Source organism: Peromyscus eremicus, chromosome 9, assembly GCF_949786415.1.
Source record: "Peromyscus eremicus chromosome 9, PerEre_H2_v1, whole genome shotgun sequence".
Classification (NCBI taxonomy): domain Eukaryota; kingdom Metazoa; phylum Chordata; class Mammalia; order Rodentia; family Cricetidae; genus Peromyscus; species Peromyscus eremicus.
In genome coordinates this window covers 49502450-49790807 of record NC_081425.1, presented here as the reverse complement: position 1 = coordinate 49790807, position 288358 = coordinate 49502450, and the positions used below count along the sequence as shown (strand labels likewise).

Here is a 288358-nt window from a genome sequence, read left to right as displayed (position 1 = left end):
AGCCATGGCCCTGGTTGACAGAGTGTTGACTCTGGCTCGGTTGTCTCGGTAAACAGGCAGTGTGTTTTAACATGTGTCACAGTCAGCCTCCTCTACACAGGGATGCCTCTGAATGCCCAGTAGACCCAGGTTGATGATTTTGTATTGTGTGCCAGGTGATCACCAGGACCCTTTGGGAAGAGGTGTAGGCACAGCATGGGATCGGAGGAAGAGAAGGCCAGCAGTAGAATGAGAAAACAGACAGGAAGCTGGCCAGGGCAAGAAAGCAGGAGGCTGGATGTGCTCACATCGGATCCTGGTACAGGTCGGCATGCTTGGGGGCTGGAATGAATGAGTGAAGGAAGGAAGGCAGATTGTGGGAGAATAGGACCTGTAAGGGTGTGAAGATGAGGTTCCTACACATACCAGCTTGGCAGTAAGCATGGGCTGGACAGGGCCTGGGTGTCTGAGTGCCAGGATATGGGCAGTAGGAGCCTGGTGGACATGAAAGGCAGGTGTCTGAGCCCAGGGAGGACTGGTAGTGTCCACGGTGGCACAGGACAGGCCATGCAGCTCCTGGCTGGCAGAAGTGACCCTGGAAGGTAGATACAAATAGACATCTCTAAGTCTAGGACAGGAGTGGTTGAGGCGTCTCCATGGGTTGGCATGGGTCTTTCCTTGGGTTTAGACCACAGTAAACTGCAGGGGAGAAGAGGCCAGGAGAAGTTGGGAAAAACTAAAGCTTGGAAGATGAAGGTATCAGAGTTCATCCCTTGTGACCCACTGTGTTATATTGGTGCCCACAGTCTGAGGGCAAAGCTTCACCACAAGCCAAGGCCATATCTTCTGCCTCCTGGATCAGCAGACTGAGCTCCTTCCAATAAGGAGCTTGGGAGGTACCTGAGGGCATGGGACAGGTGTAGAGGTAGAGGCTCTGGTATCTAAGGAGCAGTCAGAGTCAACTGTGCAGGATCCATTAGCTGAGCCTAGGTCTAGGCTAGGACAGAAGTATCCAGCTGGGCAGGGCCTGCAGCTCCCTTTAGAGGTGCCACCTGCAGAGAGGAGGTCATGAGATGGAGCTTTGTTATTTTGTGGGCTCAGCCATTCCACAGAGCCACAATGGAGCCTGGTCCAAACTCTTTAATGGAACTGCCATTGGTTGAGTTTCCCAGGGCAACTTATGATGGGCTAGCCAATGGCACTGCCCACATTGCCAGGATGTAGCCCGAGGGGTAGAAGAGTTAGGGGGCCTTAGCTGCATCTGATCATGGCATGGCACTCAGACACCCAGCCAGTAAGTTTCCTTGTCACTGCATTGCTGTTCACAGGGAGACCCATGCTCAGCTCTGAGCACCAAAGGGGAGAGTCCCTTTTGGTCCCCTGGGAGTAGAGGAGAGGACACAGGGAAGATGCTCACCCATGAGGTTCCTTGTTGTCCCCAAAGGGCAGGGCACTGGGAACACAGAACCCTGTGGGCAGTAGTGACCTCGGGGGCAGGGTCCATTGAGAGGAGAGGTGATGTTTCCCTGTGGTGTGGGGCTGGCAGCACCCCCCTTACAGTAGTAACCAGCTGAGCACGGTCCTTGGGTAGAGAAATAAGTGGAATTTTAGCAGAGCTACAAAAACTTAACAGCTTGTCTGAACCCTGTCTGTATTAAGAGAGGTCCATATCATGCTCCTACCTGGTCCTACCACCAGCTGCTACTGTCCCTAACCCTAGAGCACCATGGAAAACAAAGTAAGAAGAAAAATGTTAAGGACACTGTACACCACTGAGCAGCAGTGATGTCCTTCCAATGGGGTCTCTCATCAGTGCTAGAAAGGACCCCGGCCACATAGGAGAAGAGTGTGAGTGTCAGGGAGTGCTGGGCTATCTCTGGCTGGGGAAAATCCCATTCTCCATAGCAGCCACGGGAGATGGTCCTCTTGTCATCCTCTGTCCCATGGGGAAGACAGCCCGATCGGTCAGCGATCTGTCCAGTGTCACACTTGTATAAGGCACAGAGCCCGTTGATATCTGCCTGTAGCTACAAAGGCTGCTCTTGGCAGCAGACAGACCTCACAGAGAGAAAGAAAGGAAAGGGAAGTGGCAAGTATGATCCAGGCTGCACTCATGCCTGCTGAGGAGTGAACCTTAGGGCCTGAGGGGCAGGCACAAGCCTTGATTTTGGTTTTGATTTTGATTTGGTATATATATTTATTTGATTTAATATATATATTAAAGAACCAGACAAGGAGTCACAGAAGCTGTGTCCAGTCTGTCTACTGTGAGAAGCCTGTGTAGCAGGGATACCCTTAGGCTGCCTATCTCTGCTGGCATGTCCATACCTACCTTCTGGCCATGTGTTGCCTTCCCCAGGGCAATAGCTCCCTGCAGGGCAGAGCTGGCAGGCCCTGGGAGATACAGCACTTTCCTGTGGGTTCAGGGTTCCTTCTGGGCAGGGATGAGCTGAGGGTGTCCCTGCTGGGCAGTAGTGACCTACAGGCAAAGCCAAAGTGATCAGGGGCTGTCCAGGAACCTGGCTATCCTCTAACACGTGGCTTCCCATTACAGTGACAGAGAAGTCAGAACATCCTTGAGGGTCAGATGTCAGCCAGAGGGGAGGGCATGAGGGGATACTAGGCAAGTATTGTAGAGCCAGAGTTTAGACATAGACCTGTGTGTCATGGCAGGGAGATATGAGCACATGCTTGAGAGTATGTGAACCTAAGTGTGTAAAAGAAGCATGACTCTTAGTATATGTATGAACTTGTATGTGTGAGAGAGAGAGAGAGAGAAAGAGAGAGTGAGAGTGAGACAGAGACACAGAGAGAGAAAGAGACAGAGAAGGGGGCTGAGTGTATGCATGAATGTGTGTGGGTGTTGTGTTTGTGGGTGTTGTGTTTGTGTGTGTGTGTGTGTGTGTGTGTGTGTGTGTGTGTGTGCACATGCACATGCATGAAGGAGGCTGAAAGCGTGCATGCCTACACAGGACCATCAGCCTCAGGATAGGGTTGTCCTAGCGACAGGAATGCCTGATGTAGCTCTGGCTTGTCAGACTGAAAAGGAAGAATTGCTGATGTTGAAGACAGTGGCCCAGGTGTTGTTAACCTAGGATTGTCCTAGAGTTCACACGGGCCACAACAGGCAACCAGGCGATTGGGTGACTGGGTAGGGGAAACCTAGTCTTAAGGCAAGTATACAGCAGTGCCTTCTCTGAGACATTTTCTGAGAGGAGTCAGCCCAGAGCCCTTGGGTCTCTCAAGGGTCCCCAAGACAACTTGAGACAAAGCAAATGCCCCATGTCCCAGGCTTGAGCTCTTTGTGTTCAACTCATTCCTGGTTCCCAGGGGAGGGGCCTGGATGAACAGAGCAACGTGGCACAGGAGACCACCCACCACCGTAATATCTTTCTATTGGAGGAGGGTAGCATCCCCAAGGATTATAAAGGTGGGGAAGGTTCGAAAAGGGGTACAGACTGCCCTGGTTTAGTGAGAGGTGTCCCCTGAGGCCTCAGACCAGCAGCGGAGGGCTGTCTAGGCTCCCTTCATGACCTTTACCCCACACCCTCCCTCTGAAGTACAACCAGCCCATTGTATGGGTAGGTCTAGTCAGGGAAGCTGAGGTCTCATTGGACACCGGGTATGGAGGCCCTGGACATAACCAAGATGGCATCCAATTGCCCTACTGTGGAGAAGGAAGGCAAGGTCAGTCCCAGAGTTACCTTTTGGGCATGTGATAGGTTCCACAGTGGCTGCCTTGGGACAGTAGGTGCCTTGTGGGCAGGATAGGCAGAGGTCAGCCCCAGAGAGTGGGCTAAAGGTACCAGGCCTACAGGGTAGTTCATGGTGGGCCCCTGGAGGACAGTAGAATCCTGGAGGACATCTGTATCCATGGGTCCCATCAGTGGGTGAGGGGACAGTGCTTCCTCCAAGGCAGACGTATCTGAGGACACAGAAAGCCGTGGCTGAACCTCCTCCATCCTGCTGAGACAGGAATTCCCAGGTAGCCTTGGGAGTCCTGAGTCTCCGGTTTGCTCTGGAGCCAGACCAATGTGACAGCCATGGCTGATGGCTCAGCTGGGCTCCTGGGACCAGAGCAGGTCACACACATAGGACGAATTCCTCAACTCAAAACATGCCCTATGATGGAAACCAGAAGAAGAGCTCAGGGAGATGGCTCTTCGAAGGGTCGGCATCTTCCAGGTAAACTCCACTCCCTGCAAATACTCCTCCCTGTCCTCAGTGCCCCTAGGCAGATAGGGCCGTTCATCCTTCAACATCTGAATGAAGCTCCTGGGGGCCATGATGTCTCTAGCGTGTTGAACAGTGAATAGCAAACACACTGTAGGTATCTCACATGCATGTTGCTAGTGGCAGCTGACCAAGTCGGGAAAGACTCAGGCCTGCAAGTGTTAGGAAGTGCCTTGAACCTCACAAGGTTATCACTGGGAGGCCATGAAGGTATATACAGCAGTATCTAAAGGGTAGGATATCCCCAGCCCACATACTTGGGGAAACAGTCCTTGGTCTGTGCTTTTCAGTGGAGTCAAGGAGAGAGGGTGAGGATTAAAGATTAGTCTGTGTTTGGAGTTCTTTGCAGGCTCAGGTTGGAACTTAGACTCACTCCTCTTCTTGAGGGTTCCCTTACCCTGCATGGCAGAGAGTGGCCTCCAGCACTTGGGATAGTCCAGGCTGACCACAGTAGTGTCCTAAAGGGCATGGCTGGCATTGGTCCTTGCTGTTCAGACCACGAGCAGAGGAATAGAACCCAGGAGGGCATGGAATTGGAAAGCCTGTTCCCATGGGGCAAAAGAAGCCAGGGGGGCAGATGTCATTCCCAGAGAGCTCTGGGCCCTCCACCTGTGTAGAGGAGAGAAGAAAGAGAAGATGGCCTGTTAGAGCTGGTGCATCTGCTACCCACACCACAGCTAGAGCTAAGTGTCAGGACTAGAGCCAGGGCTATCACAGGATGCTGCACATTCACTGTATCTTTCTCTCCTTTCTGCTTCCTGTTGTACTGAGCCCATGAGGCCTCTGGAGAGGAGTCACCAGGACCGTCATAAGGATTCTGAATTCTCAAATCTTAGGGTCTGATAGCTGCCTCCTTCCTGCTCCTTCTGTTTCTCCTCCCCCATCCCCCCACCCCCGCCTCACTTCTATCCTGTACTATTTCCTTTCCAGTACATTGATGTACAGTTCCCAGAAGAGCGGGCCCCTCCATTCTAAAAGGAAGATCTGCCCAAGAGAAGGCCAGGACCACACAAGTTACATGGCAGGTCAGTGGTAAATCAGTAATTACTATCCACCTCTGTCTGCCCAGCCATCCTCAGTCTGTACCCATCACTCTCTCCAACTCTTCTTACATTAGGTGTGAAGATTCCTGTATGCATATGTCTGTTCCTATTGCCACATGTTATCAATCTAAGATGCTATCTAGTGGAAGACAAGAAGCTATGATCACTCTGGTCATGACTGCCAGACACCTTAGCTGCTATGATGTTGCTGATTTATTGATATTAAATACGAAAGAGATGCACATCTTACAATCATGTGAGTAATTGTGGGCTCTGTACCCTGAGAGCCAGAAGGTCAGGGGGATCGGGCTTTCAGGGAGTTGCAGCCATGTAGGGAAGGAAAGGCTTCCCAGAAGTTTGGTGGCCCCAAGCCCATACACCCTGGACTGCTGGCGTCCAGTGTTACCTACTTTGTGTTGGATGGGAGTTGGGGACACAGCACCCCCTGTGCAGTAGTGGCCAGAGTGACAGAGTCCAGATGGCTGAGTCAGCCCTTGTGACACACAGAACATCCCTGGAAGGCACAGAAAAAGCATGAGACAGAGAGATTTATCTTCACCGCCCACATGTTCCAGCAGAGACCCTGCTCTTTCTGGTTGTGCCCATCTGTACCTTGCCCTCCATCTGCACTCCCCCACTTCAGCCCTTCCCCCATCCTTCCTGGTCCGGCCCAGACAAGCACAAGATGAGATAGCAAGCAGACAAGGGGGTGCAGTCCAGGAGGAGCTGGAGACTTGAGACTGTCCAGTCTCACTCCAGGAGTTCTGATCTCAGATGGGCACTAAAGGTTGTTCTTATCCCAAGTCTCAAAGGTAAACATGGGGGCAGGCAGGGTACAGGGGCTGAGGAGGCTCTAAGTACCCAAAGTGGGAGCTGCATGAGAACCTATACTTCTCCTGCCCCTCTTCCCTTCTCTTTCCACACTTCCTCCCAGGCCACCTGACTGTCCATAGTTGATGGAGAGTTCACAGACCTGCTGGACATGGCTCACAGTCCAGCTCTGTAGTAGCTCCTGGCCTGGGCCCAAATGTCCCCTGAGGGCACGGGTGGGCAGTGGCTGAGTGAGAGCCTGGGGAAAAGAAATAGTCTTGGATGCATAGGCTGGAGCCGTGGTTACAAGGTCTAGAAGGCAACAGCAGAGTCAGCTTGACTCAAAGTGAAGCTCCTATGCTGATCTGCCTAGGTCAGAGACCAAGGATCCTAGCCCCTTGATCCAGGTGCTGACAGGGAGGGTCCCGCATGGTTGATCATCTGGAGTGGAAGAACACGGTCCAGGAAATCTGCCTTCCTTGAGAGGCCCTGGCCATTGAACCTAACTGCCCTTTTCCACACCAGGCTATTCACCCTTGGCATCCTTGGATCTGTGTGCCACATCCACTTGGGGAACTGAGTTAGACTTGACCAGCTAAGTCCTGGGGCTCAGGCTGCCCTTCCCTGTCCTTTACCTGTGTCTCCACTGTGCTCAGACCTAGGCTGGGCACTGTGGAGACGCAAAGCTATGAGTGACAGAGGTTCTACCCTAGTTTAAGTCCCTAATACATTCCTGTTGCAACCTTGCCAGTTACAGCCCTTCCCACGCCAACTTCAGTTGTTGGAGCAGCTCCCAGTGGTTGTGAGTCACAAAATGTTCTGTACCTATAAAAATAGATCCATCAAGTCTCTGGGGATCAGCATACTGAGAGGTCACCTGCTAGCTCCTGGAACCTACCTGTGCTGGAGACCTCACAGTAGAACCCCATGGGGCAGAGCTCACAAGAGCCCTGAGCCTCCTGAGGCTGGAAGGTTCCATTTCCACAGGCCTTTGGCTGGGGTGACCCCTCAGGACAGTAGAAGCCATGAGGGCACCGGAAGGACGTCGGGGTGGCTGAGGTCTGGCCAGGGGGACAGTAATATCCTGCTAAGCATGGCCCATCAGGGAAGCGTTTCCCAGTCCCTGTAGAGAGGGGTGGAGACAGTGTGGCTGATTTCAAACAACAACAGGTGCCTGGGCCCAGTCTACGCATGAAGGAGTCTATGCATGTCATGGAGTCTAAGACACGAGGCGTGGCGGCCATTTCTTTGTCTCTCTTCCTGGCTCCGTGTTCCCTCCTGGATTTGGGACCTTTTCTGGAACTGTGTCTCCTTCTGGCTCTGGAACCTCTTGGAGTTCCGAGACCTCTCCTAACTCCTCCTAGCTCCTAGCTCCTAGCACCCAGCTCTGCAGGCCCTCTTAGCTCTGCAGTCTCTCCCAGCCCTGTAGCTCAGTCCCCTCTGTGCTTCCTCTCCTCCTCTCCTCCATGGGACTGTACCCAGCATAGGGAGAGAGCACTGCTATCGGAACCTGGATGGACAGGCCAGGCAATGGGGTTGCAGTGAGCAGAGGGGGGGTGGGGCCTAGATGTAGGGGGAGGTTGGCATTCCATGTCCCCAGCCTGATTCTGGCATCACTCACCAGTGTTCTTTGGGGCTCCCTTCTTTTGGGGCTGCATCCACCTGCTACTTACCTTCTGACAGTACCTCGTGCCGTGAAGTTTGTTATATAGATGAGACAGACATCTAAGTGACAAATGCCCCTCTCAGACATCACCTTCCCTTCCACATGGCCACTACTGCGGCCTCCCGGCTTCAGGCTCATCCTAATCTGCGCTTCCTACACAGGCCACACCTCTGCTTCCTGCATGTTGGTGCCTTGCCTTTCCCAGCCCTACTTGTGAATGCCCTGGGTCACCTTTGAGTCCAGAGCAAATCCTCCACCAAGCCTTCCCCAACAGAATGAGGTCAAAGTCACCTTTCTCAGAACACTGGAGTAGCGTTGCCCTGTCCACACCCCTCTCCCGAAAGTGTTAGACTGAATTCAGTACATGCCTCACCTTGGTCATGATGTGGCCTCTTTTTCCTTTCAATTCCTCCTCAGTCTAAGATCTCCTTGCTTTCCTACCTACCACTAGCTTATCTAGGTCTCAAGAAGTGCGTGCTCTAGGGAATAGAGAACATAGGACGCCCCCTGTAGGCAGGCCTGGGGCAACCGAAACAAGCGGATTGGATAATAACATGGCTAGCTCCAAGAGTGAGATTGATCACCCGAGTCAGCGCAGAATTGGCCTGCAGGGCAGGGTCTGCAGTCCTTGGTGCTTTGTGCTCCAGGCCTCTCTCGGAAGGTTCCCCCAGGACACGGGTGCTGGGTGGGGTGCTGAGTACCCAAAGGACAGTAGTAGCCAGCAGGACAGTCCACTGGCGTCACAGTTCTAGTTCCTGGTTCCAAAATCCCTGAGGGACAGAACCTGTAGAACACAATTGGTGTCGGGCATTAAAGAGTTGGTGTCATCTACATCATCAGGCTTTCTCAGAACTGGGGTTCTCCCAGGAGGAAGCTGCTGGACACAGAGGATGTAGGAGGACATAAAGTCAACATCAGCCCATCTAAAGACAGAGGTAACAAACACCAGATGGACAGCAGACTTGTTTCTTGAGCTTTGTCCGTGGACCTGCAGCTCTCCAAGGCCATGCATGGCTTTGGGGTGTTTGGTCATGGGGCTGAGGTCTTACGATTAATGGTCACTCTATGATATAGATTAGTCCCTCTATCCTCACGGAGTGTGTGGTAAGTCAGATGTAAACAGACAGAAAAGAAAGGTCCTGGGTGACAGCTCTTACTTCCCAGCAGGGCACATCTTGCAGAAGCTCTGTCCGGGTTCATCCTGATACTGCCCAGGGGGACAGGCTCGAGGCTCTAGGCTGCCAGCGGGGCAAGAGTGCCCCAGAGGGCAAATGGTATCTAGAAAAGCAAAGGGAGAGGGTTGTTCCTCTTGGGGGCTTCCACTTCATGCTAGCCACAGCTGTTCTTGCTCCCTCCATATCAGTGTGGTTGTGTGGGCTGGGTAGGCATCTGAATTCCTCTTCCTGGAGGAGGCTCCTTCATGGTCCTTCAAATTTGTTTAATTAAGGACTACACCTTGGAATGCAGAACCAGTGTCTTCCAATGATGCATATGGCCTTGGCGTCTTAGCCTTCTCAGCCTGTCTTCCCACTTGGTGTTGGGGTGTGTTTGTGTGTTGGGGTGTGTTTGAAGGACGCACCCTAACAGTTCTCAGGCTGCACCACACAGGTCCCAGGAACCACTGTGACCTCACTCCTTTCTCCTTTGTCGTAGGAGAGCAGGTCAGAGGGAGACTGAACAATATAGATAGGCCCAACTTTCAACTCATTCTGATTAAAAACAAAAGCAAAAGGAACGCTAAAGAATTCTGTCATAATTATAGTCCTAATAACTGATAACAGCCAATTCAAGTGAATAGAAGACGGAGGCCTACTAGCCCATGATCCTCCAGAACATCTGATTCTGCTGACTGCCCAATTTATGAATTAAATATCATCAAATAATCTTCATTAAACTTAATTTGTCTGGGCTTTCCTTTGGACAGTCCCCAGGAGACAGAATTGTGCAGACCTTGGAATCACATCTCTTCTCTTCCCTTCTCTGCCTCCCTCATGTCTCACTAGAGCTGTTCTGTGTGATCCTGGGGTACTTTTATCCCCTTCCCTGAAGCACAGAATTCTCCATCTTTAACTGATTTTCTTTTAAGTACTTCTAGGCTCCTCCATTTCCTTCCCTCATTCCAGGAATCCTCACCTCCATTTCCAAGCAGGGGCTACTGGGCTCTGAGGTTAGGAACCTCGCTCACAAATGGCCTTTCACAGTCCAGGAGCCAGGGGAGCTGAGTTCAGGGGTACCCATAACACATCTCCTTCTAGAGCTCCATAGTATTCTTCCTTTTGAGAATAAGGAGGGTCTGCCCTTACCTGGACTGTGTCCAGAGACAGAGGCCTGAGGGCAGTACCAGCCCCCTTCACACAGAGCCTCTGGGGAGCTCAGGCCAGCCTGGGAGCAGAACCAACCAGCTGGGCATGGTTGGCAGTCCTTCACAGAAGTAGCCCCTGGCATGGTCAGGAGGAAGCCTGCAGGTGCACACTGGGAGTTGGAATGGGTGGTTTCCCAGATAGAGACCCACGATGGTCTATCTCGTGATGGCTTTTCAGCTTCATTCACTCAGTCTCACAGAGAGTGCTCATGAACTTGAAAGCCATCACCCAGGCTCAGATGATACCCTCCCTCATTCTCAGGAGTGGCTCTGTCTCACCCCTCTCTGCCACCTTCATCCAGATGCTGGACCACGCTTTGGATCGCTTGAGGCATCCTTACAAACCACGTATCCCACACTAGTCCTGTGTTGTCCAGATCCTGATTCCTAATGAGTTTCTTCTGTGTCCTTCCCCAGGGGACCCCCAAGGCTGGGCCCCAGCTCCTCTTGTCTCAAAGGCCTAGAGTAGACCTCACGCATTAGAGACCTACCAGGGGCACATGGAACAGGATGGGGGCTTCCCTGGGGACAGAAGTGGCCTGCAGGACAGAGGTCTCCTGTAATTCCATCAGTGGGATTCGGGACAGATGCTCCACGACTGCAGTAGAACCCAGCACTACAGAGCCCTGATGGGGTAACCAACCCAGGCAGGAGACAGTAGGACCCTAGAGAGAACAACAGGATGGCCTTGAGATGGAGCTGAAGGGTTTGGGTATTTTCCTTCAGGGCCAATTTCCTAAGACACTCTTGGGCCTCATTGGAACCAGACCTGAGGCACAGACTCGCTGGATAAGGGAGGGCATGGCTTAATGTGGTCAGGATAGCAAAGACAGACCTCTCGAGTCTCTGACTCTTACCTGGTTCACAGGGGCTGCAGTCTGACCGATGGACTCCCCCTCTCTGTGGCTTGTACATGCCCCGGGGACAAGGGAATTGAGAGGCAAAGGTGGTGGAGGCTGGGCAGTAATGGCCAGCAGGACACTCATTCCCTGCCACAGAAGAGGTGTTGGCTGGGCAGAAGAAACTGCAGAGAGAAGAGAGGAAGGGTCAGAGGGCTGGGTGGCCCCTGCAACCTGATGGCAGCTAGAGGTCACCTGAGTCCTACACTATGGCCTTCCTGAGTCGTGGCTTGGTGTGGGACACATCTCCGCATAGCCCATTGCTAAGGGTGTGGGGTTAGGGGAAAAAATGGCATAAATAAATGGCAAATAAACAGACTCAGATTTGAAGTGTGGGATAATGCATCGATGCTCAACAAAGTTATCAGAGACTGATGGGGAGGGAGAGCATTGGACTCATCTGTGACTTCTTCCAGTTACAGAAGCCTCAAGTCGAAGGGCTAAGTACCAGCCCCAACTTGGCCACCTGCTGAAGCAGGGATGTAAATTGTATGTGCAGAGACTAGAAGGGCAGGGAACTGTCTCCAAACTCACCCCTGCGGGCAGGGTTCACAGTGGCCTTGAGCAACCAGGGCATTGCGGGTACCAGCTGGGCATGGCTTTGGTGAGACAGTGCCTGATGGGCAAAAGTGTCCTGCACAGGAAGTAAACAGCACAGGTTAGAGCTCAGGACAGCCTGAGGCCCTGATCAGAGCAGCTTTAGTCATAACTCAGGCCTTGAAGTTGCCAGACACCAGTGTTGTTGCCTAAGGCCTTGACCTCTGCTGGGTGACAGGCAGAGGGGGTGAACTCGCATTTGACTTTGGAGAGTTCTTATTCCAACCTTCCCAGGTTTTTCCATTTCCCATAGAGAGTACCTGTAGGACATGGGCCACTGGTCCCATCCTCCAGCGAGTTGTTGGGGACAAGGGCTCCCTGGAGGCAGAAGAAGCCTTCACTGCAGGGCCCAGAAGGGTGGGCCAGGCCCGCAGAGGCACAGTAATGGCCAGGCAGACATGGAGAGCAAGCAGCCTGCAGGAGAAGTTAGAAGTGAGCCACCGATAACCAACAAAGATATCCAAAGACAGCAGATTCAGTAGAGTGGTGGACATTCTTCTGTGTCTTCTTCCAATCACAGAAGCCTCAGGGTGAAGGAGACTCATGACTCAATTTCTGCAGGACAGGGAACTAGAATCTCTTCAGGAAGGGTCTTAAGAATGCTTGTTGAGAGACCCAAGACCATTCTCCTTGCATTCCTGCTCCTCACAGCCAACCTGCCTCCCAACAGATGTTCACAGTTCTCTGCCAGTATACTCTCTGGACAGATGCCCACCCCATCTCTGTGAGACCTCAACTATCTACCTAACAAGCTCTTGAGTGGCCAAGAACTTACTCACTTACCCTCCAAACTATTCAGTCAGCATTGTCCTTTCCCCCTCTCTCCCTTCCTTCTTCTTTACTTCCATGCCATTTTGTACTCTGACCAATAAGCATCAGGGGGTGCCCAGCTCCTCCTGTATCTCTGATGGCCTCCAGGACTCCCCACCCTCCCAAATCTCCTTGAAGGTTTCAGTCTCCAGCTCATAGCTGTGCCAAGTCAGATACACACACGTTGGGGGGCCACTCTGTGACTACAGCAGTGTGCAAGTCAGGCTCCCTGGATCTGTGGCCCTTACATTGTAGACAAGAAACAGGGTAACAGTCAGTAAAGGGGTAAATGAGGCTGCTGTGTATTTACAGAGCCAGGACAAACTTCCTTGGGTAGTGACTTTGGTAATGAACCAAAGAAGGAAGGCATCTTGCCACATAACCCAGATCTCCAGTGCCAGCTGTAATCTTTGGTTTGGGCATCAGTGTGGTCTGATCAAACAGAGCCCACCCCACACCTGCCCTCTTGGCCCAGGTTATGGTTTCCCTACCTCCGAGCCAAGCTTAGTCCACGGTCCAAAGGTGCCAGGTGGGCAGGGCTGAGGCAGGGCTGAACCTCTAGGGCAGTAGTGTCCAGGGGGACAAGGACCAGCATTTTCTGGAACCAAGATGTGGGTTTAGCTATTGGGAACGATATAAAAAGGCAGCCTAGTAGCTCCCCTGAGTTCCTGGTGGGAATGCTAGCCTATGGGATTGAGCTGCTGTTTCTGAGTACACTGAAGCACCCCTCCCCTAGGCTCCACCTTCTGCCTCCTGCAGCACTTAAACTTCTGGCCACCTCAGGGAGGTCGGAGCTTTCTTAATGATGGCCGCATTTCTCTGCAAGGGACATTGTGAGTGGGACAGGGCTTTTCCTGGGAGGTTTAACTCTGGGAGCCTGGAGGCTTCACAGTGTCTGGTACTGATGTAGGAGCTCACTAGGTAACTGTCCATTCTTTTACCTGCTGTAGGGTCTGGGTAGGTATCCTGTGTAGGTCCGTATTCTACATTTCCCAGGGACTCTGGCAGAGCAGGACAGTTTCTAGCTACCTGGCTGCAATTTCTCCCTTGTCTTTCCTCCCCTTGCATGGGCCACATGCCAAGAGGCCAGTGGGTGACTGAGCTGAGGAACTGGCTACTTCTCAGCTGGTTCCCAGCAGACTTTGCCTTCAGAGCTGGGGGATGAGATATGCATGGAGAGACTGCGCCGGCGATGCTGCTGTCAGAAATTTGGTGGTGGGGGGTAGAGCTTTGGAGTAACAGAAAGTTGCCCCGATTGGCCTATTTATCCAGCCTTGTATCTGCTTGTGTGTCACTGGACATGGAGCTCTTTCTTTCTAGACCTCAGCCTCCTTGTCTGTAGAGAGCGGTTTAATGGGATAGAAGAGTTTGTCCTTTCTTCACAGAACACCCAGGAAACTGAGTGTCTCACTGTGTTTTCTAGACACGTGTCACATGGATTTCAAAGGACATGACCCCAGGAGATTCTGACTACTGCAGTGGTCCCTTGACTATACATGAGAAACACCTAAAGGCCCACCACAGTGACTGTCACTCCAATTTAATGCCCTGTCCTGTTCTGAGCATGTGATTCAGAGTTCCTGGTGACTGAAGGTACAGTCTGGCTGAGAACTTCTAACCAACAACTCCCAAGGTAAGCTTCCTTTGGCCAGCCTTAGTTTACGACATAGAAGATCTTTGTAGCTCTGCCCAGGATTAGGGAGTTGGTGGCATGGTTACAAGCAAGACCCCTGTTCATCCCTGAGCCACAGTTTCATACCATAATGAAATGAGAATCTAAAAGCATCTCCTAGGACAACTAGACAGGTACACGGGAAAGAACAGAAGATTCAGTCTCTCTGAGTCAACCCAGCAGAAGGTAGGAGAATCTGAACACCCCAACTTCCTAATTGGGGTCTAGGAAGTCAGAATGTGTGGGATACCTTCAGTGCCAGCCTCTGGGTTGGGTCGTGTTGAGCCTCTGGTGCAGAAGAAGCCCTCCCAGCACTGCCCTCCAGCCTCTGTGGCATTGGCCCTGGGACAAAACCTGCCCCCATCACAAGCCCGGCACTCTGCCAGGCTGTTCAGCCCTGGTTCATAGCCATAGGTGCCTGGGGGACAGGGTTGCCAATCCAGACCAGTGCCTTCAGAACAGTAGAAGCCTGTGGGTGGAGCAGAGGTAAAGGGTAGGCCCAGAAAGTTGGGGGGGGGGGGGGGTGGAAGAGGAAGAGATGCCGTAGCGGGGGAGGGGAAGGCATGGACAGCAGGGGGGCTTGGTCTGTTATGAGTTTCTGCACAAGGCATGAGAGCACCTCAAATGCAGGGAACATGTGCTGTGATGAGAGCGCACAGCCAAGCCTGGGAGTACCTTGAGACTCAAAGAAGGCCTGATAGAAGTGAGTGGCCTAATGGGTGGGTAGCAATAGCCCATGGCCCCATCCTCTAGCCGAAAGACCCTTGGACCAATTAGCAGGGCTGCAGGATGCTCACTAACCTCTGGGACACAGCTGCAGCCTCATCCCTGGAACACAGTAGCGACCACTTGGACAGATGAGACATTCTGTTGCAGCAGCATGGGAAGTATAAGAGCCAGGAGGGCATGGAGTGATGTCTACCATTCCCCAAGGACAGAAGTGCCCAGGAAGGCAAGATCTTCCAGAAAGACTCTCCATGAGAATAGCAGGGGCAGTTCCCCCAGTGCAGGGGACACTGGACAAACGTGAGAAAATAAAAAGGCTTTAGTTAAAGATACCACCTGAGCAACATGCAGCCTGAGGCAGAGGGTTGACTTTGAGTAGAGCTTAAGGACCCAGATCAGGTCAGTGACTGGGACCTTCCTTTCTTGCTCTCTCTCTCTCTCTCTCTCTCTCTCTCTCTCTCTCTCTCTCTCTCTCTCTTTAAGAGCAAAGGGTACTTTATTTTGGTTCACAGTTCAAGGTCACAGTCCATCATGGCAGAGAAATACAGCAGCAGAAGCTTGAGGCAACAGGCCACATTGCACACACAGTCAAGAAGCAGAGAGTGAGGAATGCTTGCACTTAGCTCAATTTCTCCTTTTCACACAATCTAGTATCACAGGCCAGGATCTTAGGGAATTGTGCCACCCACAGTGGGCAAGTCTTCTCGCTTCAATTAATCTAATCACCTTTCTTGCTCTCCTATCCATCTTCCCATCATGGTCTCTGACCTCAGACTGGCCTCACTGAGTCTGAAAGGAGGCAGCAATGTGGTCTGGGACCACAGTCTGTTCCTGAAACCCTCAGTGACCTTGCCTGTAAGGCTTTGGGTCCTGGCATGGCTTGGGCAGTGGATAGCCTTCCTCAGATATACTGCATGGGGTTCGTTTTGCTCTCTGGCTGTCCCCAGGTGGAACAGACCCCTGCATCTCTATAGATAACCCTCTGTAGACCTGGGAAGAGATGAGTATTGTGCCTACCCTAGGTAGCAGGGTGCTGGCCAGGTTGGTAGGAGGCCCCCAGGGCAGAGTTGTCCTACAGAGCACTGCTGGCATCCTTCTGGGGCTCTGGTTCCTTCTGAAGACCAAGTTCCAGGTGGGCACGGGGCTGGGACTGGAGCCCCTGCAGGATCAGGGACTCAGAAAAGTAGCCATGTTGCCCCCCCAGGCTCCTGTGCCCTGGGATCTTCCCTCCCCACAAACCAAGACAAGAATTCTTTCTCAGCAGCCAGAGGGGGGACATTTGAGTTGTGGAGTTTCTATTCACCATCCCTGAAGGAAAGTGGACAGTGAGAGGGCAGAAAAATGATATTCTATTCTATGGACTTGGTACAGGGAACTAAAAGGCTACATGCCATTTGCTGTCCAGACCAGAAGAGAAGGGACACCCAGACCTGGATAGTCCTCCTGGGTGGGAAGCAGCTGACACATGAGGAGGCTGCTGAGGAGTAGTGTCACAGGGATGTTAATCCTTAGACAGGTTTCCTAAGTTTACTTCTGGAAGGGTTTGAGGCTGGCAGGGGTAGGTTTGGTGAGGGGTGGAGCTTGTGGCAAAATTCTATGCTCAACCGTTTAGCTCAGTCATAGCTACAAAGCAGAACTATTATGGCCTGTGTGAGGATCAAGAAACAGCATCTGAGGGGAGCAGGGGTCTGACAATAAAGGAACCTTCTCACCCTCCCAGAATAACTGTGGTGCCCTTGGGGTGGGAGGTACCCTCAAGACAGTAGTGCCCTGGTGGGCAGCGGAGGCCACCAGCTCCATCCGTGGGGTCCTTTCTGGAAGCTCCAGCTTTGCACCAGTGCCCTGCCATGCAGACTCCTGGGAGAGAGGGTATCTGGTCAGCATGGTCATCAAGCTCCTTGCTGGAGACCACGTTGGGATTAAGCTCAGCCTAAGCTTTCCCTGCAGCAAGGCCATGGGATATGGTGTCTCTGACCCGAGGCCAGTGTGGCATGGGCTTTGGGGATCCAGGCCTTCAAAGACCTTCTTCCTGAATTAATTAGCACAGAAGTCCCATGGAAGCTTTCCAGAGTCAGGTCCCAGTTTGAGAGGTGTCAGAGATGATCAGTGGCCAAGCCAGTGTTTCTCTCATGGATCTGTTTTATACAGAAGCCACCTGCCTCCCAAATCAGCACACTAGGGGCGTGTGACAAAGAGTCTAAGGTCCTCAAGAAGAATGTGAAAGGGAGTGGAGAGTCCTCTGCAAGTGGACAGCTAGACACTGCTCTGCCTCAGCGAAGGGTGCCATGATGAGAACTTCCCAGTCTGGGTGATGTCAGAGCCCCTGAGACTCTTTCCAGAACCAGGCAGGGACCTGATCCCTGGGATGAGGATGGGACATTGTGCTGGCATCAGTCATTCCCAGTGTCTCTGGAAGAAGAGCATATAGACCCTTCTCTGCCCCACACACCCCAGCTGCTCTGACTCAGCAGTGATAGCCAAATAGTTTATCTAAGAGACACGTTCTTACCACTTGTCCCCACTCAGGTCCACTTCTTCCCATGGCCTTCTGTGCCTCCCCCCTCCCCCCCCCCCAAAAAAAACCCTGCTTTGTACCCGTGGGAGCCGTGATCCCAGCCAGTGAGCAGAATTTCCCAGCGGGGCACAGCTGGCACTCGGTGATGCTTGTTAGACCTTTTTGGGGACCGTATGTGCCCACTGGGCAGCTGTGGTGCATGGCCTTGGCTGTGCCCACAGGGCAGTAATATCCTCGAGGACATGGGTACAAGCTGAAGTCCTGGACAGGTCCAGAGCTGGAGTCACAGTAATAGCCTGGAAGAAGTGAGGACGGCTGATGAAGCATGGCCCCTCCCTCTGTCTGAGACTCTCGGCCCTGGCGGTGTCTTCTACTGCCAAAAGCCCCTGGACCCATACCCAGAGAGTTGCCCTGGGCTCTCCCTGGCTTTTCTTTTCCCACTTGTCACTTCCCTCTCCCCTTACCTGCTGGGCACCACCCACTGGGGGCCTGGAGACCTGCCTCCTTGCAGTAGAAGCCTGATGGACAGGTCCGGCATGTGGAGGATGCAGTCTGCTCTGGGAGGCTGGAGAAGGTGCCCGCAGGACAGGGTATAGGCTTGTGTGAGGCTGCAGCTGAGGGCACAGGGAAAACATGGGTCCAGGAGCAAAGACTCCTCACAGGACCTCAGAGCATGGAATGACCTGTGACCCCACAGAGCTGCAACACCTGCCACTGCCCAATCTCTACCAGCCCAGCTCTCTGACCCCTCAGCAGCACATAGATATACCCAGGGCATTCCCCTATGGGCTACAGAACACTCACTAGTACTCACGCCACTGAGATCTGACCAGGGAGGGTCCAAGTGCAAGCTGGCCACTGTCATTGTTCTTAGCACTTCACACCAAACCACTCAAATCACACAGCACAGGCTCATGTGTCCTTTAAACATACCTCTCCACGGCTTCTCCACCCTGGCCCAACCCCTGTTGAGAGCCTCTCTTCCTCTGGCTTCCTCCTCACATTCAGACAAACCCAATAATCAGGTTTATCAGCAGCCAAGGAATAGGGTCCTAGCTAGGGCCAAAATGGGGCCCAAGAGGACACTCACGGCAAAAGAATCCTGGGGGGCAAGGGCCCCCTGTCACCTCATCCTCTGGAGCTGGGGTCTCAGAACCTCCTGTGCAGAAGTAGCCAGCCTGGCAGGACCCAGTGGGTGTAGAGAGACCTGGGGACAAGAAGAAGCTGGTATTGATTGGGCATCCTAAAAATGAAATTGGGAGCTAGGTACAGTGGTGCATGCCTTAATCCTAGCACTCAGGAGTGGAGGATTGCATGTTTGAGGCTAACCATGGTTGCACAGTGGGATCACATCTCAAAAGTCAAACAAAACAATAAAACAAAAGAAAATGAGGTTGGCCCAGGGGAGCCTACTAGAGTCCTTTGGAATTCAATCAGAGGACTGAAGACCTCAAGGCATATCTAAAATTCCCAACTGAGACTGACCATCACCCCACACTCTAAGATAAAACTACAGTCTTCGGTGAATCTGAACGGATCTGGTGCAAAGTCTGTGAACAGCTGGTATTATGGTTTGGATATGAAATGTCCCCCCACTGGTTTATCTGCCTGAATACTTGGTCCCTAGCTGGTGGCACTCTTGGGGGGTTCCGGAAACTTTACCTTTACCAGGTAAAGCCTACTAGCTGGAGGAAGTAGTTGGAAGAAGGACAGCCTCGAAGGCTACAGACCAGACCTATGGCTTCAGCCTCCCTTTATTTCCTGTTTGCTGATGTCATGGAATCAGCTGTCTGCTTTCACTAAATAGCTGTGATCTGGTCCTGATGCTATAATGGACAGTAGCTTCAGTGAGCCCAAATAAATCTCCCCTTAAGCCACTTTAGAAATCACAAATCACACACCTGTTTATTTCACTTACATCTATGCTTCATATTAGCATATACATACAACCAGCACTATAACTGTTAGGACACAAAATGGTGTGGTCCCAATTTCCCAGATTTCAGTGTTATTTTCTGATAGATTTTTGTCTTTGTAATTTCATATGAACTTCACAAAATCTGAGTGGCTAACTGAGAAATAGTAAAAAGTTTCGTATGAAAATTAGCTCAAGCCGGGCGGTGGTGGCGCATGCCTTTAATCCCAGCACTCAGGAGGCAGAGCCAGGCGGATCTCTGTGAGTTGAGGCCAGCCTGGATTACAGAGTGAGTTCCAGGAAAGGTGCAAAGCTACACAGAAAAACCCTGTCTCAAAAAACAAACAAACCAAAAAAAAAAAAGAAGAAAATTAGCTCATTCTTAGAAGGTTTTGTTTTTGTTTTATTTTGGTTGACTTCAGGGATGGTGATCGAGTCTCACTATGTAGCCCAGACTGGTCTATAGCTTAAAGTCTTCTTGAGTGTTGGCATTAAGACAGCTGGTCATATCCAGCCTATGTTTTTATATTCTTGAGAGATAAAACCCAATAATACAGATTTTCATCAGTGGTGAACACTGCTTCCATATATCGGAGAATTCATCCATTGAAGTGGTTTTTTTTTTTCTTCACTTATTGTTACTCACTACCAGGTTCCATATTCAAAATCTGCCCAGCCACCATCCTGCATCTTCATGCTATCTGTTTATAAGAATGAGTCATTTGGCAAATCTGAATTATCATCTCAAACATACATTAAGAATTCCATAACAACAGACATGGAAGAAATTCAGAGAATCCCAAGGACACACTTTAAAAACCTACACTCTACCAAAGTGGATAATCCAAAAGAAATGGACAATTTTCCCAATACGTATCATTTACCAAAGTTAAATCAAGATCAGATAAACAATTTAAATAGACCTATAACCCCTAGTGAAATAGCAGTTTCATTAAAAGTCTCCCAACCAAAAGAAGCCTAGAGCCAGATGGTTTTAGCACAGAATTCTACCAGACTTTCAAAGAAGAGTTAATGCCAATACTCTTCAAATTATTCCACAAAATAGAAACAGAAGTAACATTGCCCAATTCATTTTATGAGGCCACAGTTACCACAAACCACATAAAGACTCAGCAAAGAAAGAGAATTACAGACCAATTTCCCTCATGAACATTGGTACAAAAATACTCAACACAATATGTGCAAACCAAATCCAATAATACATCAAAAATACCATCCACCATGATCAAGTAGGTTTCATCCCAGAAATGCTATGGTGGTTCAATAAATGAAAATCAGTAAGTGTAATCCACCATATAAATAAACTGAAAAAAAAAAAACACATGATGATCTCATTAGATGCAGAAAAGCCCCTTGACAAAAATCCAACACTCCTTCATGATAAAAGTCCTGGAGAGACTGGTGATATAAGGGACATTCCTAAACATAACACAGACAATTTACAGCAAGACTGTAGCCACCGCCAAATTAAATGGTGATAAATTCAAGGCAGTTCCACTAAAGTCAGGAACAAGACAAAGCTGTCCACTTTATATCTATTCAATATAGTACTTGAAGTTCTAGCTAAAGCAATAAGACAATTGAAGGAGATAAAGGGGATACAAATTGGAAAGGAAGAAGTCAAAGTTATTTGCAGGTAATATGGTAGTATATATAAGTGACCTAATAAAATTCCATGAGGGAACTCCTACAGCTAGTAAACACTTTTAGCAAAGTAGCTGGATAGAAGATCAACTTACAAAAAAGTAAGTAGCCTCTGTGGTGGTTTGAAAGAAAATGGCCTCCAAAAAGAATGGCACTACTAAGTGGCTTTGTTGTTGGAGTAGATATGGCTTGTTAGAGGAAGCATGTCACTGTAGAGGTGGGATTTGAGGTCTAATATATGCTCAAGATACTGCCCAGTGTCTCAGACCACTTCCTGATACCTGCCTAGCAAGATATAAGACTCTCAGCTCCAGCTCCATGTCTGCCTGTGTGCACCATGTCACACCGTGATGATAATGGACTAAACCTCTGAAAATGTAAACCACCCCAATTAAATGTTTTTCCTTTATAAGAGTTGCTATGGTCATGGTGTCTCTTCACAGCAAGAGAAACCCTAACTAAGACACCCTCCTATATACAAGTGACAAAAGGACTGAGAAAGATATTAGAGAAATAACACCTTTCACAATACCATGTAATCATATAAAATATGTTGGAATAACTCTAACCAAGCAAGTAAAAGACTTGTGTGATTAAAAACTTCAAGTCTTTGAAGAAAAAAATTAAATACTTCCCATTCTCATGGATTGGTAGAATTAACATAGTAAAAATGACTATCCTACCAAAAGCAATGTACAGATTCAATGAAATCCCCATCAAAATTCCAACACAATTTTTTACAGACATTGAAAGGACAATTCTCACCTTTATATGGAAAAACAACAAGTCAGGATAGCTAAAATAATCTGAACAATAAAAGAACTGCTGGAAGTCTTACCATTCCTGATTCTAAGTTGTACTACAGAGCTATAGTAATAAAAACATCATGGTATTGGCATAAAAGCAGACATATTGATCAATAGAATTGAATTGAAGACCTAGAGATAAATCCACACACTTATGGACACCTGGTTCTGATAAAGAAGCCAGAAATACATAATGGGGAGCAAACAGCATCTTTGGCAAATGGTAATGATCAGACTGGATGTCTGCCTGTAGAAGAATGAAAATAGATCCATATTTACCACCCTGCACAAAACTCAACTTCAAATTGATCAAAGATCTCAACATAAAACCAGATACAGTGAATCTGATAGAAGAGAAAGTGGGAAATATCCTGAACTCATTGACACAGGAGGGGACTTGTTGAACAGAACACCATTATCACAGGCACTAAGATCAACAATTAATAAATGGGACTTCAGGAAACTGAAAAGCTTCTGTAAGGCAAAGGGCACCATCAATTGGACAAAGTAGCAGACTACGGAAAAGGAAAAGGTGTTTATCAACCCCACATCTGACAGAGGACTAATATCCAAAATATATAAAGAACTCAAGAAAGTAGATATCAAAAAACCCACAAATAATCAAATTTAAAAATGGGGTACAGATCTAAACAGAATTCTCAAGTGAGGAATCTCAAATAGTTAAGTGAACAGGAAGTAGATCTGAGCTACAAAATGGCAAGGCCTGCCTCTAATGACCTACTTCCTCAAGAGACTCCATCTCTTAAAGGTTCTACAACCCTCCCAAACAGCACAACCCAGCTGCAAACCAAGAATTCAAACACGTAAGCCTTATGGGAGACATTTCACATTCAAATAATTACTCCCAGAGAGTCTCAGTCTTGTGAATCCTCTCAGTCATGTAAGTGTGATCCTGTGAGTCACCAAGCTCACACTATATTTCATTGATTTATTTTAAATTTTATTTTATGAGTTTTCCTTGCAGCCAAATTCAGCCTGATCACTTTGCTACTACTGTGTGTGTGTGTGTGTGTGTGTGTGTGTGTGTGTGTGTGCTTGCTCTGGAGAACGCTAGTAAGTTCCTCCATATGCTCCTGTGTGAGGTCCATGGTATACATCAACATGAGAGCCTTACCAAAGGGCCATCTACAATTACTGAATTTAAAGGGTTTCTGTCCATCGTGGATTCTAAGTGTTTTTTCTCAGGTATTCAGTCACCATAATGAGAAAAGTAACTAACACACCTGACTTCAGCCCTGCCCTAAGTCTGCTGTGTTCCAGACTCCCTTCTTCTCATGGCAGAGCCTATGACATGGCTACTTGTTGTGGAATATTCCTTTACACTGTGTGAAGATATGTCACTGTGATCAGTTTAATAAAAAGCTAAAGAGTCGATATCTAGGCAGGATTTTCAGGGCAGAAAAAATGCTGGGAAGAAGGGCAGAGAAGCCAGACAGATACAGAACAAGTCAGACACACAAAACGAGATTGAGGTAAAAGCCACATGGTAGAATGTAGATTAATAAAAATACGGGTTAATTTAAGTTATAGGAGCTAGTTAGGAACAAGCCTAAGCTATAGGTCAAGCTTTCATAATAAATAAGAAGTCTCTGTGTGGTTATTTGAGAGCTGGCAGGCAGGACAGAAAAATCCACCTACAACTATTCTTCTCAGGCTCACAGGGTCTGGGGTTCATGTCTAGTTAGTCACAGGGCTGAAACCGGGGATTAAGTTCAGTAGACTGAGGATGTAGTCTTGCCTCACTATGTCCTTGGGCCCCTCAGACGAGCTGAGACTCTCCCGGGTTAGGACAAGGTAACACACAACTGAGTCCTGCTGACAGGAAATCTTCATCTAGCCATCCCATGAGTTCAGAGCTGGGAAAGGGGACTGTGGCACTTCTCTCACAGACAGTCTGGGCCGAGCATGATTGGTTCTTACCTGAGGTGGCACAGAAGAAGCCTGGTGGGCAAGGTGTGGGCTCTGGGCTGCCCTCAGGGCAGTAGGAGCCAGCTGGACACTTCCCCCCTGTGGCAGTGGCTGGGCACAGGCAGTTCGTGCTGGTGTAGTTGTCCAAGTCAAAGGGGCGAGCAGTCCATGCTGCTGACACGCAGTACCAGCCTAGGTGGCATTGGCAGGGTGGGGTGAGCACCGTTCTGAGGGGGTCAAGGTCAACCTCAGCAAGTTGCAGGCCCCACCATCCCAATTGCTAATCCGGGTACTGGTTCTGGTGACCCCAAGCCTGGGGCAAAGGCGGGAAGTACGGAGATGAAGAGGGCTTTATCAGGACCCACATGGGAAACACACCTGCATCACAGGCCCCTGACGGCTTTGTCAGATTCTCTTGACCACAGTAATGGCCCGGCGGGCAGGGCAAGCAGCTATCCAAGCTGTGGGTTAGTGAGTCAGGGTTGTAGTAGCCCCGGGGGCAGGGGAACTGAGCGGCGTGCTTGGTACCTGAGAAGCAGAATTTAGGAACAGGGAGTGTCTCCGGGCTCCTGAGGGCACCCTACCCACAAGGCACTGGGGCAGAAAGCACAGTGCTGTGAGCTGAGCCTAGAGGCCCTTTGCGGCCTCTCGCTGGCGGTCTGTTCCAGGGATCTGTGTCCTGTGCACCTACCTCGGGGGCAGTAGAAACCAGCAGGACATGGGTATCCACTGTAGCTGGTGATGTTCTCAGGGCAGTAATAGCCAGCCGGGCAGGGGAAGCAGGAAGCCTGGCCAGGCAGGGAGCTGTAGGAGCCTGCACGACAGGGCTGTGGAAGGCTGGTCCCACGGGGGCAGAAGTGCCCTTGGGGACAGGGCCCTCCATACCCCGAGAGGCCTGTTGGAGAAGGAGTATGTATGAGAGGTACAAGCCTTGATCACAACAGAACCTGAGGTGACTGTGTGGCACCAGGACCCAGGGTAGACTCGGGTTCAGGTTAGAGGGCCTGAGGGTGTTTTTGAGGATAATAATACCAATAACCTGTGTCTCTAAACCTCCTCACAGATCAAACAGCACATGTTCTCTGACACATTGTGTGTGAGAACCTCAGAGCATCTCTCAACGGCATAGGCATGGGATAGTGTTGGCCTTCCTTAGGATAGAAGATGCCAGTCGGGCGCTAGCAACCCCTGAGCCCATCCCTGGCTCAGAGCCACTCTTTGCCACTCTGAGTTTTCTCTGAGGTCACTTTTGGAACTCTTCTTCACTTCTAGATACAGTCTAGAAGGACACCACCCTCCCTTCACATTCAGTTGTGCTGAACTGGGAGGCTGGTCCTGTTTTGGCTCACTTCCCGGGTCTGCAGCCTCACTGGGGACCAGCACTGCCCTCCTCCAGCTCCCTGCCCATGACTCCCAGAACTGTATTGTCTATCTGGAGCTGGAATTGCATCTTGAATGTTTTCTGACAATGGGCAAGTCAGATAGAAGGGCTCTGGCCCAGGTCCAGCTGCTCTCCCAAAGCTTAGGCTCAGCTCTGTGTGCTCTGCCATGTTCTGAGGCTCCCCCTGCCACCTTCCCAAAGGAGACACGTCAAAACCCGCTGCTTACCACCAAGGCTCAGGAAACACCACAGAGAAGGAGAGAGAGAGAAAGTAGGAGCTGGAGGATGTGAAAGGGTCCTGTGGGATGCTGCCTTCTGGACACAGTGTGGCTAATGCTACCCAGGATTGCATTAACTCACAGCAGCTGTGGTTACTTGCACATGATCAAGTCATCCAAATTCCCAGCACAAACAGGGTAGACGACCCCAGGCCCCATCCCTTGCTGGGGAGTTATTGGTAGTGCATAGTTGCTGAAGCAGGAAGAATCATTCTTTGTTGAGGATGCGGCCAGAGGTAGGTTTCTCATGAATGGCCCCACACCCACGTATGCATATATGGGCAACACTAACTAGATTTAGTGATCAAAAAGAGGCATAAAGTTGGGAGGGCCTGTGTTAGAGAGATGTGGGTAAATGAAGGAGGTTGGAGGAGGAAATGTGGGGCGAATATAAACATATTTTATTGTATGCATGTGTGAGATACTCAAAAATAAAGGGAAAAAAAGAAACCTTCTTCCAGAGTGGATTAACCTCTACTATGGGGAACCAGATAACTGGACATAGCCCTAGAGACCTGACCTTCTAACATACCCTGTACTTGGCAGGGACTTGTGGATGGTATGTGTCTGAATCTATGTTTTGGGTCCCACCTGCTCTCAAGGTACCCTCTGTGACCCCAATGTGGGTGGAGGTGAATGTTCAGCTCAGCCTCTTATGTGCTCCACAGCTCATCACCATGGTACTCACTGACCCGAAGGCCCCAGTTCTCTCTGCCTATCTTACAGTAAGTCTATGACTGAGCTGGTAGATCTTAGTGGGATGGGAGGAAGGGGATGCCTCAGAGGATGCTAGTGTGATGGGTGCAGAAAACATGAGCTGTGTTGCTGATGCTGGATCTGGGTGGGGAGGGAAGAAGGGGGCCTCCAAGGATGCTAGTGTGATGAGTGCAGAGGAACAAGAGCCAAGCTGCCGTTGCTGGGGGCTAGGAAAGGTTATCCCCACTCATATCCCTTCTTTCCTCAAATTATCCAACATGTAGTTACCCCAATCTTGAGCCTCCCCCAGGGTTCTCCCACCATGAGGTGTCTTCTGGGTCAGAGCCACTTTAGACCCAAGGGGCTTCATACCTGTTGGGGTTGGGGAGGAGACTCCTGCTAAACAGAAGTAACCAGGGGCACAGGGTCCTGAGGGAGCAGAGAGGCCAGAGGCCGAACAGAAATGGCCAGGGGGGCACGGCAGACACTCAGAGGACATGGAGAGAAACATCCTAGGAGAGAGAAAGAAGAATAGGGGCAGAGAGGCATTAGGTATGGGAAAATGGGCAACGGGGCCTGGTAGCCCTAAGGGTGAGTAGATGCCATCCTGACAGGATAGGCTGTGTGGTTGGCCCCACTTCATTAGATCCCCTGGGATTCTGTCCCCTCCTCCAGTGATGGACGAAGGTAATATCAGGAAGATGTCTGGGGAAGAAGGTTCATTGATTTCTCTCTCTGTCTCTCTCTCTCTGTCTCTCTCTGTCTCTGTCTCTCTCTCTCTCTGTCTCTCTCTCTGTCTGTCTCTCTCTCTCTCTCTCTCTCTCTCTCTCTCTCTCTCTCTCTCTCTCTCTCTCTGTCTCTCTCTCTCTCTCTTAGATATGTTGTCTTTTTTTCTCTTAGTTCTCAATTCAAACTCAGATGATCGGTGGTCTCAGAATTCACTGGCATCTACAGTCAGAATGTCTATCAGCCATCGGCTACTAACCGCCCTTCTGCTTTGGGATGTCTACTCTTGGAGGCTAGAGTTACCTAGAGATGTAGATGTGGGGGGTCTGCTTTCGTATAAGGCACTGGCAAGGCATACGAATCCTTTAGGACTTTCTCTCTTGGGCATGGTATATCTCAAGCCCCTAAGAACCCATGGGATCCACGCTGGTCCGGCCAGTTCAATGTCTACAACCTATCCAGGACATTTTTGGTCTCCTAGGCCAAGAGGAGCTGAGCTATCTGAGGCCAATACTCTTGGTTGCTGGAAACAGATAGATTATCTGTGGGAAACAGGGCTTAGAGGAAACCTGGGCCCATCCCAGGCCCAGGCAGTGGTACTCACCGATCTGAGAAGGTGCCTACAGGGCAGGGGAGGGGCATCCCCAGGCCCACTGGACAAAAGTAACCTACAGGGCAGGGGGCCCCTGCTGTCACGTGAACACCTTTATCAGGATGATCAGGATAAGCAGTCCCAGCTCCTGCATGGAGAGAGAGGGATTGGTGAGAAGAGAAAGCAGTCTTCCCTAACACCCCCTCTGTCACCTGTACCTCCCACAGCTCTGCATCTGTGTGTATCTGAAGGGAATCGAGTGCAGAGGTTAGAGTGACTGAACTCTTCAAGGCAAGGGTGGACCTCACATCAGGGAATCCTAGCCCACAGGAATAGGAGGTAGGAGCTCAGATGTGTCCCCTTCTTAGTAAGTTACCGACTCTGCCTGTTTGCCATGAAATTGGTGGAAGACAAGAATATTCCAGAATCTGCATTTCTTGGGAAAGGTATTTTAGGTGCTTTTGGCTATCTCGGGGCAGAGGGCAACTGGAAGGCCATATCTAGCTATAAAAGGCAGCATTGACTGAATTTGGCTTCTGGACATGTTTGAAATCTGCTCTCATTTAATGATGTTCTGTATCATCAGCTCATGCCCTGAAGGTTCACTCAGACCCTTTTGGACAGAGGGGAATCCACATAATTATTCTAACTCTTTTCTAATAAATAAATGTATTTGTTTGTTTGTTTTACATCCTAGCCACAGTTTCCTCTCCCTCCTCCCCTCCCAGTCCCTCCCTCTACTTCCCCTCTGTTCCCACCCTCTAATCCACTCCTCCTCCATTTCTGTTTAGAAAAAGACAGGTCTCCCACGTTTATCAACAAAACATGTCATTTCAAGTTGCTGTAAGACTAAGCACCTCCCCATTATTAAGGCTGGGCAAGGCAACCCAGTATAAGGAATAGGATCTCAAAAGCCAGTGAAAGAGTAGGAGACAGCCCCTGTTCCCACTGTTAGAAGTCCCACAAGAGCACTAGGCCACACAACTGTCACACATATGCAGAATGCCTAGGTCAGTCCCATGTAGGCTCCCTGGTTGTCAGTTCAGTCTCTGTGAGCCCCTATGAGCCCAGGTTAGTTGATTCTGTGATTTTTCTTGTGGTGTCCTTGACCCCTCTGGCTCCTACAATCCTTTCTCCCCTTTCTTCTTCGGGATTCCCTGAGCTCTGTCTAAAGTTTGGCTGTGGGTCTGCATATGTTTCCATCAGTGGCTGGATGAAAACTCTCTGATGACAATTGAGCCACACCATTCTGATCACAGGAGATGGCCAGTTCAGGTTATGTATCTGCTATTGCTAGGAGTCTTATCTGGGGTCATTTTTGTAGATTCCTGGGAGATTCCCCTGTACCAGTTTTTCTCTGACCCTGAAATGCCCCCCAATTTCCGGTAGTCTCTTTCAGTGCCTCCCCTCCACAACTCCCCAACCTGATCACTCATATTTCTATCCCCACCCACCCTTAGTCCACTCACAAAGTCTCTTCTATTGCCCCTTTCCAGGGAGATTAAGGCACCCTGCCCCCATGAACCTTCCTTTAAAAAAAAATCTCCAAGGTGAAGGGAGCTTTTGCATTTATAGGAAAAGATGGAGTCATATGATCCCACTTTTCTGACTGTCCCCAATGAAAGAAGAGTGTGTGTGTGTGTGTGTGTGTGTGTGTGTGTGTGTGTGTGTGTATGTGTGTGTGTGTGTGTTGCAAATCTGTTCATACAAGGTCACACTCCAGCATGGTAGGCTGAAATGCAGAGAGGATACAGTGAAGCAATTCCTCCTGCAACCTACACCAAGCAGTCATGCTTCATGAGCTCCACTAGGACAGGAATGGATAGACTGAGGTCGGGGGGGGGGGGGGGTGCGGGGGGGGGGCGGTGGAGATGGCAATCTTCTTCCTAGGTTATGCTTAGACCCTGATCCAGTACCACTTTCTAAGACAGAAACACTAGATGTCAGGGATCACAGGGCATCATTTGTCCCACAGTACAGTCCTCAGAGCTCCTATATGAACTTGTGGAGGCCCTGTTGACCCAGTTCAGTTTCAGATGGTACTGAGGTCATGCGGTCAGCTGAATCTGTATACCCATTCTGGGACTCTTCCAGAGCAAAAGGCCAGGACATCACAAAAGTGTCCCAGGGACCTAGCTGGACTCCTCAGCTGTAGATATGCTCACAATGAAGTCTTGGTAAGTACTGACTTGAGCCTAGAGGGACATGAGTGTTCTGGCTGGAAGGGACTTAATGAAGAGGACTGCCTGGATGTGGCCCTTGAAGGGGTCCTCCAAGGGATGTTGGGGCAAGTATCTCTCCTGACTGGTGAAATCTTAAAGATGGAAGAAGCTGCAGGCTGGGAATTTGGGGTCTGGAATCTCATTTTCCTCCCTGCTCAGGCTGGATGGTATCAAGCTCCAGGTCTATCCCCAAAGAGCTCACACATCTTCTTATCTGTGTGTGGCCATGGGAGGCCGAAGTGTGGGCAGCAGGACAATGGAGGTCCCACTGAGCCTATGGCCAACTACAGTGCCTGGGACCTCTGCCCTGGAGGCCCTTGGGGACCCTCCGGATATTCATCAGCATCTGGTTCAAGAGTGGTACTGAAACAGATTAGGGTTCCCTACTTAAGCCTTGCTGGTGTCCTCATCCTCTTTTCACAAAGTGAAAGGCCTAGAGGCTGGGATATGCAAACGGATTGAGAAGTGACTGCAATACAAGACCCCATTCACACCCCAAACATCCCCCAGACTCCCTCCCCACCGTTTCTCAGCAGTCCAAGTCTGGCCAAGCTGATCTGGTCATACTGGATCTGGTTCTATCTAACATGCCTGTCCCTTAGGTCCTGAGGTCTCCAAGGCTGCTAGATCATTTTCTAAGTGCCCTCACCCGCACATGGGGCCCTGGGGGTGGCTTGGCCCACTACAGAACAGAACATCCCAGGTGGACAGGACAGGTACCAGCTCTGTTCCCAATACCTCTTCTCCACACTCCAGGTTTCAGCAGAGCAGAAGGGGCCTGGGCAACAGAGGTCACCAAAACGGACTCCCTCCTGGAAGAAGACAAAAGTTCATGGCTTTTAAAAATCAGAGAGTAGAGGGTTTATCCTCACCAGATCCCTGCTGACTTCCCCTACATCCTTCTCAAAGTAAAAGAGGTGCTGCTGCCCTGCCCATCCATCCTGGCTACCCCACTCATCTTTACCCAAGTGTACCTCTGGAAGCCATTCATGGATCTTAACTTTCAGAAAAATGTCCCATTATAGTACAAAATTTTCACTGTCCAATTGTTAAATAGCCTAAGTAATTCCTTATCTACCTATTTGCTAACAGTATTGGCACATGGTTTTAATTGTGATGCGTTATATCTCTCTGCCTATCATTCATTTATTCTCTCATTAATTAAGCTGCCCACCTATCTCCTATCTTGATTTTATCAGTAAATTGGTCAATATATCATCTATATCTTTTTTGATTAGTTAATCTATCACCTGCCAATATTTTAAAATCAGTCGATTATCTATCATCTATCTATCTATCTACCTACCTACCTACCTACCTACCTACCTACCTACCTATCATCACCTGTTTGTCAGGGAAGAAAATCAATGTGAGCCTCTTTGCTGCTGGACAATTAAGGCTCAACAAGTGCCATGTATACCAGGCATCAAGCATATGCTCAGCTGTACTTTCAAAGTGACTCGTCTGTTTGTAGCCACACATCCATGGACAAATGCTGACCTTGTGAAACTGCTGAACTGCAACTTTCTGGAATGAAATTTTGTAACAGCTTTGAAAACAGGTCCCTTTACCATCATCCACTCCCCCCACCCCCACCCCTGCCGCCCGCCCCGACTATCAGGTGGCTGAGACTGTGACCACCCCTTTCTTACAATTTCTATTGTACCAGTCATAATTCTTAATGAACAAGTGATGCAGTTAACACACACACACACATACACACACACTTGTAGTTTAAGCTGTGAAAGCAGCCAACAGTTTGTAAAACCTCAGACACAAAGCCATAGCAGCTTGAAATTGGCATCTGCAGGACAGGGCTATTAGCAGGATAGGATCCTAATAACTTCAAATAAATATGATTCTGCTCTGCTTGCCACTTGGGTTCTGGTTCACTTTGCTGTTGCTGTGATAAATCCATGAGCAAAAGCAATGTAGGAAGGGAAGGGTTTAGTGTGTTTTCTAGGTCATACTCCATCATGAAGGGAAGCTGGGGCAGGGGCTCAAGCAGGAAACTGGAGGCAGGGGCTGAAGCAGATCCTGTGCAGAGACCTTGCTTCCTGACTTGCTCTCCATAGTTTTCTCCGCTTGTTTCATGGTACTATCAGGGTCACCTGTCCAGGGAGGCACGGTCCACAGTGGGCTGGGCCCTCTCAAATCAACGATCAATCAAGAAAACGCCCCACAGGGCTCACAGGCCAATCTGACGGAGGTAGTTCTTCAGTTGAGGGTCCCTCTTCCAAGTTGACTCTAGTTTGTGTCAAGCTCACCAAAACTGACCAGCACAGCTTGGTTGACTTTGATCTCCCTAGACAATATCTACCATTTACTTATATCAAGTAATCAATGCATCTATCAATCATCTATAGCCACTTGTCAGTTAGCAAATCTATAGATCTACATATTTATCAGATAATCTGTACCACCTATCAAGCATCTGTTCATCAATATACCACCTATCATATACCAACAGCAGCCCCCCACTTATTAAACAGTGCATTTATCTGTTATTACTAGTTACCTACTAGGCTGCTACTGATTCATCTAGGTATTTTCCTCTTCCTGTGATGTTCTGTTATTGTTTCAGCTTTGCTGTTGTAATCTGTGGCACTTTGAATATGTTGACACATTGCTTTTCCTCCTTTCCATGTATTCCCCACATTGGGATTAATAGATCCAGGGCAGAAATTGCCTACAGACTTCCTTTCATATGGCTGGGAATTGAGCCAAGGGGCCTAGGGAATGCCAGGAGACACTCTGCGCTACCTCTGACTCCTAATGTGAAGGAGCATCTTGCCTTGCCTGGGCCCTTCCTGCCCACTGGCTATGAAAGTGAATTACAGTCAGGAAGTCAGGAAGTGGGGATAACCATGTCTGCATGTCGAATAGAACTCCCTTAAGGTACCAAAGGCATGCTGTCACATTCGACGTGGAGCTTGTGTTTTGCATTCCTTCCAGTAAGCGCATAGTTCTATAATAAAGCATTTTTCTTTTTAAAAAAATCATGTGCATCTTTGTCTGTTTTGTGAGTATATGCCCCGTGTGTTGGGGGTGCCTGGGGAGGTCAGAAGAGGGTATGCAGTCCTCAGGAGCTGGGGTCACAGGTGGGTGGGAATGAATAGAAATAAACGCAGGTCCTCTCGAATAGCCGAAAGCCCTCTCAGCTACTGAGCCATTTCTCCAACTCCATAAAACATCTCTTTAATGCTCTTTAAGCTGCCGCAGTTCAGACAAAACACTCCCTTTATGCCTTTAAGAGCTTTGATTGCATATGCTCTTAGCTTACTATGACACGATTCTCGTTGTGGTGCTCTGCTGCTCTCCAGTTAATAGCTCTGTTCTTTGGAGACCCATTCTGAGTATTATTCAGATTGTGTACTGAGTGTCCTGCCCGGTCACAGGTTGTTAGTGCCCGGATGATGAGACCTGGCCTGGTGGGGCCTGGAGTCCTTGTGGAGGACCCTATGTAAGTCAGAAGAGGTATTTTATTATCATCATCATTATTATTATTATTATTATTATTATTATTATTTTATTTTTTGGTGGATGGGACCATGGATAGGTTCCATGATAGGCTCTGCTTTCCCAGTCCTGAATATCTCCTCCTTCTGGTGTGTGTGTGTGTGTGTGTGTGTGTGTGTGTGTGTCTGTGTGTGTGTGTCTGTGTGTGTGTGTCTGTGTGTGTGTGTCTGTGTGTGTGTCTGTGTGTGTGTGTGTGTTTGTCTGTGTGTGTGTCTGTGTGTGTGTGTCTGTGTGTGTGTGTCTGTGTGTGTGTGTGTCTGTGTGTGTGTCTGTGTGTGTGTGTGTCTGTGTGTGTGTGTGTGTGTGTTTGTGTGGTGTGTGAGAGAGAGTCCTGAGACAGCAGGCAGAGGAATGGGTAGGTCCTGGTACTGGTCCCCTGCTGGGTTTGCATCCCTGGTCTGTCATCTGTAGACCCGCTCATTCTGTGATCTAGAGCGTTCTCTTGGGCTTCTACACATTGGAGTCTAAGGATGGCAAAGCATCAGCTATGTAGGAGAGGTGAGGGGGGGCTTGGTGAGCACCTGGGGAAGATACTGTCTGCAATATCATACTCTAGAGTCTGTGGGCAGCCAGGATTCCTGTTACCCTGCATGGAACCCTTGGCCACACTGGCTGAAGGGCACAGTCCACGACTTGTTCTTCATTTCCCTAGTGTCATTGACTACATGAGCTTAGGTCACTTTCTTGAATTATCCCACTCAGGAGACTTTACAGAGATAGCCATGTCTGACCAGGAGGGGTCCATCCAGTGCCAGCTTCTTCTCCACATGGATTTGTGACCATTGTCACCAGAATTATGCATGGCATATGAGTCCTCTGGTCTGGAAAGGAGCCAGTAGGCTCTTGCTTAAATGCTAATTTATGAGTGCACGGAGGACAGATGCCCTCAGCAGATGTAGTCTCTTGCCTTCTCTCCCTTCCTTTCCTTTCATTGGAATGCCGTATTTATCCACTGCTGGTGTATGTCCCCCTCACAAAAGACAGAAAGCACCATGCTGGCCCAGGGATGAGAGCCCATGCCTGTCTCCTCTCTCTTCTCTTTTGCTCTAAAGAAAGAGGGTAGGTCCCACACAGCTAAGCTCGTGCACCAGTGTCTCCCCGGAACTGAGCCTGGGAGGTCCGTAGACGGGAGTGTTGCCAGGCTGCTTCTGAAACTAGCATCTGCCTTGGAGTCACTTGCAGAGAAACTGCCAGCATCATAGTGCTGAGACCTGATGGTACCCCACTCAGGACAGTGGTAGCCTGCAGAGCATGGGACATGGTTCACCCACCACCTGCTTAGCACCTGAAGCTGAAAGGCAGGTTCCTTCACAGGAGAGAATGCACTGAGGGCCCCAACCTTCTAGGAAGATCCCTGTTGCTTGACACCTCTGCTTTACAAGGAGAAATGCCTCCAGCCTGCCAGCTCTCCAGCCCTCCAGCTCTCACCATGAAGAGCCAGGGGAAGGCCTGGGCCACCTCAGCCCTGAAAATCAGGCTGCTTCTCAAAGTTCCTCTTTCTCTACTTGAGAAATCTCCCTGCTTCTTCTCTGCTTCTGTTTTGGTGTCTGTTTCTCTAGTTTTCATTGACCTGTAAAGGTTCATTATAAAACAAAGCAGTGAATAGAGGAATGCTTGGCCCACCTACCAGCACGGAAATATCCCTCCTTTGTTACTGGTTTTGTACTTTATTAGTGAAATGCTATTTAAACCCTTAGACTCCAGCTTGCTTAAGACCAGCTCAGAATGAATTATCTCCAGTTCCATGGCCCGGCCCTGATCATGCTGCTTCCTGTATCCTTGTATCCTTGGCAGCTGAATCCTGTAACAGGCCTAGTCTGTCCTCCATGGAGACCTTAGCACCCAAGACAGCTCTGGGCTCTGGCAGGGATGTGATGCACAGTGGTAACGTGGTTTCTACATCACTGGCTCAGCCTCCTTTGGAAAGGGCATAGGCTTGGGAGCTCCTCTGAGGCAAAGGGACCTTGGGGGTAAAATTCACATCTCTCCAGCTGGATTGTGGCTATCTGGGAGCTATGTATGCCCCTGGGCAGGGGAACTGGTTACCTCATTTGGTGTCTAGTTCAGAGAAGGAATGGGTCTGGGTTAGAGGAGGGAAGGGGGACAGATCTGTGTCATCTTGTACAACAGTTCCTCAGCTCCTCCTGGAATTTGGTCTCAATCCTCAGAGGCCTTTTCTGTCATGTCTGTTCTACAGACGACAAGCTGGCCCACAGAATTCCTTTCTAGAATCCTTTACCAGTAGTGAACCAGAACCTTGCCAAATAGAGGCTGGTCCCCTTTCCTGTGGGCAGTCATGCCTAGGCCTGAGTGCTCCTGAGGATTCCTGGGTTCTGCTGACACAGAACTGGCCTCGGGGACAAGGCACACAATCATCATGTATGGCCAGCAGGAGCTAGTTACTCCAGGTGCCTGGGGAACACCAGAACTAAAGGGGTCACTTGGTGCCCAGAGGACAGTAATAGCCAGCTGGGCAGTGAGTAGAGGAGTAAACACAATCCTGGATGGAAGCGGGTGGGAGTGGGGAGGTTACTACCCCTCTTTAGCTATGGCCTCTGGCAGAAGAAGAGGACAGATTGGGACCTGACATTAAGGTGCTAACTTTGTCAGTTAGCAACCTCCCAGGTGATGTTACCTGAGGCAGCAAGCTGAGCCCAGAGTACCAATTGCGTGCCCATTCTGTGGGTTCCATGCAGTTAGATGGATGCTTTGTTTTGTGAGGAATGAATGGGTCCTGGGCCAGCATCTGCACTGCTGTCTTGTTGCCCTGAATGGGGCTGGATCTTCCCCCCAAGACAGAGTTCTACAGATTTTGTCTCCTCTTCACTGACTCCCCGAAGAGGCTTCCTTGCCAGGCAAGGATCAGGCAGGTATTTGAGACTGTTGAAGGTCCCCAGATGGGCAAGCTCAGGATCACAGGGACTCCAGGAGTCCAACAACACACATGTGTCCAAGACAGCTATGGATAGGGGTGTGGTGCTCACCAGTTGGAGCCCAGTCTTCTGAGCATCACCGTGAGATATCACCACACTCTGGCCCTGCTGCATAACATTTCACAGAAACCTGGTCTCCCTTCATCTGTGTTCAAAGCCAGGGTATAGCTTTTGGCCATCTCCTAAGTGTGGAGATCTGAGGCACGGGTCAGCTCAATGCTCTGGGAACAGGTCCTACATCCCCAGGCTAGATGAGGCCAAATCTTAATCTAGAGGTAGGGCCTTCACTGGTTTAGAAATGGGATGAGGTTTGGGGAAGTCTTGCCTTCACCTAGACCTCTGGCTCTCGTGAGGTTTGGTCATTGAGAAATGGTAGCACTCACCCAGGTATGTCCTCTGCATCTGGTCGTGTTAGCCAAGCCTGGGTACTGGTCCTGCTTGCCGGAAGTGGAGTACAGCTTTTGGCTTCGTCTGGGTCTGAGTAGGGGCCAGACATGCCTGGCTGTTGCAGGATGGGGTGGGTGGCTTTGTGGAGGTGGAGGAGTCTGGCAGGGCACCACAGACACAGGCAGAGCACTGGGGAGAGAGCAGTTATGTATCTGAAGAAAAGCAGCATGAAAAAGCAAGAGAGGCCCCAGTCCCTCATGATACTCCCTTGGACCTGGGGGACAGGGAGATGTATTTTCATCATCTACTAGGAAGGGGCCTGAAGCACTAAACAGGCTTGACCTAGTGTTGTAAAACTACTGACTGTGCTATCTGGTCTTTCTACTCTGGGCTTGGTGGCCATGGCCTTCAGGCTAGCCCCCATGGTCTCCCTCACTGCATAGCATGAGCAGCTGTGACTAGAAATCCCTCCCACAACTTCTAACCTCTCCTTGGGTCTTCCCCTCTTTGAAATAAAGGTCCTGATGAAAGTCACTCCTAAAGGTGCTGCATTCAATATGCATGTCTCTGTACAGCACTGGGCACACTGCATATCTCAGTGAGTAGCTCCGTCACCACCGCGACACCTTAGGAGAGGGGCAACCTGGGCCTCCTGGGCTCACCCCAGATCCATATTTCCCTTCCCTGAAGATCTGCACTTTGCCATTCATGCTGTGACCATGATGTCACAAGCAAGCAATGAGACAGTAGAGCCATGTTCAGGGGCTCAGGAAACAGCTGCTTTCTCCGGCCCTCTAGCAGCAGCCCTCAGTCCTTCATGGGGACTTGCTATCTGACCTCCAGAGGGGCTACCAAGCCTAGGGACCCTTATTCTGAGTGGACCCTCTAGTCCTGCCAACTCAGCATTGTCCCTTCTGAGAGGCCCTGCCTCCAGGAACCGCCCTGGGTTCTTAGATAACAAATCTAAAATGTCCACAGCCTGATAGGCTACGTGACTGCTCCCTTAGGAAATGTCTCCTGTGTACCTGGCAACACTCTCCTTCTTCACTCTAAACTGTTGGCTTCATTTACTCCCATCCTCCTCAATACTCGTGGTTCCCAGCCACATCACCTTTCTGTCTTTACCAACACTGTGTGTAAGTAAGCCAGGGCTGCCTTGGCCTTCTGTGTAGAGGCCCCCACTCTTCCCAGCTGTGGCTAGAGAACAAAGTTGCCAGAGCTGAGCTTGAAGAGGTCTGGCTACACACCTAGATATGACTTTTATTTTCGTCTTTACCCCTCAGGGGTACCTGGCCAAGCTGTTGTCCTGTGGTTGGCACCCCAATGTCAGTCTCTGGAGCTATGCTCCCCTCTGGGCAGGTAGAAGGCAGAACCCAGCCCAGCCTCTCTGAGCAGGACCTGATGCTTCTCCCCTGTGCCCTAGGAGCTCCCAGACAGGTACATCCCAGAGGAAATATCTGGCCAAACAGAAGTAGCCTGTAAAAAAGACTCCAGGGCTTGGAGTCCTCAATCCTGAAAGAGCCTGCAGGCTGACGGAGCATGGGCACTGAATCTAGGACTGGGGAGGGGCTTCTGAGGTGCTCTGCACCACCCAGGGTATGACAGGAACCCCTGAACCCCAAAAATGGCATCACAAAAGAGAAAAAGGGACAGGCGATTCTCTGTTCTCTACATGTGCAAAAGCTGCTTCCTCTGCTTGGGGCTCCTTCAGCCTTGTGATGGCTGATGTCATCCCCACATCCACTCCTCCAAGAAGTCTCCTGGGTCCCTGGCTGAAGAGGTGTCCAGTGGTACCTTGGTCTGAGGTTTGAGGCCGGTGTTTACCTTAATTCAAGGTTTTGCACATGGCAGCTTGGGGACAGCTTCTCCCCCAGGCAGGGCACTCCAGGACTCTCAGTGTTCCTCTAGTCCCCAGCACACAATGGGATGTGCTTGGTGAGACTGTATCTCGGGAAGCACAGGTGCAGAGGGGCTGGTGGCGATGCCAGGCGTTGATTCCTGCTCCACACGGGCAGCATTTCCCTGACACTGCAGTAGGAATTGTAATCCCCACAGAGGCAGCTGCACTTGGCTGAAGGTTTGCCTGCCTCCAGACACTTCTTACTGACAAGCACAGCCACTAAGACTCAACTGTCCCTCTTCTGTGGCTCCTTAACCCAGCCCTGTTCTCTGCTCAAGTCAAATCCTCCTTATAGACTTGATGTCTGGTGCTGCCATCACACACCAAAGGGTGTGTAGTGGTTTGAATGAAAATGGCCCCCATAGGCCCAGAGGGAGTGGCACTATTAGGTGGTGTGGCCTTGTTGGAGTAGGTATGGCCTTGTTGAAGGAAGTGTGTCACTAGGGGTAGCTTCGAGGTTTCAGATGCTCAAGCCAGGCCCAGTGTCACTCTCTCTTCCTGTTGTCTGTGGATCTAGATGTAGAACTCTCAGCTACCTCTCCAGCACCATGTCTGCATGCATAACACCACGCTTCCTGCCATGATGATAATGGACTAAATCTCTGAACTGTAAGCCATCCCAATTAAATGTTTCCCTTTATAAGAGTTGCCGTGGTCATGCACAGCAGTAGAAACTAAGACAAGGTATGTGGGAAAATGAGGAGCTGAGTGTCCTGAAGAAGAGGCAGCAATGTCTTGCAGAGGCAGAGGGAATGAATGGAGGCAATACTTCTGCTTCCCTCTCTGCTCTCTGTGCTAAATAAGGACAAATTAAAACTAAAATAGATGAAAGAAAGAACATAAGCACCCAGAGAAATAGAAAAATAACTGAGAACCCGTGAAACCAAAAGTTGTTCTTTGAAAACAGAAGCATCATTGATAATACTCCATGCAGACTGGCCAAGAAATAGAGAATGTGAAGTACCCCTGGCAGGGTGGGAGAGCAGGAGAATAAGCCCACTTCAGTATCAAGGGTGCAAGATGAGCAGCTCTGTGGCCATCTGTCTCCACGCCTGAGATGATGTGGACAGATTTCTTAAGGCAGTAGCACATTAGCAAACTACTACAGGCGAATAAAAAATATGGAGAGCCTTAAATGTCTTACAGAAGCTGAATTTGTACCTAAGGACCTTCCCACCAGGACCCTGTGGCTCTATTGAGTTCTATGCTCCACTGGAGAGAACTCACATCAGATCATCATGAGCTCGGCTACAAATAGAGGTGTGGACACTACCGTGTCATTGATTTCGTGAGCCTAGCATTACTTTGGTACCAAAACTAGAGAAGAAAACTATATACAACTATTCCTTATAAAGGCAAATCCAAACATTCTTATAAATTAGTAAAAATAAATAAATAAATAAATAAATAAATAAATAAAATGATAATAGCAAGTCAAATTCAATGTGTGAAAATGACAAAACATGACTGTACAGAGCCACAAAGTTGGCTTAACATCTAAAACATGATGCCCAGTGTCTTATCAGAAATGAGAATTATTGTATCTGTACGCTAATCTCAATAGATACAAAAGACCCAGGAGAAATTCTCATCCATGATAAGAGCTCTCAGCAAGGCAGAAATAGGAGAGAACTTCTTCCACCTGAGTAAACCTTCTGTAACAAACTGCACTAAACATAGCAAATTGTGACAGCTGACAAAACATTCTGCTAGAATCAAACAGGGTTGTCTGCAATTGAGAGTCGTGCTAGAGGTTGTAACAGTATAGTGAGCAAGAAAAAGTAATGAGAAATATGTGATTGAAGTGGTGCAAACTGTATCATATTTATCCACAGATAATGTGATTGCGTGCAATGAAATCTACACAAAATTATTATTTAAAAAAATCAATAAAGAAGGCAGGGATGATAGCCATGGATCAATACTAGTATTGAGTCATTGAGAGTTGAAATAGAATGTACAACTTCATTTGCATCAACTCAAGTGATACTCGAAGGTAGAATTTAACAAGACCAATGCAGAGGTTACACACTGAGAATTGAGAGCTGCCATGCTCTGCCAAGGTCACACAAGCAGGAAAGATCAGAAGCAGCTCTTGTGGTCTCACTCACCCTTGAGGCAGAGGCAGGGCTGACAGCTTCTGTCCATTGAGAAGTTGTCCAGAAGGCAGGTGGCACAGCTGGGCCGCTTGACTCTTGACTCCTGTCCAGACAAGCACTGAAGGATGAGAAGCCCCAGGATGAAGGGCACAGCTGGGCCATGCCCATCATGTACACCCTGCTGCTGCTGCTGCTGCTGCTGCTGCTGCTGCTGCTGCTGCTGCTGCTGCTATGACTTGCAGCCCCATTTCAAGCTCTCCACTGTGCTGAACATCTTTGACAGTCCCTAAACTTTGTGTGCCTTAGTTTCCTCATTCATAGAATACAACCTTCGTGCATCAATGAAGGTAGAATTCATTCCTGTGGTCTACTAAGGGGACTAAAGGAAGTTTTCCCTGCATTCTTAGTTGCTATAGGGATCTACAGGTCCAGCCTTTGTAGGTGTTGCCAGACTCCAGCTTTGAGAGAGGGCCGGACCCAGGGGTCACAGGCCTGACTAACTCTGCTGTGTACATAGCACTCTACAACAGCATGGGGGCAAGCTGTGGGTCTGTGAGAGCACAGCTTCAATAGGGGGTAACCTCCCTGAATGTTGACATCTCTGTTTCCCCAGGTTTGGTGGCTTCTCCATTCACTGTGTCATATTGGAACAGAGGCCCTGAACCTCTCAACACCTGCATGGACATTGTCTCATTGATTACACAACAGCCCTTCAGGTGAGTTAGACTGGCTTCAGCATCATTATGACTGAGCACTCCATGGGGACCGAGGGGTAGGGTGAGAAGGGCATTCATAACAAGGAAGGGTTTGTGAGCCGTTCCCTAAGAAGAATGTCAGCTTATGTGAATCGGAGAGGATGTGGCTTGGACGTGATCTTTATCTGTTCTGGGTTCTTCCCAACACCCACCTCCCCTAAGGAGCAATGAGAGAAACAGTTGGCCTCTGTTGTCTGTATGTGCTGATCTGGGCAGTTTTGATTTGGGAATGGCTGTGGAGCTGCTCTGCTATTTCGGCAACTGCAAGGCCGAAGGAAGCCAATAGGCTAAACCATCGAGGCTGCTAGCTGGTGGTGGCTGTGCCTTGACTGGAGTACTGAGTGTGATGCCACCTGGCCCACTTCCTGCTGTCCCTGCTGGGATGAGTGGCTAACTCAGAGATGATGTTCATTACAAAGAGGCCTGGGAACAGGTTGGTCCCACTTAGGCTCTCAGGTAGTCTTGTTTTGGAGTGTGTGTGTGTGTTTGTTTGTTTGTTTGTTTGTTTGTTTGTTGAGACAGGGTCTTACTATATAGCACTGGCTAGCCTGGAACTTACTTTGTAGACCAGACTGGCCTTGAACTCAAAGAGATCCACCTCTTTCTGCCTCCTGAGTACTGGGATTAATGGTGTGTGATGCCACTTCAGAGTGTTGATAAAGGTTCCCTATATCAGGGTATCTATTTGGAGCTCATTTTAGGGATCCAGGGAGAAGGGGTTGGAGCTGTGGATGTCCTAGACGGAGATGTGGTCTGATATGAGGAGGGACCCCAGTAGCAGGAGTCCATGTTTGTGAGTATGGCAAGGGAATCCCTTGGGAGGAGTATATCTGATGACCAGGCCCACTTTCCAGGTAGGGGACTCAGTTAGGCCACAGGGCAGGTGAGAGATAAAGCATAGTTTCTCGATGTTACCCTCTCCTAATTCTGTCCAGCCTGGACTTGCAGGGGCTGTGTCCTGGATCACTGTGGCCTCAGGGCACCAGACTCTTGGCATTTAGGGCTGCTCTGATGGCACTCATCTCCCTGGGAGCCCACCACTCTTGAAACTATCAATGAGAGCACCCCAGGCTTTCCAAGCATTCCCCTCTGTCTTTCTGGGTCCAGGTGTCTGCTCCTTATTACAAGCCTACAGGGCTGTAGGCAGACCATGGCCACAGTGTTTAGGCCTTGTGGGAAAAGAGAAAGGAGATATGGAGGCAGTCTGCCATACTGCAAGTGGAGAAGATGGTGAGCTTTGCAGAGAGCAAAGGATTAGCATGAATGCCCCGCTTTCTCTTTCTCTGCAGAGCTCCATAAGCCGGTTACTGTATTAGAAACTGGAGTCGCACAAGTCTCCACTGAAGACGTGGGCTGTGGGAGAAATGCTGTGGATGGCTGTTCTGGACACTGTGCCACTAGACAGAGGAAGGAGAAATGCTCAGCGTTCATGTAATCAGGGCCAGCATCAGCTGAGAGGTCCAGGACCCTGGGAACCTGAGACTGAGGAAGTCACAATGGCCTTGCCTCCCCACCCCCGCCCCATCACTTCTAGAATTTCTAGGAGCTCAAAGACTTGCAGTCAGCACCAAGGAGGACCTCAGCTGACATCTCATCATATGGCTTGTCAGTCTTCTCATTTTACATGTGGCAGAGCTGAGGCCAGAGAGGTCACAGGACAGGCAAAGCCACCCAGAGCTCCCCAGTGAGAGGGGTGCACGGTGGGATGTAAGGTCCATCAGCCCAGGTGCTCTGTAGTTCAGGAGCCCTGTTGTGAGTGACTGTACTCTGAGCCAAGCAAGGGGAGTTCAACTGCTCCTCCTTGCAAAAGAATTATCCCAGCTGGGCTTGTTGACTGTCTACATCCGCTCACAGATGGGAGTGGGGGGGACATGAGATCCTAACATGAGTATTCGGCCCTCACTCTGTACCACATGTTATATACAACTCTGCCTTAATCACGTATGGTCTCAGGGAGGGGCTAGATTATAGAGGGCAGGGAAGACTGGTGAGGAAGGCTCCCTCTGTATAGCTATAGGGAAGCCCTTATCTCTGCTGGGCAAAGGTTTTCCAGGTACAGCCTGTTGAGGAGGAATGCCCATACCCCCATAGTAACCTCTCGTCTATGCTCTGTTAGGAAGCCCAATAAACATCAGTTCCTCAGAGTGAACTTGATCAGAATTGTACCTCTGTTTGTCACTGGAAACTTAGGAAAAGGGGTAGACATTGCTTATGGGAAGGAATTCCCTAGGAAGGAATTTTAGCTACAACTAATACAGTTTATAGCCTACTCTTGGGCAGGAAGTCAAGAATGAGTGACTGGGCATTGCCCTCAAAGCTCTCAGCAAGTTCCCACAGTGCCTAGGGATCTCCTGATCCCAGTGGGGAGGCAGCAGGCTTTAGGGCAGTGGATCTCAACCAGTGGGTCATGACCCCTATAGGAGTCATGTGTCAGATAATCTGCATATCAGATATTTACATTACATTTCATAACAGCAGCAAAATTATAGTTACGAAGTAGCAACAGAATAAGTTTATGGTTGGGGTTCACCACAACGTGATGAACTGTATTAAAGGGTCTCAGCATCAGGTAGGTTGAGAACCACCGCTTTAGGGGCAGACACACTTGGCTCATGTGCACCCTCTTCCAGTGTTTTGAGGGTAGCCTGGGGCACATTAGTGACTCTTTTCATCTCCATCTTATCGGGTATAAACAGTTTCCCTGCTGAAAATATTTTGCTAATGACAATTTTCAGGGGACTCTTAACCTTCATTGACTATGGTAACTTCAAAGATCAACTGTGACTCTGGCCCCCAGAGAAGGTGCGGAACAGAAGAAAGCGTGGCTGGATGCGGGGTGGGAGGATGATAGGAATGGAAATTGGGGAGGGACAGGGACCTGGAGAGGGAGGAGGAAGCCTGTGTCTGAGGGGTGTGAGATGCCTGTAGAACAGGAACACAGTACGCACTAGAGAAACCCAGAACAGATGATCAGGGCTGCCCTTTCCCTTGCCTGGAGTACCACCCTGGTAGCCCTGAAGGTCACAGCTGCTTCTTACCCAGCCCTGACACTTGTTGCCAACATGCCTTTGAACATGTAATTTACAGCTTCAGACAGAGGAATGCACAGAGCTGACCACAAATTGACAGAAGCTGTTCGGTCTACAATGAGGCTGCATCCCTCTCCTGCAATGATGCATACGTCCAGATGTGGAGGCAGGAATTCCACTGACCTTATCTTTGACTCACCTGTGCTGATGGTTACAAGAAGTAGGACCAAGGATGCCCAGAACCCAGGCTGTGACATGCTGGAATGGCTGCAAGGAAAGGCTGAGCCAGAGAATGTGCCAGATCCTTGACCTGTTGATAAAGGAGCTTACAATACATGCTGTGTAACCTGAACCAGACTTTCTATTCCCCTCTCCCGCTGCGGGGGAGGGAGGATGTGGCCTCCCAGAGAGCATCACAGCAGGAGGAGCAGGGCCTGATCTGTCCTCCTAGAAGAATGGGCTAGCATCCAGGGTCCATCCCCTGGATGTGTTGGCTGGGGGATTCTAGGGAAGTCTTTCTCTTTTCTATATTAATTTCCTGTATGAGAAGAGAGGTGAGGGAAAAGCCAACTCAACAGACTGTGGGAGAGCTCTGCAGAACAAGTACCTGCCTTCTCAAGAGAAATTCACTGAAAGGACCAAGCAGATGCCATAACAGGCTGCTCAGTCTCTCTCAGAGATCAGGCCTCAATTTCAGTTTCCTGAGACTTGAGCAAGCAGTTTCTGGGAGGGCCATGAACAAAAGACAGTCCTTGCAGTAGCTCCCTTTCTGCACGTACTCTGACTGCTCAAAGTTCAGCCAGATGTTTACTTTCTGGGGCCCCTCACCAACTTAGAGTTATGTGCAGTACGTGCTTGGCCAGCCAGCCCCCATGGTGGCTCAAGGACAAAGCCTGGGACTTGTGCTGGACTGCCCCCAAAGTAATAAATTGTAACCACCAACCAGTAAATTCAAAGATTACATACCCTCACCCAATTAAAAGAGAACAGAGACAAAAATAAACCAATCCGAGTTGCACCTGTGCAAAACTCCCCCAACCCCCCTGAAGGGCTTGTGGATTTTGCCTTTAAAAAGCTAGCCACACAAAGAAAAAGTAAGATCCTCCTGGCCTCACGACTACGAGTGAGTGCTTTGGATCGAGCTTCCCTGCCCGCGGCTTGTAAACAAACAGAAATAAACCATGCTGTTGCATTCTGAACCTAAGGTCTGTGGTGGTTATCTTTGGGGTCCCAATCTGGGCATAACATCCACATTCTTCATTGCCTTGTATACCAACTTTAAAAGTTAAACAGAAACATCTGCAGCAAATGGAGACCATTACTGAGATCAAAGCACAGAGAACAACTGTCCGTGGGGCGTCCATCCCCACATGATATCTACAATGCAACCCCTACACGCAAGACTCAGGGAACATTGTGGAAGAAGGGGAGGAAAGATTGTGTAAGGGGTCAGCCAGGACATCTGCTGTAAGATGGTGTCTTCTGGGACAGGTCCAGATGGGCAAGGTCCAGCAGCTAGTGTGGTCTTGGTCTTTCTTTGACTTCTAAGGAGCCCGGGGTGGGTGTGTTAATCCTGTTCCTGAGTTGGAAGGGTCCAAAAGAAGACTACTTATGTCACATTTTTCTGGGGTGTCACTTTTATTGTAAGGCTAAGAGGAAATGAGTTGAAGTAATAGTCGAGGGGATTTCAAGGAGGCCGAGTAGAGACATCCAATACTGACTTCTTCCAGAAAGAAGCAGCCAAGCAACAGATGAATGCTACAGAGTGAGGCAATGCCCGCTGTGAGGCAATGCACGCTGTGAGGTAATGCCCAAGGCAGAACACTGGAAATCAGTAGGAGACAAGGGAACCCCTGGGAGAGTCAGGGGCCTGCAGCAATAGTGTAAGAGAGCATCTGGAATCCCAGTTCACATCTGGGGGAGAAGGGGTAAGGGAGAGGGGAAAGTCCCAGCAAAGCCTGTCAGGGTGAAAACTGGTGGTCCTGGCTGTTGGAAAGTTCCACGGCTCTGGTCACAGACTTACATGTCTCCATGTGTGACTAGCTAGATCTCTGCGTGGTAGAAAGGCTTTAGCAAGAGAGTTCACATCACTCTCCAGGGCTCCCACTGAGTGTGTAGCCATCTTGAGAAGGGAGTCGTTGTCTGAACTGCACAGCTCCTGGAGTCAGAAACTTGCACCTTGTGGTTACTGAGGTTCACAGATGACTCACACTGTACCGGCTCAACAGGGAGCTGCTTCCTGAACCAAACTTGGTAGAAGAGTGAGTCTGACTCACTCTGCTAGGTTCTTTGCACTACATGGGATGGGGCTTGTGACCGAGGGAACTGTAGTGTGAAACCTTCAAAAACAGGGCAATCTGAAGCCTTCCCTTCATGACCTGACTGTGACCGGTATTGTGTGGATGCATATCAGGGCCTGCTGGTGCAGGTACAGGCAAAACTTGAAACTAACACTATCACTAGACACAGTCTCATTAGTGGACTCTTTTTTGTAGTTGTACCTAACATCCACCTGACCTTGGCAGTTGTCTCCATATGAATATTTACCTTATTTTAGGAGACTAGTGGGTGGTCTGGAATGTTTATCTGTCTGAAGTCTGTCCTTAGAATTGAAAACTATCTCAAATAAAATGCTTTTGTCTGGAGATGGCCCTGGCACTGGATGCTTGCTAATGAACATAATTACAGAAGGCAGATATCTGAGTCTAATGCTAAAAAGGGAAGACAAAAGCCTGGAATAAGGAAGTCTTGCCTGTGTGACTGTTGTCAATACAGTTGGGGGAAGTATCCAAATACCTTAATTGTATGGGGAAAAATTTGAGAAGCTATAATAGCACACATGAAATTTATTACAGGAAACAGCTGATATATATATACCAAATAATACCAAGACTCTTCTGGAAAAACATCCTTGATTCTTCCAGGTAATAGCTTTGTCATAGTCAGCTGAATTTCTACTTCATATTTCTGTGGCTTGAAACAGAGTTAGATATGAAGAGAGAAATTCTTTTTTAAAAAAGATTTATTTACTTATTATGTATACAGTGTTCTGTCTGCATATACACCTGCAGGTCAGAAGAGGGCACCAGATCTCATTATGGATAGTTGTGAGCCACCATGTGGTTGCTGGGAATTGAACTTATGACCTCTGGAAGAACAGCTAGTGCTCTTAACCTCTGAGCCATCTCTCCAGCCCCTAAAGATTTTATTTTATTTTATTTATTATGTATACAGCATATATGCTTGCAGGCCAGAAGAGGGCACCAGATCTCATTACAGATGGTTGTAAGCCACCATGTGGTTGCTGGGAATTGAACTCAGGACCTCTGGAAGAGCAATCAGTGCTCTTAACCTCTGAGCCATCTCTCCAGCCTGAAAGAAATTCTTTATTGGGGTATGCATGTCAGTTATTGCTGTGTCTGTGCATCTTTCCTATATGACAACAAAGACAGAATATCTAAAGAGCATATATGAGGTTGTATACCCAAATATTTTCATTTTTAATACATGTGAGATTGAGAGGGCCCACAGAGACTCCATAGTGTGGCCTTATTCCATCTTAACTCAAGGTCAGAGAGTCTGAGCTTACTTTGCCCTACAGGCTGCATAATAGGATGTTTTGGCCAAAGGTGTGGTTACCAGGTCCCTTATACTTCAAGGCTTAATTACAGGATGTTTTGCCATAAAGCGTGGCTACTAGATGTTTTGAGAATCAAGGGAGTGTTTACACTTGTCTGAGTTTGTACCTTGAACCATAGTGTCCTTTCGAGGGAGAGGTCTTTTGCCTCTCCCCTTGTTAGTGTATAAAAAGCCCATGAGGAATAAACTCGGGGTAACTGTGGTGTTGACCCAGAGCCCTCCCGATGCTATTCTGTGTCTCTGTCTTTTTCTTTTACATCTACATCTCTATTTTTCATATATGTTATTTCTTAATCCTCACTCCTCCATTCAAGACTGTTCAATAGTCAGGCAGGACACAGCATGAGATGGTTGGTTTTAAACATTAACTTGTCACAACTGAGAATCATGTGAAAAGGGAACTTCAGCTGAGGAATTATGCGTATCAAGTTGGACCATTGGTGGGGTATTCTCTTAACTGCCTTAACTGACATGGGAAAACCTACCCTAAATGTGGGTGGCACCTTTTAGTAAAAGCCCAGATAACAAAAGATATGAGAGAAGGAAGAGTATTTGCTGTTTCTTTGGCTTTTCCTCTTGCTTCAGAATTCATTTACACTGTTGCTGTAATAAACCAGCCTGCCTCCATCTTGGGCTTGAAATGATTAAATTTGTTTCTCAAGGACTGGATTTTGCCCCACATATAATCTCAACTACAAATGATTCAGTATTGTCTGCTCCAGGAAACAGCAACTATGTCTTTGTTTCAAAAGGTTATTTTGACCACCTATGACCACCTTGTTACGACTATCTGTTATTATGGACTACCTTGAGACCACATCTTGTTTCAAGAGGTCTTTGTAACTAACTTGCTATGTTACATTTTGCTCCAGTAACCCTGCTATTTTGCCCACCCAATCCCCCATTTGGAAACCCCTTATACTTGAGCTGTAAAAAACTTGTCTACCTTACATCCAATCCTGACCTCCTTTACTCCACCTTAAGGGAGGCAGCCCATGTACATGAATAAAAAGGCTTGCTTTAATTAATTGCTTACTTTAATTAATTTGGCCATGAATATTTGAGTCTGTCCTCTTTCTCCTTGCATCTTTGGGATTAATACCTACCATACCAGTAAGGTTGGCAGGGAAGAAAGACAGACAAGGGATCAAGCCTTTATTGCAGGCCTTTGTTAGGGGGACTGGCAGAGGTAGCTTCTGGTGTAAGAATAAGAGCCTATTGTCTGCTTATTGGCTGGGATAGTTATAGGGCAGAAAAATTAAGGGAGGAAGAAGAGAAAAGTTTCTTTTTTCAGTCCACAGTTGGCTGTTGCTAAGGATAACCAATGAACACTCAGTTAAAGAATGTCAGGTGACCAATAGTCATCCTGACTGGGCATTGACAGGGTGGGGCAGGACAAGAATTTAGAAAAACAAGTTCCTTTAGTTCTAGGAACCAAAGTGCTTTTAGTAACTGTCACTGTTTAGTCAAAATGCAGGAGTTTTACAGATGGTGTGGCATGGCTGGCAATATCATTTCTCAATGAGCCTGAATGAAAGTTCTTGGAAAGGAGCTGCAGCTTCCACTGAAGATTCTGCAAGGCTGATTAACCTACTAGAACCCCAGTGACTGTGGAGTTTGAAATGTTATAAGTCCAGAAACAAATTCTTTTGGGCGGTCTTTAGACCTTTTACTAGCCCCCTCTGCATGTGAGCTAACATCAATTGTTAATCCTTTGGAACATACAAACACCTAGCCTTCACCAATGAACAAAAGAGACCCCAAGGCCCACTCCCACAGTAACACACTTCCTCTAACAATGCCACACCTCCTAATAGTGCCACTCCTGTTGGGGGCCATTTTCTTTCAGACTAGCACAGGGTCCTGTGACTCTTCTTTCTCTTCTATTGGGGAGAGACAACAGCATCATCATGGTTACCGTAGACCCTAACTACCTCTGTATTATTCTGCTCAATTAGTTGCCATGGCTAAAAGGTAAGAACATCATCAGATAGCATCTGAGAACTATAGAGATTTCCTCCCTGTTTTACCCACCTACCTAATGTTTCTGCCAATGTATTGTACATGTCTTCATTTATGACTTCCTTTGTTGTCACGATAAAAGTGCCGCTAAACTGCTTTCACATTGGAACATAGAATTTAGGATGACCTGAATCTGTGTTCCTGGGCCATGGTCAGTCATGCTTGAGTCCCGAATAAGCCAGCTCTTTATTCCATTGAGGCTCTTTCTTTTGTCCATAGTTCTCATATTCATTTTTCCTGGTAAATTAAGAACAAATGCTTATTTATCTCAGGGAATCAACTACAGACCAAAGTAATGATTGTAGTGCAATCTTAACTTAGTTAATCAGTGAATTTATTGGTCTTACTTATAGAACATGGTGAAAGTTTACTTACATGGCCATGGTTGATCCCAGAAGAGCTGCATCACCATGTAGGCTCATCATCAAGGATGATGACTTCATGGAAACCACATCAAGGACTCCTTCAGTTAATTTCCCACTTCCTCTACAATTAACATCTACTGAGATCATCTGAAGCTGGAGGAGGACAGAGAAAGTAATTGCTTGACTCTCAAATGAGGGTATGTCTTAAGGTTTCTGTTGCTGTGAAGAGACACCATGACCACAGCAACTCATAAAAAAAATTAATTAAGGGTGGCTCACTTATAGTTTCAGAGGTTTAGTCCATTATCATCATGACAGAGAATGTGGCAGTGTGCAGGAAGATATGGTGCTGGAGTTGAGAGTGCTACATCTTGCAGGCAACAGGAAGTTGACTGACTGTTACACTGAGGGAAACTTGAGCAAAAGAGACCTCAAAGCCCACTCCCACAGTGACACACTTCCTCTAACAAGGACACACCTCCTAATAGTGCCACTCCTGTTGGGGGCCATTTTCTTTCAAACTACCCCAGGGTCCTGTGACTCTTTTTTCTCTTCTATTGGAGAGTGACAACAGCTCCATCATGGTTACCATAGACCTAGCTACCTCTGTATTATTCTGCTCAATTAGTTGCCATGGCTACCTGGCCAAGACTATTAACCTAGTTATCATGAAGAAGAATTTTCTACCATAGTGAGAATGAAAATTTAGGTGAAATATTTTTTATTGTCTTGAAACATTACACTGAAATTGCAAACAGGCTGTCTTTATACATCCACAATGATGGATTTTTTTTTCCTCTGCAATAAACATTAAAATACTCTGTGTGTGGCACTGAGCTATGTACTGTGAATATTCAAGTAATAGAATATGGTCCTCACTTCAAGAGATTTCTTTACAGCCTGTTGAAGAGACAGGCATGGGAAAAACAGAACAAAATATAGAACCTGACTGCCTAGTCCTGGGAACAGGCATGGCATCTGGGAGGAACAGACAGACACAGGTAAATCAAGCCGACAGTTGCATTTGGCTAAGTTTTTTTCACATCTACATCTGTGAAACGGGCTTTCTGGACAGGTGAAGGTTTCCCAAAGACCTTTCAGTTTTCTACATTGGTCTGACACCATGTTAGCCCATTTATAAATGCTATGTGTTCATGAACATATTGAAGGACTTTGTGAAATACTGAAGATCCTAAAACTGTCCAAGTAATGACATCACCTAAAAGGCAACGGTTCAAAGTCTCCACAGGCACCAGGCAATCTACAACAGGCATGAGAAACATGAGATTTTATTCTTCAAACTCAGCCATATAAATCATTTTAATTAGGAGAAATGGACAGAATAACTCAAAATGTAAATGTCGTTCAAGAAATTGGTCAAAATTGAAATTTTGTGACCTCTCATTTTTGAGGCATACCATTGCTAAACAGAGGAAATACAGCAGCTGCATCAATGTGGGCCACAGGTTAGACAGTGAGCTGATTTGCTGAGGCAGAATTCACAGGAGGAAGAACAGGATCTTTATTCACCAGTGTGAGCCTCTGTGGGAAGGTCCTTGGCTCTAGGTGAAACAAAGGAAAGAATTTCTTCTTTAACAGCACCTCCCCTGAGTGGGCTGGTGCTCTAGCATATATAGTCTCAAAATGAAAAGTGAGGGCATGACCACTCCAAGGTATGGTTGAGGAGAAGGTTTATTGTAGATATGAGAGAGAGCACAGCCAGAGGCACCTGGAAGGGTCCAGACTGAACATGGCCCACAGACTGAACCAGAGGAAGGGGTGGGGAGTAGAAAAGGAAAAAGAGGACAAATGGACCAGTAGAGGTCCAGGATGGAGCCAGCCAGGAGCCAAGAGTCTAAGAGAGCGAGTAACCAAAATGGCTGAGGTTATATAGGGAAGAGAAGCTGGGGGAAGGGAAGCAGAAGTTTAGCCCTGGGCTGGAAAGGTAGGAGGGCTCGGTGAGTAGTGCTGGGAGGAGCCACAGTATGAGTGAGATTTGCCCAGGGTTTCTTTGAGACTTGACAGTCTCCCAACAAGGTTCATCACTCCAAAGCCTTGGGAGGCTGACGGTAGGGATGGGATGGCAGAGACTGGGAGAAAGTTTTAACAAATTTTCTCTCTAGTCAATTCCTTCAGCGATTTAGCAAACTGCTGGGGAGACTGCTCTAAGTCCCCTTTGTCTTGACTTTGCCTGTCTTTCCCCTCAAGAGCTTTATCTTCCCAGCGGGGGGCCTGTTGGCTGCAGGAAAAGGCTTGGTGTGACTTTTTTTTTTTAGGCTGTGCTGACTGCTTGTGACTTAAAGAAGGTCTGACAACCACTCCCAGAGACGTGATGGCTAGTCAGCAGCTGTTTCCCACGGGGGGGGGGGGGGGGGAGTGCATTTTGTGAATGAATGTCACATTCCTGGGACAGGTACACCAACTTCCTTCATTTGGTGACCATCTCAAGCTGGAACCAAACTGCCGAGCCAGGGGAATTTATGCCAAGCTAGCTGATGTTTACTTGGAACACAGTGATATTTAGAAAAGAAGTGCCCCCCCATTCCACTTTGATTTTTTTTTTTTTTTCATGTTTGCTTTACAACATATTGCACAGACCCACCGACTGGTCAAGAGCAAATCCAAGTCGTTTGGAAGGTTTAGGGACAGCAGGGCAGAACTGACTTCCCAGTTGTTTGTAAACAACTCCTGTTAAATGAGGCTTCTTGATAAAATGAAAGCTGGTGTGCTGAAGTCCCTTTCACAAATAATGATGAACCAAGAATTCTGCCCGGGAGGCTGAATTCTGTTCATCTGCAAGCAGACAGGAAGCAAACAGCGCCCAGCCACTGCCATTGATTGTTACCCCAAGTCTGTTAAAGGCTCACTGTACCATGCAGGTGTGATTTTCTGCTTTTCTGAATACGTACGTTCTTTACACATGCGCACCATCACATGCGTACAGATAAAGGTGTTAGGTCATGGCGTTAACATCTAAAGTATTACTTTACAAAGAAAATAAACACTTTAAAAGGAATTATTAAAAGAAAGTAGGTAAGCCCATCTCACTTCTAACCAATGCCAAAAGGACTTGAGACCCTGAAGATGTGAAAGCTCAGGGATCCGTGATGCCACTGCTCGCCACTGGGGCGGCTGCTAAACCGATTTTAGATCCCTACGGCTGGGGTGGCTCTGCTTTCCAAGAGCAAACGTACGACATCTCTAGAAAAACCACCTGGACCCAACGTTGGCCGTCCATTAAGTTGAACAGGCGTTCTGCCTGACCTTCAGGAGCCAAGAAATTAGGCCAATTATTCCCGAAGTTTCCCGAAAGTCAACTCTCCAACTTTAGGGGGCTTTCCGAATCCGGTAGGGAAAGCATCCCAGGGTCTGGGAGCTGCAGGGTGAGTGTACCTCATAGTGCCTGCCCTGGGTGCTTGCAGGACTCCACAAGCTCCTGAGGCGCCCTGTCTGCCTTTCCTGGCTCTGTGGAGGTTGCTTGGGGGCGGTACTCCGGATTCCCGCTGCTTTGAAACCAGATCTCCCCTCCACCAGTGCCTGTGTTCTATGCCAGGGCCCTGCTCTATCCCTGCATCCAGGTTCAAGCCTTGCTCCACAGCAGGGGTTCTCAACCTTGCTAATGCTGCGACCCTTTAATACAGTCCCTCGTGGTGTTGTGGAACCATAAAGTTATTTTCGTTGCTACTTCATAACTGTAATTTTGCTATTGTGAATCATAATGGAAGTATCTGTGTTTTCCGATGGTCTTAGGTGACCCCTTGTGAAAGGGTCGTTCTACCCCTCCCCCCAAAGGGGGTCACCATAGACTGAGAACCGCCGCTCTACAGCTAGTTGGGTGACAGCAGCATTGCTCTCCCCCATCCCTTGCACCATGCCTCTCACCCACTCTTAGAGTAGGCCTTGCTCCTCCACGCTAAGTTCTGGTGCCCGAGTCCTGCACCTGCATCCCTCCCTGCACTGCCTGCACCAGCTAGCTCCTGTTCTTGCGGCCACTCCTATCCATGAGCATTGTGGGACAGGAGTCGAAGGACCCTGAAAACAGGGACTGGGTGCGCCGACCCGCTGAGCTCTGTCTGTTGTAGGCTGCGTCCCTGTGCAGCCACCTGGGATGCATAGCCCTGCTCTGGGATGCCCTGGCCAGAGTCCAGGCTCCGCCTGGTGGGCCAGGACAGGGAGCCAGCAGGAGAGCCCAGGAGAGGACCACCATAAGCATCAGGCTAACAAATAGCAGCCCCTTCTGTTACACACAACTTGGCATTAGGATTCATGTTCGTTTTCAAATAACTTGTTCTAATGCATTTGAGACCTGACTTGACCTGAAGCGACGGAAATTGTTTCCCTGAGGAACCACTAGTAGGGGAGCAGAAGGCAGAGGGCATTTAATAAATAATGGTTGGTTGAAGTTTTGGTCTTCAGTCATTTTGCCGTCCCCATGGAGAAGCTTCCCTTGTCTTATTATAGTTTGGGTCTACTTGGATTAGCAGTCTGCTCTCCCCCCAAAAAAGAATTCACTTCTGTTCAGGTCTGAATTTAACTCATTCCCAAGAGAAAGCAAGTTGTAAAGACACACGAAGCATCTCTCCTCTGGAGGTCGGAGCTGCACATATGCACTTTGTCCTGGTTGTGTAAACTTGAAGTTTTTGTCTTTTTATTTAAGGCAGTCTCACGGGTCCCAGTCTGGCTTTGATGTCCGGATCCTCCCCGTCCACATCCCCTGGGTGTTGTGATTACAGGCCTGTACCACCCTGTCTGACGTAGTTCTCAAGTTAAGAAATGTTACTCTAGAAGGTTTTAAGGACTTTAGTGTCTTTCTGTAGTTTTTATTCTCCTAAATAAAACTCAGGAATAGTTTCTGTTTCTTCATCACAGAATCACTGAACTGTGGTTTCTGGGACAAACTCTATTATTGTATTCTATTGGTAAAATGGAAATACAGCATAACATAGCATGATGGTTAACAACTTTCTGTTAGCAGTAGATTTAAAACATGTAATGCCAACGAATGTTTGTGCACTCACCATGCTTACTGCATTTTTTAATGACCAAAAGGTGGAAGCAAGGAGTCCCTGGATGCAAACAGATGGACAAAAATGCAATCCATATGTACACCGGAATATTATTTGGCTTTAAAAAGGAACAAAAATGTCCAAAGAGGAGATGCTGAGTGAAATAAGGCAGATGAGACAATAACAAATACCACATGATTCAAATTATTAGCAGTGCTTGAAATTGTCAAATTAAAGGCAGATATGGTGGTGTGTGTCTGTAAAAACAGCACTTGAGGAGCAGAGGCAGAAGGACTGCTGAGATTTGGAGGCGATTTGGGGCTCCACCTTAAGACTATGAGTAAGGGAAGAAAGAAAGAAAGAAAGAGAGAGAGAGAGAGAGAGAGAGAGAGAGAGAAGAGAGAGGAGAGAGAAGGAAAGAAAGCAGGGCATGGGGTGACCTGAACCAGCAGGTCATTCTTCAATGACAGGGTCCTAAGTGGGAGATGGCCATGAGATGAGAAAGATAAAAGTTTTATCCCCTGCTGATAGAGAGGATTAAAATTGGTGTGGGGGTGGGGCTAGGGGTCAGAAGGTCTTGCACACACTTATGCCAGGCAAGCTTATTAAGGACAGCGTCTCATATACTATTTCCAGGGGATCAATGGGACAGAGTCAGTGGAATTTGTCATACAATGGGACAAAGTCCACAGGAGGCTAGTCAAGCAATGTCACACTGATGGAACACAGGACATCTCAAGAACACTACAGACCGAGCACACAGTAGCCTTGGACTTAACTATAACCCTCATATAGTGGGAAGAGTCGGTTTCCCAGTATCAGAAGCCACAACTCCCCCAGGCCATCCCCTGTTCTGCCAAAGCATATTTTTAGTTTTAGAAAAGAAGCCATATTCTTTCTCCATACTTTAGGGCCTCAGAGAGCCTTGAATCAGCCCAAGCCTGGTACATGCCTGTAATCCCATTTGGGAAATGGAGGCAGGAAGATTAAGGAGTTCAAGGCCAACCTGGGCTACCAGATACCTTGTCATAAAAAAAACAAACAGAAAAAAGAAGTTAAATTCATAGAAACAGAAAACAAATTTTTGTTGCCAGTGTCTGAGGGAGTTGAGAAGGGGGAGCTATTAGTGTTACAGAATTTCAGTTTGGGAACAAGAATTCTAGAAACTGATGCAGTGGCAGGGATACAGCAGTGTAGATGTACGGGAGGCTACAGGAGCTGTGTTCTTGAGATGATTAAAATGATTATGTTACATATATTTTATACTGTAAACATTAATAATGATATTATGCAAAGAACAGCACGATTAAGGGGACAATGGCTCCTTACACCTGTCATAGTACACATTTGCTAAGTGACAGCTGTGCTGGGTAGTTTTATGTCAACTTGACAGAAGCTATAGTCACGGGAGAGGAGGGAACCTCAACTGAGAAAATGCCTCCAACAATGTGGCTGTGGGTAAGCAAGCCTTTTTAGGCATTTCTTAATTAGTGATTGATATGGGAGAGCACAGTCCATCGTGAGTAGGGTCATCTCTGGGCTGGTAGTTCTAGGTTCTATAAGAAAGCAGGCTGAGCAAGCCATTAGGAGAAGGCCAGTAAGCAGCGCCCCTCCATAACCTCTGCATCAGCTCCTGCCTCTGGGTTCCTGTTTGCGTTCCTGTCATGACTTCCTTCCGTGCTCGACAGTGATACGGAAGTATAAGCCAAATAAACCCTTTCCTCCCCAAGTTGCATCGGTCATCACGGTGTTTCATCACAGCGATAGTGATCCTAACTAGTACAACAACTAAGATGGTAACCATGTGGTTTAATTTTTAGTTCTAAAAGTTTGGTTCTCATTTGATTTTAAGAAAAGTTGTATTTAGGACAGAAGAGTAACATAGATGCGTATGCACACAAACCCATAAGCCAAACGGACTAGACAGGAATTCACAGTTGGGTCACATTTCTACATTCTAGTAACATTTCCAGTACAGGAGCTGTGCAGTGAAGAAGCACGGTGAGGCTGAGAACCACTTCTGGAAGAAGGCTCCCCAACCCAACAAAGAGCACTAAGCAGGCCCTGCGAAGCCTTCCTAGGCTTTCCTTCCTCAGTCTCCCTTTCCCATGGAGCTGGTTTCCAACCGTGGTCCAAGTTTGTCACCAGAGTATGAGATAGAAGTCAAGTAAGGAAAAAGAAATCACTCATAGCCCCAGAGCAGCTGCATACCTGGACTGTAGAAAAATTTGAAAATGGATATTTAGGCATGTGACAGAAAATGCATGTTTATTCTCAAACAGCAGAAAGCCAGGCACCAGATTTGTCTGACTGTAAAATAAATAGTTTTAGTTGAGGCAAATCCAGCTGATATGTGTGAAAATATGCTTCTAGAAATACTATTTTATGAACTAGAATCTTCCTTCCTTTTTTGCTGGGCTGGAGAAATGGATCAAAGGCCTCTTTACCACTGAGCTGTATCCCTAACCCATAAAGCAGAAATTTTAAGATTTTCTGTATATACAATAAAGTGTAATATAAAGGTATTAATCATAATAATGGCATCGAAGAAATGAATAAAACCCAGACATTCTCCTGTAGAAGACCATTTTCATCACTTTCTACTGGACAATTATTCCAGAGAGTAAGAACCCAACTCTAAACTTAGCCACTCCCTATTTCTCACCCTTGTAGGATTTCAGTACAGATGTATCATCTGTAATATATATGTGTGTGCTGCATGTATAAAAATCTATACAGTAGCTGGGTGGTGGTGGTACACACCTTTAATCCCAGCACTCGGGAGGCAGAGGCAGGTGGATCTCTGTAAGTTCGATGCCACCTAGTCTACAGAGTGAGTTCCAAGACAGCCAGAACTGTTTCACAGAGAAACTCTGTCTCAAAAAAAAATCTATAGAGTAAATCACATCTTTGTCTGTATGTGTTACTTTGCTGATTGACTCTTAGAGCAATCTCGAGAGTAATTTATACACACACACACATATATCAGTAATTCTTTTAAAAAATGTTTATAATCTAAACATTTCAGGAGACTTTGAGATACAAAATGACAGATCTTACATTTATAAACTGCTTCTCTTCTCCTAGGTACCTTAAATACAGGAAGGACATTATGTCGACATTCATTAGGAGCAAAGCAGAGAAGCAGCAACCTGGCTTGTTAAGGTGGGGACTGGGATTGGAATGGCCTTTCCAGAAGAGGATAGAACCTCATCAAGCTGAGGTTTCAGCCCTCAAAGAGCAAGGCCATCAAGATCCAAAGGATGACATGGTATTTGTGTACTTTGGCATCTTTTCCCAAAGCACACAAATACCATGTCATCTTTTGTCATCCTTACCTGAAGTACAGCTGGGCTCCATAGTGCTTGGGATAAATTAAAACCCCAGGTTTTCAAAGGAAAATGAAGGCTGGCTCCATATTTACAATGTACTGCTCCCATAGAATTCCACATGATCATATATTATCTCAGAACACAAAACAGAAGAGCATTTATAATTTTTTTTAATCTCCACATGTTTTAAGAAGTTTGACTATTTCATGAAGAGAGATGGGTTTGTAAGTAAGAAAGAATGGTGAGGACCTCGCTTGACCAGGGTGTGGGTGTGGACAAAGTGGGTTTCCAGGAAGCCAGCTTCCTTAGTTCACCACTTAGCACCATCTACAGCAATATTTCAGAGTGAGATGAGTAAAATATGTGGTTTTTTTTTGGTTTGGCAATATAAGAATTCTTGGAGGAAAAGACAAATAAGAAATATGAAAGAAGTACGATAATACGTTAATGATAATATAATCCTAGGCATGACAGCTCATTTCTCTTAAATGCCTCTCTTTGGCATAGTTGACTTTTTGAGCGCATTTTAATAATGCTGATAATTCAGTGTTATTTTGTTTGTTTTGTTGTAGATTGCCTGGGGGTGGCCAGGGGAAGGCTAATGATTCTAATTGCATTGTCACATAGGTTAGCCAGTCAGCCCAGTCTTCCAGGACATTTACAAAGCAATTTCAATATTTACAGCAGATCTAATTGGTTGTAGAGTAAACATAGTGGATAATAGTTTATTCTGATGGCAGTGCGTGTGCTGAAGACAGCGTTTGAGTTTGGAGCTACCCAGCAACCCTCAAGTTTGCCCTGCTTCCTGTTTGTCCTTTTTCGAACTCTGAAAATAGGTATGATGAGCCCGGGAGGGAAACAGAAGAATTTGTCTAAAGTATATTATCTTAAACCTCTCCCTGGAGAGAAGGGTTTTCCCTATTTTTAGAGGAACTTTGTATACTCAAAATGCATTTGTTCTTGTTGCATTTATTTCGAAACGTTATAAACAATTACATGAAAGCCAACTGTATATTAGCCAAATATTCTTTATATTCTGAATTGAGGAGGATGGTTACGATTCTGATTTTGACTGTCAAAGCCAGCATGGTCTTTGTAGTGTGTGAGTCTAATGTAGGGTGTGAATTCTTAATTCCCCATGTCCTCAGGGAAAGGGTTAAGAAAAGAAATCACTCCCAAATTGCTGCTTGGGGAGAATGCAGTAGGATCTGCCTGTCTCTACTTACTGCAGATCAGTTCTTCTGTTCTCTCTCTGTCTCTCTCTGTCTCTCTTTCTCTCTGTCTCTCTGTCTCTCTCTCTCTCTCTCTCTCTCTCTCTCTCACACACACACACACACACACACCTTACTATAAATTAGCATCTATCTCCAAGCTATCTATTTTCCTCAAGCTGTTAGTCTTTAGGGTAACACTGAATATCAATATAATTTCAACAGAAAGCTGACTCACAAGAACATGGGAGCAATTATTTCGTAGGACAACCCCATCTGTTGAGTCAAGATCATTGGTCACATTTATTGTGTGCTTAGGAATCTTCTTTTAAAAGTCTTACACCTTGTATTCTAATCACTTCCCAGATGTTGGTATTACTTGTTTTATGTGTAAGTAGTGAGTCACGAGACAGTTAAGTGGTATGTACCTAGTCAAGCATCATGGAAATCCCTGAAGGAAGGGCTGACCCTTAGTGAACTACTTCTGAAGCCCCATCATCACCAGAAGAGTTGGTCAATTCCCCTTGGAACACACTCTATGAAACCAAACAGCAAACAGCCGTATCACTCAACACACTTTACGTTATTCTTTAGATATACAGAAAAGGTATTTATTGGATATTGCTTAAAGTCGTGTTTTTCCTTTAGGTTGATGCCTGAAATTCCACAGTTGCAACTTGGGTCCTTATGGGTTGTATGATGAAAGAAAAGATATCTCTGAAAAGGGTTAACATTTCTAGTTCAGTTTTTGCAAAATTTTGCAAAAGACTTACCTGTCGGTGCTGACAGGGGCAGTGAGTACCTGGGAACCAGGAGCCTTTCAGAATGATGATGGTGAGGTGTTAGGTAGAGGCTGAGGACCAGAACATATGTGACATCACCTTTGCCTTATCCTTCTACCCCAACCCACATAGAAACTATGCAGATTGTCTTCTCAGTCCTTGAAACAAGTGACTAAGCCTCCCACTGTCTTCTCCCCTTATTCAGCTGGTGTTTTCTAAATGGTCCTGAACAGACAGAGTCCCATCCCACCATTTAGAAGATTGCAAACTAATTGAGGAGGACAAGCAACAAGGTAGTTTAGAAATCCCTTTTTATATACTGATTTCATTCCTTTCAGATGAATACTCAAATGCAAGATTATTAAACCATCTGTCTTAAGGGAAAAAAACTTTCATATTGTTTTGCATAATGCTTTGAATACTTAACCTCATCCAATCATTTCAAAATTCTGCAAACTATTCATTAATGTAATGTCAGCATAATGGATTATATTCTGTTGATAGACAATCATAATTCACAATTACTAAAGATTCCTACCATACTATACTTACTACATTAAAATATTATAAGCATATTGCAGAGTTGTTCTCATTAAAGTTTGGGATGATAGAACTTTTAGACTGATCTGTTACTTCAAATCCATTAAGCAGATCAACAAAACCAGCCTTGCTTCAGGTGGTGGAAGTATTAATATACTGAAGAGCTGTGGGGGAAGAGCAGGAAAGGAAGAATACACTGACCCTGTTTTGAATTTTTGAATTTATTGTTTTAATGTGTGTATATATACTTGTGTGTGTTTGCACATGTGTGTTCACGAATGTGTGTGCAGACCGACACACAAATGACTGCTGTGTGGTTGTACGTGGCATGTCACATGTATGGAGGTCAGAGTCCAGTGTTGGGGAGTTGGTCAATTCCTCTCCTTCCACGCTATGTGGGTTCTTCTGGGGATCAAGCTCAGGTCTCTGGGCCTGCACAGCTGGTGCTTTCACTGCTGAGCCGTTTTACTGATGACCACTTACCTTGCAGACACAAAACCCTGAACAATATCAAGATTAATTTATTGGAAACAGGAAATGGATTAATAACAGAAAGGCCATGTCAGTTTTTCAGATTGTGTGTGTGTGTGTGTGTGTGTGTGTGTGAGAGAGAGAGAGAGAGAGAGAGAGAGAGAGAGAGAGAGAGAGAGAGAACTCTGAAACTTCCCTGTGTCTTTATTAAAACTTCCACTGAACACACATAGATAATTTTGTAAATTTTCAAGTTTTCATAATGATCTGAATATGTGACTATATGTGGGAGCCTTTCAAATGGGCAGACTGCGTGGACTGGTTAACTTCGGGCAAGGTATTGATTGTGTGAAAGATTACGTTCCTTTCAACTTGAATTCTATCATTATAATGAACTTCAAAGCGAAGCCTGAAAATATTTTCTCTCTCAGGTCGGAAAACAGGGTGGATACAGACATCAGAAGAGTCTGCTGCTGCCCTTGCCCCCAATTTCAATGCTGCTCCCAATCTTTGGCAGATAAAGGCATAAGATTCACAGGCAAAACCTTCTTCCAAATGGTAGTGAAGAGGCAATCAAAGTGTCTCTGTTGCATTTAAGACAATTTGGTCATTTTATTATCCACTGTATATTTTTATTGTCTGTCTGTCTAAAGCAGTAGATACAGAAGGAAGAGGAGGGGAGGAGTGGGAAAGAGAAGGAGAAAATCTCTGAGACCTGTGAGTGACCCCTCTCAACCCCTTACCAGAAATTACAGTGGAGACTACACTGTTTGGACACGCATTTCCTAAAGCAGTCTTCAAGGGTGCTTTCCCACGTCTCTTACACCCACAGATTCTTCTGGGCTCCTCCCTGTCTTCACTGAGTATTCCATTCTAAGCTTTAAGCATTGAACGCTACAAGGGTAAAATCACAGGCGGCAAACTGTATGGTGGAGGCTGAGGAGGTTTCTTTGCAGTAATACCCTCAGTCCCTTCCACAAGAAGGAACGGCAAATGCCTTTCCTGTTATAAAGACTAGCACTACTGTGTCCTTGCTCTGAACCCAGTCATCAGTGAGTGAATTAAACAAAATAATTTCTTAGATTCTCTCTCCTCATTTCTATTTTATTTGTATTTCATTCATGGGAAAAGAAATACTGAGACGTGTGTGTGTGTGTTGTGTGTGTGTGTGTGTGTGTGTGTGTGTGTGTGGACTTTGCCATGGGCAACAGAATAGTTAACAAATATGTATAATTTATTATTGATCAGAAAATTCCATAATGCTAATTTTCTTACCATAACCTATTTGTATACTTTTATGTTCTAATATTTTTAGTTAGCCTCTAAAACATATAATATTAGCAACATTTCAAAGAAATATGAAACATGCCAAAGACTTAAGTCCTGGCACTGAAGTCACAGCTGAGACAGGAACAGTGCAGAATTCATGTTCTTTGCGGCAGCAAGCTCTCTCTTCAGAAGGTTGCATTGTGAACTTAAAAGGAGAGCACCACTGTGGTTCCACTTTAGAAGGCAGAAGTAACCAAAGAAAGCGGGACCAACACAGGAAAGGGCTGTAGGAAAAAAGGTCTCCCTTTGGAATGGCTGCTCCGAGGCCACACAGGTGGCACACACATCCTTCTTAAATTGCAGCTAGTTCCTGGAAAGGCTGTGACCCCAGTTCCACGCTTCTGAGTTCTTCTACGTTTTCTGAATTCTCATGGAGTGTAGTAAGGCAGTGGAAACTGTCAGAAACAAGGAAAGTAATGAGCTTAATAAAGAAGTAATTATCAGAAGGCAGTGGCTGGGTTTTTGCCCTTCACCTGGTTCTAGAGCCATGGAATATCCCACCTGAGGCTCGTGCTAATCCACAGCCAGCAGGATTTCTATTTTATCTTCGATTTAAGAGATCCTAAAACCCTTTTGGAAAATCAATTTTCTCAGAGGATTCCCTGACAGCACCACATTTTTTAAGCCTACAGGGCCAAGCAGCCCCTTTCTGAAAAGATGTTCCTTTTGAACATATTCTGGTTATGAGTGGCCTCTCTGGATTGAAACTCACAGTCTGCTCCCTGATCCTGGGTCACCTGGAAACTTGCATGGAGCTCTACTGCCATCATCTGGTAAGGTGAAGTTAAAGGCCCCTGACTGCCTCCTGCCTCAATTAGGAATTCTGAGAAAGAGGGGCTGGGGCACTGGAGAGAGCAGATCAGCCTGTGACTGGTAGAAAGGATTCTACTATGAGGGGCGTGAAAGATGAGACAGTGTGGGAAACAAGTCACATGAGTTATACTGGCTGCTTTTGTGTCAACTTGACACAAGCTGGAGTCATCAGAGAAAAGAACCTTGGTTGAGGAAATGCCTTCATCAGATCCAGCTGTAAGGCATTTTCCTAACTAGTGATTGATGGGGGAGGGCCCAGCTCATGGTGGGTGGTGCCATCCCTGGACTAGGGGTCCTGGGTTCTGTAAAAAAGAAGGCTGAGCAAGAGAGGGGAAGCAAGCCAGTAAGCAGTACTCCTCCATGGCCTCTGCATCAGCTCCTGTCTCCAGGATCCTGCCCTGTTTGAGTTCCTGTCCTGACTTCCTTCAGTGGTGATCAGCAATGTGGAAAAAAGTAAGCCAAATAAACCCTTTCCTCCGCAACTTGCTTTTGGTCATGGTGTTTCATTGAAGCAATAGAAACCCTAACTAAAACATGAGTCTATCAAGTTTTGCAAATGAAGACCATTTCAATATACAAGAAGGCAATTCCCCCTATGAAGAGGAAGCAGTGTGGGACCAGCAGCTATTCCTTCATCTTCTTGGAGTGACACGTAGACATTAGAATAAAATGAGGACATAAAGTAGTGGGAGGGCTGGCATGGAGCTTAGGCAGTAGAGTGCTTGCCTGGCATGCAGGGAGCCCTGGCTTCCATTCCCAGCACCACATAAACTGAGTGTGGTGGTCCTCTCCTGTAGTTCCCAGCACCTGGGCAGTGGAGACAGGAGGATCAGAAATTAGAGGTCATCCTTGCCTATACAGCAACATCAAGGCCAGGCTGGGCTGTGTGAAACCCTGCCTCAAAATTAAAAGAAAAATAAAGGTAATGGGAGTTGGTATTAGATAGGATTTAAACTGAGGAGAGAGAGAGAGTCGAGTCCTGTGTTGGTTGTTTGTGCCACAGGCCCAATGGTAAGGAAGCCATAGGAAGGGGAGAGAAGATGTGTATACATTTCCTGAGAAAGTCACTGGCCTTGGTACATCTTCTGAATAACAATGAGGAAGCCGTTCCACAGGGAACTGACTCCACAGACCAAGACCTGTGGTGCAGGTCCAAGACGCAGAGAAAAGGGAGTGGAAGCCACATATCAAATTGCTGGAGACAAGCTGAAGCCATCAGCGGGGGGCAGGAGGCTTAGGTGAGCCGTGATCTGGAACTCGGAGGGGAGTGAAGACATCAGCAGACTCTGGAGGAGCAACTGAAAGATAACCTGAGCAAGGCTGTGCATGTATCTGTTGCTAGCTGCTTGGAAAGCTCAGGCAGGAGAGTCACTGGGGCCCAGGAATCTGACCGACACAATGAAACCCTCTTTCATTTATTTATTTTTAAAGAAGAAACCAGAAATTCCAAAAGAAAACAATGGACAACAGTTCACATGTGCCAGAGAAGAAAAATAATAATTGTATTAAAATATCATTTAGATTCACAGTGAATTTTTTATTTTGAGACAAGGTAGCCCTGGCTGGCCAGGAACTTGCTCATGAGACAGGCTGTCAGAGGTCAATGTGTCTGTTGCTTCCTCCAGAGTCCTGCAACGAAGGTGTTCACCACCACACCTGGTAACAATGCTGAGCAAGATGAAATTCAAAAAAGTAATGGAAATATTTAACTTAATTATGCAAAGAAATAACTCATGTCAACACACAGGGTTCACAATAAAGAAGAAACAAATAATACACCGCCCAGTATCAAACACAGGAAAAACCATATAGTGTGGCTTCAGGCATGTGCAGAGTGCTGGATATTTAGATCCCCAGGACAGCCTGTTCACAGATAGACCAGTGATGAGTATTTGCAACTGCAGCCTTTCCTGCCCCAAGAGGTCAGGGACTACAGAGATTCCAACCATCACTGCACAGTTATTTTCCCCTCCCACCCCAAAAGACTTACAATGCAGGCTTCATATGCAGCCTATGGCCGTCTTATCTGGGTCATGCTCCATCACTGTGCCCACAGAGGTGGCCTGTTACTAAAACACTGCCAGGGAGACAGACATTTGGGGTAGATAAAAGTAAAAGCCACTGCAAGTAATTGTTTAAAACATAGTATAAAGATGGTGTTTCAAATCATGGGCATTATTGACAGAATGTATGTGCTTTTCCTAAATTTGCAGGTTGACGTCCTAAATACTAATGAGATGGCACTCAACACTGGGGATAAAGTAGAAATTAGGACCACATGAAATCATAGTTCAAGGCCCTAGGCCAGCAGGAGTGCTTGCCTTGTAAAAGAGGCTAGTGAGGCTTTCTACCTCATTAGTACAATGTAAAGTCCATATGAAGACACAGCTAAATAGTGTCTATCTGAACCCAGAAAGGCATTAGTAAAACCAGACTTTACCCATGTCTTTCTCTTGGATTTCCCACATCAAACTGGGGTGCAGCTAAGTGTTAGATCATGGTCTGATGTATGCAAAGCCGTAGGATCAAGTCCCACCACTATTAAGACAATTAAAGCCTGGCATGGCGACAATGCCTAAAACATCAGAACTTGAGAGGTAGAGGCAGTGGGGTCAAGATCAGCCACAGCTACACAGAGAGTTCTAGGCTAGCCTACAGATGCTGCTACATGAGACCCTGTGTCCAAAAAAAAAAAAAAAAAAAGCTGATAAACATTGATCTAAGCCATGTAAATTAGATATATCACTCTGTTTCCTACTAATCATATAACACCACAGACTAGTTTCATTATAAGGAGTTTACTTTAACCCATAGTTCTGGGGTTGCAAGATTCAGGAGGTGAATGTAGCAGTGGCCTTCTTGCTGGCAAACTAGGGTAGGACAGCACACTACATGATTCAGGGAGTGTGTGTGTGTGTGTGTGTGTGTGTGTATGTGCGTTTGCGTGTGTGATGATTTCTCTCCATCTTCCTAATAAGTTACTATGATTCAATCATCTAATTGTAATCGCTTCCCAAAGGCCCTACCCAGTATCATAATATATCAAGTTCAGGTCATCAAATCTTGGGTTGTGCAACCAAACTGTATCCTAATTATACCACAATAGTATTTTGTTATGGAGGAATGAGCAAAACAAGAGAATGTGTGAGGAGAAAACCACACCATGTTATATTACGAAAGAATTATATTTCATTATATTAAGAAAGTGGCCGTGGACGACAGCAAGGTCCTCCACCCACACAGAATGCAGCTGAGCAACACCAGGCAGATTTTGGTGAACATCTCAACCACATACACTTTAAATGGGTTAAATGTCAGGAAGATGAGAAAGGATGCTATGCTAGGTCATAGAAGAACAATGTCCTATGTGTATTGAAGGTATCGCTATACAAAGTAATCACACTGGTTTTGAACATCAGTATAACTACTTCTAGTGTTGGAGATCCCTAGTGTGCAATTGTTGCCATCCTTGTAGAAAGATATGAAAAGAAGTAACGCCACCTTGCATATACTATGCAGTGTTTCTGAAGTGAATAAACTTTATAAAATTAACATTATTTTGGCCCCTGAGATTTGGCCTTGATCAGCAGAATATGGGACAGGTGCAGTCTTGTGACTCAATCATGTAGTTATTTAGGGTAATCTTAGAACAATGGAGTGAGGCCCTGTACCACAGACAATCCTGAAGAAGGAACCAGTTATATCTGCCTCTGCAGAAAGGATATCCTGAGCAGCCACCTGTTGTGGGCAAAGAAGTGTTACATTTGTTTATGACGCGGAATATTATTTTAACTGTGTTAAGGTATATTGCTTTTTTGTTTATGCTGTTTTGTTAATGATGTAAGGATGTGTGCTTAACTATGTACAGGTGTGCTGCATCTGTTTCACCTTGCCTGCCTAAGGCACCTGATTGGTCTAATGAAAAGCTGAATGGCCAATAGCTAGGCAGGAGAAGGATAGGTGGGGCTGCCAGGCAGAAAGAATAAATAGGAAGAGAAATCTGGGCTCCAAAAGGAAGAATGAAAGAAGGAGGAAAGACTGGGGGACAGACCTGGGGCAAGAAGCCAGATAGATATAGAAAAGCAGTGAAAGGCCAGGCAGTGGTGACACACACCTTTAATCCCAGCACTCAGGAGGCAGAGGCAGGCAGAAGATCTCTGTGAGTTCGAGGCCAGCCTGGTCTACAAAGTGAGATCCAGGACAGGCTCCAAAGCTACACAGAGAAACCCTGTCTCAAAAAAAAAAAAGAAAAGTTTAAAAAAAAAAAGCAGTGAAAGTAAGATATACAGAAAAAAGTAAAGTTAAAAAAAAAAACTGAGGCAAAAGATAGATGAAGAGAAACAGTTCAGACATTCTGCAGGACACGCGCGTATACACACACACACACACACACAAAAAAAAAAAACTGCTGAACTTTGTCAAAATGAGGCAGGACAGTCCCCATTCTTGCTTCATAGAAAAGTCTGCCAGATATTCTAGACCTGTAGGCTGAAGATGGATGCCCCAACGTTCTAGAGGAGCCTTGGGTGACTGTCCAGGCAGCCAGGTGTCTTGTCATTTCTATAGTTTTAGAAGTGGCTTTGCCCTGCACTTCCTGTTTACTCAGGTAATAAGTTCTTCTGATGGTGTTTGATGTAGTTGAAGACTATATAGTTACAGTTTTCCTTGGTTATGATAGAAGGTAAATTAGGTACAAAACTTTGGACTCACCAAGATAGGGTTAATAATAGTGACTTCTCCAAGTTTGCCAAATGTAAATGGACTGGATGTTGTAAATGTAAATCTTACTTGATAATTGTTCTTGTTATGTATAGTCTTACTATGTTAAATTAAAACTTTTCATTTGTACAAAAAAGGGGGAAATGATGTAGAATATTATTTTAAGTGGGCGAAGATGTGTTACATTTGTTTATGCTGTAGAATATTACCTCAACTGTGTAAAGGTGTGTTACTTTTATTTATGCTGCATCTGTCAAACAATGTAAGGATGTGTGTCTAATTATGTAAAGATGTGTTGCATCTGTTTCACCTTGCCTGCCTAAGACACCTGATTGGTCTAATAAAAAAACTGAATGGCCAATAGCTAGGCAGGAGAGGGATAGGAAGTGCTGCCAGGCAGAGAAAATAAACAGGAGAAATCTAGGCTCAAGAAAGAAGAATGGGAGGAATGAGAGGATGAGGAGAGAATGATGGAGACACCAGGGGCCAGCCACCCAGCCAGCCATGGAGTAAGAAGGAAAGAAAGACAAATAGAATAAAGAAAGATAAAAAGCCCAGAGACAAAATGTAGAAGAGAATCCGGATAATTTAAGTTAAAAGAGCTAGCCATAAATAAGCTAAACTAAAGTCAGGCATTTGTAACTAAGAATAAGTCTCCATCCATGTCTTTATTTGGGAGCTGGGTGGAACCTCACCCCCCCCCAAAAAAAAAGTAAAAGAAAGTCTAGTACAGTGGCCAACCAAAAGCCAGAAACAAACAAAACCCCAGCTGGTTCAGCCAAGCATTCTGAAGGGGAAAAAAACCTTCTGGACCAAATGTAAGTCAAATTGCTAAACTGTCTTATAAATAAAAAGCCCAGAGCCAGATATTGGGGTAAAATCTGAGAGATCAGAAAAGCAGAAAGAAGAAGCCAGCCATGTTCTTACCACTTGGAAATCCTCTGCCAAAGAGACCTACTTGTCTGTACAGACCTCCAGACCTCTATGGTTAGTGCTGGGATTAAAGGTGTGTCTCACCATGCCTGGCTCTGTTCCCCAGTGTGGCCTTGAACTCACAGAGATTGGATGGATCTCTGCCTCCTGAATGCTAGGATTAAAGGCCTATGCTACCATTGCCTGACTTCTGTGTTTAATATAGTAGGTGGCTTTTTCCTCTGATCTTCAGATAAGCTTTATTGGGGTGCACAAATAAAATATCACCACAACCAAATGATTTTAAAAGCTGTGTTCCCTACTGAGCTTTCAAATGAGAACAACCCAGGCTGACCCTTCCATGCAACCTTCTGGGCATTCTGATCAGAGGACCCAACCAAGCCATTCCAGACGCTGGACCTTCAGGTATTAACACAATCAATACATTTTATTATCAGCTGGTAGGTTGGTGGCTATTTATTGGAAAACACTAGAAACCTAATAACTCACAGAAAATATCTCCAAGAAAGAGCAACACCGGGGTGGGCCAGTTTATTTGTTCTTTATATCATCCTTCATATATCCTTCTGGCCTGCTGCTCTCAGGCTCTATATCTGGGAGTCACAATATGAAATTGCAGGACATGTCGACAAGTTCCGATATCCTCCAAGAGAAGGAGCATCTTTCCCGTTCTGGTTTTCTCTATGAGGACTTTCTCAGGCATGCCATGGAACCCTGTTGTATTCCCGAACTGAGAACTGCTGAAGAGAGTATTGGCCAAGCTAATCCCAAAATGCTCAACCAAAATAAATCCTTGAGGGAAGCGTGTGTGTGTGTGTGTGTGTGTGTGTGTGTGTGTGTGTGTGTGTGTGTGTGTTAGAGGGGTAGAGCACTTGCCTAGGATGTACAAGGCCCAGAGTTCAATACACTACGTTGCAAGACTTGAATAAACATTGTCCTGGTGCAGGTCTCAACAAAACAAATCCTTGGATCACTCTATATAGAGGTAGATTTAACAACACCCACCCTCTAAAAAAAGGAAGAAAGAAAATAAAAGAAATTAATGGGTTGTGAGTTTAGCTCAGTGGCTGATAACTTGCCTAATCGAAAGAAGAAGAAAAAGAGACATAGTTACAAAAAAAAATTTAAATGTGTAAAAAAACAAAACAAAACAAAAAACCCTTAAAGATAGCTGTTGTGATGTGAAGCCTGGCAGTGGTGCCTTTAATCACAGCACTATGGAGTCAAAGAGAGGTGGATCTCTGAATTCAAGGCCAGCCTGGTCTACAGAGTGAGTTCTGGGACAGCCAGAGCTACACAGAGAAACCCTATCTTGAAACAAACAAACAAAAAGGATGGCTGTTAAGTAAGGTTGCTAGAGACTCTCTTCCAAGTCTATACTTCTGTCAATCATGTCATTCGGCCACTATCCCCATTGTGACTACAGACTACATGATATTTTCTTTTTGAGACAGGGTTAAAAGAAGGAGGGAGAAAGGGAAGGAGAAAAGCTACTGAAGCTCCAAGATGCTGCAGGAGAAAAGCTATGTACACAACTCATTTTGTGAGGTTTGAACATACAGTCCATATCGCCTTGTTGGAAGCAAACCTTGGTTTCATATTCAAAACGCTGCTTCTCAGTTTGATCTTGTCATCATGACACCTGAGCATTATTCTTCCACAATACGACAGTCATCAGGGTTCTCTCCAGTCTAAGTCCCATCAGGCTCACAGGAGAGACATGTATCCCAGCACATATTAAACTCATGGGGTTTCATTCCTGAATAATACCCGTTATTTATAATCAAATTTAAATCGTAGTTTGAGCTCAAACAAAACTTTCCTAATTCCACACAGTCTTTAGTTAATATGATGATGGTAGTGAACACAGCGCATCACAAGTGTCTGTCTTCACTTGGCTCACACTGGTGTCAATTATGTCATTTACTCCCAGATGTCTAAATAGAGTGGCAAAAGCTGTATCTACAAGCCGCTGCTTATGGGATGCTTATGAATATGCAAGTGAAGTTCTTCATACCCTAACTGTCTACAATTTCATAAAAATCATGAGTGTTTGTAGGTAACATGATTTTTCTTCCACCAAAAAGGTTATAAAAAACACAACTTTCTGGTGTTGAATTGCTTTTTTTCTTGTTCCTCTAACTTACAATTCCATGAAAACAAATGACTTGGAGTAGTAACCTTATCAGCATTCATTGATATTCCAATAAATATCTTGATGGATATAAAACAAAACCCTAAATTGAACTACAAAGTATTTATGGAGTAGTAAAAGACTCATAATTGCCAATGCTTGGGGCTAAAGTGATGGTTCAGCAGTTAAGGGCACTGGCTGCTCTTCCAGAGGACCCAGGTTCAATTCCCATCACCCATATCATGGCTCATAACCATCTGCAACTCCAGTCCCAGGGATTATGATGCCCTCTTCAGACCTCCAATGGCACTAGGCATGTATGAGGTGCATTAACATACACGCAGTCAAAATCCCCATACACATATTTTTTTTAATTGCCAAAGCTTCTATTTTCAGTAGATGGCAATTAAAACAGGGTCACAACTGGTCAAGACACAGAGAAAAGAGACTGTGGAATTCTCAGTCTGAAATAGGACATCTATCTCATACCCCTCCTCCCAAGGCTCAGGGCTCATTGCAGAAGAGGGGATGGAAAGAGTGTAAGAAGAGCCAGAGGCAGTTGATGACTGCAAGGAAACCCTGTGTTCTGGGCACAGCGGGGCAGCTGTGCATGTGAACCCACAGTCACTGTGACAGCATGCACAAGACTTGTGCAAGCTCAAGCCATGCGTAGTACTGGATGCCCTGGTAGAACAATTAGAGGAGAAAAGAATCCACAGGAAGTAATGAAAGAAAGCCATAAAATCACTATGTTCAAAGTCTAAGGCAGGCAAAAGCCCTAAGCATTCAATAAAACATAATTGACTGAACACGAGATACACAAATTCAGAAGAACATAGAGCTAACTGGCAAATTTTTGAATTAACTGATATTTACAACGTTTAATGTAGAGCATTTGCCAATATGGATCACATTTTGAGCCACAGAACAGCTTGAAAACATAAACTTTATAAAATATGTTCTTTGGCCGGGTGGTGGTGGTGCACGCCTTTAATCCCAGCACTCGGGAGGCAGAGGCAGGCGGATCTCTGTGAGTTCGAGGCCAGCCTGGGCTACCGAGTGAGTTCCAGGAAAGGTGCAAAGCTACACAGTGAAACCCTGTCTTGAAAAACCAAAAAAAAAAAAAAAAAAAAAATATGTTCTTTGAACAGAAAGCCATTTAAGAAAGGAAAACAAAAGTACAAACAGGAGTTTAGAAAAGCCTCTGTCCTTGAAAATTAAATTCTATGCTTTGAAATAACTTGCTAGTCACAAAGGAAACTGGAATGTGTTTTCACAAGTAACAATGGTGTTCTGGAAGATTATATGGGACTGCAACTTCTTTCCAATTCCTTCCTTTGTGTTGGAAAATAACTCCTTGTGGAACTTGCCCAGTTTGAGTGGCATATTATCCAACAGAATATGACAAAGGTGCACTTAGGATCCTCAGAGGTGCAGCTGTAAGAGGTAATGCAGCTTTCCTAGTATCTTCTGGAACACCAATTTGGTGAAAGATAGTCACCAGGAAGTATCTGTGGTAGTCTAAATTAGAGTTGCCCCGCTCCCAATAGCTTTATAAATAATTTCTGGAGCCACCCTCCTAGATTCTTGTGACCTTGATTTACTTTTCCTGATTCAGTGTGGGGATCATATGGAATCTTAAGATCTTCCTTTTAGCCAAGTCCCAAAGCTTGATCAGGTCTGCACTGGGGTGGAGAATAATTTTAGAGTTCAGAACAAACTTTCCAACATATTTTGATCATGATAGGAATACGTTTATTTTGAGTCCCAGGAAAGATACTAACAAGGCACAAACGAAATAAGTTTCACAACACAACTTTTGCTACATGTGATATGCTGACATTCTGTGTTCTGTTATTACCTATTCAGTTGCATGAAAGAAAAAGTGACATTGCATGATGTCACGGTCTGCTAATGGTCAGAGGCCACACGGGAACCTTGCAGGATGAGCTTCATCTTAGGGACCCTGTAGCAGAGAGAATAGTGACGGCCCTCTCTCGCCATGTCCACACCTGGGAGTATGCGTCAGTTATAAGAAGGCATGATGTTAATAGCCACTTTCTAAAATATGCAGAAGAAAGCTCAAAGAAGAGGCCTTTGTTTCTGTATCTATGATATTCTACAATCATCTGGAAGGTTCCTCACAGTGACCTTTTCTAGGCAGCACAGGGCTGTCCCTCTAGGGGGACAATCCCAAGGATGTCTTGTGAGCGCTCCCAAATGCTTTGTGTCATTTCCAGGACTTCAGTAGGCATTCTTGGAGAAGGAAGATGATGAGTTGGTTCTGTGATAAAATGGGGAAGGAAGTGCTGAGTGTAGCATTTTCTCAGCATCTGATTGGGCTGTCCTGTGACAGGTAGTGGTGATGCAGGGCTACTGAATGTACCATATTTCACCACAGAGCCCTTGTGTTAATAAGCCCTGAAGTTTTGGAGAAGTCGGTTGCAGGAGATACTTTCCTAAGAGACGGCTCTCTGCTTCCTCACTAGCTGGAAGCAGACACAGGCGATGCACTGCTTCATACCAGCATGTGCTAAGCCCGGGGCCAGGGAGGGAGGGAAGCTTACCTCTGTTAACATGATGAAAAAGTAATGGAACCTACCATCTCAAAACCCCACTGGCTTAATTGTCCTTTACAGTTGTAACTGTTCAAAAGGAGCCACAGTGATCTATGACATGAAGTCGTTTAGACACCCACTGAGGCTGTCCAAACTATGACATGGGAGCAGAGCCGCTGAATCAGTGAGTGACCTGAGCTAACTCTCCAGTTCTGAATCCTTCTTTAGGGCACCATTCACACACAATCTCTGTGTGGGCCAGGACACAGGACCTCTACAAATATGTTTATGTTGTAAAGCATACACTTTTAAAGATGTATTTTCATTTTATTTATTTATTTATTTATTTATTTATTTATTTATTTATTTATTTATTTGTGTGTGTGTGTGTGTGTGTGTGTGTGTGTGTGTGTGTGTACAGGTGCCAAGGAGGCTACAAATGGGAGTAGGCATTAGATCCCCTAGTGCCAGAATTACAGGCTGTTAGCTGCTCCATGTGGGTGCTGGGGCCAGCTTTAGAATTCTTAACCACAACTCTGAAAACCACTTTAAAATATGGCTTACAGGGCTGGAGAAATGGCCTAGTGAGTAAATGTACATACTGTTCTTTCAGAGGACCCAAGCTGGGATCCCAGCACCCAGTGCCCCAAGTTTAAGCCCTGGATCCCACACAATGGAAGAACAACAACTCAAGTTGTCCTCTGCCTCCACATACAGGCTGAGGCATATGTGCACTCTCCCTAGCAATGAATTGAAAAAATACATTCAAAAAGAATTTTCAATGCATTGCTTTTCATCCACTGACTTTTACTTTGCAGTAAGCCCTTGACTTCAGTGGGTAAGAAACTCAGAACCAGACTCAAATCAAGCCACAGAGCTCCTGTGTAGTAAGTCCAAGACCCAGCTCCATCACCAGTGAGAAAGCTTGGGTTTGGGAAGGTGAGTTGCCATACACTCTGAAGAGTAGTTCTAAAACGTTGCACCTAAACTATCTGATTCACTTCCAAGCTAGAGAAAGGCAAGACCCCTGAACATGGGCACCTAGCTGGAAATCGTAGTTGCTTCTAAAAATGTCTGCACCCTTATATGGGAATTAAATTAATTTACAGGACCCAGACGCATCGTTTTCTTGCCTTCTATCATATACTACATTTATATCCCAAATAATAAAAATACGCCCTCCCCCGCCCCGATCTCAGAGGTGATGGCTTTTAAACAGCATCTCTCTGTGACAGACAACTACAAAACGAGCAACCAAGTTCCTAGAGAAGAGAGATCAAATGAGGAACTACTAGATGTCCCCGCCGCCCCAACACGCTGAGTGAGGTGGAATCCCAGAATGCGAAGTGAGCATAGATAAGGGAAACAAACTAAAAAGACTGATCATTGCTCTTCATACCTTGTTTTAAACACACAACAGAACATGCTGGGCATTTCTTCACCAACTTGTAAAATTTCAAACACTCATTGCAGTTCTTCTTAACACCACCTCCGTCATCTTCAGATCTTCAGTTTTCTTATAGACCTGTATCTGTCAAGTCCCAGAACTGCTTTTGTGTGATGGTGAGGGCATCGTCTTTGGGGAGCCAGCAGTATCCTCTGGATTCCTCCCGGTGATGTCTCCACTTCTACAGACATCCCCCACCCCGGATCCCCAGCCTGAGCTGTCTTGCCAGAAGCAGTTTCCAGATAGCTGTTCTGTACTTTCTGGAAATGAGATTGGAGAGGATGGGGTTGTTGAATGCGCTCAGAGAGAAAAGCTACAGAGCGACAATAGTAACGTATTGAGAGAAGCGCATCATCCGGGACTCTTCAGTGTTCATGAAAGTGATTCTGCCAATATGGAAAGGCAACTAGCAAGCTATGAAGCACCGCCACTGTAAAACAAGACACGGGCACCGACTTGGCAAACTCATTCAAATAAAATAAAGCCCCACCCGTCCCCTGCACCTGTAACAACAAAATGAGTTAGAATCTTTACTTAAACAGATCCTCATGCTAGCCACTCCCCTCTCCTGCAAAAAAAAAAAAAAAAAAAAAAAAAAATCAGGTCGTGAATTGCAATGATGTTTGCTTTCTAACTGTACACTAGGATCACAATTCCAAACCAGAAGGGGCCCCGCTCCAAACAAGTGGTTTCGGCTTCTGCTTCTGCTTCAGAAATAAATTCTGGTTTTCGCTGGAAATGATTTGCAACAGGTCTGCAGAGTTTTAGTTATTTGACTTGGTTCGCTTTAGCCTCTAGACTAACTTAACAGAATAGACTCTTCAGCAATCAACCTCATCTTCTTCTCAAGGGAACTGGGAGTATCGCCAATTACGAACCTAACAGAGACTGAGCGAGCTCCCAGTTACCCATCCTGGATCTCAGCGACTTTGGAAAACCTTCGCTGTCTCCGCCCCCTCCCCCCCCCCCCCCCCCGCCTCCCCGGGGACTCAACGTGACCCTCTACTTGTATTGGGAAACAAATTTACAGGTGGACATGAGCAGAGCTGCTGGGCCCAACACGGAGTTTGGAGAGGGGGCTGTATCACTTACTCAGGACAAGGACCCTTTTCCTTCGCGCCTTGGTCAGGCCTCCCCCAGCCCCCGGGGTGGGAAGTGGGGACTTTTCCACAGCTCGCATCCAATGAGCCCGTAGAGGATGCTGAGGCACAGGAAGGGCACGAAGAAGTTGGCAGTGGTGACCCACAACATGATGCTCAGCGCCTCGAGCTGCGCGGGGCTTGGATCGCACTCACAGCTGAACAGCGCTGCAGCCTCCTTTCCGAAAGATGGCAGGGACGGCACTGGTGTCCACGAGGACCCGAGGGGCGGCGGGACCCGAATCGAGGGGTTGACCAGCAGAGAGGCCGGGGAGGACATCTTGCTGGACGCCCACCAGAAAGAAGAAGGGCCCTGCTGAGAGCAATACCACTACCCAAAGCGCGGCGATGAGCAGCTCTGGGTGACAAGGACCCGCGCTTGCAGCAGGCGGCTGATTGCCAGGTAGCAATCACCACTGAGTGCCTGTCGCGTGCAGCAGCGTGGCATAGGTGCAGCCCTGGCCCAAGTAGAGAGACAGGCTCCAGAGAAGTGTCCCGAACACCCAGGGCCTCGATCGCCACAGATGGTACAGGTTGAAAGGGGGCCCAAGCAGGATGAGCAGATAGGACACCGCTGTGCCGCCCAGGTACAGGTTGGTGGTGGTCCGCACGTCGCGGTAGCGCCCGATCAGCAGCACGGTCACCAAGTTGCCGCTCACACCCAGGACGAACAGGCTGAGGCACACCGAGGTCGCTGGCATCAGCGCCCCCAGAGGGAATGCCAAGCAGCAGCGGCGCTCATCATAAGGCTGCAGCGCGCCCCACAGCGGTTCCCCCGCGCCCTGGGACGGTCGCTGACATTTCAGGGCATGGCTGTGGGCTGCCTAAGAGGAGAGCCCACGCTCGGCAGCAGCAAATGCGCCTGGACGTCTGATGGTGCATTCATGGCGCTCACCACAACGCCAGGTCCCCGGGAGTGCAGTGAGATGCGGGTAGCCTCCGCCTCCGCACGTGGCCAGCCCCCAGCTCCAGCCTGGACACTGTCTCCCAGTCCCTAGGTTTTGCAGGGCGTTCCCTCGCGACGCTGACCGCATCTCAGGAGCCCTGAATGATCTTCTGAGGGGCTAAGCCCAGGTACTACGTCCTAAAGGTGGGAGAGGGCACCTGCTACTGCTATCAGGAAGCCGCCATCCTAACTAGAAAGAGAGCAGTCCAGGCAGGCATTGGAGCCCTTTCTGGGTCTAGTATTGGTTCTGTGACAGAGCTGCTGCTGACCTTGAAATCATATTGTCTCACATCTGGTCCCTGCACAGTCCTTACACCTCTGTAAGTTTACAAGTGAAGGTAGAGGGCGTGGTGCATCAAATTACAGATCCCTCAAATCTACAAACAAGATCATTAAAAACAACAACAACAACAATCAACAGCAAAAACTTATCCCTAAGAAGCTGGGTTTGTGTACACTTAAATGCTTTCACACTCTATGTGTTTTTAAACTAAAAAAAAAAAAAAAAAAAAAAAAAAGCAAAAGACTATGCCAAGCATTTGAAAGAACAAAAATTTAGGAAAAGGTGAAAAACCGATGTGTTATGAGTCAGCTTCTTGTAGTCTCTGACAATAGCTGAGGCTTCCGACTCATCCGGCTCTGTGTTTTCAACCTAGTCCTTGTGCGCATGCACCAAGCGGTGTTCAAGTGTTTAAGGTCCACTAGAACTTGGATGGCCCGCTCAACTCCACTCCCTATCTCCCTCTCCATCGCCCTCTCCTAACCCTGACCTTTCTCAACAGCCCTTCCGCCAAAGCCTTTATCTTCGTGAACAAAGTGGAGTCTAGCAAAGCTTTTCATTCATTCGGTTGTGATTTAAATTTTCAGTCTTGGACTGGTGAGATGCTCAGGGAGTAAAGGCCTTTGCTGCCAGGCCTGGAGATCTGAGTTCCGTCCCCCACGCAGAAGAGAGAACCCTCTTTGCAAGTTGTCTTCTGGCATCCACAAGCATTGTTGTGGCACACAGGTGTGTACATATTCAAAAGTCAGTGTAAGAAAGGTTAAAAAAAAGTTAAGTCACTGTTTCCTCAATAAATAAAAAGAAATTAAAATAAAAAAATTCAACCTCTCCTCCCAACGTTCTTCCTTCTCTTTTAGACCTGAAATTCGGGACAAATGCCTTCTGCCCTTGCTTGCCTTGTATATTCAAGAAGCAAGGGCCTTATGAGGGGTGCTTTCCATCATTGCTTTCTTGCTGTTCTAAAGCCTGCCTCCGCCAAACTGCACCAGAACCCCCTTCTCCAGCCCTCATTGCTCACTTTTGTTCCCTGAGGCTCAGCAGCCTCCCTATCTCCAGTAAGCAAAGCACCGGGACAAATCACACCTCCCCAATGACCTTGGCCTCTTGGACTGCTGACTTCATTTCTATCCATGGCCAACCATGCCCCTTACCCCAACTCCAGTGGACTGAACTTATTCCTATCCTAAGGATTCGGGAGCCCTTGCCGACTGTTCATCCCTGTTTTTGCCTGGCTCTTTGCAGCCCACTTTCCCTCATGGGTATTCCGGTAATTCTTTACCCTGTTTGGGTCTTCTGTCTTTTCCTTGTCTTTCACCTGCCTCAGGTCTTCACTTTCTTCCCTTTCCCAACTTAAATTCCACAAGCAGTGACACGCTCAGTGTCCTTGCCTTTATCTGCAACATCACACAATTCCACCCAGAGCACAGCCACCTCTCTGGTTAAGCTGCGCTCTGCCTATGCCATACTTTGCTGCCGTTCCCTGAAAATGCATAGCTTTAGCAGGACTTAGCTCAGTGGTTCTAAACTTGTGAGCTGCGACCCCTTTGGGGGTGGGGTTAAACAATCTTTTCACAGGGATCACATATTTACATTACAATTCATTCACCTTTTTTTTTTTTTTTTTTTTTTTTAGTTTTTTGAGACAGGGTTTCTCTGTGTAGCTTCGCGCCTTTCCTGGAACTCCAGGCTAGCCTGGAACTCACAGAGATCCACCTGCCTCTGCTTCCTAAGTGCTGGGATTAAAGGCATGTGCCACCACCGCCCAGCTAATTCATTCACTCTTTTGTTTTCCAAGACAGGGTTTCTCTGTGTAGCTCTGGCTGTCCTGGAATTCGCTCTGTAGACCAGGCTGGCCTTGAACTCATAGTGATCCACCTGCCTCTGCCTCCCGAGTGCTGGGATTAAAGGCGTGTGCCACCACTGCCCAGCTACATTATAATTCATCACAGCAGCAATCTTAGTTATGAAGTAGCAATGAAATAATTTCATGGTTGGGGATCACCACAACGTGAGGAACTGTATTAAGGGGTCCCAGCACTAGGAAGGTTGAGAAACACCACCTTAGCTTCTCCCCAACATTCACCACCGGAATACTTACCCTTCCCTACCTCATTTACTCCCTCACTCTTCAGACTTTTGCCCTGCATCTTCCTCTCCATTAACCCTCAATTCCTCTCCCCCTCACTCTGGGATGGTGATCCTGCATCCAATTTCTCTGACAAAACAGAAGTGATGAGAAGGAAATATCTATATTGTCCCACCACCACACCACCCTGCCCTCCTTCCTCCACTAGACAAATGAATAAGCCTTGTAGCTGGAGTCAGCTTGACCTCTTCTTTAAGCATCCCCATCACCTCCTGGACATCACTTAATCAATCCCCTTCCTCTCCTACATCGTATTTTTTTTTCTTCTGAATCATTTCCACATCTTCAATAAAGTCCAAGAGTTTATTTTCAAGTCTCCCCTCCCCTCCCTCCTTCCCAGGCTTTCGAAGAGACAATGCAGTGTCTTCATCTATAATTGATGTTTTTCCCTGAGCTTTCAGTGGCAGGGCAGCAAGATGAAGCAGCTAGAGTACTGCAGGGTGCAGCCTGGGCAAATGAACAGAAGGTCCGGTAAGTGTTGTTTTCTTGGGTTGCCTTTGAGTCCCTAAGGATCCAGGCGTTGCGGGGTAGGACAGGTGGCTAAAGGTCTTTGTGTAGTTAGAAGACAAGGGTACCTAACTGTATTCTTGGTGGCATGGGCTGGCACTTGCTAGACTGTATTACCATGTCCCCTTCTCCCTTGTCATGAGTTGTCTCTGGCCTTTCCTGGACTCAGAACACTTGGGCTGCATGGGCTGCCAGTCTCTGAGTCTCTCATTTCTTCCACTCTGCTCTGCAGCTTGGAAGGCTAGCCCTGCTTCTGCCGACGGTACCCCAATTCCTTTGCTCATCCATTAGTGTCACCTAGGCAGGCTGTTTCAAGTGGCCACCACACTAGGTGTGTAGTGTAGCCCTATTCTGTATGTGCCTTCCATTCAGGTATCCCCTCTCTCCATTTTCTCTAGAGTTATTATAAACGTACTGTTCAGCTTACTTGGCTATTCACTTAGTAAATAGATCAGCATCTGGTGCACCAGAAGGCAGGGTTTTAATCTATTGTGCCCAGAGCTGCTTCTCTGCTGCCTGGATCGGCATATCTCAGAAAATGAGAATTTGGTAAATATTTGTAAGATGTCTTTGATAATCACCTATCCCTAGTCGAGTGAATCACTGATAGGGAGAGATGAATCCCAGTGACTTCGTTTTTGTTTTGACAGCAGGACTATGGTGAATTTCAAACATTGGCTCAGTCCTGAGGGTATAGCTGAGCCTTTACTATTGACGTTCTGTGGTCTAAGAACTGACCAACTCTACTTGGTAGTTCCAGAGCCACGTGCCAGCAGGTCATCTGATGAGGGGGCTTTTTGAGTGGATCGGGGCTGCAGACATCTCTCTCCTCACCTAAGCATCTCTCTACTTAGTATTCGTCAGGGGCAAGAATATATGTAGGCCTGACGGAGCTTTTCAGACCTTGTGTTTCTGAAAGCAAGAGAGCCGAGTCCCTAATAGGCTTCTGGTGTGTCAGGAGGCCTACGAGGCCTCCTAGGCTGAGACGTCCTGATTACAAGAGCTAGCTCACTCTGTTTGAGCCCTTGCATATTTTAACTCAATCTCTAACAGCTTAGGGTAAATAGCCTTTTGATAACTGCATATGAGCCAGAAAGGTTGGGGCAGCGCAGTCCACTGGTAAAGCTGCTGAGCACTGTAGTCTCCTGCTGGGCACTGGAACTTTAGCAGATATAGGAAGGGCTTAGTAGAACAAGTCTGCTGGAAGTCTTTCAGAAACTACATTATGAGGGCAGGTGAGAAAGGCTTTGGGGAATGCCCACAACTTGAATTTCACCGAAAACTTGAGACTTCACAGGGTTGGCCTCTTCTCCACAGAAAGGCAGTTATCTGAGGCAGTCATAGGAATGTGAGCAACCACAGCAACTGACACATTTTGTAACATATCTGCTACTTATCTGCATGGTCCTGGGACTAGAACCCAGAGCCTTGCACACAGGAAGCTGGGGCTTTACTACTGAGCTAGGATATCCCCAGCCCACACTTTCTAACATTTAACAAACCAGATTTGGGAAATTTCATGTTATGTTTCAGGTTTTCAGTATGTCCTGTGAAGCAGGAAAGGTGTGGCAGGTCGGGTCCCTATTCCTCAAAGGCTACCACCTGTGGACTGGTGTCCACTGCGTGTGCACTCACAGCTCTCTGTACCCCCAGGCATATCCTGAGGTTTCTGTGTAGGAACACCTGTGTGCCATGCTCAAACGACAGCTCACTGAGGTAGTTCCCCTAGCATGTGGGTTTCAGGGATTGCACTCAGGTCCTCAGGCTTGCCTGCAAGTGCAGTCCTTACCAGTTCCAGAAAAGGCATTTTTTTTTTTTTTTTTTTTTTTTTTTTTTTTTTTTTTGGGTTTTTCGAGACAGGGTTTCTCTGTGTAGCTTTGCGCCTTTCCTGGAACTCGCTTTGGAGACCAGGCTGGCCTCGAACTCACAGAGATCCGCCTGCCTCTGCCTCCCGAGTGCTGGGATTAAAGGCGTGCGCCACCACCGCCCGGCCAGAAAAGGCATTTTAAGCAAAAGGCAGAGGCAGCAAAGCTGGCTTTGGAAGAGAAACCTGGCAGAGAAGACTTAGAGCTCGCTTCTCCGCTAATAAACCTCTAGGGTCTGACCATTGCAGAGATGTGGGCTCAGGTGTCGCCAGGGCTCTCTGCATAGCAGAGACATGGCAGGACAAATGCAGGCGAAACCCACCTACCGCACAGCTTCCTGTCACTGCAGTCAATGTTCATCTCAGCTTCCCCTTGGGAAAAGAGGCAGGTTCGGTGTGGCCAGAACAATGGTAAGCTCACCCCATTTCCCACGAGATGAAAAGCTGCCACTACCTAAACATCTGAAGGGGCAGCTGTAAATTCTGACAGGTTGATGACCACTATTATGTATTTTTATATTGTCAATTTTTCTTCCCAAGTTGCTTCTAAGACCACCAGGGAAAAAACAGGGCATGTTGTTTGCACATATACGATTTCAGCACTTTGCAGATGGAGGAAGGATAGGAGTTCAAGGCTAGCCTGGGCTACATGATAGATAATCCCATCTCAAAAACCAAAAGAACGTAAGGGAGAAAATGCCGACTTAGACGAAAGGATTAAAACATGACAGCATCATCTTTTTTGATGGTAGAGGATCACTTCTGGTTTTAAACCAGTTTTGTGTGCCTGCCTCCTTGGACCAGCACATGTGAGGTCTCTCTGCAGATAGACCATCTGCTCCACACTGGTGAAAAGTACTTGTGTTACAAACTAAGCCCTGGAAAGCTCAGGCTAATAAAATCTCCCTGTCCAATGTATTCAAAGCCAGAGACGACAGGTGCAGGGCTGTAAGGGACTCTGATGTTCTCTTCTTTGTTTGGTACTGTGGAGTGATGGTTCTGGTCCAGGACCTCCCCTTCCTCAGCCTAGACTTTAAGCTTCACTGTGGCACCATGCACATGGCACATTGGCGATTAGAGATTCACCAAAATAGCAATGGACTCTAGAGGAGGAGGCCTGTGGGACTGTTAGTGGGGAATGAGGAAAAGCTGAGCTGTTTAGTGGAGCAGACCCAGCAGCAACATAACAGTTAGGTTCCGGGCTTCAGGTGGTAGTAAAATCTTAACAGATGAGGAACTCAAGACAGTCAGGGATTTTATTCCTCCTGGGCATATTTTTTATTTTCTTTATTTAGAGAGTCTTGCTATGTTGCTCAGTGTGGCATTCAACTCCTAGGCTGAGATGATCCTCCTGCCTCAGCCTCTCAAGTAGATGGGATCAGAATTTTCCTTTTTCTTTCCAGTGAGTTTATAACAGAGTCAGCTTCTATTTTTTATGTAAAGCATACAAGACGCGTAAGGAATCGTACAAGGTGAATTCATTAGGACAAAGCTTCTAAACTCTTTTCTTTTGAGGCAGGGTCTCACTACACAGCCCTGGCTGGCCTGGATCTCTCAGACCCACTTGCATCTGCCTCCTGAGCACTGGGCTAAAGCTTCTAATGTCACTCTTGAGTCTACTGGACTCTTACTTGAATAATTAGTCTGTGTCCCCTCAGGCTGAAGCTCAGATACCATGGGGAAAACTGTTGGAAGCCCCTCAGAGAGAGGAGATATTTCACTTTCTTACATAGGCAGCAAATGATGAACTGTGTATGAACACAAAAACATATCTCAAAAAAGAATGATACAACTTTTATTTTCCATGGATTTTACAGATACTTTTGCTACATATTTATGTATTCTTATGAGATTATATTTTCCACTTGTATGAAGCTCAACCTTATACAATTTTCAGGTGATATGTTTGGTAGTGTGTTCTAGTCTTTAAAAAGTTGAGTTTTTGGAATGTACAGTGTGTGAGGTAAAATCAAGATTACATTAAAAACTGTTCTCTCCCCTGCACCAGCTTTGCAGCGAGGCTCAAATGGCGAGGACACCATTAAATGACATTTACTATCAAAAATAGGAGTTCATTTGAATTACTATGAAAAACATAAGCCACTGGGTGGCACATTTTACCATTTCAGACAGTCAACTATATAGAAATCTCTGGGCTCTTACACTCAAGACTCATTTGTACTGCCAAATGTGGCACTTTGAAGAAGTTTCTAGAAAACAATCGTAATCGCAGTTGTTTGGGGGACAAGTCATCACCCTATTCATAAGAGATTAAATAAAATGTAAACATACAGTATATTATAGTGACAGAGTTTTCTTACCACTTGGAGAGGCCAAGTTTATCCATTTCTTTTTTTGAACAAAGGTTAATGTTTTTTCTACAGCGCAGATCATTTGACATAAAACAATTACAATACATGCCCATTCTATTACAAGGGAAATTCTTCAGAGATCTTCAAAGCACAAAACATACATTTCTTTTTGACAGACAGAAGTGCTTAATAATCACTAAAATGCAAACCTCAGCAACTAAAAATTAGTGATTCTCTATTCTAAAATTCAAATAATAAATTAAAGAAGCTAGTTACAGATGTCTACAGATAACAGATGCAATAAAACAAAAATTTCATATAAATTCATTGCAGACTGTATTATTACTGGCAGTCATTGACATCGAGGCGAGATGTACAATGTGATACAACAAAATTCAATCTGATCAACCAACAACTCACAAATGCAAGCTCACAAGACATTAATGAACTATGCAATTTGCAAAGTGCTCTAATGCAACGGTACCCACATGCAATCAACAATTTGGAACAGTATCCAAAACAGACATTATACATTAAACATTAGTTTCTCAAGAAAGCAGCTTGAAGTTTACTGGTGCAAATTAATTTTGTCTTCAGATTTGGTACCCCAAACAAAAAGGTTGAGTTTGATTAGAAATTCTGATGGCAATGGCAGTAGTTATAGGAGATGCTGCAAAAACCATTGGGAGTCCTTCAAAGTCAGCCTAGACCAGGTGATGAGTGTGGACACGTGTCTCCTTACCTGACAGTCTGCACACAGCCCTTATGGACATGTATGCACTTATACACATACACAGTTTAAAGGCCCAGAAAACAGTAAGTTACTATTTAAAAGTTCTCTGTTCTCAAATCCCAAGAAGAGGTACTGTTTAAGTAAAGATCAATATTTCTGGGTCTGTGCTTTCTTGGACTCACTTGTGAATCACGTGTATGTGTAAGGAGAACTCCACACTCACCAAACAGGAAGCTTCTTTTTCTCACTTAGATTCCTTCATCCAGTTCTTGTTTGCAAAGCCCTCCAGTTATTCATCAAAATCTCACTTACCAAACAATTAAGACAAATGAGGAGGTAGAAATATAGCACTAGATTGCTTTCACAGCATCAGACTTGAACAAGTTTCGTAGAGCATGTGAGTGTAAATTCTAGTCAATTTGAAATTTTCACATGGCAATCATTATCGGACCAAACAGATGTGGTTATCACTGTTACACTCATGCTAACTGGTCAAAACAATCATAAATGCTGCCTTTTAGAAAGTTTGTCCTACTAGAAGGCATATTCAAGGGGGGCGGGGAGGATTAAAAAAAGGAAAAGGGGGGTAAAAAAAGTCCCAACCAAAGAACAAAACGAAAAGCCCTCCCCAGACTGACGCTCCTGTGGCTGAATTCTATGAAGTGTCAGCCTTTGCCTAACAACATAAGCACTGAAAATGCCAAAACCATGTTTCAATATATAGTCTCAATGCCAGTGCTAAATGCCACCATTTTGTAAAAGCAATACAGAAATAATTTTAGTACATGACAAAATAAAATGTAATACAGTGTTAAAAATAAAGATATATTTTCACTTGATTACAAAGTACTGAATGATAAAGGCAATCAGAATGGAGAAGAAAGCAAACAACACCAGGATGACGGCGGCACACTGCTCGTCACTGAGAGTGCGCCGGGTCCGCATGCCGCCGTCCACGGCGTCTTTGTTGGCACTGGCCAGCGGCTCTGTCCTCTGGGAGATGAAGAGCACTGTGGTGCTGTAGGGACCTACCAGGTCCTGGTGCCCCACAGGGTCTTGGCATTGGCGAATGGCACACACTCGAAATCGATATTCACAGTTCAGCTGAAGGCTGGAATACCGGAATGAAGTATCAGGGCCCTTGTAAATCTATTGAGGAAATGTTGGAAAAAGAATGGAGGATGAAGCCTGATCAGAAAACATTAGCACAGCCATGTTCTGTAATTATTTTAGACACCGAAAGCTTCTGAGTATCACTGATTTCATCTTTGTGGACGTGTGGTGTGTGGACACTTGCATATGCAGACCAGAGGGCAACACTGTCTTACCATCTTCAGTCACTCTCTACTTATCCATTAATATTTTTCAGAGTCTCTCAGTGAACTTGTAGCTAGCTTGATGGTTCTCCTGTGTCCACCTCCCAAGCACCGGGATTTCAGGCACATGCTGCTGCACCTGGCTGTAATGTGGAAGCTAAGGCTCACACTCAAGGCCTCAGCTTGCATGGTAAGCACTTCCCCAACCGAGCTACCTTTTAGCCTCATTCTGTCTTTTAAATGACATTTTAAAACACCCATCCATTAAAGTATTTGCCTGTGTGCTGCAAACATGAGGATGTGAGATCTGTCCTCACAGTTTCCAAGTTACAGAGTAATCAAATATAGAAATAGATTCCTGCTGGAGCGTTAATTAATTAATTAATTAATTAATTATTTTTACTTTGCCCCCCCCCCCCATTTTATCTTCAACTGAGTATGATAATATGGCTAGAGAAGAAAAATCCTCAACAAATGGCTTGAGGGTGACAAGTGACAAGGAGTAGCAGGGAGAGAGAGAGAGAGAGAGAGAGAGAGAGAGAGAGAGAGAGAGAGAGAGAGAATGAGAATAAGAATACATACATTAATTGAACTAATTAGAAACTTTTTTTTGTTTTTTCGAGACAGGGTTTTTCTGTGTAGCCCTAGCTGTCCTGGAACTCAGAGATCTGCCTGCCTCTGTCTCCCAGTGTCAGGATTAAAGGCAATGCACCACCATGACTGACCCTAAATTTAGGTATTTTTAACTCAGAGTCCACCTTAGTAGCTGTGGCATGAAAAGTGTTTAAGGAATTCTCATCATGAAATTGTGTAAAGGACTGTAAAAGGAGTTGGGCTCTTGCTGTAAAATAGGGTTGCACATGTTTCTTAATTAGAAAGTAAATACAGTCAAATCTTCTACTGAAAATAAAAACTAAAGATTAAAACTATGTACATATAAAATGGTATCTTGACACATACCTGTTTGAATTCCGAATCTTTTCCCACCATAACTTGAAGATTATAAATAACTGGGTCACCTTTCATTGGCTGTAAATATTCCCATGTAATTTCACAAACGTGATCATTTATTTTCTCTATTTTGGGCGCTAGATGGAACAAACATAAGATCAGCTTCATTTGATTAATTTGGCACATTACACAGATACTTGTTTTGTTCAAAATCAACAAATTTCTAAAACCAAGTTATAAACTTAGTGAATTTTTACAACAGGCATATGAAGTAATTTAAAAGAACAACGACAATCTTTATGACGTCATGAGACACTAATTTGGATAAGGGAGTGTAGACAAATTTCTAAACGGTCTTATTAAATAAAAAACACGGAGCCAGATATAGGGTTTAAATCCTGAGAGCAATCAAAGGATTAGAAACAGCCACGAGCTAACCTCACCTCACTAACTCTGCGGCTTCCAAATGTGACTTACATCCTGTCTATCCAGGCCTATATGCTTTGCTGTTCTGCCATCTGACTTGCTCTCTCTGTTCAGCTACATCACTTCCTCTTCCTGCCAGCTCTGTCACTTCCTGTCTGTCTGTACAGACCTCCAGACCTCCATGGTTAACTAGTGTTGGAATTTAAGGCATGTGCCACAAGTCCAGTGTGGCCTTGAACTCACAGAGATCCAGAGAGATCCCTGCCTGCCAAGTAATAGGATTAAAAGTGTGTGCTAACATTGCATGGCTTCTGTGTGTGGCTGGCCTTTTCCTCTGACCTCCAGTCAAGCTTTAATTTACTAAAGCATAAATAAAACATCACCACATTTCAGTACAGATAAAGTATCACCCCAAGGGAGCACGTGAACGGTGCAGTGAAACTCATCAACACCAGACAGGCTAGCTCCAAACAGTTATGCTAGCCGGTCTGCTTAACAGACTATTCCCAGTGCCTGCTGCAGGACACTGTCCCAGCAGGCTCTATCACTAGTTCTCAGACTGCAATGACTTTTCATCTCTTTAGAGAAATACACAAAGTACAATCATTTTAAAACGAGAGCGACTGCAAAGTTAAAATAGGTGTATAGTGTGCATGTACATGAGTACATGCTTTTGTGTGTGAAGCCAAGCTATATAAACATTTGTCTTTCTTAGAGGGAGACCTGGCTCCCACAATCTGAAACATTTAAATGACCAGCACTTGTGATATTTATTCTTTAAATAACAAGAGCAGAAATGGCAAATGAACCTAATTAAAAACACAACTTATTTATTCAATTTAGTATTTTATGCCAGATCATTAAAAAGATCAGTGACTTTTCTGACTGTTAGTGTAACACATAAAACAGTTTGGCTGACTGAGTGGAACTCTTGGCATGTGCTTTGTCTATGCTTTTATATAACTGACGGGGAGACACTGGATGCTAAACTTTAATCAGAATAAAGCACTTCATTAAAGAAGATAACTTCAGGGGATATAAATTACCTTTCAAGGCATAGGGGACAGATTTTGGTGTGGTGAAAACATACTCTTGGGAGAGAGGGCCTTCCCCAGCTTCATTACAAGCTTGTATGCAGAACTTGTAGGATGTGGACTCACTGAGTCTCTGTACTTTGTACGTGTGACAAGGCCCTCTGTACAGCGAGACAAACCTGAAATAGAAATATCAACTTTACACCACCACGTAAGAATGTTTGAAAACACACTACAAGTGTACAACTGGGCACATTATTTAGGAACAAGTGGCTCCAAAACCTCACCCTCAGAAGTAATTGACAAGCAGGTTTTCCATCAGATAACGGACACCACAGATGGAGCTCTCCCAATCTGACTTGATTTACAGAAAAATGTTTCCCTCATCTAATGTCCAGCCACCCTAAGTTTCCTCTCAGGCTCTGGTACAGCTGTGCCTTTCCTCTTTACACTTTAAAGGCATCAGAACAACATGAAGGCACTGCTTTTATTATGAGTTATTTCTAACCAAGTCATAATCATACAGTTTGTTATCTACAGCATGAACTTGAGCTGAGATAACCTGCACTTAAATTTCTCTTGTTTTTATTTGAAAAAAGGGGGGGGGGATTCTTAATTCACAGGTATAATTTTAGCTAGTTTAGTAACATTTAGAGATTTAGATAGTACTATGAAAGACTACATAATTTTAAGTAAATTATCCATGAACTACTAGGTAGATGTTATAATTATACATATTTTCCCTAATATATTACTTATATATTAAATGTTTCTCAGTATTTTTAATGAGTAGTTTTAAAAAGTTTTGGAAACTGAGGAATGAGTTAATGAATACCCAGACAATGTTAACCGCCTGGAAACTGTAGTCAGGTTAGGAATAAGAAATAGTTTATGACCTGAAGCAAATATATTTGCAATAAGCAGTAACTAGAAAAGCCTGGCCTCCTAAATCTCTGAAATTCATTTTCTTTACATTAGAAAGGAGAGAGGTAGGTAATAACCACAGTTGAAAATAGCTGAAAATTACAAAAATCTGTCTTCTGATGCTACCATACAGCAAATGTTATCTATAAAAACAAAAAGAGCAGAGAGGGGCTGGAGAGATGCTTAGTGGTTAAGAGCACTGGCTGCTCTTGCAGAGGATCCCAGTTTGGCCCCCAGCATGTACATGGTGCCTCACAACCATATATAACTCCAGTTCCAGGGCATCCAACATCATCTGCTGACCTCCGAGAGTACTAGGCATGCATGTGGTATGTCCATATACATGTAAGCAAAACAGTTATACATATAAACTAAAATTAAAAAATCTAAAAAAAAGGACAGAGAAATCAAAGATATTAAGTTGCTTAATTTATTAAACTTATGTAAAAGGTCTTGATTTTCATTTTCCCTAACCATATTCATACCCCAGAAATTCTTCAGATGCTAAATGAATGTGAATGAAAACTTTGCAGTATTATATTTCACATGTAACAGAAGCTTTTGTCCAAGCACTAATTAGGATGATCTCTGCCAAACCTTTTTACATTATCCCAAATGCAACTGTAAACTGGAGCAAAATTTAGTCAATTCACCTAGTGCTAGTAATGTATGCAAAGAATAAATGGTTCTTCAAAACCTGTGGCCTTAGCTGAGCACTAAGTTATAACTGCTTCTAGCAAGCCTTCTTGCACTTCACCTAAGTGAATGAGAAGAATTTAAACAATTCACCCAGCATAGTTCATAATAAAGATAAATGGCTAACCACAAATCTGTGGCATGGCAAAGAACCTTCTGAAAAAATAGGACACATACAATTCTGCCATAAGTAAAGACACAAACATTAAAAAACACACAGTTTTTTAATATGTATAATGTTGCTAAAAGTGATTAAAATCAATGTAAACCTTGGGAAAACTGTCATTAGTATTTTAAACCCAGCAGTTGGGCAGATTTCTAATTAAATTATGACAGAGTAACAGCATAGTAGGCACATGGTAATGTTTAGATGGAATTCAGGGTGAATAACCAGTCCTCTGTTGGTATTTAAACAATGTTAAAATAATCTGAACAACACACTGTAACTGAAATACAGGATTAAGAATAAATAAATCACAGAACCCACTCAGGGCCTGTTGGTGAGGAGGTGACTGAACTGCTACTGATTCAGCATGCAGGCCTTGCATCAGGAGTGTGGAGCAGTGAGTCATACATAACCTTGCTGTCCAGAACCTCAGAGACCTTGAGCAAATCACAAGCACTTTCTGCAAATTGTACCCAACTGGCAATCAATACTGCAGCATTACTTCACAGCTAAGGTAAGAGTTCATGGGGTAGAGCTCAAGAACAGCCCACGTACTCAAGTTCCCTGAGCATCACTGGAGTTAAACAGGACAGCCATGGCGACCTTCTGAGATTTTGAAAACATATGCTTAAAGTTACTTAAGATAGTTCTGATAAAAAACTTTTATTACACTTTAATTAAGTTCGTGTGTGTGTGTGTGTGTGTGTGTGTGTGTGTGTGTGTGTGACACACATGCCGTGGTGTATGCATAGAGGTTGGACAACAGCTTGCAGGAGGTGGTTCTCTCCTTCCAGCACATGGGCCTCAGTGACTGATCTGAAGCTGTGAGACTTGGCAGCCGGTGTCTTACCTACTGAACCACCTAGTTGGCCCCTATGACGGTATTTACAATGCTCTGGTAAATCAGTTACACTAGAAACATGTACATACATTAACCCCCAAAATATACACATGAAAAGGAAGTAAAACCCACCTTCCATTCTTATCCTCCATCTGAAGGTGGTACTGAACAGCATCTGTTGATAACGTCTTCGGGGTTCCTTCTCCCCATTTAAGCTTAAGGTTCTGGTGGTTAAAGGCAACACATTCCAGCCGAGGTGGATCGGGAGGGAGGGGCTTAGTTTTTAATTTAATGGTATGGCTGAAGGGACCAGCTCCAAGGCTATTCAAGGCTTGAATTCGTATTCTAAATGACACACAAAAAATAAGTTTAGCTTACAATTATTTTATTTAAATCACTTTTCTGGCTTAGGCCAACATAAACACAGATTTGGGGGCGTACCTGTATGTCGTGTCCGGCTGCAAACTGTCTATGATATAGCTTGTCGTCTTCCCCACTGTCAAGGGCTGCTTATCTCCGAGGTCTATGCTGTAGGCAAGGATTTCTGAACCATGGTCGTAAGGCTCTTCCCAGCTAATTGCCAGGCAGGTAGAAGGTGAGTAATGGGGATTTTCTATATCATCATCACTGATTTCTTGAAGACAAGTCACAATGGCAGGAACTGATGGTGGAGTCACACAGGCTACAACTTCACTGAAAGGACCTGCACCCACAGCACTCATAGCCTGCAATGAACAGAGAAAAGTTAACGAAGACAGGACTGAGACAGTGGCCTCCAGACCGAAGGCTCTGGACACTGTGTGCCGAGGCACGGGTCACCTACCTGGACTCTGCAGTAATAGGTAGTAGCTGGGGACAGTCCTTTTAATTCACAGCTGAGGCCAGGCCCACAGTAACACATCTGCATACTCCCTTCAACTCCTCCCCATTCCAGCCGGTACTCAGTGACATCGGTTCCGTTACTCAGAGGAATCTTCAAGAAAAGGATACAGTCTTCTTAGTCTTGTTATTAAATGGCTTTGGAGCAAAAATGTTCTTTCCTCTAACATATTAAAAATGGGATTGCTTTTGAATTTATTTAAAACATCTAAACACAATCAACAGTGTATAATTTTACATTTTTATTCATTAAAATTATCTAAATGGTCAAAAAAATAACTGCCTCATACCAGAAGGAAGGAGTCAGAGTAGCTTAGGTAAACAAACTTCAAAATAATTTGTAGACAGAATGTTAACTTATACAAATATTTTCATGACTAAATTTCAAAGGAAACTGAAATTATGATAATCATTACCAATCAATTACAATACAAAGTAAATACACTGGCAATAATGAATTTGAGACTGTAGTAGTATACCAAATCGTACGAATGTTTGCCAAAGTTCACTTGTGGGTAGAATATTTCAGTAAGGAAACAGTCTTTTAATAAAACGCAAAATACAACAAGAGAATAATTACTTAAGAGGCAAACATACCTTATTCATACACTCAACTCACTTTTACCATGTGAATTAATCTAGGACTTATTTTTCACATAATAACTGAAGGAGCAAAAAGGGAGACTACCTTTATTCTTTTGCATGCACTACTCCAATCACTTGGGAAAATTATCTAAGTTAGTGGAAAACACAGTACCTCCCAATTCACGTGTGCACAAGTTGCAGATCTGCACGTCACTTGAGGGGGTCTGCACTGGTTGGGTGGCCCAGGAGCTGTAGTGATATCATATTTTTCTGAAAATGGTCCAAACTAGAAAAACAAGCAGAACACATTATTTTCCTTTTTCATCCTTAAATGTTCACTGAACAGAATTCTGTATTTAAAGAGCCAACAGAAATGAAGATCTTCAAAATTACTTTGGTAATAAATCTACAGGCATTCACTGAGAGTAAAAGACTTAACAACTGTGGAAGTAGATGCAGAATTTTAAGTTTTGTTTACTATACTTTCTCTCCCCAACTCCCTTATTCCCTTCATGAAATGCTTTTTGCAAAAAGAGCAGGGCATAAGTAAATTAGGTAGGTGTGATAAGAAGAAATTATGTGAGGAATGAAGATGGGTACCAAATAAAGGCCTGGGAGATGGCAGGCATCAATTTTATCTTAAAATCTCAAGTAGCAAGAGTCAAAATGGGGATCAAGTGGAAATAGACAAAGTAAATATCTAAAGTCATTTTGACAAACTAGTAAAACTCGGTAAATAAAAAAGAAGACTTAGTACTGAATCTGCGACCTGGGAACTGAGCCCTGTGAGGTCACTGAGTGCACACAGAGGACTGCTTAAATAAGACTGCTGCAGGCTACACAATTACAACGTTTAAGTGTGCTCACAAATACAAATAGAGTGCAGCCAGAGACAGGATATGAAGCAAAACACAGCTTACTGAAGTCTGCAATATTGTGTTAAAGAGACCTGTCAGGTTAAATTTGAAAAAAAAAAAAAATTGGAACAGTTAAAAAATATGTGCCACACGCCTAAGCAATTGCTTTATCTTAGGGAATCTACCTTAATGAGGTAGACTGGCAGTTGTGTGGAGGCGCTCTCTCTGAGCCCCAGTGTCACCAGTGCAAAGTGGGGTTATCACCGCTTTTGTTCTTTTTATGGAATTATCTATATATACATACAGTACTTTTAAAATAACTTAGATAAGCCAGAAATGATTAAATATTAGCATTTGCCCATGAGGCAAAGAATGAATCCCATCTGGTCTGCAATGGGGAGTAAATGCTCCAAAAACCAGTTTAGTGACTATGCAAACAGGTTTTCAACACTCCCTGAAGGAAGCAACAACTCTTCTCAAGTGCCACAAACTCTAACTGAGGCCTGAAAGTACAGACGACAAGGCAAGTTATAGGGCACACCATTTCTTATTTATCACTAGAAACTTATTGAAACAAAGTGGCTTGGTAATTGGTGTGATGAAACATGCTTGAGTGATAATTCAGCTAGCAGTTCCCTCACCCCCATTCTGTTTGCTGCACGGAGTCTGAAGCTGTATGTCTTTCCAGGAAGAAGGTTGCTCACTGTGCATTCCACTTCAGAACCTTGGTAAACATCTCTAGGCTCATCTTTTTCTGCAGGACTCATTTCCACTGCATAACAGGAAATGGGTGATCCACCATCAACTAGAGGAGGTCCTAAGGGCGGACAGAGTTAGGTCTTTTAACAGGAAGAACACTGTTGGTTCTAACTTAATTATAATTCGTTGCCAAAACGGAAATTACCCCATCGTAACTGTATTTCTTTTGCTTTGGGTCTACCCTGCAACCTGGGAGGGGGGCACGGGCCAGGAGGCACAGCTGGGGTCTGCACAAGTAAAGATTCAGAGACCTGCCAAAACAAAAGCAAAATCAAAACAAGGAAGTGCCCTAAACAGTCAGATTGCTTTGACAAAGGGCATTAATACAACACAAAGACTGTACAGACAGCGTGAAATTCTACTTTACTATCAACTGAAAGAAATAAGGTTCGGAATAGAATCAAGCCTTATTAACACATTACGACATATAATTTTATAGACAAAAAAGACACACTATAACTACAATTTAAAAAACAAATTGGAAAAAGAATCAATCTCTTTAATAAGCAGGAAACAAAACGAATGAAATATCAAAGACAATAGACACCTAAAAATGTTCTGTCCAAAGGGATCCACAAATCTCTTAGGTTGTCTTGACACTATAAATGCTGTCCACCTTATTGTTTTTGGAGGTGAAGACTCACAGTTTTTGTTTGTTTGTTTTAACTGTATTTTGACCTAAAAGTCAACTTATTTTATTCCTCTAGAAACAATTCTACAATCAGGCAAGTTTCTCTAATATTCAATATCTTTCTATTCAGTACTGCTTTTGCTTCCTACTTTAAAGTCTTTTCATTTATTTTCTTATGGGACACAGCTTGAACCCAGGGCCTTACAAATGCCAGCCAAGTATCTTACTGTGAAAAGCTATAAGCCCCAGCCACGATTTTACTTTCAAGATTAACTGCCATATTTCTAATCTGTATACATTCTTTTTAAACACAAACTATTTGTTCAGCATTTTTTTCAGACAGGCATTCTATGTAAAATTCTTTGATGATGCACTAGAAAAGAACTGTAGGGCTGGAGAGATGGCTCTGAGGTTAAGAGTACTAGCTGCTTTTCCAGAGGTCCTGAGTTCAATTCCCAGCAACCACATGGTGGCTCACAACCATCTATAAGAAGATCTGGTGCCCTCTTCTGGTGTGCAGGCTTACATGCAGACAGAACGCTGTATATATAATAAATCTTAAAAAAACAAAACAAAACAAACCCAACAATTGTAGATACTTATGTTTGTTGTTCTTAAATGCAGGGAGATTTTCTTCATTCTCGGGGTGGTTCTGGGGACTCAGATAGGTCTCTTCTACAGAAGGAAAGTGTTCTAGCACCAAGTTATACGTTTCCTACCAGGGAGCTTTCTCAATGGCTAAAATAGAACGCCATACAAGCCTGCAAGGCAGGACTCACACTCAGTTCCACAATATTTGCATGTCTAACAAGAAGTTTAAAAGCCATTTTTTTACAAGAGTATTTTTATTATGTAAAATTCCATTTGAAAAATATTATTATGAATGTTCCAATAAGTGATTCTTGATTAAATTCATTAAAAATACAGCAGGCACCTGGAGTATGTTGCCTGCCCAGGAGTGAAGAACAGGAAGGCGTGAGTGAGCAGAGGCACTTTATGTGCTATCCAAATCCATGAGGAGGATCTGCCTCATCCTGGTACAGTTAGCTTAGCTACTGGGGTTGCTTGTGGTATATGCCTGGGCCAGGGACCCAGGATGCTCCCCTAAAACTGAACAAGTTAGAAACAGAGACGGGAGTGGGGAAATGACAAATGGGGTTTGAAATGACTGAAGGATGGGAAGAAGAGTCTGCAGTGTTCTCATGCTGCCGTTCTGGCTATAAGCAGATTCAGAGAAGGAACCCTGAGTGCTTACACAGTGGGAGTACTGTGTGGTCAGCCCAAACAGGCAGTCAGAGCATCTGATGAAGACACTTTCACTCAATTACTGACCCACGAAAAACGTTGGGATTGAATGAGTTTATTTGAAGATGCTGGATGTACTCAAATTGAACCAGGCTCTAGAATTGTCCTCAGAATTGGGACAGGATCAATATAACTGATGAAGTTACTGGTCACTTTAGTTACAGAGTGAGTCTCTCTCTTTTTTTGTTTTTTCCTAAGACAAAGTTTCTCCATATAGTACTGGCTGTCCTGGAACTTGCTCTGTAGACCAGGCTGGCCTCGAACTCAGGGACCCACCTGCCTCTGCCTCCCAAGTGCTGGGATTAAACTCCTGGCTACTGAGTCTCTTAACAATCATACAATATGGCTAGCTTTTCTGAAATACTCAAATATTATATCTGTGTTCAAAGAGTTTATGGTTTCTCCTGACACATAATTTACAGAGCAGGAAACAGTATTTCAATTTCTGCTGGATACGGTTATCAAATATCGCCCTAGAATTACCTATATATGTATGTACAAGAAGTGAAATATCCTGTTAGAATATTCTGGTAACAGTAACACTAGCCACTCAGGTTACAGGATTTATCTTTCCACATCTGTACACCAAGTTTAACAACGAGGGCAGGAAGTGCTGATCCTGTCCCATTTGGTCCAAATGAAAACATAAACTAGTCTACACATAGGCATACCGCACTCTGCCCTCCGTCACTGATGCAGTAAACCCGTAAGCGGTAGCAGCAGCCTGGATTCAGTCGGTCACAAAGATGCTCCCTGGTAGTGCCACTGTAGATCATATCCCACTTGTTTCCTGAAAGTGCAGAATCGTGTGCAATCAGGTACGAGTAATGCTTAACGTTTTGGCATCATGGACAGGGCAGATATCTCAGGCTTCACTAAGTAAGTGTTTATGCAATTTATCAGAAACATTTTAAGCCTGACTTGAGTTTCCTGGAAATGATTTAGTTTTCGTTATGCATGTAGCCTTCCAGACAAATCTGTATGGCTTTGTTGAACTGAAATATCTCTGTACAGCCTTTGGCTTCGATTGATAATTTGCTTTTCATTAAGCATATTAAATGTATTTACTGGTCTAGTAATAATATTATATAAAGAGCATAAAGAATCAGTATTATAGCATATTTAATCATAATTATAAGACCTTTCTTTTCAGTTAACAGGTCATTTTATAGAAATAAAAACTGATGTACAGGTGACTCAAGCATAAAGTTTTTATGTCATAAAAACCTTAATTGGAGCTAACTTTTAAAGAATAATTTTTCTCTAGTACATGTAGGTATGAACCTAATTTAATAAACTACTCCAGTTAAAAACACTAAATTAATAGTATCTAAGTATCAGTCTGGACATGCTAGGATTGCACAATATAAACAAAAACAAATGAAAAAAGAAAAAGCTGTAAGTATAATACTAGAGGCAGATAACAGGCTGACATCTGACCCACTGTATTTCCAGAGGTCAGGATCTGAAGTGCATTATACTGGGCATAATCACAGTTGCTACAAACACCATCATCACCATCACCACCAAACCAAGCAAAACCATTTGTACAGCAGCAAACACTGTAAAGCCTGGAAGAGTCAAGGCTCATTCACTAGAACAAATCTACCACCTTCACCAGCTCTGCTTACCATTAGAACCTTCCGCCATCTCCACTACGTACTTATTGATGGGTGCCCCTCCATTGTCTTTTGGTGGATCTATTGAAAACACAGAAAACCCCAATAAACAGTACACCACGGCAGGATTGTGAAGGGGAAGGAATCACCCGAACACTGTAACTACCACCTTGTCTGCACTGGGGTCAGCACTTCTCAATTAATACACCCCGTCTCCACATTTATAAAGTCAGCTCTTCAATAACTGAGTGGCTGCACAATAGTCCATTCACTTTAGATTCAAACGGAGTTTGAAATGTGTAGATATTTGTAACATGGTGACTTTTGTAAACTTTGTCTCCAGGCCATGATCAAGTTTGCACACTCTCTGCTGTCCCATTGATCTGGTGTGTAGGCAGATGTTCAGCAAATGTTGAAGTGAATAGCTGGTTTTTGTTGTTGTTATTTATTTATTTATTTATTGCGAGCTAAGAGGACTCCGGTGCGGCTGGCTCCAAGGTCAGCAGTCCTTCTTTTCACACAAAGCTGACCCTGTTCATCCTCTTACAGTGGATCCCCAGTTCTTTTAGGGCCAAACCTGGTTAGGCTCTCTGAGAAGCTTTCCACAGATGGATCCTCAATGGAGGACACATTTCTTATCAGACTACCCTGAGTTAGTAAGTTCACCCAAGCACAATACAATGTTATTGAAAAACTGGCACCAACAGCCTGCTGTTCACTTCATGAGAAACCAAACAGCATCTTCACATTAACCTGATAGATTGAAATTACTGAACTTGGGCTTTCCGTGAGAAACACGAATTCAGGCAATTGTGTCCATCAACAGTATCTCTGTCTTCTGACCGACTTCCTGTGAGTCTGGCCATCATCCCATAGGCTGGACAACAGCTAACAATCCATACGAAGAGCCACTGTTTGAGCATGGCTGGATGTAACAATAATTTATCCACTTGGACATTTACACCCATAAAAAAGGAACACGGATTTTGAACTAGCTACTTACATCTTTTCTTCTCCTCTTCTAAGGATGAATGTAGTGAATTTCTAGCAAAAGGCACCCCGATACTTTTACAAGGGTGGTCTATACTGCTCTTAATTCTTAACAAAGAAAAAATTCATATTTAAATTATTTTAATCAAACACAAAAAAAGCAGGCACATCTTACCCCAAGTAATTTTAAAGCCATGTGAGTGTATCTTCCCTTTAACGGAGGGCTTCACAGGTACTCCTGGTTTATCAGGGCAGGTACTGAATTCCACGACTTCACTCGGGTTGCTTTTACCTTCTGAGTTATAAGCAATGACCTGTGGTGAGAACACAAGATTTAATGTTTGTGTGGTGGTTTGAAAGAAAATGCCCCCAAAGGGAGTGGCACTATTAGGAAGTGCGTCACTGTGGGGGCAGGCTTTCAGGTTTCTTTTGCTCAAGCTTCCCTCAGTGTGTCTGCCAGTTGACTTCATGTTGCCTGCAAGATGTAGGACTCTCAGCTATTCCTCCAGCACAATGTCTGCCACGCTCCCTGCCATGATGACAATGGCCATGGTCATGGGGTCTCTTCATAGCAATAAAAACCCAAACTAAGACAGTTTGCTACCCAAGTATAACTTACCAAGAGAGGAGCAAATCACAAGCTTAGAGAAATGACTAAATGCTTTCAGACTGAAATGCTCTCTCTGCTGGAGAACTGCCTGTCTTCATGAGAAGACGTACGAGTGCACAGGGAGTACTAAGTGTGTTTCTGCTCTAGAGCCCTAAGTTACACTTACAGAATGTAGCAGAAATTCCCTATAATATGGGAAAGCCGGGTAGTGAGATCTGAGGGCCCAGGGAATAACCACCTGAGTGAACGTGGAAACAACACCTTCAAACGATTCCACTTCAGAAGACTATATATCAGAACCATGGTTCCTAGATTCCTGACCAGAAGAAGCCATGAGATAACAGTTATTTCAAGGTATAAAAGAAGGGGATGGGTTTTTAAGCCAGAAATAGAAAAAAATATAATCTAATCTGGGTATCATTTTATTTGATTTTAGAAATTATACCTATATTTTTACCCTGCCATGAGTTAAGTAATTCTGAATGAGAATTTTAGGAACTAGAGCATTCTAAATAACAACTAATTAATTACAAATTAGTGAAAATTAATCCAACTGTTCTGTTTTCCAAGGGTCTCCTCACTGCTCTTACCCATCCAGGTAACTTTCAAGCAAATGAAGCCTAGAAGCAAGAAGGTGTAGCCATTTTCATATCAAAATAGACATCACACCAAAACAATTCAGAAGAAACAGGGAAGAACACTCCATACTCATTAAAGGGAAAATCTACCAAGAGGATATTAAAGTTCTAAACACTTATGCATATCAAACACAAGGGCATCCAATTTCATAAAAGAACCCCTACTACATATAAAATCACATATTGAACCTAAGACAGTGAAAACTGAGACTTCAATAACCCAGTCTTGCCAACAGACAGATTATCCAGATAAAAATCAGAGAAATTTGAAGTTAAACAACATCATAAATCAAATGGACCTAACAAATATCTACAAAACATTCCACCCAAACACTAAAAAGTATGCTTTCTTCTCAGTAGCCTAAATGGAACCTTCTCCAAAGCTGGCCACCTATTAGGACACAGCAAAAGTCTCAATAGATGAAAGAACATTAAAATAGCATCCTGAATCTTAACTGACCACCATGGATTAAAATAAAGATGGATATCAACAATAGAAATAATACAAAGTATACAAACTCATGGAAGCTAAGTAACTCACTACTGAATAAAAATTTTGTCAAGACGGAATCAAGAAAGAAATTAAAATACTTTTAGAAAAGAATGAAAATGAAAATACAACATATCCAAACCTATGGACACAATGGAAGCAGTTTTAAAAGGCAAGTCTGTAATACTAACTACCTACGTAAGAAAAAAGGGGAGGGATCACATATTAATATCTTGATAGCATACTTGAAAGCATGAGAAAAGCAAGATGAAACAATACAAAAAAAGTGTACATGGGAAGAAAAAAATATCAAACTCAGGGCTGCAACAGACAAAAAACCAGCAACAATAACAACAAAAATCAATGAAATGAAGAGCTGGTTCTTTAAGAAAATTATTAAGAATGACAAACTTTTAGCCAAAGTAACCAAAAGATACAGAGAGAAGATCCGAACTAAAAATATTAGAACTGAAAAGGGATGTATATATATAAATGTAATTCACCATATAAACAGACTGAAAGACAAAGACCCCATGATCATCTCTTTCTATGAGAGAAGTCCTTTGACAAAAGCCAACCCCCCTTCAAGATGAAAGTCCTGAGGAGACTAGGCATACAAGGGACATACCTTAACATAATAAAGGCAATTTACAACAAGCCCACCGGCAACATTACCCTAACCAGAGAGAAACTTAAAGCATTTCCACTAAAAAGCAGAAACAAGACAAGGGTGTTCACTTTCTCTATATCTACTCAATTCAGTATTCAAAGTCTTAACTCGAAGTCAAGACAACTGAAGGAGATCAAAGGGATACAAATAGAAAAAAAAAAGAAATGAAAGTATCTTTATTTGCAGATGACACGATAGTATACAAAAGGGACCCTAAAAACTCCACCCTGGAACTTCTACAGATGACCAACACCTTCTTCAAAGTGTCAATATACAAAATTAACACACAAAAATCAGTAGCCCTCCTATTTACAAATGGCAAATGGACTGAGAAAGAAATCAGGGAAACAACACCCTTCACAATAGCCTCAAATAATATAAAATATCTTGGGGTAACTCTAACCAAGCTAGTGAAAGACTTGTATAATTAAAAACTTAAAGACACTGAAGAAAGATATTGAAGAAAATATCAGAAGATGGAAAGATCTCCCATGCTCATGGGTCTGTAGGATTAATATAGTAAAACTGGCCATCTTACCTAAAGAAACACAAAACATCCAAGATACCTAAAACAATCCTGATTAATGAAAGAACTGCTGGAGGTGTCACCATTTCAGATTTCAAGTTCTATTACACAGTTATTGTACAAAGAGAATGGTATTAGCATAAAAACAGACATATTTATTAGTGGAATTGAACTAAAGACCCACACATAATTTGACAGACCTATAGACACCTGACTTTTTATGAAAAGTCACACACAACAAACAACAAAACAAAAACAAAAAAGTTGTAAAAAGCTATTTCGCAAACAACAAAACAGAAACAAAAACGCTGTAAAAACTATTTCACAACAAGCAGCTGCTATAGCAGAGGTGTCTGAGGCTCTGGTTCAAAGCGCTCACTACTGGAGAAACTATTTTCCAGAAATTCAGTTTTCTAGGAGCCTGGTTGAAAAGCCTCTGAAGCCCTTTTGTTTGCTTGTTTTGTTTCAATCCCCTATTTTAAAAGATGCACATTCAAAGCAATTTTGTTTTCAGTCTTAACTGCCTATTTCTACTGTAAATGTCCCAGGACTATCCTCAGGGCCAAGTTCTGGCATTTTATGTTAAGCATGCTCTTACTGCTTCCTATGACAAGATGTGATGTAATCAGTGCCTGCAGGAGTGTATTTAAAAAATATTTCTGTAATACACTCAGTATTCCAGGATTTTAAAAATAAGTAATAAGATTTTATTTTGACAGGTTTCTTAAAAGAAGAGCTTGCAGTATCAAGCTATAAAAGGGAGACAGACAAAGGGGGATTTAATGATTCAGATCTCCTTGGCAGGTTCCCTATCACTCGGCAGATTAAAAATACATGCTGAGTAACTAGAACTTCACGTAGGGGTCATTTTGCATTTCATAGTGTTTTCCGCTTGCTTCTAGGTAAGTGTACCCCACATATCAGCACTGAGAACTGCTGGACAGCTAGCTACAACAGACTGTCAGGCCTCACCTTTGGAAGTTCTTCATTTAGTAAAGGGAGAGAGCAAAGTCTCAGATAATACTGAATGTCTGGTGAGCTTTGATGGCATATCCCTACTTAACATGTCACTTGTTAAGAAGCCCACACATAACCTCCTATGACCCAGTGATGTTTATGTGTAAAAGAGGTGACTTGGGAATGTTTTCCATCCCAAGCCTGTCATGTGGACAGCCAAATAAACAAAATTTTGATTGTGTAGCTCTTCTTCCTTGCTATTTGAAAGTAAATGGCACAGTGGAAAAGTTTTAATTATAAATTTGATTTGCATACTGAACCAGTAAAGAATTCAACGCACATCTGTGTGTGTCTGCTTATGTATTCAGTGGCAATTACAGAATAGTTAGAAGTCTCAGAATGTTAATAAACTTAGGAAATTATAAAAAGTATTGGTAACTTCCTCCTTAGAAAACCTGTTGGTATAATCATTACTGAGACCCAAACTGCAATCTAACATCACTATAGAAACTGGGCTCAAAGTGCACACTTTCTTGGTATTTTGTAAATCTTACAAATATGAAAACTGTATTTGGAAAATGAAATGACCCAGAGTCATCAGGTTTTTAAATGAAACTTTATAAAATAAGGCAAAACAACATTATTATAAACTATATAAATCAAATTTCCTATTATTAAGGCTCTATTTTTTTAAACATTTTCTAGGAGCACCAAAATTTATGCTTGCTTTTTAATAATGAAAACTATATATATTGCCCTCTATCCTTTATCTGAAATGATTTGATTACATGAGCTCCGGTAGGAATATATCAATGTTTAATTTATCAACTAATAAGCATTCTGTTATAATTTTAGATTTCTATTAACTGTAATTATTAAATAATTCAAGAGCTGAGCAAGTTAAAGAGCCAAAATATATCCTAGAGTGATACCAGAGGAGGAAAGATAAATTCCCGAAGTTTCCATAGAGAAATTTTCAGTTTGTCATGGCCTCAAGCAAGCGAGTGACACAGGGAGGAATTACACAACGAAAACACCACCAGTTAGCATTGTCAATCACACCAGGAACAGACTGAGTTACCAATGGGCATTAAAATGAGTATGAAACCCCGGTAAGGAATACAATGTTTACATATGACACAGTAGTCACAAAATGCTTATTACCAGCAAAAGGGCAAAGACTAACTATGCAATTGAGAAACTGGTGGTTACCACCTCCTTTGAGGGATTACCACTAAGAGTATATAATGAATCTGTTCGGCATGCCATGACGCCAAAAATATAATAAAGCTGTCTGGTATGATATGATGCCAAAAAATTGCATCGAGTATGTTTTAACATACATATTTTAATATGTGTATCACGTTACACAAGAGTCCCACAAAATGTTAAAACTGGTTTTCAATGCAAATACATGAAGCTTGAGAATGAGAAGTATTATCATAACACAAAAGTTAAAAAACAAAAATGCCCATTAGAAAAGACAGAATTACTTAAAATTTAAAACCAAAGGAATGGTTTGGAAGGAATACACAATGAAAGTATGTACTTGCTTTTAACTTAAGAAGAACAATAAAAACAAGAAATACATCTCTTAATGGAATTTCAAAACTTACCTTAAATTTATACTTTGTACTACGTCTCAGATTTTTCACTGTGTAAGAAAGATCTTCTCCATCATATTTAGGTTTAAAACCATACCCCTGGAAAGGAAAACCCAGTTTTCATTAAACATCTAGTTGTAGAACTATGAGGAGTAACAGATACATGAAGCCCTGGGTGGCTCTTCACCTCTGACTGTGTGAATGTAATTCTCACCTTGATTTCTTTGACCTCGAGTGACAAACATGCTACAGAACCTTTTGTAGAAGAACTGAAATTACTTAGTCTCAGTAAATTGAAGGGCCAAGAGAGGTCTTTGTGTTGAGGGAGGAGCTGAAGCCAATGGCAATTTCATCATCAATAAAGAAATTTCAAGAACCAAATTTCCTAGGGATGTCCCAAGACTTAACTATACATAAGTATTTAACACCTTTACTTTGCCCGGAATGCACAGTTGTGTTTAAGTGAAGAAATAGATGGTTGATTGTACTGGGAGATAAGGTACAACTTGGGTCTAATAAAGCTATTTACAGTCCCAGTGACAATATTTCACTACTGTATTAGCTTCCATGCTGGAAATTATTAAAAGTGGAGATATAATTGAAATCATAGTACAATTCACCATTTAAACGTATAGAATGTAAAGATTTATAGTATACTCGTAAGACCGTGCCACTCTGACCTATCCTAATTCAAAACAAAGCTCTGTCTGATTTTGTTACAGGGAAGCAGAGGCAGATAACTAGATTCAGGATGTATTACACGGTCTCCATGTGACTCTCATTCTTCTGTGCTATGTTGAGAAGCAGTACTGAACGAAGTGGAGAAGGGTAACAGAACTTACTTTGAAATTGCTCTATGCAGAAGGCTGAAGGCTGTGGTGACATTCCCTTTTATTTCTTTCTAAGTCAGTCAATCTACGTCTGACTCTCTGGCTGGAAGATGCAAGGTACCCTGGCTGCTAGGTAAATGCTCTACCACTGAGTTACACATCCAGCTCTCAAATGAAAAGTGTAGGTATAGACTTCAAAAACCCCCAAAACTCTTACATACACCAAGAAAACAAGAATTTGAGACCTCCCTACCAATCTTGCTTAGGCAGTAACAAATCAAGCTCTGACATGACTTGGAGAAAGAGCTAACTCCCATGGTGATGTTTACTTTATTAGGATTAAACCTGCACCAAAATGACCTCAACTCTTATTTAAACTACAGATTCATACTTACTGATGTTTCCTCCTCCATCTCTAAAATGTAAGAAATTCCTTCATCTGATGGTGTTCCTGAGGGCTTACTCCACTGTAGGGATAGCCAAGTAACTCCAGCCTTGGCCAGTACAGGACTTGCAGGTACAGAGGGTGCACAGCCAGAAGTGTAGTATAAGACCTCTTCACTAAAATCACTGTTGGAACAAGAGATTTTTAAAAAGGAGTCAAGATTATTTTATTGGTAAAAAGCCTCCCAACCCCTTCACTAATGGTAAAAATTTTAATCCTTGTTGTTGTGATGCGGCTCAAACTGAGACCCTTGATTTGAACATGCTAAGTCTGAGCCCTCCCACTGAGCTACAGTCTCAGCTCTGGAAAATCAAAACTGAATGGATTTGAAGTGTTTTAAAGGTACCAGGTCAGACACCAAAAGGTTGGTATTCTTTCAAATGCATAAGTTATGTTCATATTTTTTAAGCTTTGATAAATGAATTATTTAGTCAGTGAAAAAAAAAATACACAGTGGTCTGTAGGAAAGAGAACACAGTAAAACCCACCCCCCTGTACACTTCTATCACATTTCTACATGCCATCTACAGGAAGAAAAGACAGTTCTCATAAATGCCATTTTATATGGTAGAAAATGTAAATTGTGTAATTAAACCTGCCAACTCCCATAAAGGTGAGCAGGGAATGCTCTAAACTAAAACAAAGTAGAAATAACTCCAATAGGACTCTCCAAAGAGCTGGGCTTGTCTGAGCTACACGAGAGAGCCTTTAAGAAACAGAGAAAACTGAACTCCAGATATGATTGTTTCTAATGATTACTGACTATCCACCTAAATAAGAATCACATTAATCCAACCAAGCCTGTTTACCAGTTTTGACCCTAAATATGATTTATTTCATTCACAAATAAACCATAGAAATTCGGGCCTTTCAAGATAAAATGGGGAGGGGACATTTTTTATTTGTAGCAAGCTCTGAGGATATTGAACCTACTAGATTCTAAACAAAACCATGAAAGCACACATACTGACAATTAATTAAAAAAAAAGACAAAAAAACCTCAAGTGATATGTAAAGATTTAATTTATACTTAAGGGTAGAAAAATTGTCAAATTTAATCTTTCCTGTCACCCCTATGTCACTAAGAGTCACTCCTATGTCACTAAAACACTCTCTTCTGGCCTTTGCTAGACCATAATGATATCAATAAAATAAAGCAAATTTGTCAATGGGTAACCTGACTCAATAGTCATACATATGAAGTTGACTAGATGATCTAAAATATACATATTTTTACAAAATGTCTTACCTTATACCATAGTCATTTTTGGCTGATAATCTAAATTTACAACCCATTGCTGGTGACAGTTTGGTAATTTTAAATTGCTTCTGTGAGCCCATGTAACACTGACAGAATTCTCCATTTCCTTTCCCCTAGGAGAAATGGCTAGTTATTATATTTCATATGCACCACTACGAGACAAATGCACATCAGTTCCTTTATGATATTTATTATCTGGTACAGTATACATTAACAGCACTCTGATATAATCTGATATCATGGATCTTAAGAGAAGGCTGAGATACTGGGCATCTTATGTATGGTTGACTTCAGGTGCAGCAGTAGCTCTCCATGTAGCCTTGCACAGCTTCTTGAGTTAAATATGGTGTTTGAGCCAATGCTAAATTTCTGGCCATAATAAGTTATGGACCTTATAATCTCCATGGGAGATGAGTAGTTATGGCGACAGGCTGATCTCTGAGACAGACAAGTGACCACTTTTCCTGTTCTTTGTGGACAGTTTTGAAGCCTGTCCCCAAACCTCCTCCTAGACACTGCTACATGTCTTTAAGAGATTTGGAGCAGTGGCTGCTTACATTTAACACTGAAGGATTCTAGCAGAGTGAACAGCCAAATTACCCAACAGAGAGACGAAAGTTAGGCTACCTCAGGACAACAGGATTTTAGAAATGTTGAGTGTGAAATAGAATGGGCAAGCTCCTCTTTTCCATTCTTGTACCTCAGTCAAGGGCAGCTGGGGCACCTCGGTTCCTCTGAAGGACTGCATCTGGCTGTTAAGCTGAATCATCTTATTCTTTTTAATGGTATTTAGCGGAGTCTACTGTGAGGTCTAAGCACATGATCCCACACTTTGAAGAATGGTGAATTTTGTTCTAGAGTTGGGGCACTATGACTGTATCCTCAGCTTAAAGTCATTAAGTGAATTTCAATTTCTTGAATAATATAATGTGGTATATCATAATATGAAGTGACATCTTTGGCTAGTTTTTATCAGAAATGCTTTGTTGGACAATGGTATAAAATTACTGAACAGTGAATTAACTTTCTATTCCTGTTGTGCTTTATCAGGTCCCCTCCCATCATTTATCAAGAGGATATGGTTTATCTTCTGTGATCAATCAAAAGCAATCTTATTCTGAATTCTCTTAGCATTTCTGGAACAAAACCTTCTTAGTTATGCTTTATTATTCATTTAACATGCTGTCAAATCCCCACATTAGCAACAGAATTTCCTCCCTCTGGTCCCTTCTCTTTGCTTGCTATAAGCAATAGGATAAGAGAGAATGGGATGACAGACAAGAAAATATCACACTGAACTGTACAGCCCACTGTGCTTGCCGTGACTGCCAACGACGCCCAGAAAGAACCTAATCCCTCGTCTCTGAATGTTACCTTATATGGCGGCAGGACTAAAAAGGGTGGCTAGATTAAGGGTCTTGAGAAAGGGTTACCCTTGACTATCTGGATGAGCCACCAAGGCAAGCACAAATAGCCTCCTGAGACAGGCAGGCAGGAGGAAGACAGAAGAGTAAGTACGGTGACAAGGCCAGGGACCAGAGGAAATGGCTAGGGCAAGGAACAACTCTGTTGCCCAGTGAAAACTGGATCATATTTTCGGCTACCAGAACTATAAAATGTTGCTTAAGTCATCAAGTTTATGGTAATCTGATCTATAAACCATAGGGAATGAATAGTCTTGCTATTAAGTCTGGCATGAGGAATAGTGCTTTTACCAAGGTAATTATAAAAATGACTCTCATGCACACGTGTGTGCATGTGTTTACCCAGTACCTCATGCTTGCTAGGTAAGTTCTAGCACTGAGCTATATTCCCAGATCCTCAAGTGACTGTTTTAATGGTGTGAACAGGGTCCATGAAGGAAGCGATTTCTGAGAGCTTGTGAGAAAACTCCAAGTGAACAAGACAAGAGTCTTGTAATCTCTGTTCCTCACAACATGGGCTGTTTGTTCTTGGTTGTGCTTTTGTGCCTCTCTAAGGTGGGGTGGAGAGAGTGAGTTCACTTCAGATTATTCATTATAATTCTCCTTCATAGGGAAGTTCAGTTAACTACATTTTCTAAGAACACTTAACCATCTACTTACCCTTCACATAAAACACTGTTTCTTAAAAATAAATAAATAAAAAAATAACTAAAACAGATAAAAAACATTTTATCTGAAGGTACCCCTGTAAATTTAACTACTAAAATGATTCAATGTACTTACTTCATCCCATTCTAAAATAAAGCTTTGGATTTTAGAACCATTGTCACTGGGTGCCTGAAACAATAGAAAAAAAAAAAAAGAGGAAAAGAAATTAGTCATCATAAGTAACAAGAAACCTACTTTATGTCACAAATGTTCTCTGTGACTTAACCTTTAAAATGGCCATAGCGGGGCTGAGAGCTGACTCAGTGGTTAAGAGCAATTGGTGCTCTTAAAGATGACACAGGTTTCGTTCCTGGGACCCACATGGTGGCTCACAACCATCCCTAATTCCAGTTCCAGGGGACCCGATGCCCTCCTCTGGCCTTAAGGGACACCAAACATGCACACATTGCACATAAATGCAAGCAGGCAAATACTCATACACATAAAAATAGAAACATAAAGAAGGCAAGAGGCCATCTATGTTTTCTGAATACTCTATAATCTCCTTTAACAAGGACTATTCTAACTTTCGTAATTCTTAGAAAAATTCAGTTTGCCCCTAAGATTTCATCAGGTTTAAGTTTCCACCATTTTTGCTACAACTCACCTCACAATGTAAATGGAATACTTTGTAATATCCCAAAGAACAGAAAGCTAGGCTGCAGAAGGGAAGACAAGACAGGGTCGTGCTGGGATCCCTGCTGCTAGACACAATGTGCCCGTCACCCCAGAATGCCGCTCAGTAACCTGTTCAGCTTTGGGAGGACCCCTTAGCACTTCACTGTGCCTTTACCCATTCTTGAAATGAGAATTCCACTCTTCTTCCTAACAGCTTTCCTCCTACAGTTTCAACCCACTTTGGTAGAACAAATGATCCTGACTTTCTACAACTTTGGATCTGGAGAAACTTGACTCTGAGACTCCTAACATGTTACACTGAAAACATTTTAAATACTGTGAGTCAGAGTAGTTACAACTGATTGACACAGCACCTGCAGTTCAAGGGGAATATAATGAGAAGAGAGGAAAGAAAAGACCTTAGAAATCAACCCTTCCATAACAGAGGAAGAGACTTGGAAGACAGAGACTCCAAGTAGGGAGGTAAACATCCATTTCCCAAGAGTTCATCATTCTAGATTGCTTTAGTCTAGCTGCTAAAGCCTCATGTTTACTTTTCCTTAAAAAAAAAAAAAAATTCTTTTTTGGATGAAGATATATTGGCCACATTCAATAACCTGAGGCTCACCTTCCCATTTTCCTCCAAGTTGGAGGAAACTATTATGTGTAAAGAACTTTACCATAACTCATTGAATTATTGAATTATCATATTACCTTTATGCTATATCTTTACTCAAATTATACAAAGAGGAAACTGAGGCCTTCAAAGTAATTCCACCTACTAAGACGGCTGAGACAGGAGGACAGCAAGTTTAAAAAAAGAGGGAGGGGTCCTGGGGATGGAAGTCAGTTGTAATATTTGCCTAATACATGGAGGGCTCTACCATCAATCCTCAAACCCCCAGTATGGCAGTGAGCATCTCCTAGTCAGTTTAAACTGTTTACTTAATATAGTCCAGATTATCTGAGAGAGAATCGATTTGGGAGACCCCCCCCCCCTCCATGAGACTGGCCTGTGGATGTGTCTCTGAGGCAGTTTCTTGATTGCTAGTTGACGTAGGATACCGTCCCTAGGCAGCTGGGACTGGGAACAAGCCAGTAAGCAGTGCCCCTCCATGGTTTCTGCCCTGACCTCCTTCGATGACAAGAGTGTGACCTCTAGGATGAATAAGCTCTCCTCCCACAAGCTGGTTTTGGTCAGTGACAAACACAGCAGCAGAGACTGAGTTATCTGAACGCCTAAGATGCCTATTTCAGTGTACAACGAGAAGAGTAAGTTACTTAACTGAACACTCCTTTGGTCTCCAAAAACAAATGGCATTTAACACAAGGTGGAGAAGGAAAAAAGAAGCAATGTCTCATTAGAAATAGTCTACAGAATATTCTTACCTTCCACTGCAAGGTGAGCGAGTTTTTGGTCCGATTGGCTATCCTCGGTGAATTGGGTGTATCAGGTTCACAGCTCAAGGTAGTAAAGCTTTCGGCTTCTGAGGGAATTCCCTTTATTGAATTGGACTCTGCCTGCACTCTATGGGATAAAGTAGTTTTATTCGGTTTACTTTCAACAGTATCAACTTTATATATATGCAAGTAGTAAGGTAACTTTCAAATATTCTACCAAGAAAATTAAAGTATTATCCAGAAGTAAAGAGTGTCCCTTAAAAACAGTATAAACCAGGGGTTTTATTTTATTCTAAGTCAAAGTAAGAAAGACACTTTAAAATTGCGAAATGAGCCGGGCGGTGGTGGCGCACGCCTTTAATCCCAGCACTCGGGAGGCAGAGCCAGGCGGATCTCTGTGAGTTCGAGGCCAGCCTGGGCTACCAAGTGAGTTCCAGGAAAAGGCGCAAAGCTACACAGAGAAACCCTGTCTCGAAAAACCAAAAAAAAAAAAAAAAAAAAAATTGCGAAATGATATGTCTCTGTACACACACACACACACACACTCTTACTTCCCAAAGTAACAACTTTCCAAAAAAGTATTCTTAATATGCTGATACTTCTATTCTATTTGATTCTATTTCATTGATTTAAAAAATACTATTACCCACACAATTCATGACTCAATATTGGTGTCAATCCAGCTTGAATTATATTAGGTTGGACAATGTTTTGAGTGTACAGAAAACTTACTTACAGTGTTAATGTGTAATAAGAACATTGCCAACTATAAATGTTCTTTAAAAAATAGGGTGACTCCAATTGGGCCCCTGATGGGGAGACCACAGAGTAAAAGCTTAAGGGAATATACTGGAAAACCATACGGCATTATCTGAATTGCTTCTATGAAATGCTGTGCAATCCCGAGTCTTAATATCCCATGTTCTTTCCAAGACATGATGTAGATTAATAAACACAAAAGTAAACAGGTCTTGTTTATCGTTCTGTGTATAAACACCTCAGAAGCCAGGGCAAGTGCTCTTGACAACAACAGAAGCAAAGCCCAAGCCTCTGCTGTGCCCATCACCAAGACAGTTCTTACTTTGCATGGTAATCTGTAGCTGGTTTCAGGTCATTCAAAGTGACACTTGTTTCTTCTCCTCTGGGGTAGGGAAAAAGAGAACAGCACAATTAGCTATACATCCTTTATCACACTCCATTAACCCACAGAACAGGGAAGAGCAGGAGCACAAAACACCTACACGTAAACACTTCTGTATTTCCCTTCCTTCCCAGTGCTCGACACCAGAATTTCGTAACTGCAGAGCTCTGGTACAGTTGTCTCATTCACTTCGCCATTAATGAAACTGGAAGGAGGTGACCAGGTAAGCAGGACCGTCCTTGCTTGAATGTCTGAGGCCTGTGAAGGAAATACCAACAGGTGAAAGCGCTCTGAAGCCAATGTGTGTGCACGATGAGACTATCTGATGGGCTCAGAACCATGCACAAAGCAACAGCAGTCCAAACCTACTCAACACAGCTCACGGCAGGATGCTCCATGTACAGATGAGACAGATGTGTAGTGAAGAAAAAGGGCAGACCAAACATAAAGACCAATGTGGCCTATGCAAGACTGTACAGCAATAAAAGAAAAAGATGGGAGAAGGGTAATTTTTAAACTAATTTGAGAGTTCATTTCTCAACTTACCCATGGTTATTTAATACAAAAGAAACAAAACGAATTAAAAGAAAAATGAATGGTATGAACGTTTCAAAGAAACAAACACAAATGTAGCACATGTTCAAGAGTGTAGGTGCACACACTATTTCCAAGGCAGCTGTTAGCACACTACTTTAACTACCAGACAGACAGTAAAAAGCTAAGGATTAGTGTGGTGGTATTGTGATCCCCAAAATATTGTGCACCCTAATAAACTTATTCGGGGTCAGAGAACAGAACAGTCACTAGATACAGAGGCTAGAAAATGGTGGCACTCACACCTTTAATCCTAGCCTTCTGGAGGCTTGGATCTCTGTGAGTTCAAGGCCACACTGGAAATAGCCAGGCATGGTGACTCACGCCTTTAATCCCAGGGAGTGATGGCAGGAAGCAGAAAAGTACATAAGGTGTGAAAACCAGGAACTAGCCTGGTTAAGCTTTTAGGTTTTTGAGCAGCAGTTCAGCTGAGATCCATTTAGATGAGGACTCAGAGGCTTCCAGTCTGGGGAAACAGGAACAGCTGAGGAATTGGCAAGGTGAGGTGGCTGTGGCTTGTTCTGCTTCTCTGATCTTCCAGCATTCACCCCAATATCTGGCTCCAGGTTTGTTATTAATAAGACCTTCTAACAATTCATGCTACAGATTAGTGTGCTGAGGGCCAGAGAAATGGGACTCTAGAATGAGGCTGGGTGCTGCTGCAGCCCTTGCTCCAGGACAGTTAGGAAACATGCATTCACTTTCCTTTTCTTTTGGTCATGTCTCACAATATAGGCCAGACTAAACGAGAACTTGAGTTCCTCCTGCCTCAGCTTCCTGAATCCTGGGATTACAAACCTGTATACTACCATGCCAGGCTGTATTTACTTTTGGACTTAAGAACTTCATTTTAATTTTTCTTCTCCCTTAGGATACTATCCTATCAATTTGCAAAAGTGTGTAAGTACACCCACTTCAAGATGTTCACTGCAGCATGAGTGACGACAGAAAGCTGGAAACATGGGTACTGATTTCTAAGAATGGTGCAGCCTCTTCAAACATTCCTATTCATGTTTAAAAAAGAACAAGAAAAGCCATGTCTGTCCTGCAAATAAACCTTTCATTAATATACCGGTGAGACCCAAGAGCAGGGAAAAGGAAAGCTGGGTCCTAGATTACAGCAGTTTGGTGAACATTTTTCCTTTTTATGTGCTCTTGAAATGGACTGTTATAAGCAAATTAACTGTTGCTTTTTGAGATCTTTTTGTACACATGTGGTGAGATACAAGAGGAGTTGTAAGAGGAAAAAAAACAAGGTTTTAAACACATCTGCTCTTATTGGAATAATTCTGTGTATATGTTCCTTTTATAGCAAGGCCTAATAAAGAGAAAAAATGGTATAGGGATTAGAATAATTTTAAAATTTGCATAGAGATTGGCCTGGCGAGATGGCTCCAAGGGTAAAGATACTTGCTATTCAAGCCTTGTGACCTGAGTTTGGTTCCCAGAACCTACGTGAAGGTGGAAGGAGAGGACCGACTTCACAAAGTGTCCTCCGACTTCCACACGAGTACCATGGCACAAACACTCAAGCACATACACAATAAATACAATTTAAAAGATCATATATACATTCCTTTCTAAAAATCTGTTTGCATTTTATGTACATTGGTGTTTTGCCTGCATGTATGTTCCCGTGAGGGCAGTTGTGAGCTGCCATGTGGGCGCTGGGAATCGAACCCCTGTCTTCTCCAAGAGCAGCAGCTGCTCTTTTCCTCTGAGTCATCTCTTCAGCCCCGCTCCCACACTTAATAATTTTACATTTACCACATGATGATGATTCTATTAAAGGGAGCTGTAGGGACAGAGGCCACACTTTGCTTTCCAGTCCATCTCTAGTTCCAAGCACACACAGCAAATGGCATTTTGTATAGGGTCAAATACTTATGGAGAGAATAAATACATTTAATTTGGTGACCTCAATAAAGCAGAGCATGCAAAACCACACACAAAAATCACCAAAAATCCTGGTCTGTTCTTTCCAACTCAAAAATTAATTAAAGAGGCACCATCACTCAAACATTAAATATAAACTAAAACAAAACACAGGAGTTACCTTTTTTAAATGTTATTAATCAAGGCTCACTATTTTACTAAATTGCCTCTTTTGATAATGCCAGGTAAACAATTTTAAGATGATTCAAAATTTCACTTTCTGTGCCCACTTTTAACACTATCTAAGAAACCCGGCATCAGCTGTTACATCACCCTAACACAAATCTTATCAGGACCACTAACTTCCTTTTCTTCTCCTTTTCTGTTCTGTTTTACATAGAATTTACAACAGCAAGAGGGGAAGGTTTGACAAGGCAACCGTGGGCACTCTCCTGTACATGCCACATTTTCCACATCCTCAGCGCACAGGATTTACACACAAGCACTGTGCTCAGCGATCCAGTGTCTCAGGAGGCTGAAGCAGCTGTGTTACAGCTCTCTGGATTAGTATACATACTCTCCAGGGGAATGGACTGAGCTTTTGAACTGGCAGGAAGAAGGCAACTCAACAATGCCAATGCTGCTGAAAGTCCCCGGTTTAGTGCCCAGCTCCATCCCTTCCTAACAGGCATGGCACAGTGACAGCAGTTAGAGGTAGACAAAACTCTGCAGCACCCACAGCTCTCCTCAGCTCACTACACAGACTCTAGAATTAAACATGCAACTTGTAAGCTGCTTTTATTTTTAAGGCTGAGGTATTTGATGCTGCCCGTAAACTCACTTACGTTTCTATTCTAACCTGTACCACAGCAAAAATCGTGCTTTCGTTATTCAGCTACCTTTTATAACCATGGCAAAACCACCCAAGAGGAGTCATGGAGGGCTTGAGATGGACAGGGCCCTACTCTAAGTCTTCTTAAACGTGATGCCTTTACATCACTTCACACACATAAGCTGCTGCACAACCATTTCTCGAAGAAACCATTCCTGAAACACAGGAGAGATCACCCGCAGAAGGCATCTTAGGCTGACTGTGAACACTGTCACAACATGATGGCCAGGCCGTGAGTCCTAGCTTCCTTTTCAAGTGAACCCAGTGAGAAGCACCAGGACAGGCTGGAGACTGCCCAGACTCCAACCTTGGCTCTCACCACTACTTACTACTTCAGTTCCTATCTGTAAAATGGGGAAAACAGTGCATCATGAGCTTTTGTAAGAATTAACTAACACATGCACATCTGAAGTACTCTGAACAGAGACCGACACCAGCAAATGTTAGTGACTGTTATTATGAAATAAAATGTTACTTTTACATTTATTCCATCTATAGGCGCCATTCTTAAGAGAACAAGTTAGAATGAGAAAAAAAATTGAGCAGTGTAAAAAGCAGAGAAGAAAAGCATTAATCAGAACAAGTATTGTGATATTTTGATGTTTTCAGTACTTTGCAGAAAGTTTTTTCTAAGACAATTTTATTGATTTATTTATAATTATGATGTCCAAATAATTTGGTTCCTAGTACTCCCAACTTCTGTCAAAAGTATCTTTGCCTATTTCTTCCTTCATATTTTGTTGAGTATAAATATCATAATTTATGCATTTTTCGTTCCACTTTCTGTGACTATTAATGCTGCAGTGGACATTTTTGTTTGTGTACATCTTAAATGGGAAATGGGACCCGCACTACACTGCTTTGATTATTTTCATTATCAGTGGAGAACTTGCTATGCTTAATGGGTTTAAACTTTTTCACTTCGTATGAACACTTAATCTTTTGTCATAGCCAAGGGGAATCTCCTCCCAGCAGGTCACGCCTTTTCTACGAGCCATTGGGAAGCCTACAGAACTTCGGATGTAAGCCTTTTCTGTTCTCATACCAACTTTCCTAATTTCTTTGGTTGTACTCAGTGTTCTGAGGACCTGGGACATACTCATGTCCCCATGTCTCAGTGCTTCACCGAGGAAGGGTCCCTCTTCTAGGCCACTCACACCATGATGACTCACTATTGTCCTCACATTTCTATGAAGTTAAAATAAAAGTCTGGATGAAAATGACAAAATTCTACATGAATATACTGAATAGCAAGAAAAATACATAAGATACTTACCACTGGTTTGACAATGTTGGAAAGAAATGTTTCAAATGCTTTAGTTTCTTCATCTTTTTCTTTAAAAAAAAATTAAAAAAAAAAAACCTTAAATGCAAAATTCTCTTTCTCTCCTCTAGTTGTTTTCTACTTTTTATCCTTATTCACACACACACAGGAATCTGTAGTCCTTCACCATTCATCTGCTTCAATTTCTATTTTAACTGTTCCTACCACTTACAATACCACGTATGTGCACATGTGCTGTATGCCTGTATGTATGCATGTATGTGTGCTGTATGCATTTAAGTATGCGTGTATGTGTGCTATATGCCTATAAGTATGCGTGTACGTGTGCTGTATGCCTGTAAGTATGCACACACACAGCTACCTAACAGTGGCTTTTCTTAAACAAAGTGTGCTCTCACTCATGATGGAAAAATATCCCCTCTCCTCTGGAAAGTTCCTGTTTGCCCTTCTCACACCACTGGTTTTCAATTTTTTTTGGTCTCAGTGTATAGTATAAAATGGCCTGAAACTTACAAGTCTCCTGCCTCAGCCTCCCAAGTGCTGCACCACTATACCTAGCTTTAATTGATGAATGAAGTATTTTAACCACGGTTTCCTAGATAGAAGTAATCTGCTGTAACTCATAGCAACCACAGATATAAACAAAACTTTAGCCCCTCTTTTGAGACATCAGTGCAAATGGAGAACAGCTTAGTAAATGTTAACACACAAGCCACGAAGCCATTAAAGCACTGTTTAAAATGTGAGGAATGAAAATGTTAAGGAAGATGAAGGTGAACACAATAATTTTGATATTGCTCCCACGGCTGGAAGCATTCTAGTTGCCGTCACATTAATCAGCTACATCATAACTCAACACAGTAAGATAGGAGTATCACTTTAGATAAGTACCTTCAAGGATTGAGAGAATTATGGTGTTAGTGTTTGTGAAGAGGCATGTTAGTCTGCCTCACTGGCATATTTGAGGAAACTCAAAAATACAGTATGGTCTACCTTTAGAAGTTAAAACAGGTAACAGTATCAAGGAAATCTATGGAAATTAAGATAGGCATCAGTAAGAGGCTTAGAATTATAGTCCAAGTACCCGGGCAAGAACCTCACACTCTAAACACATGGAAGACAGGCTATTGTTAACCTAGCATGTATTTACCTTAGAGAGTTGAGTCTAATACACGTTAAAAGGTAGTGTTCAGAGTTCATATGGTGACAGCCACACGTTAGGGGAGGGGCCCAAAGAAAGAATAAACCTTTTGAAGCAAAGAGAAGGAGATTACTCTATTCTAACTCTGGAACATGCAGAGAGGATTGGTTAATGACATACTAGTTATCATGTATTCATAAATAAAGAGGCTGAGAAAATAAAGCTTTGGTAAAAGGCAAGACAGCCTTATCAAAGGACCAGAAACAGAAGAAATGGAATCTTGGTTAATTAGTTTTCCTATGAAATGAAACTTTTCCACTAGTAACATTTATAATAATGTGAAATTATTTGAGATTTACCAAATGTGAAAGCAGCTGTCTAGCAATTGTTTAGAGTCTAAAACATTTCTCACAGTTAGAGAAGTGCTAGTCTATGAATTTATGTGGTCCAGGATGAGACAGCTGAAAGGTGAGGTATAATTTTAGCAGTTAAAATGATGAAAAATATCAGAGACACATCAAGAGTACCTTCTACTTCCGAATCAACTTGTGTACAACCTCTCCCTCGCCCAGATTTGTTTCTTGCTGATCCGGTGTTCATACCACTGGCATTCTGTCCTTTTATGAGTCCATTGTGTTCGCTTATGGGAGAAGGGCATTTCTGGGGTGATGGGGGCGGGCTGCTCATTTTATCTTTCTGTGTTCCTTGGCGATCCTTTAATTTTTTCTGCAAACGCTCATATGTTTTACTAGATCTTTCATCTCTAAAGTTGGACCTGCCATGTGTAGAGTGGGCATCTAGAAGAAGTAAAACACAGTGTTAAAAATGACACTTTCTCTAAATGAATCCATGGCACAGTAACAGGCAGTAAGCCTATCATATCATATACAATTTATTATAAGATATGAGTAGTGACTTTGCAAAACAAAGCTATTTCTGTGTCTCCACTACTAGAATCAAGCTTCATGACTTGGTTACAACTCTATGAACATGAACACAGACATTTCTTTACCATTTTCCCAACTATCACTCTGCAGAGAAACAGAGTGGTGGTCTGCTGTGTCGGTGAGGAATGAGATCAGGCCGACTTGGTCACAGCTCTTCTTTCACTGTCTGTAAGCTATTACTTCCCAATCGTCTTTTAATCTCAGTCATATAAAACAGGCGAAAAAAGACATCGCCAATCTAAATTTCCTTAAGACTTCCTTTTAAAAAAGAAAACCACCACTAAAAATGCTGTAGGAGTTAGCAGACAGAAACTAAGTGGATTATAAAAATTATCTTTAAATTTTTTTTGAAATATAAAATTTATATTTTATACTGAGGAAAATATTTAAGAGAAAAGCCTAACAAGTCCCACTGTAAAGAAAACAATTAAAATTTTAGCATTGCTTTATGAAAATTAGCATAGTATTCTTGAAATGAATATTATAAGGATATACAATATAAAATTAGATATTAAAAACAGGAGTTTGGATATCTACACATAAAAGAGTAAATTTAGGTCTTTACATTACACTACATATGAATCAAATACCCCAAGGTGTAGCTGAAACTACAAAACTCTCAGAAGAAACAATGGGATATATATCTGCATTACCTTGGATTTGGTAGTACTTCTTAGATAAGACATGAAAAGCACAAACGAAGCAAAACAAACAGGACCTGCTCAAAATGAGGACCTTTTCTCTACCAAGGGATACCACCAGGAAAGTGGAAAGGCAGTGTGGGGGAAATACCTGCAAACCATGGATCTGATGAAGGACTTGTATCCAGACTATACAAAACATACAACGTAAGAATAAAATGACAACTCTATTAAAGAATAACTATGCAAATGGTCAATAAGCATCAAAAAAAAAAAAGGAAAATAAATCAAAACAAAAATGGGATAAAACAGGCAACAAGACGGTTATGAAGGACAGTAGATATGGAAAAACTGGAACCCACATACACTGCTGGTAGGGATAGTAAATGATGAGATCCGTCAACAAATAGCCTAGCAGTCACTATTCACACATACCCTGGCCCTATTCATACATGCCCCAGCCCTTGTACTCAAAAGTGTGAAATGTGCCAAGTGTGAAAAGTGTAGACACTTGTATACAATGTTCTCAATAGCATCACTCACAGACAAACAGTGAAAGTACTAACTGTCTGAGTGGTAGCTGGGTTGGTCAGCCTGCCAGTTTTCCCTCATTGTCACTACCTCCATGCAGCCTTCAGCAATGAACAGGGCCAGTTCTGCTCTCAGGTCCTCAAATCTGGGACACTGACACTCACATCACGGGGAGGGGGAGGGGTGTCAGTTCTCCTGCTCTCAAGACTCAGGGTAGGCTCACCTGTACCCACCAGACCTAGAACCAGGGCTATGAGTTTGCCCACCACAATATCCACTAAATCTGTGAACTGTTGGAGCATGTGAAGAGGACAAATCTACAGATCCAGAATAGCAGGATCTCCATGACACAGGACAGTAAGAGGATATTCAAGAGGAGCTCCAGTGAGAGCCCATTATCAATGGTGTAGCAGAAACCAGAGGACTCGAGCCAGACCAATGACTCTTGGCAATGAATACTTACAAGTAAAGATGAATGGACTAAAGGGTAAACTGTGACTCAACAGGCCACACTACAGCCTCCACAACAAGATTCTTTTTTCTTTGTTTTTGTTTGGTTTGGGTTTGGGTTTTTCTTTTAAATTTGGTTTTGATTTTGAGGGGAGGTCACAAGTACAGAGGGCAGACAAGAAGGGACAGGGAAATAAGTGGATCAGAATACATGATGTGAAATCCACAAAGATTCAATAAAAGTTACAAAATAAATAAACATCTTAAATTTTTTCAAGAGCTTATGTCTTCCTGAATCCTTAAATGAGTGATACTACTTTTAATTAATATAATAAAATGTCATCAAAAGATGTATGTAAAACATATTAATGTGTGTACGTATTTACAATATACAATATATACATGTATTAATGTATATATATATGTATATACACATAATGCACATGGGTTTTTGTTTTTGTTTTTTTTTTGCTTAATTTCACAAATAAATATGTATATTTGCTTGGAAAAAAGTGTCAAATGTCACCAACTAATGAATGCATGAACTAAGTGTAGTATGCATCCAAGTCTCAAATTCAACCTAAAGTAGATGTCACAACAAAGATGAACCTTAAGTTAAAAACCCAGGCAGAAAAGATCCCATCTCACACGAACATTTGAAATGCTGTAAATACACCGCTACACATGTGTCCATGCAAAGTCTGGAACAGGCGGCAACACAGAGACAGAAAGTAGATTAAGGGTTGGGGGCACAAGAAGAAATCAGGACAGACTACCGACTGCTAGGTGAAGGTTTCTTTGGGAATGGCAGAAATGGCTTAGAATTATTTATCCCTAATCTAATGAGCTGAAATCTGAAATGCTCCAAACTCTGGAATTTTGAGTGCTGATATGACACAAACAGGAAACTCCACACCTGAATGGTGATGTTGTGCAAAACCACTACATATAATATGAAAATTATCATTAGGGTATATATGTATAAACGAAGTTTGTGTTGCAACCCCGTAGATCCCATTCCTAAGATACCTGTGTGTGAGAGTACATGTGCATGTAAAATATCTAAATTTGAAAACATTTCAGATAAAAGATAATCTGTAGAGAAAATATAAGAAAAAAAAATCCACTCATTGTTACAATCAGTAAACAGAAAAATCCACTGAAACCTAAGAACCATTAGTCCCCATTTTTAAAATGTAGTTTGGTTACTCAGATGCTTTTATATTTTATCTGTTATTCAAGATAAAATAACAGGAGTAACCATGGAGAAAATAAAGAGTATATCGTAACAGAGTAGATCTGAGAGAATGAAAACCCCAGTAGCTAACAATGTGACCTTGTACAGACCAATTGTTCTGCAGCTCAGCTCCTTCCCCTGTAGTTTGGGAGTATTTCTGAGGATGACATGAACTAATGCATTCACAAGAAGAGCATACAGTGAAGTTCCAGTTCGGTAATGGTATGGCTAACAATGAAGTATGTCACTAGGTCCCACTCGGGGAAGCCACACAACAATGTGAATGTGGAAAGGGAGCCTCTACTGACCAGAAACCAGTGCTCTCAGCTCCTGAGACCTAGTGTCACATTCCCTAACAAAGAACCTCAAATGTGACACAATTCTTGTCCTCCACTACCCCTTAGCTGGTTTGTGCATTTATGCCCTTTACTTTCCTTTACAACACTGTGAATTATAACTATGCACATTATTTAGAGACTGTGCTTCACAGTCTTTATTGAAATTAGGGCTGATGTTAGATATATTCTGGCAACAGAACAGGAAGGAGTATCAAAAAGCCAGAAAGAGATACAAGTCTGGAGCTAAAAGAAGATTCTCATAGAAGATAGAAAATCTGAGCCACAAGTATGTAGGTGTTGTTTAACGCTATGGCAAAGAATAAGATTATTACTGAGGTTTTGTGTGTGTGTGTGTGTGTGTGTGTGTGTGTGTGTGTGTGCAATTTATTAACTGAAGGCAGAGGTTGTAGCTCACTTAGGGCATCTCAATCCCTCACAGAACCCAGCAAGTTAAGGTTCATCACAGCCTTTAAGGTTTTTTTTTAAAAAAGCAGTTATTTCTTGCTAAAAATTTCCTCAGAGGAGACCTGTTGTCTACCAGGACCCCACTAAATACTCTGTCCAATGGAAGATACCACTTCTCTGATTTTTTTTTGTCTACTTTATTCCTAGAAACCTGTTGCATTATGAAGACCAAGTTGCTGAACAGTACTTGGGTAAAAGAAAACTACAGTGCTCTCATTATCACGTGTATTTCCTTTATATGGCACACAGAGAGCATCTTTTATAACCAAGTCAGGGAGAGAATTCAACAAGGCAGGGGTGTTTGGAGATCTCTTACCTACATCTGCATATACTTGTGAAGACTGATACTGTGGCATATACTGTGTTGCCATGTCGCCAGCTCCAGTCACTGGTGAGTACATATGGCGTGGTGGAGGGGGCATCATGGTTGGGACAGGAATGAAACCAGGCAGAGGAGGATGTGGGGAACGGTGGATAACTGTGTGGCCACCAGGATGAAACTCCGGTGACTGCGGAACCACAACGACTCTTCGAACACCATTGTCCTCAATAACCTACAAAATGAACATCAGGTTACAAGTGTCTTCTGAAGGAAGTAAACAACTCTTCAAAGATATAGAGTAAGAACTTGTATACTATTAGGATTCAAAAGCCCCAGAGTCATCATGAAAAAAATTTACTCAACACATTAGGCACCAAATCAGCATTGAACAACAAAGTAGTCCTTCTGTATAACATGAATGTTATCCAATGTAGATCTTAAAATACTGATGGGAGTGGCTACATGATGAATGGACATGTATTACATGCATTAACGGTTAGGCATAATGGGGTCAGGAATTTCCTTTTCTATACCATGGCTGAGGGTAGATCAAAAACAAGTTGCAGGAAGACCAAAGAGCACCAGATATCTTAGGCCGCGTTAAGAAAAGCATCTGTGACACTGGGGCTTACAAATTATCCTTTCCTTTCTCTGGAACGTAGCAGGGTGTGGTGCCACATACTTGATATCCAAGTACCCAGAGGCTGAGGCAAAAGGATTACAGAGTTCCCAATTAGCCCGGTCTACACATTGATATCCGGTCTGAAGAACCAAAAATCAACCAGCAAAATGCTCCCCACCACACACTGTCACATTCCAAAAGGATTACAACTCTGAGAATCAACTTTCAAGAAAATAATAAATTCCCTGGATCTCACAGGACCTTTAAAGACACACAGGAAGGCCTAAAAGGTATAGGATTTTAATCTCAAAATTAGGAATCTCCCCTCCCCCCTGAAAATACCCAGCATTTCAGGAAAACAGAAAAATTACTATACCAAAGTGCTAATTTAAAGACAAATCTGCTTATATTAAGGATATCAAGTTTTAATACCTAAGTATTTGTTTGGTAGGTATAGCGTTTCTTTGCGTACTGATCAACCTATGCTTCAGAGCCTTAATGGGGTTAAAGATTTATCTAGTCAAGTGTAATATGATTCATCTAGGATACTAGACTAGAATCCCAAATGAATTCTTTGTTTGTATGTAATATATTTAGCACAATACACATTATTTATTTATTTATTTATTTATTTATTTATTTATTTATACCTACCTATCTAATGTACATGAGTGTTCTATCTGCATATATGCCTTTATGCCATAAGGGGGCATCAGCTCCCACTAGAGAGCCACCATGTAGCTGCTGGGAATCTAACTTAGGACCACTAGAAGAACAGCCAGTGCTCTTAATCACTGACCTATCTATCTCTCTAGCCCCCACAGGGTTTTTTGTTGTTGTTGTTGTTGTTTTTTAAAGACAATGTTTCTCTGTGTATCCCTGGCTGTCCTGGATCTCCCTCTGTAGACCAGGCTGGCCTCGAACTCATAGAGATCCTCTGCCTCCTAAGTGCTGGGATTAAAGGCGCGCAGCCACTGTTTAATACATGTTATTTCTTTGTGCTGCTGGGTCTGCACCAATATCCTGCTTCCAGTGAAATGAATGCCTCAAATCTGCCTTTTTTATATTTAACTCAGTTTTGAATTGAAATCTCCGGCAAATGCACATCATGTACAGCACAAATGGAAACTGAGCTGTATCTGGAACCTGACTTGAAGGGAGTCTGGAATGGTGTACAGCTTTTTCAGCCTCAAATCTAGAAGAAGGCACATTAGAGAGAGCTTGAAAGAGATTCTGAGTGAACTGAACCCCAGTATCTGCCACAAAGCACTTTACCTTCACTGTTCTCGGATTTGTAATTCCTAGAAGACAAGTAGCTCTCATTACTGTTCCAATCACCTCTGTCTCCCTTCATGTGTTTGTGTGATCTGTATGTATGCATGTTCTCATGTGTGCATAGGTTGTTCCAATCACCTCTGTCTCCCTTCATGTGTTTGTGTGGTCTGTATGTATGCATGTTCTCATGTGTGCATAGGTTGTTCCAATCACCTCTGTCTCCCTTCATGTGTTTGTGTGGTCTGTATGTATGCATGTTCTCATGTGTGCACAGGTTGTTCCAATCACCTCTGTCTCCCTTCATGTGTTTGTGTGGTCTGTATGTATGCATGTTCTCATAGGTAAGGGTGCATGTGTGTGTCCCTGTGGAGGCCTGAGGTTAATGCCAGGGGTCTTTGTTCTCCCACTTTGTTATTTTGAGGCAGGATCTCTTAGTCAAATGTAAAGCTTGCTGACCACCTCATCTTATTACCCAGCTTCCCTTGCTTCTGCATTCCCAGGCGTTTACATAGTGTGGTTCAATTCTCTTGCTTCTGTGGCAAGCGCTTTTAACCAGTAAGCCATCTCCATAGCCTTCAACCTTCCTAATCATACTTTTCTTCTTCACCAAATCCTGAACCTTTAACTTCAGTTAGGATGTTCTTGACAATGACTTATATGACTCTGTATCTTATACTTCTGCTGAGATTATTTTCCTCTTCAGTTTGTTTCCTCTTAATCTATAAACATGGGAATCCCATCTATCCATCCAAATCCAGATATAACATTACCTCTTTCATTCATTAAAAAAAAATGTTTTTGAGAGAAACAAAGAAATGGATAATTTAGGAGAATCTTATACAGCAGATCTAATCCAGAGTCCACGCTGTCCTCTAGAGTACATCTGGTTGTGTCTGGAGACATTTTAGGGTTTTAGTGGGGTACAGAGGCCAGGGATGCTGCAACTGTCTTATAACACAGGGGACAACTGTGGTGTAAAAATCACCCAGAGAAAATGTCTACAGAGAAGCAGGTCTAGGACTCTTGATGCAAGCCTCTCTTTCATAGGATTCCTTTGGCTGCTGAACTGAGATAGAGACGTGAAGGAGAAAAGCAGGGAAACTTCTGAAAGCCACCACTGTCACCAAACAAAAGCTGGTGGCGGGCCACGGTGGGCTACAGGGGGCTGGCCCAGGGTGGAAGCAGGAGGGGGCTAGAAGTGACCCTCATTTGCAGATTTAAAGGCAAATTAGCTGAGGATTCCACGTGGGATAAGACTGTGTTCCACTGACTGTGATGAGCAAGGCTCAGGAACAGAGAAAGTGAGTTTTTATGGAGTTTAGCATATAGAGTTTTAAGATTCAGAGATGAGAGTTTTGTAAATTTCTAAGACATCTAAGTGGAAATAGTTAGTAGACCAATAAGAACCAGTTTGTAGTTCCAGAAAGATCTAAGGGCAGCCTGTGCATCAAGAGAAAACTATAATTCCTGTGTAGAGTTTGGAAGTTTTGTGTAATGCGTCAAGGGGGAAGGCTCAAGTGTGTCAAAAGCTAACGGGGCAGGTAGACGGAAAATAAGAACTGGCCACTGATTTAGCTAATGGGTTATAACTGTGACCCCATGAAAACAGTCTTGGGATAACCAGAAGCAAAACTAGCTGGAGTGGGCTTAAAAGGGAAAGTGAAGAGAAGGATATGAGCTAACAGTAGTTTTGGAAAGTCTTGCAAAGGGAAATACAGAAATAGGGTTGTGGCTGATAATGCTGTAGATGCAGACATTTGGTTTTGGCTGTGAGAACATCAACATGCTGACATACTAGTTAAGTATGATCCAGCAGAGTAGGATACTAATATGACACAGAAGGGAAATGCTAGAACAGCACCTTTGAAGAGCTGAAGGGGGTAGCCTCTAGTGCTCCAGCAGATGCTAAGTTCATCTCTGTTATAAACGGACATCATGGACGAGAGCACATGTGGGACTGGGAGAGTTTGCTTGATTCCCTGACTTCCTCTCCAGGGACCCTTTCCAGGTTACCACAGTCTTAGTTCTCTCTCCTTCCTATAGTTTCTATTCCACTGATTCTAAGTCTCCTCTTCAATATTCATCACATCACAGATTTGTTCATTTTTCCCATAAATGTTTTATTGAAGGTAATCCTAAGTTTTTCAAGTGAACAATACAAATTATTCAATTCTCATAACAATACTATAAATGAGATACCAGTATCTCTATTTTCTGATGGAAAAATCGAGGCACAGAGATGTTAAGTAAATTATCCAGGGCCACACAGATAGCAGTGTGCAAGAGCTATTATTAGAAGTCAAGCAGTTTGGCTCCTAATACCATGTTCTCACTAAAATAGAGGATAAGCTAGGAGGAGAGTGGGGAGTTATTACTAAATAGGTTCACAGCTTTAATCAACATGAAGAGTTCTGTGGATGGATGATGGAATGTGAATGTATTCAGTGCCACTGAGTCATATACGTAAAAATGGTTAAGTTGGTATAAATATATGCTATGTGTATTTTACCACAATTAAAAAACAAAACACCAAAAATGCCACTGAGAAAAACCAAACCAAACCAAATCAAACAAAAAACTGGACCAGAACCAAAAGAACATAGAGCACTTCAGCACTTCAATGAATGATTTAGGCAGCTGTAACTTCTGAGCGAGGCCTGGAGACCTCAAAACCGCCTCAAGTCTCTGGAGGCCTAAGCAGAAGCCAGCATTCAGATGCTGAATTCACATCAGCTGGTGCTCTGGCCATGAGAGTAAAGGAAAAGCAGTTAAGTTAGTCTGTTAATAAAAATTAAAACACAGATACATATCATCACAAGTGCACCTTAACCACAGATACGATCTTAATTAGGGAAAGCTCTGTTTCCTCTATTGAAGACAGAAAGGTTGTGTTCAGTATTTGATATTTTATACTGGATATGTGCCTTCCTGACCACAACAGAAGTCTAAGGTAAATCTGTTTTGCTTTTTTCCCCCCTTAGTACCTGGAATAGCACTGGATTTTTTAAAGAAATGATACGATTAGAAATATAAACATTTAATTCAACTAGAAAACTGACTTCTCTCCTCATCACCACACTGGACTCTTAGGGTAACTTCCTCAAATCCTCGCTTCCTCTTCATGCTTGGTAACCAAGCTCCTTGAAGTTCTTAAATAACAGGACTAGTATCTGAGCATTCTATCGAGAAATCCTTACTTTACATACCAAGTACACACATACATGTCAGCAAGTCAGCACAGCCCATCCTCTCGTTCTTATCTGGACCCTCTAAGTTCTAGTCTTCCCAGACCCCGCTCTTCGATCTGGCTGTTTCCCAAAGACAGCACCAGGATCAGCTAGGCTGTAGCAGCTTGGAAGAATGGACTGACTCACCGCTGGCTGCTGACACAATACAAACCGAAACAGCAAGCACAGCTAAAGGAGTAACTTGAAACTTCTAATTTAGCTAATGTGGGTCTTTCCCCACTTTACAAAATCTACAAGTCCCTCCCCAAGGAGCCCTCTCGTCTGAACAACCACCACCACACCATTAAAACAAACCAAAGCATTAGCAGTTAAGGGAGGTCTGCTTTATATCCCAGGCTAGCTTTGAGCATGGCCGTCTTGCCTCTACCCCTTAAGCCCTGAATTAGTTATGAGCCACAATGTCTGGCTCAAGAAGACCGTATGCACAAGGAGGCCAGTGACTGACATCAGAGGGCTTCCTTAACAGACAGATGCCCATTTTGCAACGCAAGGTTCTTAAGGAATAAGTTCATATTTGCCAGTGAACTGCAGTTTCTTGTGTTCTTGTTGCCATTGGCTTTCTGTGTATAATCTACTTTGTTAAACTTTACAATTCTTTTACTTTATTCCCCATTTGCTATCTTAATTTAGTTGGCAATATTTCTGCCTCTAAGATGTATGCCAGTCTCTTACAACTTTCCCTTTCCTGTTAAGGAGCATTAACAGCTTATTACACCTAACAGAGGGGCAGGCTCCAGAAACAGCTACACCCATCAAGGAGAAAGGTACAAGGTCTTGACTTATTGACCACAAAGCATCTTTCCTAATGCTGTTCTGGTCCAAGGCTTTCTTCCTGCTTTTTAAGGACAAACATACTAGGAATCTAACAACTGAGGTTGCTCAGAGTGTAACATGCTGAAAGGACACCAGACGGTGGTTATTAATGTGTGTGCCACTTCATTTCTGCCAAACCACACAAGCTGCATTTTCCTATAGCCACACTATGTGTCAAGTGTTTAGCTGTGAGTACAAGGTAGATCTCAATAATGTTTTCTAGTATTAGAAATTATGTGTCACAGAAAATGCAGGTATGTTAACAGGGAGAAGAGAACCCGGGAATACAGTCTTACTATATAATTACAATATTTCAAAAGACTGAATTTTTGTTTTTGGAATACTTCATATACTTCAAATTGATAAATTCCCTAGAGATAATCTTGATTTTTAAATTAAGATCATAGCAGTGATAAATTCACTAGCTTCCTACACTCCTTCCAAAAAAGATTATGATTAAAATTCATCAATTTATTTGACAAATACTTATGGGACATCTACTATATCTAAGTACAAGAATGTGAAATTAATTAAAAGGCAGCTCCTATCTCCAAGGAACCTAAGACCTTATGGGAATAATAGTAGAAAAAAAATAGTACAAATAACATGATCTAGGGCTTGAAAGACTGTCAAAACTTTCTAAAATGGGGAATTAATATTCTCTAAGAGCTTCAGTAAAATCATGGAGGAAGAAAAACAGTAAGTACCAGAGGTCATGAAAAAGTGGAGTTCTGTTGGAGGTATCAAAGGAACATGGGTCCAAGGCAAACCACATCAAGAAATTTTTACTTTGCTCAGTGGACAAGCCCATGCTCAGAAGGCTTTTATAGCAAAGAAGCAAAAAGACCAAGGAGGTGCCCTAAGGAGTCATCGTAGTTTCTCACTCTAGATGATGGACTGATCTCTAAGTAGTTATGGTACGCGTTTGGTACTGAGGGTATAATGACTAGAGTGCCTGTAGATCTAGTTCACTTTGACCTCACTATTTTTATTCAGCTCTACTAGCCTCCTCACTGATCCTACGCATGGGATATATCTTCATTTTATGTCATCAGCAACAGCAGTTTCTGTTTCTAGAATCCTTTTTCAACAGATAAAAGCAAGGCAAATGCCTACCTTTTCTTAGACTCAGCTTAAATAACACCTTCTCTGTGTGGCTTGCTCCATCACACTATTTTAAAATACACCCAGCTTGACACTATTTTCATTTTGCCCTTGCTCTCCTTTTAATATACTAATCTGCCCACTGTCTATGCTTTTTGTTTGCTTTTCCCTACAACAATTTTGTAAACTTCAGAGGGAGGTAGAGTCTTGCCTCTTTCACTCTCAAGAGTGGCTGATGTGTATCACTACTCTGGAGAACACAGATATGTAAGAACTGCTAAACCTCATCATCTTCCTAAGAAAGAAAATTAATTAACAAACCGTGATAAACATGATATCCAGGAGAGGCCAGTAAAGGTTTGGAAAATCTGTTTCTATACTCATGATTGAGTGAAATGAGAAGGTTGTGGGTTTGTCATAAAAACAAGTAAGTATTGTAAGGTGAGCACACAGGCCTACCACAGTGATTCACTCCAGTACTAGGGAGGCAGAGGCAAGGGGATCACAAATTTAAGGCCAGTCTAGGCTACATAGTGAAACCTTGTCTCAATAATAAGTCAAAACCAAACCCCAAATAACAACCACTACCACCACTAACAAAAACAAACAACAACCACCTCTATAAGAATACCTCACAACTGGAAGCACTGTTTTGGCAATACTATTACTTAGTAAATGTTTGAAGTGAATGATGATAGAGAAGTTTCTGTATAAGTGAACAAATTTCTGAGGGAGAGCAACAGAGCAGAAGAAACAGATGTTATATCAACACAATCTGGAGAAATCATGTCAATGCTGTCTAATTTTCAAAGGTCCCAGAGATCAGGCAGGAAAAAAAGCCTTTAGGTCTAGAAGGAAGCGTGAGAATGTTAGTTAAACCTGTATGTAGAATGCAAACTCTAATAAATGAAGGGCTCAGTGCATGAAACTAAAGTAGTCATAGCAATCAGAGGCTATTCTAGAAAGACTACAGGATACTTTTAAATACATGATCTCATGTGTCTTCACTTTATTACAAGAAGGGCACCGAGAGTCAAGAAAGCTGATATGCCCAAAACCCAAGAGCCAGCAAAGGTCTGAGATTAAAGAATCCAGCTTTTCTGACTCAATTCCAGGCAACTTCTATCCTCCCCATACTAATTTCTGCTATCATACAGAGGCATGCTTCATAAAGTAAGCAAGAATCCACCACAATATCCTCCCAATATTCTGCTATAGCCAGGGAGGAAGTAAGAGAGGGTTTGAAGAGTACTAAGTGCAAATTTGGTTCTTAGAAGACAGTATGAGTATTCCCTAGTAGGGATTTGACACAATGAGCACAAACCACAAAGAAACTCAGTAGTGGAAGACACTGTGGTGGTTTAAATGAAAATGCACCCCACCAGGGCCACAGGGAGTGGCACTATTAGGAGGTGTGGCCTTTTGGAGTGGGCGTGGCCTCGTTGGAAGAAATGTGTGTGTGTGTTGAGGTGGGGAGGGATTGGAAGTTGAGGTTTCAAATGTACAAACCAGGCCTAGTGCCTCTCTCTTCCTGCTGCCCAAGGCTCTGGATATACAACTCTAAACGACTTCTCCAGCACCATGTCTGCCTGCATGCCATCATGTTTCCCTCCATGATGACAATGATCTAAACCTCTGAACTGTAAGCCAGCCCCAATTAAATACTTCCCTTTATAAGAGTTGCTGTGGTCATGGTATCTCTTTATAGAATAAAAATCTTAACCAAGACAACACTGAACACTTCAGTTCTACAATTGAATTCCATTTGCCTGTATAGCTATACTTCATTCTTTAGGTCAGAGCTTGGCAATTCATGTGAGGCTATGGTGTGGATGGGCAGTGATCTCCTCAGTCTCAGGGATGAAGACTTAAGTGCTCATCTATGAGAGGCAAGTATAGTGTTATGCACCTGCAATCCATCTCTCAGGAGGCCGGCCTAGACTGTGCAAGGGGACATGACAATAAATTCTTTTCACCACAGCATGTCCATAGGATTACTGGCAGTACCCGAAATCCTTCTCATGGAACAAGGCTGGAAGCACTATCCTGGCTTTCTTTAAAGTCAATGATCTAGAGAGCTCTGTGCAGGCAACTTAACTTGGTTACACAAATTGTATACACAAGGAGACAAAACTCGAAATTTTCTTTTGTAATTTAATGACCAAAGGCAACTCTGAGTGGTGAGTACTATCACTGTATTTTCCCTCTTTTCCAAATGTAATAAAATATTTTAAATGGATTTACAGAAGATACTGAACTGGATAATGTCGAGAACTTTAACAGCATTATTTTCACCAGAGTCAATGTCAAAGAGAATAACATTATCACTAGATACATATACAAAGAAATATAACACAAAAAGCATACCTGTGGGGCATATCCAGGAGGCACATAAATAGGAGGCACGGAACCATTTGGGGACATCATTGGAACCTGAGCAGGACCTGAATGGGTTAGAGAAATGATACAATAATGCACTGCTGCTTATCAAGGTGGAGAACAGGACTGCTTCACCTGCGCTGCACATCAAGCCAACAGTGCTGTAATACTATACCACGGAAAGAAATTAAGAGTACTGAATTTTTATATAACATTTACTTTATATTTTTATCCAACTTTTTCTATAACTAAGGTAGTATATGTAATGAAGTTTTTATGTAACGTTTACTTTATAAAGTGTACAGATTATCTTTCAAGTACATCTACATTTCTCAAACTTGCCCAGTGCTTACACTAACCTGGGTAACACTTAAAACCTAAGATTTACAGGCTCTCCAATAGAAAGGCTCAGTTGGTTTATAATCTCAAATCATTGTATTTACTGTACAAATACCCCATGGGACTCTCATGATTGGGTAAGTACGAAAATCAAATTGAACTTTTGATTTTTAAAAAATCAATTAGAAATACAAAAGGACCCCAACACATACACACATACACACACACACACACACACACACACACACACACACACACACATCAACAAAACAGGCAGAAGGGGGAGTAGCCAGAGGAAGGACAGTAAGGCTCTTTGCAAGGTTCTGAGCAGTGCAGCGTGGTCCTGTCTGTGGGGCTGAGAACAAGTCCTCACATGTGTGCTTGTCCACCATGGAAGGTGGAATGGCCATGTGCATTTCCTCAGAGACAAGTCTAGTCTCTCCAAACACAGAGACATTGTAAACAAGAAACCGGAACTTCACTTGCGCTCTGCCTTTTACTCTTATAGAGTTACCTTTCCAGACAACGTTTATAAGTTTGGAAGGTTTTGTTCTTTCTAGAACAAAAATCTTACTTGCTTTAAATAGTGTTTTAGAAAATCCCTCATCTTTAGCTCTTTTCCCCCAGTAACTTTAGATAGCAGTGTCCCATACACACCAGTTTTTAATCATTTGAAAGGAATAGTTTTCATCTTTTTTTAAAAAAGAGAGAAAGAGAGAGGGAGGGAGGGAGAGAGAGAGAGAGAGAGAGAGAGAGAGAGAGAGAGAGAGAGAGAAATTACTCCTTCTAAGAAAATAACCTGTCAGATCTGCTTAAAAAAAAAAAAAAAAAAAAAGCCTTGTGGGGTGGGGTGGGTGGTTTCCCTTTTATATGCAGAATTTAAATCAGCGGGGGAGGTAAATGTTTCCACTGGTCAGGTCACCAGGACTGAAAAACAGGTTCCAGCAAATCCAGATGGATTCCAGCCTTTCTTGGGAGGGGGAGGGGTAAGGACAGAGCAGTGCAGGGTGATGGGGTGGGGGTGGGGGGAGTCAAGAAAGAGAGAGGTAAAGAAAATGAACATTGAGAAGAAAAATACTAAGACATGGCAAATGAAGAGAAAGGGGTGGGAAAGGAGGAGGAGCAGAGGACAAGAGATAAGCAGGAAGGGAGGAAACATTAACCGAGCCCAGGAGGGACAGTAGGAGGAGAGCAAAGAAAAGGGGTGGAAGAGCGGGAAGGGAGAGTGAGGACTGCATGGTTACTAGAGAGCAAGCAGAGGGAATGCAGACTTGTGCAGTACACCATGTGTGTCTGTACAGAGAACATCAACAACACACTGGCCCCCAGAGGAAGCCCAGCAAATGCCTGGAGCTAGAGTGCTCAGGGCCTGGCCAGCCAAGTGTTCTACCACCAAGAACATCATAGCTCCAAAATACATGACGTTCTTCTGAACGTTATCTCCTAAATGAATCTATTCACGTATTTAAAGTGTGTGTGTGTGTGTGTGTGTGTGTGTGTGTGTGTGTGTGTTGCCCACATGTGTGCTTGTTCACCATGTGCACGTCTGGTGCCTGTGAAGGTCAGAAGAGGGTGTTGGATCCCCTGGAACTGGAATTATGGATGGTTGTGAGCCACCATATGGATGCTGGAAACTGAACTCAGGTCCTCTGTAAAAGCCACAAATGCTCTTAATCCCTGAGCCATCTCTCCAGCCTCCTCTAAATATTAATTTAATCACAAATTGTAAACACTAACACTATAAGCCAGGTCTTTAGTGATTTTTTTCTCTTTATAATCATTTAATCAAGCAACTACTTTTATTATTACCCATTTTCCAGGCAGAAAATGAGAGGGAATTTAAGCCTGCCCAAGTGGTAGAGCTGGAATTAAAAACACTAACAGTTTCATTTCTCATGAACACTGCAATGCTACTCACTGCTGGTAACTAGGTAATTAGGTCTGCCTCTAAAGGGTTTTGTTTTGATTTCCTTGAAAAGCACGAGTGAAAGCAGGGACACATTATATATGTTAGTTTACTCAATAACCCTTGTGAGAGCCTCTTTACATCTCTATGCAGAAAGGCTTCATTCAAAACACACTTCACTACCTTCTGGAGAAATGGGAACAGTTGTACACTAACGTTCCTTTTTATTCATTAACTAATTTACATAAGCCAGTAAACTAGCCTTCCAAATTCTAAGAACTGACTTAGATATTATTTATAAAATGTGAGACTTGGTTGGAAAACAAAGAATGTATTGAAAATTGTATTTGTACTCTTAATAAAAGAAATTATCGCTTGCTGAGCTCTCTGGACTAAGCTTAGACCTCAGGCCCTTTGTACCCACTGCAAAGTTTAATCTTGTGCCAAGTCATTAACGTTAGACAGGAACTGATGAAGATGATGTGGAAATAAAGCAGACAGGCATCTTCAGAAGCATGCTTGCTCTTTACTCAGAACCATTAAAACTTTTTGGTTTTGTTTCTGTTTAGCTGTTAGACTAGTAACTCCCCGCTGCTAACGCTTACAGTTGCAGCACACAGCTGCTGTGGGGCTCCTCCTCCTCCTAGAAATAAGACTAACTATATAAAATACTGCAGTTACAATTCAAAGGGCACTTCGTTGTGTGCTGTTTGTTGTTTCTTCTGAGTCACTGTCTTCCCAAGTAGCCCAGGCTGGCCTCAAACTCACCATCCTCCTGCCTCAGCCTCCAGAATGCTATTATTACAGGCATTTATCTCCATACTCAGTTCACATTTTACTTGGATAACTGCTAAAATAACTCATCATTTAGTTGCAAACAAGTAGCACAAAAACTTCTTTATGATGTGATTATTTAACTACTCAAGTAAATTTTCTAATCAGGAGGCAGAAATGCCAGCCACATGGCTAGATTTTTTAAAGGCAATTTATCAGTACCATATACATTATCTAAAATATTGGTGGGATATATTCAACATTGAGCACAAACCTGCCACACCCCCAATTCATAAACAGTAAACACACTACTGATATTCAGATCCAAATGGTAACAGCACCATATTGCTTGTCCTATGTAATAAAACTCTAAACCTCTGCACACTTATTAACACAAACGCCTGATTATCTCCTAAGTTCAACATTACTTTGTAATTCAGGAAATTCTAGAAGGTTAACTGTCTTAAATTTGTATGCAGCAAAGCAGGCTGTGTCGAGGGAAGTCCAACCTGCCTGTAAGGGAGTACATAAAACGTACACTCGGCATAAGAAAGCTTCGACAACTGTGGCTGTACCTATCAGCTCCTTCCGAATTTACAAGCTGTGGGCAAAATCTACCCCAAAGCACTGAGTGCTTTCATTATTGTTTAAGGGCCTATTTCTTACTTTAAAAACCTGCAAAAGAAAGTACAATTCTATTATCATTTGCCTTCAATGTGAGAAACTCCCCACCCCAATTCTTAAAAGTGCCATCAATATCTTAATGCCTAATTCATTTTACCTAGCATAAACTAATTGTTTCCTTGTTAATCTACATTCATATTTAGGTAATTCCATTTTTAAGAGAAAAAAAGCTACAGATTTGTCCAAGCATTTAAAATTAAATATGCAACGGGCTGCTTACTCCTGGCGTGCACAATGGCTTCCAAATTATCTGATGCCAATTTTCAGATCAGTGTTTAAAAAAAGAAAACCCGAATAAAATCAAGAGGCCAGAATAGGGCATGCTGTGAAATATAAAATCAGTCTAGCACATATAGTGTACTATTTTCATAACCTCATAACAATTTAGAGTGTTTTTATAGCGAACATATTCGGCATCTATTAAAACCACACAACCCGGCTTTAGGATAATACAAAGCTTGCTATGTTTTAAAATAAAAGCGAATGCTCAAAAACAGCAAATCTTACCACTCATTTTGTTTCTACAGGAGCAACAGCGAACAAGAAAACCCAACAAGGAAACGGCGTAGTACACGTTTGCAGCTTTAATTGGAGAACAGTTTCGGTTTTTTTTTTTTTTTTTTCAACGCTGGTAAGAGGAAAAGATCCTTTGACCGAGTCACGTGACAGTTATCACATGACCTACACTGAACCGGGAAAGACTGGCGGAGGAAACAGTGCAAAGGGTCCTGCTTGGGAGCTACTGAAACCAAACTATTAAAAGGCTTCTCCAGCTGCTTCCCTGAATGCAGCGCATTCCGCCTTCCTTAAGAACCAATGTAAACGCTCCTCAAAATAAACCTTACGGAGACGTATTCTATGGAAAACCACGCCCTTTTGTGTTTACCGGTTTATTCACCCATCCTGCTGCTGTCTTTCACCTACAAAGTTTGGGGTAAAATTAATTTCAAAGCCTTGATCCCAAATTTGAGTATATAATTATCGGCATTTCATGCTTAATCTTTAGGAATGTCTATAATACACAAAGAACTGTCCACACAATAGGCATAGATGACAAGTTCCTTAAAGGTGGAATATATTTCATGCTATTTTTTCCCTCGAAAGCTGATGAGGGCTTCTGCTTTTATTATCGGTTTACTTTCTTTTTTATGATTTTAAAAAATAAATACTTAATAAGACTTACTCTGGGCATTAAAGAAAGATACTTAGAGGATACTATTCTTGTTTATATTTATAAAATAAAGCACTCATGCAAAAACAGATACCAAGAAAATGACCTATACTCAGTTACACGCTGGAAAAAATTACGATTTTTTTGGAAGGGTCTTTTCATTACTTATGATGCCATGTTAATTCAGATTATCAGCTGCTTACACACACATATAAGTAATGGCTGGGATCTGTGACATGTAGCACCATGGGGAAACTGGATTTGGTATTAAACAATACTGAATATTAAAATCAGCTCCAATATTTACTAGCATGGCAATTACCACTATTCTTTTAATCTGTCTCCTGTGGAAAGGTTCAACTGATCAGCCTCATAGCATTGTTGGGAGAATGGAGTTAGATAAACCAGAGCATGAAATACACTGGTTGGTGCTGCTCAATAACTGATAGTTATCCTAAGTAAAACTATAATCCTAGACTTTCAAAACTAATGATTACCCAGCACAGAGGGACCATCTGGAGGATCCTGCTTGTTAACCTGAGTAGAGACATCATTACTAGAGAAGCAGAAGCAAGTGCAGCTAAGTCACGGGCCAAGCACACACAGGCAAAGGCAGGGCTGCCTCACAGGATAATTACATTTTAAAGTGCAGGCCCTGGTTTAAAGGCCCAGTGTGTCCCCCAAAGATAAAAAGAAAGAAAGAAAGAAACCTGGCAAGACACAGCCCAGGGCAGCAGGTTAGTGTAGTTTTAAATTTCGAATTTTCAACTTTACCAACACTGTCAGAATTGCTCAGAAGCCTACTAATAGTCAAAGCTTGCCCTGTATTTCCTAATGATTATAGAGCTGCTCTGTGCTCACTGGCGGAAGTCGCCATCCCACATCAGATCTGTCAACATGAACTAGAACTCTATCAACACTTACTTGACTAAGGTTTCTTACCCATGTACCTGTGCTCAGAAGCACACCCCATCACCAACTCCCTCTCTACACTTCCCTTGATCTGACCCTCCACTGGGACTCTCCTTCACTGCTCCTTTCTCTCACCCTTTGCATTTTCACCTTCTGCTCAGCCACTGAGACCATTCCTTTTGCAACGCCCCCCCCCCCACACACACAGTAAAAATGAAACAAACATTTTATGTGCTCCTTGCCACCATCCAGCCACCACTATTCACAGGTAATCTTTTCTTCCTTTTTTTTTTTTTTTTTTTTTGTTCTTCAAGACAGGGTTTCTCTGTGTAGCCTTGGAGGTTCTGGAACTCACTCTGTAGACCAGGCTGGCCTCAAACTCACAGAGATCAGCCCGCCTCTGCCTCCCAAGTGCTGGGGATTAAAGGCATGCACCACAACCGCCTGGCTTTAACTTCATTCTTTTCTAGGTGAGGAGTGTAGTAATGGTAGAGTGATTAGCTAGCTAGCCTAACAATGTACAAGGTCCAGGGTCAGGTTCCAGTATCATGAAAAAAATCTAAAGGAAAAAAACAATCCTATGTCTAACCAACTTAATTTGCTTAATTTTGAGGCTTATAAAATTAGATAGTATTATCTTCTGTAACTTTATCTGCCACATGCTGTCTAAGGCATTTGGTATAGATCAGTAAATGAAAATGGATAAATCTCCTTACACTGGAAGAGAATCCTCAGCAGGTAAAGGTGTTTGCTGTTAGTACTTGACAACCTGAATCTAATGCCCAGGATCCATATGGTGGAAGAACAGAGCTGGACTCCTCCAAATCATCCTCTGACCCCATATGCATGCCTTGGCATGTATGCCCCACCTCGTTTTTTTTTAAATATTAAATAATAAATACATGATAAATAAATCAGATTGTGGTGAATCATATGTTTGGAAGTAGTATGTTTACAAGTGTGTATGCAGAAAACATGTCTGAAGGTAAAAAATGATGATATAAGAAAGAAATAAAGCAGAGTAAGATGGATGGCTGGGTAAAGTCCGGTGCTGCTTGGCAGGGCTAGCTAAGAAATGAAATTCAAAATAGAGTCAGGCTTTGTTTCTCTGAGAAGGTAACTTTTGAGCAAAGATTTAAGTGTGGGAATGAGTCACATGGGTTTCTGTGGAAAGATCATTTTTCATAGAGAGATCAACCAGCACAAAGTCCCCAAAGGAGGGGCATGACATTCATGCTCAGTTGCAAGAATACTAGAATTACCAGTGTTAACACTCTGATCCTGCCCTGTGGCGCCACCCTACGCCCTGACATAGAATCGTATTCTTAAGGGAAAACTCCACCCCTTCCTCTCTCTGCTCTCTCTTCTGCTTTCCTCCCATGAGGTGTGCACCTCTGGAAACCTTGCTGCCCTCTCTTCATCCCTCGCTCTTTCTCTCTGGTCCCCCAACAACCAGAACGTGACCAGGGAGGTGGAGGGGGAGACAGGGAAATAAGATTTCCTTGGGCCTTGTAGGACACTGTCAGATCTTTCTTTGGCTTTTACCATAAGTGAAATGGGTAGACATTGCTGGATTTAAGACATTATCTGAATTATATCTCTAAAGAATTCATGCAACTCGCTGAGCTGTGGCAGCGCACGCCTTTAATCCCAGCACTCGGGAGGCAGAGGCAGGTGGATCTCTGTGAGTTCGAGGCCAGCCTGGTCTACAAAGCGAGTTCCAGGAAAGGTGCAAAGCTACACAGAGAAATCCTGTCTCAAAACAAACAACAACAACAAAAACAAACAAACAAACAAAAAAGAATTCATCCAACTCATACACATTGCTTGTGGGACTATGGTACAACACTTGAGAAAACTAAAGTTCAGCATTTTGGTTCAGCCCATGACCCAGAGTGGAAACCACCAAAGGACTGGATCTAGATTATCTATAGCAGGCATTTGCATCAGCACCCAGTGGATGAAACGGGCCTGGGCACAACCAGACGCCCAGGTTTGGATAGGCTACATGTAAGATGTTTAAGAGGCATCAGGACAGATGCCCCATGTAAGAGACCGCTGGCTTAACTACTCTGGGATTCAAAGACATATTTAGTCTGAGAGATAAATTCTGTTGTCTCCGATAAATGAGCATCTAATCCATGAGACTTGCTAACATCACCAAAGGAGAAGTGGAGATAGAATAGACTCTAAAGGGGAGATTTCTGTAGGTCTCATGGCCCACATCTTTCTTTAACAGATCCTACTATAGCCAGAAAGAGAAATTCTGGATTTAGGATTATGTAATTGTTATTTTTTCAAGGGCAGTGCGAAATCCTTTCCTGATGTATTAACTTACATTGCTTTCATCAAGCACTGCATTAGAGGCTCTATCAGTTCAGTAGCACTACTACTTGGAATGTGGATTTTAAAATTTGAACAATATTATTCTTATTGTGCATTACTTAGTCGGTTTCTTCATCTTTCATTGTGTACCCCAATATAATGCGTACCCTAATAAACTTATCTGGGGATCAGAGGACAGAGCCAAGCACTAGATTAGACATAGAGGCAAGACAGTGGTGGCACACTCCCTTAATCCTATCACTTGGGAGGCAGATATTCATCTGGATCTCTGTGAGTTCAAGGCCATAATGGAAACAGAGCCAGGCGTGGTGGTACACACCTTTAATCCCAAATTTTGGGATCTCATGCCTTTGCTACTTTGGGAAGTATTTGGGAAGGACACATGCCTTTAATCCCAGCACTAGGAAGGAAGGAAGATGGCAGAGCACAGAAAGGTATATAAGGTGTGAGTAAACAGGAAGTCTCAATCTAGAGGCTGAGGAGTTGGTAAGGTGAGGTTGGCTGTGTTTTGTTCTGTTTCTCTGATCTTTCAGCGTTCACCTCAATATCTGGCTCCTGGATTTCTATTAATAAGAACACATCAAATAGAATTATTTTCTATTAATAAGAACACAATCATGTTACCTTTTTATTTCTATATGGGTTGCCTTTTAAAAATAAATTAGTAAGATTTGAGTTTTCTAGGTACTTACTCCTTTGAGTTGAACTGGCTATAATTATCTCCTTGGTTTATGACTTTTCATATATTTTAATGAAAATGTACAAAAGTTTCTAATTGAATTGGAGTGAAACATTGTTTGACAGCACTGTGTATGTGTGTGTCTAAAGTCAGCTCCACTCCACAGTTATAAAATTAATTTCCCTCATTATTTTCATGTTTATCCTTACTCAAGAATTGGACTTTTAGGTAAAGTATGAAAAGGTGGTGTGATTCCATTAATCCAAATGGCTAGCTAATGGTCCAGCAATTGTCTCCTGTTTTCTACCCCACAAGGCAAACCTCCTCTTGTGAGCACATAATGCCAACAAAATCATTTTATGGAAAACCTTATTTTAGAGGAGAATGGTTTTTCAAGGATTCAAACAAAAACAGAAGGCTTCAAAAATCACACTTTACCCAACCACAATCAAACTTTTCCCTCAGACCACTCTACTGAGATGATACTGGGGACAGTCTCTTGACAAATCTAATTAACACTGCTGAGGAATCCCTGCTTCTCCTTCACATACAATCCTTGATCTTTGTTCTCCAGCAGGCCTTTCAAGTGCTTACTGGCTTGTGTTCTGTTCTTTCGGGCGTTGTTTTCCTGGAGGTTTGTTCTTGGCCGCCTTTTGCTATTCGACATCATCTCTCAGGATGGCCTTACTTACACTCATAAAAGCTTGCAATTCTGTGCCTCAAGAGATCTTTCTTCTGAGCTCTGGGTCTATACTATGAAATTCAAATCAGTCATTTCCCATCAATGCACACTCTACGGTCTGTATTTTCCATGGAAATTTAAGGCTCCATTTTAACAGAAACTTGACAGTAACACTGGATTTTATTTTTCCCCACTCATCTCACATCATTAACTGGGAAGTTCTGATAGTTTTATCCCTCAAATTATCTCTCAAACCCACCTTCTCTCCTTCTGTAAACTGCTACAGGAGTAACAGGCTAAACTATCCCTGTGTTCTACTGGTGGGTCTCCATACTACTGCTAACATGAATTTAAAAACAAACCAGCTTGTCCTCTCCTCTGCTTAAAAATCCCTTACTGTTTGTGAAATCAAGTCTAAGTGATTGCACTTAAGCTGATGAAATACAACTCCATTCTGGTCAATATTGAGTGAACTATATTGTTTGCCACTTGTACGAAAATATTTTCAAATGGACTTTGGCATTGTTTGATATTTTAATTTGACTATCTCTATATCCTAAACAATAGCGGTAGCATGTGGCAGACTTTTGTGGGGGACAGATGATGTCCTGAGTGAATGTGTCTTACAGGAGCATGACCATGCCAAAGACCCCAACACCTCAGACTTCTAAGAATGGCAAGGCCTTCCTGGTCAGGCTTAGGGGACAGCAGAGCCTTCTAGGGTTGAGCATTGACTCCATGAACCACAGACTGTCAGCTAAAACTAGAGTGTGCAGGGAAGTGTCAAGTGCAGATACCTCATCAGGGAGGACTGCTACCTGACAGTCCCTACAGAACCTTCTACTGAGGTTTGCTAAACCAGTTATCCCTCCCACCCTGGTGCCACAGGAGACTGATAAACAAGCTGAGATTCCAGCAGAACACACAGGGAATCCTAGCACTTCTGTGTGTGTGTCTGTCCTTCCTTCATTCCCCTTCACCCTAGCTAGGTCAATCCCTAAGCCATGTAGGCCATGGCAGACTCTGGAGCTGTCCCATTGAACTCTTATAGCTTTAAGACCTGAAAAGTTAGTTTTATATCTTAGTTTCTTCAGATGTAAAATAGAGATAACTGTTATTCTACTTTATGTGGATATAATGAGGGTTAAATTAAATTCATACCTGCAAAGCACAGCAATGCTTGGTACACATAATAGTATATAAGCCATGATAGCATAAATAGTTGTGTTAGCCTTGACAAATCTACCTGAAAAAAATGCTAGTGGTGTGTCAACATGTTGTGATAAGTCTAAAGAAGTGGTACGGTGGGCTATGCTGTTAAATAAAAATAACTATGCAAAATAGCTGAGGCTATCTGAAAATAAAAAGCTGGTATGTTTGTAAGTTTGTTACACTTGTCACAATCAGACAAAGATGAGGAAAATTTATGCACAGTAATGCAAAGTACATTGTATAAACTATAATGCTCTCAATGAGTCTCCTGTTTTTATATATCTATAAGAAAAGTATTTGATTTAGATTACCAGCCTAACAAAGGTTTTAGGAAACACATATACATCTATATTTTCCTATTATAGCCGAAAGATTATTCAAAACTGGGACCATATCACTAATGCTGAGCCTTTTAACTAATGGTAATTCTGAAGACAGGAAGGATTCCGTATAGCATCAAATCCTGTTGGCAGAAGTCAGTAACACCTACTGCATACAAAAAAAGAAAACAAAAAGTCTTATTTGCTCAGGATCATTAATATATACAAAAGGAAAGCTGGCATGGTGTTGTATTCAGGAGGCAGAGAAAGGCAGATGTCTATGAATTCCAGGCCATCTTGGTCTCCATAGCCAGTTCCAGGCTAACCAAGGCTACATTGGAAGACTTCTCAACAAATAAACAAAACATATCCCCTAAAAACATTCAAGATATAAAAGGGCAAGGATGCAATTCAATGAACTTTTCTTTACAATTAATTTTTTTAATCTCCTGAGAATTTCATACATTAATACATTGTATTTATTTACATCATTTTTGTCCCCTCACTTCCAACTCTTCCTGTGGTGGTCTGAAAGAAAATTGCCCCCAAAGGGAGTGACACAAATGGGAAGTGTGGCCTTGTTGGAGTAGGTGTGGTCTTGTTAAAGGAAGTTTGTCACTGGAGGTGAGTTTTGAGGTCTCATATATGCTCCTCATGCCCAATGAGACAACACACTTCCTGTTGCCTACCAAGATGTAGAACTCTCGGTTACCTCTCCAGCACCATGTCTGCCTGTATGCCGCCATGTCCTACCATGATGATAACGGACTAAACCTCTGAACTGTAGCTAGTCACCCAATTAAATGCTTTCTTTTATAAGAGTTGCTGTGGTCATGGTGTCTCTTCACAGCAGTAGAAACACTAAGACAATTCCCATCCTGAATTCATGACCCCTTCTATAATCACACACACACACACACACACACACACACACACACACACACACACACACACACATTCCAACTAATGCTCCCTATATGTACATATGTTTAGGGCTAACCACTACAGCTCTTCATTTAGGGTTCGAGCCTCTTTAAACTTTCCATCTGCTCTAGCATGTGGATTGGTTAGTGGTGTGCACATCTTGTGCAGACACCTATTCTATTGAAAGTTAGGGGGTGCAGCATCCCTGTCATGTCTACTACTCACATGGTGGCTTACAACCATCTGTAACTCTAGTTCCAGAGGATCTGATGCCATCTTCTGGCCTCCACATGCACCAAGCACATATGTAGTAGACATGCACACATGCAGGCAACCACTCATACATATAAATATAAAAATCTTTTTTAAAAAGAAGCTTCTTTGATGAGGAGTGAGAACTGCATTTACCTGTGGGTATAAGGATACATATTCAGAGCATCATTGGAAGCTACATTAATTTATGAAAATGGCAGCAGTTGAGTGTCCTTTAGGGTCTTTGACCCCTCTAGCCACAGGTTCTTGACTAGGTTTACAGACCAGGCATGAGTTTCTTCCTCCTGAGAGGGCCTTAACTCCAATTAGACAGCTGTGGGTTACACCCAAGCTCTAAGTGTCACTATTGCACCAATGGGGATATTGTGCTGGGTCAATCATTGTTGTGGTTCACAGGATTTACAGCTGAGTAGGACTGTTGATTACTTTTCTCTTGGCAGCTTGCATACATAGCTGTTGTGAATAGAGTGGCAATGAACATAGCTTAGCAAGATCTCTGTAGTAAGTTACTTAGTCATCTGTGTATATTCCAAAAAGTGATAGAAATGGGTCATATGGCAGATCTGATTTTAGTTTATAAGGTTTCTCCACACTGATTTCCAGAATGGCTGCACCAGTCTGCAATCCCACCAACAGTGAATGAAAGCTCCCCTTTCCCTGAATCATCCCAGCATTTCTCAATTGTTTTCTTGATCTTAGCTATTCTGACTGGAGTCCGATAAAAGCTCAAAGTAGTTTTAATTTGCATTTCTATAATTGCTAAGTGAACATTTTTATGTTTTTAGGTCATTTTTATTTCTTTTGAGAACTCTGTTCAGGTTGATAGTCCATTCTTTAATTGGGCCATTTGCTTTCTTGACTTTTTTTTTTTTTGAGTTCTTTATATATTCTGAGAATTAAACCTCTACTAGATATATACCTAGCAAGACTGTCTCCCACTCTGTATGCTTCCTAATCACTCAGTTGATCATTTCCTTTGCTCTATGAAACCTTTTTAGTTTTATGAGGTCCCATTTATTAGTTCCTTAATTCCTGGGCAAACAGAGTCCTACTCAGAAACTCCTTTCTTGCACCTATATGTTGGAAGTACTGCCTAGTTTTTTCCTAGCAGTTTTAGTATTTCAGGTTTCACATTGAGGTCTTTGATCCACCTGGAATTGATTTTTGTGCAGGGTGATAGATATGTGTCTAATGCATTCTTTCCCATGCGGACATTCAGTTTTCCTTGTATCATTTATTAAAGATACTATCTTTCCTCCCGCATTTATTTTTGGCATCTTTGTCAAATAGCAAATGGATGCAATTAGGTGCCCTTGAATTTGAATTCCACTGATCTATGTGTATGTTCTGTGGCAGCACCATGCTATTTTCATTATCCTAGCTCTTCAATACAACTTGAAATCTAGTGTGGTGATCCCTCTAACATTGTTCTGTTCAGGGCTGCATTGGCTATCTGCAGTCTTTTTTACATCTATATGAACTTTAAAATCTTCTTTTCTATTTCTGTGAAGAATATCATGGAATTTTTATTGGGATTGTACGGAATCTGTAATATTCTTAAGATGGTCATTTTTACAATATTAATTGTACCAATCCATAAGTATGGGAGGTCTTTCCATTTTCTAATGTCTTCAATTTATTTCATCAGAGAGATATTTGTATTTTGCATTATAGATGTCCTTCACCTCCTTGGTTAGGTTTATTCCTAGACTTGTGGGAGGGCACTGATGTGAATGAGTGTTCTCATTATCTTTGTCAACATGTTTGTTACTGATATATTGAAAAACTACTGATTTCAAAGTTAATTTTGTATCCTGCTACTTTGTTGAAAGTTGCTTATTCCTAGAAAATTTTGGTGGAATTTTGGGGATATATGTGTGTGTGTGTGTGTGTATATATACATATATATATATATGTATATATATATATGTATGTATGTATATATATATACACACATATATCTCATCTGCAAATGAAAATTATTTTTTCCCATTTGTATCCCCTTTATTTCCTCCTCTTATATGCTCCAGCTAGTGCTTCAAGTACTATATTGAAAACGTGTGGAGAATGGACAGTTCTAGCTTGTTGCTATTTCTGACAAGATTGCTTCAAGTTTTCTCTATTTAGGATGATGTTGTCTGTGGGTGTGTCACATACAACCTTCATTATGTTGATGTATGTTCCCTCCAGTCTTATTCTCTGCGCACATATATGTTTTTACTTTTTGCCTTACAAGGATGTCAGTCACTTTGCAGATCATGTCACACAATTAATATTTTCTTTCTCTGTCATTTTCTCATATTATTACTAAGTTATAAACTTTAAAAATCTTTATATTTTTGATACAGACCAATAGGAATAACTAAGTCTGATGTATTTTGGATTAACTGGGGATGGGGGTAAAAGAGCTAGGTCAAGTGAAAAGAGTAGATATTAACCGCTGTCAATACACAACTCTGTATTTTAATGCACCAGTTCTGAGGCAGCTGAATGGATGCCAGTGATCCGAAAGTGAATTCTGGGGACTGATAATCAGCTATTTATTAACCAAGTAAACACATGGAAAGGAAGAGCACACAGAAACACTCTACTCTATATTAGCATGTCACTGGAAAAGATATTCAAAGATGGAGGAATTTAACTTCAGAATTAAAAAGACATTGGGGGGCTGCAGAGATGGCTCAGCAGTTAAGAGCACTAGCTGCTCTTCCAGAAGTCCTGGGTTCAATTCCCAGAAACCATATGGAAGTTTATAACTGTCTGTAACTGTAGTCTCATGGGATACCATTGCCTTTTCTGATGTGCCTACATACATGTAAACAAAACACCCATATACATAAAATAAAAAATAAATCTTTACTTAGCAAAGACCTTTTAGTAAACCAAGCTTAATGAAAAACCATTGTATCATCCTATTTTTTCCATCTCTTAGACTTAAAATTTTTTCTTCAAACTTGTGACCCAATACTGGGGGAAAAACTTCTTAAAGGTACAAGAGACAAGCTTTCTCTCTCTAGGTTGGCTGACATTCAGTGATGAGAATGTAGCCAAATCCCAGGGCAGGGTAACTGTCACTATCTTATTATCAGGGTTACTTCTGAAAGTGAAACAGGGAAGTAAAACAAATCATCAAAACCATGTCATTTTAAGCTGAGTGTAGTGGCTTACTACTTTAATCCCAGCATTTAGGAGGCAGAGGTGGGCGAAGCTCTGTGAGTTCAAGACCAGCCTGTTGGTCTACATAGTGAGTTCTAGGACTGCCAGGTCTAGTCCCCAAATCCTGTCTCAAAAAATAAAATAAGGTAAAATAAAACTCAAAACCATCAACAACAAAAGAGTATGTAATTTTAGCTACTGGTTAATTTTTGTCTTATTAAGGGACACAAAAATAAATTATATTGAAAACACATTTTAAAATAAAGCAAGATAGGATAAGGAAGGTAGCATATGCCTGTAATGCTAACACTTGGGACTGAGGTAGAACAAGTTCAAGGCCAACCTAGCCTATGGAAGGAAACCTTATTTAAAAAACCAAAATATGTGCAAGCATTATACACCATAGCCAAGCTATGGAATCAGCCTAGGTGTCAATCTACAGGAAAGGGAAGTACAGTACGTATATACACAACGTAGTTTTATTTAGCAAGACTGAAACTTGGCCATTTGTTGGGAAACTGTTGCAAGGGAAGGTCATCCTTTAAGCACAATTAGCCAGACTCAGAACAACAGATACTGCTTTTTTTCTATCATTTGTGTATCCTAGATTTTACATAGATACAGAAAACATGTGTGCATGTATATAAATCCTTTTTTATCAAACCTGAAATTGCTTTTGTTAGACTATCGCGCACACGCGCGCGTGCGCGTGTGCACACACACACACACACACACCAGGAGATTGGGGGAACAACAAAGGAAGCTGATGGGGAAGGGAGAAAGACAAAGGTACAGGGGTGAATATGGTCAGAAACTGTCTTTTGAAAACCCATCACTAACACTCAACCACTGCTGGTGGGATTGCACTATGAAAAGCAGTTCCTTGGGATGCTAGGAAAGATCTACCTCAAGATCCAGCTATACCACTCTTGGGCATACACCAAAAAAACTCTACATCCTACTACAGAGACATTTGCATATCCACATTCTACTGGAAGAGCTGCTCAACTCAAAATAGCTAGAAACAGCATACATGTCAATCAACACATGAATAAAGAAAATGTGGTACATTTACACAGCAGAATATTGCTCAGCTGTTAAAAAATGGGATCATGAAAGTCACAGGTAAGTCGATGGAGCTAAAAAAAAAAATCATCCTTAGTGAGGTAACCCAAACCTCAAAAGACAAATATGGTGTGCACTCACTTATATGTGGAAGTTAGTTGTTAGTCTTTGATAAACATCCATATAATCACAGAAATTAGGTATAAAGAAAGGGATGGGGGGGGGAAGGATCTCCCTAGGAAGGGGAAACTCAATAGGTAGCTACATATGGATGAGGGTGGGGAGCTGAAGTGGGAGAATCAAACAAAGAAGGGAAAGGAAGAAGGGAGTAAGGGAGGGAGTATGGAGAGGGCTTTATAGGGGAGACAAAGACCCAACTAGTCATCTCTTGCCACCACTGAAATCTCCAGTGCCAGGAATGGGTAACATCTAATTGAGCTGTTGGTCAAAGAAGCCCCATAGAAACCCCCAAACAACCCAGGTTTTTTATTGCCAAGGCTATTGGTGGCTTTCCACAAACATACAGTAAGGCTCTAGTGCTGAAGACAGCACCTATATAACTCACTGAACATGATGAAGTTGAGTTGGTGGCTACCTAGAACCTTCACCTCTAATGACTAATGTTCACGGTACTGGAAGGACTATGCACACTACCAGAGGAGAAAGGCAAACATCAACCCAGCTACAAGCCATGTGACCCACAATGGTGACCTGCTTACAATAGTGACACGAAAGTTGTGAGAGTAACCAACCAATACCTGAGTGGGTTTAGGGCTCATTCCATAAGACGGAACCCATGCCCAACACCACCAGGGTGGCTAAGAGCCTGAATCTAGTAGGCCATGGTCCTAGGGGAAAACCAAAGGCTACTGCTTTACTAAAAGAATGCAGCAGTAAAATGACTCCTAAAATGACTCTGCTGTCCTCACTGTTTAGTACCTTGCTCAGCCACCATCAGAGAAACTTCCTCCTGAAGTAGATGGGAACAAATACAGAGACCCACAACTGGACAATGTGTTAGAGTTAGAGACCTTGAAACACTCAGTCCTAAATAGTATGTCTCCATCAAATCCCTTCTCTCAAGGCTCAGAGAACTCTGCAGAAGAGGAGGCAGAAAGAATATAGAGAGGAGATTGTAGATGTAACCAACCGTCTTATTAAATAAGAAACACAGAGCCGATTCAGAGAAGAAAGTCAAGAGGTCAGAGCTAAGAGCCTTACCCTTCCTGCTTCAGCCAAGAGAGCTCTCCGAAAAAGGGGCCTACTTCCTGTGTGTTTGTCTTATATAGTCTTTCTGTTCTGCCTTCTCATTGGTTGTAAACCCAAACACATGACTGCGTCGTCACTGCCTGTATGTACAGCCCTCCAGGTCCTCTATGGTATTGAGACTAAAGGCGTGTGTATCCAATGTTGGCTGTATCCTTGAACGCACAGAGATCTACTTAGCTCTGTCTACCAAGTGCTGGGATTAAAGGCGTGCGCCACCACCGCCATGCTCTTGCTATGGCTATAATAGCTCTGACCCCTGGGCAACTTTATTTATTAACATACAATTAAAATCACATTTCAGTACAAGTAAAATACCACCATAGGAGATGGAGGATACCAAGAAAATAAGGCCTTCTAGACACAACTCACAGAGACCAAGGCAGCATGCATAGGGCCTGCAAAAGTCTAAGCCACATGGGGTCCCAGGGCTGAGAGAGGAGTGGACCCAAGCCCCTATCCCTAACCCAGAAGCTATCTGCAATTGATACCTACTCTCAAAGGAAAAATTATGTTTCCTCCAATGAAGTCACATTGGGTATAAAAACCACACTAAAGAAAAGGCCCCATTGCCAGCAATAGATGGCCAATACAAAACAAACTTAATGATATTTTTGAAGGTATTTAATATCTCACAATGTTTTTGCTGGGCATTCTTTTCTTTTCTTTTTCTTTTTTACCTTACAGATCTTTTACTTCTATATTATGGTTTCCAATTTTGTTTTTTTTAGGTTTTCTATGTGTGTGTCTGCAGCTGTATGTTTTTCCTGTACTTTTATTTTGGCTCCTTTTTTCTGTTTGTTGGTTTTGCCCTATTCTGGTTTGTTTTCATTTTATATTTGTTATTATTATTATTTTACTTATTATCACTATATGCCCATTTGTACTCTAATGGGAGAGAATGAAGGGTGTGGATTGAGTGGGTAGGGAAGTTGGAAGGATCTATGAGGAGCTGGAGGAAGGGAAAAAGTAATCAGAATATACTGTATGAAGAAAAAAATCTATTTTCAATAAAAAAAGAGAAAACTCAGCACTATTTATAATGAATACAGTCCCTTCAAACTATATGTGAGTATATTAGACAACATTTAAAGGACTCCTGTATTGTATCTGCATAGTAAAGAGTTATATAAGATGAAACTGTTATTTCTTGCATACATACCTACCGTGCAGCAGCTACTTCCTCTGAAGTGAAACCCTTGGATGAAGGAAGAAGTCTGAGCTAACAAAACGTACAAGGCTCAAAGAAGTGGAGAAAGTTATAAGAGTCCCTAGCCTCCTCATCAAAGTTATATAAGCAAGTGAATAGTTATTAGGGAAGAGAAGGCTCTCTGAGGGACTACATATAAGCTGTGCAGTGAGCTCCAGGGATGGAGGTTCCATGAACTGTCAACCATGCTGGGCTGGGCTTTTTAGGGACTCACTGCTTTGAGTCACCTGTGCTTTCAAAAGCAACCCAAATAAACCCACTGGTTCACCAAACTAGACTTGAGTAGAATCACTTCTTTGATCTGTTGGGGGTACCTAAGTCTGGAGTGAATAGATAACTGTTCACATCTTCTCAGGAAAAGTCAAAGCATGCCCCAACAAGGACTGACAAATCCAACGATCATTGGGAAACAACAGCTGCATGGCCAGGAGATGAGGATGTTGTACATTTTTCTCCCTTACAAAAATGTATATTGGGGGTAGAATATGTTTACTCAGTCTAGTGGCCAAGTGTGACCCACAGAAACAAGCCATTGAGCTGGCCAGGAATGTGTCCAAACCAGGCAATAGCTCCAGAGGCAGATAAAGCAGGGCTAGAATGTGGCCCTGCTCCCCCTTGGGCCTGAGTCCAGACAAGCAGTATAAGCTCACCTCACAGTCTGCTGAAGGTGGAGAGGCTTGCAGTGACCCTGTAGCATCTCAGGATGAGGAGGCCAGAAGGCTAATAGAAAGAGACTGCATTATGAAGGGCTAGATGGCATGTCTCCCTGCCATGCCTGTGATGATTAATCTCAACTGTCAACTTGATGAGATGTAGGATTACTTGGGAGACAGTCCACTTGGACATTCCTAGATTAAGTTAACTGAGTTGAGAAGATCTGCCTACTATGCTGGAACCATTCTTTGGGTGAGGGTCCTGGACTGTATAAACTGGACAAAATGAGTTGAACACAAGCATTCATGGCTCCCTGTTTCTTGACTGTGGATACAAAGCATTCAGCTACCTCAAGCCTCTGATGCTGTGACTTTCCTGCCATGATGGACAGTGTGGTGGATGAAAGAAAATGGAAGTGGCACTATTAGGAGTGTGGACTTGTTGGAGGAAGTGTGTCACTGTGGGGGTGGGCTTTGAGGTAGGTCTCTTTTGCTCAAGCTTCCCTCAGTGTGACAGTCAGCCGACTTCCTGTTGCCTACAAGATGTAGGACTCTCAGCTCCAGCACCATGTCTGCCTGCATGCCGCCATGCTCCCTACCATGATGATAATGGACTGAACTTCTGAACTGTAAGCAAGCCACCTCAATTAAATGCTTTCCTTATAAGAGTTGCTGTGGTCACAGTGTTTCTTAACAGCAACAAAAACCCAAACCAAGAGAGACAGTAACCTTGAACTATGAATAAAATAAACCTTTTCTTTCTTAAGTTGCTTTTGTCAGAGTATTTCCTCATAACAACAGGAAGAGAAACTACGATAATGCCTTTGTACACAACATTATTCTTTTCCAGAAACATATGATACAAGTGGTGAATCTTTTCATGCTTTATTGGATTTTATTAACATTTCTTTTCAATATTCTTTTAGCTACCCAAGATCCACCAGAACTAGCTTAGAGCAAACAGCAATAGGCCTTCAAAGATCCTTCCCTCCCTCTGTAAGAAAGGTTTCATTATGTTGTGCTAACCTTTGAGTCTCTTACAGAGCTGAAAAGGCATCTGGAAAATCAGAAAGCAGCAATTAAAGAGTTTAAACATACACAACACCCTGCACTAGGCAGAGAAAGGGCATTCCTAGAAGCCATAAGGTTGTTGGATATTTCTTAGTGCCAAAGTTGAGCTCCTCCCTATGAACTGTTGGCCAGGGAGACTTCTGAGACCCATGAACTATGACTACTGCCACTGGTGTTGGCTGCACACTAGAGCTAGATGGCAAGACCCGGGTGTCGATGGTACCACATGCTGTGGCCTACCTGGGAAATCAGGCTTGGACAGAGCTGACTGGCTTTCATAGTCCTAGAGGCATGGCACAGTCTGTTCAGTAGAATTACAAGTGACAGTCCTGCTTAGTATAGGACTTTTCATGCTGCACACATAAACGAGTCTGGCAAAATGTACCCATCAGTGTAATAGTGGCAGGACAATAGTTATGATTGCAACTGTTTTCCTTTTATTTAAGGGCTGCCCCACAGCAGTGAACCCTCATCTGGTACTCTTAGTCAGGGCAAAGTCTATGACTAAGCAAGTCATAGGTCCCAGACAGAAGGTCCTGCTACTGTTTGTTAAATGGATGTTATGAGCCTGTCAAATGCCTTCTAAATGTTTAAGCCTACAAACTACTGCTGCTGTCAAGCTCAGTTACTCATAGAGGCAAACTTCTTTTTTTACAGTGGTTTATTACAGAGACAACCATTCAAGCTCCTACAAATTAGTAACTGTTGCTGTGGCACTGTGGCCCAGGGTCAGCCAAACGCAGAGAAAATGATGAGATTACATCATTCCCAGCAAGGCTCAGGGAACATCATCAAAGAGGAGTGAAAAAAACTAAGTGCCAGAAAAAGGGGTAGAGTGTTACTTAGTTATTTCCTCCTAAGTGAAACACTTCTTCCCTGGAAGGAGGAAGGGGGCCCCTCCCCCAGCTTATGACGTCAGTGAAGAGGGCAGCAGAGGAATGCAGCTTTCATGAACTACTGACTAGGGTGTCTTTCTGGTGACATAGCTGTGTTTGAGTCACCCATGTTCCTGTAGGCCCCCCAAAGCCAGAACTGTGTGGAATCATTTCTTTAATCTGTTATCAGTATCCCATCTGGAGCAAACAAATACATGCTCCCTTATCTCGTGGGTAGAGGGTAGGGAGGTAGTGGGGTAGGGGGGTGTAATCAAACAACCTTACCTATGTCTTTTCATACTTCACTATCTATTCATTTAATCCCTTAGTATTTAAGTAGAAAAATTCTTTCAGTATAGTCTTTGTATCTTCACACAAAGCTGCTGCTGACTGCTGCATCTTACACTGATAAATATAATGTTGCTAAAATCTTCAACAGGCTCTTTTTTTATAACAGTTTTAAGAGTATGTTCATATTACAAAAACTGTTTCTGAGGTATTGCCTGATAAGGCTGGAATAAATTCTGCTTTCAGGAGAACATTTCCATTTCATCTTACTGAAATAAATAAATATTGGTCTGATTGTTTCCCCCCCACCACCACAGGTACTATGACATCTTCAGATATTTTTACAAACATGTTTCACTGAATTTTCCTCAGTTATAATTCTTGTGAAGGTTTCACTAATTTAGACTTCATTTTCTTAGTTCATAGGTGCTATAAAATGATTATAAAAAAATCATTGCCAAATGACAAAGTTATATATAGAGTTATGCAAAAAAATAAAAAAATCTTACTTTTAAAAATATAAACTGCAGCAAGACTATTTAGATTTTTATTGCCTGCATGTAATGTACAGTCACTTGTGTCCCTAACTTCCTCCAAGTGGTGGCCTGGTGACATCAAGTGGCTAACAGAAGCAACAGCACTGGACAGTCTCACCACCAGGAAAGACTTATTTCCTAGCCTGTTGTATCTAAGTGCTTTCATTTGAGAGTGCTCCCCAAACACATGTTAGCAACTTAATCCCCTAGCTATGCCCATGCAGATAACATCTGGAGGTGGGCCTGGATGAGGTAACTGGGACGAGGTCAGCAGGGCTAGGGAGTTGCTTTACAGAAAGACAGAGAGCCATGGGCTAAGCCAGCATGCTTCTTGCCTCTTTCTATGGGATGTCCTCTTCCAAATTCTGATGGAGCAAGAGGCCTTCATCAGATGTACTCAACAACTAAGAAATACGCTTCTTGATAAACTCCTCAGTCTAACACAGTATGTTAGAAACACAATACAGACTAACGACATCAAGTATAATTGATGTTTTTGACTTTCTGTTTCAGATTTAAAAACAAAAACTCCAGAGATGGAGAACTACTTGCTAATGGAGATCAAGTAAGAAACTGGAACTGCAAAATGGTGGTCAGTCACATTATACTGCTAAAAATAATAAATCTGAGACAAATGTCAAGCCAATTAGATAGCAAAATGGCACAAACCCGGAATGTCTAGACAAACTGGGGTCCAGGACTACCTTATTAGTAATAGGAAATACTTACTTATTAAGATTATAGAACACCTGGCAACACTCATTCATGAAATGGGCAATTAGCACTACTGATGGCCTAGGAATTTCACAAGTTGGTGATTATAACTTAGGAAGGGATGAAGCAGGAAGTTACAGAAGAGAATGAAGAGATCAAGGTTATTACTTACACTTCAATTTTTAGAAGCTTTTCTCTTCCCTGGAAACTCACCCATTTTAAAGTTTAGATAATGTAAAATACATAAATTAGTGGCCTATGTATGATTCAGATTTATGGATAATTTCATTTATCTATGTACAAGTAATGAAAACATCTATGATTAGATTTTTCTATGCACCCAGACACAACTGCATTATTTAAATAGAATAAACATGAAGGATAACCATATATAGCTCCAGAGCTTGGCATGATCAGTGGCCTTCCCTCCGCAGAGTTAACCTTGGCCTACAGTCATGGCAATAAAATAAGCAAACCAATACAGGAACAGTTGGGTCTATGGCAGTGGTATGCTCTATGGAAGCTGTTAATGTTTTCCCTGAAGCTGGAGAGGGAAGGTCAGCAGACCATGGCTTGGGAGTTCACCCCACGCCCACCTGGAAGTAGTCCTGGGAGGGAGGTTGAGGGAACTCTAGAATGTATAGGATCTGAAAGGCCAACTGAAAGTGGGAGTGCCATTAAGCAGCTTCCTGGAGCTCACCACCTGTGATGGGACTTCTCAGTGATGCCACTTTCTGTAAATCACCCTGCTCCTGGTAGGTAACCCCTGACCATGCATACTTCTTTGGTAAGCCAAATAAACACACTGTTTTCCAAAGCTGCACTAGTATGAAGTTGTCTTTTTGATCTATTATTAGTGCCCTATCTAGGGTAATAGGCATTCAACTTTCCTCTGGAAAAGTAATTCAACAAATATAATTAGACTCTAACTTTAGCACTAAATTGAACTACATATACATAGAAAACCTGAATCAGGCTATGTGTTTACCAAGCAACTGTCTCTAAATAAGAGACAGTTATTTCTAGTGTTCCTGTCAAAAATCTGCAGATTCTGCTATCAATATAAGCATGCAGTAGGCCGTGAACACACTACTTATAGTATCAGTCTAATTTGAACAATGATGAATCATTCTAACGGCGCTCAAGATTTACTGAAGTACATTAGGTTAACTGTGTCTCAAGAACACCCACACACCGACATCACACACAATTGATATGGATCAATGACGTAAATCCTGTCAGGATCAAACATTCAGGCCACAGAAGTTTGGAAAGGAAAGGATACACGGGCAGAGCAGACTAGGCATCTGCTACTTGACTGTACCAAATCAGTGCTGCAGTGATAAAAATGACTGTGCTGGGTTAAGCTTTTCATTTTCATTGCAGATTCCCCATGCAGTGGCCTCTAATTTAAATTGCCTTGGAGTTTCTAAGGTTTGAGGTCTAGATCTTCCAAAACATCTTAAGGGACTATCAGTCAAATGAGCTACATGAAAAACGGCCTTTGCAACCTGGCAATTTAGACCAGTCTTACGCAGATTATGCCACTAGTTAGTAAGCATTTTACATAACAGGTTCTGCTTGACAAATCTCATTCAGATGCAGATTTTGAACATGACACCGGGACCTCACAATTTACTACCATCTCAGGGTCTTCTTCCCACTCTTATTTTCTTCTTTCCTGCAATGTTTTTAGTTTTCTTATTATTTTTAGATGTAAAAATGTTAATATTTTATGGTTACTGCAGGATTAGAGAAGATGATTTATTATGAGTAGTCAGACTGTAAAGTTTTAAAATAGCTTCTCAAATGAAATGCATGCTCAGAGAATTGAAATGTCTTCTGAACAGGAATGGAAACTCCTGGAAGCTTGACACAAAGTGTTAGCATCCTGGTATAGGCCTCTGGGAAAGGAATGAGTCATGTTCACCCCAACATTATCTTTTCCTCAGCTTATGTTCTTCTCCAACAGCATCCTCCCAGGAGGACGAGGAAGTCAGGAGACGTGAGCTGCAGGCATCTAGAAACCTTGCGCTTTACCATCATCAATCTGATGCAGACTGACTTGAAGAGCCAAGGACCTTTGCCCACACCTGCAGCTCATCATTGTGGGGGCACTTCTTTAGCCTGTGTTGTTTCTTACTGGGATTTTCTAGAGCGGAGGGTGCAGGATGCACGAGGCCAGTTAAAAGGGGCTGGTGAGATGGCAGGCCTCTGCCAGCACACTCATGCAGACAGACAAAACATTCATACACAGAGAATAAAGATATACTCATCTTTTTTGAAAAGTAAAAAAAAAAAAAAGCTTCCTTAGTTCTAAGTTTGTTTTTGTTTTTGTTTGTTTGTTTGTTTTAATAGTATCTGCAAACAAAACTGCTGTGGTGGCTGTCTGCACATCCTTCTTGAGGATGTCAGACATGCTGAGAACAGCACTCTGCTTCCATTCATAACAGCTTTCACTGGGGGATCTAAGTTAGAAAGTCTTTTGTCCATCATTTTATGTAATTTGGATCTCAATTTCTTCAAGCTATCAGGACCATAACATGAAAAAGTGAATTAAAACCTCCAGATTTTTAAGGTATACTAAAGACTGAGAAGAGGTAGCTCAAGATCTTACAATGGAAAGAGGAGGGACAGGGCTTCATGGCCCTTTCACTGCCTCTAGGTTCAAATGTCACCCGTCTGGGAAGCCTTGTTTATATGCATCATTTATGATGAAATTGAACAGAGAAAGTTAACTGGTCAGGAAACACATTTATAATCTTGTCCCCTAGAACATACATGTTTTCTCTTTCCACATACATGCACATATGTGTCTGTGTATATGTACACATGTGTGTATCAACTATGTGTATGTATGTATGTGATCTCCAAAGAAAAGCACTTTTTTAGATTAAAAAAATTATGTATATATGTGTTTGCATGTGTGACTCTGTACCACATGTGTGTAGCTGCCCATGGAGATCAGAAGAAGTCATCAGATCCCCTGAAGCTGGAGCTACAGCTTGTCATGAGCCACGATGCAGGCCTCGGAACTGAACCCAGGTCCTCTGCAAGGCAGCCAGTGCTCTTACCTGCCGAGCCATCTCTCCAGCCCTCAGAAATCCTTACACTTATAAATCTTCTCAGAGACATTCTACACATATTATAGCAATAATGTATTCTTTAAAAACTATATAGTGTCTGCACCTTAACAGCCTTAGAGCTCTTTTCCTGGCCATACAGAGATGGCTTAATTTCTATAGTTCACTTGACAATTCATCCATTGATACATCTTCACAGCATTCTATCTACAGGATAAACAATCAGATGTGGAACTGCTGGATGAAACAGAAGTCATGGTTCTGACATTACCAAATGAGCTCAGTGTTGATACTCAGACATATTCTCATCAACATACTCTACTCAGTTCCTAACTTCTTGATATTTGCCAATCTGACAGATGAAAATGTATTTCACTGTAGTGCTGTTTTCATTTTCTTTTCAGTCACAATGAAACAGCTACACATTTAAAAGCGAGTTATTTTTTTTACTGTATTGATAAATGTCTCTATTTTTCTGTTTTATTTATAGGGGCATTATAAAACTAAGAAGGTAGCTCTTTGTGGTAAGATACAAATACTTCTCTTATCTTTCTGTATGCTACATTTGTATTTTCTTGTGATCCTGGGAAATTGGACCCATGGCCTTGAGCATGGCAGGCAAGTGCCCCCCTTGTGGTAAATCCTTAGCTTTCTGTCTTTTACCTCTCTTACAATGATATTTTCCTCCACACCCTAAAGTCACAGGATAAGATAAAGGAGGCCTGTATCTTCGTCTAAATGTAATCTTCCTTTCTTTTCTTTTTCCTATCCCCTAGATGTTAAATTAAGGCTTTCATGGTCTCAACTTCTTTCTTATCCTTTATTCTTTCTTGTGGAGCTCATTTGTATCTCGTGGCTTCAAATCACTCACTGACAAATTTGTATTTCTCTTCTGAGACCTTCTGAGCAAAGGTAGAAAAATCAAAAGATACTCTGAACTGAGTATGTTCCGAAATGAACTTTGTTATCTCACTTTGCTCTCTTACATTCCTCAACATAGAAATGAAAGGCAGTGCCATTTACCTGTCAAAGTAACTGCACAAGCTGTCAGCAACCCTAGCTTCATCCTGCCCCACACAGCCTTCAGTCCCACTCTTCTTACTACTGCTTTGTCTACTTCTCCACTTAAAATTCTTCAGTGATCACCCTCTTCCTTCAGGGTAACATCTGAAATATTAAGTATTTTTAACTCTTTTGTTTCCTGCAGTACTGAGGTAACGCCGGGCCATGTGCATGCTAGGCAAGTATTACACCAATAAGCTACGGGCCTAGCCTTGATGTTTAGTGGGGAACTGAACCCAGATTCTATCAGCCCTCTAACTGGCAAAGCCTTGAGGGGGGCATATGATGTGGCACATACGGGGAGGTCGAGAACAACCTTGAGGAGTTTGTTCTCTCTTCCACCTTTACATGGGGTCCAAGGACGGAGCAAGGTTTCCAAGCTTATGCAGCAAGTGCTCTTACTTGCTTGGCCATCTTGCTGGCCTGACAAAAATTTAAAATTTTCCACTGTGGGGAAAGAAAATGCCAAGTGCAGGACTCACCTAGTGAGTGTCCTTAGGAAGCACGCCATAGCCCCTGGCTTTGTTTGTAGGCTCCTGTCATGCATGCTAAATATGCACTCTACCACTGAGCTACCTGCCCCACTGCTCTAACTATGAAGAGTTTTGTATGACTGTAATGGCATTCGTAATATAAGCTGTACATAAATTGTAGTCTAGTTTTCAGCCATCATCCCTTGAACTTGGTTCTCATAATACCTTTCTTGCCTTCTCTCATCTGGGTATGTTCCACCTTTAGAAAGAATATGCTATTCCTTCTGCCTCAGAGATATTTATCTACTTTTAATCCCCTTGTGACTGCTAACACTTCTTTAAGCATCATCTTTTCCAAAAGCACTCAATTACTTCCCCATGCTCGTTTGAGCCTTCTGCATGTATTTGGGTATACCTAATTCCACAGCAGTGCTAGGCTCTGAAGCAGGGCCTAAGTCTCTCAAGAATGAGTTTTCTATCCTTCAGGACAGCAAAGAGACTTATGGCAAATTTTATATCCACAGAAAAGAATGCATATTTAGCAGAAATGTTTTATGTGTCCTGGCAAGTGCCTGATGATTGGAGACTGGATATAAAAGGTGAAGAATTGTAACAAACTGTGACTAAAGATGTTTAAGTACTAAAAACAGCTGACATTTCACTGGAACAACAAAGGGATTTTCTAAACATGTTGCAGGATATGACAGAATGAACCAGAAGGGAATGTCAAAACTTTTAAAGAATTTTATCTTTAAAAATAAAAAATAAAAACTGAGTGTGATTACAATTGAAGTTTCTAAAAGTCAATCAGCATCTTCAACTGTCATTGGAAGGTTGGGATGAGAGGATTCTGTGAATGCCTTGAGTCTAGCATAGAGTTACTCTTCTAGGAGCCATAGAGAACACATTACACTCTTATCTATACCATCATAACTGGATTATTTTTAGGGCACTAGTGGCTGAATGACATTTATGTTGTCTTAACTCTATAGTCATGGGGCACAAATCATATTTCTCTAGACACAGGTATAGGCTTGAGATGAAAGCACACATATTGTTTCTGACATGGTTAAAGAGAAATGAAAATATTTAATATGAATCCTAAACTGGATTCATATTCATATCATGAGGTGACTCATGCCTATAATACCAGCATTGAGAGACAGAGGCAAGAGGATTGATGTGAATTTAGGGCCAATCTGGGTTACCTAGTGAGTCCTGGACCAGACTGCGCTACAGAATGAGGCCCTGACTCAAAGCACACAGATTTCAAAAGGATGAATCCTAAGTCAGCTGTGGAGAGATTTTTTTTTTTCTATCTTCATGCATGTAGGAAGTTCAAAAAACAAACAACAAAAACACAACATCCCATCAAGTGTTGCTGTACAAAGAAAGAAATCAAGAGTGATCATTTCTGTTTCCTGAAACAGTCTCTTTAAGTGATACAGGGGATAAGATTCAGATTATAAAAAACTCAGGGTCATTCTAGGGGCTTTGGTGATGGCTCAGAGGATGCTTGCTGAGGCCTTGGGTTCAGAGTCCAGCACTCATGTAAAAAAAAAATGATTATATATATATATATATATATATATATATATATATATATATATATATATATATCTCCAGTGCTGCAAGGTAGACACAGGAGGATCCCTAGAGCTTATGAGCCAGCCAACATAGCCCAATCAGTGAGTTCTAGGTTCCATGAAATAGACTGTCTCACAAAGTAGGTGCAGAGCAGCTAAGGAAAATACCAGTGTAGACCTCTGGCCTCCACACCAGCAAGCACATAATTCATGACAGTTCTCTTCTACTTCTACATGGATATTCTCTACACAACCTAGTCTTAACCCAGTGTCTTAGTTAGGGTTACTATTGCTGTGATGAAACACTGTGACCAAAAGCTACTTGGAGAGGAAAGGATTTTTTTGACTTACACTTCCAGAAAAGGAAGTCTGGACAGGAACTCAAACAGGGCAGGAACCTGAAGGCAGGAGCTGATGCAGAGGCCATGGAGGGGTGCTGTTTACTGGCTTGTTCCCCATGGCTTGCTCAGCCTGCTTTCTTATAGAACCTAGGACCAGCAGCCCAGGGATGGCACCACCCACAGTGGACTGGGCCCTCCCCCATTTTCTAAGAAAATGACTTATAGGCTTGGGTACAGCCTGATCTTTTGGAGGCATTTTCTCAAATGAGGTTCTCTCTTCTCAAATGACTTTAGCTTGTATCAAGTTGACACAAAACTATCCAGTACACCCAGATACGTTTTTGTGAACAAACAGAAAGATTTATCTTTCTTCTTGAATGCCAAGTAGTACCTTCAAGAGTCAAAAAATTTGGTAGAAGTTACCATTATATGTAAACCTAAAGGAAATCTTTGTATTTATGATACAGTGTTTTTCTGAGCAGGAGATTCTCCTAATATGGCCAACTTTGGAAAGTGTGGTTTTTAGTTTTAGTAAAAAAGATGATCTCTCTAGATATTCTTTCATAAGGATAAAAACACAGAAAAAGCATAAAATAAGTTTATAACAAATATTATTCCCTTAGCATTCCTTCAAAGAATGGCCTGAATAAGTAGAGAAAATCCAATGATGATGATGATGATGATGATGATGATGATGATGATGATTTTTTAAAATTCTCCTTTTATCAATACAGCCAGGTTCACCCTCAAACTTTTCCAGGTTGAGAAAAATCCTTAATAACTAAAGTTTGTGGCTTTAGGGTTCCTATCTGCCTTTCTCATTGCCAGAATTATTTAAGCTGGTTCTATAAAATATAAAATTGACACTTTTCTTTCCCACTTTGACTTACAGAAAATAAACAGACTACTGTCACGAACTTATAAACTTGCTGCTATGTTTCTCTTTTTCTTCCTTTTTTCTTTAGATGCACTAGTCATTAGTTTTCTCTGCACTCAAAATACCATATGGTCAACCATTTTTCTGAGTAAGTATAGAGTCTTAATTTGAAAGGAAAAAAGTTTAAACACTTGAACAGTCTATTTAAACAGTTACATTAAATAGCTTGTGATTTATATAATCAAATTTGCCAAAATTATCAAACTATGTAGAAAATAAGAAAACCTGCAAAATTAGAAGCAAAGATGCCCCAATTATTTTCTGTGCATCTATGTTCATCAAAAGCAATGTTTTCTCAGAGCTCATAAAGAGTTAATTCTGCTTATAACCTTAATAATTTATAATCATTCTAACCTCAATTAAACCAAGACTCCAACAAAAGTCTGTAACCTTCTATTTTTTAGATGGAAAGGGTAGAGGACAGGACTTGGGCTGTGATTTTCCTCTAGGAAGTACATCATGTCCTAGAGTCCCTGGTCTGCTTGAGATGCTCCTGGTATAGCATGCACAGCTCCCTTCCTGCTTTCTCAACCACAGCACTATTTTGCTGTAGGATGGTCTGTATGTCAAATGTGTTGCTCTGATTGGTCAATAAACAAAACACTGATTGGCCAGTAGCCAGGCATGAAGTATCGGCAGGACTAACAGAGAGGAGAATTGAGAGAACAGGAAGGCAGAGGGAGACACTGCCAGCCTCCGCCATGACAAGCAACATGTGAAGATGCCAGTAAGCCACGAGCCACATGGCAAGGTATAGATTTATAGAAATGGATTAATTTAAGATGTAAGAACTAGATAGCTAGAAGCCTGAGCCATTAGGCCAAACAATTTAAATAATATAAGCATCTGTGTGTTTATTTTATAAGTGGGCTGTCGGACTGTTGGGGTTTGGCGGGACCAGGAGAGAAAACTCTCCAGCTACACTATTTCATGTAATTCCTTAATTTTCTTTTTATTAGAAGATCATAAACACCATGTGGGCATGGAGATGAATTCTATGCTGGTGTTCACCAGAGTTTTAGAAAGTGACTACACATACTTAGTAATAAGTTATTTAAATTAAATAGATTTTTAAAAAGGCACCTCTAGGTCATATTTCTAGACTTACTAATTTATTCAATTCAGTCTTTCATGTAACCTACAACAACAATACAATGCAATCAGTACTTATGGCCCTTGGAAGACTAAATTATTTAGAGTATGTTCTCTTTACCATGGCAGAACTTAAAGGTTATTTTCTAAATGTTTTCAGTTGGAAAAGAAGGCTTTATGGCTGGCAGTTAAAGAGAAAGGTGTTTTATAAGTATACCCCATCACAGACTGTACAAATGGAGGAGGAGAGCCGAGCACCCATGTGGATAAGGTGCTCATTTCTCTGTTTCCTGACTGTGGACACGGTCAAACTCCACTGCTTGGCTTCCCTGGATGCTGGACTAAAATAAACTCTGCTTCAAGTTGCTGTTGTCAGAGCATTTTATCACAACAGGGAAAGAAACTTAGACCAGTCTCTACTCACAGTTCAGCAACAGTTGACTTGAATGATATGTTTTCTATTGAAATATTTCTTAAAAATCATTCAAGACTGTATTTAGTTTCAAAACTAAAGTATCCTCATCTTTCTGAACAGCTGAAACCAACTGCTGTGAATTAAAACCTCTAGTCACTGATTCCGCACTGAACCCCAACATGACTTGGTTATGTTAACTACAGCCAATGAAAGAGGATGAGGATCTTACATGTCTTCCTCTTCTCTTGTCCTTTTCCATTCTGTGTGGGATGTGGACAAGGTAGTATGCTGTCTTGGATCATGCAGACTAGGGCAATCTTCTAAGGTGGCAGTGTAACCGAGGTCACCTTAATGGCCCAGAGCAGAAAGACTCTGAGCACTGCCTATCTCTGGGCCAATCTTTGTGAGAGAGAAAAAAAAGTCCATACTATTTGTCTTGGTTTTCTATTGTTATGTCACAATGACCACGAACAGTTTTTTTTTTTTTAAAGACATTAATTAGCTCACAGTTGTGAAATTCAGAATCCGACCTAGTATGACTGGTTTCTCTGGCCAAGGCCCCCACAAGGTGAAAACAAAGGTGTTAGATAGGTTGTATTCTCATCTGGAAATCGATGGACTCTTTCAAACTCACAGGGAATGGAGACACCCAGTTTTATAATTGTACACACAAGGGAGCCACTTCCTTCTGGTTATCATCTGAGGGCCACAGTAAGCTCCTCAAACTCACTCCAAGTCCTTTTCTGGTCCACAATTCCATCTTCAAGGCCAGCAGATAAACTCTTGGTCTGGTTGCAAGCCCTGTTGGGCTTCTGATGTCCTTCTCTAAGAAGAGGTTTGTTCTCTTAAAAAGCTCAAATGATTAGGTAAGAGTCATCCTAATCTCTTAAAAGTCAACTGTACACAGAGCATAACCCAATCAGAGAAGTGAAATTCATCAAGTTCAGTTTTGAAGATTATAGGGTTTATATAAAAGGGAACAATGACTTTGGGCCATCTTTGAATTCTATAACATTACTTCAGCTCTCTGCTACTTTAAAAGTTTTTTTAAAGAAATTAAATTAACTTTATAATTGTTGCACATATACATATATAAAATTTGTATTTTAACATCTGCAGTTGTTTAGTATTAAATGCATTTACACTGGTATGTAGCTACCGTCTCTACCCATCTTTAGAACTAAAACTATGTGCTCACTAAATAACAACACATTATTCTCGCTTCTCTAGGCCCTGGCAACCAGCATTGCACATGATGTCTCTATGAATATGACTACTCTTAATAACTCAAATAAGTTGAATCATTTGGTATCTGTCCTTTTGTGTCTGACTTATTTAACTTAACTGCTATATTCCTTTGAACCTGAATGTTAATATATATCAAAATAACTGAGGTTTGCCAGTGTGGTAGGAGAAAATAGAGAAAAATATATAAGCTATTTAACATTACTCATTAAGAATAACTGATGAATATAGCCAATTCAGCTTGCCTATATTTTGCTTTTAAATATAAATGTTGCAATGTTACCTTAACTCAGTCGTATACAAAATAGTTTCTTTTGAAATGTAACATTCAAATAGCTTTTCGGGAGAATGAAGACTATTTCAGAATGTACTCCAAGTGAGTTACAGTCATTCAGTAGAAAAACGTGGGGCTACATTTATGAGTGGATAATCTGCTTAATTCATTTCACATACAAGACTATGTTTTAAAACTAGTATCCTGAGCCACTCTAATAGTACTGATGTTTTCCTCAATAAGAGAAATATAACAGGTAAATGTTTTAATATAATTAGGTGACCTCCAATGGCTATATTTTAAGGCATTTCCCAGGATAGTTAAGATTTTCTAAGCAATGCATAAAGAATGAAACTCCAGGGTTTACTTTGGCTAATAAAGTTATTAATGCCTATCCATGTAGGAATGAAAATCTACTACATATTGCTTTAACCCACGTTACTTATTTGTGTAGAACTTAAAACCTTTTAGTAAGGGTCAGATTTGTAGTAATGAAGTCACTGGACCAGTTGGTGGTCTTATAAAAAATTTAAAGCTGGCCGGGCGGTGGTGGCGCATGCCTTTAATCCCAGCACTCGGGAGGCAGAGCCAGGCGGATCTCTGTGAGTTCGAGGCCAGCCTGGACTACCAAGTGAGTTCCAGGAAAGGCGCAAAGCTACACAGAGAAACCCTGTCTCGAAAAACCAAAAAAAAAAAAAATTTAAAGCTGGAGGTAGTGACTAACATCCAATCCCAGCACTTTGGAGCCTGAAGCAGAAGGACTGTTAAAAATTCTAGGCCAGCTTGGGTTACACTGTAAGATCCCATCAGAGAGAGAGAGAAAGAGATTCAGACAGGCAGGCAGGCAAGGCAGGCAGGCAAGGCAGGCAGGCAGGCAAGCAGACAGGTGAGCAGGAAGACAATAAAACCTCCACAAAGCTGGGTATATTGAACATGCCTGTAATTCTAGCATTTGGATGTGGAGGCAGAAGGATAAGGAGTTTAAGGTCATCCCTGGCTATATATCAAATTCAACTTGGGCTACAGGCAATCCTGGGCCTACCCCTAATTTAGAATATTGATACCTATGTTATTAAAATAAATTTAAGATATGGCCGGGCGGTGGTGGCGCACGCCTTTGATCCCAGCACTTGGGAGGCAGAGCCAGGCGGATCTCTGTGAGTTCAAGGCCAGCCTGGGCTACCAAGTGAGTTCCAGGAAAGGCGCAAAGCTACACAGAGAAACCCTGTCTCGAAAAACCAAAAAAAAAAATTTAAGATATGATCAATTAGCACAATTATGAATATATAAAGTGTTAAGACTTGGTAGGAACTATTCAATCTAATCAACTGGCTCATCATTTTACATAAAGTAAAATTATGGTCAGAATTGATTAATTTTCCAAGCCAATAGAATTCCAACATTTTAAACTTGTGAAAAGCTTTAAGGCATCAACTCCAAACACTTACTCAAAAGAAACTGAACATAAGCATGGTGGCTCTTGGATGTAATCCTGGCACCTGGGAGGCAGAAGCAGGAAAACTGCTGGGAGTATTGAGGCTAACCTGTGCTATACAGTGAGGTCTAGGCCAGCCTGTGCTATACAGTGAGGTCTAGGCCAGCCTGGGGTACAGAGTATGATCTTGCCTCAAAACAAAACAAGCAAAAAACCCCACAGGAGACCCAAAATGTTCAGGTAGATGCGAAGCTCCCAGGTGACCAGCCCCTTTGTACAAACAGTGCTACAGAGACAGACGGACACAGAACTGACTACTCCTTCTGAAAGCTTCAACTACAGTTCTTTATTTGGGGATCAAATCTGTTTTCTTTCTTAGGCTTCTCACTTGCTTGTTTTCAAGCACAGGCCAACTTGCTCTCAGACCTGTGCCTTTAACACACCGTGAAATCTTTCACAAAATCTGTTGTTGGAGTTTTACTGTTGTGAATTTAGGAAAGTTATAGTTTATGCTTCTAGCTATAGTAACTGCACAAAAAGTTGTGACTACAATATACAATGGACAGTTGACTGATGATAAATGTCAGGGGTATTTTAAATAGCAAAGCCATAATATCCCTAACCATGAGATGATACAGGGATCCAAGAAAATCAGAGTAACCCACCATAAGTCCTACCTGCACAACAGCTCTCCAGTCCTTTCCCCTCCCTCACTAAGCTATGCTGGGAGGAGAAAGCTTTAAGCAGGTCTTAAAGAGATAAGTATGAGGATTCAGTCTAGAACATGAGTAGGAGCCCCAAGATCTGCAGATGAAAGGACTCACTCTGAGGAACAGATTAAAGGAATAGAGCCCTTCCAAGCACATAACCCAACACTGAATTTCAGATCTCAGAGGTCAGTTTGCTCAGTCTGGGAGATTTGTAAATATGTTCTGCAAAGGAGATGGCCAAATATAAAAGAGTCAGCTAACTGAGAGAAAAAATGGCTATGTGCTTATTACCTGGAACATACAGCAGGGGGAAAAATAGCACTTGGTTCAGACAAATCTCTTCTCTTCAAAACCCACTGTCATGGAAGAAGACTCAGGATCTGCTACTGGAATAAGGAGGGCATGAACAGAAAAGTACTGATAACAAAAACAGCAAAGAAAAGAAGAAAAATAGGCACAGAAATATTGCCAACAATGGCCATATGGGAACAACAGCTATGTTAATTTCTTGAGGTGACCAAGTAACCCCCCCACTGGAGAACAGGAAGGCACACCACAGTGCTGTTCAGTAATTGCTGGTCAAGTCATTGGGAATGGTTTAATGCCACTGAACTGCTGGGTAAGACTCAGGACCCTGGTCAGGAAGCCAAGGTAGAGGATGGTGGGAAAGCCAGTCTGGGTTACACAGCAAGACATGGTTGCAAAAGTAAAGCACCATGGTCTGGGTGATCACGGCTCTCGGCTTCCCTGAATAAGGAGAGCTGGAGGACTCAAAGGTGATACCGCTCAACAAACCTGCGCTGACCTCAACAGTTTTCTATACATGGAAGATGATCTGTAAGAAAATAGCAATTTTAAATGCTCTATATCCAGGTAATATCTACAGCCCACCATTTACATACTTAAATGAACATGTTCACACACAATCTGAACTGGTACTCCTACGAAGATACCAAGGTTCTAAAATACTCCCAAGTATAACAAGTACATTTTTGAGATGCAATGATTAGCAAAGCAAACAAGTACAGTAGTATACTTAAAGGTGGTTTAGCAAGGACTGCAGAGATGGCTCAGCCGTCAAGGGCACTTGCTGCTCCTCCAAAGGATCCAAGTTCAGTTCCCAGCACTGTATCTGCTGACTCACAACCACTGTTAGCTCCAGCTCCAGGGGATATTACACTCTTCTGGCCTCCACAGGCACCTGTACACATGTAGTACGTACACACACACACACACACACACACACACACACACACACACACACTAGATAGATAGATAGATAGATAGATAGATAGATAGATCTTAAGAAATGTTTTCAAAGTTAATTTAATCTATCAACAGAATACTATGGAAAAGGTTTTTTGTCTTTTTTTTTCTTAATCAGATAATCAGACAAAGGGATAATATCTTTTTTTTTTTTTTTTTCCAAGATAGAGTTTTTCTGTGTAACAGCCCTGGCTGTGCTGGAACTTGATTTGCAGACATGCTGGAACTCACTTGCCTGCCTCTACTGCCTCCTGAGTGCTAGGATTAAAGATGTGCACTACCATGCCCAGCTGATAATTTCTATTTTTAAGCAAAATGGAAGATAGCATTTCTTGGACTCCTGAGGTAAGCAAGATTTTACATGCCGATAAAGCCAGCATGGCTGTTTGTGTCCCTGTAAGATTCAGACATCTTAGTGGACGTTTCTCTCTTGCATGCTTATTAATGGATGGTCAGTGTTAGTAAGTTATTTAACTCACAGTCTGCTTATGGGTGTTCTATGAGCAATAACCATTTGCCAGCATAGTGCTGTGGGATGGTCAGTATGTCAAATGTGTTGCTGATTGGTCAATAAATAAGTCACTGATTGGCCAGTGGCCAGGCAGGAAGTATAGGCGGGACTAACAGAGGAGAACTGAGAGAACAGGAAGCTGGGTGAGAGAGACATTGCCAGCCGCCATGAGGACAAGCAGCATGTAAAGATGCCAGTAAGCCACGAGCCATGTGGCAAGGTATAGATTAATGGAAATGGATTAATTTAAGCTGTAAGAACAGTTAACAAGAAGCCTGCCACGGCCATACAGTTTGTAAGCAATGTAAGTCTCTGTGTTTACTTGGTCGGGTCTGAGTGGGTGTGAGACTGGCAGGTGACAAAGATTTGTCCTGACTGTGGGCAAGGCAGGAAAACTCAAGCTACAGCGTAGGGATTCTGAAAATATGGCTTCACACAGTATATTCTTGAATTTAAGGTTCTCATTCAGAGTATGCATTCCCGTAATTAAGTAAAGAGGTCTCAGTCTAATTAAAGAGTTTATTCTGGAATCAAAGAATCTTTAGTTATGATAAACACAAGAATCCATCTAATCAAACTTGCTTTTCTTTCTTCCTTCCTTCCTTCCTTTCTTCTTTTTTTTTTTTTTTTTTTGGTTTTTTGATACAAGGTTTCTCTGTGTAGTTTTGGGCCTGTCCTGGATCTCTCTCTGTAGACCAGGCTGGCCTCGAACTCAGAGCAATCCACATGCCTCTGCCTCCTGTGTGCTGGAATTAAAGGCATGTGCCACCACCGCCTGGCCAAACTTGCTTTTCTTGTAAGAACTGCTTTTATAGTATCATCCAAGCAGAACACAAACACAAAAAACAGGGAGGATCCGGTATAACTGTAATGAACGACTCCATATACATGCAGCCGGAATGGCTGGACAGTCTTCCCTGAGTCAAAAATCTACCTCCTTACACCAGCTCATCTCTCACAAGGTACAGAAAACAGTGAATTCAAAGTCGGTTCTCTTCTCTAGTTTTCATGAGTCTCTACAGTCTAATAAAAATTATTTCATGTTCGTATGTTCTCCTGGCTTAAGTTTCTGGGGAAAACCCTGATTTGTTAATACTTTTTTTCAAATATGTTAACATGACACTATTTAACCTGCATAGATCATCTGTCTTGAATTTACATTTCTATTTTTGTACTCTAAGACTTCATTCATTTTTCTTTTGAAAATGAGATGAATAAGATGATTCATTTCATTCTAGCCCTGCTAAAATAAGCAATTTCTATTTATAAAGTTAAGTCTTCCTCTCTCGCACTAGAGTAGACACTGTCAAGTGCTGTGCCACTGTCTCTCAAGCTCCTCTGTGTATGTGAGTCATCTCTGTGTGATGCAGAGCTTCCCTCCTACACATGTTGATAATCTAGTAGGCGCTGGTGAGCAGTAGACCGACTCTGGCTGCAGAAGTGGTGTCTGCACTAAAGCAAATATGTACTGGGTTTAGTAGAGAAGGGTCAAGAGTACAATTATGGCCTTAGGAAGAGGACTTCCTCCCTCACTGTGTGCCTTTGAAAGTCATCACACTAGGTTCTCATTATCGACCTCGGGACAGCTCTTGCACATGGACAGTCTAAGCCTGCTGGGCTGTCTTCAATCCATGTTAGGCTACTCATCTACATAAACAGTCTCCCCACTCTTGGAGCTCTGGTTTGTCACCCTCCATAGTGTTAATGGTGCTTTCATCATGCTCAGGGCTCCCCCCCACCCAAACACTGTTTAAGAATTTCACAAAAGAATACAAGAAATTGTAGTCAAATCTGGGCCCCACTCCCTTCCCCCCAAATCCTCCTAGTACCCCTCCCATCACTTCAACTTCATGTACTATTTCTCAAATACAGTGAGTTCACTGGGTGCTGCCAATACATATGTGGATGTAGGGCTGCCCATCAGAACATGAGCAGCCTGACATGGGTTGCCTGGTAGAGGAAAATGACTCCTAATCTCCCCGCAGCCTGAGCTCGAGGTGTGACTCCAGTAGCCCTTCCCCCACCCATGCTCGGATGCTGGCTGACTTGATCTTGTGCTAATCTTGTGCATACAGTCATAGCTGCTGCAAGTGCATGTGTGCGATGGCCCTGCCAGGTCCGGGAAACAGTTTCACAGCAGTATTCTACCCTCTCTAGCTCTTACTGTGTTTCTGCTCTCCCAGTGTTTCTTGAGAGCTGCACTAATACATGGGTACTGGTTAAGGATACGTATTTATGAAGCAATTTAATAATATGTCCACTTAGCAGAATAATAGTAGATTCTCCCATAGGGCCTATAAACTACCTAGCCATTGATTCTTGGCCCAGTTAACACTATTACGCATGCAGTCCATCTTGTCAAGTGGTTCTTCAGTCCAATCAGGAAGAAGCTGGTTACTCTGGTAACAGTCATGCTAGTATTGCATCAATAGTCCTATCTTGTTTACAGGGTTCACATCCGGGTAAGAGTATTGATTAACATCCTTCCCCTCCCCTCCCCCATGCATCACACTTTCTGGCACTATAAAAGTCAGCCAGTCGAATGAAGCTTCCAGGTAAGTATCAGCTTCATTTCTCCATGTCCTATGACTTAAGTATATGGTGTCTTCAGGGTCTTACCATCAATTTCTGGAAAGTAACCAAATTTCTCAGGTTCAAACACCACACACTATTCTACCTCTTTCCTAAGAGTACCCTCCTCACCTCTGTAGACTCTGACTGTAGGAGACAGCCTTCCTGTGTGAACTCCCTCCTCACTCCGCTGGGACTCTGACTTCCTGCATTTGGCTAATAGCCTGTGTGATGTGTTCCTTACTAAACCTATGTTCTGACCCTCACACTATAGCTACCACCACCCTATCCCTCCCAACAGTGCTGTCTGTTACTGTTTGGCCAGACAGCCTTGAACTGTTAGGAAGAACAGAAAATCTTAAATCCCTTTTTGATTAACAGACAGACAAGTTAGCTTCAAAAAGAGTCTTAAGTAACATATTCCTTTATAGTTCACTTAACTTAAAATATCAAATGGTAGAACTTAATCATTGGTTAAATTTTATCCTGTTATTTTTTAATTTCTCTCTTCAATATGATGATTTTTTAAAAACTTGACATTTATTTAATGCCATGAATTATCTTTTCAGATTTCTGATATTTAAAAATTTCAAAAATATGTCCTGTATTTTTGCTAAAGCTATTAATTTAAAATCAGAGAGAGGGCACCAAAATACTTTTGGGTAACACACATGACAAAAAATTGTGTAATGACAATAATATGGTAACTTTTATTTTACTTTCCCAGAAATATGCATAAAGATCCATTAAAAACACTTAAGGAACTAAAGAGCTCTTGCTTACTTATCTTTGTCTTTTACTAAATAGTGAAAGAAAGAATGAAAAAAATAAATTTTGAATGAAATGAAATTAGGGCACCCAAGTGTGTGTGTGTGTGTGTGTGTGTGTGTGTGTGTGTGTGTGTGTGTATGTATATTCTATGTATGCTTCTGTATATTTATATAATGATAGAATAATTAAATCTGGTTAATCTAGGATTAACATAACTAGGAATAATACCTGGTCTAGATCTTGACTTTAGTAGTTCCATAGCATACCCAAAGAGATATGGCCCACTGAGAAAGTCATGGAGGAAATTAAAAATTCCAAGAATCAAATAAAAATGATAGTGCAACTAACAGAAAGTTATATTAATATCACTGCTGATGAAGGAAAAGGTCTTTGACAACATCCTAAAAAAGCAAGCATGGGAAGGAATACAGCTCAACATAGTAAAGGCTAGCTACAATGAACCCTGTTCTAGTCTGCCTTCTGCTGTGATAAACACCATGACCAAAAGCAACCTGGAAAGGAAATGGTTTATTTTATTTCAGCTTACAGTCCATCATGAAGTCAGTGCAGAACTCGAGGCAGGAACTGAAGCAGAGACCATGGAAAAGTGATGCTTTCCGGCTTGCTCCCCTATGGCTTGCTCAGTCTGCTTTCTTATACCACCCAGGACCATCTACCAAGGACCATGGTTGACACTGGGCTAGGCCCTCTTTCCACATCAATCATTAAACAAGAAAATACCCTGCAGACTCACTTACATACAATCTGGTGGAACAGCAGTTTCCCAATGACGCTCCTAGATAACTCTAGCTTGTGTGAAGTTGACAAAAAAAAAAAAAAAAAAAAAAAAAAAAAAAAAAAAAAAAAAAAACCACTAAGTAGGGCAGTCAACATTACATCAAATGGGAGAAAGCTAAAAGAATGTCCTCTAAAGGAGAGAGGAGTACCCATCCCCTTATTATACTGTTCAACATCTTCACTAGGGTAAATAGAAGGTATACAAAGAGGAAAGGAAGTAACCAAAGTACCTCTATTTGCAAACATGATCCTCTACTCAAAAGACCCTAAAGATCTGATAAACACTTTCAGGAAAGTAGTGAGGTAACAATCAACATCCAAAACCCATCCAAAATCTAAGGTATATGCTAGCAATGACACAGCAGAAAATAAAGAGTATCTCATGATTATGCCAATTATGACACAGCAGAAAATAAGGAGAAAATAGATTCATCAAGGGGTGAATGTTATCTACAAGAATGAATTTTAAATACTGAAGACAGAAACAAAAGAAGACACTAAAAGAAAGATGCTCTGTTGTGGTCTGAATGAGGAATGTCCTCCACAGGCTCCTGTATTTACACATTTTATCACCAGCTGATTCAGCTGTCTTGAAAGGTTCTCTGCTTCCTGTGTACATGTGAAATGTGATCAGCTAGCTCCCTGTTCTGCCACCATGCTCTCCCTGACTGTTGTTAGGCCTTCTCCACCATGATGGGCTCACCCTCTGGAACTGGAAGCCAAATTAGCCTGTTGCTCTCTAACATACTTTTGTCAGGATGTTCTATCCCAGAGACAATAAAGTACCTACCGCAGAAACTGGTACCAAGAAGTGGGGTTTCTGTCTAATAAATCTGACAATGTGGCTTTTATGTCTTTGGGCTACTCCGGAGAAGTATTTGAAACTCTGGGATAGAAAAGCACTGAGAGCTATGGGCACAGCTTAAGGTCCAGCTCATGATGTTCCAGAGGGGATCAAGACCTGCACAAGAGGCTGTTTGTGAGATGCTTTAGCTAAAGCAAAAATCTAGCTGTACTCTATCCATGTCCTGAGAATTTGTATGAGGGTGAATTAAAAAACAATAGACTAAACTGACAGAAGAAGTTCCCAGACAGCATAACATCCAGCCTGTAGCATGGTTATTACTGGTTATTCTTGTGCAAAATAAAAACAAGCAAAAAAAAATGGGACAAAAATAAATTTAAAATGTGCAGTCTGGAGAGGAAAAGAGCACTAGGAAGTTTAAGATTACAGACAAATTATGAGCTAGAAGAAGTAGTAATCCTAAAGTGACTGGTGCCAGGACAGAGCAGCCTCTGGCTCTGGACTACAATAGGATGGCGCCCTTAGGGCAACACCCCACACAGCTGAACCACCACTGTGTGGAAGGAAAGAACCAAACAACTTTTCTGCTCTTAGAAAGCAAATGCCTAATGGAGATTTAAATCACTTTCAGCTTACAAAAGCTGCGGTAACTGAGCTCCAAAGGGGCTGAATTTTAAAGACAAAAAAGATGTAAGATTGGGGGGGATCATGGGTTCTTCCTCCAGAGAGTTGCAGAGGTGTGACAACATGTGACTGGGTCTGAGTCCAGGCAAGGAGTCCCTGAAAGGAGGCCTTCAGAGGCCACTGGTTTAAGTTACGTAAACAAAGTCTGGGTTGTGATGGATACTCTAGAATGTTAAAGGTAGCAGAGCCATGAGAAGTCTCCCAAGGAGAGCTGAACACAGGGAGTGGAAACAGCCCAAGAGAGCTGGAGGGGCAGAGCCACCTAAACTCTTTGAAACTGAAGCCCTAGATATTGGACATCAAACTACAGGATTTAGTGTCCCTAGTATGTATGTCCTCAGTATCTCCCTATTCCTCCCTTTGGGAACAGGAATGTTTATTTTGTGCCACTGTATGTCAGACGTATATAACTGACATTTTGATTGTTTGTTTGCTTGCTTGTTAGTTTGTTGGTTTTTTTTTTTTCAAATTTTATGGGAGGGGGCTGTGTCACAGTTAACAGATTACCTTGATTTTAGAGGAGATTCTACACTCTGTACTTTTGAACAGTGTCTGGACTGTCAAAAGAATATGACAGCTTTTGAAGTTGGACCCAATATATTTTGCATCATATGATGGCCATGAGCCTATGGGGGTTCAAGTGTAGTAAGAATTAACACTGTGAAAATGGCTACATGACCAAAGCAATGTACAGCCTCAGTGCATTCCCCATCAAAATTTCAATGACATTCTGGGCCAATGAGGTAGGTCAGTGGGCAAAGGTGTTGCTGTGCAAGCCTGGGCCCAGTGGTGACCTAAGTTAAACTCCTGTAATGCCCTAGAACTGACTCTACAAAATTGTCCTTTGATCCCCATACTATATACTGCGGAACATGTGCATACTGCACACATAATAAAATTTTTAAAAATTCCAACGACATTTTTCAGAGAACTAGGGAATTCACATGGAAACACAAAAGGAACCAAATATCCAAAACAATCCTTAGCAGAGAGAGAGCAATGTTAAAGATACAATAGCACCAAATCCTAAATCTTATCATAGAGCCATAAGAACAAGAATAGCATAAAACAGACATGTAGACCAAGAGACTAGAATAGAGGACCCAGATATAAACCCATTCAGTTACAGATACCTACTTCTGAACAAAAGTTTTCAAAAATGTAAATTGTAGAAAGACAGCTCCTTTAGTAAAAATTGAATTTCCTCATGTACAAGAATGAAATTAGACCCATCGTTCAACTTCTGTAAAAATTAGTTCATGATGGATCAAAGGGGTGTGTAGATAGAGTAGCAGTGAAGAGAACTTTTGCTCTTCCAGAGGATCCAGGTTCAGTTCCCAGCACTCACATGGAATGGCTCACAATAACCTGTACTTCCAGCTCCAGGGGATCCAATAGCATCTTTTGTTGTCCACAAGCACATGGCATACAGGCAAACAGACACATACACATAAAAAAATAAAAATTTTAATGAAACTGCTAGAAGAAAGCATGCAAAGCAGTTTAAAACATAGTCAGTTATAGATAAAGAAGTTCTAAAAAGGACTCTGGGCTGCCTAGTTTTATGTCAACTTGACACAAGCTAGAGTCACCTGAGAGACAGGAGCCTCAAATGAAAAAAGGAAAAAAAAAAAGCCTCCATAGGATCCTGCTGTAGGCATGCCTGTAGAGCATTTTCTTAAGTAGTGATTGATGTGAGAGGCTCCAGCCCATGGTGGAGGGTACCATCCCTGGGCTGGTGGTCCTGGGTTCTATAAGAAAGCAGGTTCAGCAAGCCATGGGGAGCAAGCCAGTAAGCAGCACCCCTCCATGGCCTCTGCATCAGCTCCTGCTCCAGGTTCCTGTCCTGATTTTTTTCAATGATGGATTATGACGTGAAATTGCAAGCCAAATAAATCCTTTCCTCCCCAAGTTGTTTTTGGTGATGGTGTTGCATCACAGCAATAGTGACCCTGACTATAAGACAGACTTCAATAGCAAATCACAGGAATTGACAACGGGACTGCATGAAGCTAAAAAGAATGGGAGAAAATTTTTTCCAAGTATGGTGAATAAAGATCTCTAAAAGGGAACAATACACACACACACACACACACACACACACACACAAACAACAACAACAACAAAAGAACAGAACAACATAAAATGCAATCAGTAAATTGGCTAATGAACTGAAGAGAGGGCTCTCAAAAGAAGAAATACAACTAGTCACTGAGTATTTTCATCAGGAGAATGCTAATCAAAACTTCTTTAAGACTCCATCTTACCACAGGTGAACAGTTATCACCAAGAAAACAAGGAATAAGAGGTGCTGAGGGTTGTGTAGAAGAAGACCCCTTACACATTACTGCTGGGAAGGCAAGCAGGCACATCTGCTGTATAGAGGACACCTGAGAACTAAAATTGAGGGCTACTGAGACAGTTTAGCAAGCAAAGGTACTTACAACACTTGATAACACGACTTTGGTTGACAGAACCCACACGGTGGAAGGAGAGAACACTCCTTCAAACTGTCTTCTGACTTCCACATGTGTGTTGTGGCACACTCATAGTTACCCACATACACCACACACACACACACACACACACAAAATAAACAAACAAACAAACAAACAAACAAATAATTTTAAAACCCTAAACTTAGAAATACCATATGGTCTAACTCACACCATTCCTGATTATGCTCAAAAGATTCTAAATTATCACACCAAAGATACAACTGCATATTGGTATTTATCACTACTGTAATTTTGCTACTGTTATGAATCCTAATGTTGTGATGACCCTCACCCATAAAATTATTTTCATTGCTACTTCATAACTGTAATTTTGCTACTGTTATGAATTGTAATGTAAATATTTTTGGAGATAGAGGTTTGCCTATGAAGTAGCAATGAAAATAATTTTATGGTTGGGAGTGAGTACAATATGGGGAACTGTATTAAAGGGTCACAGCATTAGGAAGGTTGGGAACCAGTGGTCTAAGCCAATGCAGCACAGGTCCAATCAGGGAGTATAAGTAAAGCCAACCAATAAGCAGAAGGATAAACTGGAGAGCAGTCATCAGGGACTGCCTTTGCCTGAGGATCAAAGGGACAGCAGCATACGGAAACCCAGGAGAGTGCTCTGAAAGCTCAGCACGAGCTACCTGTACATGCACTTGTAATCCCAGCACTGGCAGCTGAGGCAGGACAAGCAGATTGTCTCCAGCTTTCCAACATTAACTCCCCTCAAGGGTTTGGCCACATCCTCACAATGAAGTTCAAGTTCTCAGCTTGATGTATGAGCCACTTCAAGAACCATCGCATTTCAGCTTCATCTCCAGTTGTACTCCCCTTTACACAACGTTTTGGCAATTCTAGTCTCCGTGGTTACTCAAATAATTCAAGTCACTCTTTCCTTCTACTGTTTCTGAATACTGTTGCCTCTGTGTCTAAAATACCTCAAAGGCTCTTTGTCTATCTTGCCAACAGCTGGTTTCCTTAAAGACAGCTCATGTGTCTGGGAAGAACATTCTCTGTTCCTAACCGTCACAGGACTCCTGTTGTATGTTCTTGTAACACCACATGCACTAAATGAGCTCGCTATCTATACTGATAGAACTGTTCACTTTTTCTTTCCTTAACTAATAAACTGGTTTGTTTTATTTTGTTTTCAGTGCTGGGGTCCAACTCAGGGCCTTGTTGGGCAAATGCTCTACCACTAAGCTACATCCCTAGCTTTATTACATTATGGTCTTAAAAGATAATAACTGTGTCTTCATTTTTCCCAACTTCCTAGGAACTAGCACAGTACACTTGAGGAGATTTAATAAACTCACAAGGAAAATATGATTAGTTATTTTTCCCTCCACGGAAATGTCCTATGGTAGAAATAGTACTGCATTAAGCTCTCTCCATAACTATCTCACAGATTATGAACCTTCAAATCAAAGCTGGTGATAATTTAGATCTGTACAGTTCTTTCTATGAATTCTTGTTAGGTAGTACACTTCCTAAGGAAGTAATTCAAACACTTACTCATTTACGCTAGATCTACCTCACTCCTTACATGCTCCTAGGGATTTGCTATTGTGAGAACAGTAAAGGCCACAAGGATCTGTTTTTCCTCTAAGCTTCACCGCCCTCATTCTCCTCCCTTGAGACTTTCTCTTGGTGCCTGCTTCTCCTTTGTTGCTGTTCTTTCTCCTATCTACAGGCAGTCCAGGAAGGGTCTGGCCAAATGACAGAGCCTTCTCTGATGGTTAGATGAGAGGAGATGAGATCAAGTACCCATTAAGCTTTTCTTCCTGTGGTCGTCTCCACAAACCAGTCTTCGCTCTCTACTATTGCTTTTACTTATATACCTAATGTCTTAGTTACCATTCTATTGCTGCGGTGAAACACTGTGACCAGAAGCAAGTTGAAGAGGAATGGGTTTATTTGGCTTATGCTTCCCAATCACTGCTCATCACTGAAGGAAGTCAGGACAAGAACTCAAAAAGGGCAGGAACCTGGAGGCAGCAGCTGATTCAGAGGCCAAGGAAGGTGTGGCTTACTGGCTTGCTCAGCCTGTATTTTATATAGAACCCAGGATCACCAGCTCAGGCGTGGCTCCACCCACAACAGGCTTGCCCCTTCCACATCAATCACTAATTAGGAAAATGCCCTACTGCTGGATCTTATGGAGCCATTTCCTCAATTGAAGTTCCCTCCTTTCAGACAACTTTGGCTCGTGTCAAGTTGACATAAAACTAGCCAGCAAGCCTGCTAATTCTGGATAGATGAAAACATACAAAAAGGAGAGAGCTTTTACTGTCTGGTTCTCTTTATTCTTTTTCCCTCATTAAGAAAAAAATCTACCCAGTAATTTTAAAACAAAGTTTCCATTTTTATTACCTATGATATAGAGAAAGGACTGTTTTTCCAGGGAAGCACAGAAATGCGTCCTTGTACAGAATGCTCATGTGGGAGTTAGCTCCCATCAGGGTCTGATGATCACTGAGGCAGACTGTACACAGCTCTTCTGGACCTGCAGGACGGTGTCACTGCGAGATACTAAAATCAACTGAAATGAGTTAAGAAGAGACAACTTACAGGTTGCAGTCACAAACTAACTCTTAAAATATAACCTGTTTATCATTCAGGGTCTGGCTATAACTGGGATTAGCAGTTCTTGTGTTTTAAAATATAATAAAATAATCGATCTTCATCTGCTAATGTACTGGGGAAATCAATGCCATGTTCATTAAAATGCTTCCTTGATAAATAATATTTACAGACAATAATTTGAAAGGCATACAAGTAAGCTAGAGATGTGTGATCAGAAATTTATATTCAATGTGGGTCATAGTGAAAACATAAAATTCTACAGAAGAAAAGTTAGTAAAGAAGGCAACCCCCCTCTCTCTCTGTTTATACATTCACTTGCCTAGATCCTTTTAAGAGCATAACTCCTTAATTGTGCATCACCTCAACAGCTGCTTCAATTGTTTAAACTGACTTAGAAAATTTCTAACACATGTAAGCTTTCAAGTTTTATTTGTGACTACTGGTTAGTTATTTTTCTAGAGAGAGTTTTCAAAGATTTAACAGCAGAGCCAGGCTAAGGAGAGTGAAAGGAGAGGGGCACTGAGAATCCTGGTTTGCCTGTGGCAGCCATGGTTGATACTAATCAGTGTGTGCACAAGTCCTTCACCTTCAAAGGTATTCCATTTGGATGATGACCAAGTATGTGGTGACTCACCTCCATGGATTCTTTAAATTAAAGCCATGACTATTAGAAGTCCAAGAACCAAAAGGGATACAAAGAAATGTAAAAAATACATATCCAAAGTGTTCAGGTCTTAGTTGAAAAGATGGAATAAGCATTTTCAAATTAAACATAAGCATACATAATTTCAAACACAACTGAAAAAAAATGTTGCACACAGGTGGTACTTGGTAAGTCAGTTTCTTAACAGTTACACTACAGCACTCACTACCTCCACTTACTGAGTACCTTAGAGGTACCAGGTCCAGTTTAAAGTATAACATATGCTTACTAGTTAATGTGGTGGTTTGAATGAAAATGGCCCTCACAGGCCCATCGGGAGTGGCACTTATAAGCCTTGGAGTAGATGAGGCCTTGTTAGAGAAAGTGTGTTACTGGAGGTGGGCTTTGAGGTCTCAGACGCTTAAGCCACACCCAGTGTCTCACTCTCTTCCTGCTGCCTGCTGATCTGGATGTAGAACTCTCAGCTACCTCTCCAGCACCATGTCTCCTGCCATGCTGATAATGACTAAACTTCTGAACGGTAAGCCAGCCCCAGTCAAAGAGTTACTGTGGTTCTTCCCAGCAACAGAAACCCTAAACTAAGAACAGTTAACTCAAAAGTTCCTACTATTGATGGTGACAAGAGCTGCACTGATAAGAAATGTACTTACTGAGCTTAGGTAACCTGTAGCACCTTGTATTGTAACAAGCTACTAAGAAACAGCTAATGTTTAACTCAGCTTCTCTAATTCAAAGACAGCGACTTTTTGTCTGTTTGCCTGGCTTGTAACAACAGAAACTTACTATCTCAGGCAGAGTACTGAGTGAAGCACTGAGTCGCTGGCTCGGTTGGCTTGTTCTGGTGGATAAAGGGGACAATTGTCCCACGACTCTCTGCTTGTTTCTGGCTTTGGTGGCCATCTTCAGCTACTGAATTTAAACAAGTCAAAGACCTGAGTCTTCATATGGCATCCATCCCAACCCTTTTTGTACAAATCTCCCCTTTTTATGACACTAGTGACACTGACTGAAAGGGCCACCTTAACCAGTAACTTTTCTATTGCCCTCATTTTCATATATAAACACAATTCTCATCAACTGGAGGTGATTTTGTTCCTCATAGAGTATTCGGTGATGTCTATTGTCATATATCACCAAAGGTAAGAAGAAATGCTAGCAGGTAGAAGACAAGGACTCTTACCAAACCCACTACAATTCATGCAATGGCTCCCAACAGCTGAGAAAAGTGCAAAGGTGATGTCCAGTAAAGAAAGATTACAGCAAATCTGGCAGAACATCTGAGTTTACAGCAGCCAGTTTGAGCAGCCTTGAGTGTGGGGACAGGTGGTAACTTCTAGATATGGGAACTCGTGCTGACAGGACGAGACAGGTTTGAGATGTAGTTAACAAGAAAACTTAGAAAGCCTGGGTGCAGGTGGGTGGGGGTGGGGGTGGTAATATTGTGTTTCTGGGTAGTGATGGCACACACCTTTCATCTCAGCACTCAGGAGGCAGAGGCAGGTGGATCTCTATGAATTCAAGGCCAGCCTGGTCTACAGTGTAAGTCAAGGAAAGCTAGGGCTAGCCAAAGAAACCCTGTCTCTAAGATAAAAAGAGGAAAAAAAAAAAAAAACCAGCTGAAGGAATCAACCCTGAAGGGGAGTAAAAATAAGATCAGAAAGCAGAACTGAACTTCTGAAGACTGAATGACCTGGCTAGATTCACTTACACTTTTTGATTAAAAAAAAAAAAAATGAACACAGAAGAATTTTATAGTCAGACCAATCAGGAAATAAGAAAGAGGAAGGGTGTAATTAGAGTTCTACTGCAATTGTTACATGACTGAGGACTCAGAGTTTGTGAAGGTGACAAAGGGAAAAAACCACAAGCATATGCTGGTACCTACCAGAGAAAGAAACTGTGGACTTGCTTTTTTGTTATAAAATGTAGCAAATTCTTCTTCTTACCTGTGATGCACTGAAACTGCCCATCTTCTCTTCTTATTGTAAACGCTTCCCCTGGGTTAACCTGGACCAGGATAACCTTGAAACAATGGAAAAAGAATTAACTAAAACTATAAAGGAGCAAATCGGTATATAAAACTATGGAGCTAGTAAGCGAGCAGATGTGAGCTATTTAACCTTTGAAAATTACAGATGATACATGTTTGTTTTACCTTTCAAGGGGTCACAATCAGGCCAGAAAGAAAGAAACCAGAAAAATAAGCTAATGGCAAATTTACTCAGTCACAAAGATGGAGTCAGACCTCACAGTTTGTGGATTACATATTGGGGTGTATAATACTTAGCACAGCACAGTACTTAGGAGTTGATAAACTGATGAGCAGATCCTGAGCAGAACATACTTGAATCAGGATGAAATCTTAACTTATATGTGAAAGTGTAAATTTAATTCCATCATTTATAAGTAAAACATTTACTACTTTTATGACTTGATAAAACAAAAAACTGGAAAAATGAAGTCTACAGTCCAAAATACAATCAGGATTATGATAAAATTCTTAGTCTTGCTATCTGACTGATAGCAAAGACTGATTTATCTCCTAAATTCTACCCAAGACAGTGTAAGATTCTAAAAGAGCTTCATGTTTTACTACTCAACTATCCAAACAAATGACTGCCTCACTATGTCACCAATTACTTAGTCTTCCCTTAGACGAGGAAGTCTGGTAGTCCTCAATTTTCCCATTACTGTAGACAGTAGAGAGGTGAGCACCTCATGTATGTGGTCTCTTCCTCTCTGGTTAGCTTGATTTCCTTATGACAGAGACCTAGAAAACAAATTCTACTGCCTGCTATCCTATTACCTTTAAAGGACTTTCTCTAACAGTCTGTAAGAACATCCTTTCACTGCATTCTGAGACTCCTAAAGATCATAGTTTTATAAACTCTGATGCCTTGACAGATTTCAATTTGCATGTTTTCAGCGCCAGAATCAAACAAAGGCTTTTGTACACGATGGACAAGCAATCTACCACTGAATAACATGCCCTCAGTGAAAACTTCACTTCTTTGATTATCATGCCTGTGTTTTATACTAACTCTTTTGTAAAATGCCTGGTTATATCACCTTACCATTTACTTTCCAGGCTTTCAAGTGTTCCTAGAAATTTGTATAAATGCTTTGCATATTAAGAATATTATATCTTAATATATTATGTTGTAAACATGTTCTCACCTTGTTTTCTCCTTTTACCTTAGTAGAATTATTTTCCTATCCCCACTGTTGTCTTTTTCCTTTATGATATTTAATCTAACTTAAAACTTTCCTCGTTTCCATATTTAATTTCTCTTATGGTTGTGTGGTCTAGTGACAAGCACCACTAGCCAGATGCATTTATCAAGCACTTAAAATGTGCTTTTATATAGGTGTGCTAGAGGTAAAATATATACTAGATTTCAAAAGCAGCTAGTATATATAAATAACTAACAGTGTAATACATCATTAGCAGCTTTTATGTTTATTTCACATTGACAAAGTATTCAGGACATACTGTGCAAAAATACTACAATTAATTTTGCCTGTTTGAATTTTTAAAGTGGCTACTAAATTTTTTTACATGGGTTGCATTATAATTCCACTGGACAATCTTTCCAGAGGATGTATAAATACTAGTTTCTGATGCAATTGGACTAGCTGCTTCATGTTCCTGTCATAACAGGCTGTGTCCATTCAATGTGTAATTGTCCAGAGGACATTTGTGTGATAGTCTGGCAAAGAATCTGCCTTCATTGTTCCCATATCCTGGGACCTTAAGTGAGGCTGAATTAAAAAGTAATGGACTGGTTTATTTGTCAGGAAAGTTTCAAGGCAGAATAGCATTCAGGCTGCTCTCTGCTCTTACCCAGGCCTACAAGAAAGGGCAAAAAGATGAAAACTGAAGTTTGGAGAAGAAATGGGTGTGGTCAAGTCTATGCTGCTACAAACTGATTTTAAATGAGTGAACTTAGACTGAGAATGGCACTGAATGGGGTCCGCTGCTCACAAATAGCACCCTAGGTATTCCCAAGGTTCAGTAAACAGAGGTTGCTGCAGTTGTGGTCCAAGGGGAGCAGGTAACAGCTTCAGCTAACAACAGAAATGGCAACAATGTCCACAAGGTGCTGATTTTGCAGGCACAAAAGATGCAAAGGGTCCTGGAGGTTTTAGACAAGGTTTCAGAAAGCCACTAGACCAGACAATGTGTAGCAAAGCTACATTTTCTCTAAGGAGACCACAAGAGGCCACTGCATGAAGAAAGGAAAATGAAGCCCAAGTTCAATTAAGACCAGGACTTTGGATATGCCAGGACCATAGGATGCTTGCCAAGGAAGTTGCAAGGCATGGAGCAAGCTGACTGCATGTGCTGCAGGTACCAGAGAGAGAGGGATAGGGTTAGGGTTACAAAGCCCTTAGAATCAACCCCAAGATGATTCTATCATAGCTTCAGGTGCCTACCATGAACTTACAGGGTTCAGTTTCTGCTCTACTAGGTTTCAGTTTTCGTCTAATCCAGCAGTTCCCAATCTATGGGTCATTACCCCTTTGGGGTCAAGCGACTCTTTCACAGAGGTTGCCTAAGACCATCAGAAAACATTACAATTCATAACAGTAGTAAAATTAGTTATGAAGTAGCAACAAAAATAACTTGATGGTTGGGGTCACTACAACTCAAGGGACTGTATTAAAGGGTCACAGCATTGGGAAGGTGGAGAACCACTGTTTTAATCTGTGCTAGTGATGCCTCCCTTTCTTCCTTTTAAAATAGAAAGGTTTGCTCTATGCCACTGTATACTGGAAGTATGTAACTGTTTATCTTAGGAGCTCACAGCTAAGAGACTGCTCCAGTGTTAGAAAAGACCCTGAACTTTTGAACTGTATTGGGATTATTAAAGAATTTGGAGACTTTTAATGATGGACTAAAAGCAAGTTGCTTTAGGAGATGAACATTAGACTTTAGGAACTAGAGGTGGAATGTTATGAAGTTGTCAACTTGTGATGGTAATCTATGATCTGATCATCAACTTGGTAAGATTTAGAATCACATGGGCACTCCCCTCTAGTTTTGTGCCTAACAGTTTCCAGGAAGGATTAACTGAGGATGGCGGACCCACCCTGAATGTGGCACCATCTTCTCAGTGCATACCTTACACAGGTGCACTAGCATCTCTCCCTGGGGAAACAATGTCACCAGATGTTTCACACTTCTGCTATAATTTCCCTACCATGATACAATAAACCCTCAAGTGTCAGCCAAATGGACTATTTCTTCCTTAAATTGCCTTTGTTGGGTATACTGTCACACAAACAAGAACAGTAACTAATACACTGGCATTAGCCAAGGAACCAAACAGGCAAGAGGGGAACCAGAGAACTTAAAGTACTCTAAAACTACTGTTTGCTTCCCACATTGTTTTTGAACATTAATTCAGAGTCACAAATGAATATTATTGCTACTGTATTTTATTGTGTCTAGCTTAAAAATATCACGTAGAACCAGAATTTGGCTACAAATGATGCTGTTTTAATAACCTAAAAAATGAATATTTTATATGATTTCCAAATAATCTGCCATTTTCCTACTTATGTGCACAGGCCTGCAACTCTGAACTATGAGTCCTCTTAGGACAAAGAATGGTGTCACTAAGACACTTAGCACATCACACTGCTGAGCACAGTGGCACACTCCTATGATCTCAGCATTCAGGAGGCTGAGGCAGGCTGTGTGCTCAAGGCTAGCCTGAGCTGAAGAGTAAATCACTTGGTGAAGGCACATCGCAAAGAAAAGAAAAACCCACTTATCTATAAGTTAGGACACAGCGAGAACACATACTATAAATGAAGTACCTACCCCTTATCTTCTTTCAAGTTTAATTCCTGGTTAATAGTACTGTTATGTTTATTAGATACACAGAAATACTTGCTGCTGCTTCTACTACAAATCATTTTTTAGCATAAGCTAGCTAGATCTTACTGTACTTTATTCATTCAACAAAAATTTACTATTCCAAAAGTGAAATTTATCTTATTCTAGAGGGATATAAACATTGGGAAAAAAACAAAAACAAAAACAAAAACCCAGGATGAATCCATAGTGGAATTACTACTCTAGAGGGAGATACTGGCAACAACAACAACCCCCCAAACCCCTACGACCACCACCACCAACAACAACAAAACAGCTATGTATAGGAATATGAAGAAGTGTGGTTATATTGGTGGTCTCCAATGAAGTGCACCTGTTAGTATTACACCCTGTGTAGTCTTCAGGACCAAATCTGGGCTTGGTCACGTTATCATAAACATGTAGACACTGGGCTTTGAGCCTACTGAAAAATTCCTTTGTCTGAAGACCCAAAAGTAAGAAAGAGAGTGCCTGACTGCCCCACTGCAGATTTCCAGCCCAACAGAGGTCTCTAGGTGACTGCAGGCCTAGGATACCTCTAGGAGGAAGCAGCAGAGAAACTGTCCTGCTGATCTCTGAGCAGGAAGCAGATATGGGAACAAAAAAATGGTTGTTGATTTGAGACATCTAGTTAGGAGTTGGCTTACTACACAATCAAGGACAACTGAATGTACACTTGAAAAGAATGATGACTTTTTTAGTTATCTTTCACAGCAGCATGCACATCTACTTATTCTTATGAATGTATTTCTGTATGTTTATCAGAAATTTCTAGTTCTTCTTCCATAAACTACTTCTTACTGCCCTTTGCCTGTCTTTCAGATGGGTCACTGGGTATTTTCTAGTGCTTGGCAAGAGCTCACTGTTTGGCAATGAAATTTATTTTCTTTGGGTTTTTAAAATATAAACAATTTTTCTTGATATACTAGAGTTCTATATGTTTCTGTAAAGAAATTATCATAGCATATTTTTCTCTGTATAGCTGCTGGGTTTCCTTTTGTGCTGTGAAAGATTTTCTATTGCATAAATATTTTTAAGAAATCCATGTTTTTTAGTACATCTATGGTTTCTTCTCTTTTAAAAAATATTTAAAATTCTTCCCAAAACAAATTAAACATTTGGATTTAATGTGAGAAAACATCAGCTAATTATGTGAACAACCTGTCAAAATAATCATTCTATTCTCCCATGATGCCTAAAAATGTAAGTGTATTATTGAACAATAAGTGTTCATAGTTATCTCCAATTCTGCCTGGGCCTGCAGCTGCTCAGACCCAAGTAAACACACAGAGACTTACATTACTTATAAACTGTATGGCCATGGCAGGCTTCTTACTATCTAGTTCTTATATCTTAAATTAATCCATTTCTATTAATCTATAAGTTGCCACATGGCTTGTGGCTTACTGTTACTTTACATCTTGCTTCTCATGGTGGCAGCTGGCAGCATCTCCTGATTCAGCCTTCCACTTCCCAGAATTCTCCTCTCTTCTTGTCCTGCCTATACTTCCTGCCTGGCTACTGGCCAATCAGCACTTTATTTATTAACTAATCAGAGCAACACATTCACAGCATATAGAAAGACATCCCCAGCACATACTAAAGCAAACTGTGTTGATTATCTATGATATATTGATTATATTGTGGGGTTTTATAAAATATGAGTAGTTTCTATACTACAATTATTCACCATAAAACTAACAATGAGAAATAAAACTAAGAAAATCAAACATGACACACCGGAATTAATGACATCCTAATAATAAAAAGAGAAAAAATCCTATTAGAAATTCTAACACAAAAACAAGGAAATAAGTTTGTTTATTTAAAAACCAATTATTAAAGAGCTACTCTATGGCATGTTGTGGGATATGTGTACATGTTGTACACTGTGTGAAGGTGTATTGCTGTGACTGGTGTAATAAAAAGCTGAAGCCAGACAGGAGGTATAGGCGGGACTCTGAGCAGAAAGAGAAAGGAGGAGGAGGAATCTACGCACAGAGGCGCAAGAAGACATGAAAGAAGCAGGATGGGTGGTACATGACAGAACATATGTTAATAGAAATGGGTTAATTTAAGTTGTAATAGCTAGTTAAAAACAAGCCTAAGCTTGCCGGGCGGTAGTGGCACACGCCTTTAATCCCAGCACTCGGGAGGCAGAGGCAGGCGGATCGTTGTGAGTTCGAGGCCAGCCTGGTCTACAGAGCGAGATCCAGGAAAGGCGCAAAGCTACACAGAGAAACCCTGTCTCGAAAAAAAAAAAGAAAGAAAGAAAAAAGAAAAAAAAGACAAGCCTAAGCTAAGGCCAAGCCTTCATAATTAATAAGTCTCCATGTCATTATTGTAGGCTGGCAGTCCCGACAAAAAAGTACTGTTATAGTGGCACACACTCTTGTGAGTACTATGAACAAGAGAAAACAAATCCCAGACCAAGGCTCTGAGGAGTTCACTGTCTGTAAAAAAAAGAAGTAAGTACTTGGCCACCCAACTTTGAGGTATAATGACTGAGAGAACAGGGATCTGAACAATGTGTAGTAGGTAACCATACAACCCAGAACAATCATTACAGGATGTCAGGGGATCCTTAGAGGAAGTGATTAAAACAATTTGGAGAGTCACATAGGCATTACCCTAGAAACCAGTACACAATCTGAATCTGTGAATAGTTACAGTTTTCTTCTAAAAGTTTTTATAGTTTGAGCTATTTGGGACGCTTTAAGGAGAGAAAACACTTAAGACTATGGAGGTTATAATGGTGAAGAAAGCATGACAAGGAAAAGTAACATGGCAGCTACTGTTGAAGCTAGGAGAAGAGCAATGGGAAGAGATAATATAAAAGAGGCAGGAACTGGGTTAGGAGACTCCCTTAGTATCAGGCTAAGCACAATCAATTAACCTTTAGGCAAAGCTATCAAATAGGGGAAGCTCATAACCAAACTTCATCTTTACCCTATTTCGAAACTTAAAACACTCCAGAAAAACATACAAAAATAGTTTGTTGAACACCTGTGCTTTCTTCATCTAGCTTTGTCAAGGATTAACTCAGTTTTTTTGTTTGTTTGTTTTTTTTTTTTTTGTTTTTTTTTTTTTTTGCTAGACTTCTATGGAGTTACTGAATGGTGTTGGGTTGCTAGGCTTTAAGATGGTATCCTCCTGTGGTGGTTTGAATAGGTCAGGATCTATAGACTCATGTGTGTGAATGCTTGGCCAATAGGGAGTGGCACTATTAGGAGGTAGGGCCTTGTTGGAGGAAATGTGTCTCTGTGGAGGCAGACTTTCAGGTCTCATATATGCTAATGCCATGCCCAGTATGATATGCACTTCCTGTTGCCTATGGATCAAGATGCAGAACTCTCAGCCTCCTCTCCAGCACCATGTCTGCCTGCATTCCATCATGTCCCTCAATGATGACAAAGGACTAAACTTCTGAAAGTGTAAGCCGCCCCAATTAAATGTTTTCCTTTATAAGAGTTGTTGTGGTCATGGTGTCTCTTCATAGCAATAGAAACCCTAACTAAAATAACTTTTATGCTAATACTTCTTTGTATAAATATAGCATAATTTATTTAAATCCTTGTTTGGACTGTATCCACCTTTTAGCTATTGAGAACAGTGCTGCTGTTTACTTGAGTATGTACCTATGTAGCAAGCTTTCTTGTCAAACTATCTTTGGACCTCCAGCCTGCAAATAATGACCTGGAGACTTACTATTACTTATGAAAGCTTGGCCTTAGTTTAGGCTTTTTCCCAACTAGCTGTTATAACTTAATTAACCCATAATTTTTTAATCTATATTCTACCATGTGGCTCAGTTACCTCTTCTTAATTTGGCACATCTGACTTGCTCCAAGTCTGCTGGGGAAACTGCACTCCTAGATTCCTTCTCCAAGTTTCTCTATCTTTGCTGAAAGTCCCACATACAGCTCTGGCCTCGCTGTTGACCATTTAGCTTTTTATTACACCAGTCACAGCAATACACCTCCACACAGTGTACAGATATCCCACATTTCCCCTTTTGTCTAAATAAAAAGGAAAGGGTTTATCTGTAACACAGTAAAACTATATATAATAAGAACAATTATCAAGAAAGAATTTCATTTACAATGTCTAGTATTTGGCAATTTTGGAGAAATACTCTATTATTTATCCTATCTTGATGAATCTAAAGTTTTACACTTAAACCACTTTCTACCAAAACTTGTATTACCATCTGAAAAATCTTTTTAGATCTCAAAACATTTTCTTAGATAAACAACTTAAGCTTTTATGTCTCTTTACCTTAAACACTTTGCATTTCTTTTGTGAGTTTCTTTTCTGAATTTGGTTAACAACAACAATAACAAAAAACAGTATAACTATCTAGTCTTCAACCCCCATCAGAGACCCAAGAAAGATAAAATATTACTAGAATAAACCAAAGGACAGAGCAAACAACTTCCCAAACTACAGAAATGGCAGAAACAGCTGGCTGCCTAGACAGTCACCAAAGGTTCCTCTGCAATGCTGGGGCATCCATCTTTGGCTTACAGGCCTAGAATATCTGACAGACTTCTTTGTGACGCAGAAAATTTTGAAGGACTGTACTACCTTGTCTTGGCAAAGTTCAGTAGTTACCCTCTTATGTGTCCTGCTTGTCCAATTTTGATAACATACTATCAGCAGCCGAGACAAGGGCAGTTTCTTGCCCAGTGTCTAGCTTTACCACAATGAAAGCAAACTCCACATGGAGGTTCTTTGATGCCCATCTTTGGTAATATATTGTTTACCCTAATAAAATTTGCCTGAAGATTAGAGAACAGAACAAGCCAGTAGATTAAACATAGAGGCCAGTCAGTGGTGGCACACATCTTTAATCCTAGCACTTGGGAGGCAGAGATCCGTCTGGATCTCTGTGAATTCAAAGCCCCCCTGGACTACATGAGATTGACTCAGTCTTGGAGAAAAAAACAGAGCCAGGCAGTGGTGGCATACACCTTTTATCTCAGTACTGGGAGGCACATACACCTTTAATGCCAGGAAGTGATAGCTAGGCAAAAAAAGGTATACAAGGCGTGAGGAGACGGGAACTAAAGGCTTTTCAGCAGAAGTGTTCCTTTCAGCTAGAGGCTTTCTTAGCCCGGTGGTGGTGGCACACGCCTTTAATCCCAGCACAGGCAGAGGCAGGTGGATCTCTGTGAGTTCGAGGCCAGCCTGGACTACAGAGTGAGTTCCAGGAAAGGCGCAAAGCTACACAGAGAAACCCTCAAAAAACAAAAGAAAAAAGAATTAATTATATTAATTATGAGCCAACCACAACGGCACACACCTAAGGTAGGAAAATCGTTAAGTTTGAAGGCAACACTGGCTACAGAGTGACTTCCAAGCCATCCAGGGATATACTGTGAGACACTGTCCCAAAATACAAGCAAACAAACATTAGTTAGAGTATTTCTACCTCCAACATAAAAAAATAAGCTCCAATACTTTGACCTATGCAAAAGTCTTTCCCCAAAATTCAAGACCACTGAACTGCCTTCAGTGGATATAAGAATTAAATGAGTATGATTAACTACAAAATTTAGGAACACCATGAAAAGAAAAAAAGTACTTATTAGTTCATGGCCATCAATGTCAAAATACATGGCAAAAGCAAATACTACTGTTTAGGGAGAGATGCACACTTCAACCAGGCTACTAAGAATTCTCCCAGATAAAAGTTCATGTAATTATGAACACACAAATTTCTAAATACAAACCATAAAAATTGGTCCACCATAAATAAACAAGCAAAATACACAGGAGGTTTTGATCCCAAAGAAATTAGGTAACAAAGTTTTCAGATAGGAAGAAAAAATGAAAATGTTTCAAGTTCTTTCATTTCAGCGGGGCTTTGTGGCACAGGTATATCATCCAGGGCAGAAGGATGACAATGCCAAGGCTCGACTAAACAACTTGGTGAAACTTTATTTCAAAAAGTATTAAAATGGCGTAGGGTCCTGGGAACACAGGCACTTACCTAATAATGTGTGTGAGGCCCTAGGTTCACTCTCCAATACTGCAAAAGCAGGGGTAAGAACTTTAAATGTGTGATGGCATTACAGGCAAGAATCCAAATACGAGCAAATGAAAAATGACAAAGAAATATATTTAAAAAGAACCAACAAGCTGGGCAGTGATGGCACACACGTCTTTAATCCCAGCACTCGGGAGGCAGAGCCAGGCGGATCTCTGTGAGTCCGAGGCCAGCCTGGTCTACAGAGCGAGATCCAGGACAGGCACCAAAACTACACAGAGAAACCATCTTGAAAACCAAAAAAGAACCAACTAGAAATGCTTGAGGCCGGGCGGTGGTGGCGCACGCCTTTAATCCCAGCACTCGGGAGGCAGAGCCAGGCGGATCTCTGTGAGTTCGAGGCCAGCCTGGGCTACCAAGTGAGTTCCAGGAAAGGCGCAAAGCTACACAGAGAAACCCTGTCTCAAAAAACCAAAACCAAAAACAAACAAACAAACAAACAAACAAACAAACAAAAAGAAATGCTTGAAATGAAAAAATATGCCATTGAAATCAAACAAAACAACAGATGAATTGAAAACATAACAAATTCTGGTTGAAAACAGCTGAACTGTAAAAAAGAAACTACAAAACAAAATAAAAACATTTTTTATATGTTTTTTATTTAAAATTCTATTTAAAAACTAAAAATGTAAACTATAAAAGGAAGTCAGGCGATACAAAAGACAGAATAGGAAAGTTCTAAATAAAATTTAACAGGAATTACAAGAGCAAAGAAAACAGAACAAGAGGAAAGCAACATTTAAAGGACTAAATTCTAAGAATTTTCCACAGTGCCTAGTGGCACTAATTCTCTGGGTTTTAAAAATCATTCTATACAGTCATGTATGTGCATGTGTGGGGGCATGCTCACACCATGGTCTTCATGTGGAAGTCAGTGGACAGCTTGCAGGAGTTGGATCTCTCCTACCATGTCGGTGCTGAAAAGTGAACTCAGGTCATTAGGTCTGGTGGCATGTCTGTTTACTGCTGAGCTATTGCCAACACTCACATATACTGTAATTCTCAAAACTGAGAAACCTAAGTCTCTAGATGAGGTTTTTAAAAAATATCCATTCTTGGTTGGAGAGATGGCTCAGAGGTTAAGAACACTGACTGTTCTTCCAGAGGTCCTGAGTTCAATTCCCAGCAACCACAGGGTGGCTCACAACTATCTGTAATGAGATCTGGCGCCCTCTTCTGGCCTGCAGGGATACATGCAAACAGAACACTGTATACATAATAAATAAATAAATCTTTAAAAAAAATATCCATTCTTAGACATACAAGGGCACAACTGTACACCACCAAAAAACAAGGAGAAAACCATGCAAGCACCAGAAGGAAATTCACCTGTCACTTTAAAAGGACAATAACGTATGGGGCACTAATATCTGCAGACTAACAGGGTACTGACTGAGAAATTTAGACCCATTTCTATACTAACATTCAAAACAACAAAATGAAAAAGATTTGATGCAAAAGTTGAGAGTTTAGCACTAAACACTGTTAAGGACAAACAAGTTAAATAAGGATAAAAATCCAGCACAGAAAAGCCAGGTGAATAGAAAAGCAAAACTACTAAAGCTGAAATGCAGCAGTGAAAAGCAAACAGGTCAGACTGTATGCTTAAAAATAGACTGAGATCAATTTTTTTTAAATTGCCCATTCTGGTATGTGTTCTTGTTTGCTAGCTGAAGACTGAAGGCAAGTTCTCATGTATGGAATCAGGGACTCTCTCACCGAGCTATACTACCGGCCCTATGGTAAATTATCTCAATACTTGATTAGTGAATCAAGCAGACAAAAAAATATCAAGTAAATACAATGTGATAGCTATTCTTGGTTGTCAACTTGACTGCATCTGGAATTAGCTAAAACTCAAGTGGTTGGGTATATACCTGTAAGGGAATTTTTTCTTACTTAAGTCATTTGAAACAAGAAGAACCATTTTTAATCCAGATTCTCTGAGGTGCAAAGACATATCTTTAATCTACATATTTTAAGGTGGGAAGATCTACCTTTAATCTGGGCCACACTTTCTGCTGTTAGCCTATATAAAGGACATAGAAGAAGGAAGCTTGCTCTCTTTGCCTGCTTGATCTTGCCTTGCAAGCAAGTCCATTCCCTCACTGGCATTGAATCCTACTTCTTTAGGATTCTGGCTGTACTGATGACCAGCTGAGACTTCAGCCTCATGGAATGAACAACTACTAGATTCGTAGACCTTTCCTTAATAGACATCCATTGTTAGACTTGCTGAAACACAGCCTGTAAGGCATTCTAATAAATCCCCTTTATATATAAATTCATTCTATAAGTTCTGCTCCTCTAAAGAACCCTGACTAACACATATAATATCTAAGTAATACTATTAATGAACTTGATTTAAGATCATGGCAGGAGTATTACAATAATTTATGGAACTAGCCTGGTACCTCTCTGGAATTTTTATTAAAAGTATGATGCAGAAAAAAACTGTATTATCAAAAGATACTTCAAGAATGATGGGAAACTAATACATTATGTGTCCAACTCATAATTAAGCCAAAGAAAGTAAAAATAAGGAACAAAATAAGAGCGGAAATAATAAATGAGGAAAGAGAAAAAATGGACAGTTATGACATTAGGAAAGGTACCAAAAGTAGTAAGATATACAAGAAGGGGAAAATGCAAGCAGAAAAGTCAATTGTTCTACCTGGTAATTTCTATTTCCAAGATGCTCAATACATACATTTATGAAAATGTCAGAATGAAACCATTTATTATATATAATTAATATATGCTAATAAAAATTTTAAGAGAATATTCATAACCCTTGGAGGATTTTAGTCATGTAGATGGTTTTTAAAATAAGAACTTTAAGACTTTTTTCATCAAAGTTTTATTTACTGGAATATTAAATAATGGCTCTTCCAACATCTTCCCAAGACTGGCCCTGTATTCTCTAAACAGTGTCTCCTCAGAGAGATCATATCTGATCACCAAACTGTAGGACACACTACCCTTCACATTCTTATTATCATACTGATTCTTCGTTTTTTACCTAGTACTCTTCATTATCTGAAATAATTTCCACAATCTTTTTGTTAATTTTACACTTTATCATTTCTACAGTTATTAGAATGATTTGTTTACAAAACTCTGCACCTGACTCACAATATGTTAACAGCTCTTTGTGCAATGAACAAAAGAGTGAATCATGAGTCCTAGGAAGTATACATAACTCATTCATTCACTAATTTACTAACTCTACTTCAAGTCAAGTTCTGTTCTAAATAATAGGTCAGAGCAGTAAGCACAAGAGACAAAAACACTGTCTTCATGATATGGTAAAGTAAGCTATAGGATTCAAGTTATTCCAGTCGGTAATACCAATCAAATATTATGTTTAAAAATAATTTGAATATATATAGTTAAAGTAAGTTAATACATAGATGTATGTGTGACTGAGAATCATCTTCACTTTTGCTACCACTGAAGATCAAATGAGGGCTACAGTGGACAGAGTTCCTGCCTACACACTAAGCCTACACAGAGGTTCCTGCCTACACACTAAGCCTACACAGAGGTTACTGCCTACACACTAAGCCTACACAGAGGTTCCTGCCTACACACTAAACCTACCACAGAGGTTCCTGCCTATACACTAAGCCTACATATAGGTCCTACCTACACACTAAGCCTACACATAGGTTTCCGGTAAATAATCGAAAGATTTTTGACAAGTCCCAAAATATAGTATTTATCTATCTTCAAATTATCTTTTTCACATTCCATTTTACATGGACTTTTCACAAACAGAATAGAATTTTCCATGATCTCATTACAAATAATAGCATTTGGTAAGCAGAAAAGGGGAAAAGAATGAGAAGAGATACAAGTGAAAGACCAGTTATTTTATCTAGTCATTTTCTATCATTTTAAAAATTCAGAAAAAATATGTCCTGAAAACTATTTTCAGCATATTCATAAATAACACAGCATCTTAATACATATTATGTAATCTTTCACAGTCCATAAAAATATTCCATTAAATGGAACAAAAACAAGGGTCAGATTGATAGGGCTATAAATCTGGCCACTGCATACATTAATGGAAAAAAGGCATACACCATATATATGTATACTACATATACATTAATTCAGAAAAATATTTCTAAGGTCTAATGCTCTTTAACTTCCTTAATACATAATAAAGATGTCTATTACAGCTTGCAAGACTCATGTAAGAGAACAGATTAAGAGAAGGAAATGAGCGTAATAAAATAAAAATGCAGAATACCAGAAAAAGATGCTGAATGATGAAGAAACCATAAAAGGAAGAAGCACCAATACTATAGATCAGTAAACTGGAAACAGCACACAGCTGGGGAGGGCAGGAGCTAAGTGACCCAGGAGAGCTGCTAACCCAATACAGACTGCTTCTTAGCATAAACGGAAGGGATTATTTGTACTATTCAAAAGATAATTTTTCATTTTATGAAACCATCCAACAGTTTTCTTGGACAGTAAATTCCAACTTTTTCATTCAATGTAAAAACTATTTTTAATCAGACACTTAAATGAGATAAACCATAATGGATCTTTATTGTGAAAAGTATTGGATGGGATGCCACCTTGGAATCTGAACTAATGAACCAAAGTACAGAGCTGAAATATCTGTACTTTGTCTATATAAACTTTAGTCAAACACCTATAAGGTATACTCATTTATTAACAACACTTGCATACATCTGATATCAACTGCCACTAAGCAGCAACTGGTGTAACTATGAAAATATTCATTTACATCCCAGCAGTAATTTTTCTTTAAGAAAATTTTTTATTCATTTTACACACCAACCACAGATCCCCTTCTCATCCCTCCTCCCACTCCCTGCTAGCCTTCTCCCCTCTCCCCTAGCCCCCATTCCCTCCTCCAAAAGAGTAAGGGCTCCCATGGGGAGTCAGCAAAGCCTGGTACATTCAGTTGTACCAGGACCAAACCCCTCCCTGCTGCATCAAGGCTGAGCAAGGTGTCCCAAAATAGGTAATGGGCTCGAAAAAGCCAGCTCATGCACCAGGGATGATCCTATCTAGATCCTGATCCCACTGCCAGGGGCCCCTCAAACAGATCATAACTGTCTCCCATATGCAGAGGGCCTTGTCCAGTCCAATGTAGGTTCCACAGCTGTCGGTTTAAAGTTTTTGAGTTCCTACGAGTTTGGTTCAGTTATCTCTGTAGATTTCCCCAGCATGATCTTGACTCCTGCCCTCCCAGCTCATATAATTCCTGTTTCCTCTCTTTGTCTGAACTCCTCAGCCTGATGCTTGGCTGTGGATCTCTGCAGCTGCTTCCATCAGTTCCTGGATGAAGGTTCTAGCTTCTCTGAAGCTGTGGGTTATAGTCTGATTATCCTTTGCTTTATATCTAGTATCCACTTATGAGTGAGTACATACCATGTTTTATCCTTCTGAGTTTGGGTTGCCTCACCTCAGGATGATATTTTCTAGTTCCATCCATTTGCCTGCAAATTTCATGATATCATTGTTTTTTTGTCGTTGTTTTTTACAGCTGAGTAATACTCCATTGTGTATAGGTACAACATTTTCTTTATCCATTCTTTGGTTGATTGTATCTAGGTTGTTTCCGGGTTCTGGCTATTACAAATAATGCTGTTATGAACATAGTTGAGCATGTGTCCTTGTGGTATGATTGAGCATCCCTTGGGTATATGCCCAGGAGTGGTATCTTTGGGTCTTGAGGTAGATTGATTCCAATTTTCTGAGAAGTTACCATACTGATTTCCAAAGTGGCTGTACAAGTTTACACTCCTACCAGCAGTGGAGGAGTGTTCCCTTTGGTCCACATCCTCTCCAACATAAAATGTCATCTGTGTTTTTGATCTTAGCCATTCTGACAAGTCTGAGATGGTATCTCAGAGTCATTTTGATGTGCAGTTCCCTGATGACTAAGGATGTTGAATAATTCCTTAAATATCTTTCAGCCATTTGAGATTCTTCTGTTGAGAATTCTCTGTTTAGCTCTGTATCCCATTTTTTAATTGGATTGTTTGGTATTTTTGATGTCTAGTTTCTTGAGTTCTTTATGTATTTTGGAGATCAGCCCTCTATCCGATGTGGGGTTGGTGAAGATATTTCTTACTGCTTTCTTTTTTTTTTTTTTTGAGACAGGGTTTCCCTGTGTTGCTTTGCGCCTTTCCTGGAACTCACTTGGTAGTCCAGGCTGGCCTCGAACTCACAGAGATCCTCCTGGCTCTGCCTCCCGAGTGCTGGGATTAAAGGCGTGCGCCACCACCGCCCGGCTCTTACTGCTTTCATTACACCTAATCCTATAGGTGTAAAAGGAGAATGAGAAGCATAAACACTTCACACCTTCCCCACTCTATCACAGGGAAGGAAAGCAACCTTAAAGCCATGCCCAGTCTCGTTAATAATGGGTAGAGACTGAAGTCACTCTGCAGGGTGAGAAGCATGGCATTGTCTCCTGTCTAAACCCCAGAAAACAGTCTTCCTGTTATAAATGTCATCACTGGAGAGTTAGTAGGTGGCAATTAGAAAACCACACTAGATTTGTTACATTGAAGGCAAGGTATAACTAACTTCTTGTCCTAAGAGTCAATAACTGGTCCAGAGCACAAACACAAATATTTTAAATTCTCTAAAGGAGAAATTTGGGGACAAAACAAAAGCCTTTAAAAATGCTTTTGAAAGTCTTACTATAGCACAGCCTGGCTTCAAACAGCAATCCCCCTCACTCGGCCCAAATGCTGGGATTACCGGCATGTTTCACATCCTATTTTTAAAAAGTCCTTTGAAGCCGGGCGGTGGTGGCGCACGCCTTTAATCCCAGCACTCGGGAGGCAGAGCCAGGCGGATCTCTGTGAGTTCGAGGCCAGCCTGGGCTACCAAGCGAGTTCCAGGAAAAGGCGCAAAGCTACACAGACAAACCCTGTCTCGGAAAAAAAAAAAAATCCTTTGAAGTAATTTGTTTTGTATGGTTAACAAAAATGAAGTTCTGAATTTAGGAAGTAGTTTTAAGGTCCATATCTCTATACTCTAGTAACTGAAATTATTTATTTTGAGTGGTAGCTACATAACTGTAAAATATTCAATGATTCATTAACTCCGTAAGAATGTCTGTGATATTTTTGTTTTTAAAAATCTATAAACTTAAATTATTGCAAAAAATTTTAGTGCTTCTAGATGGCATAAATTATGAAGGTGTAACTTAGCTTCCTTCTCTCTACTTCAGGGAGTTCATGATTTGCATTCTTCACAGACATGAAGGTAGGTCTGAGGAGAATTAAACAGTTTACATTTCTTATTTGAAACTCAGTAGGAAATTTAGTAAATAAGGCAAGAAAGTTGGTCCAGAATCAAAACATACATATCAATTTCTAGCCTTATAATGCACTTTCTTGGAGGCTCTGCTAGTCTGTTAGGGCCGTTGGATCGAAGACCACAAGGGATCTTGTCCCAGTCTGGAGGCCAGAAGCCTGACATCAAGGTGAAGGTGGAGTTATTCTGTTCTGGGGCTCTGCCTGCTCCCCGCTCTGTATGTAGCTGGGTCTTAATTCCCTCCTTCCTACAAGGAAACCAACCAAATTGCTTTAAGTCTTACCCCAGTGACATTATTCTTAACTTAATCACCTGTTTAAAGAGCTTGTCGGTCCTCTAGTTTTCTAGCTATCCATCTTAATTCTTTTCAATATAGTATTCCGGTAAGCAATAGCCTCGCTTTCATACCCTGGCCCGTGAATTATTTATATACGATTCTCTAGCACAAACATTTAAGATCTGACTTTTGCCGGGTGGTGGTGGCGCACGCCTTTAATCCCAGCACTCGGGAGGCAGAGGCAGGCGTATCTCTGTGAGTTCGAGGCTAGCCTGGTCTCCAAAGCGAGTTCCAGGAAAAGCGCAAAGCTACACAGAGAAACCCTGTCTCAAAAAACCAAAAAAAAAAAAAAAAAAAAAAAAAAGATCTGACTTTTGCTTACACTTTCCTGAATGGGGTGCTGAATGAGGACTTGGCTTTCTCCAAGAAAGCCCACTTGTCTATCAAGACTCAGACATCCTAAGCCAGAATTTAATTAGCCCCCCCGAGGGAGGAACACTTCACATTGTATGCTGTTCCTCTGTAACAGTTGACACACTCAGCTGTTTACACAATGCCGTCCCAGTACAACGGACACTTCATAAACTTGTATTGTTTCCTTTTACAGTCAAAGGACTGCAGGGACAGAGCGAAGCAGAGAGAAGCACTTCCTAATAGTAGTCCAGCTTCAAATAGCCAGTCGTGTCCTTTGGCTGCAACACCAGTTACACCAGAGCTTCCAAGACAGAAACGTCCTTCGTTCGTGCTGTCAGATATGAAGGGCCTGTCTACTGTGGCTACAGAACACTTGAAACGAGTTAGTAAAAATGAGGAACTGAATTCTGGACTTCCTAACATCAAAATTTTGTTTCTGACAGTTTTCTAGATTTACTCACCTGAAAAAACTACAATTTTACTATGTCAAATTTGAACTTATTATCTGAATTCTCTGAGAAATCAAGTTTGTGTACATTCGTTACACAAACTATACTGTCAACTCACAAACAAGTCTGAATTATTTATACATTATTTATACCATTATATATTAATAGTGACTTATACAAGTCATTACACTTACTTGGTCAAAGGAACTCTGAATCAGGCTTTATTGCATTTATCTAGATCCTATTATTCTGTATATGGGCTAGATAATGTAATGTTTCATGTAAGTTCACAGACTAAGGTTTAAAAAAATAAGGAAAATTATCAAACTAATATAGTCTAAGGTGGATTTTAGTCCTATGAAAAATGGTAACTTGACTTCAAAAGGTATGTTTGACAACAGTATTCAACAAGTAAGAGCGTAAACAGTACACACAAACTCAACTGTCGCCAAATAATTTATGAGCCCACCAGATTATAAACCATCTAAGTAGGCATGGACATAAACTGCTGCATATGCACACGAACAGATGTATGAAGTACTTACACATACAATCATAGGCTTGCACACATTGTCTATTTGTTGTAATATATACAATGTGCTTTCAACTACTGCCCAAAGCTGAATTATTTCACCCTGTCTAGGTGACTGACTAGGATTCTCTCTTTGTTGGGCTGGAGTTTTAATATTTAATATTTTGAGAACATATTAAAGTTTTGTATTTCAGACACAGAACTTAATCTTTTAAAAAAACAGTTCATACTTTTCCTGATTTCCTAATATGGCTTCTTAAAAACTTTCACTCTCACAATTTCATACAGTGTAGCTAAACTCATCATTCTTAATGATCGTAAGTTCTGAGTCATACGACATATACCAGGAAAACAGCAGCTTAAAGATTCTAAAAACCTTAATCTAATAAAATGCTGCAATATATGATTATCTTAGCAAGAAACATAAGCTATGTGCTGGGTAGTTTTTAATGTCAACTTGACACAAACTAGAGGAGGGAACATCAATTGAGAAAAAGCCTCCTTAAAGTAGATAGCTATTGACTATAGACAAGTGGACAATGGGAAGAGTCAGACTCTGGAACAGCCAGTCCTAAATGGGATGTCTTCCTCCAACCCAGGGCTCAGGGAGCTTTGCAGAAGAGGAGAGAGAAAGACTGTAGTAGGCAGATGTGATGGATGACACCAGTGAAGCCATGTCTTCTAGACACAAGACTGATGCACATATGCACTCAGAACAACTGTGGCAGCTTGCACAGGCCCTGCACAGGTTCGAGCAGGATGGGGTCTCAGTGCTGAGACAGGGAAACGAACAAGAGCTCCTGTCTCTAATCAAGAAGCTACCTCCACCTAACACCCACTTGCAGGGAAAAATTAGTTTTCTGCAACAGAGTCTCACTGATTATGTTAACATCACTTAAGGGCACGCCCCATGGCCAGCAGATGATGGCCAATACAAAAAGAAATCAATGATATTTTTGTAGACGATTTATCTCATATTGCTTTGTTTGGGCATTTTTTATCTTACAGGTCTTTTACTTGTATATTATGGTTTCTGATTTTGTGGGTTTGGGGTGTGTGTGTGTGTGTGTGTGTGTGTGTGTGTGTGTGTGTGTGTGTGTGTTTCTTGTGCTTTTTCTTTGTTATTATTTTTTTTATTCTGGTTTGTTTGCCTGTTTATTTTTCCAGAGAAAGAGAAAAGGTAAATGTAGAATTGGTTGGGTGGAGAGGTGGGGAGGACTTGGGGAAGGGGGAATCATGATCAGAATATGATGTATGGGAAAAATATTTTCTATTAAAAAAGAAAAAAGATCGGGCTATTGGCAAGCCTGTAGGGCATTTTCTTAATTAGTGATTGATTGGGGAGGGCCCAGCCCATTGTAGGTGATGTCACCCCTGGGCTGGTGGTCCTGGGTTCTATAAGAAAGCAGGCTGATCAAGCCATGGGGAGTAAGCCAGTAAGCAGCGCGCCTCCATGGCCTCTGCATCAGCTCCAGCCTCCAGGTTCCTGGTATCAGTTCCTGCCTTAGCTTCCCTCAATGGACTGTGATTCAGGAAATTTAAGCAAAAATAACCCCTTTCCTCCCTAACTTGCTTTTAGTCATGGTGATTGGTCACAGCAGCAAAAACTCTAATACAAACTATAAGCTAAAATAACCTCAGTGATAAATAACTTATATATTTAAATATTAGTATCCTAATTATACTTCTGAAAACTTGCTTTCACCATTTTTTCATTTAAAACCATAGTATTCTTTCAAATAAAGATAACTAGAGATTTAATAAAATTATTTACAGTTTTTAAAAAGGTCACTAATGCTAAATTAAACTTAAAACTGGGAAGTGTAATTTTTATTTCCTGAGCCTATATTTTTAGACAGTTCATGATCCCTAGTCTATAATCCCTAATCTGTAAGTACGTAAGATTCAGATAAAAATCATGGAGTTGGACTGAAGTGTTAGTCACAGACATGTAGCAAAGCCCTTCTGGTCACCACAGCACTTTACTTACTGTTGCATGCATTTTCTTTAACGTCTTCATTCACCTGCTGCTACCACAGCTGTCAGCAGCTGCTAGGAAATGCAACAGCTTCTGCTCCAGAGTTGTATGTTCCGATTTACTAAACATAGTTCTCATTGACAAAATGGACTTCAGACTGTCCTTGTGCTTAGTCTAAAAAGGTAAACCTATACAACTCTATTCTAACAACATTTCACATAATTTTAGAACTACCTAGTATAACAAACGTATATAGAGGTAGAATGGCAAAGATATAATCATTTATGAATTACACTCATCCATATCCACCTCCAACCATTATCAAATTAGCAATGTACAGGAAGCTTCCCATTGTACATGAAAGTATCTGGTTACCATAGCAACTAAATCAACAAAGAACCGTAGTAGCATCTGGCTCTGACAGAATTTAAGAGTATGCTATTTCTAGATTTACTTTGTTTTTAAAGTTACAGTTAGTTCATTTGTATTTCTGATTTTGGAGAATGCCAGTCTATTCACTTACACACAGAGAATGGAGATACACGTGAAATGAAGTGAATGGTGTCTGTGTGCAAGGTACTTGGCATATACCTGGAAATCACCATCTATCCATAGTATAAATTTAAAAATGGCTCCACAACTTTAATCCATTTGTAAAAGAAAGATGTAAACTTGGAGTAACAGTTACCACTAACAATCATATTTAAATTATATAAATATAAAAGGTAGATGGAGCCAGGCGGTGGTGGCGCATGCCTTTAATCCCAGCACTTGGGAGGCAGAGGCAGGCGCATCTTTGTGAGTTCGAGGCCAACCTAGTCTACAGAGTGAGATCCAGAACCTCCAAGGCTACACAGAGAAACCTTGTCTCGAAAAACCAAAAATAAATAAATAAATAAATAAATAAATAAATAAATAAATAAATAAATAAAAGGTAGATGGGCTTTAAAGTGTTTTACTAAGATATAGTCCCTATACTATAACATTTGTCCTATAAGATGTAGAATTCAATAGTTTTTAGAATACAGATTTATAAAAGCACCATCATCATAGCCAGTAAATTATTCTTAGAGCTGGGGATCCATACATGCAGGGCAAGTGCGCTACCACCAAGCTACTTTCCCATTATCAAAGTAAATTTTAGAACGCCTTCTTCTAACTCAGAACTTTTGTAGGTTTTCATGACTGGTTTCTTTCATTGGACATGCTTTCTAGGTCCATCCTGGTATAGCAGGTACTTAAGTACTTGGTATTAGTTTGTGGCTGAATAATATTGTATGGATACAAACATCTTGTTTATCCATTTGTCTGTTGGTGGACATGTAAAATACTTTCATCTTATCTGTTGTAAATGATGGCTGTACAATGGACATCCATTTTTAACATGGACATATCAGACTATTTTATAAAGTGGACTTACCAGATCACACTCCTACCAGTAATACATGAAGAGTCCAACTTGTACACGTTTGCCAACATTTGTTACCATATACATCTATGTCTTGACCCTAATCTGAGGGGGAGTGTATTCAGTTTTTCAGCATTAAGTATAAAGTTAATGTGAGTTTTGTAATATGTACCCTTTTGAGTGGAAGAAGCTCCTCTATACCGCTTTCCAACTGAATGGATGCTCTGTTTTGTTTTCATCAGAAAGGAGAACTGAGTTCACTCAGACCTTTGGAGCCTACTGACATATCCATGTAGCTCTGTCCTTTTCTACAGCACTAAATGGAGACACCTCTGAGTTGTCCTGTAAACATCTTAGATGTTGCTAGACTGGATTTGCTAAGATTCTGTGTCTATATTCATACAGAGCATTGGCCTATTATGACTCTATGTATGTGTTTTAGGTATGATGTTAATCCTACCTTGAACATTTGGTACAATTCACCAAAAAGTCTGGGAGTCCCTTTGTGAACGTTTAAATTTGTATGTATGTCTGCATGCATACATTCACACAGATTCTCTTTACTTGGCATTGCTCTATTTAGACTGAGATTTTGTTGTTGTTGTTTTGATTCATTTTTATTTCCTTTACATCCTTCTAGATATTGGTCTAGTTCATGTAGGACACAATTTGTTGGCATGCAATTGTGAAAGCCAAATATCCTTTTTCTTTCTGTAAGACCTTACAGTCTTGGTTTCAGTCATGTAAGAATTACTGTGTTGTGAACCTAACCTGTTAGATATCTGGTTATCTTTGCAAAATCTTAAATTTTGTTTCATTGGCTATCCTTTCTTTCAACTCTGTCATCATTTTGGGTGTTTGGGGAATTCTTTTTTTTTTTTTTTTTTTAATGCTTTTTCGAGACAAAGTTTCTCTGTGAATTTTTGGAGCCTGTCCTAGAATTCACTCTGTAGACCAGGCTGGCCTCAAACTCACAGAGATCCGCCTGGCTCTGCCTCCTGAGTGCTGGGATTAAAGGCGTGCACCAACACCACCCAGCTGGGAAATTCTACTGTTACATGCAGACTGGCCTTTTTTTTTAAAAAAAGATTTTTATTTTAAAATTATGTAGATACATGTATGTCTGTATGGGGGTATGTATATGTGAGTGCAGTTTCCATGTGAAGACCAGCAGGGGGCATTGTATGCCCTGGAGTGCAAGTTACAGGCAACACTAAGCTGTCCAATGTGGGTGCTGGAAACCAAACTCAAGTCCTCTGCAAAAGCAGAACAAGCTCTTAACCACTGACGCATCTCTACAAGCCCAAAATTAGTCCCTCCTATTATAAAACTGATAATACCTCAAGTAACCTTTCTTTAACTTAAAGGCTATATATAGTGTTCTTAAACAGAATGCCATTTCTGTTCTGGTTATAGTTTGCATAACATATGTCCCATCTTTTTAATCTCAATATTTAAGTTACAGATTATATATATATATATATATATATATATATATATATATATATATATATATATATATATATATTAGCATGCAGTTAGTAAAGAATGCTGAGATTCTTAACCAATCCAATAAACTGAAAATAAAAAATTTGATAGTTCTGTACTTACTTGGAACTGAAGAAGTACTGTGAACTCAGAACAACAAATCAGTGTTCAAGGAAAACATACAATCTTTCAATATAGCTAAGCACTGTGTACTGGGGGCTGGCAGAACCGGAGGATGCTCTAGAAATAGGTTCTAATAGCTGCACTTTCCAGTGTCCCTGCAACTAACTATGTGGGAAGAATCATTCTTGTGATAGAATTGGCATGCCATCCCTTCTTCTATATAAACTTTCACAGCTCTCCTATAGAAAATCCAATAAAAGCAGAATCATTTGTGATTACTGAAGCATACACTTGAGAGAACAGCACAAAGGCTCGTCTCCTTGCATCTTGTGTTGCTATCACCAGTTGGACCAGACCATCTCACATCACTGGTTTGGATCCCAGGGAAATCTTTCCACCAGATTCTCTGTCAAGTTCTCCCTAAGTTCAGAATTTGCAGAAGTTAAATAGCAAATGCTAATGTAGAATATTATTTTGTTTAACTTTTTCTGAGATAGGGTATTGCTATGCAGGCCAAGCTGGCCTCAAACTCAAGACAATCCTCCTGCCTCAGCCTCCTAAGTGTTAGGAATACAAATATGCATTATGGCCTGTCTTAGTAGGTGCTACTCTTTTACAAAGAAAACTTTGTTCACATTGTTAATGTGGTTGGTGCAAACAGGAAGCTAACCACACATAGGGGACAGCAACCCCACCAGGAGCCTCAGGATCATGGTTCACACATAATCCAGCAGCTTTCTAAAGCTGATGGCACTGGCCGCTGTCACTGCATCCTCCTCTCTAAAGCTGATGGCACTGGCCGCTGTCACTGCATCCTCCTCTCTAAAGCTGATGGCACTGGCCGCTGTCACTGCATCCTCCTCTCTAAAGCTGATGGCACTGGCCGCTTTCACTGCATCCTCCTCTCTAAAGCTGATGGCACTGGCCGCTGTCACTGCATCCTCCTCTAAAGCTGATGGCACTGGCCGCTGTCACTGCATCCTCCTCTCTAAAGCTGATGGCACTGGCCGCTTTCACTGCATCCTCCTCTCTAAAGCTGATAACACTGGCTGCTGTCACTGCATCTTCCTCTAAAGCTGATGGCACTGGCCGCTGTCACTGCATCCTCCTCTCTAAAGCTGATAGCACTGGCTGCTGTCACTGCATCTTCCTCTAAAGCTGATGGCACTGGCTGCTGTCACTGCATCTTCCTCTAAAGCTGATGGCACTGGCCGCTGTCACTGCATCTTCCTCTAAAGCTGATGGCACTGGCCGCTGTCACTGCTTCCTCCTCTCTAAAGCTGATAGCACTGGCTGCTGTCACTGCATCTTCCTCTAAAGCTGATGGCACTGGCTGCTGTCACTGCATCTTCCTCTAAAGCTGATGGCACTGGCTGCTGTCACTGCATCTTCCTCTAAAGCTGATGGCACTGGCTGCTGTCACTGCATCTTCCTCTAAAGCTGATGGCACTGGCCGCTGTCACTGCATCTGTCTGGGTCTTTCCTTATGACTACTCCTAAGCCAAAATAATCAAGGATTTTTCTCATTTCACTTATCTATTTTTGAAACATTATTGACTGCCTATTGGTTATTAGCTCAAATCTAAAAGTCAAAATATAACATTTAAAACCTTTATCAACTATCCTAAAATATATAATCTCATATCTTTGTATTTTGTATTTCAAATAAATGGAGAAGTAGAAAGTATTATATTCATTACTTGTAAGCATCAACCAAAATTTTAATATTGATCAATGATACTCCTTTAATAAGTGTAAGTTTAGAGGTTGTGTGCATGGTTGTGTGTGTGACTGTGTATGAATCTGGAGTATATCCTTTCATCTTTAATAGTCTTCACCTACATCCTTGTATATTTCTTTGGTTTTTGTTGTTGTTGTTGTTGTTGTTGTTGTTGTTTTGGTAGCTTATGTAGTCTTTTTAGCTCAACACTATACCCATACAACATGCCCTTAGAATACCAGTAAGCATTATTCAAGCATGAATACTCTTCATGAATTTTCTAAAATCTATCCCTATTTCCCTACTATGGATCATTTATACCACTTCCAATTATTCAGGAAAAAAAAATGCAATAAACAGTTTTGTGCATGTGCCCTTACATACATGTATAAGATTTTCTTGGCACAGTAGTACACACCTTTCCCGGCACTTGGGAAGTAAAGCTAGGAGATGAATCAGTTCAAGACCAACTTCTAATACTTAGCAAGTTTGACATCATTATTGGCTTGCAGCTTCCAATAACTCCATCAAAACAGACAGCCAGCAGTGTTTAAGAGATTCCACTGATCCACAAGCCTTTCACTGTGAGGCTGGTTAATACTCACTTTCTTTTTAAGTTTTGTTTTGTTTTGTGGTTCTGGAGACCACACCCAGGGCCTCATTGAGGTTTTAATTTGCATTTTCTTCCTTTAAAGCATAATTTCAACCCTTCTTTCCTCAAACCTTGAATTCATCCTATGACTCACTCCTGGAGAAGAGGTTTTGTATACAGACAATCTGTGGCTCTACTTTCACTAAACATAAATTGCTTTCTGGGAACAAAAGGCATTCATTAATGTGCCCATTAAGATTACTAGCCACTTTATATTTACAATAAGTTTCTGAGTTACATTGGTGAAAAAATTATTAAGGATCCACAACATGTTTAAAGATACATATGGATCCCTGAGACTAATGCTTGCTAGCTAAAGAATGAGGGTGCTATTCATGCACCATCCCCAAAAGGGAGGCATAAAAGATACATGTTAAAATCTTGGGATAAGAAAATTATTTTTTTCTAGTATACTCTAGTATTACTAAGTATTAAAGCAGTTTTGGCATTCAATCTAATATGCTGATTTGTAATTTTGTGGGGTTGGGGCATCATTATTTAGAAATTTATTTTTAGCTCACAATTTTTTGTTTGTTTGTTTGTTTTGGTGCCTGTCCTGAATCTCGCTCTGTAGACCAGGCTGGCCTCGAACTCACAGAGATCTGCCTGTCTCTGCCTCCTGAGTGCTGGGATTAAAGGCGTGTGCCACCACCACCTGTAGAAATTTATTTTTATTCAGGATCCTTATACATTACCTAATAGTAGTAACCTTCTTCTGAAATTGTACATGTGCATCAATTCCTAACAAAGCAATAATATTTTAAGAAACACTTTTCCTGACTACACTGTAATTCAACCTAACTATAAGTCAACTTTTATTATCTATTCGGACAAGAATCAACATCATATTTTACACAGAGATAGTACTTAAATATGTATGCAGCTAATGTTTTAGGGAGGAGCACAACTGAACCTTTATATATAAAGTAAAGCTTTTCAGATAAGGTTTATAAAAATAATACTAGCAGATCTAGTCTGAACCATGTGGATATGGTTTCTTATGTATAAAAAGGTTAATTTAAAAAGAAAAGTGGATGCCGGGCGGTGGTGACGTACGCCTTTAATCCCAGCCCTGGGAGGCAGAGCCAGGTGGATCTTTGTGAGTTCGAGGCCAGCCTGGGCTACCGAGTGAGTTCCAGGAAAGGCGCAAAGCTGCATAGAGAGACCCTGTCTCGAAAGACCAAATAAATAAATAAAAGAAAAGTAGTTTCTGAGTACTGAACTTAAGTCCTCATGATTTCTCCTCACACAATGGAGTTCATTTTTGTTTGTTTGTTTGTTTTTGTTTTTAAAGGTATTTTATTTTCTCATGAAGCACTATGGAAGGCAACATGATGTAGATATGGAAAAAAATAAACCAATGGAAAGTAGGGTCCTGCTTTACTGCTTAAATTCTAACTTTCCTAGAGCTTCTAAGCAAGGCTTTAGCAACGAGCTATTTCAAGCTACAAAGCAAGGAGAAGACAAGTTCAGCTGCTGTGAAACTGTGACCCAAGGTCTGCATTAGGGTTCTGCTGCACAAACATGTGAGCTATTCCTTTAATGTCTCAGAAATCTGAATCTCAAGGTTCAATAAATGGGTGTAGCTTGGCACATAAGTACTTGTTTTTAAAGTTCATAACTTAATTTATACCTCTTTAAAATTAAGTGTGATCACTTTCTGAAGTTCCCATATCTGAATTTCCGTTACTAGTAAACCTTATTTCCCATTTAACTACATATAACCTCCACAGAGATAAAATAGCAACAGTACATGCTCATCTCAGAAATGCAACTTTTAGGTTTGTTTAAGTGGTGCAGAGGGAGAAGAAGGAAACATCCCTACTTGTCTTCACTGCTGTTTTTGATTTCCTCTGCTCAAGGAAACAGCTGGATCCTGGAGGAACAGTGGGCTTTGAACCACTCAAGCCATACTCTCCTCTCCTCCCTATCCTCAGCCTTGAAAACTAAGTCTTAAAGCCACAGTGGCAACTGAAGGTCAGAACGATAGAGCTCCATAGATGTTCATCTCCAAAGAACTGTCGTTATCGGACTCAGCTAGTGGTTCCCTGGAAACCACGGTCACAGGGCCAGTGCTCTGTTACTGTATGTTTGCCTAATACGGGGCCAGATGGTTGACACTGCAGTTCCCCATGGTGGGAACAGCTGGAAAAGCAAGAAGCCCACCGAAATCCATGAAAACAAACAAACAAACAAACAAAAAAACCAAAAGCCAAGGAACATGATGCCATAGGCAGCTTCAAGCAGCTCCACTGAATCCAAACAGTCAAAGACCTGCTAATTTGGGAGCTGTATTACTAACATTTCCCCTACATGCACACCAAAATAAGCTCCTTCATTACAAATAATCTCACATATTCCTATGGCTTTACTACCTCTAATATGTCGGTAAATTTAGATCTCTGACTCCAATGTGATCTTTTATGAATCTAGCCTATTAAGCTAATTTTTCTGGCAATTAAAACTATGCTATGTGACTAGGAACCTTACAGAGTCAGCTTGGTCCCTGTCTCTCCTTTTAGAAGCTACTGATATAATCTAGTAGCATACAATTAAACATTGCTGTAATTCGTAGTTTCCAAAAAGATGGAAATCTTCATGCTTTCTGAGACTGTGGTAAGAATGAAGGAAACAGTGCACAGACAGGGCTTGGCTCAGCATGACACATGGCAAGGGCTTGGATGGTGACTGCTTTCATTTCCTCTGCTAACACATCCCCAAAGACTTGAAAACCATTTGAAGTTTTCTCATATTCCTTTCCCTTAAATCCTAAACCTGTTGATACCTCTGTTCTCTCTGGTGTAGAGGACTCTTTTTCCAAATGCGTACTACCTTCCCTAAAGGAAGATTATCCCAGCCCACTGATGACCAGTGAGATATGAATGGAGGGCAGCATGGATTTGAATGTTACCAGCAACAACCTACAAGGATGGATCTCAAGAGACAATAATGCAGGCAGAGCCGCAGTTAACCTCTGATGGACATATAGCGTGAGCAAGAAAACTTTTGACTTACTGTTTAAAAGGATATTTTGCCATAAAATTCTATTATTTTTCCTGACTGCTAGGGCTTGCCAGTCTTAGTGAGTGTTCTTGCCATCCCCATACACATATTCAAATGAAATGCCTGGGAGATTTCATCCTCTCACTTTGTCCTGACTTGTTTAATAATTCTACCTACTTGATAGTTCACAAATTATTTATCACTAATTTGACCTTAACTCAGGTTCTCTTTATGTTCAGTCTTTTCCTTGCTTTATGCCCCTTAAACATTTTCATCCACATGAAACAGTCTGCCTTTCAAAGAGATAGCCCATTCTCAGGGATGATAAAGAGCATGGTCAGGAACATCCCTTATTATACCAAACCAACCAGTCCCAACTTTACAGCCTCAACCACCTTATCTAATGCGTATACATCAAGCCAGCATTTCCCCTTTTCTAAATCATGGGGGGCGGGTACCAAGCAACTAAGAAATACCCCACTGCTCAAAGCCCACTGGCATTATCACAACTAGCCAATCCTAGCCAGGCAGTGGTGGCGCACACCTTTAATCCCAGAACCTAGGAGGCAGAGCCAGGCAGATCTTTGTGATTTCAAGGCCAGCTTGGTCTACAGAGCAAGATTCAGGAAAGGCGCAAAGCTACACAGAGAAACCCTGTCTCAAAAAACAAACAAACAAACAAACAAACAAAAACAAAAAAACAACTAGCCAATCCCATTTGTCCTGCCTTGCCTTTCATGGATCCTCTTCCAGCAAAGCTCTCAGTCGAGGCTCCCTTATAGCCCTTGCTGCTATCTCACACCTGTCAGCTTTCTCTGGAAAATGCAAATAATAAAAAGCTTCAGATAATGTTATCAGCATCTCTGTGTTCTCTTGGTCTCCAACATAAAGCAAACGCCTGTGGAGACACATCAGATGGGACACTTACAAAACAATAAAAGAGACTAAATGGAAACAATTATGATTAAGACTCTCCACAGGACTTGGTGAGTAGTTCTGCTTCTAAGTGGTAGTGCTGGGGGTCATATCCAGGGCCTACCATGGGCTAAGCATATGCTCTATCACCAAATTACATGCTAGTCCAGCCCAAGATTATCTTTACCAACATCTTAAGTATATTCAATCTGTTCAGAAGAAGAATGCATAGAAGCTAAAGAAGTTAAATTTAAATTAGAAAACTGTTGAGCTACATGAGAAACCAAAATATCTGACTGTCTCTGATGGTGGAACATGCACAGAGCCAAGCATCCCACTTGTGAAACTCACGTTCCCTGAAATTGAGCAAATGTGGAGTTTCCAACAGCATTAGTCATTCCAACATTCTTATTTCCTCTAGCACTGAGGTATCTCAGATCAAACCTAAAACGACACACTTTAGAAGACAGTTGGGCAGCTTCCTACAAAACTAAACACTGCTCTATAACGTGATCCAACAGTCATTCTCTTACTGTGTATGTACACCCTTAGCTAAAGCTGAGATTCACCCTGAACGCTGCACCACAATGTGAAATATACACATGTGTCCAAAACTCAAGGTACACGAGGTAGGTTTCAAAAGAAGACTAGACAAATGATCTGATCTAGAACAAGCACACAATGTTTATTACACAATAATAAAACAGGAAGGGCCAATTAAACCCTGAGAAGAAACTGTTCAGACCATTTTGTGAAGTCAGAGTAACCAACTGGAAAAGGCTACACTGTGAATTCAATTACATGGCATTCCAGGAAAGATAGAAGTACATCAGACAGCAAGAAAACCTTATGGCTCCCAACCTCAGGGACAGTGAAGGAGAGATGACCGGGGAAACACAGGACTTCTTGGAGTTGGAAAGCTACTCTGTACATGATAATTTAAGTATACTGTATCCACATGTCAAAACTCATAGAACTACAGAACACGAAGCATACTGTCTAGTGATGTCATTTGGGTTATATTTTATATGTTAATATTTAACACTGATGTGTTAACAGAGAGAACCACTGAGGAGGTGATATATTAGAACTCTCCATATAGTCACTCAATTTTTCTTATAAGCCTAAAATGCATAAAAAATAAATAAACCTTTCATCAAAGAAAGTTCTTTTTGTAACAAACAGAGACTTCCAGAAAAGCACAACAGATCAACCTGCAGAGAACAAGAGATCATGTGGTGCCCAGTTCCAACTGACGAATCTACAGCACAACTCCTGAACCTAAGGCTCAGGGATCATTACAGACGAGAGGCTGGGTTTTAAGAGCCAGAGGCATAGGAAGGTTATTGTGTGGTTGTGTCTCCCAGAAATGCAAGAAAGGCTACACTCAACAAGTCTCATCAACATGGCTGCCTAAAAAAGACCTGAACAATGACAACACAAAGGACATGATAACGAGGTAGAGGAAAACTTGAGGGCCCTCAACCTAGCCAAAGAACTGTGGGCAAGAACTGGGAATGCTTTGAGTGGAAGAATAGGCTTCCCCAGGAAGAATCCATACAAATGGTTATCTAGAATCAAGTGGTCAGCCCTGAGATCACATACATATAGGTAACATGATACAGATTGGGCAGTGTGTGTGTGTGTGTGTGTGTGTGTGTGTGTGTGTGTTGGTGGTATGTGTACAACATGGCAGGGTTAGGGGGAGGAAAGGGAAGGAGGAAATGATGTAACTAGGTTACAATTTCAAATAAATAAAATTATTATTAGAAAAATGAAAATCTATTACTAACTGAGTGTTGGTGGTGCACACCTTTAATTCCAGCACTTGGGAAGCAGAGGCTGGGACAGCTCTGTGAATCTGAAGACACTCTGGTCTACATAGCAAGTTCCAGGCCACTCAGAGCTACACAGTGAGACCCTGTCTCAAAAAAAAAATCTACTAGTAAGAAGACAAAGCCAAAACAGACTCAGCTGTGTCAGTCAAAAGAGAGGATGCCTATCACTGTTTCTCTAAAAGCAGCACTAGATGTCAGAAGAGTCCTGCTATAATCCACAGGCCAAACCCACTATAGCTAATACATTAGTAGATATAAGTAGTGAATAAAAACAAAGTATTCTTGAGGGGATAGGTAATCTTAATAGCCAAATATAAGGAAGTTAATTTGATCCTAAGAGATACAAGAGAAAGCATCCCACTGAGAAAGTCCAGACAACAGATGAAGTATTTATCTGTTGCTGTGGAATTCCCATACCATTCTGGCACACGCTTTCCGCTGCCTGCAGAAGTATATTATAGTTTGCTGTTTTTCCCAGGCTCCGGATGATGTCACAACTCGCAGGGGAGCTCTGACTTGGCTTATTAGTCAGTTCTTGAATCAATATTAAGAACATCCACTGTTGCCAGACAGTGGTGGCATATGCCTTTAATCCCAGCACTTGGGAGGCAAAGAAAACTGGATCTTTGAGTTTGAGGCCAGCCAAGTCTACACAGTGAGTTCTAGAACAACCAGAACTGTTACTCAGAGAAACCTTGTCTCAAAAAATAATAATAATAATAATAATAAAATAAAATATCCACTGTCAAGTTTATTGCCTGCCTACCGCCAATTATTGTCTGCTATACAGTTTTTAAAAGATATCTTTTAATTTTATGTGTATGAGTGTTTTGCCTGTGTATATGTAAGTGCATTGTGTGTATGTCTAGTGTCCCCAGAGGCCAGAAGATGACACTGGATGTCTTGGAACTTAAGTTAAAGATATTGTAAACCATGTGGGATGATGGGAACTGAACCTGGGTCCTCTGCAAGAAAAACGTGTGCACTTAACTACTGAGCCGTTTCTCCAGCTGTACTTCTGTGTGGTTTTTATATATAGCCAGTCCTACAGCTACCAGACCACTCCCCCATACTTCTGCTTTAGTGTGTACTATTCCTGACACCATTTACACCACTACTGCTACTTCATAGCCTCAGTGCCCTCAGGTTTTAAGGAATTTTTACCAATGGAGTCTCCTTTTTTGAGAGAAGAGAAACAAGGCATAGGCCACTGTGGTGATATGTCAGCCTGGTACTGTGTCTTCCCCTCAGCAGAATACACAGCTACAGCGACCAGGGCAGTGTATTGTGATTAACTAATTAATAGTCACACTGAAGCCAGTGACTGGCCTCAAGCAACAAATGTTAACAGAAATCTGTCAGAGACTCATAAAAGTACATGAGTATCTGCCACATCTGTGATTACTGTGGGAGGAGAAACCTTAAGAGACTCCCATCTGACCATGAAAAGTAAGTTAGCAAAAGAAGGTGATGCTAAGAAAGACATCGCAGAGGACAGAAAAATCTAGAACGCAAGTCTATTACTACTGGTTATAGCAAAGAAAGTAGCACCTTAGCTATAAGAAAACAACAATAATAAGACACAAGGTAACATACACTTCCATTTCCTTACCTGTTGTGTTCCATCTGCACTTACAATGGGGGCAGACAGAAGAGAGATGTCGCTACTTAAAATCTGAGCTGTGTCTAGCAACGGCGGGTGTTCTGCCATTATCAATAAGGCATTGATACACCGGATAGCCCTCCAACTCTGCAAAACAAAAAGATGAGACACTGATGTATATACATCCAGAGAACACATTAAAATACACTCAGGAATTGCCTCACTAACAGACATATTGTCCAAGGAAATCCAAAAAGACCTCCTGACTACTTTTTTTTTTTCAAATAACTCTTTGAGAAAATGTATTCCTTAAACCAACCAAGGTAACTATTAGTACATTATATATACTAACCATAACACTAATACCAGAACCTCTATTGAAATTCATGTCTGTTTCTCCACCCTTCCATCCCAGATAGTGGTTATTTAATTCAACCATCACAGTTTCATCTACACCCTATGAGAGGTATCAAAGCACAATGGCTGAATGAGGCAACTCTACCTCTGACATGTTTCTTTGAGCAGACAAGGGAATTACAAAGAGCCAATCTCTCTGTCATCTTGTCTGCCTTGAGGCACTACACAAAAAGAATTATGATTTCTCACTGAATGCTGATACAAAGTAAAACAGTTTTGTTTTTTTTTTAAAGAACTTATTGAGGCTTAGGATAAGAACCTTCAAGTTTTAAGTTTTAAGCTCTTACATTATTCATTCATCTCTTTCATTATTCTTTTATAAGTGAGAACAACTTATCTTTTTGTTAATGAAAGTATGTTTGCCTGCATTTAGAAACCTTTAATGACAGATACACTAGCACTCATTTGGCAAGGTAGGATGGCAGAGGATTAGTCTATACAGCATGAACCAGTAAAACATCAGCAAACCGAGCAAACTGAACACAGTCATACATGTTACTAAGTCTAGGCTGAGCTGTAAAATAAACATTTTTGTATGTTTTCAGCATTCACCAATTCAATGCTAAGGGGCAAAACATTCAACTTCCATAGATGAAATTCACATTTTTTTTTTTAAATTTTAAACTGTTGAATCTCCCAGAAACTCTTAAAGAAGTTGATTTAACTTGAAAACGATTATCTGTATTAGAAACTGCTCTGAGACTTTACAAACTGCATTCAACACAGGTACTTATTGATGATTTCATACTGAAAACCCTAACAGGGAACGTCTTACATCATTAGCTGCCTTATAAAAAGGCATGCCACTTAAACATGTTTATACTACATACATACACACAAGAACAAACTAAATTCTGGCATAACATGCACTACTAAATTACTTAGAGACTGATAAAGCCCAACACTTTGAGTCACATCAAATAATTTCTGTGGAATTTACAAATAACTATAAGGTGGCAAAGAGTCACTGTGATATTTTGACACATTTGTTAAGTCTAACAATTTTATTATATAAGAGAAAAAACATTTCCAGCAAGTAAGCTCACAAAGAGCTTCTGTAAGTACTTCATTTTTGTTCCTCCCTTCCTCTTTCGTTTTCTCCCTCCCGCCTCCTTGTTACATTGGCAAAGAATCAACAGATGGACTCTTACTTCAACCCTCCTCCTGGATAGCAGGATAGCAGCGTATCCTGCTATGGTAACCTGGATACCTGGGGCCACAAGTATTTGCCTTCCTCCTTCTCACTGCACTCATTTTTCTTTATCCTTTTCGTGTGGTGTGTGTCTGTGTGAGTGTGTGTGTGTAGTTTATGTTAGTGTGGCTATGTACATGCAATGGCACAGTATGGAAACAAGAGTCAACTTTCAGTTGCTGGTTCTAGCCTTTCCACCTCATTTGAGACAGGATCTCTTGTTCATCACTGCATATACCAGGCCAGCTAGCCCATGAGCTTCTAAGTATTCTTTTGTCTCCACCTTCCATTTCCCCACAGGGTTTCCTTGTGCAACAGTCCTGACTGTCCTGGAACTCACTTTGCAGATCAGGCTAGTCTTGAACTCAGCGTTCCACCTGCCTCTGCCTCCTGAGTGCTGGGATTAAAGGCATGTGCCACCGCCTGGCTGTCAGGTTTTGTTTTTTGAGATAGTCTCACTCTGTAGCCCAGACTGACCTCAAACTTGAGGTGATCTTCCTGTCTCAGGCTAGAGTGCTGAGATTATAGGAATGAGGGGGATATCATGCATCACCTCCAGAATTTTTTCTTCCTTCCTTTCTTTCTTTCTTTCTTTCTTTTTTTTTTTTTGTATTTTGAGATTACTTGGTATTTTTGTTTTGCTATTTTGTCCTGGCTATATACTTGAGTATGTCATCAAATTCATGACAATCCTTCTTCTTCTGGTTCTCAGAGATTACAGTCATGCATCACTAAGCCTAACTTCATTTTTCTTAGTAAGAATGTTTGGAGAGATGGCTAAATGATTAAGTCCACTGGCTCTTCCAGAGGACCAGGGTTCAGTTCCCAGCACCCACATGGTGACTCACAATTATACCTCTAGTCTCACAACATACCAAAGCTTTATTTATGAACTTGTTTCCTTTAGGGCCATAAGTAACCATCATATGCAAGAATGATGGTTACTTGAGTTTATAAATTTTAGCCCTGCAACTCAAATACTGCATTTGATAGCCTATACTCTTTGTGCAGAAATTGTCAACTTCATTCAATCTATTCTAATTTTGCTACTAATATTCTACATCCTTATCTTGTCTAAGGACCCAAACCAGCTCTCTGTTATAGTTACACATCTCTTTTCCTGCCTTATAATGTAATATCTGATATATGCAAACAGAGTAGGACTGGTGTGTGGTGCTTGTTAATGTTCCTGGAGTAAATAGCCCACCTGTTTTCAAGCTGAAAGTACATGAGCATGCTCTATGCTCTAACTCACAATGTAGAACACACATTGGCTAAAAAGTATCCTGCAAATCTGTGAAATGTTAATACTATCTGTATAAAAGGAAAGGTGACTCCAGTATACCACTGCCAAAATTACTTCTCAAATGTAACACAGTTGAGTATGTTCATAGATATGGGAAAGAAAAAGATTTCTCAAATAAGGTATAAAATATACTTCTCAAATCATAAAGGAAAATAATATTCAGGATTTCATTAAGAACTACATTAAAAAATGTCTTTAATGGAATGAAATAAAAGCTGCAGACTGAGGAGATAGTTACAACACAGACAACTGAAGGAATCCAAGGTGCCAATAAACAAAATGTTCAAAATCATTTATTGGTTGGAAAAGTAAATAAAACTAGAATGGCATGACACACGACTGGGTAGGTTCCTTTAGGATGAGAATAGAATGGCATGACATACAACTGGATAGGTTCCTTCAGGATGAGAATAGAATGGCATGACACACGACTGGGTAGGTTCCTTTAGGATGAGAATAGAATGGCATGACATACGACTAGGTAGGTTCCTTTAGGATGAGAATAGAATGGCATGACATACGACTAGGTAGGTTCCTTTAGGATGAGAAAGCCTCTATAAGACTGACAATGGCAAGTAGCAGTGAGACTGGAGTAACCAAAAAACTCCTAAGGTCATCCTGAAAAAAACTCCAGTATCTACCAAAGTCCGTTTCTTTCTGGTGCTAGGGTTTGAAGGCAGGTCCTTGCCCAAGCTAGGCAGGCATGATTCCACTTAGATCTACAGTCCTGTCTACCAAAGCTGGACAGATGCAGGTAGTCGATGCTCAGTTTATGATCTGATTACGAAGACTCATAGCAAATGCCCAAAAGTAATGTATGCACATGTGGACCAACACACAAGTACAAGAGCTTGTAGCAACATGATTTGTCAATAGTCTTTTAAAATCATATACAATCTAAACGGCCCTTAGAAATCATCCAATCTATTCAATAACTATTTAAACCAAGGAAAGCGATTCAGAAAATATGAATAAAATTTCACAAATACAATGTGAGTGAAAAATAAAGAGAATATACTCTTCAACTTCGTAGGAAGTTCAAAAATAGAGTAGATCTAGTGTTAAAAATCAGCACACCAGCTGCCTTTGAGGTGTTAAGATAGGAAGTAGGAGGCAGTTGCTGGGATACTGACTCGGTTCTGTGTCTTGACCCAGGGGCTATTACATGGGTCATAACCACTGAATTATAAGCACTGCATACGTACTGTTCTACATGTGGTATTTTTCAAGAAATTAATGTTTGAAAGTTAAAATGACCACATGATCATCTCAAATCTTCCAGTAAAAGCATTTGATAAATTCAATAGTCACTAATAAAAAATAAAAACTGGGAACACAAGAATAAAAATAAATAAATAAAAGGCTACATATGAAAACTCACAGGGAAGATTATACTTTTTTTTTGGTTTTTCAAGACAGGATTTCTCTATGTAGCCTTGGCTGTCCTGGAACTCACTCTGTAGACCAGGCTGGCCTTGAACTCATAGAGATCTGCCTGCTTCTGCCTCCCAAGTGGTAATTCAGAATACTTATTTCAAATAGTATTTCACTTACTATACTGCTACTATATATTTATTGCATAATGTTTTCGGCTTCATAAAATCAACTTCTTTCAAGTTATTTCATTTGACTCTATTCATCCTCTATACTATCTCCCTGTAAGCTCCCCCCTTTCCCACAGACGCTCATCCTCTTCCTCCCCCAGTGTCTCTTCTGCTTTCATGTCATTCACTCACGTTCATATATCTGTGTACATATACATAGTATATACATAATATAACATATGTAATAAATAATAGAAATGCTTTTGTGTCTCTATATAAAGTCTAGATCCACAAGTAAGTGAAAGAAAACGTAATATTTGTCTTTCACTGTCTGGCTTATATTACTTAATATGCTGAACGTCCAACTGTTTCATCATTGTAATATTCTTTTTGCTTCTATTTCATAATTTCTGCCCTAATCTTTACTATCTCTCCATTCAGCCTCTGGCTCCCAGTTGCATACTCATGAGCAAGTGCACCTGCACACACATGCACACCCACCCCACCACCACACATTCTCAAAGAAATACTTTCATTGTACTCCATAGTTTCTAGTATCTTGTGATTTTGTTTCCATTCAAATTCTAGGATTTTTTTTAATTTCCCTCATTTTTTAATGATCCATTCAATACTGTTGTTCCATGATTTTCCTCTTGCTGCTAATTTCTAGTTTTATTAAAATGTGATCATTTAGAATATAAGAAAGTATTTCAGTTTTCTTGTACTCTTTAGACTTGCTTTGTGTTCTAAAATGTGGTCCTTTTCAAAGAAAGTTCCATGGGCTTCTGAGGAAAAAAAATGCGTACTCTGCAATGTTCGGATACAATATTCTGTTGATATCTGTTAAGTCCATTTGATCTATAATATCACTTAACTCTATTGATTTTTTGTTTTTGCATGACTGGTCTACTGGTGAGAGTAGGATACTTATTTTACCTACTACCATAGGTTGAGGTCAACTTGTGTCTTTCTATCCACTGCTATTTATCTTACGAAATAGGATACATCCATATGCAGCACCTGTACATTTAGAATTGAAATATCTTCTTGAGGGATTGTTCCCTTCAACAGTATGATTGTCTATCTCTATCATAATTTTAGTTTGAAGTCTTTGTCTGGTATTAGTATTTCCTACACCCACTTGCTTTCTAGTTCTATTTACTTGGACTATCTTTTCTACCCTTTTACCCTAAGGCTGTGTTTAACTTTGACAGCTACATTTGCTTCCGGTAGGCAATACACAGATGAGTCTGGGCTTCCTTGCTGTTTTGTTGTTGCTTGAAACAGGGTGTAGCACTGGCTGTCCTGGAACTCAGATATCCACCTGCCTCTGCCTCTGCCTCTGAGGACTGGGATTAAAAGCGTGCACCACCATGTTCTTCTTGGGTCTGGTGTTTTAATCCAACCTACTGGTTGTTCATTTTCTTCTAAGTAGAGAACTGACACTATGGACACTCAGTTAGTGTTGAAAACTATGCATATGTTTTTGTAATATCTGGTACTTTCCTAATCATTTGCTAACCTAGTGAGTATAGCCTCTCCTGTGGGTTCATAAGTTTATCTCTCTATTCGGTGTGGAAAATCCCTTCAAGTATCTTCCCTGGTGCTTATGTAGTAGCCATATGCTGTTATCATGGAAACTTTACCTTCTTCAGTTATTAAGGATACCCTGCTAGGTATAGTACATCTGGCTGATATATCTTGTTCTTTATGCTCACGGCTTCTAGAGCCTCTGTTGAGAAGTCCACTGTTCTAGTTTTCTTTCTGTTGCTGTAATAAAACACTGACAAAAAGCAACTTTCAGAAAGAAAGGATTTGACTTACACTTCCAGGTCACTGAGGGGAATCAGGGCACAAACTGAGCAGGAACTTCAGGGCAGGCCTGCTTGCTATTCCATGCAGCATTACCTCTAACCAGGACACTCACTCATAGCCAAGGAAATACACAGAAATTACGGAGAAATGCTACTTGCTGGCTCATTTGCTTGCTTATTCTCATGCTCATGCAGAACTTGTTTCCTTATACGGTCCAGAACCAACTGCCTAGGGAATGATGCCATCCACTGTGGGCTGGGCCATCCTATGTCAATTAGCAAATCAAGAAAATTCCCCCAAGATATCCCAAGGACCAATCTGATCTAAGGAATGCCTCAACTGAGACTTTCTTCAGGTGAACTCTAGGTTGTGTCATTTGACAATTAAAGCTAACAAGGACATCCACTGTCATCTTGATGGATTTGCCTTTCTTTATATGTATCTGGTGCTTCTTTCTTTATATGTATCTGGTGCTTCTGACAGCTCTCAACATTATTCTGTATGCTTAGTGTTTTAAGCATAGTATGGTGTGACAGATTCTTCTTTTGACCCTATTCATTTGGTTCTCTAAATGCCTCCTATATCTTATAGCAACCTCTTTTGGATGAAAAATACTTTGGAAATTTTCTGCTATGATTTTCTTGAATACATCATCTCAGCCTTTTGCTCCTTGTTATTGTCCTACACCAATGATTTGTAAATATGGTCTTATAATCGTGTCCCATAGATCTCCCACGTTGTTTATGCTTTCCTATTTATTTCCTTTTTGTAGTTGTCTGAATATTCTAATTCATTTAGCTCCTCATTAAGCTCTGGCATTATCTTCCATTTAATTTATTACTTGTAAGGTTTCCTACTGAACTTTTTATTTCATTTATTGAGATTTTAATTTCCAAATTTCAACTTTTTTTCAATATTTCTACCTCTACTTAGTTCCTCTTTCATGTTCTGAATTGAGTTCCCTATTTCATCCAGCTGTTTGTGTTCACTTTGAATATGTCAAGAAATTTATTCATATCCTCTTGGATTTCATTCAACATTCTTACAATTATTCTTTTGAATACTTTGTTGGGATTTTCATTTAATTCACTCTCACTGGAGTCAATTACTATGGAATTAGTAATTTTAAGCAGTCCTGTTGCTTTGACTTTTCATATTTCTTGTGTTTCGGTTTTAGGACTTGTCTGGGATTAGGTTGGTTGGAATTTTTTCAATCACATCTTTTCTTTTAGTAAGGATTTACAATGTTCAAATGAGACTAGATTGTGGTAGGATTGAGATTTTATTTTCCCCATGATGACACCAATTTTTGACACCCATATTTAATGCAGTTACAGAAGAACAGCTATGCAACAAAGAAAAATGCATTTAAATTAGAAAGAAAGAAGTACAATGATCTGTGTTATCTGTAAAAAATGTAAGGACTTCACAAAAGCTAATAAAAATTACCAAAATTCTAGGATATAGAATAAATGTAGAAAAATGAGTTGTTACTATACACTAACAATGGATAATCTGAGAAAGAAATCAAGAAGACTTAATGTGCAGTAGCCCCAAAAAGAATACAGATGGGCCAGAGACATAGCTCCTCAGGGGAAAGCACAAGCCATGTGGGCCTGACACCCCAACTTCAATCTCCAGAAGTGTGTAAAAAGCTAGAAGGACAGCAGCACACATATGTAACCCAGCACTCTTCTGTCAAAATGGGAGGCAGAGGCAATCACTTGGGAGCTCTTAGGCCAGCTGGCCTGGAATATGGAGCACAACCCACCTGCAGAAACAAGACAGAGTTGTCCTCTGACCTCCACACTTACACTATGGCATGTGCACATGCATGCACACATGCACAAACATGTACAATAAATAAGTAAATAAATACTTAAAGAAATTTTGCCAAGGAGGTAAGACTTGTACTCTGAAACTACAATATAACACTAAAAAGGGGAAAGATACAAATAAGAAGAAAATACCTTATGTTCATCTATATAAAGATTTATTTTGAAGATCTTCAAACTCTTCAAGTGATTTGCAGATTCACTGACACAACAATTTTCAAAGATGTCTCCTCTTATAAGAACATTAATTTCATCGGGGGAGCTCCACCTTTATGACTTCATCTCATTATCTTCCCAAAGCCCTGCCTCCTGGCATCATCACACTGAGGGTTAAGACACTCAAATAAGAACTTTAGAGATACACAGTCAAAACTTAACTGCCATTACCTCTTCTCTAAATTCATGTCTTTTTCATTCTGTCCCAAAAGTCTTAATCTGTTCTAGTATTAATTCTAAAATTGAAAATTTCATCAACATCAACTACATCAAAAATTGGGAAAAACTCATGATTTATCCCAAGGCAATTCTTTTCCTTTGAACTTGTGAACCCATTTAAATTGTGTGCTTACAAAATATAGTGGTGGGATATACACGGGATAGATGCCCTGCACCCAAAGAAAAAAAAGCAGCCTAAAACCAAGCACTACAAATACCATTAGCTCTAAAGGCTTGAGGATAATTGCCTTTGGTTTAATGCTGTTTTCCTGACCTACTAGGATCCCCCACCCACACAGCCCGACAAGGTGGCCCATCCCTTCTAACCAGGGAAGCCTGACTTATGCAGCTGTTGGGGCCCTGACAATAAGGCTCTGCCATGTGGCAGTCCTTTAAGTCCCACATGGGCTATGCATAGTAAATGACACAATCTCACTACCTGGGAGGCTAACACAGGAAGATCACCATGACTTTCGGGCTACCCTGGGTTATATACACAGTGAGTTCCAAACCATCCTCAGCCTCAGAATAGGCCTCAAAAAATTAAAATTCTTCTAAGTAAATACCCAACTGTATTTGTGAAAACTATGTTTATAAAAATATCAAAGCATAAATACAATCCAGCCAAATATGTTGCCCTTTTACAACAAGGATCACCTTTTCTGCATTGCCCAATAACATGTTTCTCATTTTCTCCCAAGACTTCATCAGCATGACCTTTACCAACCACATTTCTATGAAAATTCTGCCTAGGGTGGGGTGTCCTCTAAGAAGATGAGCATTTCTCTCTCTCTCTCTCTCTCTCTCTCTCTCTCTTCTTTTGTGAGTCTTCACTAGAATTACCCACAGCAACACTTCAGCTTTTCCAGTCTCTACTTTGTGCCATTGATAGTCACTTCTGTATTTCTAGGTATTTGCTACAACAATACCCCATTTCTTGGTACCAATTACTGTCTTACTCTGCAGCTTCTACTGCAAAATACCACTGTCTAGGAGGCTCAAAAACAGACATTATTTCAGTCCAGAAGTCTAAACACTCCAAAACCGTATTATGACGACCAAGTCCTCCAGGACAATCTGAAGACTAAATTTCAGAAAATATATAAAATAATACCCTGTTTTAACACTAAGTCAGTGATATATTTTGTTAGGTTTCTTTATTAATTCATTTACTGTGTGTACCCACATGCTATCACATGCATGTGGAGGCCAAACTACAACTCCTGTGAGTTGATCCTCTGGAAAAACAGCAAGTGTTCTCACCCAACAACCCATCTGTCCAGCCCCAATAACACTGTTAATTTTAGCCCAGAAAAATTTTCCACTGAACATGTTCAATTATGTAAGAGCCATGTTCTTATTAGAAGAGCCATAAATGCTTCAATAACTATTAATTCATCACCTGTGTTATCTTTGGTCACTGTCAACTGATTCTTCTTCTAAGTGTGGTTTGTAATTTTCTGCTTCTTTACAGTCTTAGTACTTTTGATTAAGAGTGTTGGGTGATTTTTCCTGGGGAAATGTTAATAAATGACTATTTATTCCTGACATCCATGTCAGGCAGGGAAATGCTACCACACAAATCTAGCCTGGTGAATTAGTGAGTTTATCTGGGTTATTTACAGTAGTAAGGGAGAGTGGGGAGTTAGTTATAGGAGCATGGATGACTCAAGAGCAGCTGCATCACCAAAGCACCACCCCAGCATAAGTGATAATTTACAATCAGAGAGTCTCCTCTCACCAGTAACTGTTATTGCTTACATAGCCTGGTGAATCGTGTCAATTTCAGGAACCTCCTGAGACTTATGAAGCTCTTCAGGGTCTGAATCTTCAAAGTTTTGTTTGCTTCCTAAGTCTTAGTGAGCCTTTCCAGGATGGAAGTCTTAATTTGGAAGACATTGCTATACAGTCAAGTATTGTAAATTTTACCTTGATTTGCTGCTGGATATTATATGGTTTCACAATTATTTAGCTTTGTTCTGAAATGTATTTAAATGAATAGGAAATAATTTGAGCTTTTGGGATCTTGCTTATATAGGTCCAGATTTGCTTTCAGTCTAGAGTTAATTTCTCTGACCTCTGAGGCAAGCCCCACTAAACCCCCAGTAGCCTACTGCCTTCTAAATGATGAAGCTCTCTTCTCTGGGCAGCTGTTTTTCCTGGCCCAGCATGAGCTTAGATACTATTTGATAAGATCATTCTAGGTGTCTCCTTTCTCGATAAATGCAAATGTGCTCATTTATCACTACTCTAGCTAACTAATCAAGGGTAATTATTTCAAGATTTCTAAAGTTCATTTTCTATGCAGTTCTTCCATCCTACGTCTCTGGCCTGCAAATGATAATCTTCTTTAGTTTTCTAGACTGACAGCTTAATCAGAGTGTGCGAGACAGACATGGGTTATGTGCATGGTAACCTCCTCCAGAAAACTCAACCAATCATAGGCTGGTTTTGTTTTCCCTCTTTTGTCTGATGTCTAATTTTTCAAGCTCTGCTGTTTCAGACATTTTATCTAGTTTTTAGTTGTTTCAAGAAAAAAGGCAAATCCAATCCAATCCTTTTTTCTGTATCATGAAAAGGGACCAACATTTGTGACTCCTTTTTAGTGTGCCCAATAGCCAGAAGAATGGTAAACAGATTTACTAGGACATACTATAAATTATGACTATTTTTTAATAGTACGCTTCAGGTATCACTACTTGGAAGCCAGCATGCCCTTGATATGTCCTTACTTACCTACAAGAAAAACTGAAGTAATTTATTTACTTACTTTGAATAAATGAGACACAATTCCTTGGTTTTTATTTCAGTGTAAGACTTAGGGTTATTAGAAACATCCAGAATGAGTTTTGTTCAAATGTGCCATCCTTGAGCCAGAGTGAATACAATTCTGGGGTTACCTGGGGCCTGCAATTCAGGATTCTAAGACACCTGGCTGCATGCAACAGGCAGGTAAGTACAAACCGTAGGGAAGAAAACTTGGCCATCTGTAGAGCTATTGTCAGTGCTCTCTAATTGGGCTTGGGGTTTGGGGTTCTTTAATCAGTCAAGATTTTATTTTAAATTACTGTACATTTCATTTAATTTTATTGTACTCATCTGTTACTTTGAGGAAAAAGTTGTTCAATTAATTGTGCATATACAATGAAGCACATATGCAGTAACAGTATTTCCTGCTTACTATTATTGTTGTTGTTGTTGTCTGAGACAGGGTCACACTGTCAAGTCCACATTAGCACTGAGCTCATGTTCCTCCTGGTTCAGCCTCCTGAGTGCTGGGATTACAGGTGTATGCCACCACATCCAATACCCTTGTTAGTAAACTATCTGTGCTCATAAATGTGCTAATTTGATTTGCATGGTGACATTCCATGAGCTATGTGCTATGAATTTATGCTATATCAATAACTAACATTTCACAATGAGATAACATTTTCACGTGTACGGCAGTAATTACAACCACAGTTTAGTAAGTTAAACCTTATGATATTGCCATTTAAAGTAAAAAATCTATAAAATATCAATTATATCATAAAGCATATACTCATTCTTACCAGGGAAACAATCTACATTGACTGCAGCACATTTCTTATAACTTATTTACCACATTCATCTTCACTTCCTTGTCTACTGGAAAGGAAAAATGGGGTACAACAGGTAAAGTGGGTGGGCCTTATCCCCAAAGGAACAGAAGTTTGGGGGCAGTGTTGAAAGTCACTATTATTACTTTCCTTAGTCAGACTCATCAAATAGAATATAATTACACATTCAGGAAATACAGTCAGTCCCCATTCCCCCATAACAAAAACCACACTTAACTGCTATGATGAAATCTGGATTCTGAATGAAGTTAATTCACAAAGAATGCTTGATAAAAAAAGACATTGCAGAGACATTTCCCACCCATGTAAACTGAGCATGCTGGCACACTGTAATCCCAGTGCTCAGGAGACAGGCAGTAAGATCACTGCAAGATGGAGGATATCCTAAGCAACACAGTAAATTCCTAGCTAACCTGGGCTACACAGCAAGACCCTGTCTCAAAAATAAATAAATAAATAAATAAATAAATAAATAAATAAATAAAAACAAGCAAAAGAAATATGGGACATGAGAAACGAGCTATGGAAATGAGAACAAGTCCAACCCATTAAAGGACTGAGAATGGACACTATTTTAAAAGTAGTATTATCTTAAATCCTGTATATAGCCCTAAGTGTGGGGGGGGGACATTTGAGGCACTTTTAGAGTCAAAAGGTATTCTATTCTCACCTACAGACATTTTACTGGCCTCTGTAAAAATATTACTTTTTCCATTACAGATAATTCACTTTCTTCTTGCCGAATTTCAAATTCCCAACCATGTCTTATCCGAGTGAATTTGGACTTGCAACTAAAGCAGCATAGCCTTTCTGGTCACATTAACTCCATAGCAGTGAAATCCACAGTAGAACAGCTTGACTTCTACATGAACGCTGCACTGTTGGGGTAACTTGACATGCTTAACATGGTTAACATGAAAAATCACTCCAAAGAGCGAATTTTATCACAAGAAAATCTTGATTTGATGTTCTGTTAGACAGCGCCTTTCTCAGTCGAACACAGTTAACAATGCAGTGCTTTCCCAAAGAACCAAGTTCTGTTATGAACCTCTAACTATGCCTAGGCTAAAAGCTATTTTCTCTAAGCACATCACTTCTCTCCATCTTGATCATTAAAAAGTCTTGTCTTTAGTATTGACACAGTTCTAACATCAGCTGTCTCTACAGGTCTAGGGTGGGCTCAGTGGTGCAGCACTCGCCTTTCCTGCCTGTGTCCCTTGACCTGGTCCCCAGCACCAGGAAAGGGAGGAGGAGCTTTGAAAACTAAAGGGGAGGTTAGACTCACAGGAAAGATGAAGGCCTATGAAAGACGGAAAACATTCACAATCATAATCTGTGTGTGGTTAGGGACTGGACACAGGGCTTCCTTCACACTGGCCACACGAGATCTCTGACAGTGAGCTACAGCTGCAATGCCGCAATTAATACTTTTACATCTAAAAAAGTAAAGCGAGGCGGGAGACAAAGTACTTGCTGCACAGGCATGAGGCCCAGATTTCCAGCACCCATGCAAAAAAGCTTGACAGGGCTCTCACCCAGGCAATTCCAGCACTTCCAGGGGCAAACACAGGAGGACTGTAGGACTTACTGGCCAGTCACCTAGCCTCTGGTTACCCAGTCTAGCCTCACACTCAATGAGAGATTGTGCCTCAAAGGAATAAGGTGGAGAATGACAGAGCAGAACACCCACAATCCTCCTCTGGCCTCTCTCTACACATGTACTGGCATGTATATGCATGCATATACTACACACATGTACAAATAAAAGTAATAATATTGACTTGGGTGTCAGTTAATTTATAAAAGTTAAGAATCACTAGTACAATTCTTACTTCTTTAAACGCATCTTATCACAGCTTCAGACACACCATTACACTGAAATTATTTCCTCTGACATTTTGGTTATGAGTCTTAGCCTTTAATGGCTGAGCAATACCTCTAGCCCTGTTATTCTTATTCTTATAAAGACAGAGTGTATGTGTCCATTGATGAGGAAACTGGATACTTCCCCACTAAGTTTAAGACAAGGATGTCTAGTCTCATCACTTCTTTTCTAATTCTGTTTTGTCACTGCTGTGGTCAAGGTGGTGGTAATGGTGATGGGGCTACTGGGAATAGAACCTATGACATCAGCTATACAGGCAAGTGTTCTACAGCTGAGTCACAGCCAGCCCTATTTTGTATTTTCTAAGTGTGCAACCATATCAATTATAAATAATAATAGTGCTATTCTCCTATTACTTACAGGTTATTTTTCTTGTTTCTTAATGTATCAGCTATGAGTTATGGACCAATATTAATGTTCTTACCTTTTAATGGGAGTGCTTCTAATATTTCACTATGACATTCAATATAAGTTCCTGCTACAATATTTTTATAAGGTTATTTCTTGTTGACTGTAAGTTATTAGAACTGGTAACTGAATTTAAGAAAACAAATTTTAGCACCAAAGAGATAATTATAGTTGCCCCTAAAATCCATAAATATGGTAAATTAGATTAGTATTTCCTAATAGTGAATCATTATACACCTGGGATTCAACACCAAAGAGATAATTATAGTTGTTCCTTAAATCTGTGAATATAGTAAATTACATTAATATGTTTCCTAAGACTGAAACATTCCTGGGATTCAACACATTGGAGCTGGTATTAACAAAAAGCCCAGGTTCTGTCATCATCTGGGTTCAGAGCCCTATCTTCACTGAACAGCTCTATGATCTTGGGCTAACCGTGTTCCAGTTCCCTCGTTTTGAAATGGTGGCAATGATATCTAACCCAGTTGGTTTGAGAACTAAATAAGCAGCTATGTGTGAAGTTTAGAAGCACATTCAGCCCACAAGAAGCACTTATTAGTTATTATTTACTAGTAATCTTGTACTAACCAAGAACAAAGTAGTCTGTAGCCCTCTAGGGTCAGCAAACTAAAACCTGTGAGTCAATCCTGGCCTGCTGCCTGTTTTTGTAAATAAAGCTGAATTAGAAGAGACCTACACTCATTTTTTATATTGTATCTGGCTGGTTTCTGCTCCTGCTGTAGCTTGGCTTCCGAAGGTATACAGAGTCTTTGCCATCAACGATGCCTGAAATACTGATTCTCTGCTCCTTTGGTTCAAAACTGTTAGCAGCAGCTGTGCTGTTCACAGTCCAATAGTTGAACAGACAACCTAATTACAGAATGATAGTGTGTGTGTATGTGTGTGTGTGTGTGTGTGTGTGTGTGTGTGTGTGTGTGTGTGTGTACAATGTATACAATCAATACCCTGCAGGAAATAGGCCTATTTGGGACAAAAAGCAGAAAAGAATCACACAGGGAAACAGAAGCAAAAGAAGACCCATTTTATTTAATTATTTTAAGATATGTATTTATTTACATGACTTTATCTCTCATCCTAGTCTGTGAAGCCAGAAAGAAGAAAGCATGACATTCATTTTATGACAATTGTATTGCAAGCATCTGAGACATATTAATTCTTCAACAAATGATAGATATGTAAATAATGAAAATAAGAATAGGAAACGTGCAAGGCATAACTAGACACATCTATCACAGTTGCAGATATAAATATACTACGGCACTCATTCTATTCACCACAGGAATAATTTAACTAATAGTCTAAGTCTATTAGTACTCCATTGTAAATGGAGGAATCGAGGTCACTGGGGCAACAGGCATGTTCCTATACAGCCAGTAGATAACCAACAGACAGCCCCTGCCTTCAGGAAACAGGCCCTTACCTCACAGAACAAAGCTGGAAAGTGATGAGACACAATGCGGTAATCACAAGCTATCAACAGCGTATGCATTTGTAGAGAAAAGAGATTATAGTTGATACAAGAGAAAGTTTGGTGTAGCGTTAAAATGATGAGTGATTTCAATAAATTCATCATTTTGAAATATTAGTCTGGATGTGATGGAAAAAGCAGTTTAAGATGGACAGAGCAGCTCCTACATATTCTCCTAGGGCTACTCAACCATGCGAACCAATCGAACCAAGGTTCAAGTAATATTTATATAAATAAAGCATTGCCTAGTACGGTATTTTTTAATTTTAAATATTTTTTAAATATCTTTAAAAAATACTGCTCTAAAGTAGTAGATATACTTGTTCACAACAATATACAAAGAAACAGAAAGGTACTTAATAAACCATCATTCTAGACTATAAATAGTATATACACAATACATTACATATGAAAATACTACACAGGGAAAAAAATTAAGTCTTAAAAACAAAACCATAATTGAGAATGGCTATATTAAGAAAACCAAAGAGAAATCCAGAAAATGTGAACAAAATGACATCATGAATTTTTTATTTAAGCAAATATTAAAACAGGCTGATTGTGAAGTGCATGAAATAACTATGCCTTCAACCAAAGCAGTCGGTGTATGTGTGTGTGTGTGTGTGTGTGTGTGTGTTAACTACTTCTCTCAAAGCACACAATATACAGGCTGAATGTCCCTTCATCAAAATGCTTAGAAGCAGGAGTGTTTCTAGTTCAGACTCTGGAATATCTGTACACACCATGAGATAGTTGGGAATGGGAACTAAATCTAAACACAAAATCCACTTGTGTTTTACATACACACACACACACACACACACACACACACACACACACACACGCACACACACACCAGGTATGAGGTTGCTATATATATAGTGTTTAGTTCACCTACATCTTAACTGTAGCCCATCACTCCAGGTAAGGTGAAGACTTGGCATTTGTGGCACTGCAGTGGCAATCAAGAGTTTCACATTTTGGAGTATCTTGAATTTTGGGGTTGGGGCACTCATTTTGCAATTACACTTTAAAAAAATCTTACATGTGCTGCAAAGTGTACTTAAGAAACATCTGCTTAGAATCTGCAGCGAAGTAGGAGGATTCCCTCCCCTCGCATTACTGAAGAAGACTAACACACATAAATCAATGAAACTAACTCACTGGAGAAGGAGAAAGTTGCTTTAAAAAAATAAATCTTAATACACAAGTATATATTAAGATGTGGCTTCCCGGTCATGGCACACACCTTTAATCCCAGCACTCGGGAGGCAGAGGCAAGTGGATCTCTGTGAGTTTGAGGCCAGTCTGGTCTACAGAGTGAGCTCCAGGACAGCCAGGCTATATAGAGAAACCCTGTCTTGAAAAACAAACAAAAAGATGTGGGTTCTGAGAAAGGAAGACAAAAAAACAAAACAATACTTTTCAACACTGCTATAGTCTGATTCATACAATAATCTGCCAAACGCACTTAACTTTCTTATCTAAGTTGATGACAAAATACATAATATACTGTGTATTTCTACCAACTAGCACCTAAGCCATCTCAAGAAGTGAGGGAGAAAGAAAGAAGTCACTGTCACATAGAATTTCACTTGTAAAATGAGAGAACAATAGTGTATCTGTCCAGCTTATGCAGGATTTTAAAAATAACCGAGCATAGGCCCTGAAATCCAATGCAATCCAACAGGTATTTCTCAGTATTGTAAAGAAGTTGTCTTCCACTTAAAAAGGAGCTAGTTCACTCATTTTATTCATTCCATCCCACTATGGATAGAACAGCTGAGGCTGTATGGTACAGAAGGTCAGCATTCCCTTGCAAAGAGGGACAGAAGGCAGAGTGGAGCAGGGACTGATCTGAAAGATTAATGAGTGGAAATTTTTTTATATGTATTTTATTTCCAAAGAAAACAGTTATGACTTTCTAGTATACTGAACCTTCCTGCAAATGCTGTTTATAAAAATTTGCAGAATAAAACTTGAACTCAAAAGTTCTGGCCACATTAGAAAAAACAAGCTATTGAGCAGCTTCCAGTATGTACGAGCACTGATGTAAGCACGTACATGGCACCTTAACATTTTCATGTTTCACCCGTCTCACTGAGCCCTTACAGTATGTGTGATGAAAACAAGGCAGACATTCTCAATGTTAAGGATTAGAAAACCAAGACTGAAAAAGAAAACTGTGAAATCACGATCACTAATGAGGAGTGGACATGGAATGAAGATCTGCCCCATCTGCACCATCCAAGGCACTTGATCCCCTCCTTCAGCAAGGAAGCCAGCCTAGAGGAGGTGGGAAAGCAGTGGTCAATTACTAGTTACTCCTGCCCCCTTCTTTTTCAAGACAGGGTCTCAAGTGTGACGCTCTGGCTGGCCTACCCTGAAACTCACAATGTAGATCAGGCTGGCTTCTAACTCAGAGGTCCTCCTGCCTCTGCCTCCAGAATGCTGAGACTAAAGGCATATGCCACCATGCCTTAGCTACTAGTTTCTCATTAAAGCAAAATATTAATAAGTCAAATTGTACAAGGTAGTAATTGAGAAAGGCCAAAACCTAGTGTTGGCTTATGTTGCCTTTAGCTTTAAGACAGTAAATACATTTATAAAGGAAGGCACAGTTATAGTCATAAAAGCATAAAAGATTAATTTTTCATTTGGTTTTAATGTTTTTAAAGGTAAAATAAAGGGGAAAAACAGTAGTGATTCTGTCCAGTCAGTGTCTCAGCTACTTTTTCCAACACCTAAAACTGACCACATACAAAGCCTATTATAATGCCTGCAATGAAAAAGAATGTTCTTATGCTATATTTTAATCTCCTAGTATCACAACCATGTAGCAGCCCTCACCAATTGATCCATAAAGCTATAACCTCTGGCACCACGGGTCACCTGGTCACAACACAAGAAACACAGTGGGAAAGGATTTGAAATAGTGTTAGCTTAGACGTTCATGTCATGAATTTAGAAATTTCAAAGAGATATTTAATATACATGAAGCTTCAAAACAACCAGTATTTACCCTTGAAAATTACCATAATCATCTTAAAATCGTTTTGTTGTTGTTCTTGTTGAAACAGGGTTTCTCTGTGTAACAGTCCTGGCTGTCTTGGAACTGACTCTGTTGACCAGGTTGACCTCAACTCACAGAGATCTGCCTGCCTTTGCCTCCCCAGTCCTGGGATTTAAGGTGTGCACCACCACACCTGGCTTTAAAATCATTTTAATAGAAATATTTTTTAGAGATTTCTGGATCTTCCCTACTTTAATCTACATGGTATGACATTTTTCTAGATGACTCCAGCTTATCCATCTAATTACCAATTATTCCATAACAGTGACTCTTCTTGGAGTTACTGCAGGATTTCTAAATGTGTAGAACTCACCTTAGGCCACCTTTAAAAAACAGGTTATTGTTCCCCTGCCATCCCCAACAGACCAGCAGCACCCTAGCCAAGGTTTCTGAATGCCAGTTGTACTTTTTTAAAACTGTAAACCTAGCATAGAGGTGATACGCTTTACCTTATATTTTCAAATCCAGTCACTGGGTAGCTGCTTCACTGCCATAAGGCCCAGCTCGAAGACTTCTTTTACTTCCTAGTTCTGAGACCTAGACTAAGCTCTTACTAGAACTTTAGGCACAAAGTAATAATTATAGTAATAGTTATTTTAGCATATTTTCTTTATTTTCATATACCACAAAAAAAAGATAGGTACATCACTTCAAACAAACATTAGGAAAATACTTCACAATATGTGCTATATGGACAGTTAGCCAGACAGGACTCAGTGAACTAGGCCAGATGGCTAACTCCAGCCTGAAGACATGGTTTTTACATTTTAAAAAGATTCTTTTAAACAAGCAAACAAACAATCATATTCAACAGAAACTATAAATAGCTTGCAAGATATTATCAAACACTATATAAAATAGCTGTCTACCCTTATCTAAGTTATATAGACATATAGAATCTACCTACTAAGAAATCTGAAGCTAGAGACCAAAATGCTAAGCGAAACAAAACAGAGTAAGAAAGACAAACACCATATTTTCTCTCATATACAGAATTTTTATATATTTTTGTCTGTCTGTATATGGCATAAAAGAGGAAGTGCAACTATTGAGGTACTAAGGGAGAGGAGGTGGGAGCAAGGGAGGGTAATGGGAAGACATATTTTCTCTCATATACAGAGATACACACACACACACTACACACACACACACACACACACACACACACACACACACACACGAAATAAAAGCAGAAGAGGCATTTGGGAGGAAACATGGATCCGCAAGAAGCAGGAGAGAGGGTCCAAAGACGGTAGCAGGGAAGAAAAGGAGCCCAGTATAATGATACATAGGATGAGAATGTCATATCGAAATCCATTATTTCGTATGCCAACTAAAAACAATAAAAGCAAAACAAAATGATGTGAGGTTCTTTATCACTTTCAGAGATAGATTCCTACTGATAAGCAGGAGTTTCTTCTGCAGGGCTTCCTACGCTACTCTTCATACCTGGTGGGGCCTAGCTCCAGTCTTTACCAATTCTCTTTTTCCTAATGCTTGTCCTTGGATGCTCCCAAAGGATCCTTCCCACTGCTAGCTCCAACTCTGCCTGTCACTCTATTTTGGAGTTTTCCTTTGATAAATAAACCCTTCCTAAATTTCAAGTTGGACTTCCTCCAAATGCCAAGAACATTCTAGCACTCCCTCACAGAGCTTTCAGTCACAGTGGGTGGGGACCACACACTTTAACAATATTGTGCTATAGTTTTTGCTAATGGTCTCCTTTGTTAGTGTACAATTCTCAAATAATTTGTAAAGGACTTTGAAGGAACACATCCTACTGCTTCTGTATCCCTTACTCTGATAATAGCTCATCATCCTCTGAGTCCATGCTATGTCCTCCCAAACACACTATCTTGTAGTAGCTATCTTGTGGAGAAAAGTAGCCTGAGGCCTGGATATGGTTGATAGAACATTGGGAACATCATAACTGAAACCCACAGAGAACTTAACGGACACCCAGAGGCTGCACAGCAAACTTACTGTATATTAAAGACAAACAAAACCCAACCAGTAGGAGAAAAGGCTAAGGACTATAACATAAAAAAGAACTCACTGAACAATACTGTAAAAAAAAAGTTTAAAGTATTAAAAAGGATAAACACTCACAATACATGTAAAAGAACAAAATGTACCCTTAACACTTCTGGTTATCAATTTCTTTATGATAATGAGCTCTTGACACTGATACACATTTGTTGTACCAAAGTGATCAACAAAAGTACTACAGGACTCAATGGACATGTTCAGAATTCTAAATCTGACTTTGTTAAAACATTCAGAACTTATTTGAAGTAGTAGTTCTTGTTTTAGAGATTACATTTAACAACAACCACCAATTGCTTATCATAACCAGGCTAATAAATTTGGAAATCATATGCACATTCTTATATCATGTTCCAAGACATAATCAAAACTCATTTTCATGAAAAAAAAAAAACGCACCAAGAATGTTTTGCTTTAAAAAAAACTATTTTGGTTACATTAACAGTATAGACAAAATACAAGATTAATAAGCCTTAAATATATAAACACCAAAAATATAAATATTTTCAAGGCAAGCAGAAATATATCCTATGAGTCTAAACTAAAGATGAGCAAATCATAAATGTCTATTTCCTAAGTCAAGCTAAAAGACAATATTCATTTCCTCTTTTTTTTTTTCTCCTGTGTTTTATAGTCTCTCAGTTTTCATCTCACTAGACCTGGAAGGTAGACAGTTTTTTAATTTGTAATAAAAATAAGCTGAAATTGATAGAAATATAGTATATAAAAATGAATCATTGGATGTATGGGAAAAAAATCAGCTCTCAATTACACAGAGAGAGGAAGTAACAACATGTGACACCAAAAATCTGTTTTCTTGAATGCACAACATTAATTTGGGAGAAGAAAATTCCCCTTACAATCATGACTGAGCACTGGGGCCAGTGTCAAGCAAGAGTTTCTTTTTCCTGATCACTCAGTGATGAGGGGATTCAGACAAACGGGGAGAGGAAGGAGTTAAGGCAGACGCGTACAGGTGGCTAAAGGTAACCAGCCTCAGATAAAAATTTTCCACTTAATCTAGAGAGAACTGGAAGATGATCTATGAAGATAAGGAAGAAAATACAGGGAAATGTAATATGAGAATGCTAAAATTTTTAAATATAAGCAAGATCTTCCCCCTATCACCTCATCATCCCTCCTTCCCTTTAAAGGGTGTTATTAGTGGCAGCAAGAATTACAAGTGGGCTAAAATGCCAAAAACAAACTCTCATATTTATACTTTAGAAAAACCATGTTTTAAAAAATCCTTATCATTGCTTTCTACTAGGCCCACCCACCGGTCTCCGTGGGTAATTTACCTCATTAGTTGAGAAAAATCAATTCAAACAAGAAAATGAGTTAAGAAGACAGAGGCTCATCCCCCTGGAACAATTTTACATGACTCAAACAAAACTTAGGAGATGGCAAGAATTACATACTTCACAAGTACACAAAAACTAAATATTTATCTAAACATGGGATTTGAGCCAGAAATCCCAATTTGTTTCTGTCTGACATATGGCTCAGTCTTGAGTGGCATATGTTTAGCACTAATGCTGGTAAAAGCATAGTGATTAAAATATTACAGAAAAGCTTCAACTGTTATTTCATTCTTAGCCAAAAGGCAGAGAAGCGATGCGATTTGTTTCTTATGACACAGAAAAACACGCACAAACTTGGGTTTCAAGAACTAAAACAGACCACCATACGAAGCAGCAAAATCAAAATGTGGCTCAGTTGTTGTTGGTTTTTTTTTTTTTAAGTCTACCATGAACACATAAAGATTAAACTGTAAAAGGAGGAAAATCCTGTCAGCCAGCTATTCTCGGGAATAGATGGACAGACAAGAAGGTGCCCAAAGGAACTTACAGTCTCACAAGAAAGAGAAAAAAAAAATTCTAGCTCACCATCCCTACCACCCCCCAGCAATCAGTATACACACACACACACACACACACACACACACACACACACACACACACACGCCAAATATCCCAAGGCTTTTTATTTAAAAGGTAGTAGTTTTCATTAAAAAAAAAAAAAATACGATTACCTCTCCCACTCTTGAGAACAGCAGCGCTCGCGATCTGACGTCGAAATTATTGGCTCGTTTTTTTCCTTCCCCTAGCGCACGACGCCCTTTTCCAGAGTCGTGTCAAAAGTTCCCCCACGCAGGGTGCTGCTGAGCAGGGCGAGGACCGCAGCAGCCTCCTCCGTCGTCCTCCTCCCGACCGACCGACCGACCGACCGAACAGGTGGTTAACTTACCTGGGGAAGAGGAGCCGCCAGGCGCTGGCAGCGGCCGCCCGCCCGCCCGCCCGGGGCGCAGACCCGAAGGGCGTGTTTTCGAGGATTTAACCCCCAGGTGAGCGGGCAGCGCTCCGCGGCCGCCGCCGCCGCCGAGCCCCGGCAGGTGCCGCGCACGTCGCCCCGGCGTCCCGGACCCGCCGCCCCACGGACAGCGCTCCCCCCTCCCACGCGGGGGTGTGTGGAAGGGGGGGACGTCGCCCGCCCGCCCGCCCCCCTCGACGGGCTCAGCCCTCCGGCGCCGCGGCCCCGCAGCCCCAGCCTAACGGTTTCCCCGACGCGGGCTCCGGCGTCCCCCGGCGGCTCTCACCTCCGAGTCCCGCCGCTCCGAGGCGGAGGAAGGCGGCTCCCCTGGCGTGGTGGCTTCTGCGGGGCTCCGGCTCGTCCTCTCACTACCTTGACGCTGGGCCCGGCTCCCGTGGCCGCCGCTGCGCTGACTGTGGGGCTGGTTTCCCGGCAGTGACGGCGCCGCCTCAGCCCCGCTCTTCGCTCCCTCTCCGCGTAGCTCCCGCTTTCTGTTTCACCCGAGGGACCGCGAACGCCGCCGCCGCCATGATTACTACGGAGCCGGGAGGAGGAGGAGCCCGGAGTCGGCGCGCCCCAGTGCGGCTGCGCGAGCCCCGCCGACGGCGCCCCCGGCCGCGGGGACCCGGAGCCCCCGCGCGTGCCCGGCGCCCCGCGGCCAGGCTTCGCAGGCGGCCAGGCGTGTGGCGGTATCGATCCCCGAGCCGCTCTCTATGCCCGGCAGTGCCCGGGGAACTGTGCCGATGATTGACACATCTGGGGCCACACACGCCATTCCAAATGCGTTTTAGAAAGCGCTCCCCACCCTCCACTCCCCGGAGATGAACCGTGTCAGCCCCTCTCCGAAAGCCCCACAACTTAGAATGCGGGCAGGTGCTTTGGGCTCAAACGTCTCCACTCCTGAGCATGTTGCGCCCCGGTATTTTATAGCACCCACAAAACAGACTGACTTCGTTCAGAAACGCAGTGGTTAATTTAGTGGTCTCGGACCAGCCAAATCGAGTGGAAACCCCGTTACCTTGATTTCTCCAACCGCGGAGACCGAAGCGAAGGCAGCAGCAATTTCCTTAAGCCTCAAGCAATGGGGGACGCTGCAGTAATGCCTGAGGGCTGGCCGGGACTGCTTACTTTTGCAGTTTCACCAGAAGCCTTGGGGAGAGGGTCGTCTTGGGACACCAAAGTCCTACCATGTCCTTCCAAAACAGGTGACTGATGGAACCGGGCTCTCCGTCTGACTTGTATTTAGGTTTATTAATTGTGCTGCGTTTTAAGATAGCAATCTTTGTTCACCATTTGACAGAAATCTCTTGAAGATGTACGTATTTTTTACATTCTTAAAGAAAACCATGGATAACGAAATTCTTAGTGGATCATTGAGTATCAAATGTAATTAATTACTCAGACCGTATACCAAAGTCCCAAGGGCTTGCAGAGCATATAGAGTTCCCACTTTTGTTTCTGGGTTTTTCTTTATCCCCCCCCCCCCCCCGGTGTTCTCCTTACTTTTGTGGAAGACCCCTCACTTGGCATAGGTTCATCTGCCTCTATATCCTCTATAACCCTTTCTATTTTCCTGCGCTGGTGGTGGTGGTGTCTTTTAAGCCCCCTTTTCTGCTTTTTCTCCTACTTTCCTCTACGGCTGCAAGCAATAATTGATCCGATGTTTATATCCACAGCCAACTAATGAGAGGTTCTTTCCCTTCCCTTCCGTAAGTAGGACAGGGACTCTAACAAATGGTATCTTGAGATGATTTTTTTTTTCTCTTCAATAAAGAACCAAAAGTCCTTTCCCCGAGAGAAATGTTTCATTTTCTTAACTTCCAGCTTTGGCCCTCTTCCAGACAAAATTGCTGGAAAGCTGATCTTGGAATAACAGAAGTATAACTGCTCATTGTTTGACAACATGAGAGTTTATATCAGAGTGTGGAGGAGTTGTGTGGCTTCTCCGTACTGCTGCCCAACTGTTGTTCGGCTTGAGGCTAAACTAGTGGTCTCCAAATTTAACTCAAAGCTAGTATTTTCCAGAGCTTTGTGCTTGTGAACGCTGTAAATAGGCAGAATCCTACAATCTGCCCCCTCAAGATTCTGGTCCCTTGATTCGGTGGTAGACAAAGAAGTAGATTTAAAAATAAACCTGCATTTTTAAAAGTATATGTAAAGCCTATCTACATGCCATAAGCAGAGCAAGAAATAATAGCTCCATTGAAGGAGAGGGGGCCATGTAATCCAAGACGTCATTGAAGAAGAACGAGACACTTTGATATGATACACAATGCTGTGAGATGGAGTTGGCTAAAAACTGGGGATTTATATCCTGTGGCGAGAAAGAAACATACACATAAATCACCCTAGCCAGAGAGGCACAAGAAACTATGTTGGCTTTGAACAGGCCTTAATTTTTCTTATCAGGAAAAACCATTTTCAACCCTCATCCTTCTTGAGCTCCAGGCAAGAGTCAACACTTTATTTTATTTCTTTATTTTTATTTTACTTATTATTTATTATTATTTTTATTATTTATTGTTATTATTTATTGTTATTTTATTTATTTATTTAGCACCCATTTTCTTCATTTTCCTCCCATTTTTCTGGACACAGTTTCTCCAGTCCTTTTGCATATTCCCATTCTTCTCCCTGCCTATGACACCCGTGTGGGCCCAGTGTTTAAGAACAAGTACTGCTCTTGCAGAGGACATGAAGTCAGTTCCCAACACCTACATTGGGTGGCTCACAACCACATATAACTCCACCTCCAGGAGTTCCAATACCCTCTTTCTGGCCTCCAACCAGCACTTGTACTCATGTGCATATGCTCAACACACACACACACACACACACACACACACACACACACACACACACCAACAAACAAACAGTCTTGACCTGATAATTGGCATTTCCTTCATGGAGATGTTTCCACTGACCATCATTCTTCTCACACCCCCTTTGCCACTATTTTGCCTTGGTCCTTTACTCTAGCAAGAGCCATCTCCAAAGTTTAAGAATGGTTGGGCTTTCTCTATGTTGATGTCACCAGTGCAGGCTCTCATTTCCCGGTTGCCAGGTCCAAGTCCAAGTCTCCTAAGGAGCCTGAAAGCGTTTTAGAATCTGAGGAAGCTCTTCTTGGGAGGACTGGACTTGGAAACAACCCATGAGAGTCCGAGGAGTCATTTTGAGCGATGGAGAACACTCACCGACTGACCGTGTGGTAATGAGAGATCCAACCGCCAAGTGCTCCAGGCAGGGACTTTGTCAGGTTTGCCTCTGTGGAGAAAGTGGATGTGGCTATGAATGCAAGGCCATACAGAGTGGATGGAAGAGTAATGGAGCCAGAGAGAGCTGTGTCAAGAGAAGATCCTCAAAAGATCTTTGTTAGTGGTGTTAAAGAAGACATTGAAGAATATTACATGTGAGATTATTTTGAACAGTATGGGAAAATTGAAGTTATTGAAATCATGACTGACAGAGGCAGAAAAAATGGGGGCTTTGCTTTGTTGCATGTGCTGGCTAATTTTATGTCAGCTTGACACAAGTTAGAGTTGTCTGGAAGGAAGGAACCTCAATTGAGAAAGTGTTTCCATAAGATCTGGCTGTAGGGCATTTTCTTAATTAGTTATTGATGTGGGAGGGACCAGCCCTTGGTGGGTGGAGCCATCCCTGTGCTAGTGGTCCTGGGTTCTATAGGAAAACAGACTGAGCAAGCAAGCCACGATGAGCAAGCCAGGAAGCAGCATTCCTCCATGGTCTCTATATTAGCTCCTACCTCCAGGTCCCTGCCCTGCTTGAGTTCCTGTCCTGACTTTCTTCAATGATGAGCAGTGATATGGAAATAAACCCATCCTTCTCCACGTTGCTTTGGGTTGTGGTTGTTTATCACAGCAATAGTAACCCTAACTAAGACATTGCCTTTGACTACCATGACTCCACAGATACTATGACTGTCATTCAGAAATACTATACTGTGAATTGCCACAACTGTGAAGTAAGAAAAGCCCTGTGGAAGCAAGAGATGACTAGTGTTTCACCCAGCCAAAGAGGTCCAAGTGGCTCCGGAAACTTTGGTGGTGGGGAGTGGGAGGTGGTTTTGGTGGCAACGACAATTTTGGTTCTGGAGGAAACTTCATGATGGCTTTGGTGGCAGCCATGATGGTAGTGAATATGGCAGCCGTGGATAGATATAATGAATCTCGTGATGGAAGCAATATTGAAAGTGGTAGAAGCTACAATGACTTTGGCAACTACAGCGATCAGTGTCTTCAATTTGGGGACCAATGAAGGGAGGAAACTTTGGAGGCAGAAGCTCTGGTCCTCATGGTGGTGGAGGCCAGTGCTTTGCTAAAGGGCGAGACCAAGGTGGCTGTGGTCGTTCCAGCAGCAACAGTGGCTATGGCAGTGGCAAGAGGTTCTAATTACTGCCAGGAAACAAAGATTAACAGGAGAGAAGGGCCAGGAACGTGACAAGGAAGCTACAGGTTGCAACAGATTTGTGAACTCAGACACAGTGGTGGCAGGGCCTAGCCGCTACAAAGAAGACATGTTTTAGACAATACTCCTGTGTGGGGGCAAAACACCCCCAAAACTATGTTTGTGACTAATTATATACCAGGTTATTTTACTTTCTATCCTGTGGGACAGTGTAAAACATTCCAACAAAGGGTTTTAATGTAGACATTTCTTCACCCATTCTGTTGATTGCTAAATGCAATAGTCTGAACGTAACGTTGAGAAACCCCTAAATCCTTGTTGTTATTATTATTCAAAGCAATTTTGTTTTCTGTTTCTGCTTCTATCCAAAATAACTTTGGAAACTTTAGCTTTGTTTCAAAGACAAGAAAGTCTGCTAAAGTGTTTTCCTAAGGCTGAAAAGGAACCTCAGGGATAGAGCCTAGCATATGTGAGATGCTGGATTTGATTTTCAACACACACACACACACACACACACACACACACAAAAAAAAAAATAATAATAAAATAAAATAAAAACCAGAATACACACACTCACACAAATCATTTCCTAAGCTGAGTAGTAACTGTCCTAGAGAAGAAGTTCTTAAGTGTTGCCAAAAATAAAAATCTGCTGGGATGCTTATTTAAGATCTAGTAATTTGGACTGTAGAAATGGCTCAATGGTTATGCTCACTCATCCTGAGTACCTGAGTTCAATTCCCAGTACCCACATCAGGCTGCTCACAATTGCCTGTAACTCCAGCTCCAGGAAGATCTGAGGTCTCAGGCCTCTTCAAGCACAGGCACTAAGGTACACACACACACACACACACACACACACACACACACACACACACGATAGTTAAAGTAAATCTTTTAAAAAGATATATGATATGTACATATGTGATAGAACATTTCCGTTCCATTCTTCCTCCCTATCCCAAGAGTCTACATTTTATAAGCACACCAAGGGCTTCCAAAGAGGGTCATTCACAGACCACACTTTAAACAGCTTAGAGCAATATAAACAACAGTTAGCTTTCACAAGGATTTTTTTTCCCTCTGTGACATAGTATTAACTTGGATTAATGGAATGGTTTAAAAATTGCTCTTATCTATGGTTCAAGTTTTTATATGGTTTCTTCTTTATAGAGAAGCTAAGAAGGACTAAGAGATAAATGATAATCCTAATAGCCCAAATTTGTTGGTGTAAATGATTCAAAGCATACTACAGAGGACAGGTATCCCTTCCCACAAGGGAAAAGACTTACACTCTTACCTTACGGAGTAAGTAAGTTTTCCCATATGAAAGGGCTATACAGTCATAGAACAGACTATAAGGATTTTTCTCTTGGTTGAAAAAATAGTTTCTATATCTGTTCTTGGATCTGTCAACAGCTCTTTGATGCCATGTACAGATTCAGGAGAGTCTGATATGTGCCTTGGGTTTGAGCACACCATTATCATTATCCAGCACAACCAGATGACATACGAATCCATTTTAGAGACAGAAGAGAAAGATAGCCATCTGTGAGGAAAATGAGACAGAAGATGACTTGGGAGTTTTAGAACTTTCCTCAAATGACTTGGCTTCTCCACTCCCAACCCCCAAGCCCCCGCAAAAGGAGAAAAACACAGACTTCAAACCAGAGCAATGTTTTCTTTCCCAAGATAACAATGAGGTTCTAATCTGGAAAAAAAAATACAGGAGTTTAGAAAAATGAAAAGCCATATAGTCTAAATTCACTTGTAACTTGCCAAACTTAAATTCCTTCTCAAACTTCTAAACTAAATATTTACACAAAATTGCATTTCACAACAACCAGACAAATCAACTATTCGTGGTAGTGGGCATATCTTTACACAATCATTTGTCTTTATTGTAATATTTTAAACTCTACTATAAAATGAAAGGGACAGTGCTTGAATTTAGACAAACTTGTATAAAATGTAGAAAAACTAGCAAAGTATTGATATATTTAAGGGGTTTTGGTTTTGGGTTTGTTTTTTTTTTTTTTTTTTGTGTGTGTGTGTGTGTGTGTGTGTGTGTGTGTGTGTGTGTTTGTGTGTGTTTGTTTTGATATAAGGTCTCGCCATATAGACCTGGTTAGCTTGGAACTCATAGATCCTCTGGCCTCTGAGGCCTGAGTGCTGGGATTAGAAGTGTGTGCTACCACACTGGCTCAAGGAAGTCTTGACAAAGCATTTAATTGCATAGTAGTGGTATGAATTTGGTTTGCCTTCTCAAAACTTACACTGGAGGTTCTTTCTCACCAGGGGAATTAAAAAGTTGGAAACTTAATCTGCCCATGTATTTAGAGACAAGGCATTGAGAAGGGATTAGGATGAGATGAGCTCATCAGGATGGATCCCCAGTGAATGAATTCCTGTGGCTTTATGAGATTCGAAGCAACACATGTTTATGCATACTCCCGTCTCTTAATGAGTGATGCTTTGTACCACATCAGGAGTCTGTTAGAAGGTTATCACTAGATGCAGCCTTTTACTTTGCATCTCCAGGACAATGGACCAAAATAAGCCTTTTTGCTGTAGAACTGATTCCATCTTGCTGTATTTGTACTATTAGTAACAGAAGACAGACTAATGCAATATTATAATCTGATTGAAACTGTAGGTCTCAGGAGTAAGCTCACAGAATAGACAACATTACCCATTTAGTCTTTACCACTATCGTGAGGCAAACAACCTCAAAACAAACTTTTCATATCTCTATTAAGTTTTTTTTTCCTCTCTGTAAATAATCCTACTCTATTATCTCTATTGACATGCTCAAACATGCTTAAGTCCTAAGGCTAAAATATCTAAGCTTAAGTTGTAACTCTAGCTACAAAAACAATTAAGTACTTTAAGTGAGGGATATGGTCATTAATGAAATGACTTGTTATATTAATTTTCTTAATAACAGTATCTATTGAAACAGATATGAGACTAGTTATCTTACTCAAGGACAAACTCCCTTCTAGCAAAAGTCCCATTTAAATTGACAATCTAAATTTGCTTCGGAAGGGGTCTATTGCAAAGGAGAAAATCATTCAACAGTCAAGAATCATTTGCAGAATTCCTTTTATGGAAAAGATTCTGTACAAAGAACAAGCACCTTGACCTTGACACATTTCCTTTTCACACTGAGCATTTATTTACCATTTGCTCTTAACTCCAAATCCATCCTGTCTATCATTTTATGTGTATATGTATATGAGCATGTGTGTGCTGCCATGTTCATGTCTTAATCATTTCTCTACCTTTTTTTTCTCTTTTTTTGAGACAGGGTCTCTCATTGAACCTGGAACTTAATTGCTTTGGTTAGACTAGCTGGCCAGTGAGATCTCAGGATCTGCCTGTCTCCACCCTCTAGCTCTGGAGTTACATGCATACATATCTTTTTTTTTAAATTTTTTTTAAGGTCCCCATAGTTGTGCAGTGCTGAGATCAAGAAATGCCCTACTCTCCATTATTTATTGTTATGTAAAATAGTGCTTTTTTTCAGGATGTGCTTTGCCTTGGGAGACTTTCATAAGCAGCTTTTGATTCAATTGTGAGGGTGGAGAATGATGGTGCTCTAGGGTGGACCAGTAAACAACACTATCTTGCCAGTACCACCCATGTATCACTGACTGATAAATGACTGATTCCTGAGCATAAAAATGATATGGCCCTTTACTTATTAGGGTGAATTGAGGCTTAGGGCACATGGGCGTATTAAAACCATATCAAGAAAAACCACGCCCAAGACCTTACCAGATGTTCCAGACTGAGAAATGGGTGTAACTCCTTCACCTGGACCTATAAGATGCCAGACACCTAGCACTGTGATGTAACAGCCTCAAACTGACCTGTCATCTCATAATTGGGAAATGCCTTAAGGAACAACAGACAAAGAATTCTCAGCTATCTCTGGGGCTTAAGCTCAGTTTGGTCACCCACTATTGACCATGCCTATTGGATTGCTATCTGCCTGTCCACCTGAAAACCCTTCTGGACCTGGTTCTGCCATTCCTGTCCCAACCTGGTGGCTCTGTCCTTTCACATTGAAACTGGACTCAACTGCACCAGGAGGTCAACCCTGTCTTTCTCTCTCTCTCTCTCTCAGCCTACTCCTGAAACCTCTCAGATTCTGCTGTAGCCTCTTTAACTTGCATTTATTCTGTAAACTAGATAGATAAATAGATAGATAGATAGATAGATAGATAGATAGATAGATTTACTGCATGATATGTGATATGAGTTAATATTAATTAAGATTGATTAAAAGACCTTAATTTGCCTCTGCTGAATCCAAGGAGGTGGGGATTATCTGGCAAAGTGAAAGACCTGCACTCTTTGAATTTATCGAATACATTTATTCAATAAATTTATGTTTATTTATTTATTCAATAAATTCTGACATTGTGGAAGGACATGAGCATGCATGTCTGTTTCTGACATAGCATGGCACATTTCCAACACAAAGCAAATACTTTACCCATTTGACCATCTACCCAGTCCCAAGCCCACCCATGGTTTATGCTCTACTTTGGAATGCCTGTGCCAATAGGAAGCTCTAGTAACTAAACAGTGTTTGGAAGGATGAGCAAAAGACAGGTCTTGCTTCCTATTGTGATGACTATCAGTGTAGTTCCTTCAAAAGATGTCAGTTATGATTCTCTATTTAGCCCCTTGACTTCTGTGGACCTGCAGACCTATAGATGGTCATTACTTCCTTTACCTATCTCCACTTGCTCTTTCTATTATTGTCTGCTTAGTTTTGTTTTGTTTTCTAACATCTGTATGACTAGTTGCTCAGACATGAATCTGTCTGAAATACTTACCATGGGTTCTGATTTCTGAAGCCTTAATTTAGAGTTTGACTGATAGATTTTTACCAGACTGATTCAAAACACTTGGGGAACTCAAAATATACTCATGCAAAAAAAAAATAGTCAGAGATATAAAAAAAGAATAGCCGGGATGGCAGTTGCTATAGAGTTCAAAGGAACAATATGACTAGTTGCTGTGGGATGCTCAAAGACCAGCATCATACTTTGAAATTTTAGAATGTAATCTTCAAAACAACACTGTGATCAAAGTACTATGAATTTCACTCCATACACGAGAAAGGTAGCTGTGAGAGGTTCAACTTAGTTGCCCAGGCACACAGCTAAGACAGTGGCAGGGCTGAGATTCAACCCTCTGTAGTCCTCAGCATCCTCATTCCATTAGTTCACAAATCTTGAGAAAGCCTGGAATTTAAGGGAATCCTGAAGAATAGAATTCAAATGGAATGATGCTTATAGAATGTTACAAAGGCAGTCAAGTGAGAAAATATCAAGTATTCCTAGGGTTAAGAATCCAGGACAAAAATCCATGATGGGAAGTGTGGAGATGCAGAAGAAATGTGTAGAAGCCAAGTTCAGGATGATTTTAATGGAATATGAAGAATTTTTAAACCATTTAATTTTGTGAAGGGTCAAGAAAGTGAATGAGCAAAGGACACATGTTCAACTTTGTTCATAGCAGCATTATTCGTAATAGCCAGAACCTGGAAACAACCTAGATGCTCCTCAACCAAAGAATGGATTAAGAAAATGTGGCACATATACACAATGGAGTACTACACAGCAGTAAAAAGCAATGACAGCATGAAATTTGCAGGCAATTGGATGGAACTAGAAAATATCATCCTGAGTGAGGTAACCCAGACTCAGAAGGACAAATATGGTATGTACTCACTCATAAGTGGATACTAGATGTAAAGCAAAGGATAACCAGACTACAACCCACATCTCCAGAGAAGCTAGCTAACAAGAAGGACCCAAAGAGGGATGCATGGATCGCCCTGGGAAGGAGAAATAGATGAGATCTCCATGAGTAAACTGGGGATAAGGTGGGACAATAGAGGGTAGGGTTTGGGGGGTGAGGACATAAGGGAACAGGATGGCCCAGCTGGAACAAGGACAGAGTGGAAGAGCAATGAAAGAGATACCATGACAGAGGGAGACATTATGGAAATAAGGAGAAACGGGTGCTAGGGAAGTTCCCAGGAATCCACAAGGATGACCCCAGCTTAGACTACTAGCAATAGTGGAGAGGGTGCCTGAACTGGCTTAGCCCAGTAATCAGATAGGTGAATACCCTAACTGTCATCATAGAGCCTTCATCCAGTAACTGATGAAAGCAGATGCAGAGATCCATAGCTAAACACCAGGCTGAGCTGCAGGAGTCCAGTCAAGGAGAGAGAAGAGGGATTCTATGAGCAAGGGGCATCAAGATCATGATAGTGAAACCTACAGAGACAACCAAACCAAATGAGTGGGAACTCATAAAATTTAGATCAACACCTGTGGAGCCTCATAGGACTGGAATAGGCCCTCTGCCTAAGCGAGACAGTTGTGTAACTTGATTTGCTTAGGGGCCCCCCTAGCAGTAGGATCAAGATCCATCCCTGGTGCATGAGCTGGCTTTTTGGAGGCCACTACCTATGGTGGGACACCTTGCACAGCCTTGAGACAGGGGGAGGGGTTTGAACCTGTCTCTACTGAATGTACCAGGCTCTGCTGACTCCCCATGGGAGGCCTTACCTTCTTGTAGGAGGGAATGGGGGGGGCTGGAAGGGTGGGAGGAGGGAAGAAGGGGATCTGTGATTGGTATGTAAAATGAATAAAACATTTCTTAATTAAAAAAAGTGAATGAGCAAAAGTGAAGAAGCTATTTGGTGACACAGATTAATGGCCTTCATTGATATTTGTCAAGTCACTGTAGTTGTCAAAAGTTTTTAAAATAACTAACACATTAAAATAAAACACAACAACATTATGGATTACTTCCATTACATCATATGTTCTAGTTATTTTTGTGATTGTGGTGATAAAACACTGATCAAAAGCAACTTGGAGAGGAAAAGATTTATTTGGCCTATGCATACTGGTCACAGTCCATCACTGGAAGAAGCCAAAGTAGGAACTCAAGCAAGACAGGAACCTGGAGGCAGGAACTGAAGCAGAGATCATGGAGGAACAGGAACACAGCTTGCTCTCTATGGCTTGCTCAGCCTGCTTTCGTATATAACCCATGCCATGCCCAGCTGCCCAAAGATGGCACCACCTACAGTGGACGAGGTCTTCCACGCCAATCCATTAATCCAGAAAGTGCCCCCCACAGTATGGTGATATTTTATTTGTATTAAAATGTTATTTGTATGTTAATAAATAAAGTTGCCCGGGGGTCAGAGCTATTAGCAAGCCATAGGAAAGCCTGGCAGTGGTGGCATACGCTTGTAATCCCAGCACTTGGTAGGCAGAGCTAGATAAGTTTCTGTGTGTTCAGGGATACAGCCAGCATCGGATATACACGCCTTTAATCTCAATACCAACCATAGAAGACCCGGAGGTCTGTACAGACAGGCAGTGACAAGGCGGTCATGTGGTTGAGTTTACAACCAATGAGAAGGCAGAACAGAAAGTCTATATAAAGACTTTAACATGGGAGGTAGCTCTCTTTTTCGGAGAGGTAGGACCACCACAGAAGGAAGAGTAAGGTTTTAGCTCTTACCTCTGACCTCTTGGCTTTCTTTGCATTGGTTCTGTGTTTCTTATTTAATAAGACGGTTGGTTACATCTACACCACAGACTTGCCCACAAGCCAATTTGATGAAGGCATTTTTTTCAATCAAGTTTTCCTCTTTCTTGATCAGTGGTTCTCAGCCTTCCTAATGTTGCAACCCTTTAATACTGTTCCTCATGTTGTGGTGACCCTCATTTTATTGCTACTATAATTTTGCTACTGTTATGAATTGTAATGTAAATATCTGATATGCAGGATATCTGATATGTGACCCCAAAGGAGTTGTGACCCACAAGTTGAAAACCACTGTCTTTGATGATCCTAGCTGTGTCAAGTTGATTTTAAAAAAATAAAGGAAAAAAATAATCAGCATACCAAGTGATAAGAGAAGAATTTTAAGTTAAAAGAATTTCAAAATGAGCCAAAAAGGACAAAAAAACTAATATGCCTTTAAAATATACAGTGAAGAAATAGCAGCATTTCTTTGACAAACTGAAACATTAACACGAGATTCTAATCAAATGGGTCGCCAATTCGCCCACCAATGGAATGTGATGTTCTGCTACAAACCTATTCTGGAAGCAACTGGCTTCAGACATACTATGGGTGAGATCAACTTTTGAGAGCTAGCTTAAGCATTCAATTGTCTTTTATAACTTTACTTCCATGAAAAAAAATGCTTTTGAAACTTTTAAATAGCAGACTTTTGAATCAACTTTTGGAATATAACCTATTTGCAACTTGGAGGCTCTCTGTACTTCAAATGTAGATCATCTGTTATAACCAGTGCTTCAACACCACTGAATCTCAGGGGATTTCAAATTAGTGTATTTCTTTCCAATCCAATACCTCATTTTAGAATGAAGAATTTTAAAATAATAACTCATTTGGTATGAGCAAGAGGCAAATCCAATGACTTTTCACTATAAGAGACCTGGTGATAAGGGAGCAAACATTCTGTGTATATAAGCATTAAAACACATGTGATTAGTAGTTTTTATCTCCACAACGCAAAGGTAAGGAAACATCAAGAATTGAGTTGATTATCTTTGAAATGCCTGCCTAGTATTCTTCTTCATAGTAACATTTAGAAATTGTAGGGAATATCTTTTACCGCTTGATTAGAACTGTAAAGATTGTTGTAGTAACTTTCTAGTACACAGTACATAAAAAGTTGCAGGCTCAGATTGACAAGTGATAACTTGTGTGAGAAAAACTGGCCTCTTTTCCAGGAAGTGAAATGGTCTTGTTGATCAAGAAAAGGCTATGAAACACATGATTGTATTTCTAGGTCATTTTACTCTTTCGAGTAATTCCTTGCTTCCACTTAAACAATAGAGCCATTGTAGTGGATACAGAATATCAAGAAATATCTCTCTTCTTCCAGCCCATATTCTCTAAAGATGTTAATCATGCCCATTAAATTCAGAGCTCATAAGCTGAAGACACGATTTATATCAATAAACTTCTGTACATCCTCTAGCAGGACAGTGGTATTCTTAAGGAAGGCTCATGTGGTATTTTTACCCTAGGAGTCTTTGGGGTTTTTGTTTGTTTGTTTGTTTGTTTGTTTGTTTGTGTTTTGCTTATTTTATGAACCAGATTTATTTCTGGTTCATTTATCATATAGGCGACTATTGGTGAAATTAGTAAGGCAACTCCACGTAGTTAAAAGGGAGGTTTATTTTGTGGAGTAACTCACAAGTGAAGGGATTGGTTACAGGGTCTGGGAAAGGTGTAGAGCAGTCCAACATTGCTCGGTCTACCTCCAGCGTCCAGGGTCCAGGAACCAGGAGAGCTGGAGCATCCGGATCTCGGGTCTTCAGGATCCTCTCCCAGCCCCGCCTTGTAGGCGTGACAGTTACTGAAGCCTCAATGGGGGTTGGAACTTCCAGATCAAAGCTGGAATGGCTACCCACTACAGGTGACAAAAATTATATCATGTATATATTTTTAAAAGTTCAAAATCTTAAAAACGTATCATATACCTGACGGATTGTAAGTGTTACATTTGCTTGGAGTCTAGCTATTCCTTTATTTTATACCATGTCTTTTAAATACCCCATTGTGGCAATCTTCTTGACAGTAAAGGTGTTAGACTAGAATTCAAGACCCTGGGATGACCAAGTCCTCATTCAAAAGAACTGCCTCAAGTCCAGGTATGCCCATTGCCATTTGGTTCCAATAGAATTTTAATTTCCATAATTTCTCTTACCACCTCTTGGGGTTATTTGGAAGTATTTCTTTTTTCTTTCCAAACATTTTAGAAACATGTTTTATTCTTTTTTAGAAGAATGTGTAGAGAACAGTACATAGCTTGTTTCCATTATACTTTTTAAACTTCTAAAATCACTTTATTGCGAATGTTTCACATATGAGAAGTTGGACAAATTTTGTGTATGTAATGTGGTAAGCTTGAAGAGAAGTATACACCTGTGAGGCCATTATCACAGTCTATGCTATAAAACTATACATTAACTTTGAAAGTTTCACTTTTTCTCCCCTTGAATTCTAATTTTTCAAAAACTCTGGGCCGAGAACATGTTGTATACAATAGCTGTTTTTTGATGTTGTTAAACTCTCTATTATAGGGGGCTGGAGAGTTGGCTCAGTGGTTAAGAGCACCGACTGCTCTTCCAGAGGTACTGAGTTCAATTCCCAGCAACCACATGGTGGCTCACAACCACTTGTAATGAAATCTGGCACCCTCTTCTGGCCTGCAGGGACACATGCAGGCGGAATACTGTATAATAAATAAATAAATAAATAAATAAAGAAATATCTGAAATCTTTATAAAAAAAAAAAAAAAAAAAAAAAAACTCTCTATTATAACAATGTGTGATCAACTAAAAATATTTACCTGAGAAAATTATATTTCCCTGTTCCTGCAAAATTCTTCATATCTACTTAACTTGTTAGTGTTGCTGTTTAATTTTTCATTTTTCTTGTTAATCACTTTATGTTTCTGTTCTGAGTTTTAAAAATAAATTCCCACTGAAGTTATCAGTTTGTTTTCTTAGTAATTTAGTTACAAATGGCTTTACATCTTGAGGACTGTATTTTTAAATACATGTTGAAAATAGTATATTTTCTTAGTGGTCACTACTTAGTATTATTTAATGTGTCTCTTTGTAGACTAAAATTCTCTTGGCCTCTTATTCTGGGTGTTACTGTTTTTTTTCACGTGTGTGTGTGTGTGTGTGTGTGTGTGTGTGTGTGTGTGTGTATGTGTGTTTGAATCAAATTTGCATCCCTGGGATGAAACCAATTTGGTCTTATGTGTTTCTTATGATTTTTTTAATGTGTTTTTAGAATTCAGTCTCCCGGTTTTTTCCTGAGAAGGGATTTTGGTCTGTGGGTTTGTTTGGTTTGTACCTTTATTTGGTTTTGTGTCAGGGTAACATTGACTTCGTAGGATGCATTTGGTAATGTCCCTCCCTTTCTGAGCTGTGGAGCAGTTTGAGAAGAGCTAGTTGGTTCCCCCTCAACAGTGTGGTAAAATTCAGAAGAGAATCCCTACAGCCCCAGGCCCCCTTTTCGGGGGGAGGGGAGATTCTAATGACTTCTCAGTCTCATTGCCTACTGTGGGGTCATTTTTTAACTGTTTGTGCCTTCTGGGTTTAATTTGGGTGGGTTTTATTCATTAGAAACTTATCTTTCTCCTAGGTTTTCCAGATCTTGAAATACAGACTTTCAAAGGATTCCCTAATGATCTTTTGGGAGGACTGTTGTTCTCATATGTAATCTTGTTGATTTGGGTCCCCCTCCATCTCTCTCTCTCTCTCTCTCTCTCTCTCTCTCTCTCTCTCTCTCTCAGTAGATTATGTATGGTCTGTCACTCTTGCTCAGTTTTTCAAATAGAACAAATTCTTAGGAGGACCCTAAATATTGTTCTTTTTTCCTGTTTAATTCATTTCTTCTCCAGTCTTCATTTCTTGCTATCTACAGCTTTGGGGTTCACATCCCCACCCCCAGATCTTTATGTGCATCACCACATTATTTGTTTGTGAACTCTCTGGCTTTAAAAGTCAAATATCTATAAAGTTCTTACAAGTGTCTTGGCTGTGTCCCAAAGGTTCTAGTAGGTTGTTTAGGAATTTTGATTTGACTCTGAATTTTACATTTTTCTCACTGATTTCTTCAAAGACCTCTGTTCATTCAAAGGTGTAATGTTCAGTCTCCATGTTCCTGTGTAGTTTATGAGTGTTCTCTTGCTACTGATTTTTAAATTTTATTTCACTGTGGTCTGATGTTCAAAGGGGTTTCCCTTCCTCTCTTTCTTTATATGTATTCCCTGTCTGTTGGGTAGACTACTCTATAGACAGCTATTAAACTCAACTGATCTATGGTGTAATTTAGCCCTGAAGTTTCTTTGATGACTTTCAATTTGGAAAATACGTGGGTGAAGTCTCCCACTGTTGTATCAGGACATCTGTGATGTTTTAGTGTTTGTTTTATGAAACCAGGAGCTCAAATATTTGGTGCATAAATATTAACAACCATTATATCTTCTTGGTGAATTGTGTCCTTTATCGGTATGTAGTAGCCCTCCTTTTCTTTTCTAACTAGTTTTGTTTTGAAGTTTACTTTATCAGATATGAGAATTACTCTCCCAACTGCCTACAGCATCCATTGGTAGGTTGATTCTCAATCTTGTAGGTTTTGGTGTCTTTGTATCTTGAAGACAGAGCATACTTGGATTTTTTATAGGACAGGTCTTACTATAAAGGCCTAGAAGTCATATATATATATATATATATATATATATATATATATATATATATATATATATATATCAGGCTTGCCTTGAATGCTCAGAGATTCACCTGTGTCTGACTTCTAAGTGCTGGGAATAAAAGTGTGCATCATCACCCGGGCCTAGGTTTTGTTGTTGTTGTTGTTTTGTTTTGTTTTTTTAATCCAGTCAGCTAATGTGTGACTTTTAATTGGTGAGTTAAGTTGATTTGCAATTAAGGTATTGTTGAGAGGGATTTACTGTTGACTATGATTTTGTTAGTTGTTGGTTTAGTTGGTTGGGTTATTGCTGGTTCTTTTCTTCTTCCTTCAATGTTAGTATGAATACTTTGTAGTATTTCCCAATTGGATAACTAACCCTCCTGTATTACTTTGTTCGTCTCATGAAATGTGTTTATTCCTGTGTTCTCATGGGTGAAATGCCTTCTTCATCCTCTGTGCAGAGTATTTTTGAAGGGCTAGCTTTCGTTATCAGGAGTGGCCCTAAGTTGTGTTTGTCTCGGAATAATTCTTTTTTTTTTCTACATCTATTTTAAGAGATAGCTTTTCTGGATATAGGAATCTTGGTTGACAGTTATTCACCTTCATATATCCTTGAAATGTACCTTTCCATGATTTCCTGGCTTTGGGAGTTGCTCACGAAGGGTGTGATATTATTCTGAGAGTTCTACCATTGTATGGGAGCTGATGTTTTTCCCTTACAGCTTTCAGTATTTACTTTGCATTTTTAAAAATTAATACATTTCCTTGTCTATTTTCTGCATGTGTCTGGGTATGAACTTGCCATGGAGCATGTTTGAGGGGCAGAAGACAATTTGTAGGAGTCAGTTCTCTCCTATCATGTAGGCCTTGCAGATTGAACACAAGTTGTCAGGATTCGGGGCAAGGGCATTTACCAGCTGAGCCATCTTGCTGGTCCTTATTTTTGACATCTTGACTATGACATAATGCAGAGTTCTTCTCTTGTCATGCCTCTTTGGGCTTCTAAATGCCTTGTGTGTTTGGATTTATAGAAGTTTGGAATTTCTCAGCTATAATTTCATTGAAGACATTTTCTAAGCTTTAAGGCTGGATCTTAGCACCTTCTATCCAGTAGATTTTTAGGTTTGATCTCTTGAACATATCCTAGAGTTTTGGGAATTTTTGTCATATTCATTAATAGTTTTCTTTGAATGTATCTGTATATACTATTTCTTGGCCTTGGCCTTAGTTCTTCTGCTTGGTCTTGTCTGGTGGGGATGATCCCTGTTGTGTTTTTTCATTTGATTTGTTGTTTCTTTTATTTCCAGAATTTCTATTTGGTTTATTTGGGCACTATAATTTCCCCTTTTCCCTTCCGTTTCAAAATTTTCTTTTCGCATTTAGGTACTTACTTTATGTGCACATGTACATACATATATGTGTTTGGGAACATGCCATGTGGAGTGTGTGGAGATCAAAGGATAATTGTTGAGAGCTGGTTCTCTGCTTCTGCTCCCGTGGCTTCCACAGATCCAACTGATGTGATCAGTTTGATGGCAAGTGTCTTATCCACTGAGCTATTCTGCCAGCCCCTCTTCCGTGTTTTTTCAATTTTTTCTTCCATATTGCTGTTTCATCTGCTTTATTTTCTAATGTAGATCCTGAAATTGATTTTTTTACTTCCTTCATCTGCTTAATTTAGTCCTACATATGGCTATCAACTCTTTCTAAAGTAGGACCCTTCAATCTTCTCCTGGCATTTCAAATCTAATTATCTTTGTTTCCCAGCATTAAGAAGTTACCAGCTTGTGGGGATGTCATGATGAAATGCTGTCTCATGATGTCCGTGTTTCTTGGTGTCTGTTGGGATGTATATCCTCTGGTTTATGTTTCTTCCCCTTTCTCTTCACTGTTTTTGGTTGTTTTGCTTTATGAGAGTTCTTCTGATGAGTCCTCTTCATTTGGGTTTATGCTTAGAGGAGAGCCAACTGCAGATGTTGCAGTGTGACAGAAGTCCTGGTGGTAACTGTAGGTGGAGGTGCTTGTGAACTCATCTCTGTCCCCCACGAGGCTCAGAGATTGGCACTGGGCTACTGGTTTGGGAAACTACAGGTTATAGGGTATTATTATCGTTGTTTTAGGGTATTAGTATCAATATTTAGGTAGTGAAGTAAGGAGGGAATAGAAAAAGAAAAAGGAAGGGGGAAAGGAATAAGAAAGTAGAGGTATCCAGAGCAATAGGAAAGTACTGTATATTAGGTTTGGAGAAAGGGATGACTGATTAAAAAAAAGCATTTCAATCAGAAGTAAGTTACAGCACAGCAAATGAATAATTAAAGTACTAATATCTAAGTGATAAAAATGAAAATTAAAGATTAACATAATAAAAATAAAAATGGGCAATACAATGAAATAAAAGAAAATTCAATTCCAGACTGATTTAGATTTTTATCCTGGTTGGAGAGGTATGGTTTTTCCTGTCTTCTCCTTGTATTGTCATTATTATTGTTATTATTATTATTATTATTATTATTTTATTAATTTAAAAAACTATGCCGGGCGGTGGTGGCGGCGGCGCGTGCACGCGCGCGCACGCCTTTAATCCCAGCACTCGGGAGGCAGAGCCAGGTGGATTTCTGTGAGTTCGAGGCCAGCCTGGTCTCCAAAGCAAGTTCCAGGAAAGGCACAAAGCTACACAGAGAAACCTTGTCTCGAAAATAAAATAAAATAAAAATAAAAAACTATAATAACATAAATGGGGAGGAGGGTTGCTACTCTCAGTATTCCAAACAAATAAGTGTGTCCTTCCAGGGAGAGGTGTTTCTTGGTCAAAGACCACTTTCTACCCATCTTCACCCATTTGATTTCCCCAGGTTGCAAACTACAACTCTATCTTTTGCTTTTCAGACAAATATGGCAAAGCGTTCCGTGTCTGGGGCTCCAAGGAGCATGGAGGGCCGGCCAACCTGTGTTTACCTTTGATCAATCTGTCCTGAAGGGCGGCAAGCTCCACCACAAACTTCTATAATCCATCCATATAGCTCTTTGTGGCTACGGCTGGGGTAGAGGGAGTGGGGGATCAGAGGGTGGGTCATGGGAGGATTGAGGATTGAGTGTTTCTCGGCTTTAAACTCTACTAGCGCGCATTTGGCTACATTGTCCACAGCCTATGCTGCGTGGGGTGTCTATGGTTCCATGTTCCAGGTTACTCTACGTTTTTTGCACTTTCCACACATTTTGATCCCATGTTCCTCTTTCTGAGTTCAGTTCCCAAGTTCAGGACTCTTTGCTCCTCTGGGAAATGGTGCGGTGTGGGAGAAGGTAGGTGTTGAGAATCTTTCAACTTCAGGCTCCCACACCCCTTTTCTGGCCCCGTGCCTGCAGCTGGCTGTGTTCTCCCTTCCTCTTTGAGCATGCTGAATCCAGACTTAGATTTGACTTTCTAGAGATGGAACTGTCTCTCTCCCCATTCTCAGAGCACACTTGCCTGGTGGGTCCCAGCTCCGTGAGAAGCTTGGTGTGGCTGGGAGACATGGCTCACTTCTTTACCAAGAAAAATCTCTGTTTTCTGTGGCCTTTCTCTTGTTTATCTACTGCTGGCTTTTTAATCTTGACTTTCTTCCAATCTCAGTATCTCTCTTAGCTGTGTTTTAATATAATTACACCTTTGTATGTTACTTTATGCATTTGACAAATTACTGGAATTCGGTGGATAGGTTTTATTAGAATTCCAAAGAAGCCTATCACACAAAAATAATGTAAAATTTCATCCCTAGGACTTCAGGATCCTTGTATTGTTCTTTCCACGTTTTGATCCTAGAGATAGAATTAACTTCAGAGGATGAAAACTAGGACATCAGTGATGGAGTGCCTTAAGGGAGCATCTCCCAAAGAGTGGGTCATCTTCATAACTAAGAAATATAGCATGGTTATCTTTATGTAGAAGTCTAGTTACACTGAAGCAAGACAGTCAAAAAAGAATGTTGTGAGGACAGAGGGTATGATCTCTTTGGCTCATTCATTCTTCTACCAGGCTAGACCCTAGATTCTCAAACCATGGTGAATTCTGAAGGTTTTGTTGTGACATAACTACTCATTTGGCTGAGGCAGCATTATGGAAAGTATTGAACTTGAGATGCCCACGATACAGACAGACAAAACTGAAGGACCTGGACTACTATGGTAGCATTTTGCAGCATTTTTCAGGGACCTGCCAGTAACTGAGATGCATTGTATTTCACTGCTATTCTATCTGAAAGGGCCAGTCATTTCATCTTCTTGGTACACTTTGGATTATTGTTTAGTCCTATAGCATGTGTAGGTTCTTCACATTTATTTCTTATTAATCCTTTTCCTTCCTCGCATAGTCCTTGATACATTTTGCAATGCAATAGGGATTCTTGGTACTGTATTAAAGTTATTTGTTCAAACATCTATGTGACTAGACTGAGATCCATGAGAATAAGAGCTAATTTTAGTCATCATGATTTTTTACCTTTATCACATCTTTAGATATTTGTCTTTTATTGGGAATTCTCATAGATTTGGTTTTTTTCTAAGAAAAAATTCTAATAGGTTGAGACTTGTCTATATAAATAAATGTTTTACTTTTTGTGATGATTTGAATGAAAATGGCCCCCATAGACTCATAGGGAGTGGCATTGTTGGAGGTGTGGTCTTGTTGGAGTAGGTGTAGCTTTGTTGGAGGAAGTGTGTCACTGGGGGTGGCCTTTGAGATTTCAGAAGCTCAAGCCAGGGCCAGTGTCACTCTCTCTTCCTGCTACCTGCTGATCCAGATGAAGAACTCTCAGCTACCTTTTCAGCACTATGTCTGCCTGCACGCCACCATGCTTTCTGCCATGACAATAATAGGCTAAGCCTCTGAAACTGTAAGCCAGCACCAATTAAATGTTTTCCTTTATAAGAATTGCTGTGGTCATGGTGTCTCTTAGAACACTAACTAAGACACTTTTTCTCACTTTGAGTTCATGCTTTCTTTGGAGTACATACAAATACATACATCTACATCTATAAAAACTTCATTGTTAATGATTGGGGCCAAGATAGTTAACTAGCTAATGTTCATTCTCCCTATCCTACATACAAATGAAAAAAAAACTGAAATAAATAAAACATCTGAAACAAAAACCTGTATTCCCAAGTCTTTCTTAAGGATAAAGGCAATGATGTTAGCCCATTCTGAACTGTGAACAGATATTACTGGGTAGGACTTCCAAGAAAACTCTTTACAAGGAATACGGATTTAGGTGGGTTAAAGGTCGTCATTTGAGCTTTTCTCTATCTTTCTTGCTATCAGAACAAGACACATTGGGAGATGGAACAGGGCTGCATTACTGTACCTTGGAAGGATACTGCATTACAACTTTTGTCAGGGACAGAGTTATGGTAACTCCCTGAAGTGGCATAACAGGGGCTTGGGAGACACTTAGGGAAAATGTAATGAAATATAAAGGAGAAAGCTTTCTTTGGAAGCAGTGATGTTCTAGCTTGGGAGAAAAAGTCTATTCAGACAGCAGGGTGACAAACCAGACTTCTGTCTTTTAGGCACATCTTATATTATGTACAGTACATACAGAAAGTGAACATACCAGAGAATTGGAAGATGGGAGCTAGATACTATAGGTTAGCATGAGCCATCTAGAAAGTTCCTGGCGAGGATGATTTCCCTTTGGTCCTAACAAGGGAGATGTTTTCCCTGCTTCAATGGCATTCATTAGAACTTCTTTACCTGTTACACATTTTACAATATTTCCCCGACCCCATTATTTAGTGTTTCTCTTAGCAGCAAAATCTGTATGAAGTATTATACGTGAGCTAATTAACTCTTCAAAAGAGTACAAAAAATTCAAGAAGTCTGAAAAATAAATGCACAAATTGACTTGATCTGGAACCTGTTGTGAAATGTTATGTTTATAATGAATCTGAAGAAGAAGAACAACAACAAAAAATAGCCAAAACAGAGTTAACACTTCTTAGTGAATATTTGTGCTACTAAAATTCAAACCAAATCATTTTGCTTAAGAGTAGATGGATGTAGGCCAGGAGCAGTGGCCTGTGTCTGTAATCCTGGCACTAGGGGTAAAGGCAGGAGAACTGTCTCAACACATGCTGCCACCTAGAGCAAGTTCCTGCCAGCCAGGGCTGCACAGCAAGATGTGGTCTCAGCAAAACAAAACAAGTAAAGGATAGCTTTAATGTTTTTTACATCGAATTTCAGGATGTAAATACATCTTGCTACTTCTCAGGCTCGCTGTACTTCTCTCGTTATGCCTGAACAACTCTCAGTCATAAAACTCCGGCATCCTTCCTATGCCTCACTGCACTTCTTACAAACAAAGAATTGATAAGGTTAATGAGTTCACCTATGAAGCCGATTAATAATTCACTGATTTCCTTGCCTATATTTATTAAGGCTTTAAAAAAAACCACGATGAACACAGATTCCTTTTCAATAAGGGAAAAAGAATACAAAATATTATTGAAAAATATGGTCAATCTTAAAGGACATAAAAGGGCCCAGGAACTTTACCAGACACTGTATGTGGTTCAGGACAATTATGGACCAATTATTCCCCTGGCCCCCATTTCACTCTCACCACACTTTAACACTGGATGTTGAACAGTTTAGCTGGAGTTGAGGTAAGGGACGCCCCTGCCCAGGTAGGCACAGATTCTAATAGGTAGTTACTCTATTTAAAACTCTTTGAAGGAGAAAGGTATTATTTAAGTATTAAGCATTGTTATGAACATCCTGCCTTTCAGAAGCTCAAAGGGAAAGACAAAGGATTTGTCTTTATTGGTATTTCAAAGGAGACTGTGAAGGATGACTTATTCCCAAACCATCTGTCCTAGTTTACATTCTATTGCTGTGACAATCACCATGACCAAGAGCAACTTGGGGAGAAAAGGGTTTATTTCATCTTATAATTTACTGTCCATCATGAAAGCAAACCAGCAAGCAATGTTTCTTCATGGCCTAGCTAATCTTTCCCATGTCTTCCACTCCTAGATATTGTTTTAGTCAAATATATGCTAAGAAGAGATCTATGAGTACAACTTCTTATTTTTCTTTTAATTAGAATTAATGCCTTAACAACAGAGTTTCCCTGTATTAGTTAGAGTTTTTATTGCCATGATAAAACACCATAACCAAAAGCAACTTAGGGAAGAAAGAGCTTTTTTCATTTTACAGTTTGTAGTTGATCACTGAGAAAAGTCAGAGCAGGAACTCAAACAAGGCAGGAACCTGGAGGCAGGAGCTGATGCAGAGGGCATAGAAGGGTGCTGCTTATTGACTTGCTCATCATGTCTTACTCAGCCTGCTTTCTTATAGAACCCAGGACCACCAGCCCAGGGGTGGAACCACCTACCGTGAGCTGTGCCCTTCCACATTAATCATCAATCAGGAAATTGCACCACAGCTTGCCCACGGGCCAGTCTGGTGGGGAATTTTCTCAATTGACTCTAGCTTGTGTCAAGTTGACATAAAACTAACCATCACATCCAGCATGCTTGCTTGTGCACAAATTAGTTTGCCTTTGCAAAGAAAGCCTAAATTATCCTCATGAGCAGTTCTACCTGCCCCCTGAAATGAGTAGGTAGCACAAAGGCCTGTGGCTTTTTAGTTTGGGAGCTAAGAAACATTGTGCCAACTCCTTTAACCGGGAGGGTCATCAAATAACTGTACAGATTAGTTATTGGGAACTTGTTTGCCCCATTCCAGAGAATCAGCAGCAGTCTTAACACAGTCACGAGTTAAATGAATAGAATTATCAGACTCTTTGAGTGAAGTCAATTTTTTTGACTTGGTGTTTATTGGGACTCAGCCAACTCACATAGCTTTTCAACTTCCTTAGTTAGAATTCCAATGTCATCCAGCCTGAAGCTGGCCAAAGAGCTCATGATTTGATATAATTGGCAGATTGAGGGGTACAAATTGAATTTCCAAATGATTTTAAGAATTTGCAAATAACAACTTTGAATATCTCTCAAGATGATTGAAAAAAGAGTATGTCTAAACAGATTAGAGACTCTACTTAGATCATCATCAATTTAGACTGGATAATTAGAGGATATGATTATTGGCCCAGCGGAATGTGTTTTGAATTCAACACCAGTTATTTTTAGTAGAAGGAAAAGTCTGAATATTTTAGATAAAATGGCACTGCGTTAAGTTACCCAATCTAAAGTGAGGAACCTCATTCTCTTAGTGACATTACCTAGTATTAGAAGTATGATGAGATAAATTAAAAGTTACACTGTAGTAAATTGAAAGTAAGAAATCTCATCTTTAATTACTTAACGAATTAAAGGTTTGTAAGCCCATGGTGACTCAGAGTGCTGTTTTTGTATCTATGTACATAAATGTGTTGATTTTTGTAAAGACCAAGCTTCTCGATTCATTACAAGGATAGAGTTACAATTCAAAATGCATTATATTCTCAAATCATGGGGTAAAATGTATGAATTTAAGTTAAAAGCCCATACTCATTGTAGGTGACTTCTGGAGTTTTAGCAAAAGCCTCAAATTAAGTGTTCTCTGTGTCCCCCCAAGGAAGGATGATTCAGAACTTGATGAGATCATTTGGGCCATCTAGGGAGATTGTGACATTATGTTACTGTCACCTGAGTGCCCTATTACAATGATTAGAACAACAATCTTGAGTCATCAAACTTAGTTTATTGATTACACACTGGAAATCTAGGTTATGTAGAAGGGCCTCTGTGGTTGTGGGAGAAGTCTAGTCTTAAACTCAGGAGCTAAGACTACCTAATACAAATAGACACACTCTCATTTTACCCTCAGACACTGGCTTCCTCCAGAAATTTCTCATCAGGAATAACATCTCCATCTCCCAGATACTGGCCACATTGGCTGCTGTCTGCTTACACTGTTTTGTAGTGGAACTTGTCCTCTGCCACAGATTATTGCCTTGACCAAAGAACCACCTCAACTAAGAAACATCTTGTGGCCAATGACTGATAAAAATGACTGGGATAAAAGGTCTGGCCCTTTCTTCAGTTTGCAGCAACACTCAGGGGTCATCCTCACTCATTACAATTGATTCCTCCATTGCAAGAGCTTTGCCAGGCAGCTCCTCTGCTCCCCGGTGCTCTTGACCAAACTGCTTTTGAAGGTGCGTCTCTTAAGAGCACTTTCCTGGGTCCTCTGTAGTTATTGTCTCCTCTATTGCAACAAGACCTGATGTGTCCTTACTGTCAAGGAATCCAGTTTAAGAAAGCTCAGCCTAGGGCATTGGGAGAGCATGGCTTTATTGCTTGGTCTTCTGGTCAAAGTTATTATTACCACCCCCTTGCCTAAGCTGATGTTTAGTATGACCATGATTAAACCATTGCTTTGTGTTAGTCTAGGAAGTATTAAGAGTAGAAAAAGTTTATACCTGCAATTAGTATGTGAGTTTCTCTGTAGAAAACAAGACACTCAAGTTGATAGTCTATAAAACTGAATGAGCTCCAGGAATAACAGGGGGTGGGACCATATGTGACTTGACTTAGAGAAATTTGTAATGGAGATTCCCTGAGCCAATTGGTATGATATTTGTATACCGGAGGAGAAATGATGCAAGACAGCATCAGGACAGTGGGAACCTGGAGCCAGAGACGGTGAAATGGAGGCTTTGGGCTGGAGCTACTTGACATTTTTACTTAATGTGGGCAACTTAAAATGATGCTTCCCTGGACAATTACTGCCCACATAGATAATTTTCCTCAAGTCCTTTTCTCACTCATTTTGGAGCTAACTTTTATTTCATCATATAGTCTTACGCTATTTAAATATTTAATATAGGAATGCCTTTTCTCACCCTTCTTTTAAATGCCTTATAACATTGGGAAGATTAAATGAATAAAGGAGTGGATGGATGATTAGGCAAACATAATATGACAACAATACCATGTTAAAAAAGAAAAACAGCATTGGCAAGCTAAGGCCCTGCATTCATGGCCACCAAACCATTTAAAACATGGACTATAACATTGTTTTACAAGAAGAAAAGGGTAGATATATTTTTCAGGTTGACTAAATCCAAATGATGTTTCCAAGATGGCATTTATAATCTCAACTTGTTAATGACCTACGCCTCTTGTTATAAGACTTGGGCATCTCCTTAGCTCCATGTAATTATAGTCACAATCTAGTGAGAGCAAAAAGACCTACCTAAAGATTACATGAGTGTGCTAACATGAGCCAAGAAAGGTTTCTTTTTGTTCAGAGAGTTGTCACAGAAGGCTCCTCCTCCTGTTGAACACAAGGTTCTGCCTTGTCCTAGAGAACAAAGCTGCAGACTACAGATCACTTCTGTGTCTGAGGCCTAAATGGCTGTAAAATGATTCCGTTTCCAGATGAAATAGGAGGCTCAGATTTCTCTTGTACAAAATCTTGGTACATTCCTTTCTTTCCCTTAATCCCACTAGCCAAAATACTCAGGTAAAACATTTCTAGGAATGGTATGAAATGCAGATAATAATCATTTCCTTTAACCATATTCTACTTTTCCAGGAAAAGCACTTTCATCTTTTATTGATGCTTATTAAAGAACATTTCACAGTCACTTCTTCCTCCAAATAAAAAATATAAAAGTATTAAAATCATTCTACATGTAGCCATAAAGCAAAATCCATGGGCTTAATCTTTTAGCACGTGATTGCTTAAAACCGATGTGGATGTAATTGGGTGTAATACTGAACCAAATAATGACCCCTTTCTAAAGGTTAAAGCATGCATATTTGTAGCTCTCTCCCAGCTTTGGTCTCACTATAACCCTTAAGGTGGTCTGCAGTGACATGATTCACTTGAAATGGGACAAGCTATTTTTAAACAGGCACATTCAAAGTCACATTCAATAAATGGATTCTAATCTGAAAATCTATTAGCTATTTATAAAAAAAATAGGTGTTTAATTACTGTGAAACATTAGTTACCCTGAAGTGCATTTAATGCAATAGGTGCTTAGGAAAAACAGGTAAGTCACAGAGAAATTGGAGATGATAGTGACTTACTATTAGAAGCAACTTCCAGAGAAAAGAAGTTTCCATATGAAAGGTTATATCCTTTTGGCCCATGAACAAAAGTATTATTTAATGTCCAATGTTCTTCCTCATTCAGCATGTTTGAAATGAACTTGGTCAAATAAAACTTCAATAATGCTCCCATGCAATATACATTTAAACAATATATCTTTCTGGTGAACTAACAATATAGTTCAAGTCAACAAATTGAACTAGGAAATATGAGACAGCTATCTTTTGGAGGACATATTTTAAAGGGAGAACTGCTGTCCTGTCTTTAGTTGTGTATCTACTGCTGAGCCCATCAGGCTCCAATAGACACCTTCAAACTGAAGGTTCACAGATGACCCTGGTTCATTTCACTAAGTTGCAAAACAAGAGGGATAAACATGAACACAGGAGAGAAATTTGTGGGTACTCAGGAGGGCAGACCGCAGTGGTAATGAGATATAGGGGATCGTAAAACAGGTCACTATGCATGGAGTACCTGTGCGCAATGGTAAAAATATATAATTGAATAAGGTAAACACACACACACACACACACACACACACCTGTAATGAAGCCATTTGCCCACTGAAGACCATTAGGTAAGAGGAACATTTAAGTAAAATAAAAACAATAAAGCAAAAATGGAATAGCATATTTAGCAATGGAAGATTATCTTTTCTTACTGTATGGAGATAGATAGATAGATAGATAGATAGATAGATAGATAGATAGATAGATAGAAGAGGCCATGCATTCAAATAATTGATAGATTTGAGCTTTAGAGGGAATAGAGAACTTCTGTTTGATGGCTAGATAGACCACATCTGTATCCTTATCTATAAGGCTAGACTGTGATGGTGACGGTGGTAGAGAGAAAGTATGTGGTGCAGTGCACAAATTAGCACAGCTCTGAATGGCTCTGTGTGACTGCAGTCTTTAGCATGCACATCAATTAACTTTAAAATTTAAAGCAAATGAGCAATTAGATGGCTCTGTCCTCGAACTGAACTCTTCATTTGCCAAAGTGTCTCAACTGTTGCTTATGTGACTGCTGAAACTATGCTACTTTAGTAAGTCAATAAGTCCTTCATTATAATTTACAAAAATGCCTTCACTAGTTGTTAGTTACTCCCTTAGAATATTTTAATGCTCTGTATGGCTCTCTACTTTTTTCTGTATTTAATTTATTGTGATGGCCAGCTGCTGTGATATGAGGCACTGTGGGAATGTATAGAGGAATTTCCTTTTAGGAAAATGGATAATGCTAAGTGGACATGATGTCAAACTTCCCTCTAAATTTGTATCTCTTTACTCATGGATAGGTACAGTTCTCAGACCTCTTCAGAAAAGTTTCTTTGTTCAGTAGGCTGTGGTTAATGAAGACACTCACAACTAGTCAAAATATATAGAGTTAAATGCCAGTGCTTAGCCACAAAAGAGACATCTATATCACACCCTCCAATCAAGGCTCAGGAACCATCAGGGAAGGGGAGGTAGAAAGAGTATAAAAGCCAGATATCAGGGAGGACCAGATTGAAATAGTGCCTTTGGAGAGGACATGAATCATAACATCTGTGGTTGCCTACCCAGGACTTGTGCAAGATCGAGCCACTCAACCCTGTAGCATGGCAGAGAGAGGGTCTCATGAGGCCCTACCTCTAGCTGAGGAGTTATTGACAGTGATACAATCAATCTTCTGTAAAAGTGTGGCCACTGGTAAGTTGACCATACTCCAGTGGATGGCTCCACACTCATTGAGTATCTGGACCACACAAATTGGACTCAGTGAGTTATTAAAAAGGAAAACAAAGCCAAACAGAAGACATGAAGTTGGGAGGTAAGCCTGAAAGGAATTAGGGGGAGGAATGAGTGTGAATCAAAATACACTGTAAGAAATTCTCAAATAATTAATAAAAATATTATGTTAAAATTGGTAATCTTGTTCTATTTATTTTTCCTTAAAAGTTTTAATTAACATATTAATTATACATATAAATTAGTGTACATTTCAGCACACATAATACACACTAATCAAATCCAGTCTCCTTTTATCATTGCTATCTGTTTCCAGCCTTTAGTCATCATTATTCTGTACTCAAGTTGACTTAAAAAAACAAAAACAAAAAACTGGGACTGGGCTGTAGCTTAGTTAGTAGAGTGTTTAGCTAGCATCTATGAAGCCCTGGGTTTCCTCCCCAGCACATCATAAAGCAGGTGTACTGGCACACATCTATCTATAATCCCAATACTCTGGAAGTGGCTGCAGAAGGATAAGGAGCTCAAGGTAACCCAAGATTACATAATAAGTTAGAGAGCAGCCTCTGATACATTACAGTGGCGTTTCTCAACCTGTGGGTCACAAAACCCCCACAGGGATTGCATATCAGATATCCTGCATATCAGATATTTACATCATGATTCATAACAATAGCAAAATTACAGTTATGATATAGCAACAGAATAATTTAATGGCTGGGGGTCACCACAATGTGAGGAACTGTATTAAAGGGTCACGGCATTAGGAAAGTTGAGAACCACTGCATTAGAGTGCCTTCAAAACATGAAACAAATAAACAACCTTCTACATATGAAAATGATTGTTTAGTATTTTCCTTTCTGTGCTTGGCTAATTTCCATTTACATAATGACCTCCAGTTCTATCCATTTTTTCAGAAAATAACAAGATTTCATTCTTCTTTGTGGCTAGTATTTACATACACCTATATATTTAGCACCTCTTTATGCATCTCCTGATAATTTGATACCATGTCTTGACTGTTATGAATAGAGCTGAACTATGGCCATGCAGATACTTCTTTGCTGTGCTGATTTTAATTGAAAAGCATAATCTCAGTGCTCTCCTTCAACCCCCATTTTATATGTCAATTTGCTAGCCTCACTTCCTAACTGATGTTATAAAAAGAAAAGATTTGTCTGCAAGGCCAATAGCTGGGTCTAAGAAGGGAAAACTCTGTCCCTTAAGAGAGGCAAAACAACACCTCAAACATGTTATGCTGAACTCATAAACTTACAAATTCCTAGCAGAACTCTTCCAACTCCATCAATTCTTCATTTCAAGCTGAAGATTTTAAGGTACTAAAAGTCAGGCAATACAAGACGTTTATTTCCCCAATCCTCTATTTTTTTTTTTCAGAAAGAAAACCATATACATTGTAAAACCTCACCATTAACTTCTCCAAAATGATTTCCTCCCATTATCTCTATTCAGACAATGACATCAGAATCACTTACTACCAAGTTGCCACCCTTGTGTTGTATTGGGTCTTATTTTAAACTTTTTTTAGTTGTAAAAAATAATGGGTTTCATTACATGTTCATGCATGTGTATGATATTCTTTGCTTACATTTATTCCCCTTATATTTTATTAAACTTCGGCCCTTTCCCTTTTCTTAACAGTTTCCCTTCTGTTTTCATATGGTTGTTGTTGTTTTTCTCCTAAATTCCACATTTGAGAGAGTACAAGTGATACTTGCCTTTTTGAGTTTGGCTTTTCTCACTTAACGTGATACTGTTGGGTCTTTCTACCATAGCTGCCATCACCGTGGTTCAGGTCATTATCATCTCTGTCCTGGGCTACCACATGAATTCAGGATCTCCTAACTGGCCTATTGGCCTCCAGTACTTTCCCCTTTCAGCCCAGTTTGAGAAAGCAGAGATGATCATGGGCATTTCCTAGTGTAGATCCTTCGATGAGTCCTCACTGATCATCACCTGTCACCAGCCCATCTCATTCTGCCTTTCCAGCCTTATTTCTCCCTTGTTAGCACACTCAGGCCAGATGACACTGCTATGCTTTGCAGTTTTTCATTTACAAATCTGTTTGCACAGAATGCATTTCACCTTACTCCACTTTAAGACATTGTTTAAATATTCCATCCTCTAGTTATATTGTTTCCAATGGGCAGAGCACATTTCACACTTTTTTTTGTTTCTGAAATACTTTGTATACCTCTTTAATTTAACCAACATGATATTTGTGGGAGTGTGGGAGTGCATGTATATGAGGTGTGTGTGTGTGTGTGTGTGTGTGTGTGTGTGTGTATGTGTGTGCATGAACATGCGCGTGCGTGTGCCTTGTGCATGCCTCTGGGGGTGGGCAAAGGAGGGTGTTGGGTGTCCTGCTCTATCACGCTCTACCATGTTTCCTTGGGACAGGATCCCTTATTAAACTAAGGTCTAGGCTGGCAGCCAGCAAACCCCAGAAATCCTCCTCTCTCTTCCTACCCCACAGTGTTGGGGTTGCAGTTGCTCAGGAAGCCATTTATACACATAGCCATCTCTCCAGCCTCAGCAACATAGTACCTTTTAACTGTTTGGAGTTAGATAGAAAAGCCTAGACAGAAAGCCATGAAAAGGTGGGGGCTATCCTATTTACCACTGAGTCTCCAGGCTCACCTCATTGACTGACTCAGAGTTGCCATTCAATAGATGCTTGGCAAAAAGTTAGAGTTGACATTATTCCTATTGCTTGTTTATTAGGTTTGTATAGGATACAGTACCAACTACAACACATTGATTATGCACAATGTTGATAGCAATAACAAAACCAGAATGTTCTTAGTACATTGAACTCCATAGAGGAAAGCCACAGATAGACCTTTAATTTGCCTGGATTCTGCAGATGAAGTTGTCTAATTTCCCCAAATCCTGAGTGAGAAAAACTGTACATTGCTCAAGAGAACAGTGTGTTCTTTGACACCAACTGTGAAAGCTTTCACTACAAAAATGTAATTTTTCTTTGCCTCTGGGCTGTTTTCACTAGTCTTTTTCCTTTATGACCTCGCTTTTTTCTAAAACACAACGTTTTAGAGTATTCTGCTGTTAGGAAGCATTCAGCAACCTCTAGTCAACCTATTTAGATTTCAGCATTCTTATCTGTATGAGGAGGCTAATGATGCTAAGCTGTTCTCCCAGGGATGCGTGATTAAATATGTGTCTTGACACTGCACAGGCCCTGCATACATCAGCAAGGATTTTCAAAATAAAATGCTCTATATGCCCAGAAAATGGTTCCATTTGGCATTGTTTGAAGAGCAAGCATATTTCCACAAGGGAACACTTGCACCATCAGCAAGCATTCCAAAATAGATCTGAGGTTAAAAAAAAATTGTTATAACTGCCGTGAATGTTTTATTTGGGGTTGATAAGACAGGCAAGTATGTCAAAACATCTCCACCCATAATTTTTAATGGGGAGACCAAGCTTTAGTGGAATGTGGCATTTCTGTTTTGTGTTCTGTATCCTTGCTGTTACAAGAAGATGTTATAATATTCTCACTCAAGACAGACTTATGTTGCATTGGACTTGCCCAGAGTGTCTTCCTCGTTACTCCAAGTGGGACCCAAGCCCAGAATTCCTGTGGTAATGCCCTGCCCAGCATATTTTCCTGTCGTTGAATGTGGCAACTGGGGCTGCACTGCTCTACCCAACAGGCCTGGCCGAGGTGAATATTCTCTTTTCCCATAACTCTTATTTTCCTACCATTCTGATGGCTCATTTATTTGTCCCACTTCTTATATAAAAGCTGCAAGTTTTTTTCCCAGTCACGGATAGGCCCTGAGAGACAGAGGGGAGGAGATACTAGAGAAGGGAGACAATGACTAGAAACCAGGGAAAGCAGATGCCAATACACCTTGAATTACTGAGAAGTAATTCTGAGAAGTAGTAGGATGAGTTTAGATTTATCAGAAAACAAAACGTGCGACAATATCGTGACGTCTACCCTCCTCTCACCTGGTCTCAAACTAAGTGTAGTGAGGGGTGGTCAAGCCAATACTTGTTTCTGTGCATGTGTGTAAGAGTAACAGCAGTCCAAATAGGGGAAACAGCGCGTGCAAAGGTTTCAGGACTGGGTGGAATCAAGCTCTGCTCCAGTCTTCCTCTGCACTCTAACATGGTGTGCAACAGAATCACCTGGAAACACTCTTTACCTGAAAAACACCTTTGATGCAAGCATAGCACACACAGAGAAGACAATGCCTTACGAGCATTGCAAGTCAGATGAACCCTGTGGATTTTCACCAACCAAACATACTCATGAACCAGCGCCATTTCAGAGAGACACTTCTGTTTGCATTTGCTTTTAGAGTTTAGTTTTCAGAGACCATCCTCTGATTTACTGAGTCAGGAACTCAAGAGCAGGAAGTCCAGGAGTTAAAATAAGTTTCCCTGGAAAAGTCCTTTGCAGCTAGCCAGGCACCAAGTTGCATTTGTGAACTCTGCCAAGTTAACAGACTTGTGACTTGGGTAGAGAGGTACTAGGGCAAGTCCTGAGCCTGGGAGAAAGGTGGATTAAGGGATTCCCCTGATTGGAGACGTGTTCTAACAGTGGCTTGAGATGGAACAGATGGCAGTCCCCCTCCAGTTGCCTCCTATTATTCATTTTTTTTATTGCTTTATTACTTGGTAATAGAGCCTCAATTTCAGTGAAGTAAAAAGTCACCAAGCATAAACGCAAAGGCTATTATGGCCTCACTTGAGGCTCAATGTGGCTGTGTAACCAATTTTTAGCCACTAGGCTGTCTGTGGAAAAGTTGCATGTGGGTTGGAAAAGTAGTAAAAGGGGTGAGGTGCACTCTTCCTCATCTGCCCCATCTTGCTGTCCCATGGAGGATGGTCATGTCCAGAACTAAAGCAACCATCTTGATTCAGATGGAGGAGGGCCATCCATCACGGGTGGGAGAGCAGAAAGCAGGAAGAAATGTAGATTCCTTGGGAACCTTTTAAGAATTCCACCCTGTTTCTATAATGCCAACTGTGAATTGTTAGCAGAAAACCATTTATATTTTAGCTAGTATTAACCTGAGTTTTATAATATTATGTACAAGCATCAATGCATCTAATTGAGACAGTGACATTCTCTTCTATTTAGGTATGTCTGAAGGATCGCAATAGAAGTAGCGATCTCCCTAGAACTTGGTGTTCTGATTTGCCTCCTCCTCCTCCTCCTCCTCCTCCTCCTCCTCCTCCTCCTCCTCCTCCTCCATCTTCTCCTCCTCCTCGGCTAAAGAAATGTCTGAGAGAAAGTTTTGATTGTGATAATCAACTCGTAATGAAAACAAATGTGCTTTGTACAGTAGTGTAGAAGCTTGCCATCTGGGAACTGTTTGTGTGGTTGGCTCCTTGCCATGGGCTTCATCTGAACTTAGATAGACAGAAAGAGAGGTCTTAGCCTGTATCTGAAGCACTTTGAGGGATTTTCTGTAAAGCGCCTCATTCTGTGTAGGTGGGTGTCAGTTTCATCATGTAAGAACTGCGAGAGACTTTTGTGGTCTAGGGGTGCGTTCCTAGCCAGGTGGAAACTGGTTCTCATTCCTAAGGACACAAAGCTGAGAGAGTCTAAGTGTGTTGTTAGGTCACAATAAGAAAGCAGGGGTGATCTCTCACTTTAGCTCTAGTACCAATAGGAAAACCATAAACCAGTAATTGGTTTGGGGCTCAGGCAGAGGTTAGGGGGAGGGAGCAGATTCAGGGGACTCAGATATATCTATATATACATCTATCTATCTATCTATCTATCTATCTATCTATCTATCTATCTATCTGACTCTGGAGTGCTCAGGTTCTTAAAACTGGTCTCTCATTCCGAAGTCCATAGGAGACCACCCTGATGTGAGGGAGTAGAGACTGAGGCTGAGTGGGTAAGAGAATGGTCGCTGATAGATTTTGTTGTTGTTCTAGGAATCGAACTCCATTCTTCACTCATGTTAGGCAAACACTCTACCACTGAGCCTCAGCCCTCTTTTTACCTCTTCTTTTGATCAGACTGGTCTTGCTCATTATGGAAACTAGGGAAGCAGGCCTTGAACCCAGCATCCTTCTTCCTCTGGCTCTGAAATAGCAGGGATCACAGGTCTGCGTCATCAGGCCCAACACTGTGTGAGGGTTTTGTTTGTTTGTTTTGAGTTTTTTCTGTAATTATCAAGCTCTCCTCAACTTTACTTTTTATATCTGTAACACTGCAACTGAGAGTACCTCACTCATAGGTAAAAAAATTTTATGTGTAAGGAATTTGCAAATTGTGACAAGGCATACAAATATAAATCATTATTACTATTTCGGGAGAAGGATGGCAGCAATTTAACTGTGCTGAGCCAATTTCCATAGCATTTAAGATGAGGATAATTCATTCATTGAAAATGAGAGGGAGCAGTTTATGGAGTTAAGATATAATTGGTAGATTTGTAATAGAGACAGGAAACCTATGTCAGAGAAAAAACTGCATTCCTGCTTAAGAAAAATGCTAAGCTTTTGAAGAGATGGCATTGTCATAGCTTTGTTTACTTTTTAATCATCCATGAGTAATACAGTTTATCTTAGGGAAATGATTCATGAGAGCAGGACTTATAATTCACCAGAATCAAGAGTAGCCATTATGCGAGTTTCTACTTTGCTCAAGACAACTGTAGGGGATCAGATAGAAAAGCCGAGGGCTGCTTGACTTTCACCATAAAACCAGCATCAGTGCATCTAGGTTTACAATTGCATTTGTAATAAACCACGTTTTACAGGTAACAGGTGTAGCTGACTTATAACCTCAATTGTGTGAGGCTGGGCTCTCAAGCTGGCTGTAAAGGGATTTGGAAAGATTTATGAGAGTGAGTGACAGCCACAATGATTCTAGGAAGTAACTTTAAAAGGTGTCATTTTGGTGAATGATAGGTTACTAAAAAAATATTCTTGTAGTGGTAAGGAATTCATCTATAAGTAGAAGTGAGGTTATTTAGTGAAAATAATCCTCATTGCTTAACTAGAAAGTGTTCATCTTCGGACATTCTGTGAATACAATTGGCTCTAAGCACATAGCTAGACTTCCTCAGCCATTCTTATTGGCTTCTTTCTTCAGCTGGAGGCTACCTCCACCGTTGTGGATGGTTGCAATCCATCCCAACTGTTTTAAAACAGAATCCATGCTTAATGTCCTTTCTGACTACTGTAATGAATTTGATGACCAAGAAATCAGCTGCTGTATTTTAAAGAAAGAGTAGGAGGAAGAAAGGAAGGAAAGAAGGGAGAGAAGGAGGGAGGAAAGAAAGAAAGGAGGGAGGGAAGGAAGAAAGGGAGGGAGGGAGGGAGGGAGGGAGGGAGGGAAGATTCTATGATCTTGTGTGATGTGTTGAGCTTCATCCCTTTCTTCTCCCCAAGCCTGTCTCGGGCCCCTCACTTGCTTCTTCTGTTTTCTGAATTGTCTGATCTCTGCCCACCTCTCAGGTTTCCTAACCATCAGCAGTTCTCAGAGGTTGCCAATCTCAGAACTTAGTGTTTTCTGGCAGGAATAAAGGGGATGTCTCCACTTTTTTTTATTTTACACTTGGTACAATATCATAATAACCATAAAGAAAACCTTGTGGAAGGGGAGAGGCCTGCAACTTCCCTTAACATGGCTGTTTTCTTTGTATTAACTTCATTTATTTATTTCATGAAATATTTCTTAAAATCTTCTTGTGACTAGGCTCTATTCCTACTGTGGGAGATATTTCAGGGAACAAACACTATCCACAGATCCACATGACTCTTTGTTTGAGTGTGGGGAAAAATAAATTTAAAAAATTATATTATGCCAGGTGATGTTAGATTTTAAGAAGGACTAAGAAGATAGGTTACATTTGGGGAGTGCAGGGTTGGATGGAAGAAGTAGTGCTTTATTCTTGCAACTCATACAGTCTTATTCTATAAAGAAAATGTATTTTCCCCCTTAGGGAAAAAGTCAAAGAAATAAATTAAAAAAGAGAACAAGACAAATATATAACAGCAAAAAAGAACAGAACAAATTAATAAAGAAAACAAAGAGCAGCCTCTAAGTACATCTGGTGATCTAGAACTGGACCCCACCCCACCCCACAGCACTCATATGTCATTTCACAAAAATAATACTCACCAGAAGCCTGAGTTGGTTCACAAGTGGAGAGAAATAAAGGAAATCAGGACCAAAAGATGTAAGAAAGTACTGAGTAAGAGGGAAAACTGGTGAGTGGGAAAGAGGAAAACAAATTCCCATCATTAAAATGTCAAACTTTGAGAATTCGGGCATGTTCAGATTACGTGAACAAACTGTGAGATAAAACTACAAACAAGTCAAGATTCAAAGAGTTTGTGGAGATTGGTGAGATGGCTCTGCAGGAGCTTTCTGCCAAGCCTGGCAGACAGAGGACCCACACACTGAAGTAGGAGAACCTCCATATGAACCCTCTTCCACACTCTGAGAAAACAGGCCAAGTTCTTCTTACCCCAAGACAACAGGAAGACCAGCAATGGGAGAAATGGAAACACAGTAAGTAGAAAACTCTGACCAGAGAATACAAAGCTCTGATGTTAGCCCCACCAAGAGTCTACCCCAAAATGGGAATGGCTGGCCCGGTTCTCCCATTTGAAAGAACAAGGGTTTGTGTATGTGGCTACTTTCAATGAAAGTAATAGCTGGAGCCATTTACTATGGAGCCTGAGTCGGCCTGTAGAATGAACTGAGTTTGCAGTAGACGAGCATAGATTTGAGTTCATAGACGGTATTCAATTAGTCCATTCAGTCTGTATCTATTTCCTGGCTGATGCTATATTTTTGGTGCTTATACAGAGTATATTCAAAAGACTGCCCTTAAGTTAAACTGAGATATATGAAACTGTCATTTTTATCTAGACAATATTCAAATATGAACAGTGTCATGCAGTATTGCTTGGCATATACTGCCCCTTTCATAATAGCCATCAGGATTGTCATGTTCATTTGCTCTTTTATTTATTTTGAGATATGGTCTTTATGTATCCCCAGCTGACTACTATGTACTCACTATGTAGACCAGGTTGGCCTGGAACTCACAAGAGATCTGCCTGTTTCTGCTTCTCCAGTGTATTAATAAGAGAATTTTAAATAAGAGGGTTTTTTTTAACTTGCAGATACAATAACATTTGTACATTGATGAAGCTCTGTAGATGTCCAAATGACAACCATGCCAAGTACATTATCACTTTCTTAAAAAAATAAGTAAGAGCCTGAGTCTGGAGAGATGCTCTATGGTTAAGAGCACTGACTGCTCTTGCAGAGAACCTGGGTTCAGTTCCCAGCACCCATTTGGGGGCTCACAACCGCCTATAACTCCAGTTCCCAGTGATCCAATGCCCTCTTCTAGCCTCTTTCTGTATGAGTCACAGATCTGGTGTATAGACCTATATGCAGGTAAACACTCATAAAATAAAAATGAATAAATCTTTTTTTAAAAACTCAGCTTTATGGAGATGCACTTCACATTTCACAAAATTTATCCTTTCTTATTGAACATTGTAGTAGTTCTTAGTCTAATTACAGAGTTGTGCCACTATCACCAGTTTCTAACTTTAAAATACCTTCATCTCCCCTAAAAGAAACTCAGTGTTCCTAGTAGTAATTAAGCTCTGTTCTGCCCCTTCTCTAGTTTTTGGTGTCTTAGTCAATGCTCTATTGCTGTGAAGAGACACCATGACCATGGCAATTCTCATAAAGAAAAACATTTCATTGGGGCTAGCTTACAGGTTCAGAGGTTTAGTCTAACATCATCATGACCGAGAGTCTGGCAGCATGCAGACAGGTATGTGCTGGACAAGTAGCTGAGAGTTCTACATCCTGATCGTCAGGCAGCAGGAAGAGAGAGAGGCTGGGCCTGGTATGGGCTTTTGAAACCTCAAATCCCACCCCAACACACACTTCCTTCAACAGTGCTACACCTCCTAATCCTTTCAAACGCCACTTCCTAAGCGTTCAAATATATGAACCTATAGTGGTCATTCTTATTCAAACCACCACAGTAAGTAATGGTTTATTTTCAGGTTCTACAAATTTGTTTATACTGAACATTTCATACAAATAGAATCACACAATCTGTGGCTTTTTACGATAGACTTCTTTCACTTAACTTAATGTTCTTGAGATTTGTACATATTGTATCATGCATCAGCATCCTTTCTTTTATGGCTGATTACTATTCTGTTGAATAGGGCATTTATTATTTATTGTTTATTCCACAACTGATGCAAATTTAGATGGTTTCTCTTTTGGCTATTTTAATACCACTGCTATATGCATTCTTCTATATGTTTTTGTGGAGATGTATCTTCTGTCCTTTTAGGAATGGGACGGCTACTTCATGTAATAGCTATATATTTAACACTTTAAGCTTTTTCACTTATTGTGGTGGCTAATTTTTGTCGATTTGACACAAATTAGAGTCATCTGGAAGGAAAAAATATCAAATCTCAATTGAGGAATCACCTCCATCAGATTGGCCTGTGAACATTTCTGTAGGGCATTTTCTAGATTAATGGTAGATGTAGGAGAGCCCAGCTACCTTGTGCAGGGGGTCCTGGGTTATATAAGAAAGCAGGCTGAGTTAGCCACAGAGAACAAATCCATAAGCAGCATTCCTCTATAATGTTTGCTTCAGTTCTTGCCTCCAGGTCAATGCCTTGGCTTCTCTCAATGATGGACTGTAACTTGTATGATGAAATAAACCTCTTCCTTCCCAAGTTTAGGGACCCTCCATTGTCTGTACAATTTACCATAAATTTATTTCTAAAGTGAAACATGGTTTATAAAATAAAACCATTTTATAAACTAAATATTTTAGTTGAAATGGAACTATATTTCTCAACATAAAGTCACTTGGTGATACAAGTTTAGGGAACAAAGGAATTTTTATCCACGTAGTTCAGATGAAATGATTTGTGACTGGATGTTGGGGTTGGTCGAAATTGATGGTTTACATGGATTCCATTTACCAGGGAATGACTGACTCCCTACCGGACTATCCACAGTTACGAAGCTGGCTGACGTGACAGCAGGCAGCTATTGTAGCAATCGAGATTGTGTAGCATTTGATTAGGGCATGCTTCTCCTGTCTTTCTCTGTGGATTTGCCTTATCTCTTCTCTTCAGCACTATCAGCATTTGGTAAATTAATAAGCTAGAGTTACACACAAGAAGGTATGAATTCACCTCAGCCTCCTCTACCTCGCCTTGCTAAACACATTGCACATGCCTGCTGTGTGATGGCGTGCCCTGCTCAAGACTGGGCTCTTACATAAACAGTGAAAGCTCCCAAGTGCGCATGCTCACACACCTTTACCACCCCCCCCCCCACCTCCTCTCTCAACCTTATAGAACTTCCTCTTCTCCTCTCACTAACAAGCTGTCCCATGGGAACTGTAGTGGGAAGACCCCAAAGTCAGACTCCTTACCTACCCACCTTTGCTTCTGGTTGTATTGTTCTCCCTCCTGTACGTTGTTTTCTCGGTATTAACGATTATCATTCAGAGTAAAAAACAAAAACAAACAAACAAACAAAAAAAACCTTCACAAGGATTTCAAGTGTCTTCCTCCTATTATAAGCATTGGTTGCTCAGATTCATCCTTGTTTTTTAGGTCACGGACTGAACCTATCATTTGCTCTTGACTTTTGTTCTTAACCCAATGTTTGATTTTGCCCAGTTTCCCACTGAGCTAGGTACAGTTCATTGCAACTGAGATTGTCAACATAGAATGATAGTTTAAACCAAAACCATATATGTATTTGCAGTTCACATGATCTAACTAGGTAGCTTTTCTGATGTGGCACAAAAAAAGTCATGGAGGGTCCTTAAATAAATAATTGTGGCTATTTCAATAAATTTTTATGAAAATGGGCCATAGATCAGATTTGACCTATGAGCTCTGCTTTACCAGTGCCTGATTTGAAAATAGCATTAGATGAGATTGCCTGGGACAGGATTGAAAAGCCCAGGGAACTTGACAGAATCCAGAGGATCATCAATGTTAAAGGAGTTGGCTCAGGAAGAAAATTGACTTGAAAAAAAAATGAGAAAGAGTGTGTTCTGGGAGTAAGGAGAAAACTGGAGTGTAGTTGTATCCTAGAAATCAAAGCAGAAAATCATTTCTCTCCATTATGATCAAAAGTCATGGGGAGATGGAGTCGGCAGCCTGCAGTATGAGAGTGTGGGTCTATGCCACTTTGAGACCATGGTGCATTATGACAGAAGAGGATGGAACGTTGGAGGTGAGATCACCTAACCTGGAGCCCTATCCCTGAATCTAGGCCATTCAATGAAAATTCAGCATAGAAAGACTGGGACTGAAGTTCTCAGACCAAGTAAGACCCAAGGATTGTTCAGAATGAACAAAATAATGAGTTTCAGTTGTCAAGTTCTCTATGTCCATGAGGATGGGACTGAGAAATCAATGATCTTCCAGTCTAGTAAAAAGTCAAGGTTTTTTGCTTGAATAGTGTATGGGCACTGCCTTCTTAGTAGGTGATGCCTCACTGCCTGCTTTTCAGAGGGGAAACTGGAGATACGTTTCCAGAAAGTTTGATATCATGCATAAAACTAACCAATCAACAACCAACCTTTACCCCAGCCCCTCATTTCCTCTCCCAGTTCTGTTTTTGTGGGGATAAGAAAGGAAATCAGGCAATTTTAGAAGAATTCAACTCTTCTTACCATAGTTTTCATTTCAGAATGTGATCATATTTGGCATTTATGACCAGACACTTTATAATACTGTATACTCAATTTTGGTGGTGTTGAGAGTCAAACCCAGGGCCTTGCTCAAATTGGGCAAACATTTATACCTCTGAACTACATTCTTATCTGTGGAAATTATTTTAAAAGGAAAAGAACATTCATAGAACTATTTTATACTTTTTCACCATTCATGTTAGCACTATCCAAAATTCAAGATATCTGGGATGGAAGTCTGGTTTCTTCCTCTCTTCACCCCTACCCCCATGGCCTCATTCTTCTAGGACACAACCTTGATTGACTAACCACCTCAGAAATATCCTAGGGCTCAAAATTATTTAACGAAAAAGAAAACTCTATGAGCCAGCTGCCTGGAGCTCTAGGAAAGTAAAGGATGCAGATTAACCTTGCATCTAAACTTCACTCAGGATTGAAGAACAGAGACACAGAAAGAGGCTTGTAACTGCCAATTTTGCCTTTTGATCAAGATGAGTGAACTTGGTACACACTTATTTCCCATCATTAGTGGGGCTCTTGGCCACGCCTCTCTCTTTAATTCTTTCCTGAGTCAATTTCTAATTTGCCTTTGGTTTCTGTATTAAAACAACAGATTGTTAGAGATCAAAGCAGATAATGACAAGGAATAAGTGGCAAGTTGCTGACATCTTTGTAAGAGGACTAGGAACTGCACAGAGTATGATTGCTCATAAGTAGTCTTCTGAGAGGTCCTTTACAATACATTCTGTCACAGCATGCTTCAAGAGACTGTCTAAACATCTTATTTATTGTTTAATACTCATTCAACTGTTTATCTTTCATTGAGTACCCACTATATTGTGTATAATTTGCATGTATCCACTGTAAATATGTACATATTATATACAGATCTACACATACACACTGTACATGCTATACATGAGATAAAAAGAGAAACGTTGAGTAATATGGATAAAAGATCGAATGGATGTTTGAATCCTGGTTATAACATTCATTCACTCATTAACTATAGTTAGTTGAATAATGACCCCCAAGATAAGTCTATTCAAACCTTAGCGCTTGGCCTTATTTGGAATAAGTCTTTCTAGATATTGTTGGCATAAGACTGTGAGGTGGAATTGTCCTGAATTAGGTCGGGTCCTAAATTGAATGATAAATGAGACACAGAAGGATAAGACATAGAATAAGAAAAAGGCCACTTGGAAATAGAGGCAGAAATTAAAGTCACACAGCCACCCCACACCAAGGAAAGCCAGGAATTGTAGGCAGCTGCAGGAGCCACGGGAACTATATGGAGAGCAAATACATCTGCAACTTGATATTTATATTTCCTACCTCTAGGACTAGAAAAGAACAATTTTCAACATTTGCAGTTGCTTGTTACAAAAGCCCTAAGAAACTCATAGATTAGTGGTACAACTTTTGATTAACTTACTCTTCTCTGTGTCAGTTTTTGCCACTACAAAATGAAGGAAATAACATTCATTCAGAGTTACTGTGAGGATCCAATGAGATAATGTACAGAAACTGCAGAACATGAAACCTGGCACACAACAAGAGTGCAGCAAATGTTAGCAACTATTATGAAGGTATGAATCGTAGTATGGGTGATGGATTTTGGACTTAACAATGTTATTATTACGTTGAGAGTTCCCTTCACTGTTGGTTTTTGTTTGTTTGTTTTATTAGTCTGGGATATCATTTTAGATTGAAAGTGGGGAGGCAGAAAAAGAAGGCAACACATCACACAGATAAGTAGCCTCCAACGTATTTGTTTGGAAAAATTGCATGAGCTCTGGAGCATCTGCCTCTATAACAAGAACACAGTACACATACCTGCTGGGCTGTGAAAGGATTGATTAGCACTGAAAGGACTTTTATCTCAGGTTTTTAAAGTCTCTCCAAGTTAAGCAGGACCACACATATCTTCCATGGTGAAGATGAAGACAGGAGAAAACAAAAACCTATGGAATGTATTAAATTAAATTAATTTATTTGTGAAATTTACTTATTTTTATTTCATATGTATTGGTGCTTTGCTTGTGTGTAAGTCTGTGAATCACGTATATTCAGCATCTGAGGAGACTAGGAGAGAGTATTGGAACCCCTGGGAACTGGAATTACAGACTACTGTGAGCTTCCATGTAGATGCTGGGAATCAAATCCAGGTCCTCAGAAAGAGCAGCCTGTAACACGAATCTTAAAAGGTCTTATTTTAAAAAAAATCAGAGCCAGATATTGGGGTGAAAGCTGAAAGATCAGAGAAGCAGAACAGTAGCCAGCCACTAGCTTACCTCTACGAAATCCTCAGCCTCAAGAGAGAGAGAATTCCTGTTTCCTCATGCCTTATATACCTTTCTGTGTCCTACCCTATTACTTCCTGGGATTAAAGGCGTGTGTCACCACTGCCTGGTTCTGTTTCTCTCATGTAGCCCAGTGTGGCCTTGAACTCACAGAGATCCAGACAGATCTCTGCCTCCTGAGTGATAGGATTAAAGGTGTGTGCCACCGCTGCCTGACCTCTATGTCTAATTTAGTGGCTGGCTCTGTCCTCTAATCCTCAGGTAAGCTTTATTGGGGTACATAATAATAGCCAGTGCTCTTAACTACTCAGCCTTTTCTCCAGCTCCACACAGTTCATTTTAAACTCATGCTTCTGGGGCTGCTTCCTTCTCTTTTTAGAACTTAAAATAACATTGTTTCCGTTTATGTATGAGATGGAATCAAATAATCATAAGTGTCCGAGATTATGTATTCTTAAAGAAACAATATAAAGAAATTTTAAGTTTGTCAATTTCTATTTCCTACTTCAGCTAGTTTTCTAAGTCATTAATGACAATAAACTTCAAAATCAGAGAAGCAATTGCATTCCATTTAAAAATATATATTTATATATTGCACATTTGCTATACATACACACACTTTCATGGAATGTTGTATTTCAAACATAAACTTACATTTTCATGAAAGTTGGGGAAACATCCCTAAACAGCTGTGAACATGCACAACAGCCAAGTTATCCAAACAGTTTCCCTTAAACAAAACTTGTGATTTTACAAATGTATGCTTTGTGCCAACCTGTTTTGTTTGACAAGTGAAATCTATATCTCAAGACCATCCTACTCCCAATTCCCTATGCTTTACTGCAATCTGGTTTTTCCTTTCCATGGCCATTCATTCTTAATTTGTCACAGGCTCCCTTCTCCTCTCTCAAATTAAGACCCAGTCTGTTTGCTCATCCCTCTGCTCTGGTCTTTTTATTTGCACTGTATCCTCCATTTTGCTTCAGTTCCCATCCACGTGCAACTAATATTCAAAATTTATAATTTTGTTATTCAATTCTTTTTTCAAAAATACTTTTTACATTTATGTGGGTAAGTGTGTATTTGTGAGTGGATTTGTGGGGTGAGTGTGAGGCCAGAGTACAACCCACAGGTGTCAGTTTCCTCTTTCCACCACGTGGATGGAATTCGGGATGTCAGGCTTGGTGGAGAGTGCCTTTTATCCTCTGAGCCGTCTCCCAACCCCATCTTGAGCTTTCTTGCCGGTCCAGGCATCCATGCTGAGCACACTACAGCTCTACAGTTAAATGTCTCCAAATCAGCTCACATTCATGTCCCAAACCCAAATCAAACACAGGACATTTCCTTCTATCAAACTGGTGGTTTGGATAGGAATGGCCCCTTAGGCTCATGTATTGAATGTTTGGTCATGAGCTAGTGGTGCTACTTGACAGGGATTGGGAGGTGTGGCCTTGTTGGAGTGGGTGTGGCCTTGTTGGAGTGGGTGTGGCCTTGTTGGAGTGGGTGTGGCCTTGTAGGAGGAAGTGTGTCATTGGAAGGTGGTTGGGCTTTGGAGTTTCCAATGCTCAAACCAGGCCCATTGTCTCTTTTCTCCCTGTTATCTGTAGATCCTGATGTAGAGCTCTCAGCTCCTCCAGCACACTGTCTGCTTGTGTGCTCCCATGCTTCCCTCCATGCTGATAATGAACTAAACCTCTGAAACTGTAACCCAGCCCCAGTTAAATGGTTTCCTGTATAAGAGTTGCCATGGCCATAGAGTCTCTTTACAGCAATAGAATATTGACTAAGATGCAAACTAAGACATTTATTTTTATTATTCCTTTACATGGACTCCAAATGTAATTTGGATTACATTTAGAATTTGAGTTATGGGTTTTTTGTTTATTTGTTGTTTTTTTGTTGTGATTTTTTTGTTTTTGTTTTTTTTTGCCATGAAAGTTTTGTCTCCATTAAAACAAGACACATCTCCTTCTGGTCCACATCAAATCATTTTTTATGTGGAATGTGATAGGTATTTAAAAAGATTTGTTGAACATTGAGTAAAATACTTCTGAGGCAGAGCAGAAATAGAAAACTGCAAAATTCTCTCATGCTTCTAGGAAACCAATAAGTCACCTCAGAGAATTCTGACATTATCTGGTGATCAGTAGAAAATTTACACTTAGAAAACATTAGTCTTTTGTCAAAAAAAATAATTCTGCAAAATCAAATATTCACTCATTGTATGCATATCTGTAGATGATTAAGATAATGAATATTTAGATGCATGCATGATATATAAATACATAGAGATAGGTGTAGATTCCTTTTTTTGCTAGCACAGTCCTTGAATGTATGGGATAAAACTAGGCCTCTCTGGCTTAGAAAACACTGAGGATTTAAACATTGTGCTGTGTTTGTTTGTTTGGTACTCTTTGTAACCAAAAGGATGTGATCATTCCAAACCCATAGTATCAGATTTGTTGTGTATGGTGGATGGATTCCCAGTAGCTTAGGTTTGGGTTCTATTGGGGATGTGAATTTTTCAAATAGAAAAGCAAATAATCTTTGGTGAGAGCATGTTTGTGACAAAAGTCACGAAGAGACAGTTCGACTCAATAAACCCCTCCAGGGTTAAATTCCTCCTGCCACAAAACTATTTGTCCCTAAAGAGCATTCTCTCTGCTTCACAATGGAGTAGGAGTCAAGCATTTGGATCTACTTGGAACTCAAGCACAGCTATAAACCCACCTCTTTATTAAGCAATAGGCCACATGGTTTAAAGGAGTCAATTATCGGCCTCAAGAAGAAATAGCACTGAATATTTGAGGATTTATTTCACATAAATGGGAACATGCTTAGGAACACATAGAAAGTTTTACTGCATTATTGCAACAGAATGTTGGACTGTTACAGAACTTAGCACTTCAGCTTAGTTTCATTTATTTTTTTTTTCAAGCTAGTATATAAAGTCATGGGTCTCATTGTGACATTGTCATACATTGGTTTTATTCAGATCTCTTCCCACTGCCCCCATCCCTCTATTGACTCTTATCTTTGTTTCTCTGAATAGTTCCCCCATTGGGCTTT

General features: G+C 41.6%; 2 protein-coding genes across 5 annotated transcripts; both read right to left on the bottom strand.

Moving 5' to 3' along the window:
• Nucleotides 1-75626: 75626 nt before the first annotated feature.
• Nucleotides 75627-78942, bottom strand: Mlnr (motilin receptor). The gene is given in 6 exon segments (XM_059274299.1): nucleotides 75627-75900; nucleotides 76551-76817; nucleotides 76819-76942; nucleotides 76945-77008; nucleotides 77010-77408; nucleotides 78829-78942. Coding segments are annotated over 6 exon segments (1242 nt in total).
• Nucleotides 78943-84100: 5158 nt separating this feature from the next.
• Fndc3a (fibronectin type III domain containing 3A) lies at nucleotides 84101-241299 on the bottom strand. Of its 4 annotated transcripts, XM_059273352.1 has the most exons (26): nucleotides 241011-241299; nucleotides 217371-217508; nucleotides 183649-183724; nucleotides 132822-132898; nucleotides 123387-123624; nucleotides 118989-119258; nucleotides 117312-117370; nucleotides 112775-112932; nucleotides 112615-112674; nucleotides 111522-111660; nucleotides 109590-109643; nucleotides 107371-107495; nucleotides 106072-106246; nucleotides 104859-104945; nucleotides 99527-99665; nucleotides 98374-98442; nucleotides 97414-97532; nucleotides 94952-95057; nucleotides 94689-94864; nucleotides 93363-93476; nucleotides 92550-92699; nucleotides 92168-92451; nucleotides 91859-92071; nucleotides 89112-89278; nucleotides 87649-87776; nucleotides 84101-86521 (listed from the first exon to the last, which is right to left on the bottom strand). In XM_059273352.1, the coding sequence occupies exons 2-26, from the start codon at nucleotides 217467-217469 to the stop codon at nucleotides 86204-86206; spliced, it is 3600 nt and encodes a 1199-aa protein (XP_059129335.1). In that variant the 5' UTR covers nucleotides 217470-217508; nucleotides 241011-241299; the 3' UTR covers nucleotides 84101-86203. The 4 variants fall into 4 exon arrangements, with proteins under 4 accessions (XP_059129335.1, XP_059129336.1, XP_059129337.1 ...); XM_059273353.1 differs by lacking the exons at nucleotides 217371-217508; nucleotides 241011-241299 and adding an exon at nucleotides 204624-204973; XM_059273354.1 differs by lacking the exons at nucleotides 183649-183724; nucleotides 217371-217508; nucleotides 241011-241299 and adding an exon at nucleotides 165108-165289.
• Between the last annotated feature and the right edge of the window lie 47059 nt (nucleotides 241300-288358).

Excerpts from the sequence above, each read along its gene's own strand:
- Fndc3a (XM_059273352.1), bottom strand. The coding sequence starts at position 217,469 with ATGGCAGAACACCCGCCGTTGCTAGACACAGCTCAGATTTTAAGTAGC. Across the intron at positions 119,259-123,386 it reads ACAAGTATATGCAGATGTAG|ATGCCCACTCTACACATGGC; the intron begins GTAAGAGATCTC and ends TACTTCTTCTAG. Across the intron at positions 98,443-99,526 it reads TGGCTTTAAAATTACTTGGG|ATCCACCAAAAGACAATGGA; the intron begins GTAAGATGTGCC and ends TGTTTTCAATAG.